This window comes from Pyrus communis, chromosome 9, assembly GCF_041283825.1.
Source record: "Pyrus communis isolate YQ-2024b chromosome 9, ASM4128382v1, whole genome shotgun sequence".
NCBI lineage: Eukaryota > Viridiplantae > Streptophyta > Magnoliopsida > Rosales > Rosaceae > Pyrus > Pyrus communis.
Window position 1 is genome coordinate 28,484,385 of NC_142573.1, and position 263,560 is coordinate 28,747,944.

The following is a 263,560-nucleotide window of genomic DNA, read 5'->3' on the forward strand; positions in this document are numbered from 1 at the left end:
AAGAGGGAATCAGATCCCTTTAAAGACCCGCGACCTTAACCAAGTTCCAGCGACATTCCTGACGTTTTTTTGTACATTTTTTCAGCGATTCACGGCCTACCACCCCTACCAAACACCTACCCAACCTCCCCTCTACCATTTCCACCTAAAATCAGAAGAAATTTAGTTTTAGTTTAGTGAAAAACCCACTGTGGGTGCCATAGGAAACCTTGCCTGAGATCCTCCAATTGTGAAACGATTTTCTTCAATCACCACCATCATAACACTTCTCTTGAGGCCTGGAACAAAGCCCAAACATTTATAGGGGCGGCAGAGCACTCGAAAAGATGGATCGAAGCCACCCATTTCTAGGGTTTCCCGGCTAAATTAGACTTGGCCACAGGTATAAAACTTTCTCTACTCATTAAGATCTACATTTCTATGAAATTTGGTAATTTTTAGAAATAGTTGAATTTTCCGGCATGTTGGGCCGGCTGGTTGCTGCATATGGCAGCGCGTGGGCTGAGGCCCCACCTGACCATCCTAGGCTAATTTTGATGCCCTGATTCCATATTTGACATTTGTTTAGTGAAATGCTAATGATTTACTATAGTTTCGTAGTTGATTGCATTTTCGGCCGCCATTTGGTTATTATATGAATTGACGATCCAACCGTTAGATCGTCACCATAGCTTACAAATTATAGTACATAATATTTGAGGACCATAGGAACTGATAGATTGAGAATCTAACGTATGGATCTTCCCAAATTGAATTTCTAAGTTTGTTAAATCAAATGTTGATCAACACTTAATTTTAGAGATTGGTGGAGATCCAACTGATGAATCGTAATAAAATCTTAGTATGTTGTTCTAGAAGAATAGTGAGACTCTTGGGAAGTTACGGATCATAAATCTGATAGGCGGATCTTCCGGTTTAGAATTCTAGGGTTGTGGACCCTACTCTCGACCTTGATCGACAGTTGACTTTTTAGTCAACTTGTCTGAGTTATTCTAGCGTGTCGTTTATCTTAGAGTGTTGTTGAGAGCTCATGGAGTTTAGTGGGCTCACCGGGTTGATGTGTGTCTCGATTTACGTACTAGTGACTTTAATATATATGGTTTTAATTGAATTGTTATTTTTATACTTAGCCATCGTTCTATGGTCCTTAATTGTGATTTGATTGTGGATTGGAAATATTTATGAAATGTGATTTGACGTGCATGTTTGAAATGTGGTTGCCTTGTATGATTGGCATGATGTGATGAAATGTGAGGGCTAGTAGTCGACCGTTAACCCATTATCATAGGGTTTCTTGCTTCGACACTTGTTTCACATATTGTTTCCTTATTTCACTTCTTGTTATGTTCAACCCTTCTAAATTGAGTACTTGTTTCTTGTATTGTTTCTTCGAGCCATTGATATATTCCTTGGCCTTTCGCTCGATTTCATTGAGTGATCTGGGATTGGGTTTCCGTTGGGGTTCGGTTAAGTGATGGTACGATTCCCTGCTCCGTCTGGATTCTGTTGAGTGATGGTCCAAAATTTCTTCTACCCCGTGATTCCATTGAGTGATGGTTCGGAATCGTATCCACTCGGATTCCGTTGAGTGATGGTCCGGAATCGTATCCACTCAGGTTCCGTTGAGTGATGGTCCAGAATCGTATCCATTTGAATTTCGTTAAGAGGTCTGGAATCCCTTCTACTCTGTGATTCTGTTGAGTGATGGTCTGGAATCCATTATACTCCACGATTCCGTTGAGTGATGGTCCAGAATCATATCCACTCGAATTTCGTTAAGTGATAGTCCGGAATCGTATCCACTCAGATTCCGTTGAGAGGCCCGGAATCCCTTCTACTCCACGATTCTATTGAGTGGTTCGGAATCCCACTTGGTGTTTTGGTTCCCTTGATTGGTCCGGAACTTGATGTTGATGGATATCGTTGAGTGGTCTGAAATCGTATCATTTGACTTGTTGGCTCATTGGATTTGATTTCAGCTTCAGAGATGTAGGCTTTGGCCAAACTGTGTCGCTCTAGCCCTCCATTTCAATGTATTGTATGTGTTATTGATTGCTGTGATTATCGAATGGTGTTTGAAAGCATAGATGTGTGTGAATGGCACGATAACTAGAGAATATTATTGTACTTCATTGAGTGTTCCTTGAGGTGCTACATGCTTGAATTGTGGTATTATGTTGAGACATAATGGTCTATGCAATAAATGTTCGAGAGTAGTGAATGATGAACTACGAATGGCTTGATCTCTGTTTAGGGTACGCAGGCAATCAAACGAGGAAGTTAGATGCAGTCATAAAGTGTACGAAAAATTACTACGCGGTTTGATTCTCGAGTTGTGCTTTGCCAATATCCCAGAGGTGGGGTATGTTAGAGATACGGGTATTTGGTGACATCACGTGTCGATCCTAGACATATGTCAGGATCGGGGCGTGACAGTAGTACCTGTGTTCAATTTCAAAAATAATGTAGTACTCGTATTTAGTTTCAGAAATAATTAGTGATCAGTTTTCAAAACTAGTGTTCAGTTTCAGAAATAGTTCAATACCTTCAGTTTCAGAATAGTGTAGTACCATTTAGTTTCAAAAATAGTGTAGTACCGTTCAGTTTCAAAAATAATGTGTGTGGCTAGAGCGCGGGGTCTTGCGTGTTAATTTGTTTATTACTTTTATTTATTTATTTTTATTATATTAAAGTTTTGTCATTTTCTTTAAAATTTAAGTCATTTTCATTAAAGTTTAAGCCTTGAGGAATTTTGTACTAGGAATGATAGTTGTTTTGGGGTGATAAAGGAGGCTTGGGATACACCTGTCTCCGACGTTCCTATGTTCTAGGTTGCACAAAAAAATTAAAGCTACACGGATAGCTTTGATAAAATGGTAGTATATGGAGTTTAAGTCCCACAAGGTGGAGATCTGTTAGACTCGAGCCAAACTGGGTGCAATCCTTGGCCTCCCTCTAACTAGTTCATCTTTGGCAAATCGTGATTTGCTCGAGCGGAAGCTAGAAACCCTGGCAGGGGAGGAAGAATGTTACTGGCGTCAACGCTCTCAAGTGTTGTGGATGCAGGAAGAAGACTGGAACACCCATTTTTTCCACTAGAGGGCAAACAGTCGACAATCAAAGAACTACATCCTGAGAATTAAGGACTCCCAAGGGCACTGGCAAGATACGGATGCGGGTGTTGAAGGGGTGATTTTGGACTATTTTCATGACCTTTTCAAAGCATCATACTCTGGTGATGATTATGAGGTTATTGATTGTATGTAGCCCAAAATCACAGCTTAGATGGAACCCATTCTGCTCCATGATGTCACTATGGAGGAAGTCAAAGGGGCCCTGTTCCAGATAAAACCCTCCACTGCTTCTAAACCTGATGAAATACCTTAAGTTTTCTTCCAAAAATATTGGGAAATAGAAGGTCATGATATTGCGGCTGCCATCATCTCATCCTTTTCAACTAGGAAGATTCTAAAGTAGATCAACTTTACTCAGGTTTGCCTTATCTCGAAAGTGAAAATACCGACTGAGATGGCCCAACTATGACCAATAAGCTTGTGTAATGTTATATTTAAGATTATGTCCAAGGTTGTGGCAAACCGCCTTAAACTTATTCTACTTAGCATCATCTCGCCTCAGCAATCAATTTTTATGCCGGGACTCAACATATCGGATAACTCAATCATTGCATCGGAAGTGGCAAACTTACTTTCGAAACATATGCGGGGGAAAAATGGATTGCTCTCACTCAAACTGGACATGAGTAAGGCATATGACTGTATTGAATTGTCGTATTTGAAGTGGGTACTGACTAAATTAGGCTTCCCTATTATCTGGACCAATTTGGTGATGACTTTGGTTTCCACTGTATCATTCTCTTTTTTGGTCAATGGGCGTTCTAAGGGTTATATTTTGTCATCTTGGGGCCTAAGGCAGGGCGACCCGTTGTCACCATACCTATTCCTTCTATTTGCTGAAGGATTCTTAGCCACTATTGTGGCCAAGGAACGGACATGTCTTATTAGAGGAATATCAATTGGCAATGGGTACTCGGAGGTGAACCACCTCATTTTTGCCGACAATAGCTTCATCTTCACACGTGCACCTATGACTGATTGCAACTAGATTTCTAATATCATATCTACCTATGAGCGGGTCTTAGGACAAAAAGTCAACCTCCACAATAGTGAGGTGTGTTTCAGTCGGAATGTCTATAGCACCTACAAGGCCCACCTGGCTTCCACCCTTGGTGTGAAAGCTGTGATCTTTCATGAAAAGTAACTAGGGCAGCCGATATTGGTTGGTCGAAACCGAGGACTTTGTTTCGATTATATTAAGGAACGCCTATGAAAATGCCTCCAAGGCTGGAATGGCCGCCTGTTGAGTGCAGCAGGCAAGGATTTGCTGGTAAAATTGGTGGCCCATTATATTCCCCTATATCTCATGAGTAGCTTTTTATTGCCCAAATGCTTTTGTGACGAACTGAACAACTTAATTACAACTTTTTAGTGGAATAGGCTGGGCGGAGGGAACAAAATAACTAGCTTTTCTGGGACAAACTTTGCCAACCCAAGTCCGAAGGTGATTTGGTATTTCAAAATTTCCATGCTTTTAACTTGGCATTTCTCTCTAAGCAAGTTTAGCGCCTAATTTTTGGGCCAGATTTTTTGGTGGGTAAAATCCTCAAGACAAAATACTACCCCATGTGTACGTATTTAGAGGCTAAGCTTAAGCAAAATTGTTCATTTGTTTGGCGTAGTATCTGTGCCGCGAGGGGTGTTATCAATCGCGGGGCAAAATGGCTTGTTGGCTTCAGATTAAAGATGCGAATCTAAGACGATCCATGGATCCCCCTGCCTTATTCATTCAGGCCATTCTCCTCAAAGCCGATGGGGAGCACTTTGTCTTTAGTGTCGGACCTGATTGTCCTAGCTTTGCCGAATTAGGATCACGACCTGCTTGTTGCCACTTGCTCGACCATTAAGGTAAATGTAATCAAGTCCATCCCCCTGAGCATTTGCAACGGTGAAGAATGTCTCTCATGGCATTTTGACTATAAGGGAAGATTTGCTATTAAATCGGCTTGCCATATAGCTCGGGAATGGCTCATATCCTTTGTGCAATGTCAACATGGATCTTCGTCGAGGTCTGCCTCTTTTCCTCTTTGGACTGCTTCGTAGAAGGCCAATGTTCCCTCAATGGTTCGAATGATGTTCTGGAGATTGTGCAGGGATATCGTTCATATCAAATCCAACCTATCTTCAAAATGAATCCTGAACAATATGTTGTGTACTTTCTGCAATGCCTTTGGCGAGACCACATCCCACATTATCCAAGATTGCCATTTTGTCCATTGTGCATGGCTTTCCTCATTTCTTGGTCTCCTCCGTCATGGACGTCACTCCATTTCCTTTCATGATTGGGCTTCGGATTTGGCTGCCTCTCTCCCACATGACAAGTTTGAATTATTCATGGTCATTTGCTGGGCAATTTGGAATTGTAGAAATGCAAAGATATGGGAAGGCAGGTGTGACTTACCAGAAGTGGCGGCCTCTCGTGCAACAACATGGTGGCAGAACTTTGTTCGAGTGAATGCGAATCATCCATCCCTCAGTGCTGCAAGTTCAGCCCCTCCTGATGAATCAACCCTTATCTCGGTCAGGACGCCTGAAACTCAACTTTGATGGGGCTTGGAATCGGGACAACTTGATTGGAGGTGTTAGGATCATTGTTCATGATAACAATGGTAACTTTGTGGCTGCTCTCAGTAAGAACTACCCTAACGTTTTATTCCCTCTACAAGCAGAGGCTATTGCAGCTAAAGAGTGCGAGGTATGGGCGACGAACAGGGGTTTACGTAATTTATTAATTGAAGGTGATTCTCTTTAGATTATTGGAGCGCTACATAATCCCTTGACTAATTTGTCACCTCTATGGTAGATTATCGAGGACACTAAGGCTTTGCTCCCTTCAATCACTGAAGATCTTTGTACCCACATCCATCGTTAGGTCAATAATGTGTCACATCGACTAGCTTGTTACAGTTTGCCTTTAGGTAGTGTGTCAGAATGGCTATCATATCCCCCTCCCTTTATACTGGATCTTCTTGTAGAGGAAAGTTTATAAGGGGGTGTATGTGTTGTTTTGTCCCTATTTGATGTCTTGATGTACTCCTTATTTCTGGGTTTGAGGTTCTTCTTTGGAACCTCTGCTAGCTATCTAATACACTATCGATTTCCATCAAAAAAAAAAAAAAGCCTTTTCATTAGATGGTTTTTGGCTAAAATGAACTTAGCCCAATCCCTTTTTATTAAAGCTCTTTATTATTTAATTTTTTTAATGCATTTTTGAACATTGGTCCTTGTAAAAGATTATAATTTAAAGGGAAAAAAAAAAAAACCTAGTACTAGATTACATATTCAATTTAATACCTTAAAGTGTTGTTTTATTAAAATTTATATTCTATTTTTGTTATTTAATGTGTATTTTTATTTAATGTCTCCACATTTAATTTTATTAATATGCACATATTAGTTATTTCAATTATAAATTAGTATAAATGAGAAAATATTAAAAGAAACTAGAGACACATAAATATGTAAATACATAAGTGTACCGAAATGTTTGTATCGACATATATTATTATGAACCTAAATGTATGTACTGAAATGTATTATATTGAATTAATGTACTTAAATGTCAATACCGAAATGTATGTATCAAAATTATTATATTGAATTAATGTACCAAAAAGTATTATATTGAATTAATGTACCTATATATTTGTATCAATTGATATACCGACATGCAGACATCAAATGAATTAATGTACCTAAATGAAGATTATACAAATTGTATATTCCTATATTATATATAAAAAAAATTAGTTTACCTAAATGCAGACATCAAAATATATTATGACGAATGAAATGAAAATGAAAATGAAATGTAATTAATACATTAAAAATAGGAAAAAAAAAGAAAGAAATAAAACATCAAAATATAATTAATAAATGAGATGATTAAATGTATCAGGGACTAAAATTAAATTTTAATCTTACACAATGTTATAGTCTAAACTCATCTTTTTTAAGGATTAAAATGAAATTTTCTAGTTTTTATTGCTCTTTATTATTTAAGACCAACTTTAATCCTTGGAGTAAGTCCTAAATTTTCCCTTCTATTCCCTTCCCATTTCTCTCAAACCCTTGTTCTAAAATTGGGTTAAGTGTTAAAAAAAAAAAAAAAATAGCTCTAACCCCCCAAGATTTAGCCCAAAATTAGTGGTAGAGCTCACATGTGAGAGTGGAATAAGGAAAGTGGACTAGACTAGCCCAGCTTAGATGCACACACGGCCAGCATGCGCTAGGCTACTCAACTTTCTTGGCCCACCTGCGCGGGCTTGTCTTTTGGTTGTTTGATGGAAGTGATAAGCCTAACGGCTCTTTATGTGATCATGCGGCTATATTCAAATAGGTTGTTGGTTGATCCAACAGTCCGCATTCAAACCTTTTTTTTTTAGTTTTATATTTATATATTTATTAAATTCAACGATTGAGTAGAATATAATTAAAACTAACAATAAAAAAAAAAGATCTAATAGCCCAAATTTAAATCTAACGGTTAAAATAATTAAAAAAAATTATTTAACTCAAAATTCACCCAAATATAAATCTCACATTCAAAGTCTTCCATAGTGTTTCATGTGACACACCCCGATTAGAGTCAAGACGTGCTGGCCGCCACCCAAAGGTGACGTAACCAAAAGTGTGAGTGATGTAAAAATGTGGATAAATTAAAACCAAACTAGAAATTAATTAAACTAGCAAAGTGTGTGCGCAGTAGTGGGTACAACCCATGAATTACAAATGTTCAGAGCATAGATATCAACAGTAGTGCAGTTGAAACTAAATAAGTGTTTAGTACACAACCGTAAACAGCCTACTTTTAATTGAAGTATGTCAGAATCACTAGCTATTCCTCGTACGCCACCAAGAAATTCAGATATCTAAGACCTGGAGGAGTGAAAAACAGAAGGGTGAGTGGGCACAAAAATAAAGGTTTATAAAATCCATCTGTTTTCTAAACATACTAACCCATCGATGTAAAACAAGTATAGTTTCCCGAAAATCATACTACGTATAAGTATGAAATCAAATGCATGCCAACAATAAATCTAGAAAATATGCCACCGCAGAATATCTCAACGACAATAAGAATGTAATCATGTGCTAAATAATCTATACTAGCACGTAAGTCGAAGCCACCTTGATGAAGGATTATCAATGTGACATGTACGACTGCACCTATGGCTTATCAATCTATGCTAACACACAAGTCGCAATCACCTAATGTGACCTGTACAACAGGCTAGGTGTAATAATATACGCCCTAGTGCTATGCTCATGTGAAGGCTAGCGCTATGCGTGGGTCACCTACGAGTCGAAGTCGCCTAATGCAACCTGTACAACAGGTTAGCACCTAACTTGGATCTAAGGCAGGTGAACGTGCGGTGTGGGAGGTGAACAATCATATGAAGGCTGGCCTTGGCTTGGGGCGGGAGCACTAACACTGGGGTGCAGCAATGATGAGCTAACTATATGAATATAAGCATGCCATACAATTCAATTGTTCCAAACAACACAATAAACTCACTTGAACTTAGTTGTGTGTCCCATAAAATTACTATAGCATTTCACAACAATCTAATATTTACGAGCAAGTAAAATGCATATGAAATGCCATGACAATATAAAACTCAACCACAAATAGTATTTTTAATTAAGTAAATTATGCCATAATATGCATAAACCACTTTGAAAGAATTTGTGGAAACTATAAAGTTTATATATATATGAAAACAAAATGGCCACTCACTAGTATGTCGAAAGATCGTAGCCCCCTAGCCTCACTTGTCCACATACGTCCTCAGGGTAAGTCTCTCCTTTATGCGAAACAACTAATACTAATTAGTTAATAAGGACATACACCAAAAACTAGGAATAACTCCTCATAGTTTGCTCAAACAGAAGGTTTGAATACATGAAAATGTTATACTCGAAGTCACAAATCCACGTGTATCAACCACTCGCCGCCCGAAGGCCGGACGCACCCTTATGCATCGTCCAACCCACGGCCACACGTGTGGCCACGCACAAGCACGCGCAAGGTAGAAGCTGGTAGAATATTCCGTTAAATAGTAACTGCATTACCTGACGCTGTTAAAATATTTTGTCAATATTTGACGGAATATTCTTCTTCTTCTACGGTGAGCTTCTCTGTTCGCCGCTGTCAGCTGCTGCAGTTTGGTTCGTCAGAAACTGGGGATTTTTCACCGGTTTTTGGAAAAACTTTCAAACCTTAATAACTTCTTCATTTCTCAACCAGTTTTAGCAAACTTTATATGGAAATGAAGCTCATGACGAGGAGATATATCTATACCTTTTGGAAGTCCAAAAACAGACGGAAAATGGCCTTAAAAAACCTCTCAAGTCTCGGCCTAAAACTCACCATCTCGAACTTGCTTGTTTCGACGTCAACGCTTCTCCACGTCACTTGCCAACAGGGGCATAAATGTAAATTCACATACTTAAGGAGAAATTACATAAAGAATTAGGGACGGGTTGTCACATCATGAGTTTCATGTGTCAATTTAGTGATTTTTCAATATTTATTGAAATTTAAATATTTTTAGGTTAAAAAGTTCATAAAATTAATTTATGATAGTCTACATAATTTTTTTTAAAAGTTAATTAAAAAAAATAGCCTAAATACATTCTTTAATAATTTTGGACTAAAATTTTAAGCCAAAAATGTTGGAACTGAAAAGCTGTTTCCAAGTTAAAACCTAAATTTTTTGGGCTAAAAATTTTAAGTCTTACTCCAAGGGTTGGAGATGGTCTAATAATATTACAGAGACAAGGGACATGGGGGTTGTTCTATCAGGGAGTTAGCCATTTAGATTCGCTCTGAGTGAGAAGACAATAGTTTACTTTGTAGTTGATGACTAAAGCTTAGGGCCTTGGTTCTTTTTTACCTTCTTGTGCGAGTTTAGAAAATATGACACTATACTGATGATCAAGCCTTATGTGTAGCTCGACTTACTTAATCCTCTATCTTCATTTTTTTTATATTAAAAAATCCCAATTTTCATATATTGGAACAAAACCAAAATTAATTAAACCAACAGAGCAAACATCTCAGTCTATGATTTCATTCGAAACAAAATAGCTGAAGCAAATATAATAATTGAAATCACAAATATATCAAAAAAGGAACAAAAGCACGAATCTTTGAAAAAAAAAAATATTTCAACATAAAGTAAATTTAATTCTTTCAAAACTCCAACGATCGTATTCACGCGATATTAACAAAAATTGAATAAACTCACAAAATCGAATTCACAAGACAAGATCTTGCACTCCATGATTTTTGCAATATAATAAAGTGGATCATAAACAATAATTGGTCAACTAATCTGTCAATTACATGACGAGTCCATTATCATCCATCAAAAACATCTGTAGAAGCGTACTAAACATCCACGTTTGCCCAAAAAATATTAATTTGCACATGCCCTTAAAATATTAGAATCCCCATATGCACATGTCCTTAAAATATTTAGAGAGAATTGTCAATTTAGTTTCTGAATTATTATCTGATTGAAAATTAGGTCTCTAAACTATTTTTTTAGAAAAATCAATCATTGAATTATAAAAATCTGCCAATTACATCCCTAATATTAGAGTACTATATTCAAATTTTCAATCAATTTAAGTCATATTGCTTGTATATGATACACATTGGAAGGTAGATTGATAATTTTCTATAAAGAAATAGTGTATGGAATTAACTTTGGAAGATTAATTAAAATGTTTTCCAATCCTTATCAGTTTACGTACTATAACAGAATCCTTCACAAACAAGGATTTTGCACACAGCTTCTCATAAGGCTTTCCTATTCCAATCAGACTTAATCATTCACTGTTAAAATATCCAATCCCATATTCATATTCTTACATGGATAACTTGGTGATGTTTGACATTCTTATTGAAAGATGTCGGTTGACACTTGACACAAGTTAAAAATTTGTTTGCCACTTCCACACTTCACGCATAAGATCTTGCGTCAGGAATGAGGAGTTAAAAATAGTGGCCATTTATATGAATGACAGTAATGCTAGGTAAATTAAATTTATAAATTAAATAATGTGTCATCAATAAAAAATAAACGCGTTAATTTAGTTAAAAATTTCTATATTATTTAGTTTTTTAAATTTTATATACAAATTTAATCTTCATAACATGCCTAATGAAGAATTGTTCGCAGTTTATCTCAGCATGGTTTGCGTGATTTAAAATTTTTCACATATATGATGTCAGTTTGGCTTTTGCCTTGTGAATGTATATGAAATTAATTTTTGTTGGAATTGCATATGTCAAATATGGTAATACCAATTATGAACAAATTAAATATTTGGGTGAAGTGCTGATGTGCTCACTGAAATATTACTTCAGTAAAAATTATGTTTCTAAATTATTTTTCTGGTAAAATAAGTCCTTAAATTCATTAAAAATTGCTAATTTCATCTCTGCTATTATATTCAAAGCTGTTTTATCTAATTTTTCGTCAACTTAAGTCACTTGACTCACTTTAGAATGCAATACCGACATTTCTTGCCTATAAACCCTTAACCCTTCGTATAGGTTGCGAAAAGGATTTTAACAGGGAATCCTTGTCAAGTTATGAAAAGGATGTATATGTGCTTGTATATATATGTTGTAACCTTTGCTCTCACAGATGTGCGCTCAATTAAGAACTAAGCCCTATTCTTAGTTAGACCTTTAAGCAATCTGATAGAGAGGAGAAGGATTGCATTGCACTGAGCTTGAACAGCAGCAGCCATGGCGTTTTCCAATGGAGGTTCATCAGGTTAGTAAGATTGCAGTGTTCTACATGCAAAAGATATTGTGCTTTCTTGATTGTAATTACTGCGACTTAATCTTGATCTTGGCAATATAAATCTTACAATCCATATATATAATTTTAGAAAAAGGTGAAGTGTAATCCATATTGAACTGTCGTGCCAGAACTATACAAAACGATGCCTTGGCTTGTCCATGTCCACACAAAAGCAATCGCTAATTTAACACCACGTTGGACATTCACAATAACTTGACAAATATGTGACACTAGCCACCTTCATGCACTTGCAAAAGACGTTCTTTTAAATTACGACATGCTACGCGCGACTTACACGTTTTAAATGTATTTATATGAGTGAATTGACAAAAGGAAAGTCAAATCTTTAGTAAATGAATAATCTTAGATCATGCTAGAAAAAACCCCTTACAAACCAATCAAAACAACTGAATTCACATAATAAAATCGGTCTTTCAATTTCCATCTACATTCTATTGAATTTATATTAAGAAAAGAGAAAATAATATTTAATAAACAATTGATTGAATTACATTATTGCTAACTCATTGTGAGGCTAAGCCCACCCCTTTCCCTTGGTGTAGATAATATTGTTTGTTAAAAAAAATAATAATAATCATTTAACAACTAATTTAATCACATTATAACATTTTTTTAACCAACATTACACGTCTCTTAAGATGTTTTGAACGTGTTTAAAAATAGAGAAAATAATATTTAATGAACAACTGATTGAATCACATTATTGCTAGTCTATTGTGAGATACTAATTTAAAAAACTGTACAAAAATAATTAATTATTAAAAAAACACCATTAAAATGACAAAAATACCCCTACATTATTTGGTGCATTATTTTGGGTTGCTTTTGAATTTTTTTGTATTGGGGGCATTTTTGTCCAAATTTTTTTTTGTGAAACTTGTGACCCGCAAAAGGGTTGTTGGCTTTATATATAAAGATACAATTGAACCAAAATCGTATATACATATTGATAAATTCAATCCCATCAACTCGATAAGCATAACCATACACACAAGTCGGTGTGCACATAATATATATGACGGCTTATAACCATTAGTGAAGCTAGAAATTATCGAGGGAGTGACAAAATTTAAAAGAGTGCAAGGTTTGGTTGCTCACACCGAAGAGTGCAAGGTTTTGACAATTCATAGCAAAAAAGGTTATCTCCACCAAAGCAATTGCAATTGGTAAGTCAATGTGAGAAATTTATTTTAGCTACGAGTTGAAAATTTTGTTGCTCTTATTTTTTTTGTCAATTTGATATGAGTACACTATTCACTGTTGTTATTTATGTAAAGTTGAATTATAACAAGTTCATTGTTGGTGTATTCAGCGTACCAAGCAGAAACATCCATGAACGTCTTCCCCCGGTTTCGCATGTATCACATTTCTAAATTGTTTACAAGATTGACAAAAGTGGATTTGTCAAAGAAATTTTACTATAGCGAAAAGAAATTTGATTTTTTAATCAGTTTTGCTCACCACTTAGAACTTCAGTTGCATTGTTTTTTTTTTTTTTTTTTTTTTTTTTTTTTTTTTTTTTTTTTTTTTTTTTTTTTTGAAAAGATACGATGGTAGATTTTATTTTATCAACATAGTCACAATACATTGGTTTCCAACGATTTCCTAGAGACCGGAATGCGATTCCTCAACCAGTAGATCGATAATGATACTTGGAAGGGAATCCAACCATTCACTACAATGACCTAGAGCTAGACCATTTTTGTTGAGACGGTGAGCAGCAACATTTACTTGGCGACAAGTGTGGGAAATAGTGGCTTCAGTAATTGTGGCAATAAGCTTTTTACAATCCTCCACAATTTGTCCAATGATGGACAGATTGAGACATGAATCCATAAGTGCCTCCACAATCTGAAGAGAATCAGTTTCAACCAAAAGAAAAGAGAATCCCCTATCAACTGCACAAAGCAAACCCCCCTGTACCGCCATGGCCTCCAATTGGAGTGGAGAGAAAACATGTTCAAAGCTTCCGTAATGTCTTGCCACAAACACCCCGTCACTACTATGGATAACGGCCCCAAAACCCGCAACCTTTCTTTTAGCGTTCCAAGATCCGTCAAGGTTCATTTAGAGGTGTCCCAAAGGAGGTGCAACCCACCTGGGTATGGTGACATGGCCACAGCTGCCAGGATTGCATTATCAATAAGAGTTTTGTTGAGAGAAGTTGTATCTCAGTTTTGTTTATAGATGTAACCGTCTCAAATCCGATAAATGCTTAAATGAGCTCGAGTGAAAAGTTCTTTATGGGTTTAATGTTTAATTCCTGATACCATAGTAAGGTGGTATTCTGGCTATCACGATGAGAATCCTTTATAGATGCAAAGTTTGCAAAGTTTAGGAGGTAATGTTTCTCTGAATCAATGTTACCTCAGGGGTTTCTTAAAGCTCTGTCCTAGACCCACAAACTTATTCGCATTCAGCTCTGTTGCTTATTTTATTCTTTAAAGTTCATTTACTTTGGAAACATTTATCGAATTAGAAATTCTTCATGAAAATGATACACAAGACATAAAGATCCTTACACAAACACATGTTTATCATCATAGTCACAACGGTTATCAAATTAGTACAACGGTTTGGAGGGGAAAAGTCCTCACCCCTAGCGGAGAAAAGTTCCTAAAGACTACACAACATACTTGACCAAAGTCATCAACTCTGATGGAGGTTCTGTTACTAGACTAAGGATATGATACACCCACCTTACTGCATTTCGAGCACGATACTACATTGAAGGCGAGTATTTTGATCAAGATTCGCCACCATCGCCGTCCACAAGTAGAGGAAATGGAAGGAAACAGAGACAGAAAATCCACAAAAGCATCCCATCACCTCAAATGAATGGACTCCGATGCAAATTTTGTACTAGTTGTCTAGCAATGAGAAGGGTTAATGATGGGGCACTCCGTTGCAACTTCAACTTTCAAGCCACATGAGTGCCAAATGGTAGAATGTTTAAGTGAAGAGCTGTTACCATCACCGTTAGTGAGCATCAGATGAGGAAGAAAACGGTGATAAAGGACCCTTCAACAAATTTTACACCCCGCGTAAATCTTATCCTTCCATGAAAACTGCATGGAGAGTGCTTCAAGGGGATGAATGTTATAGAACAAGTTGCAAGAAGCAAGGGGACATCTTGAGAACATGATGGAAATTACTATACATAACATAACTTTTCAGGATTGGAATTTTCTTCAGTGACAAACCAAGAGGAAAACTAGGATTTGAAAGGCAGGTTAAGGTGAAAACAGGCTTCATGGCATAAATGAGAGAAGAATGAAGGAAACTGCGACCTAAGGGGCTTATTTAAAGATGAATCATGAAAAGGTCTCACCGTTGAAAATGAAAAATCGCCAGCTTAGAGATCGATGCGGGTGAGAATCAAGGCTAATCAATGAGACTCGTGGTTGTTTCTTTAAGAAGTATGCAGCAAAACAGAGGCATTCATCATCATGACGATTGAATTCAGATGGACACATGATGGAAACCGAGAATGACTCAACTACCTCTCTTTATTGAAGCGGACTAGCTCGCAAGAAGTTGAAAACTAAATGGTACTTATTCCAGCTTACTCCGAAAGACATGGTCTTTGGATAATAATCCATCATTAAGGGGAACGGGTTGCCTCTTAAACGGATAGTTAGGACAATTATGGGACCATGATTTTTCCAGGCTGAAGTAAGGCTAATCCAAATACAGTTACCTTAGAAGTTCGACCATAGACTCGCCAACTCTAGGCGGAGTTGTATTAGACAGAGTAACGGTGCCACCATGCTTTTTTCTCAAGTTACGTGATCTGATTTGAAATTGGACTCAATTAGATCCTATAAGGCTTGGAGTTCCTACAATCTAGGAATTGGTGTGTGTCGCAAGTAATCACAACTTCTAAGTGGACGCAATATCTACTTTTAGATATCCTTTAGAATTCTCTCAAATTAAAACAAGGTTTATATCTTAAAAAGGTTTCTCTCCCCGTGGTATAAATATACCCATTTAGGGTTTATCTATGTAACGCAATCTAAACATTTCAATTCTCTTGCCCATTACTTGAGTCTAAAATAATTCGTTAATTTGACTATCGGATATCCTTTGGTTGGCACGCATCTCCCAGTCTCAGACTTGTTCACTGTGGTTTATTGTTTTGCAAGTTACTTGAGTTTGTACTCAATCACCACTCATGATGGTGCGCAAATTTGGTTCCAATAGTGATCGCCCATCGTAGATATACCAAGCATGATCACTCTTAGAATTGGTCATTGCAGATATTCCAAGTAAAACCATAAGCATAATCTAATCATGTAGGCAGTGATCACCTATGGCGGATATACCAAACATGATCACCCATCAAATACGTAGGGTCCCTGTCGCGAATATACCAAGTAGGACCATCCTTGTACAACTACTATCAGATCAACACATAACTTTTCCTACCTCAACACCTATGATTTACAACGTAAGCACATACACTATCAATTCTTTATGACAACTAAATATCTTGTCAAACAGGCATACAAGTTCTCCTGAATGCTTCCATTAGGGTTTCGGGCTTACATTTTCATACTAGTAATCATACATATCATTTCTCATCTAAAAGTTTAATAAGCACATATATCACGATATGGTGCCACTTGCACGTAAACTAAGGGGGACATTCCTAAGATGGCTTGATGACTAGAGTAAGCTTACTAAGCCCTATTAGGTCTCTAGTAATACTAATTTAGTAGTTAGGAACAAATCGGAACGGTTTGACCAAAAGTAACCCTCGGTCGATTTGGTCAACGATACGATCAACAATCTTAATCATCCAATCTAGAAAATTTACCCACCGGATTTCTGACCTATAACTTCATAAGAGTCTTTATATGTTTCTAAACATCAAACTAAAATTTCGTGACGATCTAATTGTTGGATCTCCGCCAATCGCCAAATTTAAGTAGCAGTCAACGATTGGTTTTACAAACTTAGAAATTTAATTCAGAAGATCCGTACATCAGATTACCAATCCGTAAGTTTTTGAAGTCCTCAAATGATACGTACTATAACATATATCAAATTGGTAATGATCCAACGGTCAGATCGTCGTCTAGTACAAAGGTTAACAATTTAAAATTTCTTTCAATCCGGAATATTCTTACATTGAATTTTCGATCCATAAGTTCCTAAGATCCTCAAATAACAATCACAACAACATATTAAAGTTTCACATCGATCCAACGATCGGATCAACGTTAATTACGAAAATCGAACATTGCTACCATTTTCAGTAAATCGAATAAATAGAACCGTTGTAAAGTGTTTCAACAAAGGGACCTTAGAATCGGACCCAGGACATGGAGGACATCTCACTGTACAAGACTCCAATTTGCCAAAGTCCCCCTAAGGGCCACCATGCGCGACAGTTTTGGAGAATGGAAACCTAAGTTTCCGACTATCTTCGATTGTCCCCAAATTTCACACACTAGTAGTACAAGACACAAGGATGAGTTTTCATACCAGAGTCGAGGACTAATTTGGCCTAAAAACGCCACAATTCGTCAAAACCCTAAAATGGGTATACTTTGATTCGATGCCAAAACGAACTCTAATGCCCCCAATCTTGCTTGGGCCTTGATCCTGAGGTTTTGAGGAGTTGAATGATGGTGGTGATTGGTGGTGGTGCGTTTAGAAACAGGTTGCCACAAAATAACCCACGGAGACGCCGACTTCATTCTTCACAAAACGAGAGTCAAAACTCATTAGGTTTGGATGGAAATTAAAGAGGGAGTGGCAGGGTGATGGTTGCAGGTGATGTATGGTTCTCGTCGGAAAAATCGATGGAAAACTGTTGGAACAGTCATGGAAGTCTAGGTTAGAACAAGGTCGCGATAGAAACAGGTCGAAGGAGGGTGGATCCGATACTGGGTTCTCTCTCCTCGATTACTGAGCCCTCTTTTTCTCCTTCTTTGATTGGTCCCCCCTTCTCCAGAAAGTGTGGGGGTTTTCCTAAACCCCATGTTACTATTTATATCGAACTTCTAACATCCATAACTCTTCGTTAACTCTCTAATTTATGAATAGTTTTTGCCTATAAGAGTGACCTCGTAGCATATGAAACCAGTCTAGATTACAATATCCGGGCCTTTCACAAATTCACTTTTGGGGCCAATTCCTTCTTCCCTTGGAAACCTAACAAAGTTGACCTATTTTAGGGCTGGTTTGGTATTGCTGTGCTTTGAAAAAAAAAGATGCTTCTGCTGTGCTGTGAGAAGAAGCAGTTGTGAAATAAAGCAACAAAGTGTTTGGTAAACTTTTTTGTAAAAGTGCTTTTGAAAAAAAAAAAAAAGCAGTATTATAGTGTTTGGTAAACTTTTATGTAAAACAGATATGAAAAAAAGCCAGTTTTTCAAAGCTAGGTTTTGCAGCTTCTTGTTTTTGGCTTTTTTTCACCCAAAACTGTGAAAAAAAGCTGAAGTTGAATGTTTACCAAACACAAAAACAGCTCCCAGCTTTTTTTGATACCAGCTTTTTTCAGAATCACCTCAGTACCAAACCAGACCTTAATCTCCTCCAATAAGCTCTCAGGCACCATTCCTACAGTTATTCAAGGTTACAGTTCCTATACATTTTTAAACAACCCCTTCCCCTGTGGTACTCCTTTGGACAAAAACTCGGGGTCGGACACAAAAGCATTGCTTGAGAAAGAATGTCTAATGGGTGGTGGATCAATTAGTATGGTCTACAAAACGAATTTTGAAGTGGCGTCTCAATTGCAGTGAAGAAGCTCGTGACTCTGGGAAGAAGAGAAATTCAAGATGAATTTAAGCAAGTAATTGGACGGCTGGGCAACAACATAAGGTTAATTTTTCCATTTTAAAATTAATTTATGCTGATGTCAGCAAAAAGCATAAGGGAACTCTAACATAAGGGATTTTGTGAAATAATTTTAAAACTTCAAGGAGGTGTTTATGATATGTGGAAAACTTGAGGGGTTTTGAGAAAACACAAAAATCTTCAAGGGTGTATGTGTAGTTATATGATGCCATATAGTCGATATTATATTACAGAAAAGACAAACAACCAACAAATCCCTACCTAAGACTGGACCCCAACGAAAAATAAAAAATGCTTTCTTCCAGGAAGTTATCTGTGTATATATAAAATTTAATTTTCTTGGAAAGCGATGTTAGAGTTCATTAGATGCATAGTATAAGTACACTCGAAAATGGCCACCAAGATTTCGTTGACAAAGCAAAACTTTGGATGCACAGCTTTTGGCATCCATGGCCACATTGACTTTATCCCCCTCTCCCCATAAGGTAAAGGTGGAACTGCAAGAGAAGGAAAGGGACGGCTTTTGTCACGAATAATATTAATTATAATAATAATAATAATGATTACAATGCTTGCACAAAAAGCAATACCAAACAGCTAAAACACACAGTGCTCCTATTAATCTGAAATTAGTCAAAGCAAGCACACCACAAATCCCAGAAAGCTGTTGAGTGCTGGCGACTTCTTGAAGCTCAAGATACCCTTTTGGTAAGTATCTCATTTCATGCTCTGTGTTTCTGTGTTTTGGCATATCATATGTGTTCTCTTCTGTCTGCACTGCTTAACTACTTTCTTTTACTGCTACAAATGTTTTGGTTTTGTATTGGGTTTCTCGAGTTGCAGAGATTTGATTCTGGTCCCGTCACTTAATAAAGTTGCGGTCTTCTTACTTCTTTGGGGACCCAATCATACCTCAAGAAACATCTTTACAGATCAATTTCCTAGTTTTTCCAGTAAAACGAAAACGAACAAATACCCTTTTTTTCTTCTTCTGTGGGATCGTTTTGTTTACTTGTGATTGCATTTTTTCTTCTTTTTTAATCAAAAAAGAGAGAAATAAATTACTTACCAGAAGGGGTGTTTGCTTGCAAAAGTAGTGAATTTTGTAGTCTACGGAAACAAATGTTTAGATTCGCTGATGAAATCCTGCCCGAACAGTATATTTGTCTGCTTGCGATCGACATTCCAGTAAATTAACATAAAACTTTTCATCTTCGAATACAAGACAAGTATGTAGTGTTAAATTTTTTCAAGATTTAGTTTTTGTTTCGTTTACTTTGTCAAATGAATAGTTGACGAAAGAGATGTGCCGACTCAATTCCCCTGTTGTATTTTTTTTCAATCTGAGGCCTGCTTGCAGATTTGGAAGTAGTCATGGCCTGCTTACAGATCTTTAGCTGGTCCTTTCTGCACTGCCAGCACAAATTCGCTGGCTAGGCTTTTAAGTTTAATATAACAGGACTGTGCTTATGCAGGTGCAGATTGAGGTATAACAAATCAGGTGTCAAGCATCTCAAGACTTCTTGGGGTTGGTAACATGGCCGAGGAAAGTGGCGTGGATGGGGCTATGCCTCAAGAGCATGGGGATATCACTTCAAGAAGCCAAGTAGAAGAAGAGAAAACCACCGGCACGAATGGGGATCATCAAGGCTCAGACAAGAGCAGCGGAGATGAGAAACTTGAAAAAGTTCCATTTTCCAAGCTATTTTCATTTGCAGATAAGACTGATATTATATTGATGCTCGTCGGCACAATTGGTGCCATTGGGAATGGCTTGGGGATGCCCCTTATGACGATATTATTGGGGGAGATGATCAATTCTTTTGGAACTAATCAAAACAATACAGACATAGTTAGTGCTGTTTCCAAGGTAAAGTTATATGCTGCAGAAGCCAAAATTTAATCTTTATGTTTGTTGAGACATCGAGTTGAACATTCAATAACGGTTTGAACTGCTCTTATGAGGTCAAATATTGGAGTTCCAGAAAATCACATCGATTTTTTTAGCTCAGGTTTTTTGTTCAATTATTCTTACGGGATTCTTTTTTTCCTTTTATTTCTTGTCAGTAAATTTTAGGGGATTCATTTGATAATTATTCTTCCTCTGGTTATTCATTAAGTTGTTAGCCTGAACTTGTTGATAATCACTTAGTTATCTTGGTACATTGTAGGTCTCTCTAAAATATGTCTATTTGGCAATCGGGACAGGTGTGGCGGCAAGTCTTCGTAAGTACATCTCATACCCATAACCACAAAAGTTTTTCATGCATGCCGAGAGAAACTCATACACATATCAAGCATTTGAATTTTGAACTGATAAAGCTGTATTTCTTGTTCACAGAGGTCTCTTGCTGGATGGTAACAGGAGAAAGACAAGCTGCAAGGATAAGGGGTTTGTATTTGAAAACAATTTTGAGACAAGACGTTGCTTTCTTTGATTTGGAAACAAATACTGGAGAGGTCATTGGGAGAATGTCTGGCGACACTGTTCTCATACAAGATGCCATGGGCGAGAAGGTACTACGCTGGCTGCACAATTACAAACCCTAAATTCACCCCAGGGAGAATAAAAACCTTGAAATTTTTTTTCTTAAAATGTAACTAAAAGGTCATATTCGTGCACTTGTTTGTGCAGGTTGGAAAATTTTTACAACTATTTTCAACATTCATTGGAGGGTTTATAATAGCATTCATCAAAGGATGGCTTCTTACCCTTGTCATGTTATCCTCGATTCCTCTGCTTGTGGCATCTGGTGCAACTATGTCCATCATTATATCCAAGATGGCAACCCGTGGACAAAGTGCTTATGCAAAAGCAGCAATTGTAGTTGAACAGACGATAGGCTCCATCAGAACTGTAGATCAATCTGGCCTTACAACTATTGGAATAATTTTCGATTGTTTGGCCAAGAGTATGATGTTTCTCATCTGCTTTCTATGTAGGTTGCATCCTTCACTGGAGAAAAGCAAGCAATAACAAATTACAAAAAATGTCTTGCGGATGCTTACAAATCAGGTCTTTACGAAGGTACTGCTGCTGGAGCAGGTTTTGGCATGGTTATGCTAGTTGTGTTCTGCACTTATGCCTTGGCGGTATGGTTTGGTTCAAGAATGGTAAGGAATAATGGATATTCTGGGGGTGACGTGTTGAATGTGATTGTTGCTGTTTTGACTGGATCCATGTAAGCTCCATTTCTTTTTTCTTCTCTTTTTTTGTGGGTTATTATAGTACCTATGTTATCATTTTTTTTTTCTCTCTTTATGCTTGATTTTAAATACTTGTACATACATGCAGATACATATATACATGAGTTCCTCTTTTGATTTTTCTTTTTCTCCTCTTTTTGTTTAAATATATTAACTATTTTGGATGAATTAGGTCTCTGGGGCAAGCATCACCGTGCTTGAGTGCATTCGCTGCTGGTCAAGCTGCAGCATTTAAGATGTTTGAGACTATCAGTAGGAAACCAGAGATTGATGCTTCTGACGAAAAAGGAAAGACATTGGATGACATTCGTGGAGATATAGATCTAAGAGAGGTTTACTTCAGTTATCCAGCCAGACCAGATGAACCAATATTCGATGGGTTCTCTCTTCATATCTCCAGTGGCACCACTGCAGCTTTGGTAGGACAAAGTGGAAGTGGGAAGTCAACAATCATCAGTCTGATAGAGAGATTTTATGATCCACGAGCTGGTGAAGTGTTGATAGATGGCATAAACCTAAAGGAATTTCAGGTGAAATGGATTCGGAGTAAAATTGGTCTTGTCAGCCAGGAACCCGTACTGTTCGCATCCAGCATTATGGACAATATTGCGTATGGAAAGGATGGTGCTACCATTGAAGAGATAAAAGCAGCAGCTGAACTTGCAAACGCCTCCAAATTTATCGATAAATTGCCTCAGGTTCCAACTAATTCTATCTAATTATGTGTGTGATCATAAGAATATTATTAGTTCATTTGGCCTTTAATTATTCGTGTTCAGGGCACTAACACCATGGTCGGTGAGCATGGAACTCAGCTATCTGGTGGGCAGAAGCAGAGAATTGCTATAGCAAGAGCAATTTTGAAAGATCCACGAATTTTACTTTTGGATGAAGCTACAAGTGCACTTGATGCAGAATCTGAGAGGATAGTTCAAGAAGCATTGGATCGGATTATGGTCAACAGAACTACTGTTATTGTTGCTCATCGTTTGAGCACGGTGAGGAATGCAGATGTGATTGCTGTCATTCATAAAGGAAAGATGGTTGAAAAAGGTATTCTACCTGATAAAGTTAGCACGTTCTATTTATTAGTTCTTGCATATGTTTCCCTTGGTTGGATATGTTGTATCCAGTTTATGCTGTTTGTCAAGTGTATTTGGCGGTCATAACTATGCACTGCTTTCAAGAAATCTACACAATAAACCCTGATTTTGACTTGCTTTCTTCTGCTATAACACGTTGCTTTTCCCACCGAAATCTCTTGTAATCTCCAGAGCCCAGGCGTAGTGTTTGTACTTCTGGATAGAATTTCGTTTTACTCGTGGCTGCAATTTATTATTAGATCCCAAGTTCCCGCCAGTTTGTCATGTGTATAGGAAGACATATCAGTTAAACATATTTTTGTCCATTGATCAGGCTCGCACTCAGAATTACTCAAGAATCCTGAAGGAGCATACTCTCAACTTATACGCTTGCAAGAAGTAAACAAGGGTTCAGATCAAACAGGAGAAGTTCAAAACAAATCTGATATAACTGCTGAATCTTTTAGACAATCAAGTCTAAGAATGTCGTTACGAAGATCCATAAGTCGGAATTCCTCTGTAGGAAATAGCAGCCGCCATTCATTTTCAGCTGCCTTTGGTTTACCCACAGGACATGCTAGCATGCATGGCACTACATTGGCAGAACCAGAGGCCGCTGCCCTGGCATCAGGGCAACCTCCAAAGGTCTCTCTCCTCCGCCTCGCTGCCCTCAACAAGCCCGAGATTCCAGCACTTCTTCTTGGAACTTTAGCTGCAACCGCCAATGGTGTTATACTTCCAATTTTCGGTGTGCTTATTTCCAGGGTAATAAAGACTTTGTATGAACCACCTCGTCAACAAAAGAAAGATTCAGAGTTTTGGGCAATTATTTTTATGGTACTTGGTGTGTCATCATTTCTGGTGATCCCAGCACGAGGATACTTCTTTTCGGTTGCCGGTAGTAAGTTAATTGAACGTATCAGATTGATGTGTTTTGAGAGAGTGGTTCACATGGAAGTTGGGTGGTTTGATGAGCCTGAGAACTCAAGTGGTTCAGTTGGTGCGAGGCTCTCAGCAGATGCAGCAACAGTGCGGGCCCTTGTTGGAGATGCGCTAGCTCAGATTGTTAATAGCATTGCGACCGCAATTGCAGGTTTGGTCATTGCTTTCATTACATGCTGGCAGCTGGCATTTATTATCCTCGCAGTGATTCCTCTGATCGGAGTCAACGGATATGTTCAGGCAAAGTTCATGAAAGGATTCAGTGCCGACGCAAAGGTATGATCAGAAGATCCATGAACTAATAGCATATTTCGTATCCAAATTCTTTTGTTCTGAGGTCTTACGAAGTTGTATAATTATACGTCTGCAGATGATGTATGAAGAAGCAAGCCAAGTTGCTAATGACGCAGTTGGGAGCATACGAACAGTTGCTTCTTTCTGTGCTGAAGAGAAGGTAATGGAACTGTACAGAAGGAAATGTGAAGGCCCTACAGCTGCAGGGAAAAGACAAGGCTTGATCAGTGGAATAGGATTTGGAATGTCTTCCTTCTTTCTATTTTGTGTGTATGCAACCAGCTTCTATGCGGGAGCTAGACTCGTCAAGGCTGGCAAAGCAACATTTAGCGACGTTTTCCAAGTAACTATTCTCTCCATATTTATCTACCAGTTCTATTCAGAAAGTGTTGAAAACATACATGATATACATTCAGACCAAGTATACGGCTGATTTTAAGATTTGTATTTGATTGCAGGTTTTCTTTGCTTTGACCATGGCAGCCACGGGAATATCTCAGACGAGCAGCTTTGGTCCTGATTCTAGTAAAGCCAGGAGTGCTGCTGCTTCTATATTTGCAATTATAGACAGGAAGTCTAAGATAGACCCTAGTGACGAGTCTGGCGTGAAAATGGATAATGTAAAGGGAGAGATTGAGCTTCATCATATAAGCTTTAAATATCCATCCAGGCCAGATACACAGATTTTCCGAGACCTCAATTTAACCATTCACTGTGGCAAGGTAAAGATTGCGTCAATTGAGTTGGATTGCAATTCTTCGTTTATTTTGTTTTCATTTCATGACATGTTGATGAAGCTTAAGCCATATTACAGTGTTTTCTTTTATTTGTGAATATCGTTTGCAGACAGTTGCCCTGGTTGGAGAAAGTGGGAGTGGAAAATCGACAGTTGTTGCGTTGTTGCAACGATTTTATGATCCTGATTCAGGTCATATCACACTTGATGGAACTGAACTTGGAAAGTTCAACTTGAAATGGTTGAGGCAGCAGATGGGGCTTGTGGGGCAAGAACCTGTCTTATTTAACGACACAATCCGTGCCAACATTGCATATGGAAAGGATGGTGATGCAACTGAGGCAGAAATCATAGCTGCGTCGGAGTTGGCCAATGCACACAAATTCATTAGTAGCTTGAATCAGGTTAGAACATTTAATAAGTTATTATTTTTTTTGGGTAGTTTATAACAAGATTGTTTCAAAACTAATCCGAATGCGTTGTGCAGGGGTATGACACGGTAGTAGGAGAACGAGGAATACAATTATCTGGGGGGCAGAAGCAACGCGTAGCCATTGCACGTGCAATAATCAAGAGCCCCAAGATATTACTGTTGGACGAAGCTACAAGTGCACTTGATGCTGAATCTGAGAGAGTGGTTCAAGATGCATTAGACAGGGTGATGGTAAACCGGACAACAGTAGTGGTTGCTCATCGACTATCGACAATCAAGAATGCTGATGTGATCGCGGTGGTTAAAAACGGAGTGATCGTAGAAAAAGGAAAGCATGATAAGCTGATCAATATTACTGATGGATTTTATGCATCCTTGGTTGCTCTGCACATGAGCGCTTCAACTGAATGAGCTGCTTTCTTGTACACTTTTCTTCTTCTTTCTTCTACTTTTTTCTCACCAAACACTAAAGAGAAAAATGGCATTGCCACGCCACCTATCCGAATGGGCAAATAGTACAGAAATGCGTAATGGTTGTATTTATTTCTCGTTCTTTCCTTTCTGCCTTCTTGTTTTTATTTCATTTTTTTTTGTGGTTCCAATCCTTCATGTAGTAGTCAATGTTAGTCGATGAATAAGAAAGTACTTTTAGCTCGTAGAAGATGGCTTTCATTTTGTTGGTGAGCTTGTCTGAAAAGAAAGTAATACCACAATTTTTTTACATTATTTCAATTCTAAATGTGTTTTTTCATCTCAAATTCTCACAATATATTTTGAGAGGAATTTCAAGTTAGTTTGATGAATCCAACATATATACCGAGAAGCAAACATTGTTGTCAATGCTCAATTGAGCTAAATAGTAGCCTTACTTTTGTATTTAATTTTGTAATTTTATTAGAATTACGATGGATGTTCATATTATTGCATTATAATAGCTGCATAAAAAAATTGTTTTTTTTTTGTCCTAAAATAATAAATATGCAAGTGAAGTTTTGTAAATATCCTGCCCACTTACGTAATTGGGTATTTCTTTATGCAATGATGCAATGTATGTTACTATATTCGAAAGGATCCAAGTTTTACATTACCTAATCAGCTAATCTGCTTGTCTAGGTCAAACATTTTGGCAATCTTTGAAGATTCAACTCCTGAAACTTGCATGCAATCCGTGGTCAATATAAAAATGGGGCATCGTCACCCGTGACGACTTCAAACAATGATTATTACTAATTAATTAATTCGCTGATGTGTCCTGGTCGTCATGATTAGACAATTACCCACCCCAGTAAGTGTCGGTGAGACCGTGTGAGGATGATCTTGACAAATTTTTATTATTTCTTTTATATATAATATATGGATAAATTATACAAAATTATTATAATTAGGATTGTATCACAATTTCTTATTTTATGTTTTAAATATTACAATATTATATTGTAATTTATAAATTTATTACAATATCGGACGTCCATTAATTACCCTATCAAATCTTGACTTCGTTCGCATCGAGATAATTAATTTTATTTATAGCACTTGCACCTCATTATATAACAAGGGTTACATAAGTTTGTAAAGTCTTATGAGGTCTAATTCATTAATTAAACATCATTTAGGGTTAAGTAATGATTTTACCAACTTAAGTGATCAAGTTACTAGAATTAAATGATGATGTGGATAAATATTAAAATTGATTTTTACTAATTGTACTAAAATATAAACAATTTAAATTATTAAAATACATTACGAAATGAGCCTTAAAAAATGTTTATCAAGATATGCGTCAAAAAGGTGGGTCCCGAATCATAACTCACCCATATATATGTCATGGCAAGATTCTTGGTCACATAATCAACCCATTATTTAATTGCACCAATACATTTTAAAAACTAAGTTAGATTTACGCTTCAAAATAGTCTTCATGCACTTCTCAGAATCCTCTTACGTTGAAAATAGGAGATAGTACAAGATGACTTTTAACTTTGGAGTGGTACTATGAATAAAATATACTTTTAAAATCAGCACAAACTGCAACAATAGCATCCAGTCCTTGCCAAAGGCGTATGTATGTACATACTGAACAAAGGGGCACAGGAACACAAAGTTTAACTAAGCATATGTATGATCAATCCTTTTTTCAAAGATCAAAACAGACAGAAACCCTTCTACCAAATATGACCCGAAAGAAGAAACATATCTACACCTATCCTTGTAATGCAGTAGAGAAAAGTAGCATTCTTGTTTTAATATCGTAATACAAGTCGTTCTTCATCAAGCGAACGTCTGTCCAAATAAACTACATCTTGATTACAAGATTTCTACATAAACTTTGACAGAGACTCCCAAAACGGAAAGAATCATATTGCGAACATTCCCGAATAGAAGAAAGCTTCCATAGTTTAGTCCGACGCTTGTCACTTCCCTACAATCTCTCAGAGCCATTTGCTAGGGATCCTAAATTCAGGAGGAGCACCCACGCCACCATGTTTAAATGGGTAACCATAGACCAGCACAAATATTCAAGAATCTCTATGCTCTTCTTGCATTTTTAGCAGCAACAGTAATATTTAAGCAACATAATTAAACTTTTATATCATATCATTTTCTATGGATAAATAGCTAATTAATTCAACCTTATGGTGAGGTAAGACTATCAATTCTACCCTGAAAAAAAATTATTTACGCAACAGTAAAAAGTATAATCCATACTGTTATCCAAGCAATCCATACATTTTAAGCTTAAAAAACCATCACGCAATTTCACAATAATTTCACTTGAATGGAGGGACTCTATTTGAGGTTTAAGCAAACATCAAATTTTTTTCCCTCAGATTCCTTTAGGTGGCATCTTTTTTCTCTTTTCCGCCCAAAGGTAGCATAGGGTTAAATGTAATGGGAGCCATCTCCAAACTAAAATATTATTGGGTCCAAGGAAATCATCTCACAAGACCCCTCCCCTCCTTTATAAGTGCTGGCCCTGCAATTATTTCACTTATAAAGCATTGAACAAGATAGCTGATTATGCCGCATCACAGATGATATTATAAAACAATATTGTTCAAGTCATAACGTGACCAAGAGATGCATGGTCATTTACCTTTAGATTTGATATCAAGGGTTGAGTTTTTTTTTTTTGGTTCAAATATCAAGGGTTGAGTTTAGAGCATCTCCAATGGAGATGTCAAATTTTGAACATAAAACTTAAGTTTGACAGCCTACGTGACATTTTGATATTTTTTTTTAAAGTTTTACTTTCTACCCTATATGTCAAATTTAATTATTATTTTATTATATTACAAAATAAATTATTAAACCAATAAAAAATTAATTAAAGACATTTAATACTTGTTAAATCGGACCGTTCATCAAATGCACCAAAGAGACATGAATGCATTGGTCAACACCAGCATTCATTGTAATAATGATTAAATCCATAAAAAATTAATAAAAACAATTAATAATTAATTTTGAAGCTGTTGTCAAATTTGACTGCAACCTTACTGCCAATTCATATCATCGCCACATAGGAATTGATATTTCAGTTGGAGAAAATTAGTGTGAATTTTTTTTACTGTTATAACTTATGTGGACATATCAATCCAAAAATAGATGACCCTTCCTCAGTCCCCAGTAGACCAAGAGAATAAAACTCTGATATATACATTGAGGACTCCAAATGCAATAGAAGACCGTGTTTTGAGGATTTTTATAGACCATGTCCGGGATCATGTCCTATCCAAACTTTTATAATTTCTTTTTCTCCTATGCCGCAATACAAACTTATGAATTTGTTATGAAACTGATTACCCTAAACCATGCTTTTTCTACTGAGTCTATTAGAGATCAATAGAGATTAAAAGGAAAAGAAAACTTAATCAACATTAACTTCTCCTAGACAAAGCTACTAGTAATCTTCACTGTCATCGCTACAGGAAACAAGACCTGTCTTGGCAACAACACTGGACTTATCAATACCACCATCAAGCGTCTTCATTACCCCTAAAGTATTTTGTGTATCTACATGTGGGGTTTTCGTTGTGTTTGTACGTTCTTCACTACCTCCCTGATGGATTTTAGCTTTCTTTGCTTGTGGCTGCACCTTAATAATCATACCTAGTCAACGAGGAGGTGGATTCTTCTTCTCAGCTGATTTTTGTTCCTGCAAGCAAAACTATCACTTCCAACTAGTGGAGGATGGCATATATCCTCTGGCACTCTCATATTCCTCATACTTATGTACCAACCTGGATTATAGGAACCGAAGATGCTTGCTTAAGCTCTTGCACAGTGCTAGACTTCGCTGCCAACGCAGCCTGATAAGAACAACTGCTGTAAAAATTGTCACACAAGAATAGTGAAATATGTTGGAATTCATGTTTGGCCTATTTATACTAATCCCTATCATACTTTTTCATACCCATCAATAAGGATATGATATACAAAAATAGAAAAAATAGGCCTACATTCAATTAATAATCGGTAGAGCTGAAAAACCACATGACCCTTCACTCTTTTTGTCAAACCAGGAGAGCAGGTGGGTACTAAAGCATTATTTCAAAATTGAACTTTGAACGTTTTTAAATTTAAAGCATACCTATATAAGAAATTCTAAAATTCCCCAGTTATATCTTTCACTGTACGTATCACATTTCCCAGTCATATCCAAACTGAAATTCAACAAAAAGAAGAATTCAACTGGTACTTCAACTTTCATATCGGATACGTACGTATCTCACCATAAGAGAGCCATATCCTATTAGATACTCACCCTATCCTAAAAGTAGAGCACCTGTGCTCATAACATAGAGGTAAGCAGAAAGAGAGGTCTAACCTAAAGTTTCATTTGACTAAACTTCCAAAAATCTAGATAGAAAAATGTAATACATACATACATACATACATACATACATACATACATACATACATATATATATACATACATATATATATATACATACATATATATATATACATACATATATATATATACATACATATATATATATACATACATATATATATATACATATATATATATATATATATATATATCTTAAAAGCATTTAGAACTAAAAAATTGAATCCTTTTCATGATCAAATGCATCCCTGATATGACCTCAAACGTTAGAATTCCAAACATTAAGGGTGCATATGTTTGGGCTCATTAACTCTTGTTGGATTGGACTGGATTAGCTATTATTGTAGTCCCATGTTTGTTAGGCTGAAGGATTAGGTTTAAGGGGATTAAGTCGGACTCGCTCCGACTAACTCTCTCACTAAAAGTTCTTAGCCAGACCCCACCCCCCCCCCCCCCCCAAAAAAAAAAAAATCTCAGGACTGCTAAGACCCCCACGCTGCTTTGTTTGGCTCGTCCAAACCTTGTGCCTCGTTTGAACTTACAAGATCTCAATCCTCGAAAATAAGGATTTTTTTTTTTTTTTTCATCTGGGTTAGTGATTTGGGGTCTTCCACCATCTGGGTCTTTTGGCATCTCAGATCACACACACACACACATCGCTCTCTTTCTCAGAGACACCCTTAATTTTCTCACTTACCAACCACCCTGCTTCCACTGATTCTTCCACCTTCGGTCGCATTCCGTCGTTGGAATTCAATTTTCGACTCTGTCGTTTTCAATAGACCATGATCTGAATCCGGTATACTAGACAAGGTGAGCAATTATTTGGAATTGGGGATTTTGAAAGGTGTTTGGTTGGTGAGAAAATTGAGAGAAATAAACAAAAGAAAATGGAATGGCAATTATTAAGAATTGGGAATTGCATGAAAGGAGATAGGATTTTAAAAGGTGTTTCGTTGGTTGATTTTTTGCAAACGGATTCCATGAAAGCAACAGATGTTCAGGCCAAGCTTGATGAAGGAAACAATCAAGAGGCAGAGAGGATTGAGGTTACAGATGTAGAAAAAAGGGGGAGTGGAGTGGCAGAGAAGACAGAGCATTCTAGAAAAAGGGTTTCTAGAAGAAGAAAAAAAGGAATAATTAATTATAAAAAAATTCTAGATATGCATTAAAATAATATAATTTTAGAGTTTGTTAATTATCCTGCTTCTTAGTCCAACATTGTAACAAACGCTTCATTAAATCAATCCAGCTTAATTTAGTATAAGTCAGTCCAACTTAGTCCCTAAAGCTAGTCTAATCCGAAATAGTCTGGTGCAACATACCCTAAGAGGTCAACTGTAAGAAATTATAGATGCATGTCTTTTACTAAATTCAAGACAGAGCTTCAAGACAATATGAAAAGCTTTACAACAACAATAACAACAAAGCCTTTTCTCACTAAGTGAGATCGGCTATATGAATCCTAGAACGCCATTGCGCTCGATTCTGTGTCATATCTTCCGTTAGATTCAAGTACTCTAAGCCTTTTCTTAGAGTCTCTTCCAAAGTCTTACTAGGCCTTTCTCTACCTTTTTGGCCCTGAGCCTCTATCCCGTAATAGCACTTTCTAACCAGAGCGTCAGTAGGTCTTCATTTCACATGTCCAAACCACCGTAACTGATTTTCTCTCATCTTTCCTTCAATTTCGGCTACTCCTACTTTACCTTGGATATCCTCATTCCTAATCTTATCGTTTCTCATATGCCCACACATCCAACTAAGCATTCTCATCTCCGTTACCTATTTTATGTACGTGTTGATGCTTCACCACCCAACATTTTGTGCCATAAAGCATTGTCGGCCTTATTGTCGTCCTATAAAAATTTCCCTTAAGCTTCAGTGGCATATGATGGTCACACAACAGGCCAAATGCACTCTTCCATTGCATCCATCCAGTTTGTATTCTATGGTTCATGTCTCCATCCAATTCTTCATTCTTTTGCAAGATAGATCCTAGGTAGCGAAAACAGTTGCTCTTTGGTACTTCCTGGTCTCCAATCCTCACCCTAACTCATTTGATCCTCCGTTTGCATTGAACTTGCACTCCATATACTCTGTCTTTGACCGAATTCGGCGAAGACCTTTAGATTCCAACACTTCTCTCCAAAGGTTAAGCTTTGCATTTACTCATTCTTAAGTTTCGTCTACCAATACTATATCGTCTGCGAAAAGCATACACCAAGAAATTTCATCTTAAATATGTCTCATTAACTCATCCATTATGTAACGACCCATCCTCAAATATTATGATTTTTATAATTTTAAAATGTGAATTTACGAAAATGCCCTTCGAGGAAAAATCGTTGACTTTTTTTTACCACCTTATCGTGTCATGTAAGATTCATTTCCTTAGCATATTCTTGTAGTACTCGTTGTTACGAACGCATGGGCATAAACAAAATGTAATTTGGAGTTATAACGAAGAAGTTATATGCGAGCAAGGATAGGGGCGAAATGGCCATTTGACCATCATCTAAAAAGCTCCAGATTTGCTGGAGCAGTGAGATGGTGCCACGTTTGTGGCCATGATGGAAGAATGAGATGAGAAAGGAGGGAAATGAGAGATATGGACGGAGGAGAGAAAGGGTAAATGAGAGAAAGGTGGGGAAATGAGGGAGGAGAGAATGAGATGAACCGGTCGAATCCCTTTGACATGTTTCTAGACGCAACGTGACTCGGTTTCATTCGAAGGTTTTCGACGATTTTCATGGATATTTTTGGAAAATCGCAGCAATCCATCACTACCACACGACTTACCAACCACCTCTTTACATATTTCACCTTGGTTCGATGAGATTACACCCTCGTTTCGTGATGAATGGCGGCGTCGGGTCTGACTGTGCCAAGGTGGCAATCCGCCATTTTTTAAAGGTGATTCCTTCGACCACCACCACCATTAACCTTCTCTTGAACCCAGGAACAAACCCCAAATAAGTTTGGAGGCGGCGGAGTAGCAGAGAAGATGAATCGAAGTTCACCCATTTTTGGGTTTTCGGAGGATCGAAGTGGTTTTCAGGTGTTTCCCGACCGAATTGGACTTTAGCCTAAGTATGAAAGTTCTTCTCCTTGATGAGCTCTACATTCCTGTAAAATTTGGTAACTTTTGAAATTGGTCAGAAAATTGGGTTTTCGTTGTCGGAAACCGCCACTTCCGGCGACACGTAGCGTTCCGGGCCGCCGCCTTATGGTGGCTCGTGTGGCGGTGCATGGGGGGAACACGAGGTCCTTCCTTAGGTTTCTTAATGTGCCAAATTCGAATCTGCCGTCCGTTTTCCTAAATTCTATCATATTAGTAGAGTTTTATTAAATGCCCTCTATTTGTGTTTTGGTGCGTCGATGGAAGTGACCCCGTCTTCTCTAGTTCGAGCGGCTCCCCAACAACAAAAAAATATTTGTGAGCGGACCCCTTCTTAAATTGCATGTTTTTATTTATTTATTTATTTATAAAAACATTAGGTTTGCATACATTACATATTTCATGAATCAATTATGTTTTATAATATGTTTTACGGATTTCTATATTTATGGTTTACGGAGAATTTATGATTTATTTAAATTACTTTTACGAAATATTTATGATTTATCGAATTTACGTTTTACGAAAGGTTATGAATTATTGGATTTTCGTATATGAAATTCTATGGATTTACGAATATGTTTTATTATGGATTTATGAGATGATGCTTTGAGTTTTTGAGCTTCAGTGATTTGATATGAGATTTTGAGATATGTTTTTGGTGCTTATCTAGTGGGTTATCATACAACACATCCACACAACACGGGTATTTAGACGTTTATGGCCATAGGACACAGTTGGATATTTATGCCATACCCTTAGGTTCACTGGTGAAACTAGTGTCAGATAGCTTCACTAGCCACAGTTAGTTTTGGTGTGTGATGTTATATGTTTCTTCTCTGGTGTAACCCATAGTTGTACAGCTTCACCTTCAAGTGATAGAGCCTACCATGTTTCTTCACTGGCGTAACCTAGTGTCGTACAACTTCATTTTCGGGTGATGAAAAGGTACTGCCTTCGGGTGACTATGATAGCCCTAGTTGAGTACATCATTGATGTGATTTACGGAGGTTTTACGGATTTGCCTTCGGGCGATGATATTACCATTGTTTTGATTTATGAGGCTCTTGGGTTTTGCCTTCGGGCAACTATATTACCGTTATGGAGCACTGGTTTACACGTACATGTTTTATGAATGTTTTTCATGGCATGCTAGAGTTTTTAGAAAACCTATTATATAGTACTATATAGACGTTTTCAAAATAGGGGGTTAGTATGTTCCGAAAGAAAATGGTTTTTCTTATTAACTTTGGTCTACTCACCTTTTTGGTTTTGCGCCCCCTCAGGAGTTAGAATCAAGGCATCTGATCCCGACGTTAGGACACATCCGCATAGGTATCTTTGAGTCTTTTCATAGTAGAACCCACTACTTTGTTCGTATCATTTTATGTTAATTGTTTGACATTATTCTTAATTAGTTGTATGCTCTGAACACGTTCCTACAATTGCATACTTTATTATATTCAAATTTACACATTTTGTTTACGTTCGTTCTTTCTTTATATGTTGCATGCATGTTTTAAATGGCTTCGTCACCCTCGGGTGTCAGCTAGCACGTGCCTATCCTGATATTTGGTGATGCCAGAGCTTGTCACATTACCAATGCAAAAAGGTAAGGACTTAAAGATAAGCCTTGATGTAACCCTACAGTTATAGGGAAGCTTTCGGTTTGTCCTTCATGAGTTCTTATGGCAGTCCTTGCTCCATCATACATATCCTTTATAGCTTGGATATATGCTACTCGTACTTCTTTCTTCTTTAAAATCCTCCAAAGAATGTCTCTTGGGACACTATTATACGCTTTTTCCAAATCTATAAAGGCCATGTACAAATCCTTTTTCATATCTTTATATCTTTCCATCGATCTTTGTAAGAGATAGATTGCTTCCATAGTTGAGCGCCCTGGCATGAACTTGAATTGGTTGTTCCAGACCCGTGTCTCTTGCCTCAATCTATGCTCAATCACTCTTTCCCAGAGCTTCATTGTACAACTCATTAACTTAATACCCCTATAGTTCATGCATTTTTGTACGTCGCCCTTATTCTTGTAGATAGACACCAAAGTGCTCTTTCGCCACTTATTTGGCATCTTCTTCGTTTTCAAAATCCTATTGAAAATGTCTGTGAATCATGCTATACCCGTCTACAATATGAAAAGCTTTGAAAGTGCAAAATTCTAGCATAAAGGAAATCAAAATAAAGTAAATCCTCAAAATTTTCTTTGTTTGTGAAAAGAAGTCAATGTAGTGTTATTCTGATGTAAGTCTTTCTTTGTTTTGGGCCTTGAGCCCTGGTTCTTCATCAAAAAAAGAATTGAAAGAAGTGAACCTCAAATACGACATCTCCACTAAATAGGATTATTATTCCAATGTCATTGAAAACATACCTGGAAACTCAGAAGATGTTGAGCTTCCTCATCTGCAATTTTTCGTTCATATTCCTTCCTTGACTGGAAAAGAATGTAAAGAAAATAACACGCATGATAATATTAGTATCTCAGTTTTGTTGATAGTCTAATTGCTTCATCCAGCAGAAGTGATACATGTTTTGAAATTAAGAAGAAAAAACTAAGACTGCAGTGGATAATATCCTATTTAACTACTCTACAAACTAAAACAAGTCTTATTAGAAATTGATATCCATTGACACTTGATATGCAAAAAGTAAATGCTACAAATGAAGTGCGAGTAACACCGATAACATGAATGAATAAGAAAACATAGAGCCTTGTCTCATAGTCTCTAAATTATCAAGGAACTCAGTCACGTCGTCATCCAATGCTTTGGGCGGTCCTATAAAGAGAAAATGAATGAGTATGAGTATCAAGCACATAGAAGTACCAAAATTCTTTGACTAATTTTTTTTCATAAAAAAAAAATGCGAATGAAATTGAGAAATTGGAAGTAAAGATGAAGATGCCATGTCATAACAATGTAGTTATTAGTTTGTTATAGGTTTGTTGTAATGTATTATGTTTTTGGTTAGTTAGAGTGTAAATAGTCAAAGACTATATATTAGTGGTTGTATTCTTCATTTGTTGAATTAATGAGAATTATACTTTTCTTAGTGTCCAAGAAAAGCTTTCAAAGAAAGCCTTGAGTTTCTATATGGTATCAACTGCTTCTTGCCTTCCGACCTCCTTGATCCTCATCGTCTTTCCTTCGTATCTTTGATTTTCATGCTTGTTTTCAAGGATTTCATCTCCGTTGTCATGGTTTCTCCCTCCGATTCATCATCTTAGCATGAATAGCTTCAAAATCCAAAACCAAATTCCTCTTCTCCAAACCCTAATTTTACTAATTCGTATGTATCTTTTACGATTCAGAACATTGGAAGCATGGTTTCGATCAAGCTCAAACGATCCAACTCTCTTCCGTGGCGTGCACTGTTTGCATCAATTCTCTGCCGTTACAAGCTTCTTGGAATCGTTGATATCACCGAGTTGTGTCCACCATCTTTTCTCCCAGATCGCTCCATCAATCCTACTTTTGAGATCTGGTATGAGAAAGATCAGAATCTTCTGATCTGGTTGAATTCAACACTGTCTGGGGATGTAATTCCCTTTACTATTGGTGTATCTTCTTCTCGAGATCTCTGGATCAAGCTTGAGCAACACTTTGGTGGTGTTTCTGATGATCATATTCACCATCTTCGATCTCGTCTCCAAGCTATACAGAAAGGCTCTCAATCTATGTCAGATTATCTGCAACAGTTGAAAGAAATCTCTGATTCTCTCTCTGCTGCCAGAGCACCGATCTCCAATCGCGATTTAATGGCAGCAACACTAGCTAGTCTCCCAAATGAGTTCGAATCATTCATTGATTCACTTATGCTTCACTTTTCATCCACCTATTTGGATGAACTTCATAGACTTCTTCTCACCAAAGAACTCTCCACGTCTCGTCGCAAGAAGATCTCATCTAATACTAAACCGTTTCAGGCATTCTTTGTGCAATCACAAGCAACTATGCTTCCCACTCCACTGCCTCAAGCATTTGCTGCTTAAAAGCAACATTCACATTTCTCTGGAAATTCTATCATCTGTTAGATTTGTGGCTCAATCAGTCATGAAGCCATTGATTGCTTCAATCATATGAATCCTGACATTTTTGGAAGAATTCCAATTGCAAAACTTGCAGCTATGTGTGCTCATTACAACTCCAAACCATCTCCTTCTTGGCTCATTGATTCTGAAGCCACTTCTCACATCACAAATGACATTGCCAACATAAACTCACCAACACCATACATTGGAGAGGACAAAGTCTATGTTGGTGATAGTAAAGGTCTATCCATACACCATACTAGTTCTTATTCATTGCATACTTCTCATGCTGCTTTTAAATTGAGCAATGTTCTTCATGTTCCAAAAATAAAGAATAATCTGTTGTCTACTTATCAGTTCTTAAAGATAATCACTGTGCATTGACTCTTAATTCTAATGGGTCCATTGTAAATGATCATTCTACTGGAAAGACGCTTTTGTAGGATCCAGTTAATGATGGTTTTTTATCCTTTGCAAAACTCTTCTCCCCCTGGTTTATCCTCTTCCAGCTCCTCTCATGCTCTGGCATAATAGGCTAGGTCATCCCTCTTCTTCCATATTTCGTAGACTATTATCTACTAATAAACTTGTAGTCAAATGACCATCATTTGTGGATTTCTTTTGCTCTGACTATGCTGTAGCAAAGAATCACAAGTTACCCTTTGGTTCTTCCACTTCATCGACTATTCATAGCTTAGAATTGTTACATTGTGATTTATGAGGTCATGCTCTTGTAACTTCAGTGAGTGGATTTAAGTACTATCTACTTATAGTTGGCTCTTTCCTTTAAAGGTCAAATCTCAAGTGTATTCTACTTTTGTAATCTTCAAGAACTATGTAGAAAACACAATTGGCAATAAAATTAAAAACGTACGTTCTAATTCAGTGGGTTTGCTTATGAGTTCATTTTTTAAATCTTATCTTCATACTCATGGAATTTTTCATCAATTGAGTTGTCTACACACACCAGAACAAAATGGTTATGTAGAAAGGAAACATTGCCATCTAGTTGAGACAACTAGAACTCTATTGGTGCAATCACATGTTCCTCATCAATACTAGGTTGAAGCTTTCACTACTGCACTGTATCTTATCAACAAATTGCCTATCTCTAGGATTACAAAATCACCTTGGGAGTTATTATTTCATACTGTTCCAGATTACTCCAGGCTCAAGGTCTTTGGTTGTTTGTGTTTTCCATGGTTAAAGCCTTATGTGTTATCCAAGCTTGATGGAAAAAGTAAAAGCTGTGTTTTCTTGGGATATAGCTTACAACATAAGGGATATAAATGTCTAGATCCAGCAACACAAAAGGTTTATATTTCAAGACTTGTACTTTTTAATGAGACTACATTCCCTTTTCATGGTTCTCCTTACTTTGTGTCTTTTGTTCCCTTATCTATTTCCTCTTTTGCTCAAGCTTACACTTCACCCACTACTTTAGTTTGTCCTGCATCTTCCTCATATGCTTCAATTTTGCCAAGTGTCACCACATACTCCAATCACTTTCTGAGCAGCATATTACACATATGTAGCAAATTAAGAATGTACATCCCATGATCACAAGGTCTAAGAATGGTATTTCTAAACCAAAGGCATTCAGTGCAACTAAACACCCTATTCCTCCTTTCATTGAGGTGATTCCTACTACATATCTGTAAGCTTCAAAATTTGAAAATTGGAGATTGGCAATGCAAAATGAGTTCAATGCACTTCAATCCACAGGTACTTGGGTTCTTGTCCTTCCTACATCTTCTCAGAATGTTGTTGGATGTAAATGGGTATTCCAACTTAAGAACCCTGATGGTTCCATTGAAATATATAAAGTCAGGCTTGTTGCCAAAGGTTTTCATCAAAAGGAAGGTTTAAAGTATCAAGAGACTTTCAGCCTTATAGCTAAACTCGTCGCCATCAGAATCTTGTTAACTTTTGCTGTTCAGTTCAACTGGTTTCTTAATCAATTAGACATTAGCAATGCTTTTCTTCATGGGAATTTGAAAGAAGAAGTGTTTATGGTATAACCTCATGGGTTTCAAGATCTATCTCTTCCCAATCATGTGTGTAAGCTCAAGAAATCTTTATATGGTCTTAAATAAGCCTTTGGGGCCTGGTTTGATAAGTTGTTTCAGGCTTTTAAATCTCTTGGCTTTACTCAATCATCTTCATATGCTTCTCTGTTTGTTCTTAAAGTTCCATCCTTGGTCATTGTATTGGTTTATGTAGATGATATACTTATCAGTGGTCCCAATGCTTCTCTCTACCAACACTTCATTCAACAGTTGAGTACCCTATTTCCAATTAAAGATTTAGGACCCTTGCACCATTTTTTGCATTTGGAAGTTCACAGAACCAATGATAGTTTTTTTTTTCTACACCAAGGCAAGTATTTACTTGATATTTTGCAAAAAAACCAATATGGCTGAAGCTAAACCCTGTTGTATACCCCTAAGTTCTACAAAATTAGATCACAGTGGTGAACTGTTATCTAATCCCGCTGAACATCGCTCTATAGTTGGTGGCCTCTAATACCTTACCTAGACTAGACCTAATATTTCATTTGTTGTAAATCAAGTGTGTTAGTTTATGCATGCAACCACAGTTACTCATATACAAGCAGCAAAACGAATTTTAAGATTTCTCAAGGGTACTATATCTCACGGTCTTATGATTAACAGGGTCCTTTACATTTTCTGCCTACTCAGATGCATATTAGGTTGGCTGCACATTTGATTGAAGATCTAGTAGTGGTTTTTGTGTATTTTTGGGTTCTCACTTGATTAGCTGGTGTGCAAAGAAACAAACAACTGTGGCTCGTTCATCCACTAAGGCAAAATATAAGTCTTTGGCTCAAACTGTTGCAGAAATTACTTGGATATGCAAAATACTAAGAGATTTTGATTTTCCTATGTCTATTAAACCTATTCTCTAGTGTGATAACATTTCAACCATATCTCTTACTTCTAATCCTATTTTTCATGCTCGCACTAAACATGTTGGAATTGATTATCACTATATCCAGGAATTGGTTCTTGCCAATTTAATCAAGGTTCAATATGTGTGTAGCCAAGATTATATTGCTGACATTCATACAAAGTCATAGTCCAAAAACAAGTTTCAATTTTTACAATCCAAGCTCTCACTTGGAACTCTCCCTTCTTCCAATTTGGCTTGAGGGGGTGTAAAGATGAAGATGCCATGTCATAACAAATGTAGTTACTAGTTTGTTATAGGTTTGTTGTAATGTATTTTGTTTTTGGTTAGTTAGAGTGTAAATAGTCAAATACTATATATTAGTGGTTGTATTCTTCATTTGTTGGATTAATGAGAATTATACTTTTCTTAGTGTCTAAGAAAAGCTTTCAAAGAAAGCCTTGAGTTTCTATAGGAAGAAGGAGAAGAATAAGAAGGGGGGAAACGTACCTCGAAAAGAGGTCTGTCTCTCTAGATAATGTTATCCTCAACTTGTTTGCCCCTTGGTCTCTTCGCTTCATCCAACTGCAAAACAACATCAAAAGGCAGCGTTAATGCATCAAAATTACATTAGGATGCTTTGATTTAAAGGATAATTACGGCTTTTAGGGTTTTTAGAGAGATAATAGAACCTATTCCTCAAAGACAAAGCTCATAAGCTGGGCTAGGCGTGTGAAATTGTCTTTGACCATCTCTCCGACTCTGAATACTTCAATCCTTCCTTCAACCTTTTGTTTTTTGCTCTCACACAAGTTCTTCGCGTCTTTTGCTTCCACAGGCTCCGTGCCCATAATTTGACAAACAAACGGCAATTTTATTTAGAGGTTACTACATTTCACACCTTAAGACTTGGGTGATTTCCAAACAGGCCAATAAAGTTTTAATTTTTTTTTTTAATTTTGTACCATAAAGTTTTGAAATTTTATCAATTTACGTCTTTAGCTGGATTGATTGTTTAATCTTTTGTTAAACTGATAACAGGGCGCGTGATACTGTTATACTGGCTACCTAATTGGAGATTATAATGATTGGAGATACCAATTTCTAGAGGCGGCTTCTGGACCAGGAAAGGTGGCTGTCAGCCATTGTAAGTGACTAAACCCTATGTGTTATGGAGTGATTCAAATGTGTTGGGATTGCGTCGGAGTGAAAGTTAAATTAAAATTTGTATATCACAACACATTTACTGTAACTTTATCTTCTGTGGAAGCATTAGGACGAGGCTCGGAGGGTACTGAAAGTGTTGATGACCAACATAACGAACAGATTTTTGGTAATGTATCCCACTTACATTGAAAAGTTTGGAAATTGTGATGTTGATTGTGTTTTCAGATCGATGAAGTGTTGTACATGTTTTTTATTTATTTTACACTTGTGGATAGTCCTACTTTGAGCGTTGCCATGATGCGAGTGGTATAAGTACATGTTTGTTAGAACACAAATGTTTGTAGAATGTCTATAACATTGGATGTGGGAGTTGGATGAGTGCATGTTTTTTTGTTCTCAAATGTCCATAGAATGTGCAAAATTGGATGTGGGAGTGGTGGTATGTTTTTGTGTACTACTGAGATTTTGTCTCACTTCTCATTACCAAAATTTATTTTGTGCTTTTGGAAGGACAAAACTGACAAGATTGCAACATAACAGACACAACTTTTCATAAGTGCTCATAAATACACACACATGCTAAATTGTCAATTGTCAAGCTTATTAAATGTGACTGTATACGAACTGAGAAATTTATAGCTACCACAACACATTCTTAATGTAATTAAAGAAAAAGGTTAAGAATGTGAACGAAATAATGGGAACCAACTAGTTGTAAACTGACTATCTGACAACTTTACACAACTATTCACAATCCATCATATATCTACAATACACCGGCATACATCCGTCTTTTCCATACATCTTTTGTTTGTTTGACATTTAATGACATCTAAATTGATCATCTGTAAATGAAAGCCAACAACAATTAAGTAGCCAACACTTACTTCGGCCACAACACATTCTTAATTAGGGATGGTTCTGTATGGGATTCCAAACCGAAAACGGGATTGCGAATCTCAAACCAAAAAATTTCAAGACGGGAATTTGAAAATCCCGAAGTGAAATTTCAGTATTCCCAATTTTCGGTATTTCAGGATGAATCGAGACTAGATTTTGGGTTTTGGACTTTAGGCTGAAATTTGAGATTTTTGGATTGTGGGTTAAAATTGGGCTTTTGGCCTGAGATTTTGTGGGCTAATTTCATATCAATTGAAATTTAGGTTTTTCACCTCATACCAATTTGAAATTTCATACCAATTGAAATACAAATTCATTCATATCAAGTCAAATTGACGTTCCAAAGTTCCAAACTACTTGATTTCATACTTCTATTTCTAATATAGTCTACTATCAAATTACTTAAATTCAATATTCAACATGCATGCAACCTAAATAAATATATATGTTTTCAGTTCGGTTCAGGATTTCCGAACCATTGAATATATATTCTCGATTCCTGTACCAACAGGTTTGTGATCGATTTGGTATGGATCTCGAAAATTTCAGTAATATCGGTTTAGGAAATTTTCGGTATGGGATTGAGAATTTTTTGGTTTGGTTTGGGATTTTCGGGAAAAATTTGCAACCCCATTCTTAATGTAGTTAAAGGAAAAGATTAAAGATTTGTACAGAATAATAGGAACCATGTGACAACCCGTCCTAAATTTTACGAAATGGAAAGGTATTCTTGGTAAATTCTTTTAGGTTGTGGGATAATTGGATTAAAATGTTGTTTTTAGGGCCTTAATAGGTGTGCCCATGAGGCCCACCTTTGGTTGAACCGACCTGCTAACCTGGACCCGTTGACTTGGTCTGACCGTTGACTTTAACCGGTTAACGTTGATTTTTTTAGGTTTTGGTTAGGACCCTCCTAGGCTAATTTCGGCGTTCTAGATCCATTTATGACGTTTGTTTTCCCAAAATCAATCGTTTGAATAGAGTTTTATTAATTGGACCCTTATGTGCTTAGGTGCATTTATTGTGGCGTTTCTGTCTTCGCTAGTTTGCTTGGCTTTTCAACAATGAAGTATATGTGAGTGGATCCCTTCTAAAATACATGTTTTAATAGTAAAAATGCAACATGAAAAGCATGATTTTAATGATTACGTTTTATGAAACGTTTTATGAGATATTATGCTTACTGATAATATTTTGGAATACCATATTTTATCGAAATGATGTTCTTTGTAGTATATATGATGGATGACTATATACTATTTCTGAACATGCTTTTGCACACTTCTTTGTAGTATATATGATGGATGACTATATGCTATGAAGATGTTTTGAGATATATGTATCTATGTTTGGAAAGACTATGTTCAATGATTTTGTGCGTATCTAGTGGTCACTGTTCTGCCTACGGGCAAGGGAGATATATGGCTTAGGGAGACATATGTAGATGGGTTCGGGCTGAGAGATATATGTACTGGCTTCGGGCCCAGAGATACTGATACAGATACCACTAGTTAGCACATTACATACAAGATATGTTTCATGAAAGGTTTTATAGCATGCTAGGGTTTTCGAAAAACCTATTACATATTATACTATTGAGTTTTCATAAAACTTTGGGGGTTAGTATGATAACTGTTTCAGTATTATATATATATATATATATACATATCAACTCGGTATACTTATGTTTGTTTTCCGCATCAGCATCTTCAAGTCCTCTCGATGTAGGACCCATCCTTTTATTCGTTCAATTTTATGTTATTTCTTTTCTAGTGTATAGAATTAGTTGTATGCTTTGAACACGTTCCTCATTTGCATATTCATTGTATTTAAATTCATAACGTTTATTTACGTTCGTTACTTCTCATGCATGTTAGTATGGCTTCGTCATCTTCAGGTGTCGGCTAGCACGTGCCTACCCTAGTGTTCGAGGAATATCAGGGTCGGACGTGTCAAACCAACTAGTTGTAAACTGACTATCTAATAACTTTACATAACTATTCACAAGCCATCATATACCTACAATAGACCGTCATGTATCTGTCATTTCCATACATTTTTTGTTGATGTGACATTTAATGAAATCTCAATTGATCATCTATAAATGGAAGCCAAGGACAATTCAGTATCCAACACTTACTTCTTCCATAACCATGGCAACTATAGATGTGATGGCTCTGTCGGGAAGTGATGCTTATTCTGATGATTCGACCAATCAAATTGCATAAGCGAAGATCAAATTTTGTGCAAACTCACGCTCCATCATTCTGTGGCATCAAAAGTGCGTCGAACAGGAATCCACCTTGGTTACTACAATAGCTGAATGAGGCGTTGTACAAAGCGGACAAATACAAACGCCAAATACATAGCCGAAAGCATAAGTATGATGAACTAATTCTAAAAAAGGAGGAAGATGTACGTCGTATGTCAATCACTCCATCAGCAATGAAGCAGCTCCAACAAGAGTGTGACTTCACCTTCTATGATGGGTTTGAGAAATTTCATTCGCATCTTCATCGTAACTGTAAGGGATATGATTGGGACTATATTTTGACCTTGCACGTGGATGACATCGTCAAAGATGGTGGATGACCTCGTGCGAGAAACATGAGTACATAAAGGCGGCTCACAAAAGCACCCAAGGATCCTTAGGTTGAAATTTGCCTTCTTATACATTTATGACTTGTTATCCTGTACATTTTTCGCATTTTTTTTAACTATATCCTAATTTTAAACTTCAGTAAATAACTCAAGTGTTATTTTCATAAACCTTCGTAATGACACACATAAACATTCTAAAACAACCAACTATGGCCACAACAAAATAATAATTCATTCCCCTGGAAACTTAACACTTCTTGTATAAAAAATGACTCACGGCAAATTACTTTTCAAACCCTGCTTAATGGGTCATTCAATATATATTCGTTAAAATTGTCTAGTACTCCCATATTTCCAACGGTCATATGACTGTTACTATTTTGGGTTAGGATTGAATTACGCATAGGGCCACCATCTTCATTTGCCTTAGTAACATCACCGGTAGCAGTGCTTAGTGTGGCATGTGTGTGTTCTTCGGATTTGGTTGGGTAATACCTAGACAATTACAAAACAACCCAAGGTTGTTTTAAATATTACTACCACTTATATATTGTGAGGCAAAACGTAAAGGGACAATTAATTTTGTTGCGTATATACTGCCCAACCAATAAACACCTAACTCATGACAAATTGAGTCCAAAATGTGGAATTTGAATCCTCGCCGAATCCTCTTTGTTGAGGATCTCGGGGATTCGCGAATCGTATTCATTCATCATATATCGTGCGGTCAAAAATTATTTTAAATATTTTTATTTAAAATTAAACACAAACAGTACCTAACAAAAACTGACTGCACGATGTACAATAAACGTACATGATTCACGGATCTTCAGGATCCTCACCAAAAGAATCCGAAGAGGATCCTGTTGGCAAAATGTGTACATGGCCACATAAGAAAACATTGTTGCAATATATCTATGGGTCGTTTCCAATCAAGGAAATGGATCATCTTCAGATCTCTTCCTCTTAATCCACCAAATCATGAAATTTGTACCGTTGAAAATTGATCTAACGGTTGAAGTTATTATAACTTTTAAAATGAGCCCCTGTTTGTAGCCGTTTGATTAATTTTAATGGTACGAATCTCCTGATTTAGTGGATTAGGAGAAAGGGATGTAGAGAGATTCCTCTCCTCCAATCAAAACAAGAAGCAGTGCCAATTGTGCAAGGCGGTGACAAAAAGCGTAAGGTGAAAATCTTTACCGCACATTTGCCCAAAATGTCAAAATTCACAGTTTTCCATTTCCCTCCCCAAATGCACCTAAAACGTAAATATTTATATAAAAAGAAAAAAATGAAAGAAAAAAAAAAAATTGAAGAACACACGGTTGGCAAAGGCGAAGAAGGACAGGAGAGAAGAGAAAGCTCCTTCAAGTCAAGAGGGGGTCTTTGATTTTTCTGCGTTTCAGAAAAAAAAAAAACCCACAGATTCTCTGTCTCATCAAATCATCCTCAATCGAGTCTTCGCCAATTAGCTCTCAGCCTAAGGTACGCAAAATTTCCGATTTTCTTTTTAGTTTCTTATCGATTTGATTCCAGCTGAATTCCAATTCTCAATGTAATAGAATCCCTAGATCCTTTTCTTGATTGCATTTCCGTTCATAGTTCGATTGAATTAATTCAATATTGTGAATTGCATGATTTCCCTGTCTTAGATTTGATTGAGTTGTGTGTACAAGTACAAGAGCGGATTTCTAAGCAGCGAGAAGAAGAAGAAGCTTCAATTGTGAAATGTTGGGGACCCAGTAGGGTTTTGCCCTTGATTCCATTCCGTTCGATTCATTCTTTTTTATCTCAATTTTGGACTCTGGGGTTTTGGGAGGTTTTTGTTCATCAAAGGCCTCCTATCAGTTCATTCTTTTTTTCGAAATCTTTTGGGTTTCAATAAGATCCTTGTGTGAACCTACTTATCACACTGTTTCTTATCGTCCTTCAGTTCAATTTATATGAATAACTCGTTCAGTTTGCCTTCCAACTCGAAGCCCTCGCTTTCTACAACTGGGTTTCGACATAATTTATTTCTACTTTGCCATTATAAATTTTGATTCTCAATCCCGGATTCTTGAGCTTCTTTTGTTTTCTATAGAGAGATATCAAAATTTTCGATGTCAAATCCACCGCAGCATCCCATTGGATACTCTGTCAGTATCACTCCCTCGCGCCCAGACACACCATCTCCTGACCCTGAGAAAATTTCTATTCCTCCACCACCTTTAATTGCTCTGAGATTCCCTCCACCAAAGTTTCAACAAGATCAAACTACTTCTCCATCCATCAAAACCCCAAATGCACCATCACCAGCTAATGGGTTGAAAACTGGCAGCCCTATTCCTCATTTGAGTACACCCCCTGGACCTCCTGTTTTTACTTCCCCTGTGCGTCCTGCTGCTGTGCCTTTTCGTGCTTCACCTGCAACTCCTCAGCCAGTTGCTTTCACCCCGGGCACATTTTTGCCAACATCTTCGCCTCCCAATTTTTCGAATGGCTCGCATGAACTACATCACCAACTTTCTAATGATACAGAGGATGATGCTGTGCCTGTTGGAGAATCACCATATGTCCTATTCTCAGCTCATAAGGTATCTATCTTGTTCTCTTGGTTTTCAACCTTTATGGTTGTACTATTTGTTTGTACATATGTAACTTTGGGTTGATTTTTTTACTTTTTTAGAACTTATAGCTGCCTCTATATTTCTTTAACTACACACTTTACCTAAGAACATGTTAGATTTCGTTTTTGGTTGATATATGTACACTTTAAGTAACCACACACTTTATACACACACACACACACACACATATTCTATTATGTTTGTAAGAAAGTATGTTTCCCTAGATAGTTAAAAATTTAATTGAACCTCTTGCCCACGCATGTTGTTATATAGGTGTTGAAACAAAAGAAACAAGCAAATGTACCCAGTTTGGGTTTTGGGGCCTTGGTTTCACCTGGAAGGGGAATTTCACCTGGTCCCCAAATAATACAACGTGATCCTCATCGCTGCCACAGCTGTGGAGCTTATGCAAATATTTTTTGCAACATCTTATTGGGCTCAGGTCAGTGGCAATGTGTAATTTGCCGAGAACTGAATGGAAGTGAGGGAGAATACATAGTTCCTGGCAAGGAAGATCTTTGTAATTTTCCAGAGTTGTCATCTCCTATGGTTGATTATGTCCAAACTGGGAACAATAGACCTGGCTTTGTTCCTCTTTCTGACTCAAGAATGTCTGCACCTATAGTTCTTGTCATAGATGAGTGTTTGGACGAACCACATCTGTGGGACTTACAGAGCTCCTTGCATGCATTTGTTGATTCACTTCCCCCGACAACAAGAATTGGAATAATACTGTATGGTCGGACAGTATCAGTCTATGACTTTTCAGAGGAATCAATTGCATCTGCTGATGTGCTTCCAGGAGATAAATCACCAAGTCAGGATGCCTTGAAAGCATTGATATATGGAACTGGTATATACTTGTCTCCAATGCATGCTTCCTTACCAGTAGCACATGCCATATTCTCATCATTGAGGCCATACAAAATGAAAACTCCAGAAACTTCTAGAGATCGGTGCCTGGGGACGGCAGTTGAGGTTGCTTTTGCTATAGTTCAAGGGCCATCAGGAGAAATGTCTCGAGGGCTAATTAAAAGGTCTGGAGGTAATAGCAGAGTCATTGTTTGTGCTGGTGGGCCTAATACATATGGTCCTGGATCTGTTCCCCATTCTTTCAGTCACCCAAATTATCCTCATATGGAAAAGACTGCATTGAAATGGATGGAGCATCTGGGTCAAGAGGCACACCGACAAAATACAGTGGTTGACATTTTGTGCGCTGGGCAATGCCCTGTAAGAGTTCCTGTTTTGCAGCCTCTTGCAAAAGCTTCTGGAGGCATTTTTGTTCTCCATGACAACTTTGGGGAAGCCTTTGGTGTGAACTTACAAAGGGCATCTACAAGGGCTGCAGGCTCCCGTGGGTTCTTGGCAATACGCTGTTCCGATGACATTCTCATAACTCAAGTTGTGGGTCCCGGTGAAGAGGCACATATTGACACTCATGAAACCTTCAAAAATGACACTTCTCTTTACATACAAATGCTTAGTGTTGAAGAGACACAGAGCTTCTCACTCTCCTTGGAAAATAAGAGGGACGTTAGGACTGAGTATGTGTATTTCCAGTTTACAATTCAGTATTTAAATGTGTATCAAGCTGATATATCAAGAGTAATTACTGTTAGATTGCCAACAGTTGATAGTGTTTCAGCATATCTTGCAAGTGTACAAGATGAAGTTGCAGCCGTTCTTATTGCAAAAAGGACTCTCTTGCGAGCTAAAAACTTTTCAGATGCAATTGATATGCGAGGAACAATAGATGAAAGAATTAAAGAGATTGCTCTGAAATTTGGGTCTCAAGTACCAAAGTCAAAGCTTTATCGGTTTCCAAAAGAGATCCCTTTATTGCCAGAGCTCCTGTTTCATCTAAGAAGGGGCCCACTGCTGGGAAGCATTGTTGGCCATGAAGATGAGAGATCTGTAATACGAAACTTGTTTCTGAATGCATCCTTTGATCTCTCACTCCGAATGGTAGCACCTCGTTGTTTAATGCATCGGGAAGGGGGAACATTTGAGGAACTACCAGCTTATGACCTTGCTATGCAGTCAGATGCCGCAGTTCTTCTTGATCATGGCACAGATGTCTTCATTTGGTTGGTATGTGCTTTGGTTCATACATTTGTCAGTTTTTATTTATTCTAAATGTTGCATGCCATCTATCTTGCCAGAAGGGCCATAACCTTGTCATTTCTGACATTGATTGGACTTAAATTGAAAAGCATTTAAGACTTGCTATTGTTGTCCCCCAAAAAAATCAGAAATACCATTCCTGCCTCTGATGTATGAAGTTTTATATGTGTAAGTGCAGAATCTAAATGGAATCACTTGAAGTGACCGTTGTAGTATCACTATTCACAGTTCTGGAATTTTCTCTCGTAATCATTTTTTCACTCATTAGAAAATCTTGATGTATAATCTGGAGGCTCGGATGCCTATTAAGAAGCAGAACTTTACTTGGTTTCGTCCCCTTGGAAATGATAGTACTTGTGATATGCTCTAGGGAAGAAGAACTATGCATGTTTATCTCTAGTTCTCTTTGTTGTCATTCTTTATGTAAAGGTAATGATGATAATATTCATCATATTTTCTTTCCAATGCTCTTTCACTGACTTATTGCAATTGTTATAAGTGATGGGGGTTCGGTCTAGAAACTGCCACTTGTTTTTGGTCAAGGATTTTTTTGGGAAAGCTGATAAGAAGATGATTACCCTTGTGGTGATCTGCATTCATGGTTGTTTCTTGGACTGTACTAGAGAGAAATAGCAGAATCTTTCAAGACTAGAGAGAGGAAGTGTCACCCTTCAAACCTATTTGCACAGGCTTTTATTAAAAACTCTACTTAAATGTTTATCCTCGCATAAAATTACAGAAGGGGCAATTTAAACTAAAAACCTCAATTATCGATGGTGAAGATGTGTATGATTGTAAGATTTCCATGATTTTGTAACAGTTATCCACAGTGATGAAGTGGATATCGTGAGTAATTCTAACAGATTTCATCAGTTGATGAAGTGGATGATACTCTTTGGATTGGATGCTTTGAAGAGTAATATAGTGATTTACTACATGTTGATAATGGTGTGACTATTGTGACAACCTTAAAATTCATGTCTGGGCTTAAGCATGGGTTAACGGAAGCCTCTAGAAATATAGGGAAATGCCAGTTTTTTAAGCATTATTAACTTGAGTTTTAGAGTTAGGCTTCGCAGAGGAAGGTGGATGGAAATGGTAATATAGGAATTAAGAGGGGGGTGAGATGAGTGGATTAGGATCTTGCAGAAACAAAATTGATGAGGGTGAGTATTGGTGGTGGTGGTAACATCGTCAATGTCGTTATAAACCTGAATACCAAAGCTTTTTAGGGATGTTCCTTGTTTCAATTAATTCTTTATTGGGTGGGAGTTAGCTTTTGAAGCTCCATAGCAAATCCTATTGCACAAAACTAATTTATAATCATCGAAATAATAACTGTATAAAATATGGTTGTGCTGAGTTCTTGAGCAGTCTACAAATTCATATGATAACATCCACAAGCAGGAAATGGAGTATTACTTAGAGCAGTCTCTGGTCTTCAACTCAAAGTTTGGTTTCTCTTTGTTGCTCAAGTTTTTCTCCGTTCAGAAATATCATTGATTTTTTCATCTCTTATTGTTTCCATATCTTTTAGTTGAACAGATTTCTTTTGAATGGTGTATTCAGGGTGCTGAACTAGCTGCTGATGAAGGAAAAAGTGCAGCTGCTTTAGCGGCTTGCAGAACATTAGCTGAAGAGCTCACTGAACTGAGATTTCCAGCTCCTCGGATCCTGTCGTTCAAGGTTATTCCTTTGTATATTCTTTCATTGTTCTGTACTCTGTAGTAGCGTTCCCTTTGCGCTTTGTAATGTCTAGAAATGAAGATGAACCTAATGGTCTGGTTGTTAAACAGGAAGGAAGTTCTCAGGCACGATATTTTGTATCGCGGCTCATACCCGCACACAAGGATCCTCCTTATGAGCAGGTGAGAGTGAAGACAATAAACAGTGGCGAATATGGCTAATTGTCTTTGTAATCCTAAACGGTTTCCTATTTACTTTGGTATCATTCTGTTTACGTTGGTGTGAATGACATATCGAATTGTTGCATATACTGCAGGAGGCAAGATTCCCACAGCTACGAACATTGAGAACAGAAGAGCGGACGAAGCTGAAAAACAGTTTTATTAGTTTTGATGAGCCTAGTTTTTGCGAGTGGGTACGAAGCTTGAAAGTGGTGCCTCCGGAACCAAGCTAGAGGAACTTGGCTTTGTTAAACAAACTTGTTGGCTAATGTCGCTTCAAAAAGGCAGAGAAAATTGTGTCAAAGGGATTTTTCTTCTCTTTCATTTTTCTCTGTGAAGAGGAAATTAAAGTTGTTTTTGTTGTTTTTGGTCAAAATAGGAAATTGTAGTTAAAGACGTGTCTGGACAGGTAACGGTATGAGTGTGTATGAGCTCCCATCCCATCCGATGATCAATATGATGGATAACGTTGCTGCTTTTTATTATTTTTAATTAGGACGATAATGTTGCTTTATTACGCCTGTAAAATGAGGCAAACAAGAGGACTCGGGAGGGGTTAATAGTGAATAATTGACTAGCGAACTCAGGTCAGGTTAATTTGATTTCTCTCATCTGAAGTTGGCTAGGGGACCAGGGGACTAGAGATGTGCGTTTTCCTCCTGCACCTATGTTTTAGTCTTCTTTTTGTAATTCACGGGGAAAGAAACAAGAAACTTGTATATTTGTTATTGGAATTCCCAACTTCAAGCAAATATTTGTGATTTAAAATATTCTAACTAATAGTAAGTGGTGGATTCCTCAGGTGAATAAGATTTCTCTCTTTTAACCTATTGCATTCTATGTTTAAACTTTCTTCCTTCTTAAGGCTAATTAGAAAGAAAATTATATTTCTGAGGAGTATAGAATGAGATTTTTAGAGTGCTAATAACAGTTCTCTAAAAAAGAATGTTCTAACTAAATATTTCTCATTTCATAAATCAATCCCAAATTCAAGTACGGATTCTAGATTGAATTTTAATTCCTTCCCTAAATATACTAGACTCTCCTAAAGAAAGCAAGCTCAAGGCTTGATCAACCAAAACATCTCCCTATCCAAAGCAAATACCAAGATTCTCGTGTTCTTCATTAAAGTCGTGGAGAGTCACCAAAACATAACACGTATGTGCCGATGTCTCCACAACCAAAGCTAAGGACCACCCACGTTATGTGACACTTCACACGGTTCTTATTTGAACAAGATCAAGCATCGACGATTTTTGATCAAATCACACTCCTGTCCAAGATCAAGTTTTTGTTTCTCCAAATAAGTGTTCGTCATCTTTGGTTCAAACTTGACGTGCAAATCGAGCCAGACTAAGTTCTTTACTCTAAAAAATTACCCACAAAGATTGTAATCCTAAGCATTATCAATACAAATATTATTTTATACATGTATTTTTGTTTCATAGGTTAAAAACTTGTGTTTATTGTCCAATTTTCTATTTATTTTTTTACAAAGCAGTCACATGACCTAGTAAAAGTTACTTATTGGAAAGTGAAGGGTGAGGTCGACGTACCTTGTGAAGGGCTAAAATACCCCTCCATATGAGTGTTATGTGATTGGTTCATAAAAAAATGGACAAAAAGTTTCAATTGTCTTTGAATTACAACATTTGATAAAATTATAAGATTAAAATTAACAAAATTCAAACTATAAAGAGTAAAGTAAACTTGGAGTAAAGTACAAGGAACAAAAGTGAATTTTAGTATAAAATAGTGTATTTCTGTGAACAAATAATAAAAAATCTCTGTTGTTTTCATTTTTCATGGTTATTTTCTGTTATTATTTTGGGTAACAAGAAGAGAAATTTTATTTGAACCCATATAACTTCTTTCTACACCCAACTTATACTTTAAATTTGAAATATCTTTACTATCCTATTGCACAATTACTATTAAGTACAAGATGAAATTAACAATATAAATAAAATTTATCAATAAACCCACCCAATAAGCAAACCCTAACCATCACGTAATTTTTCTCTTACATTCTTTCCTAGCAAAAATTCTAAGACGCTCTCATAGACCTTTATCATCATTATCATCACTACCACCACCAACCCCACCTCCACCATCACCATCTCCAACACTACTCATCACCTGCAGAAACCTGTTTTTACTTCTACTACTACTGCTGTAACATCCCACATCGCCCAGGGGAGTGAATCCTGCAAGCCTTATGTATATTCCCATATCTACTTAGCATGAGAGCTTTTGGGAGCTCACTGGCTTCGAAGTTCATCGGAACTCCAAAGTTAAGTGAGTTCACGCAAGAGCAATCCTAGGATGGGTGACCCATTGGGAACTTCTCGTGTGATTTCCCAGAAACAAAACCGTGAGGGCGTGGTCGGGGCCCAAAGCGAACAATATTGTGCTACAGTGAAGTCAAGCCCGGGATGTGGTGGGGGGCCCAGGTCGGGATGTGACATACTACATCCATCAGCTGCATATCCAGTTTTTTGAAGACTACCAAACTGATAAGGTAACGAAAAGTAATCACATTCATAACGGGTAAATAAGTTTTGTCATAGTCAATCCCGGGGCGTTGTGAGAAACCTTGTTCAACAAGACGAGCTTTGTAATGCACAATTTCGTTCTTCTCATTACGCTTCCGAACGAAAACCCACTTGTAGCCAACGAGCTTCACATGTGGAGGAGTAGGAGCTACAGGTCCAAACACCTTACCCTTTTTTTTATTATTCATGTTTTTCTTAGTAGTCATTTGATAACCATTTTGTTTTTAGTTTTTAATTTTTGTTTTCATTTTGTTTTTAAACTGAAAAAAAATATTTGGTAATACTTTGCATTGACCTGCAGAGTGTGACCAAAATATCAAAGTCATGCAATTACTTTATCTACTTTGTGGTAAAACTTTGCGTGTAACCAAAATATCATACTATATAAATGTAAAGTAATCAAAAGTCCAAAATAACTTAACGTCATTATAGATACATTTAACATGCATTTCTCTATTCTAAATTTCCAATCCTTGGTTATTGAGACACGGTTGAACATAGTCTCTACCTGGTTATCACTTTCCTTGCTTCATGTTCCGTGCTTGCTTGATGCCTTTCTATGGTCTGGATCATGCTCAGAAGAGTGCCGACTCTCCATTTCCACCAGCACAAGAAGTTTCCAAGGGAGCAAAGACTTTTGAGTGAGTAAATAACATGCGAGCGTGATACATAAAAAGACTCCTTGATTGGGTATGTGGACTCATACTTTTTATATGAAGACAGAAGACCCTTTTTTAGTCCTAGTGAAATGCAGTTATGTGCTGGGATGGAGAAGATGGAATTATCCAATTAAGTCACAACAACATGTTCTTAGCTTCCTTCTCTAGACTTGTTGCAACGTTTGAGTCCATATCAACCTCGACAACACTTGTTGCAACGAGTTATGCATAGACGATTGATATGATAATTTGTGGACTTTTATTTGATTGATTATATATAACTTACTATAATTTGGATCTAGTGCCCTTGATTATGACTTTGTTTGTTTGTTTGTTTTGCTCTTGGATCTAGAGTGTTTGTGTATTTATATTGAAGGAATATGACATGAATTTCATAGATAGCATGAAAACTCAATAACACCTCAAGGCAGGCAGGCAAATTGCAATAGATACAGGCAACGGAGTATGATCTAAGCAAGCATACATGATATACACATGTAAGAAGCACAAAGTTAAGTTCCTAATGAATGTGAGGTAGCCAAGGTCAGATATTGGCCTGGCAAGGGCATTCAATAGCCTCATCGCTGACTTCTTTGTAAATAGATTGGAGGAGATTTTCATCGGCACGACACGGCAAGGTCCATGATAGCAGCCGAGCCAGGTTGATTCATTGTTCGGTGAAAATGATACATGTTTGAAGTTGATTGTGTCGTAAATTTTGTTATGACATGTAACTCACTCACTATATGACTCTATGATTGAAAAGGTTGACCAATATTTACCAAGGTCTAGTAAAGCAAAACTTGGGATCCCTCTCGATAAGGCGGGTTGTTCAAGATAATTACTATGGGGGTTCATTCTTTGGATTTTGAGATCATCCAATGGTAAGAAATCAAGAATTTAGAATTTATACTGAAATTTATCTGTATTTTTTTTATTGACTAAAAAGGTATTCCATGTACATGTACAACAAAATTGACACTGTATCGGGATTAAAAACACCAAAACGTGGTGCAATATTACACTTCTTGGAGTGATTCGACTTTTTCTCGTGAGAACAGAAAACTTGAATCGGAAGAAATCTTGGAGATGGATGGTGATGGAAGTAATGTTTCACTTGAAAGACATGGAAATTACTTTAGTCTAAAGAAAGGTTTGAAATTGGCACTGTAGAAATGAGCAGTGTTTCGATCCAAATTTCAGATTAATTACAACCATGCCATTGATTTTTCTGTTGGTTTTGGGTTAGCAGCCCGGCCCTCAGTGAGGCCCAAATTATTTAATTACATTTTTGCCTATCTAAGATAACAATCCGATGGTGGGGATGGTCTATTACGAAGGGCAATTTTGTCCTCTCCGTTTTGGGTGAGATAGGGGGTCACCGGGTAAGTATCATTTGATGTCGTTTAATTAGGGTTTCGAGGAGGGTCTGCCAGAGAGAGAGAGAGAGAGACAGAGAAAGACAGAGAGAGCGAGCGAGCGAGAGAGACACAGAGATCTAATATGTGATTTTGTCATGTGCACTAGATCACTGAAAGCATCTGGCATGCTCTGAGCTATGCTCTAGAGATCTAATATGCCCTACACTTCAGTTTCAGACTAAGCGGTGTGGGGATCTAAATGAGACAAAGTGGGGGTCGTCCAAGATAATTCGTGTCATTCTTCAGGAACATTGACGTGGTTATCTCCCCCTAACGACGAGAAGACTGTCTCGTAGAAGTGACAATCCACGAAACGAGTGATAAACAAATCACTTGTCAAAGGTTCTAAGTAATGAATAATCGAAGGAGAATCATATCCGACATAGATTCCTATCCTTCGTTGAGGCCTCATTTTTGTATGTAAGGGCAGCGAGATCAGCACATATATGGCACAACCAAAATACCGCAGATACGATATGTCGGGTTCGTATCCGATAACCAACTGAAGGGCGCTATATGGTTATGTCGCAACAGGCCTCAGGCGGACCAACTTTGCTGCATGCAATATTGCATGGCCTCAAGCAATGATCGGGAGCTTGGTACGTATGACCAACGATCGAGCAATCATTTGTAAGTGCTTAATGAAAGCCTCTACCAGGCCGTTCTAGGTGTGAACATAGGGTACATGATGTTCAACTTCAACCCCAACTGACATACAATAGTTATCAAAAGTTTTAGATGTGAATTCTTCAGCATTATCTAATCGAATAGATTTGATTGAATAATCAGGGTGGTAAGCCCTGAGCTTGATAACCTGAGCCAATAGCTTGGAGAATGCAACGTTCTTTGTGGACAACAAGCACACGTGTGACCAACGTGTAGAAGCATCAACCAAAACCATAAAGTATCTAAATGGTCCGCATGGAGGGTGAATCGGTTCACAAATGTCCCCCTGATTCCATTGTAGAAAAATGGGAGGATTCGAACAAATCTTGTCATAAGAAGGCTTAGTAATAAACTTTCCCATGGAACATGTTTAACATGTGATTCTTTGGATCAAACCTAAACTTCGAGTTAGTGGATGCTCGTGTGATGATTTGAGGATATGGCACATCGCTATTCGTCCAGGATGTCCCAAACGATCATGCCAAAGTGTAATTTCGTGCGTGGTCTCAGCAGTGAAGCTGGCCACATAGTGGCATTCTATGGGGCGTATGGTTGTAGTATACAAACAACTCGGGATACACTCCATCTTCTCTAGAATAAGCTTCTGGCCATATTCGTAGGAAGTTATGCACATAAATTCAACTCTGTTTTCTACGTGGGTTTCAGCATGGGAATCGTTATCTCTAATGTCCTTGAAACTTAACAACGTTCTTCCGGAACGTGGAGAATAAAATGCCTCAGAAATGGTCAAGAATGTATCATTGGACAACATTATACGTGCCTTACCGTATCCTTCTATCAGGTTGGATAAGCCTAAGAGAGTTGTCAGATGTGCATTCTTAGGTATGAAGTTAGTGAAATAGATGCGTTCACGCAAAATTGTGTACGTGGTTGCACTATCTACCAGACAACTAACTTCCCCATTAGTCATACCTAGAATGAAAAATTAATTTGAATCGGTCACATGCATAAAAGTTCTAAAAACAAATATCAATTCAAAATAATTTCATTTATTCAAGGATGGTAATTAATTAAAACTTAATATCCAAAAACAAATCACCAACAAATAATCCAAACATAAAGGAAAATTGTTAAAAAATCAACCAAAAACAAAGGAGGGGTTCGGCCACTAGGTGGAATACGGCCCCATTGTCTTATTTCAACTAAAAAAATATAAGTCTATGTCTAAGATTCTAATCTTCCATAAGGGTGGTATCCTCTTGAAAGTCAGAAACCTCCATCTTTGTAGTCTCTGGTTCGTCCACTTGCATAGAGTTTGATTCAAACTTCTTACGATGAGAATGATATTCATTTACAACCTTTTTGGGAGCTCAGCAAACACGGGTGCAATGGTCATTTGAACCACATCGATAACACATATCCGCATCCATGGTTTTAGGTGCTTTGCCTTTATTTATTGAAGTTTGGGGCCTTGGGAGCGAGGTTTGAGCGCTTCTGGGCTTTGTTTCCTCTTTTGGATGGGCCTTGACTCTATTTACCTTGGTGGGATGGCTTCTGGCTGCCCCTACCACACCGTTTTTGGCGTTTTGGTGTTGGTTTGTGCTATAATGTGCTTTAGGCACAACAGTCGACTCAGTAGGTCGAGCTTGATGATTCTTCATCAATAACTAGTTCTGCTTTACAGTGAGAAGTAAAACAAAGATCAAATCTGAGAACTTAGTGAACTTCTAAGCTCTATATTGTTGCTGCAGGACAATATTAGAAGCAGATAAGGTCGAATAGATCTTCTTCATGAGATCCTCTTCAGTCAAAGTTTCGTTACAAAATTTGAGAAGTGATCGGATTCGATAAACTTTAGAATTATATTCATTCATAGACTTAAAGTCTTGGAAACGCAAATGCTGCCAGTCATGTCTTGCTTCAGGTAAGAATATGTCCTTTTGGTGATCAAAACAATCAGCCAAAGCAACCCATAAAGCACGTGGATCCTCCTCAGCAAGGTATTCAGTTTACAAGGCGTCATGGATGTCTTCGGATGAAGATCATAGCAGTGGCTTTTTAAGCTTCGCCAACAGGGTTGTCCATCTATTCTTCAACAGCGGGACGCAAGTTCTTTGTAGTGAGGTGGAGCTTCACATCTTGGACCCACTTGAGATACTTCTTTCCAGAGACCTCTAAAGCAGTGAAGTTGAGTTTGTTCAAATTCGACATGTTCCTATCACAAAAATCGATGGACAAGATGTAGTTAGTTTAATGGAGAAAAAATCAATACATTCACATAGGAGTAGAACATACAAGTTCTAATAGACATGTATTGGTTTAATTTTGCATGAAAAAAACTTCAAGTTTTCATGGGTGATGTTTTAAATAAAAACTTCAGGTTTTCAAACAAGGCATGTTTATAAGAAACTTCAGGTTTCAAAATAATTATGAACTTCAGGTTCATATATTCCTACGGGCAAGCACAAATATATACACAAAAATATGCAAAATAGAACTTTAGGTTTATAATTATAATTGAATTAACTATTTGGATTTTGGGCAAATTAAAGTGTGGGTGAAAAAATATATAACCCATTGGACCTAAAATAATTAGGCAAATAAAACTCGGGGCCCAAAGGAAAAACCTAAGCCCACAGGTGGCTTAAGAAAATGTGGTTCGTGTGGGGTTTCTCGGGTATAGGTTTCAGGCCTACGGGGAGGAAAGGAACGAAATAGGCCGCAACAAGCGAGCCCTAAAAAAATCCACAAAGGCCAAGGAGATAAGCTGTTGCAGGCAAGCCCAAAAAAAAAAAGTTAAAAAAAAAAATTCATACGGGCTGCTTCAGGTAAGCCCAAAAACAAAAATTTGTTTGTTTTTATCTTTTTAGGCCGGGGAAATAGTTGGGCCCAGGGGAGGACGCGATCCAGTGCATCACATCGTTTGGGGACACCATAGCCTTCGGGCTGGTGTCTCACATTAGTTAAGTCAAAAGGGTTTTAGGTCACTGCAGGGGAGCCCAAAGAAGAAAATATTTTTTGGTTCGGTTTAAAGGTCGAATTGGGCTTGGAAAAACAAGCCCAAAGAGAAAAAAATTCTTGCCCGAGATTATACTTGGCCTAGATTGGGGTCAGGTTATGGACCAAGAAACCTAGCAAAGTTAGGGAGTGTCGCCGAGGAAGAACACCAGCGTCGTCACTGTGGGTGGCCAAATCTTGGACAGGAGGAACTCAGGACACCTGTGTTGGGTGTTATTGACCATAATTACGAATAAGAGATTGGAAATCTCAACGATTCAACCAAAACCTTGAAAATTAGAATCAGAATTTCGAAAAATTTGATGGGAGTAGAAGGAATCTTCAACCAAGGGACACCATGGATGCTCTTCAGGTGGACGAGGGTAGCCGAGGTGGTTGGGCATGCCTGCAGGCCATGCAGCATGGTGGCTAAAAGGTGGCGACATCTTCTGGGTGTCAGGTTCGAGGTTTTAGGCTAGGAGCAAAAGCTTCAGATGGGTTCTTGGCTCGAGGAGGAGGCCCATCTTCATGGATGATGGAGGTCACAAGTTCGAAAGAACCCTAGGTTTCCCAATTTTGATTTTTTTTTTAAATTCAATTCATATATGATTTAATTTGATGCATGCAATTCATTAATTTGATGCATGTACACATGATTCTACAAAATGCTAAAGGTTAGTCGGGCGGCGAGATAGGGCCTAGCGCCTAGGCGGATTTGGATAATTTTTTTTATATATTATTTATTTTATCTACATAATTTGATGGTCTAAGGAAAAAAAAAAACAGAATCCAAAAAATTCATATAACATTTATATATATATATATATATATGTAGTAGTTATCTTATACTATATATAATTCTAAACCCTATATATATATAATGTAAAAATCTCAAACTTTTGAAAAGACAAAAATGCCACATAGTGGGTGGTTTCATAATTCAAAACCGTGTGCCACTCCATTTCTTTCACATTCCCAAGGGTGGAGTCCCTATATCATCATACTTTTTGACCCTTTGAAAATTGAAAAAAACCTTTTCTATTCAACCTTTTCGTTTCTTCTTCTTCCTTAACCCTTTTAGAGCCTTTCCTCAAACTAAATCAGGGAATCTGCAGCTCGCCCACTTCAACTTAAATGTCAAATACCCTTTCTCTCTCTCTCTCTCTCTCTCTCTCTCTCTCTCTCTCTCTCTCTTATTCATAGATGGCAAGCTGTAGAAGATTGTCAAGCTTTTATTGCTACGAACAACATCGAAAGTTTCAGATTTGTTGCGAGAGTTGTAGCAAGTTTGGGATTTGCAGCCACCTAGACTGCCACCTAGCACTGCCTAGACCACCTAGAATGCCTAGCGAGTGCCTAGGTGGCCGCCTAAATCCTCCCCGCCTTAAGTAAACGCCTTGGCCTAAATCAAGTTAGAGCTCCGCCGCCCAGCACTTAGGCGTCGCCTAGGCCAATTTTTAGAACACTACATGTACATATATTTGATGCAATTCATGGCAAATATCAAATTCACATAATTCAACAATTATGAATATAATGCATACACAATTTATGTAGAATCTACAATTCAAAAAACGTAAAGTTGGGTCATGCATTATGGTCAATGTTCATGCTATCAAGGCTGCAAAAATATTGAGATAAAAATCGTTGTTCTGAAATAACCTGATTGCATGATGATATGGATGAACTAATTTGATGCAGAAAAATTCTTAAAGGTCAAATTCCTAAGCTCAATGGTAGGAGCGTGCTGATAACGTGTTATAGCCTATTTTATCTGACAAAAAGAATAGGGTCGGCGGTAAGGGTAGAGAAATAAAGAGAGATATGTGTTTGTAGAATTGTAGGGGAATATGTGTGTTATCCCTCCTACATTGTGCCTTTATTTATATTAGTAAAAGGAGAGAAGATATTCCTTCATCCCCAAGGAATACAAGATGTAATAGGAAAGGATAACTAGAATCAAATCAAATCTAAGATTTACACAATCACACTTAAACTAGGAAAGTTTACAACATATATATATATATATATATATATATATATATAGATGTAAGTATGTGTGAAGTTATTTTTATGTAATAATTTTATTGGGTTCCTTATATACGCTATAAGTACAAAAAACTCGTATGTTTAGCATGTGAGTTTGTAGAGATTCTTTTACTACAAGAATATATTTAAGCCTAGCTAGTACTTTTAAACTCAAATTTCTCCAACTATAGAGGTTTCTAGTGTTTGCCATCCTCATTGTAGTTTTGCAATTTTGTACATAACTTATATATGTATTAGATTGTTTTTGGTAGGCCTTAAAGTTGTTTTTACTTGCTAATGGCAATTATCATTGCTATAGCTGAGCTTCAGGTGGGATTATTTGAGTAATTGTTGCTTGATTCATTTTTCTCCCAAGGATGAGGTGGAAGTTGGAAATTAATATAAGTTAATGATTAGGGTGAAGAGGTGGAAGTCTACTTAAGGGTGAGTTGGCAAATTTGTAATCATTAGGAATGTAGAAGTTAATGATTGGTGATGATTCATCCCCCAAAATTGGAGAGGTGTGAGTCTATATAGGGCCATATACTCTGTACGTGTATCTATTGGCATGCAGGTGGCAATATGTTGTTGTTGTTGTTGTTTTAGAGTGCTTACTCACTAGCCTAAGGGAATTTCAATTATTTGTCTACATTCTCTCTTCAATGCTTCATTCTATTATTCCAAATGCTCCAATGAGATAACCACATGTGGACTTGAAATGCAAAAGTAGACATAAGTGAAGATCTTTAACATCCAGTAGCACAACTTCTTTGATCAGATTTACTCTCTATAAGTGAAGAGAATAATGAAGGGAAGAAGGGGGGAAAACAGCAACACCACCACACTAGCAAGAAGAATGTCTTCTTTCTTAGACCACTCCCTCCTTCACTATCCATTTCTTTCATATTATGTAAAGGCTCAAAACCATCTCCATTGTACTTTGTAAATCTTCTTACATAGTGAAAACACAAATGCATATGCAACTCTAGTGGACGTAGCCGATTTGGTGAACCACTTAAATCTATGTGTTCATTGTTACAAGTTGTAAGAAGAAAAGAAAGAAAAGAAAAAGAGTGCGAAGCAAAAGCAAGAGTGAAAAAGAAGGAGAGAATAAGTAAGGAGAGCTGGGGGTCGATTTATAGAAAAGAGAGGAGAAGAATTTCAAAGGAAAAAGGTTAAGCTAGCAGTGGTTATCGAGGAAAATGAAAATGAGAAAAAAGATGATAAAAATACATTAGAAGGGTAAAGTGTTGTGTGGAAGGAAAATGACAGTCGAGTGAAAGAAAGTGATCAAGTTTGTAAGTGAGAACATAAGGGAAGTGAGATGAGAAGAAGTAGAAGTGGTGGGCTAAAATAAAAATAAAAGATGATGTTTGGAAAGGGAAAAGCTAGAGACATGATTTCATGCCTTGTGGCATTTGAGACGCATATTTCACTCTAACGATTCTCTTCTCTAACATGGATGTCTATTCCTTTCTAATAAAAACAAGTTGCCTGACCAAGATGGACGAGACGATGGAAAAATATATAGAGTGGTCAATGAGCAACACTTTATATGATGGATTATAAATTATTACTTTGTTGTTAATATTATGATTATATTACTCTTGTTACTAATCAAATTGATTTATGTTGAAGCTTGCAGACTTGTTAGATAAAATGTAAAAATTGATATTTATATGAAAATGACACATACATATGCATTGCAAAGCAAGACAGAGAGTCTAGTTGTGTTGAGTTGTGTAAAGTGTTTGAGTTGTGAGAATATTCAAGGGCTGAAGTTTGCCTTGAATATAAAATAATGAAACTTGTATATGTCAGGCGTAGCGTGTAGGGCTTGAGTATGCAAATTGGTTGATTATAAAAATAATGAAATCTTGTATATGTTAGGCATCAGGGGAAAGGGGGCTTGAATATACAATTGGGCGTCGGGGGAAGTGTCAGTATAACAAAGTGGAAACTGAGAATTTAATTACAAAAAAATGGGTTTAAGGGATGAATGGGAGTTAACTCATATTCTAAGGTATTCAGAGCCAAATGGTATAAGCATGGTATGAGACGTGCAAGCTTGGGTGCCTTAAGTATGTGTTGACGAGATTAGAAGGGAGTGAGTACAATGATGCATCTCATTGAATACATTTTATGTATTTGCAAAAGCTACTCATTTCAATTATTATTTTAGTTGGTACTTTTGTTATGAATGAACTTCGTATACTAATATTTGATTTCCGCTGCGTACTCAATAAATTTTATGTAGTAAACTCAAGCGTTTAATATGTAAATGTTGTTAACTAGTGTTATAGGATGTATTGTGTAATTAGCTCCAAATAATTTTATTTTAATTTTTCTACCATATCTTGGTTGTAGAATTTATTTCTATAGCTAAGATATGACTCACACCCTATCTCTTGAATAGTCTTTATTCGCGGGTCAGGGGGTGATTGATAATTTGTCTTTATTTCAAATGAATGGTTAAAATTTACAGTGACGGAAGATTGAGGGATATGGGGATCTAATCAATTTCTCTCTGCAGTGGGATTGAAAATTGAGACTTTGTGGTGCTCTCTCTCCCCCTCCCTCCCCCCCTCTCTCTCTCTCTCTCTCTCTCTCTCTCTCTCTCTCCTATGTGTATGAATTGAGTTCTGAAGTGTGTGTGCAGGTGGGCGCGTTCACTAACTAAGCTTTCAAGGAGAGCCCATCAGCGGTTTGCTTGCTAGGGGAATACAGAGACTACCATTGTATGATTTGGTTATCTTTTAATTTTTTTTTTATTTAAATTTATCCATATATAATGTGGGTATATTTATAATAAAGAATTGTGATAAGCCAATATGCCCTGTGGAGCTTAAAATAATCCCGGAAATTCTAGAAGCGACACGTGAACTTTTATTTGAGAAAGACAATATTGCCCTCAATAAATGGGCAGGCTTCTCAGATGCTCCCACGCGCATCTCACATCCCTAGAAGACTTAGCAGCTACCCACATCTCACCTGACATTGGCAAGGAATTAAAGATAAAGATTAATTACCCAAATCCTATCTTTAATATTCCTAATTGAAGATTGACTCCAATCAAGTAAGTAATCCTAATTTAAATAAATTACTAATTATTACCCTATTATCTCAAGATATTATCTCCTATTAAATATATTGGGAATATTTAGAGAAGATTTCTCCATTAAACCCTATATGGCCGGCCCTAACCCTGTAAACACCCCCATATTCTACCAATTTTAGAGAGCTTTTGCAACCCTAAAAACTAAAATAGGCATCGGAGATCCGTTGACCTAACCCCTCCCCCCCCCCCCCACCTTGTGGGCGCGTGAGGCTTAGGTCTTTGGTCAAAGGTGTTGATTGTTTTGTAGGTGCATTTTCGTCAAGACTGAAGATGGCGGAAATTTGCATCGACAAATTGGTGCTTTCATTGAGAGCTAATTCAAAACACTCAAAGAAGTCTCTCGCATTAGTTTCTTGAATTTTCTGTTACGTTGAATTTCTCACACATCGTATCAATTAATTTTTCCTAGGAAAGTTTCTTGATCAATCCCTGGAGAAAGGATATAATGGTAGGAAATTCAAAAACTACGACGAATGGAACCCTATACATGGGAAGATTTGGATCGGAGAGTAGAGAAGATGACATAACCCCACAACGGAGATCCTCAAGGCTCAACACGACAGCAGGAGGAGCCCTACCTCCACGGAGCAAGGCCACCAGGCCACGACACCACTCCCACCTAACCCTAGGAAACCAAACCCTAGGCAAGAGGCCCAGGTCTACTTCCAAGACCCTAGGTAGGAGGACCCGAACTTGGCAGCTGCCACAGTAAGCCCCGGGTAGGAGGCCTAACCCAATACAGTAACAGGCTCGAATCTGAGCCCAGAATTTGGCAACCGTTGCTAACCAAGCAGCTCAGCGGGCCCAAGCCCAAGCTACTCAGCCAGCAGGCCAAGATGTGGTAGCCCAACGGCCAAGGAGGCCTACGGCTATGCAGATCCAAGGCGAGCATACGCCAGTCCAACACGCTCCGCGGCCCACTCCGACCACCCGACCTACGATCCAACCCATTCTGAGGCCACCTCTAGTGGTCCAGATTTCGACCATAGGTCGCACGATCGACTCAGGGTTACTTACACCCCACTTTTCTGCAGGACTAGCCGCTCTGGGCTTAAGCTTTGTACCTGCAGTCCACTATACTTCCACCGCACATAGAGACACCCATCATTCAAGCTCTTCCAATCCAAATGGTGAGCACCCCCTGCCCCAGCAGGTCGCCAATTTGACAAAAGCCTTCGTGCAGCAGACCACCTTAGTAAACCAACTTCTCGAGCACATCAAGATGTAGCGCGCCCTAGATGAGGTATCCCAAAGCGGGATAAGGGCGGAAGAAGGTGACTCATTCCAACGACGTTCTGGCAAAGAGCTGCTCAGCCTGCCACGAACCCAGCGTTCGGGCAATGTACACTCTTGTTTAGGCCCTCGGGGAAACATCTTATCTTGCCTAGATGCATAAAGAAACATTTATTCCCGACTCAGCTCATGAGTCAGTGTGCATTCGTGGTTGGGTCCGTATTTCGCCAAGCACTCAAGACCTTCCGGGAGAAGCGTCCACAAGAGGCTAGGCCCACAAAATGATCCTCCTACGAGGCAACAGAGTAGGCAATCTCATAGCGTACAGAGAAAAGCACGTGAGCAATCCGGCTCAAGTTCTAATGGCAGCCCTCGCTCGACGCAACACCGAGCAGCACAACATGGGCTATGTGCACAGCAACCGTGTCATAGATGAGCAAGACGAGCCGAATAGTAACATGGACCGGCATGTCAACACTGGGGGCAATTTGAGGCTCTGCTGCCCCCACCAAGCGCAAATCCAGGAGGAAGTACAAAGGCTCGTAGTAGAACAGCTGCATGGATTCCAACGCATTAACATTACCGACGATACCCTCTGTAGAAATATGGCCAAGCTTAGTAGGTCACCCTTTACAGACAAGATCGAGCAGACAGAGCCACTGCGAAAGTTCAACCCACCATATTTCGCCTTGTTCAAATGAGATAAAGATCCGGATAAATACTTGATGCACTACTGAAGTGCCATGACCCTCTAAGCCAACAACAATGCGCTCATATGCAAAATCTTTGCCGCGACACTCCAAGGCGAGGTGCAAGACTGGTTCCATACCCAGCCTCCACATTCAATCCAAAACTTTAGCGAACTTTCCTTGGTTTTCACTAAGGAATATTCGTCCTACCACTCGATCAAAAAAAAAGTCTAACTACTTCTTCAACATAAAGAATGGCCCGAATGAGTCACTCCACACATATGTCAAAAGATTCAAGGCGGAGAAAACAAAGATTGTTAGATACGATGACAGCATCGCATGCTCAGCATTCCGAAAAGAGCTTCCAACAGATCACCCACTTTTCGGAAAATTGATCATAGACGAGAACCTGACCCTAGCAAACTTTTACATTTTAGCAGAGAAGTACGCACTGTGGGATGAGGCCAGGAAATCCAGCGAGAATGAGCAAAAAAAATAAGCACAGAGACCATTCTCCAAACAGAGATGACTCAGCGTCTAAGACATTCACCAAGTTCATAGTTCTGGTTGGTCAGATTCTCCGTCAGCTCAAGACTGAATCATGGTTCGAATTACCGCCACCCATGAAGGGTGATCTTACTAAACTGGATCAGACAAAGTACTGTGCATTCCACCGAGAGCAGGGTCACACTATCAACAGTTGCCTGGAATGGAAACAATAACCTCGAGAAGCTGACGAAGGAAGGCCGATGCGACGAATACCTCGTTAAGCCAGCTGCTCGGCCTACGCAATTAACAGAAGCCGACACTAAACCTCCATTAAAGATGATGTGGATTAATGACATCTTTGCCAGGTTAAAGCACTCTCGGTCCGTAATTAGCAATGTGAATGAATGCTTGGAGAAATGCTTCATCACCTCCTAAACTCTATTTAGGCTTCTCCCAATAAGTTCGAAGTCTCAAGCAATTCAGCGATCAAGACCTCGCAAGCCGAGGATTATCCTAGTTATTATGCAGTTTCTACCTTCCGGCATAGTTAATATGTTTCTTTATTCTCAAAGAAGATCCAATAAGTTATTCATAAACCTGGCTCAACTGTTGCCTACAACAACTGCTTAAAGCCCTATCTAGGTAAGCTCTACAGCGTAAGAAGGCAAACTAATTCCCCGACACCCATCTTGGTAAGCTTTGCAACGTGAGAGGGTAAACTAATCCTCCGACACCCTTCAAGGTAAGCTCTCCAGTGCGAAAGGGTAAACTAATTCCCCGACACGAGAGGGTAAGTTCTCCAACACGAGAGGGTAAACTAATTCCCCGACACCCATCAGGGTAAGCTCTCAAGCACAAGAGAGTAAACTAATTCCCTGACACCCTTTAGGGTAAGCTCTCCAGCGTGAGAGGGTAAACAATTCCGGAATATCCAGACGTGGATGGGTTGTACGACTGCTCAGGTCCCCCTGAATGCATCGACAACCTACGCCGGATGACTCCCAAAATTGGCCACGATAGTCATTCCACAGGAATAGACTTAGCCAACTAAAGGATTCAATTCCACAGGATCCCAGGTCTCTAACCGGACAAGACACTAAGTTCAGGACCACTACCCATGAAAGAATTTGCGTGACAAGATGGTTCATCCTTAACGTGCAAAGATTCATGAGTGGCTTAATTTCAAAGTGTTGCAATACTAGTTAAGCGACCTGCGGGATCAAAGCTGCGACTCAGAATGATATGGTCTCTAAGGAGCGACTTTGCCTACACCTCATGCTAAAGAATGCCTTCGAGAGCCAAGGATGATGCCTGAAGTTGTCACGCGGGTCGTCTGCTTCTGTAAGTGAGACGTCTGGCCAACGGCCTTACGGCTACAAAACCAAGGTAGCTCGTAAGCCGAGACTTACACCTGCTATGACTACGCGGGGTTGCTTGCTTACTTACAAGCAACACTTCCAGCCGACGGTTTATGGCTTAAGTTTTGATGGGCCAAAGTCGAGTGTCACGACTATTGTAGTTACGCGGACCTCATATGCTTCCTGCGAAAAGCACAAGTCCGTCCTACAACTCTATAAGTCAAAAATCTCGCAACTTGACCCAGGAGGGCCAAGGCTCAAAAAGTCATTAAAGTCGACTTTCGCGACTATAGTAGCTACGCAGACTTCCTCTGCTTCTTACGAGAAGCAAGAGTCTGGTCGACGGCTTTATAAGTCAAAAATCTCGCAACGTGCCTTGAGAAGGCCAAGGCTCAAAAACCCATTAAAGTTGAGTGTCACGATTATAGTAGCTACGCGGATCTCCTCTGCTTTCTATGAGAAGCACGAGTCTAACCGACAACTCTATAAGTCAAAAATCTTGTAACGTGCCCCAGAAGGGCCAAGGCTCAAAAAGCCACTAAAGTCGAGTGTCACGACTATAGTAGCTACACAGACCTTCTTTGCTTCTTATGAGAAGCAAGAGTTCGGCCGACGGCTCTATAAGTAAAAAATCTCACAATATGCCCCGGGAAAGCTAAAGCTCACGAAGCTACCTAGAGCCGAGATTCATAACTATAGCAGCTATATGAACTTGCCTGCCTCATATGGAGACAACGAGTTCGGCCACTAGTAAGTTGGAAATCTTACATTTTTCCTTTTGTAGGTAAAGCTCTAGAAGCCCCCGAAGCCAAAACTAAAGCCTAAAGTGACCGCTTAAGTCAACTGCTCCACATGAGTAGCCCACTCGACTACCCCTCCTACGACAAAGTTTTGCAAAACGCCTCAAGCATGCAAGTCTCCCGAAACCCCAAGGCCAAAACTAAAACCTAAGTGACGACATGGGATCAACTGCTTCCTTGAAGCAGCTTACCCAGCCGCCCATCCTACGGTAAAGTTTCACAAAAGACATGGCGAAATAGAAGGATGAGGTAAAAACAAAGAAAGCGGTTCATTAAATTTCTAGTAAATTGATAAATCAGCTCGAATACCAACAAAGTTCAAGCAAAGTAGAACAAAAAGGAAAAGAAACAACTCCCAAGTCTAAAAAAAATGACTACTCCTTGGCAGCCTGCACAACCACTAATTCCTCGACTGATATGCCTTGAGCAACCGTGCCATTCCCAGCAGCTAAAGCCTCCATCAGCTCATCCTCAGCCGCCCCTGCCTCGACTGCCTGACCTTCAGCTGCTTCACCAAAAGTAGCCTCAAATGAGAAATCAAGCAGATTAACTAGAGAAATGGAAAAAATCTTGAAGTCCTTCTTGGAAAACTCATAATTCGATGCCCTGCCCCGAAGATGGTCTACATAGCCAAGCTTGTAGAAATTGGCCTGATAGGAAACAAGCGCCACTTTGTGACTAACTTTATCATTCTTCAGCTGTGCATTCTCCTTAACAAGCTTAGTGTGAGCACCTTGCAGCTCATCCATCTCCTTTTTCAAGTTCTCGCTAGCAGACAGCACACCTTGCAGATCCACTTCCTTGGACTCAAGCTTACTGGCAATCTCCTTGAGACGAAACACTTCAACATGCATGAAGATAAGCTGCTCGTCCTTGGCAAAACAAGCAGATCGTAGCTCTGAATTGACACACTCAAGGTCTTCGACCACCAGAGAAACACGACAGATTTCATTCTCTACAGCTTCCAACATCGCCTAAGTCACACTCAACCTAGCATTCAAATGCAGCTTCCTCACGAGCGATCTCCAACTGCAAATAAGTGAGGGCAGAGACATCAAACCCTTTCAAAACGACGAGTTCATATTCGAGCTTCTTAAACTTTTTAGCAACCGAGTGAAGCTGAGCCACCAATGCCACTTCAGCCTACTTGGCACACTTGACAACATCATGATCAATGTGCATAGACTCAGCTACCAGTATCAAAGTCTTATGCATTATAGCAATCAGGGAGGACTTCATCGAGTAGGCAAGATGCTTCGCAAATAAGTCTGAATGGATGACAACTTTCCCAACACTGTCAACAAAATTAGCACATGCATCAACGTCCTCAAACAGGTCAGCCTTCAGTAGCGCACAAACTTTAGGAAACTCTCCAGCTTCAGACTTGGTGGATCTCTCACAACTGCCCGTGCTAGTAGATTTCCCCCTCTCAGCAGATGAGTCAGTCACGACAGAAGGAAAAGCAAGCCCAAGCACTGCTTTAGCAGTAAAATCCACCTTCCCACTCTTCATAGCTGTGAGCCTCTCAGAAACCAATCCAGACCTAGCTCTCAACGGACGCTTCGATACAAACCTAAACACCGGAGGTACCACCGAACTCTTTCACTGGGCAAGTCTTTCAGCAATGGATGCGGTCACCTTCGGAGCAGCAGGTTTCACAAGCTCAAGCTCAACGATCATCTTCGCCCCCTTGAGGGAAGTTAGATAATGACAAGCTTCTCGATAGCAGACAAGCTCCCACGAGTTACAGAAGAAGTCATTGGCTTCTTCTTAACCGAAGGTTTACAAGGAAGTGAGGAAGACCTCTTCCTTCCACCATCATTGGCAGCAGGCTTTATAGTAGTGATCGGGTGTGCTAACGCATTATCCTTTATCCGCTTTATCTCTTCCCTCAGGGGCAGGCCACATTTCTCTCTGTGAAGAGGGCTAAGCGGCCAGCGCCACTCACAGTACTCAACTGGAATGCCCAAGGCAACGTGCACTTTCTTCATATTCGCTGAAGTCTTTGGAGTTGAGCCAAACTTTGAATCTGTACAAAGTAAGAAAGACGATCAATAAATTGAAGTCATGGAGTAGCTCAACAAAAATTCAAGCAGGATAAGAATGAAGCAATTCACTTACCACTGATAAAGGTAGTCGAGACACGCAGCTCAGGAGAAAAGTCAGACTCCCACTCTCCGCTTACCTCCAAAGTGTCTCTCGTGCAGCCATGATCATTTTTGCTAGAAGCATCGAACATCTTATGGTAAGACCTCAGCTGCCCCATACCTTCCTTATGGTCGATCTCAAAGAAGTACCAAAACACATTTATGGTTAAGCCAAGATCAAAGAACCTGCTCAAGTTCGAGAACCTCACCATCGCACGAACTGCATTTGGAGAACATTGAGCAGGCACCCATTTCATGGAGCAAATCACCTCCTGGATAAGACGCAGCATAAGGGGATGCCCACTCCTCCTTCCCTTCTTTCTTCTGTGCCCAGCAACCTTGAAAACCCGGCCCAAGCCGATCTTCCAATGCCCTAGCGCGTCGATCCCCTCGGCCTGATCTGAGTCGTCCACCTGGCCCACGCCAACCGACCCGTGCCACGCCACCAAGCAGCCCCGAGGGTCCCATGCCGTGTGTTACCCACACCTACGGCCCCCGCCAAGCTGATTTTTCAAGTCCCAAGACTCCCAAAAAATTCAAAAAGAAGAAAATTCAAATTTTTCTTACATTGGTGCGGCACAAAGAAGAAGAAGAACAACGAGAAACAACTCTTCGCAAGGGCAAGAAAAGAAGAACGCTAGGGGAGGGGGAAGAAAAAATATCCTCTGGCCTCTCTTTCTTGTTGGGATAATGATTGTTCTCCAAATTTATTTAATCCCCTGCTTAAGGCAAAATTAAATAGGTATTGGGGGCAATTATTTTCCTTTTCCTAGAAGAAGTCTATCTCTAAATCAAGAAAGAAGATCAAGTTCAAATTGGGTAACAACTCTACAAACCAAGCAGCTTGTGATTACTACACCTATTGCCCTTTCCATGCATGCAACACAGTAGGTGTGGGGGCATTTATGGAGCCTAAAATAATCCCGGAAATTCTAGAGGCAACACGTGGACTTTTATTCAAGAAAGACAAGATTGCCCTTAATAAATGGGCAGACTTCTCAGATGCTCCCACGCTTAGCTCACATCCCTAGAAGATTCAGCAGCTGAACACAGCTGCCCATAGCTCATTTGTCCTTGACAAGGTTAAAGATAAGGATTAATTACCCAAATCCTATCTTTAATACATTCCTAATTGAAGATTGACTCCAATCAAGTAAGTAATCCTAATTTAAATAAATTAAGGATTATTACCCTATTATCTCAAGATATTATCTTCTATTAAATATCTTGGGAATATTTAGAGAATATTTCTCTATTAAACCCTATATGGCCGGCCCTAACCCTATAAATATCCCATATATTCTACCAATTTTAGAGGGCTTTTGCAACCCTAAAAAGCCTTAAACACTTTACTCTCTCATAGAAACTAACTTAGGCATCGGAGATCCGTTCCCCACACCTTGTGGGCGCGTGAGGCTTAGGTCTTTGATCAAAAGTGTTGATTGTTTTGCAGGTGCATTTTCATCAAGATTGAAAGCAGCGGAAATTTGCATCAACACATACAACTTTGAAAGCATTGATTTTGCTTCTCATTCCTCTGTTGATTGATTTTTTTTTTCCCATTTCTTAGCTCCTTATGTATTCCTTGGTTCTCTCTAATTTTTGGCTATGGGATGATGCTTGCAGGTGAACTATATGCACAGTTTTTAGGGACGAGTTAGGAAGATCCACCTAAAAACAGCATACAAAATAGAGAACTTGTATGCTACTTTGTCTTTCTGTTGGATTTTGATGTTTATGTTTAGCTACTAAGAGGATTTTAGAGTGTTCTAAATATGTTTTGTAAATGTGCTTAAAGATTGGACATGTTCTTGAATATTAGTCATGTTGTTTGAATTGGATACGTGATTGAATATTCGGTATTTAGTTTGAATTGATTTGGATATGTGGTTTATTGAACTGGAATTTGGATATGTGTTGATATGAATTGGATATGTTGAATTAGAGATGTGCTACTTTGAATTAGATAGGTTGAAAAATGACAAGCCATATATTGACTGGTTTTTTTTTGCCCTAAATTTACATAATTCCCAAAGGTTGAATGTTGTTGCAATTTGGATGATCAACCAAAACTCTAGAAGAAAATAATTAGAAATCATGACTTAGGAGAGAAATAACAAGTCCATCACGTATTAGAAAATCAGTTTTGGCCAGTGATCGAAATCATTACAGGATTAAAAACCAGAATCCGACTTTGGAAGAACTTCCATTCTCTTCTAATAGCGGCTTCATATATTTAGTCTAATGTTTTTGTTGTACATTTTTAACAACCGAATCTAAAATCCCTCTGTACTTTAAAGTCCCTCCTCTAGACATCACATTAGAGAATTATAATTGTTCAACATTCTTGGTGTATCGGCAGATTAATGATTGTACCATGGAATTTTAGCAAAGTTCCTTGAATTATTGAAGCGTTAATGCTTTCCAAATGTTTTACTTTGATTCATTGTCTCACATTTTCCATGGTACAAGTTTACATGATTGCAAGCCGATGGAAAGAAATAGATGTAGGGAGAAGCGGGAATTGGGGAGAGAGACAGTGAGCAACCGGTGCGGTTGCTTTTTAAAGATTTGTTTGAAATTGTTTCTCCAGTATTTTTTTTTTTTGGTGAATTTTCTCGAGTTCTTTCTATTTGTTTGGAATTGTTTCATTTTTACTGAGATTCTTTTGGTCCCCGCCACTAAACTTTGATTTTTGCTATTAATTGCTGCTGAAATGTGACTTTTGCTATCAATTTTGTAAACTAATTAAGATGCCTAATGTTCCCTTAATTGTGATTAAGACAGGGCATATGAGATTTTTTTTGTGTCAAAATTCATGTTGGTAGTGTTGATTTTCCTATTTCTGCAAAAAAAATTTATAATTGTCCATACAACATCTAATTTCCCTAATTTTATCACTTATATTATTATATTTTTCTTCAGTTCATACTGTCATGACACTTTCTTTTTCTTGTTGGCTGTGAGCATGCACATATTGTGTATGACATATGCAAGTATAAGAGTAAGGCAGGAGACTGTCGTGTAAAAAAATGGAAGAGTTTGTTACATATTGAGGGCAGGTGAATAAAAGAATAGAAAACTAGATTATAATCTCTAAATAAGATCTATTTTTCATTAAAGTTGGATGTAAGATTAAATACTGATTTTGGTCCTTTGACTTTATATATCACCTAAAATCTAGCTAATAATTATTAACTTTTGTTTTGTTTTGTTTTATTTTTAGTATTATAAATAGAAGATTTTTACTTAATACGTATTCAATATGGGTACAAAAATTGTTTAAGTGTTAACAATACATACATGTTTATATGCATGTATATATACGTGTACATAATTTGTGTATCTATGCAGATATACATAAATATATATTTATGTACCAAGATATATGCACCTATATATACATTTTTGTACTTGTACATATGAACCTATGTATATGTGTACCTATATATATGCACCTATACATACATTTGTGTACCTATACATATGAACCTATGTATATATGTGTACCTATATATATGCACCTATGTATATATTCATGTACCTTTATAATAAATATTGTTTATTGTGTCTGCATATTAATTTATTTGTTTGGTTTTGTGATTGTATAAATTTTTATATAGTTTAATTCTCATTAGCAAAATGACTTAAAAAGTCTTCCATTTTAAATTACTAAATTTGATATGTAGAAATAAAAATTCCTATTTTTAAGGCCTTATTTATGATTAAATTAGGAATTTTAGGCAAAAATTTGAAAATAATAAAAGTGGGCAGGGGCATTTAATATGATTGATTATGGGTTTGAAAGTTAGGGACTAAAACTAGATTTATAAAAGCATCCCGGTTATAATGAAAAAATAGTCTTCTTTAGGTCCCTAAGTCTAAATGCCCCATAAAACAACATGCTTTTGGGATGATCCATGTAAAGACATGGGAAATAGGTTGGCTTGCTGGCTCATGTATTAAGGCAACCAGAAACGCATGAAAGAAAGGGTCAGAAAAGGTTGATATATTTGATGTCCCACAATATAATTTGTTAGGACTGTTGTATAAGATTCTACTGAGTCTGTTCCTTTCAAACTACATGCAAAAGAAAAACCAATAATGTCTTAGTTCCTATAGGTTACTCTCCCTCCACTACATGCAAAAGAAAAACCAATAATGTCTTAGTTCCTATATGTAATTTTATGTTTATTCTTAGGTAAATTGCTATCTTTTTTTTGGAAAAATTGTTGTCTTTTTTTGCTAATAAAAAGTTTATAGTTTGACTGTGTAAATGTGTATAGTTTTATATGTTTTGTTCGATTGACAATTTGATAATGGCTGAAGTGCATTCTTTAATGAAATGCGTTTTATTTCCTCGATTGCAGATCAAAACAAAGTGAAAGCTTTTGACTGTGAATTTTGCAACCGCTGCCTTGCTGCTTTGGTAAAGTCTCAACTTCTTGATAATATCAATTAATTTGGCCTGTAATGTTAGGGTGCGTTTGTTGCACCGGACTATCTCGGACTGGACTAGCTTTAAGGACTAAGTTGGATTGGCTTAGACTAGACTAAGCTGGACCGACTTAATGAAGCGTTTGATGCAGTGTCAAACTAAACAACATGATAACAACAAATTCTAATATTATATTTTTTTCATTCATATTTTATTAATATTTTATATTATTTAATACATATTTAGTAATATTTTATTACTTCCACTGTCTATTGCTTTTTTCATTCTAAAACCTCCCATCTCCATTCCTAATTTTTTTTTTCCTTTGATCTTCCTAATTTTGCTCCGACCCTCTCCCTCTCTTCGTCTTTTTCTTTTCCTTTCCACTCTCTCCTCCCTCAAAACAGCAGCATTCATCACACCCCCCCCTTTTGTTCTCTTTTTTTTTTTTTTTTCCCTTTCCTTTTCTTTGCTGTTGTGATTCCTCTAAATTATTAATGGCACCACAGATTCTGATTTCCCAACCTCAAATCCCACGGAAAATTGAAATCGTGCAGAGGCTCCTCTCTGCAGTGCCATGGATTTCACAACTATTCTGTTTCTCGCCCTTCCTCTGATTGTCTCAGAAAATCTCTTAATTTACTGGGAAAAATGAAGAATTTTTCTATTGAGTTTGTTGTTATCAAATTGATTTTTTTTTTCTTTTCAAATTTTGGTGGTTGGATGTTGAGAATTAGGCGGTGGGTGTGGTGTGTTTCAGATCTGGGTATAAGTGGCCAAAGTTGCAGAGAAGCAGACGACTTGTAGCGTACAGACTTCGTACGTGAAAGGGTTTCAGGTCTGGTGGTGTGATTTCGGAGTGAGAACAGAAAGGTAGCAACACAAGCAGTAGCAGAGAGAGGTCTTAGCAATCCCATGGTTATTGGGGGGTCTCACTAAGACCTCTTAGCGAAGGGTTTTGTCCATGCGAGTCCCCTTTAGTCTCATTAATGTTAATCCCAACACCAAACAAATAAGGTATTGGACCAACAACTAGTCCAGTCTAGTCGAGTCCCGCTTAGTGAGGGCAAACAAACGCCCCCTTAGGGTCTTGAGTTGAATGCGTATGCTACATGGCATAGGTCTAACATGATTAGAACTTTAGGGGGTGTAGTCAAACTAAGATTTTAAAGGATTTTAAAAGATTTTAAAAGTGATAGATTTGATAGGATTTAAGAGGATTAAAGACTCTTACAAAATTTATATGGATTTTTAAAGAATTGGAATGGATTGTGGTGAATTGTGGTGGAAGGATTTGAAATCCTAGGGAGTGAGGTTGGATTCTTTTTAGTCTTGGTTATAGATACTTTTGGCTCTCAAATCCCACAAAATCCACAACTTATTGAAATCCTCCAAAATCTTAATTTTTTTAATACACTTGGATTTGGATGGATTTTAAAATCATTTAAAATTTTTTAATTAACTACACTAGAATTTTAAAATCTTTTAAAATCCCTTCAAATCCTAGTTTGACTACATCCTTGTTTGATGCTAATTAAGCACAATGAGTTACCTGCACCAAGAAAGACATGAGGAAAGCTCTCTCTGTCTCAGCTGCTTCTCTTCTTCTCCCCATTCCTCCAAAAGCCCCCCTTCATTTTCATTTCTCTGGTTCTTCTCCCCTAACTCCAAAAACCCTCAACCCCAAATCAGGGATCCGAAGCTCTTCGCCAGAACCCTAATCCGAAATGCGATGGCGAGCAGGTCCTACTACACGAGCAGAACCTACTACAAGAGCAGGACCAAGTAGCTGACCCTCTACAACAAAATCAGCTCGCTCGGAAACCCTAGCTTGAATGTGGTTCCAGAGCTCGACGGCTGCGTTTACAATGGCAACAAAGTCCGAGCCACAGAGCTTTTGCGCATCATTCACGACCTCCGAAAGCGGAAACGCTTCTCCCAAGCCCTCCAGGTTTCCATCTTTCTTTCTGACCTTGCAATTTGTGTTATCCCCTGTTTGGTTGCTCATAAAATGAAAGAAAATTGAAAGAAGCATGAAAGTAATTAAATTTTAGTTAAAGAAAGTGAGTGAAAGAGGGAATTAGGATTTTTGTTAGTTACTGTGTTTGTTTGTATCATAAGTAATTGGAAACTCCTCTTCTTTCGTAATAATGTGTTATAGGTTGCAGATTTCAGAGTGGATGAATCAGAAGGGGATATGCATATTTTCACTGGTTGAGCATGCCGTGCAGTTGGATTTGATTGGGAAGGACGAATTTTGCACAAATTGCTGTGAAATAAAGCCAGTTTGAGTCTGTGGGTCGAATCGTATTGGCCATTGTTGCATCATGGAGCATATGACTGCTGGGAAGTTTAAGCTGGGGAGGAAGATTGTGAGTGGGTCTTTCGGAGAACTCTATTTAGGTATGGTAATCAGTGCTTGATATCCTTTTTTTCCTTAGAAAATTATTCATTGTGTTAATTTAATGTGTTTTGTAATGAAATTGCTTTTCTGGTGTTAGGTGTAAATGTACACAGTGGGGAGGAGGTGGTTGTTAAGCTGGTATGTGATCGATCCTCAAATCGTAGTGTTCATTTATAACAAATTCACCATTTGAATTGGGTTGGTTTATGGGTGTGGATTTTCAAGCTAAAAGATTTATGTGGACCAGTTTATCTTTTTTTTCTATGGAAAAATAAAATTTGAATTTCGTCGTTGAATTGTATTACTCATCAAGTTTCAGGGCATTTTGCATTTGAAGGATTTGAAACTGCTGTAAGCTCCCACCTTGAAAATATGTTTTTTAAATGTTTTTTTAGATGTTTTGTTAGGTGGAGATTTTCAAGTTTTGATATTTTGGTATTTTAGTTATGATAGCTCTGGATTAAGCTCCCACCTTTTGTACATTGCACTATTTAACTCACCAACATGAGAGCCAAACTTTAGGCTCTTATGTGCACGTAATTTTCTTAAAAAGGGAATGAGAAAATAAAATGGGCAGTACCTTAATTTGCAGGAGAAGATTTCTGATGAGTTAGATAAGAGAGTGAAGAAGTTTTTTAGTGGAGCAGAAGCAAATTTGGAGGTATGGCCTAGAAACTTTGAGTTTTCATGAAACTTATACATGTTTATTTGTCACTGCATCTTGGATTTTGTGTTTTCAGGGCTTGAAAGATAAGAATTGAAGGGCCAACTTGCTGTTAGAGAAGAATTGTATGGAAAATCTGCACAAGCTGCTGCCAAGGCTGAGAAGGTGATTTGTTTTCCTTAATGTGATATGTTGGTCTGTTCAAACTTTAAGGGAAAAGAATCTTACATAGAGTCATGCTTAAGCAGTAGACTGGATTTTGTACTCTCTCTTTTCCAGTCGTGTACTGTTGTATTACATTTTTCTCTGATTTACTGGATTTAGTTTATACGATCTTCTACATGAAATCTTACTTCTCCTGTTCTTTTAGTCCATGTAATACTGATAACAATTGAAAAGTTGACGTTTTCAGTCATTTCTCTTAATTAATCAATGAATTAGTTTTTTACCTTACATAAAAAATTTAATTATAATTTTTGCGCCCTGATTTCATAGTAGGCGCCTTATCTTCATATGAAAACCACCATTTTCAATTTTTTGGTAATGTTAGCAGGTGCTTCTCGAATTCTCTCTCTCTCTCTCTCTCTCTCTCTCTCACTCTCTCATTTACCATCTTATGATTGATAGCGGTTGCGGATTATAGTAGCACTTTGTTTTGATTTGTAAACAAATTGTATAATTTTATCTTTGTCTTGGGTTACAGTATAACGTTTAATGATTGAATTTGTAAGATGGTTGAGCAATTTTTTCAGAAACTTACTATTCATGCCAGATGCCCAAGTATTATGTCTTTTACTTTTCTACTTCCTTTTTCTGTGTTTTTCCTCCATGTAGTAGATTGATTACTTGAAACTATGATATTGATGACACATTATGATCTCCAAATGGATGTTTCTTATAGCATGCGTATCCATATATAGCAAGCAAAATTTGACTTCATTGGATCTTAGGTATTACGTCGTTTTAGTTGCTTTGTGCAGAAACTCATCATCTGTATTCTATGTGCTTCTGTTTTGTGCAGACGCCATGCGTGGTGAGATGATGGATTATTTGAAGTTAAGGCTCCAAGTAAAGGTAGAGTTGTTTCAACTATAATGCATGTTTTCTTTTTCACATGAATGATAGAATTCCTAATTACTCAATCCTCTCATCTATGTCTATTGTATTACATTCAATTATTTGCTGAAACTCTTATGTTCTTAATATGGTCATTAATTTTAAACTATTGTTATTCCATACAAGCTTACTTTCCTTTGATATTAACATTTTCTGATAAAATGGTAGAAATCCACTTGCATTTGACAAATAATTGTCATCATTATAGCAGTACAATGCACATCCACATAATTGAGCATAGTGAAGAAAAAATTGAATACTTCTTATAGACATTTCTTTTCAATACTCCCAGACCTTCTTGCATTGTACAAAAGGTTCGGAATTTCTTTTTTAATGTGTCAATACATTATTATTATTTTTTCTTTTGTGCTTTGGCAATATGACTTATCTTGCCAAAAGATGTACGTGGGTTTTGAGGGTTCAGGGATCCCCTTTTCTCAAGATTACTGGGTTGGTCCTTACCTCCATGTGTTGTTGAGGGCACTTTTCTTGGCAATATAGTGCTTAGCTTAAAATTAGAATGTGATTCAGTTATATTGAATTTGTTCGATTAACCATTGGTCCATTTATAGTTCATTTAATCTTTTGAATTAGTAAGCTACTGTGTTGTGTCCTTTAGATTTCTTAGTATGCTATTGATATGAAAACATCATCTATTTGTTCTATTTATCGCATGATATAAGAATCAAAGTAGACTTGGCATCCCTTTTGTGGCCTTTTTTGTGTTAGCAGATGCTATTAGATCGATAAAAATATATCGGCTACAAAGTGCAATGAATGCTACAAGTTACTAAGTTTCGCCATATGCCTTCATTTTGGCATTGCCCTTTCTGTGACTAGTAAGCATTATAATTTTACTTTGTGGAATGATATTAAGTTGACTTATGGAATAATATAGGGTTGTGTCATGCATGAAAACTATGAATCCATTTCATCATGCATTTTTGGTTAAACTACTATGTTTTTGTTCAATTAACTGCAACTCATGCCGCAGTTTGCTTCACAAACCTCTATGGTTAGCTTCCATACAGTATGTTGCAAGTTTGAGGATATCTCTACATCTTAATTTCTACTCTCTTTGGTTGCTTCAAGTTTGTAATTTTACATGCTATATTGCCACTTGATTTGATTATAAAAATGTAAAACAAAATCCGTCCATCATTTACAAATTTGTATTCGATTTTTGATGTTTTTCTAGTTTAAGGCATATGTTGCAGAAGCATGTCAATGGTACAAATTATTTGGTTTTGGACAGTAAGCTTTGAGTTTTACAATCCTTGCAAAGGGATTGTGACTCAGGTGAACAAATTTACTGTAGAAGAAGTTATGCATGCATTCATTTAGGTAATTGTAGGAGAGGTTTGCATGCTTTCTTTTGGCAATCCTTTCCCAGAACCTGTAGTGATCCTGATATGAGTCTAACTCTGCCAGCAGAAGAGCGACGTTCATGAACTTTTTTCTTTCAATTGCTCCTTAAACATAAGAGGGCATACTAGCATAAACTCTTTGGCACAATGTAGCATAAACTGCTTATCTTATTGACCTCATTCTCTCATGTATCCCTATGTTTGTTCATAATTGTGTTGAATTTATTCAAATTAAATGTGTTTCATTCATTTGGTTACGTCTGAAACAGATGGTTCCCGCAGCAACACGCAAGCGTAATTTCTAGTAAGAACAAAAACAAAGAGAAGCAACAATGTCCTTGTTTGTACATTGTACAAGAATGCTGGGAAATCTACCTTTAGACTATTTAAAGATATGTGTTCTGTTTTTTACTTAAACATGTTTTGCCGAATAAGAGATATTGGAGAGGAAGGGTAACATGACATGGGATGAGGCATTGAGTGTTTTCTAAGACATAACAAAAGGGTTGTTGTACACCCTCCATGAAGGTATAATGCATGGGTATCTGAATCCATCAAATGTAATTGTACATGACAACGAATGGAAGATGGGAGATTTAGGAATTGGTGAGTGTTTTTAGTTTGCTTATTAGTAAAAGTAAAAGTTGGTGAGAACATTTGAGAAATAATTTTATGCACTTTTTTATGCAGCATGAAAGTTGGTGGGTGATTGTTTCGAGGATGTTGAGATGGAAGAAGAGTTGAAAGGTTAGACATAATGTGCCAGCAGATAAAGTGGACTTTGAAAAGGACATGTTCAGCCTTGGTATGATGCTCTTGGAGCTGAATGCACAGCCAAGGACGATTTCCAAAAATTGTATCATTTTCTACAGCTTCAAGAAGAAAGGAAAACTTCCTAAGAAAGTGATTGATCCTCGAGTAAGAGCTTTGTGCTAAAGCTTTTGGACAAGACCCTATAAAGAGGCCTTCACCTGTAGAGGTATTATATGATATTACTTTTAGAACGTATATGGATATAGTCTGATAGTAGAGATCAAAGCCCTCCAACTCTCACAATCCGATGTCGATGAGCACAAACATGGACATAATTGTTGTGTGTTTCCATATGCAACTCCACAAAACTCATTTGTCATTCACAATATGCTTAAATAGATTGAGTGGGCATGTGGAGTGAATGAAGAGTGAGTATGTGGATTGGCATTATACAACAACGTAACAACTATGTTCATGAATGTCTTCATCAGCATCAGAATGTGAGAGTTAGTGACTCAATCACCACCATCAGACTATATCCATATACATTCTACGCAGTGATATCATTCAAAATCTCTACCGATGAAGGCCTTTTTGCAGGATCTTTGTCCACAAGCTTCATCACAAGCCTTTTAAATTGATGGTCGTTCACTTTTTCAAAAAGGTTTCATTCCTTCTTGAAGCCGTAAAGCATGCTACCATTTATTGAAAATGTTTCTAGTTGCACAAGCAACTTCAAGAGCATCATACCAAGGATGAACATGTTTTTTTAAGCCCACTTTTATCCTATGGCGCATCATATGTCTGACCTGTCAACTTTTCTTCCATCTCCCCACCCTGACAACAATCATCCATTAGCTTTCATGCTGCATAAACAAGTGCGTTAAATTATTTCTTAAAAGCTCACACCAATTTTTACATTTACTAATAAACAAACTTAAACACTCTCACCAATCTCGAAATATTATATCTTCCATTTGTTGTCTTTTACAAGTACATTTGACGAATTTAGATCTTCATGAAGTCTACCTTTTTAGTGGATGTACATCAAACCTCTTGTTATGTCTCAGAAACTCTTAACACCTCATCTCATGTCATGTTACCCTTCCTCTAAAAATAGCTCCTCACTCAAAGTTCTGCAAAATAGGGTTATCAAACAAGGTTAACATAGGAAAAAAAAAAACACATGTTAATTTATGCGGTCAAATAGATTTATGTGAGACACTTGAACAATAAAACTTCCTTCTACTTGTATAATGACACGTGATTTATGTGAGATAAGTCTTGTGCATATCAAACCGAAAAGCTCAGCCCATCACAAACTTGCATCATTATCATGTTGATTTATTCATCGATGTCATTGATAAGCAACTCCCTGAGTTAATTGATCGATTTATTGAGAAGAATATTGAGTTACTTCTTTGTGTGGCAAGTTTAAGTCCAAGCAATTCTTTCTCTGCTTTTGATAAAGAAATATTGTTGCGTCTTGCCCATTTTTATCCAAGTTATTTTTTTGAAGCACGATCTTGAGTTAATCAAAGGACAACTTGAGAATACATTTGGGACATGATGTCTAATCTTGAGTTTGAAAACTTGAAAGCAATTAGTGATCTTGCACAAAAGATGGTTGAAACCAAGAAAGATCAGACTTACTTGTTAGTACTTGCTTTTGACAATATCACTCATCTTACATAATCGAAAACTCGTCAAGGACCATTACTATGATTATTAGGAATATCTAATATTATTGATGCTATGTTATTTTCGACTTTCTTCTACCTCCGAAGTCATAGCTAACAATCAACTTTCGAGTGCCAAAGAGCAGGACATGAGAATTTGGACTTATTGCAAACAGTGTGAGAGAATCATGGTGGTGATTATACTTTCACCCAAAGCGAAGAGCACCTTCATTGTTAACGTTATGCCAGACACACTATAATTGAGAGTCCATTTATCACTATAAGACCAAAAATTAATTTTTTTCATCGCACTTTACATGACAGACAAGGTCCAGATATCACTATAGAAAAGACCTACGGTTGGAAACTGCGGCCAAAATATCCACAGCCACACATAGGAGGTTATTCGATGCCATTGCCAAGACTTGGAAACCATCTTGCACTTTACCAAATCTTTTTGTGATTATCTACACAAATATTAAACAACGAATCCTCGCACCAACATAATAATAATAAGAAGAAGATGCCGCCACCAGTTTTGACAGAAAAACCCTACCTTACCCTACCCTAAAATGAATGAATGAATTCTGCAACTAAGTAATTAACAGAGCACAAGAGAAAGTTGTCATCGTCAATTCGCCATTTTCTTTCACCAGTAATGTAATCGTGATGCAATGTGAGAAGCTGTAAAGGGAAGTAGATCAATCTATTCTTAAGATAATTTTTTTTTTTTTCAAAGCCTCCTAATGAGTCCCTGCTCACCGTTCGGTGTTGTACTCTCTGTATCTCATTGACCAAATAAAACATGAGAAATCATTCTCAAACAAAAACAACGGCTAAGATTCATGACAATATGTTATATGGCTTGTTTGGTATCGTATTAAAAGTTTTTCATAATTTCTCAAGAACATTTAAAATTCAAAAACTTGTTTAGTATGAGATTCCAAATTATTTTTAAATTTTAATAATTAAAAAAGAAAAAAGCAAAGAGAGAAGGAGAAGAGAGAGCAGAGAGAGCAGAGAGACTTGGAGGGTAAGAGAGAGTAAGATAGGATAGAGATATAGAAAAATCAAGAGTGAGATGAGAGAGAAAAGTAGTGGGTTTAGGGTTTAAAAACTCTAAAATTCATTTTTTGTGTTATTCAAAAGTAGGTTAATTTTCAAGTTAGTTTTGAATTCAGTTTTTTTAAACAGATTAACCAAACATTTAAGTTGTAAAACTTAAAAAGTGTTTTTGAGTTTAAAAGTTAGATTTAAGTAGAATACCAAGTAGGCCCTTAATTATCCTCGTTTTGGTAGGACTAGGACTAGAAAACTCACAAAATTTCTTCATGCCTTTTCCATTTATTTATTTTTTTTTTTTTTAAAAGAGGGGACAACTTGTGGCAAGTCACGGTTATTTCAGAGGCTAAGAAGACTCATAGAGGCATTTCAGCCACCCCCTGGCCACAAGTTTGGCTTCCACACCAACAGTGGGTTTTGAATCCGAGACCTCCAATTTTTAGTTTGAATGAAGCCTCGCAATATGTCATTTACCACTTGATCACTAGCTCGTGGTTTTGTGCCTTTTCCCTTTGGGTTTGGGGAAATTGTGTCATTTGTAACACTTGTGTGAGTGATTAAAGAAAGAATCCGAATCCAAATAGTTTATCTTATAAGAAAAAAAATATATCAAAATTTAATTAACCAAATAAATGTAAAGTGGGCCAAGCCTAATGAGTATTAGATGTATAATGGGTTCTATATGTAGAACATGTGTATTAGGTGGGCCTAAGATCCTATCACGACCTTCGAGTAAGGGGTGGGCCTAGGTCGGGGCGGGCCCAAAATTGAAGGAACTAGATCGAACACGTTTGTAAATAAAACGGGATGGGACGGGGCTGGCTGAGGCGGGTTTTGAATTTTTCAAAATAGGACCCATACCTAACCCGGCCCATTGAAACGAGCCGGTTCCTACGGGTCCAAATCTTCACTCACGCCTAAGTCTGGTCTTCGTCTTCCAGTTCGTTCCCTTCCTCAACGTCTTCGCCGACACCTTAAGCAAATCCTCCAGTAACCCATTTGTTCATTAGACGATGCTCTCATTCAGTTGTTTTTAGATCTAGCTAGTGACTCTCTTCGAATAGTGGGTCGATGAGGTCCGACTTCTCAGCCAAATAGTGTTCTAGCATATCGTCTTCATCATTTTCCATTAACCATAAGACAAGATGGTTTCTTCATCAGATTGTGAACATAAAGCATTTCCTTCATAACAAAATTCAGTGATTTGAGTGATTTTGGTCTCATCAACATAAGACTACATAGGCTATAAGGAAAGAGAATCACCCTCAAAATCATCAGAATCGAAGTCAATCTCGTGCTCATCCTCTTCATTGGACCCTTAAGTGGTTGGAGCTGCACCTTTCTATGGAGGGAGAAAAGGCAAGCAAAATGGAAAAGTGATGGGGAAAGTGCAAAGAAAAAGATGGGAATGGAGAGCCAATAAAGAAAGAAAAGGAGCTCCTTTTGAGGTTTGTGGAGACAGAGAAAAATAGCTCCTTTTGTGGTGAGTGTGTTAGATATTCTGATAATTTTATGAGAATTGGGAGAAACGGGGCCCCATTTCCTAATGTTTTTGCACCCACCCCATCTCGATAACTTTGTGAACCCACCCTGTTTTGTCTTTACAAATTTTAGACCCGCCTCAAACCTCATGGAACCGGCCCGCCCCGCGGGCCTAGGGCCCGTTTGCCCACCCCTACTTCGAGTTGAGACAGCCAGTTTTATTTTAGTTTCCACCAAATTTCAAACAAATTTTAGCCATTTATGCAATCTAATGGCTCTAAGAACTCCTCACGAGCTTAAGTAAGTATCACCATCTTGTTTTGTGTCTTTCGGCTCTTTCTCTCTCCTATTTTTCATAAAATGTTCAATCCAACCACATGAAGGCTACTTAGTACTACAATCTAGTAGTATTTATCTTAATTTATAAGTGAAATGTTTTAGGTTCAATTACGCCAAAGATGAATTTAAACCATATTATTTCTAGTTCATCGTGCGAGGCTTAGTCCACCTCGACTCCCTTGATATAGATAATATCATTTAATAAAAAAAATAAATGAAAAATCATTCCCTAATAGCTAGTTATTAATTTGTAATCATGTTGATAATTATAGGGGACCAAGATTGTCTCCCCTTTCACTTTCCATCTCCTTCCATCCCCTCCTACTTTTTCAGGCATTGATTTCATGCCAAGTTAATTTAATACTCCAGATTTTGCCACCTCACCAACAACACTAAAGCATTTTTCAACCCAATTTTCCTGACTTTTTTTGCTGCCTCCCCCCTCCTATCTGCCTTCCCGGCTCTTCCAATTTTTCTGAACTTCACCTCCTGCCGATTCGATTTCTGGGTCACAATCACAACAAAGTTGATCATCTAAACTTTTGCACCTATATCCTTATTATAGCGCTGCATCTTTATTGGGTCTTCCCAGGTTTGTGTTTTATGTTCTTCCTTTTTTTTTTTTTTTTTTTTTTTTGCTTGTTTTTACCATAGGATTTGTATTTTCTTTTTTATTACGTGTTGGGGTCCTCTTTTTCTGATTGAACGTGTCCCATTATTTGTTTTTATAGAGTAATTGAGAACAATTTTAAAGTGTACAAAAGTTCTAGTACTGCTTCTCCTCCGTAAAGAAACAAAATTTGAGATGATGATTTTTTTCTCTTTTATATCTTTTTCTCTATTGCAGATAGGATGGAAAATGATTGATTCTGATGATTATAGACTTTGAGTTTGAATGTAAGCGGTGACCACTAGAGATGAAGAGAGGAAGCTAACTTATTGTTAATGCAGAAGTAGCTATGCCATACATAGAGATTGCATAGGCCAATTTATTGTTATTTTGGACTTCTTGAGTTTGCATTACCAAATGCTTAATTGAAATTTTGCTTCTATTGTAAGTAAAAGAGATTGTAGGCAAAGTTGTTGAGTTAGATAGGTTCGGATCTCGTTGGAAGCATGTATTAGTACTCCAGTCCAGGCTTATGTAAAATGTATTTTAGAAACAAAGGCAGATTGGAGGGGGAGGAAGGGCAGCAGAAAAAGTTAGGAAAGTTGGGCTTTAAAGATGTTTTAGTGTTGTTGGTGAGGTGTCAAAATCTTGAGCATTAAATTAACTTGGTATGAAATCCATGGTTGAAAAAGTAGGAGGAGATGGAAGAGGATGAAAAGTAGGAGGGGAGACAATCTTGATCCAATTATAGGGAGCTACTAACTGAGTCCTATATTGTTGAATTTGAATGCTGACACTAGTTTATCATTAATTTTTTGGTAAAGCACCAATTTATTGATTAGGTTTTAATTTCAAAAATTGAATGAACAAATATATGTTAGCATATATGAAAAGTGCGTATGATTAGGGTTTCTTAATAAAACCAAATAGTGTAGCAATATCATTATTGAAAAGACATGACTTTTGTAACGATGTGTGAATTTGATGATGGTGCTGGCCGCCTACTTATTTTCTGAATTTATGTGATTTCTTCAATCATGCATTCTTGGTTTTATGGTTATGAATGAATGTCGTTCAACACATTAATTCTCAAAATTCGCAAGTACATTACATAGAATTCTCTGACCTAATAGTTAAAAATTATAAGTTATAAGGTCAATTTTGAAATCAAATAAGACTATAAATGTTATGTCATTCCTAATGCACATCAAATAATAGTTCAATATAACTTTTTTTAAGTCAAATGTAGAGTAATATCTGACTTCCAGAGTCAAATGCAAAATCAAAGTCATATAAAAATTCTAATTTTATGCAAAATCAAAGTCACATATAAATTCTAATTTTATGAACCAAATTTAAAATTAAAAGTTATATTTGCCTCTTAACCTTTCATGTGCAGCAGGCATAGGTAAATTCTTTCAAGTTATATTTTAGTCAAACTAAAAAGTCGAACGAATAGACGTGGGCCGGGATTGGGCTTTATATATGTTTGCAATTTCAGCGTTGGAAATTTTCTCATCTCATCGACATGAATTACCATTCACACAACACGAGGTTTGTGATTGTGAGACGTAGAAAGATTGCAAATCGATATGCTGCTGAGTCTTGACTTGCCCGGGTGAGCTTCCCAGTGCTCAAAGTTAAAAAATTTCCAACGTCACAACCAGTTAGATATATTTTGAATTTACGGTTACAAGAAATTCATTTAATTCCTCAATATATTTTATTCAAATTTTTGTATATTAGTTTCTTTAACATGTTTAAGATTCAGGGTTGTGTACTTTTTTCTTGACCTCTTTTCATGATTATACAGTGTTCTTCGATAGTGGGCTACTCGTTCTGCTTAAACAGTTTTTCATATATTTTTTCAGCTTAAGTTAACTAGGGCCAAGTAACAAAACTCTTAGTATAGTAACCGTGCCCCTTTAATGTCGACAGATTCAATGTTCACCCTCTCAACCAACCTCGGAATAGCTACTCCCAGAAAAGGCAAACAATTTACCCCTAAGCATGTAGAGAAAGTACTCCCTACCTACCAAAAACAATTATTTGTATTCAACACGAACTGAAGCTAATTAGATAACAAGACAGCCATATATGCTTTTGCATCATCTGTATCTTACTCGGAAAGTATTTCTTTGATCCTCTTCTTTTTTATTTGCATTAGTGCAAGCTATGATGACTGCAGAGTATCCCCGCCTTCAGTTACACATCTTTTAAGCGTATCATGTTGTTGCTGCATTGTTAATTCTTTCAGTAGTTAATTCTTTCGCAAAATGTATATCTACAGATGCAGGCTGCTGCTGCATTGACGATACTTTTAAGGGAATGGTTCAAGACTTGATTTTGAAGATGGCTCCCAAGAAAACTGATCGGATCAAAGTCGAATTCTTGAAATCCGAAGAGGAGGAGACTTCCTTGTTCGGAGCAGCCTTGCTCTCAAGAGAATGTTCGGACTCCAATGAAGGAGAAATTGGGAGTATGAATGATGAAATTCTCAAGCTTTTGTGCACCGCCATGGCCGTCAAGTTGTCTTCCACGCAGTAGAATTACCTAGTGTCCCTCTCCAGGTCGAGATTTGCTAGGCTGCTGTTAATCTTTCAAGTTATTCAACTGGCCGTCCTAAAAAAAGTAGGGACAATAAAGCGACTGCGTTTATACTTCTAGATAACAAGATGACGAAAGAAGCTATTGAAAGGGTAGGACCCATCATTTTAACGCAGCTAGAAGTTGCCGTTGATGATGGTTTGGACGGCCAAGATTTCTTTATCCAAAACTATTATCCTATGTCTCTAGACTAACTCGACTGTCTAGGGCAATTAACATGGCGTTCATGTTGCTCGACATCACCAAGAATTGGACGAATTGAAGACATAATAGGCCTACTACACCGTCTAAGACTTGGTATCAACAAACATGCGAAACGGATCTAGTAGCTCGTGTTTGTTGATATCGAGTCTTAGATGATGTAGTAGGCATTTTCCGTCTTCTATTCGTCCGATTCTTGGTGGTGCAAGGAACATGAACACCATCTTAATTGCTCTAGACAGTTTAGGTAGTCTAGAGACGTAGGATGATAGTCTTGCATAAAGAAATCATGTCATCCATAAACATCATTAGTAATGGCAACTTCTAACTGCGTTAAAATGGTGGGTCCTACCTTTTCAATAGCTTCTTTTGTTGTCTTATTATCTATAAGTATAAATGCGGTTGCTTTCTTGTTTCCGTTCTTTTTACCACGGCCAGTGGAATAAATTTGAAAGATTAACAGCACCGCAGCCTTCCAAATATTGACATGGCGAGGGACACTATTGTAATTCTATTGCATGGAAGACGACTAGGCGGCCATCGGATGCTATTGTAATTCTGTTGCATGGAAGACGACTAGGCGGCCATCGGATGCACAAAAGCTTGAGAATTTCACCAGCCTACTCCCAATTTCTCTCTCAATTGAGTCCAGACATTTCAAGAATTCGACTTCGATCTGATAAACAATTTCGGGCCAGTTTTCTTTGGGAGACATCTTCAAAATCAAGTCTTGAACCAGATTGTGCTCTTGCAATTGAAAGTTTTGACAAATTCTTCCTTATGTTTCTTCAGCTTATGGGGTTTCAGATATTCGTCTACGAACATAATGGCATCTCCTTCAAACTCTACCTTCTCACCCATGTTTAAGAACTGAAGAATGTACTGCAGGTAGGTGTCTGCATTGTTCGTGGCGTGACCCACATCATCCCACCACCCATTGTTGCCTGCATATTGGTATGTCTTGAGAAACTTCAAGATGTCTGACTTTCGGATAGCTGGTTCAAGATAGAATTCGAATATGGGTTCTGCTTCTGGTTCGACATCAGTAGCAGCAGGGTCCTCCCACGGCTGTGATCTTGAACGTCTCGGTCTCTTCTTTGGAGGCAGCTCCTCCTCCGCCATAGAGTTGTTGGGGACGGACTGAAGAAGGATCACTAACTTTCTTTTTTTTGGAGACACGATGAGGAACTACTCTCAGAAGTTGGGTTGATTGTTGTTGTTCTTGGTATCTATGCTATTCAGAGATATGGATATAGGGGAGGTAGGTACGAAGTTCTGCATCTGACCTCTCCCTCCCCTCCTCTTTAGGCAGACATTTCAAAGAAGAAAAGTAAGAGCAAGTAAGGAAAATTTTGTGGTGCTACGAACTTATGCAAGGGCAGACTGATCCACCATCCATTCCTCTTGTTGACCTGTTCTCATCTGGGGAGTTTTCCGAGGGTGAAATTCAACAGTACAAAGACGAGTGAGTGTATTTAATTATTCTTGTAATTTACGCCATTTGAAAGTTGTTTGGAACTTTGGTAGAAGTTTATCATTCACCACTAGTTCAAGCGGCAGTTCCGCTCATGGGCCAGAATGTAACCCAAATTTCTCTAGTACTAGAATTGAAAAGGACCTGTAGTTTGAGGGACGATTAGGATGATCTATTACAAGTGCTGCTAGAGTCGTAATCAATTTTCATTTAATTTTTTTTTCTGATTTCGCTATAATGTTTCTGGGACTTTATTTGTATCAGCCTATCAGGTATCAGGGGGCAGCGGATGTCTTGTCCAGTGTTTTTTATGTATTATGTACACTGGTTGCTTCTCAATTAATTTTTTTTTTTTTAATCTAAAACTATTTTAAGTTTAGACATGTGATTTGATTCATATGAGAACACTAAATGTCTTTTCTCTCCAACAGTGCATAATGTGTGAAAGAGGAAGTGACAGTGAGGATGAGCTGTTTGTTCACCGCCCTATTGCTTTTAGATTGTTATTGGGACCGTTCTTAGAGAAGTTGATTTGAGTTGGGTGATTGCAGCTGCATGTTGCTCTCTGTTCTCGTTTTCCTCCGCCCTCTCCTTCTCCCAGACTCTCAACGAAAAGATATCTCCGAGTGGGTATTGAAATTGTTGAAACAAGAAATTACAGACTTCTCCTTCTGCGTGTTCCTAATACTCAGGCATCCTTCTATGGTCCCTACTGTCAAAAAGATTCCAAATCCAATCGTCCTTTACTTTAGAGGGAAGTTTTATTTGGCCTCAACTATCTTATTTTAACTTCCAACTTCTCCAGTAAACTTCCAAATTTGCCCTTAAATAATTAAGAATAAGGAAAAAAAAAAAATATTAGTTAGTAGTACTAGTATTGTGTTTGGAGAAGGAGCAAGCGGCAAGACGATTAAGCAACTAGTCTAGTCCAAGTCTAGCCTAGTGTTGTCTGTGTTGTTGGAAATGAACAGCAGATGCCATGGCTGGTAACGCCCATTCCATCTCTGCAGTAACTCCGACTCACTTTGTTTCATTTGTTAACTGGTATTCAGTGATTGGTAGCCTTTGATTTAATTTACGAACCAAATGTAAATGTGGGAATTGCAGATTGTTGGAATTGCAGTTTACAGTTCTCTTGTGGTGGTCTTCTACACATTCCTTGGATTTTTCCTCGGAAATAGAATCCTCGAAATCACAGTCCGTCTTTTCCTTTGTGGTACTTCACTCTACTCCACTCCTCTATCAATCCATATCAGCATATGACATCTCATATCCGAGTGAATTAATTTCCTTTGAAATTTGAAATGTCAATTTCAGGCTGTTTCGGTCATGTTTCTCCTCATAAGGTGCACAGCCACTGACCCAACTGACAGAACCAGCCTTAAGAAGAAGAACAAGAACAAACCTCAAGGTGGCAAAGGCCTTCCAAAGCTCAACTACGGCTTCCTTCTCGGGTAGATTGTACTGAGCTTCTTTAGGAGGGTGGAGAGGAAGATCCTCAGGACTTTTATAAGGAGAAGGTATCTCAATCCATGGAAGACCATCGCTCAGTTGGATCCTTTGCTCCCGTTTCCTTTTGTCCTCATAAAAGAAGAAGCTGTCTCTCCTAATTTAAGGGACGGCATCTCTTTCTGTGTGCTCTGCGACTTTGAGGTAAACAACGGATTAAATCCCCAATCCTAATCCGAGCTTAGATATCGCACTCTCATCGTATAATTTGTATTTACACAAGTAATTGAAATTCTGTTTTGCAGGTGAAAAAACACGGTAAGCACTGCAGACCTGCAACCGTTGTGTTGACACCTTTGACCACTACTGCCGGGTGAGAAATTGTTACAACTCCTTTTCCTCTCATTCAATTTAGAAACTCAAATATCAAGTATTTAGGATATGTTATTCAAAACTGAAAATAAAATTCAATTGTTCTTCTCTTCCCTTAAACAACTGAAAATAAAATTCAATTGTTCTTCTCTTCCAGTGGTTAAACAACTGCATTGGAAAAAAAGAACTACACCACATTCATTCTCCTTATGATTTTCCTTTTGTTATTGGTAAGTTACATTAATTGACAGCTCCCTCATTAGTATCTCGGTTTACATACAGCCTTCCCTAGTTTTGCATCTTCAGACTTCAGAAGGCATGCAAGTCTATTTGCAGCATGACTTATGGGATGAATTGCTATTCAAAGTTTCAGAACAACCAAAGGCTGTCCATAAGAACTGATAGTGATCCTCAGCCTTTTACCTCAACTAAGTAACAAGGCTTCCATGTCATCATTGACCCCTGGAGGCTGACGAAGAGTAAAGATAAAGCATCGATAGCAGCAGAGAAAGCCAGAGAACGGATTGTGAAACAGAAGCGGCCTACAGAAGAGGATTCATTGAAACCATTACTGTTAGAGACCAAATGTGGACCACTGATGATGAGCACAGATAAAGGCACGACCACTACTGTAGGATCAGGCTTAACACTTCTCATATCCAAAGGGTGGATGCCAGGGTCATCCGGCGGAAAGTTTTCAAGCCCAAGAAGGTGGGTTCCTAGTTCACTGACTATGTTCTCTGGCATTGTGCCCTCACCAAAGCACAAGTACCGAAACAACTTTGACTTGAAATTCATGGAGATGTCGAGGAAGCTGGAGACCTACATGTCAAGGCAGGTTCTATGTTCTGTTACATAGAAGGATGGGAGTGAGGCGTCCCCGAGATAGGGAAGATTGTGTTAAATAGAAATTGATTCTCAGCCTTTGAGAAAGCATCATTCGCCACCTGTGTGTGTACTCATGATATCTTATGTGGATTTTCTTGGTGATTAATGTGTATGCACGCTTAAAATTATTATACATCCCATTGCCATTGGATGTAATTCTTTTGAACACTACCCCCCATTGAATGCAACTTTAATTGAAATGAATTTCACTAAAATTTGGCTTCATCGCTGCGCTCTTGTGTGCAGGAAGCAACTGTCAACAGTTTTATTTTTCTTTTTATGCTAAAGTTACACTATATGCTTCATTGAAGTAAAAGAAAGCTAACTATAAATTAGAATGTTCATAAATCATTGGTGGAAGACTCCTATGATGTGAGTTTTCTGATGGTTTTCGACCCAGCAACATGAGACTTGTTTTGTTTTTTTCTTCTTTCCGAATTTCTGCAGTGTGCACTGTATTACTTGAAAAGCAAAGAGAAGAAATAATAGTGCACTCAATTATTATTTGTTACTCTGCACATATTTACAAGAAATATAATTTCTTAGTACCATCTTCCAAGGCACAAACCACAAATTGGCAACTGCGCTTAACATCTAATGTCGGGCATTATTTTCTCCATCCGTGCAGTGGGATGATGTACTGGGAAATGGAAAGAATCAAATTTGCAACATTCATAGAAGGCGACTTTCATTAAATCTACCAAGATAGCCACCGAGCACCTCTGTTTTGATTACTGGAAGAAATCCATATGTCATCAGATAGAGAGTAACAATCTGAATAATGCCGTGGGGAGAGATTCTCCTTGAGAGGCGCACAAGTTTCTGGAGAAACTAGGTTGGAATATCCTTGAACAGAAGAGCATTTCCATGGAGATTTTGAGGTCACGTTAAGGGTAATATTAGATAGGCAAATGTTCAGAAAATTTTCACCTTCTAAACCCTCTAGGAGACCAGCAGTTTTGATATTCTCTCCTATGATATCTTTAAAAGTAATTCGCTCTACATTAGGGAGGGCATTTGGGTCGTAAAACTCATCTGGGTGTTCCCCATACTGACTGGTGAACCTTAAAGCTATGCCTACACCATCCAAGTTCATGTTTGATACATATATATTTCTCACATAACCACCCCTTCCTGGGGAGGTCTTTATCCTGATACCTGTTTTAGAACCAAAAAAGTGGAGGTCCTCTACATGAACTTCTGACACACCTCCTGACATCTCACTTCCAATTGCAATTCCAGCGCTTGTTTCAGTTTTACCGGTAATCCTGTGAATGATGATGTTTCTACTGGGTCGACCATATGAAATTCCATACTCATCCCACCCACTTTTGATGGAAATCAGATCATCACCAGTGCTAATATAACAGTCTTCAATGCACACATTATCTGAAGAATCTGGATGCATTATAATGGATGGGTAAGAACAAATTTGTTTGCTTGTAGTTTACAACTGCTAAATGAAGGTAGAATGAAGATTAAAGTTGATGCAGTTGGTCAGAAATGAAAGTGATATTATGTGCTTTTTTGACACTCAGACATTTTCAAGTGGGAGAATGAGGAAACGATGACAGATAATACGGTTTTCACATGCAAAACTCTGATGTTTTCCATGCTCTAGAGTCTATACTGAGAAGTTAAACAAAACGCCCCATAGCCTTTTACAAGTACTTTTCAAGTTTTGATATTTATGTGACAATCAACCATTAGTGATTCGCACTTCTAATTGCTTAAACTAAGAAAATGTTATCTTCATAATGAAAAGGAGATTCTGGTGATTCACCTGGATCAATCCCGTCTGTGTTTGGAGACTTGAGAGGAGCAAGGATTGTCAGATTCTGGATAGTTACATGGCTGTTCAATCAGAAAAAATAGCCTCAACTCCTCACTCTAATTCATAGAATCTTTACCCTTTTCCATAGTATTCATATAATACTCAAAACACTTGAAATCTACCAAGCAAGGAAGAAAGATGATATTCAATCCTTGCGGATAAATCATAAAACTAACCTGCAATATACAGGGTGAATGGTCCAAAATGGTGAATTTAGGAAGGTCAAGTTTGAGATGACAACCCCAGTTGAGTTTATCAACTCCAACAAATGGGGCCTCGTATAATTCAGGGTTTTGCTATGGAACCAATCCCACCAGATGCTACCTTGGCCATCAATGGTACCATTATCACCTGCATGATAGAGCAGCAACATCTACAAATCAAACAAAGTGTATGTATACCAGAGATGATTCATCATCAAATACTACCAACCTGTTATGATAATGTCTGTCAAATCGCATCCATAGATGAGACTTCGATGTCTTCCTCCTGCCAACTCCCTTCCTCGACCGTATGATGGTAATGGTTCAACAATTGGCCAATCATCAGATTTCTGAAACATTACAGAAGAAGTTACTCAGTATTATGAGCTAAAGTATTTTTAATGGCCACAAGGTCAAAACAGATAGCAGTGCCCTATTGGAATTGGAGTTCAACTCTTATCTGGAAAGGAGACTGAAGATAATGTATACTTTTGGGACTAGCAATGAGCCAATAATGATCACAATAATTAAGCTATCCTGAATGCACAATACACTTGGCAATTTCTCACTAAGAACATTTCAGAATTCTGGCAATAAGCTTAGTATGGACACTAGTGATATATAGGATTGTGACATACGTTCTATTGGAAGATTACGTATGGTTGTAGCTGCCACCTTACCAAGTTGTTAGGGTTGTGGTTACCAACTTACCAAAAGATTTAAAAGTTATTTTTCCTTTCAATCACTCGTGGAGATATTAGGTATGGCTTAAAGTATGGAGAGGGTTGTAGCTGTTCATTTCTCCTACTTTCTTCCATATATGTATTCTTGTCCATTGTAAATCTTACACAAAGATCAATATACAACTTCTTTTATCAAAATTGACACGTTCCTACAATACAATATACTGAGGAGTCTGTTTTAGTTTAATTACAACAAATGAATAAAAAATGAGCCAAACCTGCTGACAAATGTACCGAGAGAGGGCTAGCATCAACCAATCAGGTTGCATTGTCTTTGTATGTGTGTGTGTGTGTGTGTGTGTATTGCAAAATGCAAGCATATTCACAAATTTTTGTTGAACTGTTTGGAAAGAAGGTGAGCGGAAGATTACCGTTGATCCAAGAATGACAGCGTCCTTATCCAACCAGAGGGTTAGATGACTGATGAGACGGAAGCTTCCTGTCAACCAGCGGCCAGCAGGGACAAAAAGCTTGGCCCCACCCTTGCGTGTGAAAGAGTTGAGATAGAAGACGGCATTCTGAAAGGCTTTTGTGTTGAGAGTGACCCCATCTCCTACAGCGCCAAATTCAGTGATGGCGACACTGTGAGGTCGAATTTCCCCTGAGTTGGCCTGATTGCTGCACTGTGGGCTGCCTTTGACAGACGACGGAGCAGCAGCGCCAAGCAATGCAAGTAGCAGAAGCACGTCCACCACCTGAACACACGTAACTTTGACTTTGAGATGAATCTCAATAAAGAGAGCATTTAGCATGCTAAGAATTGGTATAATTTGATGTTGAAGTGAGTCACAAAGGAACCAAAGGACGGAATTTGATGGTTTCTCTCAAACAAAATTATAAGGAACTGACAGTGACAGTGAGAGTGGAAGAAGAAGAAGAAGATGTCGTCGTCCTCATCATAGCATAGCATATGAAGGAAGGAAGGAGATGATCCAAGCAGCTTCAGCTTCCCAGCCTTTCCTTTCCTTGTGACTTGTGAGCAGAAGAAGGAAGGAGATCACCACCCCCACCCAAAATTAAGAGTATAATAAGAAACTCACTGAAATCTCCATGGATATGTGCTCATCTGCTCAATTGCACTTTTCAATTCATGTCATCATGTGACATTGGATACCGACAAAAAGTGAGTATTGTAATTGTAGCTACCGATGGATGCCTTTTCTTTTCTTCCCCGTTTTGTCAATATTACTCTTTACTTGCTCCAAATCCAACTCTCCTTCCCTTTTACTTTGTAATTCCCTCAATTTTATTAGTTTTGGGTTTCTTTCTCCCTTTCTTCTGAAACAAGAGCCTTTGAAAAACTTGCCAACCAAACCGATATCATATTTTCCGTTCATTTATTTTTTCCAACTCTCATATGAGTCATAACAAAATACATATAAACAAATAAGACGATACACAGTTTTCCATTTGTATCTTTTCCGTTTCGTTCGATGCACTTAAAAAATGACGTTACATACTCTTTTTCTTTTAACAAAGTTATTATGAAAGATGTTTTTAGAGTAACAAACAATTAATCGTTTCTTAAAATAAAGGAGAGTTTTCCCGGCCTCCGGAAAGAATGGATTACCGTAGCTTACCATCAATTGTCTCTTTAAATCAATTTAAATAAAAATAATAATAAAAATAAATAAATAAAAGAGAGAGACATGACAACAAATTATTATTAGTAGCATCTTGGGCTTGGCTTCCGAGTCCACAAGCCTTTTTTTATCTGTTTCTGTAGGTCCAAAGCTTGGCGCTTCTATTAGGGCACCCACCCTTTCTTCCTTATTTCCGGTTTTGCTAAAACCTTAAGCAGCCTAGGCTGGTTGAGGTTTTTCGTCGAGCGGTCGGTGTGCGTAAACATGCCGCCCAGAAACAAAAACTCTCAAGGGCATTCCAAATCTGCCTTTCTCCCTCAAGGCCAAGAGTACGTGCCTCCTTTCTCCTTTGAGTATTTGATGCGTTTTGAGATCCAATTATTTTCGACAAATCGATTGTTAACAACTTAATCTCTGCTAAATATGTAGCTTGTATGAAGGGGAACGTCTCGATCGTCTTCTCCAGCAAATTCAGAGGTCAATAGCTTTAAACTTGTGTGAGACTTGTCATCATTAACGACAACATTAGTCTAATGCTTTTTTTTTTTTTTTTTTTTTTTTTTTTTTTTTTTTTGTAACACAGAAGAATAGAGTCAGCAAGACTTGAGGATGGCAAGTCATTACCAGAAAAGATATGGTTCAAGGTTTGTGTATCTTCTGTTTGATAAGGTGTCTTTTTTCTTTCCGTTATTTAATTGACGGGAAGGAGATTCGAAGTTGAGCTATCTTCCAACACTGCGACTGCGAGTAGAACGAAATAATATTACTTAGAACAAGTTTGATAATTCATAAAATTGAATAATTGTATTATGTTTGTAGAAACTATTCGCAATAGGGGTGAATGACGTGACTCGCGTGCTTGAACGTATGCTACCAACAGCAAGAGCAAGCAGCTTGGCAGGTAAAGCAGCATACATTGAGCTTCAGGCTGTTGTGGTCGCATCTGATTGCAATCCACGATGGCTGTCAAAGCACCTGCCAAGCTTGGCTCTTTCAAGGAAGGTCCCAGTCATCTTTCTCAAAGATAACAAGGGAGCTTCATTGAGATTGGGTCAACTTTTCAAACTTAAAACAGCCATTGCCATGGGAGTTAAGGTAGCCCTTGTTCTACTTCCTTTAAAACGCATTCAGTGCTCCAACATAAGCCATTTCCTTTGAATTGTACGTTCTTCTGTTTTGCAGGCTAAAGGAAATGCCATCAATCTACTTTTTGAGGAGATCCTTAGTGGTAATACAATGCAACTCAGTGTCGGAAGTAAATGCCTCAACTCTTCTCAAATGCTTACCACAACACAAGGAAAAGTCCAGAGATGAGCCTCCTGTGTATATAGATGTTGAAGACAACAGATGCAGGTGCTGTTTCTGTTTGAGAGACTATATTGTATCCATGTATGCCTGATTATGCAGTTAACTTGTTATGATGAACCCAATGAAAGGAACAAAGATACAGTAATCTTGTAATTTCTATAAGGTTTTTTTATTCAAAATGGTCATTGAGATTTGCATAACACATCACTTTGGTCCTTGAGATTGTCCACCATCCATTATTTTGGTTATTCTGTTAAAAACTCCATTAAGTGTCCCGGAGCTCTTTGCCGAAAGTTTGGGCAATTTTCAAAGCTTTGTAACTCAATTGTTTCTTAACCAAATTCAACCCATAATATATCAAAATAAAGATAGGAAAGTGTAGAACAAAATTATTCCCATTTGGAAGCCCAATGGTTGCCCAAGACGGTCAGAAAATAGCCTGAAAGATAACTGGTCAGCTGAAAAACTATAAAACTCGCTGAAAATTAGGTAAATTTTAAACATTCATAACTTTTTCAATACTCAACGAAATCAAGTGATTCGAAAATGAAAATCATACTTCTCGACAAGACGAAGAGAATGGTACCTTTCTCAAAGGCTAACTCATTGTGATTTGGCCGAAAAACGACTCGAAAGTGGCTGTCTTGGTCGTCGAGTTAGCCATTTTCAAGCTATTTTCCGACCAAACCATGACAAGATAGCCGTCGAGAAAGGTACCATTCTCTTGGTCTTGTCAAGAAATATGATTTTTGTTTTTTATATCACTCGCTTTCGTTGAGTATTGAAGAAGTTAATGAACGTTTAAAATTTACTTAGTTTCCCGCGAGTTTTCCAATTTTTCCTCACCTTTCAGGCTATTTTCCAGCTATCTCCGGCAACTATTGGACTTCCAAATAGATATAATCTTGTTCTACACTTTCTTATGTTCATTTTGATATATTATGAGTCGAATTTGGTTAAAAATGATTGAGTTACGAAGCTTTGAAAATTGCTCAAACTTCCAACCAAGAGCTCCGGGACATTTAACGGAATTTTTAGCAGAATGATCAAAATAATTGATAGTGGACAATCTCAGAGACCAAAATGATATGTTGGGTCATTATTACTCCTACCATTTGTGACAACTTTTCCCGAATTCTTATCCTCTCTTTGGTCGTCATCCTTCTTTACCATCACCGGCTGAAACTGCGAAATAATGACACCAAAACAAAACCAGAATTGGAATACTAGGTATATTTGACAAACATGTTTCTTATGAAAAAGTTTTTAAGTGACAATTTGATGCACACCTGGTATATGGAATATATAACATTTCTTCTAATCTGTGCCATCATCTCCAAGAAAAGATTATACCCTTCAAGCTTGTATTCGATAAGTGGATCCCGCTGAGCATATCCACGTAAACTGACTGCTTGTTGAACAAACTTAAGTGCTTGTAAATGCTCCTTCCACAGGCGATCAATATTGCTCAAAACTAGGAACCTTTCAGCATCCTTCGTCAAGCCTGGTGCTTTGCTCTCAATAATATCCTGATACGTGCAGTTCAACAACATTGATAATCAAAATTTTATGCCTTCCAGAAAACTGATATCAAGCAAGTAGTAATCCAAAATAAAGTTCATACATGTTCTTAACAAAAGGCTTGCAGTTGCAGCAATCAACAGTTAGTATAAGTACTGGGTTTTCTAAGAGAGTTCAAAAACTCAGCTTCCTGTAACTTCATGGTAGGATTAGAAAGAAATGAAGACGCAACTTACTGTTGAAGTTTCTTGATGATCACAGAGAATGGAAGATGCAACTTACTGTTGAAGTTTCTTGATTAGCTTCTCAAGATCCCAGCTTTCTTTTGAAGCATCTGACCCAATATTTGCCTATTCACCATACAAATTTTGATTTCATTTAACAGACCCAAGAATCAGATATAGATTGACTATGCAAGGCATCTATATAGGAACAAATTTATCAAAAAGAATTTTGTTTAGCACACGTACCTCCAAGACATCATCCATTGTTAGTTCAGCATATTCAATTAAAAGTGATTGGAGATTGTCAGATTCAAGGGCTCGTCTTCTTTCCGTATAGACACGGTCTCTCTGGCTGTTTAACACTTCATCAAACTCAAATAATTGCTTTCGAATATCAAAGAAATAATTTTCCACTTTCCTTTGAGCTTCGTCTAGTGCTTTGGTCAGCATCTTGGACTCAATTGGTAGGTCCTCAACTCTAAAAGCTCTCATTAAACCCTACAAGTTGGAATACCGATCATTCTTTAGCAGGCCTATAGAAGCATTAGCAATTAGATACCCAGAACCAAGGTGTAAACCTGAATACGGTCTCCACCAAATATATGAAAGATGTTATCTTCAAGACTTAAGAAGAACCGAGAGCTTCCAGGATCCCCCCGCCTTCCAGTTCGACCACGCAGCTATATAGATACAAATTACTGAAATCAATTTCGAGAAATACTCATTGGCAGGAAATCTCCCATGCCAACGTTGAGAAAATAAGGAACTTAAACTAAAAAGAGGTTTAGTTAATTGAAGACACTATAACTAATCTTTCCAAGACTTGAACCTGATTATCGACTCGACGAGATTCATGGCGTTCTATCCCCACGACATGAAGCCCACCAGATGACACAACCTGCCAGAAATTAGAAATATAAGACATCAGCACTAAGAAAGTTGAGGAAAATCTATTTCGCCAAACAAAACTGACCTTCTTTCGTTCTTCCTCTGTGTAGACCTTATATTCTTTAACAATTTCTAGAAAGGCACTCCGTAGTTTGGCTATGACTTGGTCCTCAGCAGGGCCCTAACAAATGCAAAGATTTAATAGTCTATTATAGCAAGAATAAGCTTCAGCTAAGCGACAAAGATTCACCTTTTCACAAGAATAAGATAAACGCTCCTCTGCTTCAAGCTCATTTAATGACCTCTGACCCCACGTTTCAACAGCTAACTATACAGCTTCCTCAGCCAACTTGGTCTTTTCATTGGATAGTTTGCATGGAAACAGGTTTTCATTAACCTGAAAAAATCATTTTGAGTTTCAAGATAATAAATACATTGAACAGTGCGATTTTTTCATATCTGAACTTTTGTACCTGTAAGTGAAAACCAGTAACAGACGACCAAAAAGAAAAACATACCTTCCATGATTTCTTTGGGGGAAGCTTTTTCACTGACACATAACCACCTTCTGTTAGTTTAACAACTCTGCAAGAACAAAAAAGGTAGTATGAAATGTATGCTTTAACCTTAGATAACTTACAGAAGAAAACACAAAACGGCCTGCAGATATTTAAAAATCAAACATTGTAAATGTCAGAATACAAATCCCCATGAAACACACCCACATAAAATCAGTGGAAATCGATTCTTCTTTCAATCCAAGTTATTCTAAATACTCTAAATATGTTTCCTAGGTGTTAAGTCCAAGTTTCGAACATGTTAAGCACTAGGATACAGACAGGATGGCAAAGGACGTAAATGTTTATAGAAAAAGAAAATAAAAACAATAATCTTGAAGCTCGGATGATATCTTGGCATAAGCATCTCACGTAGCTTCAGCCTTGCCATGAATTCAGCATTCCCACCAAGGATAATGTCAGTTCCTCAACCTGCCATATTGGTCACAATAGTCACTGCCCCTAGACGACCATTTTGTGCTACAATTTCTGCTTCCCTCTCCACATTCTCTGGTTTTGCATTGAGAACCTTCCGGAAATCATAAATATAATAAATTTCCTCTCATAAAGCACATGGTGTTCTACAGTTTCTAAATAACATTATCCAAATTTAAAAGAAACAAAATAAAGTGAAGATTAACTTCACACCCAGTTGGTCTTCGACAAATTAATAGTACAAAATCTGTAAGTAATGAACTTAAATAATGACAGAGGAGACCACACCTCATGGGGAATTCCAACTTCTTGCAATTGCTCAGACAATGAGTCACTCTGCTCAACACTAGTTGTACCAACAAGTACAGGATGACCTGTCTTGTTCATCCTAGAAATCTCTACTACAACAGCTCGCCATTTTCCCTTAGTTGCCCTGAAAACTACATCAGATTCATCCTCAGAAAGAGATTAAAGATTTGATAAGAAACTTGATTGTACTAATTATAGTTAAAAAAAATATAAAAAAAAACTATCACCCTCTTATGCAAATCTACCTATATTTTTTATACATGGTAAGCAAATCTAATTACTGAACCACTTATATGCATATCTATAAAAAGATGGAAATACGAGTAAATATTAGTAGTACCATTTGTATAGTTTAGTAGTACTGTTTTATAATGGCAAGATAAAACAGTATAGGATACCTTTCTAACCATAGGCTTGTTTGTGGGAACAATTTTAACTTTAAGCTTGTATATACTTTCAAATTCTGTGCTTTCAGTTCCTGCAGTGCCAGTCATCCCGCAAAGTTTTGGGAACTGTAATAGGTAAATAAATAAGTTTAAGAGGATAAATTCCCATAAATGTGACACCTATTCAGATGAGAGATAGACTGCTCCAACCTGGAGAAAGAAATTTTGGTAGCCAATTGAAGCAAGTGTCACAATTTCGTTTTGAATGGGCAGACCTTTTGCTTCAACTGCTTGGGGAAGTCCGTCACTCCATCGCCTCCCCTAAATGATAAATAATAAGCCACTATAACCTGTCCCTTGAGAGATTAAGAAATACCCTAAGTTTTGCACCCATATTTTTCATACATCTAATTCTGTGATAGAGAAACACTTTCACCAGATTATCAACATGACTACTTTATTTTGCACACAAGATTGCAAATCATTCAGTTATAGGCTATGGCATCATCACAGGATAGTCAATATTGCAAAGTTGTTGAGAAAAGTCTACATGAAATATGTTCTGTCCGATGGTAAGTAAGAACTGACACACTGGTATATAATACTAGTAATAAACATAATCACCTGCATAACTCGACCTGTAAACTCGTCAACAATAAGAACCCCTTTTCCATGGATGATAAAGTTTACATCTCTAAGAAAGAGTTCTTTCGCTTTTATTGCATTCAGAACATAAGATGCCCACTGTTCTCACGGATCATACGGATCATATAGATCTTTTACACCAAGAATCTCTTCTGAATCTTCATAACCCTGTTCTGTGAGCAGAACTGTTTTCATCTTTTCATCCACCTGCAACAAAAACCTCAGTAAGAATATACTATAAGATCTGCTTTATCATTCATGGGTTCCGGAATTTATGAAAACCTCCAGATAGAGAAACTTCTGCATTAAATATACAAAGCAGTCTTACAGTGTAATGTATTTCTCGCTCAAATACTGCACCAATCTTTGCAGCTTTATAATACCGATGGCTAGGCTATTCTGCAGGTCCAGATATAATGAGAGGTGTCCTTGCTTCATCAATAAGGATGGAATCAACCTCATCAATTACACAGTAATTGAAATTCCTCAAGACAAGCCCCTCCACACTCTGTACATGCCAAGAAATACATTCAGCCAAAATAATATAGTTAAATTATATCTTGAATGGATTGAAATTATACTCAACTAAATAAAATAATACAGAAATAGAAAATAATGCAAGAATTACTTTCCGTAGCCAGATTATCTCTCAAGTAATCAAAACCAAGCTCAGTGTTGGTAACATATGTGATGTCACATAAGTAATTCTCCCTTCTTTGCTCGCTTGTCATATTCTCTGCTCACAGTAACATCCAGTTGTTCGGTAACTCTTCCAATCTCAATTAGCAAGCAAACAATATGTAAAAACAATATCCAGCGACACTTTAAATTCAATATCCTTGCTAATAAACGTTTCAGTATACTTGCAAATAAACAATAAATCACCAAGAACTAAGCTCTAAAAAGGTTTTACATTATCTAATTTTGAAACATTAAGTGGCACAGCATTAAAATGAAGTAGACTGGTGGTGAATAAACTTGCAAATTGCAGGTAAAGTGAGGCATGAAGCACTTAGTACTTGCAGAAGCAGACGTACTCAATCGACCAATCTCCAAGTTCCTAGTAGTTAGTCTTGATCCGAAATACAAACCAATAGAAATGCAGATTGAAGGAAATGGAATGCAGGGTACGTATAAGAAGGAGACATACGTTGGATTAGGCCAACCTTCAATCCAAGGAAACGAGGAACCTGGCCAACCCACTCACAATCCCGCCCGGCCAGATAATCATTGACAGTAACAACATGAACTCCTTTTCCAATTAATGCATTCAAATATGTTGGTAAGATAGCAACAAGGGTTTTTCCTTCTCCAGTTCTCATTTCAGCTATTTCCCCCTTATGAAGAACATTGCCACCTAAATGATCAAAAAGTAAGATCCGATAAGTAAAGGCATAATACGCATATTTAAGCACCTAGCAGAAGTAAACAAAGGCGTCCTTCCTGTTGAGACAATGGGTGATATAAGCAGAAATGTTCTTCCATTTGAGTATCTCAACCAATACCAACAATAATATAACAAATGAAATGTCACGCATACGTAGCAGGCGCCGAATTAAATGTTCATTCATTTATTTTGACAGGACGAACTGACAATATTCAGATAGATAGTATGTAAGGGAGTGGAGGACATCTACCTATGAGTTGGACATCAAAGGGACGAAGGCCTAAAACCCTCTTCGAAGCCTCCCTTACGACGGCAAATGCTTCCTGGAATGGGAGGGCTTCTTTAGTTATAATATTCTCTAACAAAATATATAACAGAAACTATAAAATGGAAACCAACAACTGAGAAACATCCTCGGACTGAGCAACAAGCACAATCCAGAACACAAAACCCATGTTTTAATTCCTACGTTAGAGAAAACCAAAATGTTAGAATTTATGAAAGAACATAATACTGACAGGTAAAAGGGAATCCAAAGACTCTCCCTGCTTGGCGCGTTCTTGAAAGAGGCGCGTCTTCTCCCTCAGCTCCGAATCGGAGAGAGTAGACATCTGAGCTTCCAAGCTTCCTGGTGGACTCACCAGTGTCGCTTCCCTCGAAAATCCAACCAAATAAACCTCCCAACGAAGCCACTGCTTGCATTCTTCGTCTTCTTCGGATCACCGTTCTCGATGTTTGGGGCATTTGGAAAGTTCTTCCGCTGAAAAAGGAGGAACCCAGCTGCCAGTTTTTGAGGATGAGGGTGTGGGAAGACTTGGAGCATAGAGGTGACAGTTGATGATGTTTCACCAGAGGAAGAGGCGCCATCGCCATTATTCCTTGAGGTTGTGAATTCGGGGAGGGATTCAAATGGTTTCAGTCTTTTTAGGGGAGCGGTAGGATTTTAATGGGTGTAGTAGGATTTTAAAGGATTTTAAATGATTCTAAAAGACTTTATAGTACTTACATTACATTGTGTGCTCCAGCCCGAGGGATAGGCGTAGGCGCAGGAACAGAGCCAAAGAGCACGAGTGGTGAAGCCCATAGTGTGTTGGTGAGCGAGCCCGAGCAGGCCCAAGGGAGAGACTCATGGAGAGTTGCCAGCCTGAGAGTCCAGAGTGGGTTTGATGCAAGGCTAACGTCGCCCTAACGTCAACCACATTTTGCTTCTGTTTTGCGTCAGCCGTTGGGGCCCGCATGCCTAGGCCTTCGTCAGTGACCGTTGGAGGTCATGTGGCGCCTCGGCGTCCGTTGGATCTCAACGATTATTTGTTTTAAACCGTTGGATTTCCAACAGTAATAATAATTTTAAAACCTTATTTATTTAAACCGTTGGATCTAAGATCAATGGTCCACGTTATTCATCTTTATAAATTTAAAAAAAAAACAATTTAAAAATCAGAAATCTTACCGTTGTGCCACATGGCACAATCTGGAGTGTTGGAATTCAATTTTTTTTAATCCAATGACAGAGATTAATTAAGTGAATAAAATTTTTAAAAAAATGTAAAAAATTAATAAAAATCCGAAAAAAAAATTTGAAAAATAAAAAAAAATGATTTACTTTTCTATAAATACCTTCTCATTATCTTCTACCTTACACCACAATTTCATATTTTCTCAACTACTTTCAACCACATTCCTATCTTTCTCTTAAAGTTTCAATCTAGTTTTTTTCCAACAAAATGACTACTGATGCAGGTATGAATTGCACTTATTGAAGATGTTGCGTTGTGTACTAACTAGGTTGAAGTTACTCATGATCCTCTTACGGGTAATGAGATGCAGTTGCGAGAAATGTGGTGTCTTATTCATACCAATTTTCTTGAGAAAATTGGTGGAAAAAGAACCAAAGAATCGATGTCCAATCGTTGGAAATTACTTAGCTAATCGTTTAGTACATGGAGAGACACCTTGGCACAAGCTAGTAGTAATCTTCGAAGTGGGAAAATTTAGTGGATTAGGTAAACAATATATCATTTATTTGTTTGTACTATACCCAAATTTACATTATAATTATTTGTTTATATTATTTATTTGTTAGCTACTTTGATTATACTTATTTGTTTGTATTATTTATTTGTTACCTACTTTTATTATAATTATTTGTTTGTATTATTTATTTGTTACCTACTTTCATTATTACCTACTTTCATTATAATAATTTGTTTGTATTATTTATTTGCTACCTACTTTCATTATAATTATTTCTTCTCCCGCATTGCGTAGGAACTTCAAGCACAAGTTTGGTATAATGTCAAAACCAAAAGCAAAAACAAATCATTCAACCGGTGGGAATGTTGGAATATTGTCAAAGATTGTACTAAATTCAAAGTTGTGTCTGTCGGTCCAGAAGTTTTCATGAACAGCACCCTTTTACTCTCTACACCCGATCATGGCTCGCATGTTCATGAAGATGACGCAGAAGAAGTGCCCAAAACGCCCCCCTGAACAAGCGTCGGGGTCAACCCGTTATCCAATTAGGCCTCAAGGTAAAAAGGCTTCAAAGAGAAAAGAGAGTGCTTCCAAGAATGATTATGCAAACTATATGGAAGAACTTGCTCACAAGGTGAATTGACTTTGGCACGGGAAATGGCGAAATTTGAGGTTGATAAGGCTAGAGAGGAGGCAAAAGTTGTAGCTGTTGAGAGAGCATTTCAAGCTAATGAGAGAGAAAGAGAGCTACTTAGGCAAGAAAGGGAACAGGTTAGAGAATAAAGAATAGCTCAACGAGATCGTGACATTATGAACACGCCTTTAGAAGGGAAGTTTCCAAATTATAAATATTTTTGGAAGTTGGAGAAAGCGGACGTAGTGTGACAGCCCGTTCCTAAAATTTTAAAACGTACGCGTGAAAAGACGATTTTGCCCCTAGTGTGATTTTTACGTTGTGTGGTTGTTTTGAGTTTGGTGTGGCTGGTTGTGGACCACACACACACTTTCCCATATTTTTCCCTCACCCTTTCCCCTATCCTTGCACCTGTCCCGTGCCATTTCCCTTCCCATTTTCATATCCCTTGTATGGACACACCCCAAAACCCTTGTAATCTTCACAGATCGAAGAAACAAAGTACATATCCATGCTCGTGAGGTCCGTAGGAGTTCAACCATACCCATTTCAGGTAAGGATACCTTCGTTTTCACGTCGAACTCGGGATACCCGATTTTTGGCACTATTCATGCACACGTAAATTCTTATGTTTTTGGAAATTTCAAGCTTGTAGGAAGCTTGGTGAGGTCCTTAGGAGGCTCGGGGTGGTTCCTTTGAAGGTTTTGGACGTCGAGATAGCGAGTTTCGAGGTTGGCCGGAGTTGGGGGTATTTTCCCGGTGAGATTTTGTGGATTTTAGCACTTGAAAGTGGTATGATTTTGTTCCTCTCGTTGTAAGCTTCAATTTGGTACCAATTTTATGAAATTTGGTTGAAAAATGAAGAAGATAGGACGATTTGAAGTTTTTCCCGATTTTCTGGCGCCGGCGACGGCGCCAGAGCCTCGCCGGAGAAGACGACGGAATATTCCGTCAGTTTGGACGGAATATTCCTAACACTGTTGACGGAATCCGTTAAAGTTAACGGAATATTCCTGACGGCGTTAACTGACGCCGTCAGCGTGCCAGGCACGTGCCTACGCGTGGCCGGCGCGTGTGGCCGTGCCTTGGCCGGCGCGTGGGGGCACGTGCGCGGTGAAAATTTTTTCTAAAAATATGGGGATGTTCCTGAGGTTGAGTAGATCACGTTGGTGTATTCATACACCCCATTTGAGCATTGTATGAGAAGTTATTTCTTAAGGTTGGTTATATGCTTTAAAATTAACGTTTTTATAGTTGTTTCGCATATAGGTGATACCTATCCCGAGGACGAGCGTGGTCACTTGAGGCAAGGGGGTTACGACCCTTCCACATACCAGTGAGTGGGCTTTTGGTTTTCCGTATATACCTATATACTTATACTTTTCCCAGAAATTGATTTAGAACGTTTATTCGTTTATATGCCATGCCTACAGTTTGCCGTTGTTTATGCATTATTAATTGTGTGTGTATATATATATATATATATATATATGTGTATGTTTGGTGCTGCGGACGCACAGGTAAGTGTCAGGTGAGTTGTGATTTATGTTTACATTCAGTAGTGATTTAAGATGCATAGAGAGCTCATAACCTGCACCCCCGGTGTTAGTGCTCCCGCCCAGAGTTGGGCACAGTCCTTCACGTGATGTTCACCTCCCGCACCACACGCTCAGCTTGGATCCAAGTTAGGTGCACAGTCCTATCGTACAGACCACTTTAGGTGGTTCTGACTCGTAGGTGACCCGCGATTATTCGCCCAGCCTTCACGTGATCGTAGCTCGTATATATATATATATATATATATATATATATATATATATATATATATATATATATATTACACCCAGGCCTGTCGTACAGACCACTTTAGGTGGTTCCGACTCGTGTGCAGGTCTAGTTAGTGAGACGGAGATTTGAGCTCTAGATTCAGCCATACAAGTCACATTAGGTGACTCCGGCTGACAGATTATATGATATTGATGCGATATTACCTGAGCTTTTGCATTTTACTTTGAGCTTTTGGCATAGCATATTCCTAAGCATGACTTGCATATATATGCTATTTTCTGGGAAGTATACAGGTTTTACGGCGATGGGTTAGAACTTATTTATTAAATGGTTTTCGAAAAGCTTTGTTTTTGCCCACTCACGCTTTTGTTTTGCGCCCCTCCAGGTTCTAGTTGGCTAGCACGTTTGGTGGCTTCCCTGAAGATTTTCCCGGCATATCTGACAGACCACCACCAGTGTAGGACCACCTTCGGGTGTGCTTTTGTTGTGTCGTTTTCTTCTGGACTGCATTAGGCTTTCATGCTCTGAACCTAGCGTTCACACTTACGCTTGCACTTGTTCATTATTACCTTGTGTAAAGCTAGTTTTTATTTATTCGTACTATTTATATTATTATTTTATTAGCTTCCGCACTGTGCACATGGTTACGTCACTTCCACGTGACGCCCAGCATGCCCTGATCTAGATCGGGGTGTGTCACGTAGTGCGAAGGAGGCGTGCAAAAGAAGCGAGAGCAAGAGGAGATGGTCCTAGTACGACAAAAGAAGATCATCCTAGCACCACAAATTGGTTAAGTGATGATGAATAGAGTATTTTTTGTAATCGGAGCCCATAATTTTCCAATCACTTTGGGTTGTAATTTATTATTTATTGAATAGAGTACCTTATGTTGTTTCCAATTTATTGAATTTAGTACTTTATTTAAAGTGAGAGTAAATTTATTTAATTTGGTAATTTATTTATACTGAGAGAATCTTTATGCAAATGACATAAACATACCAAATAATAAAAAACTCACTAAATGAACTATAAAAAAACACACCAAATAAAAACAAACACACTAAATGAACCTAAGTATCTTGAGCTTGTTTCAATTCCACTAGTACTCTATCAAGTCAATTTGCCAAGCATTGTGCATATATGGCCTTTGAAGTGCAGTATATCGTTGAATGAGCCTTTCATTGTAACGTCCATCCCTTTCTAATGGCTCGTGTTGCACGGGTTCTTCAGTGGCGTCATGAGCACAATATATTTGTGTTCTGGAATTGTTCATCTTGTCTGGCTCATATTCATCAATGGCATCATAATCGTACTCATCTTCCACAATCATGTTGTGAAGAATGATGCACGTCATGATGACGGATTGAAGCGACTCTACATCAAACATTTTGGCAGGACCTCTGACAATTGTCCAGCGAGCTTGGAGGATACCAAAACAACGCTCCACATCCTTCCTGCACCCCTCTTGACAGCTTGCAAAGTGTTTTTCCTTTGCACTTCGTGGACGTGGCACTATTTTGACAAATGATGACCACCTTGGGTAAATGTTGTTTGCTAGGTAGTATGGCCCGTCGTACTTATGTCCGTTGACCTAGTACGTGACTTTTGGTGCCTTTCCTTGCAGGACATCGTTGAACACTGGGGATTGGGCAAGGACATTGAGGTCATTTTGAGCTCCTGGAACCTCGAAAAATGCATGCCAAATTTATGTATCAAAAGATGCCACCGCCTCCAAAATGATACTTTTTGCTCTTTTCTGTCCCCATAAGCGCCTTGCCATGCACTTGGACAGTTTTTCCAGGTCTAGTGCATACAATCGATGCTTCTAATCATCCCAGGAAAACCTTGCATCTCGACCTTCTTCAGAAGCCTTTGAAAGTCCATGCCAGTAGGTTTCTAGAGGTACTCTGCGGTTTAGATAGATTCGATTGCTCCGCAAAACCTCATCAAGGACTCAAGAATGGTTGATTTCCCCATCCTCGCTATTGATAAGCTCATATTTATATATATTTTTTAATATCAAATTCACTTGTCTTTTCTTAGTTAGTTCCTTATATTTTTGAGTTATTTACTTTGTTTTTGTGTTTTGTAGGATTTGTCAAGCAAAGAAAAGAAAAATAGCACAAGTGGGATTTTAAGTAACAAATTCGTCAAAACTGCTTGTGCAAGTCAGCTGACTTTGGAAGCAAGTTGCGGACAGTTCAGAATGAATTAGAGAATGAACCTTATATGTTTGGAAATCTACGGATGTCTATTTTCTGGAGCATTTCGCGGATTGTTAATATCATTTTTCTAGAAGAAGTTATGGCCGTTTTAACACTGAAAGGTTCCCAAGAGGCTGAGCAGTTTGTAACTGACAAGAAAGCATTGAAAGCAATAAATCCAATAAATCTAGCAGCCAAAACTGATGCAATCAAGAAAAACCAGCTAACACCTATTCAAATATCAGAGGAAATGGAATTAAAGATGAGGATTAAGAGGGAGTAAATGGCATAAAGGCTACCCAAGGAGTTACAATTGTTTTACCTTTTCCTCTCACTTATTGTCATCACTAAATGGCTATTAGTGGGTGAGTTAAGGAGAAGAAAATGATGCAACAAGAATTGGTTTAAAAGTAGTGTTAGGGAAGGAAGGAAAGAGGAAGCCTTAGTCGATTTCTTTCGGTTCTATTTTCTCAAACTCATGTCTATCTTTTGTTTTAACTTAAGGATTGTGTAACTAAATTTTTAGTAGTTAGGGGCTGTTTGAAGCCCCGAATATGATTGCAAGTTTGTTATGACATTTCGTTTGAATTACTTTTATGAATGGATGAAAATTGGTTCACTACTTGTTTCATTGATGAATTCTTTATGTGTTTTCTATGGATGCATACTTAGTAAGCATATCTAGGATTCTAATGCTATGAATATGTGTGTGCCTGCCCTTGTCGAATGAGGACCTACATATGTTCTAGAGTAGTACTTGTTAATTGCAATTAACATGTGAACCAATTTCTAGGATAAGTAAGACAACATTAGTACTTACGATGCCTTGTGATGACTCAAACTCTTTTCGTTCTTAATGATTTCTACTTGTTAAATCTATGAACACGCCATTCTAGATTGCATGTTAAGGACTAAGTTAAGTTGAAAATGTCATTCTCTTAACATACCATATAAAAAAGAGTAATAGGTTGAGTTCTAACATTGAGCCAACTTGAGCATCTTCATCCAGATATAGAAGGAATTTGAATGAAACATAACATGTTTGTATGATTATTTGGTGGTGGATAACACTTCCCCTAACTCATTTGCTTAACTTGTGAACTACAATCTATTTTTACTACTTAAAATCTGTTTCTGTCCTGTTTTTGTTCAATTTAATTTAAATAGCAAATCAACTCCAAAAATCCCAAAAATTTGTATGAGTTTAGGTCTGTGAGTCTAGTGTTCTCATATAAAATTTCGTAGACTTTAGATAAGTGTAAGTCAGTCTAATAATTACTTTTCGGTGGCTGGTTAGTAGGGACATCAGCCCAGTTTTTGTGACATTTTAAGTAATTAGATAAAACAATCTTCTGCGGGAAAGACCCTTATTTTTATAAGCTACAATTGACAAATCTTAGTGTTAATAAGGAAAATCAATAGGACATTTGTGTGCTACTTTGTGGTGTGCTATTAATCCTATCAAATTTTTGGCACCGTTGCCGGGGATCGAACTCAGGTCACCCGCGTGACGGGCATGAATACTTATCACCAGATATGTCTACCCTTATACCTTAAACATTTTTCCTTACCCTTTCCAAGCTAGCTAGTGAGCAATGTGAGATTGTCTTATGAGAAATCTTTGTGAAGTACTTTGAAGGAGTTTGGCAAAAGAATAAGTGTGGGGGTATTTCATGTTTGTATTTAGTTATGTGAAAATTGGTTCAAAAAAAAAAATTGTATACAAAGCAAATAAAAAGGTTTTTAAGTTTCAGTTTAGGGGTGTGGTTGGAGGTATTAGTAGAGTGGTTGGAGAGCTTGAGTTCTTATAAATCTCAACAAGAGAATTGCTTGCAATGTAGCTTGGAAATTATGTTTACCTATACTTTCATTTCTATAACCCTCTCCCTAAGCCTCATTACAACCAATAAAAGTCCTCTTGATTTTAGTTTTGCAATTATGATTGTGGAGATAAGATCTTTATGCAAGCTTATGGTAGATCTTTCACATTTGATTATTTGAGCGAAACATGTTAAACTAAACATATGTGTGATTGAGTGTATGTCCCGTGAAAAGGTCACTAGTTTGCATGTGGTGTTTTAAAACAAAACTTGAAATTGCATTAGCATGGCTATTGTTAAACCCCACCCCCATTTTATTTAAAAATGGTTTTTTAGTTCTTAATTAGTGAGCCCAAAGGGTCCACCCCTTTATTTGTGTCCCCCACCCCGTGACCCTCTTCTTTCTCTCATTCCCTCTTTCTTCTCTCAACTCTCTCTGCACTCTCTCCTTCTACCCGAGCACCACACACACACATGCAGACCACCAACCCTTTTGTAGCCTCAATGAACCCATCACCCTCGAGACTCCCTCGTTAGGATCTTCAACACGTCGAAGTCTCTCTCTTCCTTTTACCACGGCAAGCACCGAGAGGGTGCAATGGTGAACTCCGTCAAACTCCACCATTTGTGAGTAGGTGAGGCTCAGAATCATCTTACCCTATCTTAATTTGGATGTTGGTACAAATTTATGAGTATGTATACCTGTTTTGGTGAATGTTGGACTTGAAATCAGTTTGGGTGTGTTAAACCAAGATTTCGCGCGGGTATCCGTGGCTTCCAGGCCATTTTCCAGCCAACTCCGGCCACGATGACAGGAACCAAGGGTATATTTCGATTCCTTACCTTCGAGGCTTCAATTTTGTATATTGAATGACATGTTTTGGTTGAGTTTTGAGCTCCATCGGAGCTTGGGAATTCTCCGGCATAAATCCGACCTTCTCCTTCCTTGGAATCTGACGACCCACCAAACCCAAGGCCTTTGGGCCTTTCCAGTCCAAGTCCCATAACCCTATTCAAATTTGTCTAACCTATTTATTTAAGTTAAGCCCAATAACCTTTTGGAGACCTAACCTATACTCTGGGTCCTATTAAACTTGGGCCTAAGCCCTTTTATTTCTAGTTAAGCCTGCGGGCCAAGTGTGTGTGTGCATGCGTATGCATGCTGTACATGTGTGTGTGTGTTTGTGAAGTGTGTGTGTATGTGTGTCCGTGTGAGTGTGTGCACGTGTGTGTGTGTTGTGCCGTGTGTGTGTATGTTTGTGTGGGTTTGGGTTTAAGCCCAAACCACCTCTTTTCACCCTAACCCTTTTTAACCTTAGGACCCGAAAGCCCAAAATCTCTCCTAGCCCAGTTTCGATGTTCCGAATCTGTTTTTGGTGTCCATTTCCTGGAATTCTATCGTTTGGGCATAGTTTGATAAATTGTACATTTTTGTGCTTAGGTGAACTTGCTAGTGGGGATTTCCTTAATCCTTTTCTACACAACTCTACTGCTACGGAGTATCTGTGAGTGGACCCCTTCTAAAATTACATTATTTCATAGTTTAATTGCATAAATGAATAGCATGCCTGACGAGTTTTATGAATTGATTTTATGTTAAGCATGTTTATGGAATATATTGTTTATCGTCTCATTTTTTGTGAGGAATTAAGTATTAGCCTACATTGAGCTATAGTTTGATACATCGTATTTTCTATAAAAACCATGAACTGATAGACTATCTGATGGATGACGATAGGATGCTAGAACATGTTTTAGAAACCCCTCTTTATAGTATAAACGAAGGATGACTTTATACTATGAAGTGGTTATTTTTGAAAGGCGTAACTATTTGTGCGTACCTAGTGGATACTATGTCGCCTGGGGCGAGGATCTGGTGTTGGCAGTTAGGCCAGGAGAAATAATCCCTAGTTACAGTCGGAGGGACACTGAGCAGGCATTGAGCCGGGAGTTGGTAATCTCTGGCTACGGGCACAGAGACCACGGTGCTGGCATAGGGCTGGAAGTTATATTTATTCAGTGATCTTACTAGCAGCACACTGCGCTTATGAGACGATCTGTGAGACGATTGATATTTTGATTTCCGCGATATGTCTTTTGAGACGTTTTTGGCATGCTAGGGTTTTCAGTAAACCTATCACTTATTATGTTAGTAGTTTTCTTTATATAAACTGTGGGGGTTAGTATCTTGATAACTGTTTTATTATTATTGTATATATGAACCTGGTCTACTCACCTTTGTTTTGCACCCCCATTCAGGTCGTAGAATCGAGGCATACAATCCCGGTATCAAGGCACTTCAGCATCGGCATCTTCGAGCCCTCTCGGTGTAGGACCCACTCATTTATTCATTCAATTTTATATTATTTCTTTTAGTGTTCTAATTAGCTGTATACTCTAAACACGTTCCTAAGTTGTTAATTCATTGTATTTCAATTCATAACCCTTATTTATTTCTCATTCTTAGCTTTTGTATCAATTAATGGCTTTCGTCACCATCGGGTGTCGGCCAGCACGTGTCTATCCTGGTATTCGAGCAATATCAGGGTCGGGGCATGTCAGCTATTGCACACATTACACTTCAAGGATGATTAAAAGGTCGTTGTTAACATTTGAATCAGGAAAATGAGCTTGGATTAACTTGTTTGGTGCTAGCTAAGGTTCTTGATGATTTGTTTCCTTGAATGAAATTCTATGAGGGTCACATAGGGGGAAGCTAATGTTTTTCATGTTGCTACTTTTTCATGTTTTCTTTGTTGTGCTCGAGGACTAGCAAAAGCTAAGTGTGGGGGACTATTATTGGCGTCGTGTCGCCGGGGATTGTTATTTCTAATTACTCATTTTTCTATTGTTTTCTTTTCTTGTCTAATTAGTGTTTTTGTTTTTATTTCAGGTACTTTTTGTAGTATATGCATACCCAAAGGTCCAAGAGGGTTGACCTAGCTTCCTATGATCGTGAGCTTGAACGAACACTTCAAAAGCTTCGAGAAATCAAAGTGGAAATTCAAAGTGCAAAGACCAAAAACGTGTACATGTTTAATCATCTTTGAAAAACCAAATGCACATAGCCTTGTTGATGTGAAACCAAAGCATAACTTAAAGCTTCGTATGTGAATATAGTAACCATATACAGCCTATGTCAGTTTTTGAGCCTATTGAATGTGTGTGCATTTTTCGTACACTCCTATTCTTTCATGTATGATGAACTTATGTGACTTACATCTCTATAACTTGCGTAACGATCTTTCAAAATGTTTGTCATTGATTGCATGAACTTGAAAAGGATAGAGGCATTAAGTTTATCACCATAGCCCAAATAAGCATGTTTCCTAAAGAAAAATGTCATTAGATTGCCAATTTAAGCCCTATATGTTGAGCCTTTTATTTCTTATCAGCTATCTCATTCACTTGGTCTGCAGATGCTCCATATGCAAGCATTCGCAAGGCAGCAATAATTTTTTGCTTATGAAGGAAACCTATATCACCAAAAGCATCATTCTTTTATACAAAGTAATAATCATGGTTGCAAACAGCAATCATGATTTTGTTGAACAAATGTCGTTCCATTCTAAAACGACATCTAAAGTACGTATCAGGGAATGCACTATTACAGACAAAATAATCATCCAAGAGTTTCATACCTCGTCGTTGCTTACTTCTACCAAGGTTTTCGGAACGGCTGGGTCTGCAGATCTGACCCACAGCTTGCATGACTCGACGGGAATGTGAGGCTCTACCCATTCTTACTTCGTCATCTGTCTTCTACGATCCTCATCCTCATCCTTCTCATTTTGGGCCACCTGGAGATTAAACATTCCTTCTGATTGGTTAAACAATTCTTCCTCTTGCTGATCGATTTCCCACATCATCCTTGAAGAAGAGGACATTGTAAGAAGGAAGCATAAATTGTGAATAATGATATAGATTTTGATTTTGGTGAAGAAGGAAGCAGAAACTATGAATAATGATAGAAATCTTCTGAAAATTGATGTGAGATTTCTGAGGATGAATGGTGGATTATATGGAAGATTCAGAAAGGATTACGTTGTAGATAATGCCACGTGGCATGCCATCATTCGTTAAAAATCTAATCGAAATCTATCCTCAAATATTGTAAACAGATTGTGACACGTGGCGCGATGTGATTGGTTAAAAATCTTATTAGAAATCTATCTTCAACGATTCTGAAAAGGTAATGACACGTGACACGACGACATTGGATAAAAATTTTATCGAAATCCATCACCAATAATTGTCTTTTCGGATAATGACACATGGCGCAACGAGAACAATTAAAAATCTTATCCGAAATTACAAATTAAATTATTTTGTATTATTTTATAAATAAAAAAATTACTAATATTTTATAAATAAAAAAATTACTAATATTTTATTACCTATTGTGAGGGTTATTCGGTGTAGGGATGGAGATGCAAAAAGGCAGTTACTGTTCATTAAGAGCAGTTACTGTTCACTGGGTGGATTAAATAGTGAATCATTAAGAGCAGTTACTGTTCATTAAGAGCAATTACTGTTCACTGGGTGGATTAAATAGTGAATAGTTTGAAAGGGCATTTCCCACGGTGGAACTACTCTTAGAATAAGTGATGGATTTCACTGGATTATGTAGGCTTTTATGAAAGAGAATTTTAACGAAAAGCTCTCGGTACTATTCATTTTACCCTTTATTTTGTCCTTATCGTTAAAACTCAAAGTTTTTAAGCCCTTTTTATTAGTTTTCATTTTATAAAATCTATATGGATTTTAAAAAAATTGAGAAGATTCATATAACGGATTCTTATGAATTTTGATATATTTTGCAGTGTTGAATCTTAATCGTCAAATAAATCAAATGGTGAAAAATGTATCATAAATATAATCAAATGAAGTTGTTCATACTTTGGAGCTACACCTTGGAGCCGAAAAAAGAGTCAAGATTATCAATTTATCACATAAACCCAACTCCTTACAGATCCCCAGTTGCACCTCTTTCCAATCCTACTTCCTCTCCCACTTTATTTTTATCCCTTTCGTTGTCACCTGTATGTATTCAAGTATATCAATGCTTGATTTTTATACAGGAGTACTTTTAATATTAAGCAGACATGCTCTCAAAATCCCCTCTTGATCAATCTATTAGACACCTAGGTATCATAGTCTGGAGAAACCTTTCATCTTCATCTACGCCTAGAATACTTAGCAGTCCATCAAAATATGAATCTACAACGATAACTCAATTTTCGCTTTCTTCGAAAATTTATATTATAATAGCATTGATACACCAGTATTCAATTGAATTATCGTTTCTGTTCATCCTGACCATTTCTAAAAAAGTGTAACTGCAGTACGACGAATATACCATTAGACCTTTCCTGACTTTCTCTTTCACTTTTGATATTATTATGTTGGGTAAATTACACAAAACTACATCAACTATAGGTTGTATCACAATCTCATACCTCATGTTTTAAAAGTTATAATGTCATACCTCATCTTACAAATTTGTTTCAATGTCAGACCTCCGTTAGTTTTTTTGTCAATTTTTCTCTTAAATGTTGACATGGCTTGAAGTGGGACCCACTCCCTTGTCCAATTGGATTAAAAAATTAATTAAATAGTAAAATTTAAAAACAAATTCATTTAAATATTTTTGTAAAAGAATGTGAGACCCACATTCTCTTTTCCCTTCCGTCTGTCCCCCTCCCTCCACCACCCAAATCAACATGAATGTGACCTGCAAACTCAAACCCAGATCAACAGTTATAATCTTCCCCAACCCACCACCCAAAACATTTAGAAAAACAAAACAAACTCACATTTTACAACAAACTCCACTTGACCCACCACGTGAAAACCATTAAAATCTAGAAAATCTTCAAATAACGAATCAAAGAATATAAATTTAAATTTACAACTCAATAAGATTAGAGTTCATCGTAGATTCAAAATTACTTCTCTTCATCACGTTATCGGAGTATATTGAGAGCTCGACGAAGAGTAGGATTTTGAGATCTAGTAGGGTCAGTTGGCGATGGTGGTTTTCTCATCGATGGTGCCTGTGGAGGTGGTAACTGAAACTCAATTCTTTCCTCTCTTCCGATTCGAATTCTGGGTTCTTCTGCCTTCAAATTTGTTTGAACGCCTTTCTGGTGAAGGGATGAGGGATGGGGGATGGGGGGAAGGAGGGTGAGGATGGATGTTCGAATGCCTTCCTGACATAAAAATCTCAGAAATTCCACGGTTCGATCCACAATGAACGGCGGTAAACAACGTGAAATATGGGTGGGTCTTGTTCGTGTCACTGAGAACAGTGGAACATTGGTGGTGGCAACAGTGCTTGTCGCCGAAGTTTGCTATAAAGTCACCTTGGAAGCTCGCCCAGGAAACGAGTCGGGGCAGATGGAAGGGAAAAGAAGGAAGGTTGTGGAGACGGGAAGAGTGAGGGTGATGGGTTGGTAGGGTGGGTCCACAATTTTTTACAAAAATATTTAATTAATTTTATCTTTAATTTATTAATATTTAATTAATATTTTTATCCAAATGGACAAGGGAGTGGATCCCATTACAAGCCACATCAGTATTTAACAGAAAAATTAACAGACAAACTGACAAAGGTCTAACATTGCAACAAATTCGTAAGATGAGGTATGACATTGTAATTTTTAAAACATGAGGTATGAGATTGTGATTCGACCCATAGTTGAGGTAGTTTTGTGTAATTTATCTTATTATTTTGTAGTCAAACTTGGTAAGAATATCATTTTTGTTAGGGAAATTTTATTTGAACCCATATAACCTATCTCTACATCCAGCTTACTCTTTACACCCATATTATTTTTTATCAAACTATTAATCTCTCTTTAAACCCAAATTTACTATCAATACTACCCTCAAAAGTCAATTCAATATGCAAATTTAGACACCCATGTTTTCGCATTAGAAGCTACCCGGATCACTCTCATGAAGATCCATGTCAATTAAATCCACTAATCTAATTAAACACAGTTGCCATGAGACTATGAGAGTCAAACCAAATTAATCAAACCCTAGTTAGTTTAACAAATGCATGCATATTTTGCAAGCCGACTTGCAGTACTGGGAATAATAGCTAGCAAGCATGCACGGAAGTTAGAAACTAAGAAGTGGAAACTCTTTTAGAATATATAAAATAAAATAATAATAAGATCAAGGGACTAATTATAAACACTCAACAGTGCACAAACAAAATGAAACGAAGTGCAATGATTATCATGTCCTCACATGTTTGCAGTGCATCTACATAGCAAGACTACTAATTAAACATGAGTAACATCTGAACGTGTTAATTAAAGAATTAAAAGAACTTTAATTACTTAATAAGAATGGATAGTTAAAATTGCAGAAAAACACTTTATTTAGAACTAGGTGTTGATCTTGACCAGCTGCTGCTTATTGCTTTGGTAGTAGTTGTAACATCTCACATCACCCAGGGGAGTGGATCCTGTAAGCCTTATATGTATATTCTCATCTCTACCTAGCATGAGGCCTTTTGGGAGCTCATTGGCTTCGGAGTTCATCGGAACTCCAAAGTTAAACGAGTTCGCGCGAGAGCAATCCCAAGATGGGTGACCCATAGGGAAGTTCTCGTGTGAATTCCTAGAAACAAAACAGTGAGGGCGTGGTCGGGGCCGGACAATATCGTGCTACGGTGCCAGGTAGAGATGAGAATATACATATAAGGCTTACAGGATCTACTCCCCATGGTGATGTAGGATGTTACAATTCACCCCCCTTAGGGGCCCAACGCCCTCGTCGACACACTTCCGGCCATGGATTGTCTCTAATACCAAATTGTCACATCCCAACCCGGGCCCCCCACATCATGGGCTCGACTCCACCGTAGCACGATATTGTCCACTTTGGGCCCCGACCACGCCCTCATAGTTTTGTTTCTGGGAACTCACACGAGAAGTTCCCAGTGGGCCACCCATCCTAGGATTGCTCTCGCGCAAACTCACTTAACTTCGGAGTTCCTACGGAACCCGAAGCTAGTGAGCTCCCAAAAGACCTCGTGCTAGGTAGAGATGAGAATATATATATATATATATATATATATATATATATATATATATATAAGGCTTACATGATCCACTCCCCTGAGCGATGTGGGATGTTACATAGTAACCGCGTATCTCTATGGAGATCTTGATACGAAAATTTATATTAAAGTTCCCAAAGGACTTACATTGACTGGTTCAAATATTTCCAAACTCCAGAACATGCTCTCAATTCAGCTAAGGATTTGAAAAAAAAACTGCAAAATTTGATTGTGTAAAATTACATTTCTGGCCTATATTTCTTATTCATGTTATGTTTTAACTAGAAGGTTAAACTGATAATTTCATAAAGTTTTGGTTGACAATAAGTGTTTTATTAATTAGTTGAAATTAGTAGAGATTAAAATTAAAATTAAAAACAAAAACAAAAACATAAAAAACCTCATTAGCCCTCTTCACCTATCCCCAAAATCCCATCTCCCTCCTATTCCCAGAATCCCATCTCTTTCATCCCCTTTCACCGCCACTAACTTTACTCGTCTTCTTGCTCCAATTCATCCCACCGCCACCATCTTCCGCCACACCCGCATCTCGTTTGCAACCAATCACAAACCTGCATCTCCTCCACAATGGGGACCCGATATGGGCGATGATGCAGAAGTTCCTGATATGCTTAATGTGGGTGATGATGGGCTCTTGGGAATGGGTTGGGTGCCGGTGGATTGGGTAGAAGACTTGCTGGAAGCTGTGACGGTGAAAGGTTTTGGAGAAATGAAAAAGGGTTTTGGAGTGAGAGCAGAGGCAGGTGGTGGTTCAGGGGGGGGGGGGCGGGGGTGTTGGGGGTAGTGACTGTGGCAAGTTGTGGGAACACAAATCTCAGCGAATTGACAACGGGATGGACGAAATCCCAACGAATCGAGCCAGGAACAAATCCGGATCAGTGAGAGAGAATGGAACACGGGACCCCGATTAAGTTTGATTTTATGTCCTCCTACTCCTAGACGAAAAAATCAGCAAAGGTAGAAGAAGCCGTCTTCACCTGAATTATGAAGGTGAGGGTGGTGTGGGAGCAGAGAGAGCTGGAATCGCTAGTTTTGGAGGACAGGGAAGGAGAATGCACAGTGGTGATGAGATGAGTTGCTAAGCTTAGTGGTAGGACACGATTCATTAAGTTTAATTTTAATTGTTAAATAAAAAATTCTTAATTTTTTTTAATTCTAATTGGCAAAAGAATGGGCCCTACTCTTGCTACGTCATCATTTAACAGCCAAATTGACATAAAATTTAATGGAGGTCTAACATTGTAACCAATTTATAAGTTGATGTATGACATTGCAATGTTTAAAACATGAGGTATGAGATTGTGATTCGACTCATAGGTAAGGTAGTTTTGTGTAATATGCAGAGAGAGTGCTGACGCTTCTAATTAGGTCGGTCAAACAAGTCGCGTTTTTTTGTTTGTGTCATATTTGTTATCATAACGGGTTGTGTTGTGTCAAACTCGTTATTATAACGAATTCCTAATAGGTGATCTGATAACGATTCGATTCATTAGCGGGTCGTGTTGTTTCGTCTCAGGTTAACACGTCATGTAAAAAATTGCCATGACTAGTGTTTAGAACTAACAAATGATTTCTAATCGGGGTTTTTAATGCATGACCCAATAATGAACCGAATTGTTTCAAATTCTTAACTGATGTCCTAATAAAAACCCAACTCGTTAACATGGTCTTAACGGATGACCCAATTACAATCTAACTTGTAATATATGAACCCAAAGCCTGCTATTTTTGTATTATTTCATATTGAGTTAATAAGTCGTACACAAATTATCAAAAGGACTTCCAATTGAGAAGTGGCTGTATTATTGTCAACCATGCCAATATACCAGGCGAACAAAGAAATATTCCTGCCCGTTAACAGTTAACTAGGCCTAGGCCATCATGTGAGACTTAATTTTTGACCTCTGAGTTTACTTGTCCTTTGCTTAAATGTAATCCCACCGCATACCCAACAGGATCCTCCGGATCTTTTTGGTGATGATCCTAAGAATTCGTAAATTGTATCCGTCAATCGTATATCGTGCGGTCAGTTTTTGTCAAGCATTGTTTGTGTTTAATTTTAAATAAAAATATTTAAAATGTTTTTTGGCCGTACAATGTACAATGAATGGACACGATTCATGGATTTCTGCGATCCTCACAAAGAGGATATGGATTCCATACCCAACAGGATCCTCTCCGGATCCTTTTGATGAGGATCCGAATTCACTACATACCATTGACTCTTTCCTCTTCTTCCTTCATTGCCTTTCCATTACAAAATTCAAAAATGAAATTACAATTGTAAGAGTAATGCTAGGGAGACTAAATTTTATAAACTAAATGACATAGAAGTTAGTAATTGAATTATTACTTAATCGTTGATAAATGTACTTATTCTCAATTGATGACATCTCGTTTGATTTTGATTTACTAATTTAGTCTACAACTACTAACATTACTGTAATAATAATATGGCCAGGCCGGCACATTAATTCATATTATATAAAAAGGCCTAGTTTGCTCATCTTCTATACATTATATGTATGTACTCAAGCAAATTCACAGGGACATGCACCTGCACCTAAATCCTCAAGTCCTCATCCATGGCACTACTCTCCTTCGACTTACCCTCTTCCTTCTTCCTCGTCTCATTCGCCTTCTTTTGCATTGTCATCAAATTTCATCACTTGTTTCTGCACAAGGACAACACCGCATGCCCTGCCAAAGACTTCTGTACCTACGGCTCTTTCATCAAAGCCTCCAAATCCTTCCCCGGATTTGGCACCACCGGAAGTTTAACCACGCGCAAGCGTGAGATTGCCGCCTTTCTTGCTCAGATCTCTCACGAGACAACAGGTGGGTGGGCTACTGCCCCTGATGGACCATATGCATGGGGACTGTGCTTCAAAGAGGAAGTCAGTCCCCAGAGCTACTAATGTGACTCGACCAACAAGGAATGGCCTTGCTCTCCGGGCAAGTCCTACAAGGGAAGAGGCCCAATTCAACTATCTTGGTAAGTTAACTTGATTCATCACATTCACAGTTATATATATATATATATATATATATATATATATATATATATAAATATACAGTTACCTGCGGACAATTGTTAGTTTATATTGGCAGACAATGAACGTCATAGTCCAAATCCTCTAGTAATAAATTGGTTACGATTCTGTATCGACATGTATATATTATAACGTTTTGACAAGTTGAAAATTTTAAAATTAATCTAACTTGGTAATTGATTAGGAACTATAATTATGGACCTGCTGGTAAGGCGTTGGGGTTTGATGGGCTGAGGAATCCTGAAGTAGTGGCAAACAATTCGATGATAGCGCTGAAAACGGCTTTATGGTTCTGGATGACAGAGCAAAAGCCGAAGCCTTCTTCTCATGACGTCATTGTTGGACTGTATGTACCCACAGAAGCTGACGTTGCGGCCAACCGGACTGTTGGATTTGGGCTGGTGACTAATTAACATCAACGGTGGACTAGAGTGTGGAATACCCAACGATGCACGAGTGAATGATCGGATTGGTTATTTCAACAGATATGGTGGACTGCTTAATGTCGGTACTGGACTTAACTTAGACTGAAAATTTAAAGTCCTTTTAATTAACTGTATTTGGAATTTTCTTAGGACTGCTTAGTATCTTAGCCTGATGGATTTCTCTCCTCTACTTTATTTCTCTGTGAATCTATTTCAGATTCGATGAAATTAAAATACGGTGTAATTAATCCCTCAATAATGGAGTGTAATTATAAAAAGAAGGATACCAATTTCTTTGGCGGATGCTATGCGTCCAACAGCATACTCGTATTGCAGCAGCAGGGCACATAAAACATGTCTGACATATCTCCATGCCCATGCAAAATATAGTCCAATGACGCTAACAATTAAGAAATGGTAAGACTTATAAATAGATAGGAAGAAACTGGATGGGGATTTGAACATGACATTAAGCGAGGGTGTTCCTTATCAAATTACACCAATTGCTAGTTTGAATTGATCTGATATCATAGGTTGAGAATGGCAGCAAAATTGGCAAGTAATCAAGGAAGGGTCGTGACAAGCTAATGACTGGCGAGAGTTGTGACCAGATTATCACTAACCATGTTTAGCAAGCACCAGAGAGTCAGTAAATCAACTGAAAATGTCATCAACTAGTGATAATAATATTGACGGGAGGGGGAAAGAGCCAAAAGCCGCAAAGCAAAACGGCACTTACCTAAGTTGATGTGGAAACCTGAGAGCCGTTCGATTGTGTGAATGGCTAAAATTTGCTTACAAGTGCAGAGCTCTCAATCACTGTATTGTTACAATTGTACCCCTCCCTCCCTCCCTCCCTCCCTTATCCGAGCTCGTCTCTGCTTTAGTTTTACTCCAGACTAAACCGCCGCATGCGCAGCCTTGCCCTCTGCTCTCCTCTCTATCTTGTTCACTTCGTCTCCAAATTATCCAGTTATATCCAGGTGAGTCACTTCACTGTAAAATTAATAGCTTCATCTTCTTAATCTCTGGATTATGTTATGTTTTCTCTTGTAATCATCAATCAAAATCAATCTTGTGAGTAATATTATACTAGAGAGCTCAACAAATGATGGAACTTAAGCTGTTTCCTTCTTCCACCAAGTCCCTTTCTTTGCCCTTGTTTCTCTCCTCCTCCTCTTGCACCAAATCTCCTTTTCTTCTCAAACCCAAGCAATCTCTCAAAACCCCCCATTTCTCGCTCTCCCAAAAATCCCAGTTCTGGGGAAATGGTTTAGTTTTACACGAGAGAGATGCTGCTTGGGGTAACCTCGCCAAAACCACCCATGTCCCATTTGGCCCAATATGTGCTGCTGCTGTCAAGAGAAGGAAAGAGCTTCCCTTTGACAACGTCATTCAAAAGGATAAGAAGCTGAAGCTGGTTCTCAAGATACGCAAGATTTTAGTCAGCCAACCTGATAGAGTTATGTCGCTTAGAGAGTTAGGTAGGTACAGGAGAGAATTGGGTCTGCAGAAAAAGCGCCGTTTCATTGCCCTTTTAAAGAAATTCCCAGCCGTGTTTGAGATTGTTGAAGAAGGGGTTTATTCCTTGCAATTTAAACTGACTCCCGAAGCCGAAAGGCTTTATTTTGAGGAGTTGAAGGTTAGGAATGAGATGGAAGACCTGCTGGTGGTCAGGTTGAGGAAATTGTTGATGATGTCGTTGGATAAGCGGATTCTGTTGGAAAAGATTGCCCATTTGAGAAATGATTTAGGGCTTCCCCAGGAGTTTCGTGACACTATTTGTCACCGGTACCCACAGTTCTTTAAAGTAGTTGCAACTGCGAGAGGTCCGGCATTAGAATTAACTCATTGGGACCCTGAACTTGCAGTCTCAGCAGCTGAGTTGTCTGAAGAGGAAAACCGGGTTAGAGAGATAGAAGAGAAGGATTTGATTATAGATAGGCCTATCAAGTTCAATAGACTAAAGCTGCCAAAGGGCCTCAATCTTTCAAAGGGTGAGATGAGGAGGATATGCCTGTTTAGAGACATACCTTATATATCCCCATACTCTGATTTCTCGGGACTGAGATCAGGTACTATTGAGAAAGAGAAACATGCTTGTGCGGTTGTTCATGAGATTTTGAGTCTTACTGTGGAGAAGAGAACTCTTGTGGATCACCTTACTCATTTTCGAGAAGAGTTTAAGTTCTCTCAACAGGTGAGGGGTATGCTGATTAGGCACCCCGATATGTTTTATGTGTCCTTGAAAGGAGATAGAGATTCAGTTTTCCTTAGGGAAGCATATCGTGATTCTCAATTGATAGACAAGGATCGTTTGTTGATCATAAAGGAGAAGCTTCGATCTATTATTTCTGTTCCTCGGTTTCCTAGACGGGGTGCTCCCAGAACTGGGGCAGATGGTGCAGAAGAAAGTGATGAGGCAAAAGATGGAACTCTTGAGGAAGGAGAGGAGTGGTCCGGGGATGATGATGATGAAGATGATGACGAAGATGATGATGAAGATGATTGGAGTGATGAAGATGATGATACACCCCCAGATTTTGAGGAAGATGGCAAAGCACCGACTATTGGAGTGAGCAAACCAGTCAAACAGGAGGGCAGTTTGAGAGAGAATAATGGAAAAGTGCTTGTTCCATTGTTGCCAGATGGTCAACCAAGGGAGCGCTGGTAAATGAATGAATCTGTGGACTCCGGTCTCAAATATATCCTGATAGGGTTCGTTATTTGTTTTTGGCCTGAAATACTATATATGTTTGATCCTGCTCAAAGGAGAACGCCAGGCCTCTACCAATTTTCCTCTTACTCGAGGTTCAGAGAAGTTTTCTGTGGGAGACAAAGGCATCAACTTCAAGTGTTATATTCCTCTACTGCCTTCTGTAACAGAATCATATTATTTTTGTACTCTTTGGTTAAGATAAATGAATATTTTGTGGGAATGAAAAGTATCAGCCTGTTTCATATGATTTTTCGTGCATCTTAGTAACCTGGGTGATGTTGATCTGTTTAGCCGTTTTTCCGGATCTTCATCATACCACCGTTACTGCAATTCCTTACTTAAGGATTCAGAAACTACCGAATCTACCTGGTAAGGATCAAAAGGAACATCAGGTGAGAAACAGTTTTTTTTTTTTTTTTTTTTTTTTTCTTTTTTTTTTAATAACCCTGATGACAATGATAACAAGTATAACAACCATGCTAAAGAAAGATTGATCGTAAACAGGGAGGGATACCTGAGTTTGGTAAGTTGTGAATAATTTTGCATCTGCCTTTATCTGTAAGTTGTCCTCATTTTTAGGTAGCTGCTTCTGCAAATATGCCACTGATGAGACTATTACTTACTGATTAAAAGTGTGCCTAACTGCATATATAAGCACATATTGTTTTTATAGGATTTATCAGCTTGCTGAAGAGTCTTCTTGTATTTTTTGTTGCGTGCCTCATACCGTACCACTCCCAGGTCTAGTTTTGCTCAGACTACAGTTCTTCTGTACTTGTGAAACATCATTATCATACACAATCTCTCTCTCGTCAAGGATGAAATTTGATAAACGATAGATGCATGCGGGTGTGGTTGACTGCTCGTAGCATTTCACTATAACAAATAGAGAGGCCACACTTGGCCTCAAAAACGCACATTCTAAGGCCCAGCACCATCCCAACACCCTACCAGTAACTCCATTGTCACTCCTGCACTTAGCTTCCCACCCTATTTTCAAAACTACAGGCTACACTGGCTCTAAAGTTTGTTCTTGTAGGTAAGATTAAGATAGACTATTTGAAAATCATCATGGAAAAGTCCTAGTGATCTTCAATCTTTTCGCTGCGGACAAGAACATCCTGCAAGCATAAAATTGATGTAGAATTAAATTAAGCACAAGGACAGGAAATATTGTGACTGAAAACTATGTGGGAGTTAGGAAGCGATTAAGAATATGGATTGAGATAATGAATTGATGAAATAGACTTGCTTCCAAGGAACATCACCAACTATGAGCCAATCCCCTTCCTCGTCCTCATATGTCAAAACATGAAGTTCGTAATGACCAGAGTGCACTCTGTCCACATCATCTCCCCCTGTTATTGTTATTTTTTGTTATACAATATGTATATATAAGTAGAATGAAGTTAGAGGTAGGTAAGTACAGAGAATGTTGGTGTTGAACATATGTTGGGAGTGTCCATATCGTGTCATGAAAGCCATGATGGGCTAATAGGTCCAGCTTTCTTCCAATGGCATGCCCTTCCATGTAAACCTTGACATACAGTCTTCTTCTTGTGTTCCTGCTGCTGCTGCTGTTCTCAATATCATTGTAATCATCATCTGCAGTCGCTGCATTCATCTTCTGAATAACTGGCTTAATTAAATTCTTGTCCGATGCTCTCCCCCTAATATTATTACATAGAAGGCCAGGGACAGCGGCTACTAATTAATATTAGTTAGTAATATGGAATGGAATGGACTTAGTAATATGCAACTTGCGGCAGACTCAGACAAAGGGCTTGTGTTGGCTTGTATTGTACTTGTTGAGAGGCTGCAGAGGGTGATAAGCTAAGCCCATGCTTAAGTTCTGTGGTGAGATCTCTCTTCAACTGTTTTAACTGTTTTGACAACCGTGAGTGGTAGTGTGACAAGGAGGACGACGATGAAGAACAAGTAGTGCTTGTAGTTAGTTATAGGTGTGCTGCTGCTGCCTCTGCTCATCGCTTTTAGCAAAATCATTGATGAAGCCGCAGCATCGTCATTGCCATTGCCCTTGCTCTTGCCCACCAACTTTGTGTATGTTTATATGTATGGTTTTTATGGATTGAATTTTGGAGGGACAAAGAATATTTATCAAAATCTAAATGTGGATATGTTTTCTATGATTTGATACAGTGACACTACTAGGTAGGTGTGGAGTGTCGACCCGAGAACTCGGATGCTCTCAGCCCAGCCGACAACTAGTACACGTTTCAAAATCCGCTTTATTAGGTATGTAATGTATCAAAATAATTACATCTCAACTTGATGAATGCACATGCAATGTTGAACATGCATGTGAATATATTATATGTATATTAAATATGCAGAAGAACAAACAAAAAGTTGTATTTTTAATCTTTACCTTTTATGTATCCAGTTCACAGCTTTGAGGTGAAAACTAGAAACATCTTTCTCGCTATACAAATCATTACATATGGAGTTGTTTCATTTAATAATCCGCAACAAACTCAAACATGCAACACTATTTTTGATTTGTGCGTGGTTGGCTTTAAATGTTCTCATTGTTACATTATTGTTACAAGTATATTTCTTTCCTTAATTAAGAAATATAAAGTAATTATTGAACAGTATTTTGGATGTACATACTTAACCAACGAATTAGCGATGATTATGGGGATGGACTCTCAATCAATAAGAGCTCTGGTATCAAATTCACTAATATTGGTTAACTAGTAGATTTGAATATATACTTTAAGCTGCTATTGACACTCTAAACAATCTTTGAAATGAAATTGAAGCATTTAAGAGTTAATCACCTTTGTCATCGCATTATAGGACGTAGGAATCGTAGTCACACTATTCACACTAGGAATTAGGGAAAGAATGGGACAAAGAGAAGACACTAATTACTAGTATTAGCTATACTGCTATAGTGCAGTCAAATTCAAATTCTTCTTGCTTTGAATAAATTAAATTTGCAGCTTCTCCATTATATTTATATTCCCCCTGCATAAACTGTGTAATCATGATTCATGTGTTAGATTTCGTGCACCACTTCCACTTTTACTTTTGCCAAATTAATTTTCACCGTCTTTTTTGTTGATATGTTGGGTTGCATTAGATTTTCCATGTTTGTATCTCGACCGAGACCGATGCCGATGCCGAAAGGCCCAGAGAGGAAGGGAACATGAATATCTTTCTTTCTTAATTCTTACAGACCTAAACAAGAATTGACGAATTAGAAAACAAGGGAAAAGGGAAAAGGGAAAAAGTGCATTTTCATGCTCCCCACTACCCCAACCCATGCCATCATAATAACAAGAAGGTATCGTTGCATCAATTTAATTTCTTTCTTCTTTTGTATATAAAAAAATATACAAATACATATATTATGAATTACCTGAGTTACAGCAACTTTATAATTTGCTACATCAATTAATAATTTATTATTTTTTAAACACAATGTTTGTTAAATTAATATTTTAAAAATAAAATATAATACATTGAATGGTGTTTTGCCAACTCCTTGATCTCAACTAGAAGAAGTGCTTCCGCACAATAGGAAGGTCATTGCAAAGTATTTCAAACCAATCAAACATTGCTACGTGAAAGTTATAGTGCAAGACAATACAAGATAGTTTTAAGATACCGTCACAACGACATCTCAAAATAAGTTTGTCTCCTCAAGTATGCACACGCTGCAAAGGTGCCTAAAGCTAATGACAATAAGAACTTTAGTGTGATGGTACACCTTCACCTTGGAGGCGCCTGATGTTTAAAGGGAAGTGGAATACCCATCGATAAACTATGGCCAATCGTCCCCCTTCTCTAAGCCTCGTCATCAACCCAAAGAAAGAAATAAAGACAAGAATTTTCCAAGTGTGGGTGTGAGTAAGTAGATGCTAGATAGAACTAGAAGAGTGTAGGTGGACCAAAGCAAAAGTTATTACAACTCACAAGTCACAAGTACCAAGTAAAACTAATAGACAAAATACAATACCAAAAAGGAGAAGGAACTCTATCTGCAAAGCCAGGCTGCCCGGGAAGTCCAAAGGAACATCTTAACTTCCACTTCCTAACATTGCACTTCTACAGGATACATTGCAGAATCACCGTTAATTGAACTATTTGTAAGCATATTTTGATACAAAATTAGCCACCTCAGCCGCAACATCATAAGCACCCTCAACACATCGACCCAAGGCTACACCAGTGACATAGTTGCCGCCAAGAAACAACCCTTGGGTCCCAGTATCACTTAGACCGGCTTTTGCAGCATCAAGGACATCAAAATGACCAACCAAGAACTGTGGAATAGCTTGTGGCCATACTTTCACACCCAATACAAGCGGCTCCTTAGCATTACGGTTTAGGAGGACTTTTCTCAGATCTTGATCAACTGCTTCAACAAGCTTGCTCTCCATCTGTCCGTGTTTTATTTTTTAAGAAAAGAGTTAAAAGAAGAAGAAAACAATCAAAGCCTTGGAAGCAAAAAAAATGAGAATGTGAATTACATATCCATGCGCGCTGTTCAAATAACGAGAATGTGATTTTAAATGTATATGCAAGTGCACATGGACACGAAGACAGACCAGAAGCAGCAATGGCACAATACCTTGGAAAACAAAGCCTGCTACCAAAGGACAAAACACATGTTTCTGCACACATGGCTGACTGGGACTTGTATGAAGATCCGAGATTCATGCATGATTGCTTGACTAATCAAGTATATGAAATTATGGTAGGATTTAGGTTGACGCCCAAAATGAAAGGTTCACCGGATAGTTACTGAAGGTAATTACAAAAAAGGAATCAGGATATTGGATAAAGTGGGGTCTTCTTTTAGGGTGCCGTATATAAAGTGAAGTACATTTTACAACCTCCATGACAGTTTATGAGAACCATCAATCCACTTAAATGCTATATCACCTGCCTTATCATCACATTCATGGATCTTTCCCACCACAAAATCATATATCCTATGGCAATCGTCTTACCTCTGACAAAATTCCAGGATTGGTGGCACCTCCAATATAGTTCAAGAGCAGAACCCTTCCAGGTGGTGCACGATTAGGAAAGAGTGATGAGCTGTATATAGTTCCTGCAAAACCCAAGAAAACCCATGGAAAAAATCAGCAAGAAATGGTGATCGCTGATGTCAAGCATAGTTATAGGCATAGATAATGAATTCCTAAACCAAATCGAATCTACCTAAAGTTTTCAGCCCCTGGCTACGAGGATGCAGTTGACCAAAGCCCTTCAGTTCACCATCTATCAAGCAATCAGTCCGAATTGCTTCTTTTGGATATGAAATAGAAACTGCTGCAACTGGTGGGTAATAAAATTTTGATAGTGCATCTGCAGCAGCAGCCTGCAAAAAAGAAACAAGATGAGAAACCCATTGATTTGTCTTGTAAATCACCACTATTAGAAAAAAACTTTGACCAACCACCAACTGTAAATGCCTCAAAATCAAGATTTAACTGTCAAACAAGTGGCAGTAAAGATAAGAAACATGTAGGGCAGAAGCATACAGATAGAGGTCGCAATAAACCACTTGCTACATAGGATGGAACAGTCATCACAACACTTCTGCTCAGAACTGAAACCAATCCTTCTGGTGTTTCGTAGGTCAAAGTGTACCCTCTATCCAATTTACTGATACTTGAAAGCTTCCAAGATAATTTTACTTTGCTGCCCAACCTGCCAACACGATAGAATACAGTACATCATAGCTGTGAAATACAACACGTGTGTTCTCTCCTTGCCAACAAAAAAGGATGACCAACCAACTAGAGTAAGAGTATTTATCCTTTGTTGAAAGAAAGTACCTTGTAGAAATTGCATCCGGCAACATACCAAGTCCCTTCCTAAAAGATCCAACTGTTTGGCCCTTTGGTTTCGGAAGACGCCTTTTGAAAAACTAAAATTAGGGCATTGATAATAAACTTTACGAGTTAAATCATAAAATAACTTCAAAGAAACAAATATATTATTACGGATCTCGAGGTGTCTTAGGGGCATGATTCCTCCCCTGGATTGCTTTAATGGCACCACCAATGATACTACCTCCATTTTGCTCTAGCTGCCAAACTTTTCCGAATGCTGCTTTCATACTCAGTTTTGAAGGATCACCCGCATAAACACCTGAATATGACAAAAGTTTCAGGGCAATTAAGAAATTACTATAACCAGCTGACCAAAAGCTACACCACTTTAAAAGCTTAACAAGCATATACCAAATTAACTGAACAGCTTTTACAGGAAGGTTTATGCGGTTACTTTGACAAGTATAATTCACGTAGATAAGTGAGCATGGCTGAATAAATGAATGTGGTCAAAATTCAGATCCTGTGTGAAAAAATGGCAGTTCAGTTAAAAGTGCCTTTTAAAATTTGTGAAAGGTCACATTTCTGTGATGGACCATTTGATGTCACATGGTGCTTGCTTGCATAAATAACAAAAAGGAAGAAGTGCAATTCAACAGTGCAAACAATTCTTTTTCATTTCTGTTTTTGATTCAAGTTTGAATGGGATATGCAACAATTAGGTTGGTTTGAGTCCGAACCGATCTTAGGATCCCAACAGAAGGAAGAAGCAAACGAATATTGGAGTAACTAGAAAAATGCACGAGGAGAAGTTAATGATGTAGTCATAATTATTCAAAAATGGAGATGACCTGAACAAAAAGGCTCAATTAAGCGTTCAAAAACCTCATCGCCAAGATTACGACGAACAAACTCTTCAACCGATTCTTCGCGACCCTGTCACTTTTGTCAAAGATTATGTGAAATGAGCAGTACAGTTGAGGAATTGAGGAATAAGTGAGAACGGCAACATAATAAATGAAAAATAAAGTAAAAAGAAAGAGAACAAACTGGAGGAGGCGGAGAAGGGCGAATGCCAAGAGCACCAAAGGCGGCCCTGAGTTTGCCACCGATGCTCATCAAGTCAAAGAAAGGTATGTCAGCTGGGCTGGACGGCACGGGCCTCAGCTTGCCATCCCACAACACGAACCTAGGTGCATTTGGATCCCCCAGAACCAGATCATCCTTCAAACCACAGTCCACCTACCAAACACAAGAAATACCCAACACACAAATCAATACACATACATTATACACACAGTCATTACTCATACAATTAGAGGAAGAAACTGAATGCCCCTACCACTAGCTAAACATATACTAGCAGTCTAATCTAAGTTCTAATTCACTAATTTGCAATTAATTAATTCAATGTAAGTGTTAAAATGTAAATGTAAATGCAAGAACGAGAACTGTGCCAGAGCAGAAAAGAGAAGTAGAGAAGGGCAATACCATCATGGTGAGCATGGGATCGGACGGCTGAAAACTATTGGGGCCTTCTTCCCAGAGATAGCCGTCCTTCTCGACGGTGATGATGTTGCCTCCCACCCGGTCCCTGGCCTCCGTGACTATGACATTCGGGACGGCGTCGCCGTGCTTGGTAGCCAGCACCTGAGCGATGCAGAGCCCACTGATTCCACCGCCCACCACCACGCAGTCAACAGAAACCGACTGTGTACCCTCTCCATTGATCCCCGACGGCGATATGGTCGACTCTTTGGCCACCGAGCATCGCAACTTTAGGGAGGGGGAAGTTCTGTTTGGTTTAGAATCCACCACATAAATGGAGGGAGGTCGGTGACAGTGAGGTGCAGAGAAGAAGAGAGGCTGAGTGGCCGCGATCCTGGCGGTGCTCATGGCGATTGGTTGGCAGTGACCACCACCGGCGTCGACTGAGATAGACAGAGGGCACCCAACCACCGTTTTCTTATCTTTACAAAAACTCTAGTGTCCCAAATCTTATTTTTGGCTTCGATGTATTTTTACGAATTGACATTTTCCTATATATTATGTTATACAATGTTATGATTCCATGCAATTGAGTTGCAACTATGCCCACCCATTTTTCCTAGTTTTTCATTCACTTCATAACTGAAACATACATGACAAATGATTTGTATGTGAGTGACGTCAAATGTGACATTTCATTCCAGTAAAATTTAGAGTTTGTCTCCTAACATTCAGCTCTAGTTTAAATTTAGTTCAAAAACTAAAAAACTGTTAATTTAAGTATCTAAATTTTACAAAACCTACATTTGATCCTTGCCTTTAACTTACATAAAAAAGTCTATTAGTTTGATGGAGCTTCTAAAACCCTAAGGGTGTGTTTGTTTGGCATCACTAACCTTCACTGGACTGATTGGACTAGTGATTATGAAGTCCTATGTTTGTTGCAGAGAGAGACTAAGTTTAATGGGACTCATGAGGACTACAGTGGACTAGCACCTTCGCTAGAAGGTCTTAGCCAATCCCCCCCAAAAATGAGAGGACTGCTAGTCCCGTCTTTTCCTTCTTTCACCAGCAGTAGCCTCACCAACAGATCCTCACCAGCAGCAGCCTTTTCTTTGTACTATGTCTTCTTTTTGCACCAACAGTGTAACAACCCGTCCCGGATTTGACGAATTGGAAGGGCAATTTGGTAATTTCATTTTGGTTGTGGGATATTTGTTTGAAATGTTGCATTATGGCCTTAATTGGTGTGCCCAAGGGGGCCCACCCTTTGATTTTATCCCCCGACCCATTACTCATTCTCATTTTCCCTCTCTCCGTGAGTCATCTCTTTCCCTCTCTCTGTGAGTCCTCCCTTTCCCTCTCCTCTTCACTCTCGGTGCTCTCTCTCCTTTCCGAGGACAATACACACATACATACACGAACTGTCATCAACATCATAGCTAGTTCGTCACTCCGTTTGCTCCTTCTTGTCTTTGTCAACTCTGCAATTAGGCTTATGCGATGAAACAACGACTTCCTCTGACGGCTTAATTCGAAACCCGATGAACCGAGGTGAGTTTGTTAAGTTTAGGTTGTATCTTCATCTCTAGTGAGAGTTTCTGGGAACCCAAGTTGTTTTTGAGCTAAAAAACCAAAGGTTTTAACCCTGTTCATACGTGTTCTTCTCATTTCCAGTTTTCAGGCGAAACCCGACAGCTTTTGAGCCAATTTCCAGCTAACTCTGGCCACTACTTGGGGAACCAAAGGAATAATCCTAATTTACTCTAGTTTTTCTCTAATTTGGTGGGTAGATCATAGGTTGTAATCGAGGTTCGAGGTTGACGTCTTCGTGAAAACCGATCTTAAAACTGAGGTTGACTCGACCCGATAGCCTTAAACCCAAACACACAACCCTAGTCCGGCCCAAAGATTTGGGCAATGGAACCCAACCCAATTGTCAAACCCAAACCTGAAGCTTTTTGGCCTAGTTTAAGCCCAATTACATATCCCAAGCCCAAACACCAACCCAGCCCAGAAACTAACCCAAAACCCAGGCATCGCGTGGGCATGCGTGAGCTCATGTCTTGGTTGGTGCATGGAGCACATGCGCCTCCACTAAAGGTACTGTGCTTCGCCGCCGTCTATGGCAGCGTTGACGACCCAAAATGGTGCGTGGCCTTCTAGGCCGCCACCCTATGACAACGCATGAGGGCGCGTGCACGTAGAGGTACTCGAGGTCGCCTCTTATGTTTTTCAACGTCCTGAATCCGTTTGTGACATCCGTTTCCCAAAATTCAATTGTTATGATAGTGTTTTATTAATTGGACCTTTTATATGTTTAGGTGCATTTGTTTATGGCATTTTCGTCCTCTCTTGTTTGCACGGCTCTTCGCCAATAGTGTAAGGTGAGTGGAACCCTTCTAAAATCCATATTTTACTATTAGAAATGCATACATGAAAAGCATGATTTAATGGTTACGTTTTATGAAACGTTTACGAGTAAATTAATTTTACACTTTATGATATTCATGCTTTATTGATTTTATGTTCTTCGTAGTATATATGATTGATGACTATATACTACGAATAGGTTTTACGATATGACGTTGTAGCTACCGAACTCCAATTAGGATATATATATATATAGTATGTTGATGTCTTTACGTACTTATTTAGTAGTTATTCGAATGTTACTGCCTATGGGCAAATGATACTTTTATATATGCCTTCGGGTGGGTGCTGTAGGAGCCTACGGGCGATTGATACTTATATGCCTTCGGGTGGGTGGTGTAGGAGCCTAAGGGCGGAAGATACTTATATTAGCTTTGGTTGGGGGTTGTGGTGCCTACAGGCGGAAGATACTTATATTGGCTTAGGCCGGGGGTTGTAGTGCCTACGGGTGGAAAATACTTATATTGGCTTCGGTCGGAAGAGTTCTATATGCTTTCAGGCAGGCACACTATATATGATATATGTTTTACGAAGTTTTATGGCATGCTAGGGTTTTCGGAAAACCTATTACTTATTATGTTGTATGAGTTTTCTAAACCTGGGGGTTAGTACATTAAAGATTAACTATTTTCGTATTACTTATATATCACCTTGGTCCACTCATGTTTTGTTTTACGCCCCCTCAGGACTTAGAATCGAAGCGTACAATCTCGGTGTCAAGGCACTCCCGCATCGGCATCTTTGAGTCCTTTCGGTGTAGGACCCACCTCTTTCTTCATTCAATTTTATGTTTTATATTATTCCTTTATAGTGTCTAGGATTAGTTGTATGCTTTGAACACGTTCCATAATTGCATAATCATTGTATTTAAATTTATAAGTATTGTTTATATTTATTATTTTTCATGCATCCTAATATGGCTTCGTCACCTTTGGGTGTTGGCTAGCACGTGCATACCCTGGTGTTTGGAGAATATCAGGGTTGGGCATGTCAAACAGCCCTACCATCCCCAATCATCTTCTTCAATAGTGGTGGGCAGTTGTTTAATTCCCCGTCTTCTTCTCTGTCTTCTTCTTGCGCCTACAGCCCCACTTACCCTATTCATTTTCGTCGTCTTGCAAATTAGGGATTCGTTTTGTAGCAAGATAGGGGAGATTATTTTGTCTTGCACATTGGGGATTCTTCCTAATTCATCTTGCTTTGTCTGTTTGATTAATGTTGTTATGTCATTTCATGAATTTGCAGGAACAAGTTTGATTTTTTGGTGTCTGAGTTGTTATTATGTTTGATCAAGTTCATCAAATATGATTTATATAACATATTTTTCTTCATTAATTTTGAAATGTTAATTAATTTGAGCATTTGGGTTCTCCAAAATAAGTGTGATCTGGGAAACTCAATCTTTATCTTGGTAGGGAATGAAATACGATGGTGGTTCATGTAATCCTTGCTGCTTATGTATATTTTCTAGGATTCTCAATTGCGAAGTGCAAAGCAGTCAATTTTGATTGGTGATTCATCTGATTTGGGGATGTTACACATTACCTCTACTACTTCAATTTGAATTTTTTTTGAAAAATTATTACTTTGTTTTCTGTGTGATTTTGATTCTCACTTTTAAGAATTCCAATTTTAGTGGTGTTACTAAACAACTTGCTGCCTTGCTGGTTTGGTATCTTTTGCAACCAAAGAAGTTAAATTCTTTGTTCTTAGTTGCAACATTTTCTTAGGGTTAATTCTCTACAGAGAGTCAAAACTCATTCTTTTGAAAGTTAGATTTGTTCTTTGTTTACATGTTAAGATGAAACAAACAATTGGAAAACAAACTTTTTGACTATATAGTAGAAATATGCTCGGACCATCAATTTGAACAATTGATTGAATGGATGGTTATTTGTGAAGTTCCTGTGTTATGGGAAGTAAAAATATAAAAGGAAGCTGAAATTAATTTTTTGAGCCAAACAAAATTTCTAGTCTGGGACATAGTCTGCTGCTGCACCAAACACTTCACTATTCTTATTATGCTTAGTCCAATCCAAGCGAGTCCAGTTTAGTCCCTGAAGCTAGTCTAGCCCAAGATAGTTTGGTGCAACAAATGCACCCTAAATGCTTATATTAATCATACCTGGACTTCATCAAACTTTCTCAAAACCTAAAAAAAAAGGTAAGTTCAAGGACAAGATGGTAATCTAACAACATAATAAAGATTGTTAGGACACGAAATTCGCTAACTTATCACAATAGAAATGTGTAGTTGTATGGAATTTCTTGGGCAGTGGTTCGAAAGAACACATTACACTTCATATAACCAATTTCGTCAGTTGTGTAGCAAGTAGCACAACACTTTAGGAATTAGTGTAAACCCAAAAGACTGTTGTGCACTTGGCAGGGATAAAACTAGTAGACTGTGTAGTATGTTGACAGGCAATAGAGTTTTGTATGAGCAAACTAGCTGTTAATCTTTCACAAGAATGTGCGGTTGTATGAGTTTGCGCGACTTAATTGCTTGAGGGGTAAGACGTAGGCAATCTTCCAGAATTTGTAGGCTACTCAGTGAACTGGCAGCAAACTTTAGGGTTCTAAGGATACACAGAGATCACAAATTGGTCACATACAAGGTGCTCAGTTGCGACTGCTAACTGGTCACATCAAGGATGCTTAACTGCGTTGAACCTCTATACGTAGCCAAAGCTAGGATTCCATATCCACGTAGAGATTGCATGTATGTCACGCTGGAGATGCTCAGCTGCTAATGCTAGTATGGTCACGTCAAAGGCGCTTAATCGGGATGTTCCTCTATGGGCAGCGGGAACACTATTCCGTAACACAAAGATCGTTATTTGGTCATATATAGGATCCTCAACATTGGTTTCATCACATTAGGGATGCTCAAATACGGTTCATCTTCATGGGCAACCATCTAACGAACAAACTACGTTGTATGCCTCCTCCGTCTCTGAGGCTTGGATCCCTAAAGACTAAGCCAAAGGCCAAAATCCTTTAGTAAGCTAAGTCTTAAAAAGACCATTGTGGCTAATTCTATGGATGTCGGCACATGCCATTGTGTGCCCAGTTACACCAGGGCAGCCTGAACCATCAACGTCTGGATATTTGAAGTGCTAGTTTACCCTCTCCTAGAGGGAGAGTATGGTTGGTTCCCAGAGGGTGCAATTCCTGCGATAAGTCCCGTGTAAGGTGCGATCTTCATTGAAATGCAAAAGTGATCAGTTGTTATAGGCATGCAGTCGAACCAGGCTTGTGAATGACTTCTTTGATCTTCAAATAAACGTATCAACTTTGCTGAAAGGTAGAAACTGCATAATAACTGGATAATCCTCGGCATGCAAGGTCTTGTTCGTCGAGCTGCTTGAGTCATTGAACTTTGAAAGGCTTGGACAGGGTCTATATGGTAATGACAAAATGTGGGATCCGTCGTTTTGGAGCCTTACCGTCGGGTAGTGATAAAAGCTTTTTTAGGATCAAGTTTCGGGCTATAACTATAAGATTCGTCCTCTTATTGTAGCTAAAGAGGAACTACTACTGGTAGCATGTGACACGGGTAGTAACCTTCTTGCGTTAATTATCTGATAGGTTATGTGTGGTCATCTTTTTTATGTTCTACTCGGGAGTAGGCAATAGAGTATTGATGCTCAACATGGTAAGATTGGGATGAATGATTGCTTCTGAACCGAATACAAATGAAAAAATAGTTTCGTTAGTTGCTCGTTGTTTGGTTGTGCGATACACCCAAAGAACACTGGGAAACTTGTCTGGCCATTTTCCCTTCTTATCTGACAGGGATTTCTTGAGGTAGTCGAGGATTGTTTATTGGATGCCTCAACCTGCTCGTTGCCTTAGGGATACCTCGACGTAGACATGTATTGCTTTATGTCATATTTCTTGAAGAACTTTGCCAAATCTTTGCTGAAAAATTGCAGGCCATTATCTATGACGATAGCTTGATGGATGCCAAACGGGCAGATAATGTTCCTTTATATGAAGCGCTCTGTGTCTGTCGGAGTTGTGGTCGTCATGGACTTGCTTTCACCCCTTTGGTGAAGTAGTCAATTGCCATAATCATCATGCCTTTGCCCCCTAAAAGGGGGCAACATTGGCTTTACCGTGTTGATTGCCCATTGCATGAACGGCTAAGAACTCGTTTACAGGTGTAGTTCGCTGGTAGGTATTGCTGGTACCAGCTTGTAGCGTTAGCAGCTGTCGTACTTTTTCATAAATTCCTTAGCGTCTTGGTGTATTGTTAGCCAATTGTAACCTACGTTAAAAGTCTTCTACCCTAAGGAGTGGCCTCTTGAGTAGTTTCACAAATGCATTCATGGATTGAGCTTAGAAACTTCAGGTTGTCAGGAGGTTTTAGGCAACAGAGATGTGGTCGAATGAAAGATCTTCGAACGAGCATGTCGTTCAACATGTAGCGGCCTGCTGCCTTTGTTTGGAGCTTTCTAGACTCCAATCTGTCTGCGGGGAGTGTCCCATTGGACAAATAGTCTATAATAGGGTATTGCTATCTCAGAGTTGTACTAACTTATGACACCTCGACTGCTGGTTCTGTTTCTATGCTTGACTTTTCCAAGTGCTCGACTGGAATAGAGCGTCTAAATTGATGATCAAAGATAGAGCCTAGGTCTTGTTAGTGCATCTACGTAAGATTTTTCTTCTCGTGGAACTTGAGTAAGGGTGTAGGCGTGAAACATTGTGAGTTGCTTTCATACCTTTTCGAGGAGCTGGGCCATCCTTGGATGTTTGATTGCATACTCCCCAGTAGCTTAGCTATGATTAATTGAGAATTGGAATAGATTACGAGCTTTTTTACTGCCAGGTATTTTGCTTCAAATGCTTGCCGGTAAAGCCTCGTATTTAGCTCCGTTATTGGATGCCTTAAAGTCTACATACCACAGACATAATTATCGACGGAACAGTGAGTTGTAGAGCTTGAGTCAATGTAGCAGGAAGCCATGAAGTATGATTCTCACAGTTGGGAGCTATGGTGCAAGATAGGTGCGACAAGGAGCCGCGAAGCTGGGGTCGTGTTACGAGTAACATAAGGTGGTGCTCTATTGTCGATATAGGTACACTCAAAGGCCGAGTTATGGAGCAAAGGTCGATTAAGGCTGTGTGACGCTCAGCAGAAGATGGTGCTCAACTGCTGGTGTGAGGTCATTCTAGGGCCGAGTTGCGCGCAATAGGAGGTGGTGCTCAACTGCCTACGTTGGGCCATTCTAGGGTCGAGTTACGGAGCAAAGGCCGACTGGGGCCGTATGACGTACAGTAAGAGGTGGTGTTTAACTGTTGGTATGAGGCCGTTCCAAGGCTGAGTTGCATGCACCAGGAGGTGGTGCTTAACTGCCAGTGCTGGGTTGCCCTTATGTAGAGTCTTCTAGGGTGATGAGGACAAGACTTGTTTCCGACACTTGGTGGTTGGAGGAACTTTCCCGTAGGTTAGGTTAATGCACATTTCTAGTGTTTGTCTGCCCTTGGCACGCCTTCGGGCTGATTTATGCGTTTGTCGGAATAGACTTTGCGTCCGTTAGTGTTTACGCCTTTATTGTTGCGCGTCTGGATTGGGTAGATTAGTACATCATGAGGATGACTGCATGCGTCTGAAGGTATGACTTGAGCTTTTGGGTTGCAACAACTAGCAGCAAAGTCAACTTTTGAATTTTGGGCATTTGATTGCTTCGATGAGAGCTTTTGAACCGTGGAATACAAGTAGTTGGGCCTCAGTTCTTCTTGTATAAATGTAAAGCTTACTTCTGCTTCAGATGTCGCCAAGCATGTAAATAAGTTCTTCGCTGCTTTCGGCTTAGATAGTAGGATGTGATGTCAGGTACTTCTTTAAGTCCTGAAATGCTTCATCTCACTCATTATCTTGTTGCACATTCTTGATTGTCTCAAAAAAGGTTTACATCGGGACGGTGGATCGCAATGGGAAACAATTGAGTGTGGCTACTCGCCTGGTCAAACCTTGATACTTCTTTCAAAGCAATAAGGGACTTCATATCCAAGATTGCTCATCGGCCTCATATGTGCATTTAGCGGGGTTGGACTTTGTCTTGTACTCATTGAGGATGTTGAACGCCTCCGCCAAGTTGTTGATGTGGTCAGATCGCTGCTTAGGGTCAAGCAAAATGTGCTCGGCATCTTCTTGACCTACTTGCTGTTATTGCTATTCGGTTGAGGTATAATCGTTTTTTTACACCTCAGTAACCTCTACCGGGTAGAGAACTTCTTTTTCCACTTATTCAAAACTTGTACAATGCACCGTCAGGATGTGGCCTGGTTTAATTTGATCTCTCCGACTCATTTTCCTAGGATGCGGAATCAAATTTTTTGGTAGTCGACAGAAGTTACCGCGCTTAGGTAGTCGACAGAGGTTACCGCGCTTAGTCTCACTAGCTAGTGCCGACCTAGAATCCCGTTATACAAACATAAGTCACTAACTATTATGAATGTCTATTTGAGACCATTAGGAGTGTTTACATGTCGAGTTTTACTTTGCCGATAGCAGTCAATGTGTGACCGTTGAATCCGTCTATTTGGCATATCATCGTGTTTCCAAGCCCATCTGCTGAATGACTGAAAGTTAGAGTAGGTTGGCTATGCTGTCATTGCCCATCATTGTTCTGTTAACTATGACGTAGACCTATTGAACATATACAACCAGAGCATCGTCGTGTGAGAAGTCTACACTTTCGGCATCCTGCTCGATGAAGCCAACAAGGGTTCAGGGTTGACGTCGGCTGCTAGACTTGTGAGATTGATATGGCCTACTAGATCTTCGTCTTCTTGGACTTGTTGGTGGCCTCCAAGTGCTCGGATTCTGCAAAGATGTTGTTCATTCGAATCGTCTTGGCAGATGGTTTTTCGTTTGCGTCTGCGTTCCTCCTAGGCTGCGTAGCTGGTTTGTCCAGATATTTGTCATATTTACTATCCTTCACTAGCTTCTCTAGATAATCCTTCCAAGTATAGCAGTTGTCGACCCTAGGACCTCGGTGGAATGCGTAATATTTGGTGTGATCCAACTTGAAAATGTCTCATTTCGTCTATTTGGGTAGCTTAATCCGAGGTTTGCTCTTAAGGTTGCAGAGGATTTGGTTGATCGGGATCGAGAACTTGGTGTAGTTCTTGGTGGTCGGGGACCGGTCTCTGCGCTTAGCCCCTTACTTGCTTTTGTCATTGGACTGCTTCTTGTTTACCTTCTTTTGGGCTACTTCTAAATCATTCCAAGGCTGCTCGGATGGCTTGTTTGCTCGTCAAACTTCGTCCCTAAGTGCATGATTATTTACCATAGTAAATGAGTCTACCAGAGTCAAAACTTTTTCCATGATTAGTTCGCCAAATCATAGGTGGTCTGCTGGGAGTCATTTTTAGAAGGCTATGCTAGCAATCTAGTCGTTGCAGCCGACTATCTTTGCTTTATCTGCCTTGAACCTCTTCACGTAGTCACTGAACGACTTTTTTGGGTTTTTCTTGATGTTGAACAAGTGGTTGGACTTCTTTTTAATCGAGTGGTAGGATAAGTATTCTTTAGTGAAAACCAAAAAAAAGTTCATTGAAACTCCGGATGGACCATGGTGGCAGGGTGTAGAACCAATTATATGTTTCACCTTGTAGGTTGATGGCGAATATCTTGCACATGAGCGTGTTGTTGCTCTGATAAAGGATCATGATGCTGCGGTAGTGTTTTTTAGTGCCTCTCCAGGTCTTTGTCTCCCTTGAAAAAAATGAAGCGTGGCATGTTAAACTTACGTGGCAGCTCCATTTACTCGATCTCGTTCGTGAAGGTAATTATTTATGGTGGTGACGTTTCATCGAAGCGCTTCATCAATGGTTTTGAAACGTTGGAATTCGCACAGTCGCTCAGTTAGGAGCCTCTTTACTTCATTCTGAATTTGCCTCTACTGGGGTAGTAGGCTTTTCGGCTCGTCTATGTTGTAGTTGCGGTGCATGTGGTTCATTCTTGGCAGGCGAGCAAGTTGTTCGTGCTTGCACTAAGCGCAGACTGCCAGTTGAACTTGAGAGCAATATTGAGTGATTGTTTCTTCCATCAGTCATGTTGCCTACTCCGATACAAGGTGGATGATGCTTATTGTGAGCTTAGTCGGGAATGAACAATTCGCCTGGAAAGTTGTCCATGTTGGTTATCGAAATGGCTTCAACCGTGAATGTACATTTACCTGTGGGCCTAACTGGGAGTGCATGCACCTCTGTGCTCTAAGACGAGAGTCTGCATTATCCGGAGGGCCTAAGCAGTATTGTACGTTGCCAGATCGCTCTGTTTGTGGTTGGTTGATGGGTTACCTACTGAGACGTCGTCTGCCCTTATCTTGTTTCAGGACACTTCGTTTGGGGCATGCTGCATTTCAGTGCGCTGTAAGAGTTGATTCACCAAGGTCATTTGATGCGAGAGGGTGCTTGTCAACTTCAGGACCTGTTAGGACAAGTGTTGTTCATCATTTGGAGTGGAAAAGCTTAGATGGTATGCGTCTCCTTGAGTGATGGAAGTGTAGTGGAGTTCGGGTGCTAGATTCTAGCTGGGATTGATCAAATCTGTAGTGTACATAGGCGCGGGGCTGCCTGCTGGGTACATGGGTGTTAAGCCTTTGCTAAACTTAAGACTGCTGCTGCATCGGTATTGCTTTGGACTGCGATTGCTGGTTGGGCCACAGCCTGCTAGGCTGGTGATGTTGCACCGTGGGTTTGCTGCTCTGTAGCTTCTTCACCGTGGGCAGGGAAACTTCATACGTTGCTGCTGACATAGCCATAATGGGTGTCCTAGATGGTAGTGGTGCGACTCTTGTCGTGGTAAGCCTCAAGGAGTGACGACGTGGAGCCATGTCGTGATCCTCATCGTCTAGTCCGTATCCTTAAACGTAGAAGGTTCCGTTTATAGTGGTTATTGAATTTCCCGTCATCGTATCTCTTCCCCAGGGTAAGAAAATTCTATAGCAAGGTACGTGTGGGGAAATCTACGAATGAACAAAGAAAAGTAGAAACGTTGAATGCAAGTCTTTTTCTAGTGCTTAAATCAAACTCTCAATGAAAGCCTCAATTTGTTGATGCAAATTTCGGCAGTCTTCAGTCTTGACGAAAATGTACTTGCAAAAGAGTCAACACCTTTGGTCAAAGAGCAAAAGCCTCATGGGCCTACGATGAGTGGGGGGACATCATGGTTTTTCTGTATGTAGAAAAAAGGGAAGTGTTTAGGGTTTTTCTGTATGTAGAAAAGACGTCCAATTTTTGTGTGGAGAAATGAGGTGTTTATAGGGAGAGCAACCAACATTAGGGTTAGATTGGTGAGAATATTCTCAAGATATTGTGTAAATAATATCTTGGAAATAAAGGTAATTATCCTAATTAAATATAATTAAGATTACTTACTTGATGGGGTTTGTCTTCAATTGGGAGTATTAATAATATGATTTAGGGATAATCCTATTATTAACTACTTTGACTTTTCCATGGGCAGTGGAGCTCTGAGTAGTCGTAGTCTGCAGCCTGTATGTCCTAAGATGTTGAGCTATGTGTGGGATGACTGCTCATTTAATAAGGGCAATTTTGTCTTTTTAGCTAAAAGTCCACATGTCGCCTTCAGGAATTTTGGGATTATTTTTTGCTCTACAAACGATATTTTATACTAAGGGGAAATGGTGAGCTTAGTCTCATAATGAGTTATGAATAATGTAGTTTAAATTTGCCTTTGGCGAGAATCGAACCTAAGACCTCTCACTTATAAGTGAAGAGAATTACCATTAAGCCATGATACTAAGTAGTAGTAGTTCAACATAAGTTTTTTTTAGTACATCGAGATATTTTTACACTAAGGGGGTAAGGAGTTCTGCTAAGCCACACAATGGGCAACCTAATTTGGTATCGAATTCGCCGTCTACGAGATTCGAACCTAAGACCTCTCACTTCCAAGTGAATAGGAATACCACCATACCGTAGTAATGAGTGGCAATTCAACATAAGTTTTAAATAGCCACTTAGTACTACGGTGTGGTATTTCTCTTTATTTGTAAGTGAAAGGTCTTAGGTTTGACTATCACTTAAGGTGAATTTGAACCACATTATTGTTAACCCATTGTGAGGCTAAGCACACTCATTCTCCTTTGTATATATAATATTGTTTGTTGAAAAAAAAAAAAAAACTTATGTTGAACTTTGTTATTTAAAACTACCTATCGACTTTTGATACTATTTTTAAAATCGCTAATTTTTTTGTTATTTTCTACATGTGAAAAGAATTAACTAACCCTGTAGTCTTAATCCCTTGCTTCGTTCCATTCCATTGCTCGAGACTAGGGGTGGGCAAACGGGTATAGGAACTGCGGGTCGGGGCGGGTAATCACGATTTGGGACGGGGCGGGTTGGTTCTAGGGAACAATCAGGTAGGGCGGGCCATGCCCTTTTCATTTACGGGGCGTGCCAAGTCCATATACTTAGAAAAACGAGTACCCAAACCGACTCGTTTCTAATTATAATGAACAACCAAGATTTAATGATAACCTATCATCTAATCTCAACTGTTGGTTTCAACCCTAGTTTCTACCTGAGTCCAAGGTTCCAAAATTCACTCTCTCAGTCTCAGCTACCTCTCTATCTCCCACAATCTCTCTCCCCAAACCTTCTTCTTCTTCTTCTTATTCTTCAAGTTCTTAATCCCAACTGGGTTAACCAGTTCTTGATCTTTGTCTCTAGAATGTTCCAGTCCATCTTCTGAACCTGTGAGAGTGTCATCTTCTCGATGTCAAGGAGGTAAAGGCTTTCATTGAAGATCGATTTTCTGATAATGTTGTAAATTCTCATGCACTCTTTGCCGTATTCGGATGCGATCATGCAATCGACAATGGATTTCAAATCAAACATCGCGACCCAAGAGATGTGGTCCACCGACTCGTCCTTCGACTCAGAATCTTGATCTGATACGTTAGTCCTAGTCGAGGCTTTGGAGGACCGGTTGGAGACTGTTTCGACGTCTAAATACTCCCGATTGGCGGACAAAATCTGGTAAAACTCTTTCTCAAGACATTTCATGACGGATTGCATGAGATTTTGAGCTCGAATGAGCTTTTCGACATTGGTGGTTTGGGAGATGAGGAAATGCTGCATGGCGATTAGGGCCTTAACGATTTCGATGTTCTCTTCCATTAGTGAGTCGGAGAAGCTGTGGCGCGGCGACGAAGGCAGCATGGCGGTGGTTCTGGAGGGAGAGTCTGAAGGCAACGGAGACAAATTTGAAAGACAAAGTCCTCATTCCTTTTTGTGGTGGTTTTGTAAAAAAAAAAAAAAAAAAAAAAAAAAGACAAATTTGAAAGACAAAGTCCTCATTCCTTTTTGTGGTGGTTTTGTTAAAAAAAAAAAAAAAAAAAAAAAAAAAAAAAAAAAAAAAAAAAAACCAAAAGACCCTTGGACCTAACCCGGATTGGCCCGGGTTCGATTTGATTCCTGTAATGAAATATGATGTACCCAGCCCAACCCGTCCCATTTCTTTTAAGGGAGTTTTAAAGAAAAACTCGCGGTACTGTTTACTTTAACGAAAAACCACATTTTTTACACTAAAAAGTCAAACCTGGTACTATTCACTTTACCTTTTATTTTGTTCTTATCGTTAAAACTCAAAATTTTCAAACCCTTTTCATTAGTTTTCCTTTCTTTTAAACTCTGATCTGATCCGATTCTTTCAAAATTAGGTTTGATCTGGTCCGTGTCCAGCCCTACTCGAGACCCCTAAAGAATAGTATAAGTTATATATCACCGAATAAATATAACAGGTTAAAATATTATAGGGTCAATTAAATTTTTTTGCACGTAAGAAAAGGACAAACTCTGAAGTCTGAAGAGAGAATTCAAAATAGATAAGCTGGTCCATGAAGCTACAGATAGCCCAATATCGAAACCCAATCGACCCAACGGACCTATATCCAAGATGGGCAGGGGTACTATCGCCAACTGAGTTTAAAGTGAGTGCGCAATACACTTCTGGAATAAAATAGAGCCCGTCAGGCGCCAGGAGAAAAACTCACATGTATTTCCCGCCGTGTATTTTCATACATTTTTCATTGTTCTGCGTCTCTCTCTCTGATTCACCGTCGGCAAAAAAATTGGATTGTGAAAGTTGAAAGCTGGAGGTCATCGATCATCAACGCTCAACAAGCAGTAGGCTATTTACTATGATTTTGTTTTTTAAATTTTCATTTTCTTCCATGTAGTTTCTGGTTATGAGATTTTGAACTCCGATTTTCACTTGTTTAATTTCGTTGTTTGAATTTCTCACATTCGTACATTTTCCTGGTCTGGTATGGTGTGGTGTGTCATCTGATCTCTGAGATTCAGAACCTAAATCTGCAATTCATCAAGGTTGTGAGCGCCTGAAAGTTAATTTTCGGTGAATTAGGGTTTATTTCGTATCACCATCGTCTAATTCCAATGAAATACTTTACTTGGTGATTATTTACCAATTACTGATTTTTTTCGTGTTGGTTGATGAATTCGAAATTGTAGAGCCTTAGCTTTATCTTGGGTGCTACAAAGTATGATTAATTAGGAATTTAGGATAAGAAATCATGAAGGAATAGTAAATCCCTCTTTACTTTTGTGCGTGCCTTTTACACTCCTTTAGAAACTTTGAAACCCTAAACTATGTAATAAAGTTACCCATCCATCTTGGTTCTCTGTGTATGGTCTGAAATGAATTATCATGATATTGAATTTCTTTTAGATTCATTTCACACTTTTTTTTCTTCATCAGCAAAGACTATTAGCTTTCTATCTGCCTTGCTCTGCCCCTCCTCTTACGCAACTGTCTTTGTTTTTCGAACTAAATTGCTTAGTTTACTGTCCAGGTCACAGCTGCAGTTTTGCTGCTTCTTTGTTCTCAAACAATGGAGGTGGATTCACTGCAATACTTACGGGATGTAAGTACTAACATTTGAATATGTCCTAGTTATATAGCTAACGACTGAGTTTCTTTAAAATTTCCAATTAATTTTTTCGTGTTCATCATCTTATTTGGTACTTGGTGCATAATCTTTCATGAATCTCATTATATATATGCTATCATTTACTCATGATTACCATCTGTTAATTGTTAACATCTGTGTCACTGAGTTGTTCATGTTGCCATTTTGGTTTTACTTTGTTTAATAAGTTATGTGCATGTTATGCATGACTGAGTCGCTCAATCTGAAAATGTTGTTTCACCTGATATGTCTTTCCCCCTTTTGCTTGATGGTTTATTGGATATACATCTTATAATATAGATAAAGGAAACAGGATGGTGGAGTGCAATTGGGATTTGCGATCCCCAAAGAATTAGAATCCTTGGAAATTTTAGTCGATATTGAAAACAAACAAAAATTATATGCTTAATCCCTCACCAAATACGTTTCAGGACCAAACAAGCAATTGTAGGAGTTTTGGAAGCATTAATCATCCATTTAGCCAATCGAGAAAGATATCGATTGGAGTTGTGGTAGACCCATCAACCAAGAAAAAGTCTGGAGTCACCAAGGTAGGTGAACCTGTGGTGCCAAATGCAGAAAGGGGAACATCTAATTTAGGCAATACCACGGAGGAAATAAGCAAGGAGCAAGATGTCACAGCTGCCAAGAAAATAAAACAAGCTAGGGATCCAGAGCAGGTGAATTCCCAATGGGTTAGTACTGCATCATTCCACGAGAAAATGCGTACTTCAGATCCCCCTCTTCATGCAAAACAGTCTTCTGATTTGCCATCTTGTAGTGGGAAGCAGTCCAAATGTGATGGAACAACGAATGCACCAGTTACAAATTCTGTTCTGTTTTTCGCAAACCAGACTTCCTTTTTCCAGTCTGACGGTAAGAAGCAGAAGAACTTTGATGGAGTTAGATACAGAAAGAGAGGAGTGAAGGATGGATCAGTGGAACTTCAGGATTTCACATTTGTGACTGCACAGGAAGTTGTAATGATGGATAAGGATTCACCAGTTGATAAAACAGATGCAACAGACAAGGAGGTGACAGTGGATAAAACAGATGCAACAGAAAGCAGGAGAACTGAAACTCTCAGAATGAAGCTTTGGGAGATATTGGGAACCATTTCTTCACCTGATGAGCATTCCAAATCTCAGCCTCCTGAGGTTGGTGATAGTATAAATCCACAGCCGGAATTTGATCAAATGGGTTCCACAGTTGTCAAGCCTAAGCATATACCAGAGCAAAAGTATGATGACAAGGGTGATGCATTTATCAAACCCCAACAAAATTCAGATACTATAGAAATGGATTCTGAAAGTCCTGATAATATTGTCAGGAGACCTGTGACTCATTCATTGAGCCGAAAGAGAGGTCCAACGAAAAAACAGCAGACAAGTACAAAAAATGGTCCATCCTCTGATTACAAACTGAAACAGCAAGAGAACAACATATTTTCCTTCGAACAAGAATGCGATGGGAAGCTACATGGCTCTTCTGGTGGTGGATCCTCAAAGTCTATGCGGAAGAAGACAGAGGTCAAAAGTTTCAGAACTGAGTCCCATGGGATCTGCCTTCCTGAAAAGGATAAATCAACTAAGACTCAGAAAGAGATTATTAGGAGTAAGCCACAATCACCTGCCAAGCAAAATAGTTCTGTAGGCAAGAAAATAGGAGATTCTCATGGTTGCCAACATGAGAATAAAAGAGAGTATCATGAACTGGAAAAAAATATTCAAGAGCAGGAAATCTGCCAATCACCACTCATATACAAGAAATTTAAGGCAGATTTTGTCAGTCCCGCAAATAACGACTACCAGGAAGACAATGGCAATCCAAGCTTGAAGAAAGCTACTAGTCCAGAAGCAGATGATCTGAGTCCCACATTTGGAATTAAAACACCCACATCAAGTTCTTCCCCTAGCTCAATCCCAAACTCAGACCAAATGGTAGATGCTAGTAGTCCTGCTGTAACAGAGAGGAGATTTACTGTGGGAGACATTCGAAGTTTCAGTACTTTCTGGACTCCAAAACAAGATTGTTGTGATAATGAACAAGCAAAATCTTCTGTATCCTTTGTTATTGAATGGTTCTGATAAGATAGTTTCACAGTATACCATTCTTTGATTAGTATTTTGTTTCTGCCTTCTGTCTTTCCTTATTGAACTTCAGGATGCTGTAGAGGAACTCAAGGATTCACCATTGAGAAAAACAACACCGGATATGGAAGAAAATGCTGCAGAAGATGGCCTTCTTTCATCATCATCTGAAGAGGGGGACTTGAGGAGTTGTGGAGAAGGTTCTCCTATTATCCAAGGACGTGACTGTATGTTCACCCAGACCCTTATCTATATTGTAGGATAAATGCATTTTTAACTTAAGCATGCTTGATTGATTAAGCACCTTTAGAATACAATTGATTTTAATTGTATGATGTAGGAAGCTGCCATATGTTTCTTTCCCCCTCCCCTGCCCCGCAGAAGAATGATAGCCACTTCAGTTATCTAACTGTTCTGTAGGTTTCTTAGAAAAATATACATTCCCTCCAGAAATTAGTAATGCTGAAAAACTATATTCCAACTTTGTACAGGGGAGACTCTGCTGCCACAAAGCAACACGTTTATTCATTTAAAGCTTTCAGCTACCTCACCCTCTCTTAATATGCATTAACATTTTGATGTTGCAGGGACTGAAGAAGATAACTGGATAGAGGAACCTTCAGAGCCTAATCTAGTGGATGGACTGGCTAGGTTTTCTCCTCTCTGTTCTTTGTGTTGTTATATGTGATTTGGTGCAGTTATACTTGCTACCCGTTTGTGATTTATGTGTTGCGCATGATAATGTTTCAGGGCTGTTGAATTGTTTACATTGGAATTAGAAAAACTTAAAGCCAAAATGAAGTCAGCAACTAATAGGAAATCCTTTGAAATTTTAATGTCTGTTGCTGCGGAGGTACATATGCAGCTGCAAACTGTTGACTCTCAGATTCAAACAGACATGTAGGTACTTTCAACTGACAGGTTTGAGGTTTCTCTATTAATTTCAACAATTTCTTAGATGTTTTGGATGATTTTCAGAGGGAAGCTCACAAACCTCAGTAAATCAAAGAGAAAAAGGCTGGAATCAAGGTTTGAAGGTTGTAAAAGTTGTATTTCTGATATTTTCAGTTTATTATTATTATAATTATTATGTTTTGGATTGAGTAATTTGAATCTTATAAGTAACGAATATTAAAAATATGTTTCCATCTCCAAATACTTATGTCCTTCCACTTTTCTGTTTAAGGGTGGTTTGATCAAGCTGAACTGTACCCACTCCTGACAGATATATTTATGACATATGTGAAAAGAGTTATTGTTAGATTTAAATGTATCTTGGTAATCACTTATATCATCGATCATAGTCACCCTTCCTTTAGTGTGTTCTATCATGTGATTAGTTCCTGAAAATTAATTTGCTAGCATTTTTGTAATACTCACCTGCACTGGGTGATTTTGCAAGTTCTACTGGGGAATTTTTTTCCTTTTATCCCCTGATTCATGAGGTTGTTTGTTTGGCTATAGGAATAAATGATATACCAATATCATAATAGGTTATCCCCTATGTCATGAGGTAGTTTGTTTGGCTATAGGATTATATGATATACCAATATCATAATAGGAAACAGAACTAGCTTGTTTTAATGGTGACATGTTTTAAATTGTTTATTGTTGAGAATATGAAGTCTGGCATCAAACGTTCTAAGCCTTTCATTGTAATATGTAAATCCTAGGCCTCCCTTTCAATTGGTAACTGGTTTTGGTTGGGTGGTCCAGCTTAACATGGTATCAAAAATCAAAACAGCAATTCATATAGTCCAATTTGGCCACATATGTTCCACATCACCCCAATATGATAAACCACGTGTTTGTGGGGGGTGGTTTTATTTATTTTTTTTTTTTTTGGGGGGTGGACCCCGGGGGGGGGGTTTGTGTGGTTTTGAGAATAAAGAATCTCACATCAAACATTATATTGATTTTTAGATTGGACGCTCTAGCTTTTTAACATTTAATATATTGGAAATCCCTGATCTACACTGGGTACTTTTTTTGTTGAAAATCACACTCCATATTTTCTTCTTGGAGGGAGGGCTTCATGGAAATCACAAGTATATAATCAGTTTAGCCTGCGTGCACTTGGAATTGGGATTTTCTTCTCGTTGAAGCTATGCCTGAAAACCCACCTTTTTTTATGCAGAGCAACAAGAACAATTGAAAGTGATTTATGACAAGTTCAAGGAACAAGTCAATCAGCATCTTCAGGAATGCAGGAGCACACTTGAAGGGCTGGAAGTGTACCTGACAGAGTTTAAGGGAACTGTTGATAAGCAAAGTATGGCAGCATCTCTACATTTATTATATTTGTATTGTCTTTGTGTCAATTCATTACTGAAATGTGTTTGTATAGGTGTTATATCATGTCGATCATGATTCTGCCGATAAATTATACTTTCAACAAGCTAAATAATAGATATAAAAGCCTCCCGATGATAGTTTAATATGGTGACATCTCCATAGTCACAGGAGTCTTTGAATGCTGACTACATACATTAAAGTTCCATGCATCCTATGCTTATATAGACTACATGCGTTGAAATCAACACAAATCCAGCATTTATTGGGATGATAATGATGAACTAAATAAGCAGCTAGAACTCTGTTTGCGTGGCCGCATTATGTTATACAGCAAAAATCATTGATGTTGAACCCAGACCGTACTGTAAAAGGCCTTTTTAGATGAGCTAAAAGTGTTTGTACTCTCATTGCAAACAAACAACGTTCCAAATCCTGGTACTCTTTTGATTCTGTTTCACTTACAGAAGCATCACACAGAAAGCTTCTCGTGCAAGTGGAAGAAGCAATTGAGGCCCAATTCAATGATGCCCAAAGAAGAATCCAAGTCACCCAAAAGGCAAGTTTTCCTTCTATCTATGTAATATTTATTAGGGAGTTTCTAGCAATTATTTGCGTAATGTAACTGTGTTGCTTGTTGGTTTTGCCTTGGTTGTAAGTACATAGCTATAAAGTTATAAACTTACGATAAGTTGGTGCGGCATATATTTTGTGTATATATCTAACTAGCTATTAGATCACTTCCAGCAGCATAATATACACTTTTCAGTGCGTGTCACTCAATAGACCTCGTGAGAAAAACAGGACCTACGAAATCCTCTCAATCTTGGACTCTCATCTAGCAGGGATTTATCTTCTAAATTCCCTAGAAAGAAATCCTGCAGGTGTCATTCAGTGACTGGAATCATGGACTTCGTAGTTGGGTTAAGAACTTGAAGATGTTTAAAAAAATTGTCATTTTTGTAATAAGCAGCCTGTCATCTCATCTATCTCTTTTTATTTGGGATAATGCGTAGGCATCTGGTATAGCTAACTTATTGTCTCACTAAATGCAGATGGCGCGTGGAAAGATGCTCCAGTTGAAACACGAACTGGCATTGTGTTTAAAAGAGGGCATTCTAAGTTGATACACAAACTGCGTACAGCTCAGCTCACCACACAGAGATTTAGAACCAGATAGCCCCAGACCCGAAGCTTGGTACGAATTATCCCATCCTTCGTTAAATGTGATTTCATGTAACGCATAGAATGAATATGATGTAGTAAAAGCATAGAGCAGGAGTACGGGAAGGAAAGCAAGAGAGACGGCCGGATTTCTTCGGTTCGTTCACAGGAAATTGAGACTAATCACCTAATACAATGACTTTTCTCCTCCCTTGAAAGAGCTGGTGTTTGGTCAAAACTAGATTTGACAATTCATCTTACCTAATAGAACTCTGATTGTCAATTATAACTTCATGAAAATACTATTATAACCTTCTTATTTAAAGCTAAACAAAATTAAAAGACATGGCAATTTAGTAATTACATACCACTTAAAATTTCAGTTTTTTACATGAACCTCAAATGTCATGTATTCTATTTTAAAAATAAAAAAATAAAATGAAAAATGGAGGAGTTTTTGTCTTTAAACCCACGTCTCCCCACTTCAAAGCCACCCCCTTAACCCCCTCTTCAAAGTTTCACGCCCAATTTTTTTTTTTCCAAAGAAGTGATAAAAAGATTTTTATAACAAATAATAGACAAATTTAAATTACAAACGTATAACATGTGCGTATATGACTAGTATAGTGTTATAAAATGCTCAAATCAAATGGTCCTTGATATTTGAGTATAGTAGTTTACCTCTTTCCTCTTACTTGTGAGGTCTAAATTTTATAAATGACGAATTCAAAACTAATTTATTAATCCACTTCTTAGCGTAAAAATGTTGCATGAAAAAATAAAAATTGCCCCTATTAACTTAATGTGCACAAATACTTACAAATTCTATGATAACAAAAAACATAAGTTAATTGTTTGATGTCTGCTCATTCTTCCCTCTTTATTTCCGAATCTAAATGTCTATGAATTTTACATGTTGTGCCACGTTTCACCCATTTATTGGTTTCTCTTTGTTTTTGTATTTTTTATCAATTGGTCACCAAAATATAAAACAAACATTTCAAATAAAATAAGGTAAGACAGAGAGAATAAGAACTTAGGCTAAATACATTACATAACAGATGTCCATATACGAGGCCTTCGTCTTCTCCACATTCGCCCTAAGTTCCTTGATACATATAAATACTTTCAACCTTTTTTTTTTCTTTACTTTTTTTTAGAAAGGGAACAATTGGTGGATTCACTACGACAATTCATTTTTCTGGGTACCGAAAAAACTCACAGAAACATTTCAACTTGACCTTAACCACCACCGTGTGATCTTTGAAGTATAGCATTAGTTTTAACTGTCCTTTATTATCTTCAATGCTTAGAAGCGCGAAGCTCGAGCTAGCTAATAGATAATGGACAATGGATTGGGCTAAATCATTATAAGTAAATGGGCCAAGATCACAAACTGGGAGACGAGCAACGAGACGACAGCGTAATGGAGGCCGACGACACACCATCTTCATTAGATTGGAGGTTAGAGTTGAGTTGATTATTTGAATTTGGTCGGGGTTTAGAAATTGAAATTGAAATTGAAACTGGGAAGGAAGCAGTGGACAGTCGAAAAATGGAAGAGAGTGAGAGTGAGAGAGTGAGGGAGTTGATAGGGAAAGCAGTGGGCGATTGGGACGACCAAGTGATGACGAGAGCCCGATTCAAGGCGTTTAGCGGGCAGAGATCCGATTGGGAACCCGTTTACCTCTTCTGGAGAGATTTAATCCTCTGCGTCGCTCGCCAGTTGGACGTTTTCTTCATTTCCCCCTCTCGCCTCAATACCCACTGGTTCAATCGAGGAGGCCTCGCCCCTCTCTGCCTCCCCACAGTTCTGGTATCCCTCCCTATCATCTATGCATGTTTTGGGTACGGACTAGGATTAGGAACATCAACATTTTCTTGATTTCTTGTTTGTTTGTTATTTCAGTTTGAAATGTATAATGAAGGTGAGGTTGTTCTCAGTGTGGATCTTGTGGACCCCACTGCTGGGCGTCTCTCCCAGATTTTCAGCAGACTTTCCAATTCCATGGCAATGCTCAGGACCACTCCGGAGCTTCTTATGTCCCAAGATCGTCTCATCCTTACCTCACTTTTGAAGGCATTCATTTTTCTCTTCTCCATCTCCATTGCCATCACTTTGGTTTTAACTTCTTATTCTTGGTCATTTGATAGGGGTTTTGTTGGTTGTGAATGTATAGGATAAAGCTGCTCAAGTTGTGAAGCTTTTATCTGAATGCCATTGGACTTCTTCATGCGTCATCACCATGAAGAGGTTCCAGGAATTATGTGGAGGACCCGATGAAGCTTCCGCGGTCTTGTCTCATTTGGTAGCGCAAGCCAAGGCACGCTATCTCTCTCTTTCCAAGGGAGACCTCATAGAGGTAGGTAGTACGAGTACTACTTGTCATTCTTCTATCCTATTTCTTTGTAATTATGCACAATGGATTTGTTTCCTTCAGCTTTGAAAATCATTTCTCATATGATCACGTAAATTGAGATTTGTTTTGTTTGTGGCTTTCTTCTTTTGCAGGGTGTGAAACTTTCCCTTTCAGCATCTTCCCTTCCGAGTATTTCAAGTCTAGATTGTGATGTTCTGCACTTGATTTGGACAACAGAAAAGCTTCAACAGCAACTTCATGTGATTGACCAACGTTATGAAACGTAACTTTTTCTCACTCTTAATACTCTACTTTCTGACTTTCTTGTTGGAGAATCTGAGACCATCTTTTCATAGATCTCAATCAACATACTCACTCATTTCTCAGTTAATGGCATTGTGTGACATGATGACATCTACGGTAGCTCAAATCACTTATAAACAAATGGGCTTATGTGAACTGTTACAGAGATTGCCTCTGCTGTATCATGATAATATTTATGTTATCATTACCTTGGCTCATCATTTCTTGACTTATTTGATATCTCTGGCTTGTGCCAGCTGGTTGGAAAGTTCCGTCAACATTAGTAACCATGGACAATTAGAATGGATTTGTTTGTTATAGAAATGTTGGGTGCAGAACTGTTAAAGATCTACATTATAATTGCCGTTTTCTATGCTCCCTTGATTTATATCTGTTTTCTTATGTGGATAAAAACAAGTGTGTTTGTCCTAGTGATTGAGTGTGTTTTATTTTATGTATAGGTCACGAAAATCAGCATTAGCTTGTTTGAAATCTGGAAACAAGAAAGCAGCGCTGAGGCATGCAAGGGAGTTAAAGTTAGCCAATGACAGTAGGGAAAAATGTGCAGCTCTCTTGAATAGAGTGGAGGAAGTCCTTGATGTTATTGCAAGTGCCGAATCAACGAAGAAGGTAATTGTAGGAGTGAAGATAATCTTATGTATTAGTGCGTAAATAATTGAAGCAATTGAATAATTTTTGAAATGGGGGAATCTTTAGTAAGCTGATCCATTTTGGCTTGTTGGCAGGTTTCCGAAGCCATTCAAATTGGAGCTCAAGCTATAAAGGAAAATAAGATTAGTGTGGAAGAAGTCCAGCATAGCTTACAAGAAATAGAGGAATGCATTGATACACAAAAGGAAATAGAAAATGTTCTAGGTAATTTCTCTTCTTGAGTTAAAATCAATTAAGCAATGGTTGAATTGTCAGGAATGTGTTTGGTATTTAATATCATATCTGATGTATTTGGCTTTTGCAGAAGCAACTTCCCTTTACACAGTTAATGATGAAGAAAGCATCGATGAGGAGTTGAAGAAATTAGAGCTGGATATGGGATGTGAAAACCTTCACGAACCAAACCTGAGCAGCAGGGTTAACAGCGCGGGGAAAACAGAGGCTTCAGACTCAGCTGATTCATTGATAGACTCTTTATATAATCTCAAGCTTGTAGATGATGGTCAAGCAAGGATTCCAGCAGTTGAGGAGGGCACTGCTGAAACAAAGAGAAACAAGAAAACAGAGAGGTCTGAGCTTCAAATTGCCTAAGATTTCCCACATGGCAGAATCAACTGGTGAGTATTACTTTACTAATTCCTTGTGCACTATTTGTACATAAGTAGTAAAAACCTTGTAATAGCCATTGTCAAGAATATCAAAATTAACCCAGTGAATGACGGATTGGGTCAATTTTGTAAATGGACGACTTTCATTTGTTCCATAGTTTCTTTGATTCTATCATTCTATGTCCTGTGACCTGCCTACTGCCTAGAGGTGCAATTTTGATTGGAACTTTTTATTTGGCCCGTCAATTCTTTTACCTGAAAAATTCTGAATACAAAACATTTAAAAAACTCAAAAATTGAAAATTGTGATCCGAAATAAAACTTTAAGAACGGAAATTGGGACCTTTGCTTCGGATCCAATCCCTCCAAAAATGACCCTCCTTACTCCATGTTCTTTGGGTTTTAGCAAATGCACACCTGTTCTTCCTATCCTCTAGTTTTCATTTGTTTTTATTTTTATTTTTTATCTTGGACACAACGATTAAATCACACTCAAGCAATGATAATGATTATGTATCAAACTCATAAGGCGATGAGCAGTAGAATATAAGGTCTTTGTTACTCTGGAAGTGGAGGCGGCCTCTCGTCAACACACTTAAAGGGATTCTCTTTAGATCCTTTCCTTTTAATTTACCAAATCAGGAAATTCGTGTCATTAAAATTTGATCCAACATCTATAAATAAGAGCCTACTTTAAAAGTTATAATAACTTTAGCCGTTCAATCAAATTTTAGCAATATAGATTTTTTGATTTGGTGGATTAAGAGATAGGGATCCGGAGAGGATTCTTTCCGGGGATAGGGATCATGGTATATGCATGCATGGGACACGTGTAGCGTAGGAAACGGGAAACTCTCTCCACTTCGATCCGATGGGGACATAATCAGATGAGATTATCAGCTGGAGCCTGGAGCTGTCGTTTGCAATCAGAATTGAGAAGGCGATCGCAAAGCAAGGAATTGGATATGAACGATGACGAATAATCAACGGTCGGTTAACGGCAGTTATAATAATATTAAGCTGAGTTTTTTTTTTATTATTAAAATATAAGCTGAGTTATTTAATTAAAGAATTGTTATTAGTACTTCGAAAATTTTATTCTACATTGTTAAAAAGTGTTTTTTTTTAATTTTAATTTTAGAAAATTTAGAATATTAAATAAGATGTTTAAAGTGTTAGTAATAATTTCCTTTTAACACATAAGGTTTTACTAGTTTCCCTCCCTCCAAAATTCCAAATTCATAGGGTTAGGGTTTTCTTGCTCAAGAAATCATATTTAATTATCATTAAATTAGTGTTAATGGATAAATAGATACGCTGCCTTTGCCTCTGCCTCTGAAAGCAATGTAGAAATAGAAAGGTGGTCATGGTTGGTAGAGATTTTTCACTATGTTCAGAACATAGAGTAGCACAATATATTTTATTATGCAAGTAGAGGAATGTTTAAAAAATAAAATACTTGTGATGCAACATCTTGTGTTTACTAAAAAATTTCCCCTTGGTTAGAACTTGAGAGGGCACTTGTGGGGATGAGGTTTGACCACCGTGCCTGCCTGCCTGCCACCTGTCTCTCTGTGACTGCGAGTGGTGGTTGATGGACAAATGGGCCACAAATGGGCCAAATTTGGTATTAATTTGAGGCGGAGGAGGGAGGAGGTGTTGGACATCCATAAAACCATCCATCATTCGTACGGACCCCACAACCACTTGTTTTCTTCCATGTTAGTGAAAACGCGGACAGGTGTTTCGCGTCCTTCTCAAACGCGGTTTTGCATATTACATCACATGCCATATCTACGACTCTTTTCAACATAAATACCCATTACCCGGCAATTTTATATGTTATCAAAAACATGGAAACATTCATTTTATAAAAAACTCAAAAAAACAGAAATTTTATTTGAACTTATATAATCTCTTTCTACATTTAACTTAAATTTTAAAATGAATTATCTTTTTTATATTCAACTTAAACTTAAACTTATAAATCGAAACAAAATGTTATTTAACGTTACGATCTAATGCTATTTTTTTTATTATATAAAATATGAAAAGAGAAAGCAGTCAAATTTTATATAAAGAAGATTATACACAAGGGACCCAGCACCACCGTGGGAAGGAAACTTGTTTGTGGTATCGCATATGGCAAGTGCTCCAAAATTAGTAGTAGAATCGTATAAAGGGGGAGGGCATTGCAGGGATTAACTGAGTGAGACGTAAAGGTATTAGAAAAAAGATGAAATAGGGTAAAGATGAGATGAGGACTAGGTGGGGTTGGATTATGGATATAAATATAATGATCATGGACCACACCTTTACCTTCTTCTTACCATCAACCAACTCTGCTCAACTCAACGCCTCAATCATCACTTCATCTTCTTCTTCTTCTTCTTTTCACTACTACTCAACAGCTACCACCACTAGCTAGCTATCCATTCCTTAAACGCTTTACCTCGCCAGCGGCAGCGGAGGAAGAGGAAGTCCGGAGAGTCAAGACAGACTGACACACACACACACACACACACATATATATCAATGGCGTCGGATGAGAGTATGACCATCCGCTCTTGCATCTCCATGCAGGAAGACGAGTATGACGCCGGGGATACCGATGACGGGTATGATCATCATTATTCCCATCCCCACAACTTGTCCAGGCTTTCCATGTGCACTCGGAGTCGGAGTTCCACCTATTACGACTATGATGACGACCAAGACATTATTATTGCTGATGAGGAGGAGGTTGCTACCTACGCCCTCGACTACTACCACCAAGGCCAACAGCATCAAGATCAAACCCATGCCCGGCAACAAGGCATGACTATGCAAATGTCACTCTTGTCCATCGAAACCCTTGACGATGGCTATGTAGACGACGAGGAGGACGACACATCCTATCACAAACGGCCCAAACAAGTCCTACCAGAAGCTGGCCTCTCATCCGACTCCGACGGGGAACCCGGATGCTACTCGCTTCCCGCAACACCCCCAAGGCGAAGGCGGACACAGGCTGCTGCTGCTGCTCCGGGCCAACTGTTCAGTTATAAACATCCCAATCCCTTTTTGGTCAAAGAGTATGCCAGCGAGAATGAAGATCAAACAGCAACGAGCCACCATCCCAAGAGGGGCAGGAGGAGGACAAGTAGGAGGAGAATCGTGAGGAACCGACACTCATGGCTATCGGCATCACCAGACAGAGGAACCCTTGCTACGAAGAAAGATGAAAATGACGAGGAGGAGGACGATAAGCAGAGCATGAAAATGATGATGATGAGGATGTGCAATATTAGTAATCATCAGCAGCAGCTTGATCATTATCACAGCTTTAGCGGGGAGAGTGATCAGGGCGGCACTAGTGGTCCAGGTACAGGGGTGGTGGTCATAACCAGGCCCAAGGGAGGGAGGAGGTCCCTCTGCATGGACTTGGACGAAGTAAAGGCTTGCAGAGATCTTGGATTTGAGTTGGAGCACCACCAGATGCTGCACGAGACGCCCTCCCGTCTTTCTCGCTCCGCCTCCACCCTCGACACGAACACTACCTGCAGTAGCGGTGCCAACTCCCCCATTGCTAACTGGCGCATCTCCAGCCCTGGTATGTATGCCAGACGTCGAGTTGCTTCTTTTTGAAAATTTGAGTTCTAAACTGCATCATCCCAAGTACTAAATGGCTCGCTGCAGGTGACGACCCACGGGAAGTCAAGGCTCGACTCAAGGTCTGGGCGCAGGCAGTGGCACTGGCATCCACATCACGACCAGGAAGCTGAGCTAGCTGACTCATTCACAAAAAATCGTCTATTATCTCAGTTTTGATTTCTTATAGGTATTTAGTTTACTCCTGAGTCCTGACACTTATGTTTGAGTACAGAACAGAACAATGAGGCATTTCGGGTCCGGAGGGAGAGTTCCCAGTTTGGGGATTGAACATAGTGATAGTATAGTAGTAGCCTTTCCGCTAAGCACATTTTTCTTTCTTCTGCCTTTTGGGTACATTTTCCCTGTGAGTGTCGGAATTTATGATTGACGCTCCTTCATCTGTATCGAGTTCACTATCTTTCGTTCGTACCTCTGCAGCTTCTCCACATTGTAAATACGACACGATCAATGATTTTCTCATCATGGTAGACTTAGATACACGCTTGATTATGTTTATCGTGTATGAAAGATTTGGAAGTTTCAGTTTCCAATTGGATATTGGTTTGATTAAGTGTATATCCTAAATAAGATTGGCATCGATATTGTATTAGTTATGCAACATGTATCCAAAAAATTTCTCCTCTCTGCGTAGTCCTATTATTGTCCAAAAGTGTTGTGCTACCAAAACTGGTCGAAAGCTCTTAAACAAGATTGACTAAACTAAAACAGAGACAGACGAAGAAACAACGCCATACTTATTTGGGTGAAACTCTGGGTCCAAGAGATAAAATTGAGGTAAAGTTTTTAGCCCTAGCTTTCTCTCTCTAAATCAAACTGCGTTAACAATTAATGGCCGCAGTCAGGCCTAAGGAGACAATCAATGCTGGAGGGTTTGTCCCAGCGAGCTAGTAAATTAAACCCTACCTCGTGATATTAAAGAAACAAATAGAAGGCGAAAATTGCAGTCTCTGCACACAGAGAGACAGAGATACCACCTATCATCACCGGGCATACTGAAACCACGTGATGCATCTGGAACAAATTATGGGCACCATCAAGACACTTAGCAGATTTAGCACGGTAAAAGACAACCTTGTGGACTGAGAATATGTCACGGACGAAGATAAATCGTCGCTGCATAGTAGAAGAATCATTTCAGTCTCAAAATTGAAATCGAGAGAAGAATTTCGGTAAGGTTATAGAAATCTGAGAAGAGAAGGCATCTGCTCATTTGGATGCTGAATTTACTCCTATGTTGCTAACAAGTTGAAAACTTGTACACCGAATAAACACATGAACAACTATCGAAACCAACACTTTCCCAACGCAAGGACGTAGGCACTCGTTCAAACCTCTCCATTTTATTGGCCAGTGCCTCACCACAAGGATCTCTTGGTCACTACAAATCTAGGGTCTGTATGGTACTCTACTTGAATTCAACTTTTTAAACTCAAAAACAACTTTCAAGTTTTAAGCCTTAAAAACTTGTTTGTTAGGACTATTTTCAAAAACTGAACTCAAGACTAACTAAAAAATAGTCTATTCTCTAAAAACATAAAAAGTAAGTGTTTAGAGTTTTTAAACTTAAACTCACTCATTTCTTTTCCCTCCCTCCTCTCTTCTCACTCCAAATCTATCTCTCTATCTTTTATTCTTTCTCTCTTCTCTTTTTTTTTTTTTTTTTTTTTTTTATCTTTTTTGTCTCTCCTCCAATCCGCTCCCTTTATTCTCTCGGTTCTTTCTCTCACTCCACGTCCTTTCTATCTCGTCCGATCATCTCTCTTCTTTCTCTTTCTTCAATCATCTCTTACTTTCTTTTCTCCTCTCTCATGTTTCTCCCTCTCCTGCGACCCTTTGTTTATAGATCTCTTTGTCTAGTTTAAGTTGTAAGATTTAAAATTTTTAAATCGCAAACCAATCAAGTTTTTTAGTCTTAAAGAAAATTGTTTTCAAGAAATGTTCTTAAGAAATGTTTTGAGAAATGATAAAAAATTTCAAATAGGATACCAAACAGACCCCTAGTGATTTGTGGGCCAATTGACCTTTTGAAACAAAAGCAATAGCAACTAACTGAGTCATAAGGAGTGCACTACTTAGGAGCCATCAGATTTAAAATCATGAAAAGATTCCAAATTATATTGAGCCACCAGAATCTCTTAATGTGAGAGAAAATGAGGATGACTCCAGCAATTACAAAAACTTTAATAAAAACCAGTAGTAAGTTTATTCCAATAAATGAATAGATACAAATTCCAGAAATGGTAATGGAGTAAGCCATGAATTCTCACTCACTTGGACATAAGATTGTGGCAGGTGTTATCGCAGGGGTATGCACAGTCAATAGCTTTAACCGGCACTCTATCAAAATACCAGTCTCCAACAGACACAGCAATTGCCTGCATAAAAGAAATGTAACTTAATCCATGTCTTTCAAAAACTAATTTCATTTCATCATAAATGACTGTAGAAGCCAAATACGTGCATCTTGAGATTTCGAATGCTACATTTAATCATTCAATGAAAATTGTTTGCTACATTTTACTGCCTGTAATATGGTATTAACAGAATGCTTCTGCCATTCTCATTTAACCGAAATATTTCAAATAGATAATTACAGACACAATTTTGTGAGTTTAAGGCTGCCTCTGCCCCAGATGAGAATTCACTAAAGTAACCTTTTCTCATCTCAAACTCTTACTATGACTTCCACAACCATTTGAAAACATAGATGGGGACATACCCTGTTTCCAAGAAGAGGAGAATCATCAGCAAACCACGTATCTTGTCTCTCAGACTGGCAGTGAGCGAAGCAGGAATTTATGAATAATCCGTTTTTATTAGACTTTGAGAAATCACTAACAGCATTGAGCATTTGATTTCTGAAGTCTGCTCCATAGAAGAGAAAGAGAAGATCATTATGTGAGCCTGTTTAAGTTATGAATACATGACAATAAAACAAATAAAATCAAGACGAGCAAAAAAACTGAGAATTACCTTGGAGAAACTGGATCTGGGATGAGTTACAAAGTGCATAATTTCCTTTGCATTCGTTCCATACTCCATGAGGATCAGCAGATCGAGGGGCTAAACTAGCTTGCACCTGAAGAAAACATATACAGGACTTGGGTCAAACTATCAAAGATTTTGTTAATCATCGGGGACATGAAATACCAGTAAGTCCTTGGCAATTGGTCTTATTAGTACTGATTGTTGTCCTAAAAGTAACAGTCATATGGTTAAAAACTACGGCTTTCAACTATGCCTCTTATAAGAAGAGCATTTTAAAAATAAAGAATAAACAATGCAGTGGCTTGACAATCCAGCAGTTGCACCAAGCAGACAGTGTTTGAGGAGGTATAGATAATTACTGTCAACCAATAACAACAGGCCCTCCAAATTGTATAATGAAAAAAAATAAAAAGAAGATTACCTGCCATGCATCATAGGCTGCATTGAGAAGAAACATGGGGGTCTTAACATTTGCCACCAAATTCTGAGGAAAAAAGCACTGAGAGAGAGAGAGAGAGAGAGAGAGAGAGAGAGAGAGAGAGAGAGAGAGGGAGAGAGGGAGTTAAAATTGTATTCACACACATACCATCAAATTCAATTAAACAGAGGATTACCGAAGTTGGGTCTAGATGATCGAGACAAGTCTTAGGCAGATTTTTTTGCACTTCCTAAAATTCATAACAAATATCCAACATCAGAACATGCAACGTGACTGGAGAGTTCTATAAAAGAAGCCCATAAGATGACAATTGAAGTCCATATTGTCTGTTACTAGTCAACAAATACTATGTCCCAAGTCTGTGCTACTAAATATTAGTAAACTTCATCTCAAATGACCAAAAGCAACTCAAACTGAAGTTGTGAACAGATAGCTGCGGTATTGCAATTAATTTGTAGGCAAGCGTGACTACTATTGTTGTGAGTCTTGTGACAAGCTCACAAGCAATACATAGAAAAAGCTAGACTAATTTAGAAAGAAATTTACAATTATAATACAAGCTCTGTCCTTCAAAGGTCAGACCCAGAACTAAACCTAGGTTCTTAATTTAAAATTGGAGGTTAGTCAACCATGAAAGCAGAGACTGAAGAACCCTACCTGCAAGCTAACTACACCTGCATAAAAATTCCTTAATGTGTGCCCACCAGATACATCAGTTCTGCAAAATAAAACAAAAACAATCACTGGAACCTCAACTGAAGAATGCAAATTGATAGAAGTTATAGAAGATCAGCTCATTACGCATCAAGGAACATTCCAGCATCACTTAGACATTTCACCGTGGTAGTTTCTGGAAACATGTCCCGGAACTCATCACAGTGTAGTATGGATGCCAGACCCCCAGCAGAGCATCCAGAAAGAAAAGCCTGAAACACAATTTAGTGAATAGAAAGTAAAAATATCGAAGCTGACTCCCATTACTAAAAGCAAGTTCAATGCAAAACCTTGTCAGCTTTCTGCATTCCTTTCGACATTAACTCATCCATGGCAGCCAACCATATCCTTTGCCCTCGAAATTGAAGTTGTGCAGCCTGAAAAGGAGAAATTAGAATATTCAATAAAATTTACAATCAAAAGCTTTTAGTTCTCAAAATAATGAACTCTGCAGTCCTCGTGCGTTAATTAAAAATGCTCATTCATCGATGTAGATATTATCTCTAGTTGACCATGTTGAAAATATTAGGCCAACGATGCAGTGACGGGTTGAGATTTGAATTAAGCGAAGCTAAAGGGTTACAAAATGGTTGTGGGTCACCAAACTAATCCAGAATTGCTAATGAAACCCCTAAAGTTGTAGCGGTTATAGGTCTTAAGTATGAAGGTGATCGATTCCAACACCAACCTCATTCTGACTGTCTCCACTGAAAGATGCCCCGTCGCAGTAACGGAGCTTGACTCTGTTCCAGTTGAAGAAATCTGCAAACATGCAACATATAAATTATCAATTAAAAATTAAGCACGTGCAAATAATTAACCAAGACAAAGAGGGAGGAGCTGAAAATGCATTTGATTTTGATTTGATACAATAAAAAAGATATATTATAACGCATTAAGTAAGTAAGGCAGCAGCGGGAAAACAAAGCAAACCAACGAACCAGGGTTTTGTTGAGGTTTATTGCTCAATAATCCAGTGAACGGTAATTGCTTTTCCATGTACTTGGAAGAACCGCGGCGAGTGGTTTTACGGAAAACACAATTTTTGATTGTATTACACCACCCACCTCCCTCCAACTGAATCAGCCAGCTATTTGCACCCGATCCATACCCACCATGAAGATGGTAACCAGGCAATGTGCCATCCAAACAGACTGCCATTTAAGTATTCAACTATTCATTTAATAATTAACAATGGGTTTAATTTAAATTTATTTAATCAATGGGTTATTAGTTAATAAATAAACGTTGAGTTGAATCAATTCAAAAGAGACGACACGAACCAGCTCCTTTGGAAGCCGCAGAGTCGATAAGAGTGAGGCCAACCATGAGCTCAGGCGCCGCCGCTGCTGCCGCCGCATCCTCCTTGTCGGCAAACTGAAACTCTAACGAAGATGGCTGTTTCTCATATTTCTGGGATCCGTTCGCATCCGCAGCCGCCAATGCCACCGTCACCAACCACAACCACCACCACACAACATGCTTCATTCTTCCTCGATCCTCTCTGCTCTCCTCCTCCTCAAAAAAGCTCTCTCTCAACTTGGAATTCTCAAACTCGTATTAGAGTTTAGAATTTAGCTCAATTTAACTAATTACGCAGAAAATAACAATCGAGTGGGTTAAGTTAATTCATTAAAGTCCAAAAAAGGAAAGAGAAAAAAACTCTCTCTCTTTCTATTTTTCTTCGAATATGTTCAAAAAAGCATCCGTAAAAGTGGTCATTAGTCAGTCATAACAGTGACAGTGCTTACTGCTGAGTGCGCAGGAGAGAGAGAGAGAGAGAGAGAGAGAGAGAGAGAGAGTCGTCTTGTCTACTTGTCTATCTAATTTTAATAATTCTCTTTTATACAGCTGTTTCCACCATGCTTTTTATTTTGCGACCTTTGAAGAGCCATAAGGAAAAGTACTAGCAGGCAGTAGTCAGTAGCATTGGAGTGGATTCCTCCCTCCTCATGAATAAGAATCACTGTTAAAGCATGCTTTTATATCTAAATTCTGATATGTTGAATGAATATACAAATAAATTCTCTCTCACAAGGCAAAACTAGCGCCTCCGTCACGACATATCAATCTACCCCGAAGTTTGAACACTTCGTCCTCCCCCAGTTATTACATGTTTAAATTGAGTAAATTGTTGCAATGGGTTTTTAATTTTAACTTAATTAGAGCAATAATTTCTTCATTAAAAATTCATTATCGTTGATCCCTCAACTCATCAAAACATGTCACTATAGTCCGTCAACTAAAAATTCATTACCATTAATCCTTCAACTTTAATTCAATTGGAGAAACAATCCTTCAACTTTAACTCGATTGTAGTAATGATCTTTCTAACATAACTCATTTTGACAAAATTTTGACAAAGTTGACAAAAATAACCATAACTACATGTTTTGATGAGTTGAGGGACCCAATTGTAAAAATAGTCCTTTCAACGTAACTTATTTTGACAAAATTTTTACGAAATTAACGAAAATAATCATAGCTATACATTTTGATGAGTTGAGGGTTCAATGGTAATGAATTTTTAGTTGAGAGACCATTACTTCAATTTATTAAAATTAAGGAACTATTGTTACAATTTACTTGTTAAAATTTAATCAAAATAATTTATGAGCCCTTTAAAATCCCATCCCACTTGACAACGTTTCCCCCTCTTCTTCGCCAAACTGATAGTGCTCATACACTTCGAGTAAGAGCTCCCTGCACGGCACAACCGCCCCAAGCTTGATGCAAGCCAAAAAGGCACCCGAAAGCTTGCGGTGAAGGCTGTACGCCTCGTCAGGTGGTGGAGTCACCCTGTGTCTCAGCATCGTTGCCCCAAGGTTTGATACACTCTGAGTGATGTTTGATGCACGGAAGTCATACCCACCAGGCTTCGCAAATGGTAATCCCACAACAAACCCGGCTTGAACATGCGTTTCTAACATTATTTCTGACTCCGTTCCTGAGATGAATCCAAGTCTCCTAGACATTTCTAGGACTGTATCACTATCACCATTTGCACAGGCAAGAACCTGATCAGTCACATATGCAGTGCAAAGTCCTCAGCAACTTGCAGCTCGGTCTAAAACGTTTTAAACAACAAACAAACAACTAATACTCAACCACAATACTCAGTAAAATATAGAGAGTAAGGAGATTTCACCATTCTTAGATAATCATCAACAAAACTCTTTGGGTAATCCCTAGCTGCTCCAAAGTCGATCAGATTGATTGATTTCTTAGCCTCGTCGTACAAGAAATTACTCCAATTAGGATCAGTCTGTATTCCATAAGGCAAAATTAAAGCAAGTTAAGCTGCAAGCCTAAAACTAGGAAGAATGCATGACTTACAAAATCTCAGAATGTTGATTCCTATACGCATAGCGTAGAAAAAAAATGTCAGACAAACCATACAATAAAGTTCACATGATGAATAACGCTGGATCAGTTGTCCAGCAAGATGGATATCCCTGAATTTTGATACGTCAAACGAACTAAATATCTTTCATACATAAGAACTGGACTAGACCATAGGTCTTGCTTAACTTGACCCCCACCCACGGCATTTAGCTACCTTAAATCTGCGGCTGGAGATTAAAACTCAGCATATGTGCTAGCTTCTAAACTGGGGCCCATCACCAAACCCTACAATCTTTAGGGGCAGAAAGCACTAGCAATTTCTGCATGAGTACTTTCAGGTTTCAAACCCAAGACCACATAGGGCAAACCTAAGTGCCTCAACCACTCCCATTGAGCCTCCATTGGTTCCTCTACTTATTTCTTTTTCCAATGGAAGCACTCATAAATCATTGCTAGCCTATTCTTTCTTCTAAAGCTCGTCTTTCTTAAAATTTCTGCCATCTTCAGCCCACCATAATCATAGGGACACTTACTTTGTGTTGTGCACTTGTGCTACACCAACTTTACATTAAACTACTGGCTACTGCTGCTAAAAAATATTGTTACCGTGTCCCTTACAAATAAACTTGGTGGGATTGCTTGTAGGAGAGATACCTTAAGTTGACTAGCAAAATGAAAAAAAACTTCGATGGATGGAAAAATACTAAGATATCAACTTCATTGTTGAGAGCAAGTTATTCTTAAGGTTGTGCAAAGTGAATGCTTATAAAAATAACGTAAGAAAAGCAAAGCAAAGATTAAAATAAAACGCTATGTATGCTTGCATTGGTGAAGAGATATAACACAGAACATGCCTGCATGAAACGAAAAACAAATAACTCCTTCAAAGTGAGCTCTAGCAACTTTCTGCCAACATAGTTGCGAGTTTCCTGGTTTAAGAGTGCCACTTTGTCAATAGGTATTCCTGCAGCAAGAGAAAGCAATATCATGTTCAAAGATATATCAAGTTATCAACATAAATTCTCTATTGATGATACAACCAATGCTACAATGAAAGCTCCATTTTAATGATAACAATAGGAAAAAAACTAGAAAAGACAGCTAAGTTAAGTGATATATACGACAGAAAAAAATATCATTAGAGCTGGTTAATTATTTTTAATCATTACCATTTTATGCTTTCTTCAAATTGCAGCAATGCAACTTTCAACGTATAAAATTCTGAATCCGTGTAACTTAAGATCGAAAGGAAATCTCTAACCAAAAACAAAAGGGTCTAAGGAAATGTTGCAACTCATTTCTAGAAGTTATAAGCAGTCCTTAATTACATTCATTTATGATAGAAGATGACTTGTGAATATGGAGCATGAAAAGAATATGACATCATCCAATTAGTAGCTTGCTTTTCAATATCATCCCTTGATTCATAAGCTTAGTTAGTTACACACACAATTTTGATAGAAATTCCAATTGCTGCACTAGTAGAAAATAAAAGGTGGTCTCTCGACCAGTATTTGTGTGCCCACAACATGTTGTACAGTTCAATATTAGAAAACAAATCTTGAAATAAACACTGCTTCTTCAAGTAAGTGTGTTTGAAGATTAACTAATCAGCTTTGGATTTTGTCCATGAGAAAGTCCCGAAACAAAGCAAAACATGTTGGGAATCAGTTCTTTAAATTCTCTTCATTGAGAAATCACCCCAAGCAACAACATAAATTTTTCAGGGTAAAAATCATTATATCATCGTTTAAACAATGTAATAGCATAATTGGCATAGTTTACTTGCCGGAAACAAGCTCTGTAGTTAAGACTCTTTTGCTCGATATATCATCCACTACCAATGGAACATAAAATCCTTGTGCATTGGATAGCAAGTCACGAAACCTTTTTTGACTTTGTGCCTCCAACACATAGTCGCATTCACGGGATAATTCTTCTTTTGCCACCTAAAAAGGATTCCAAGGAAGAATATAAGCATGCATTTTGAAAATTTTAAGATATTTCATCATCTTCTGAGTTTGAAATCATCCTCCACAATTCCATGTCATCCCGATACATTCCACATGGAATCAAGTTCTGAAGTCATGAGCATAAGGGAATGATCAATGAGGATTAGATACACATCCACACTAAAGAAAGAGTAGTATAATGGCCAAATTTGTAAGTGAAGCAATTAGTAAAATTAGGCTCACCTATAATATTCCTAATATACAACGTAAGTCATACAGATGCAATAACCAAAGGCATACAAAATAAAAATACCTTCATAGCTCTTTCAAGATAAAGTCCCTTGGGGATTAGATTTGTATAATCTAGAAGAAGTTTGACGTTGTCAATGTCACTTTCAATGCTATCAGCAACACCAGGGTACTGAATTTTCATTGCAACATCCATACCATCCTTTGTGACAGCTCGATGAACCTAAAAATGCTATAGATTGTAAGACAAACTGTCTGAACAATGTAAAATACATGACAAATTTTATTACAGAAATCTATCAAGAGATGCAGAAGTTCATGTTGGATTATGATCGTGCTCGTAGGCACAAAGTTGGCATTACAAGTACATTGATGGCCATCATGAAAAGTCTTTAGAGTATGTGGTTAATTTTCTAATACACGGCAATTTGGATGCCCCAGAGGTTGTACATATATAGTGGGTAGGTGTGCGTGCTTGAGTGTCTGTAACAGGTAACAATTAACATGCAACAAGAAACAAGCAGTACTGTATCTGTCACTGTCACCTGGCCTATACTTGCAGATGCCAAGGGTTCATAATCAAAACTAAAAAGCTTAGATTGCCAGTCAGGTCCTAGTTCAGCATCCAAAACTTGATTGAGCTGTTTCCTGGGCATGACGTCTGCACCTTGACGGACAATATCGAGAGCTGCCAAGATCTAGAAGAAAATGAATATAGCAAAGACATTAAGAAACTGAAAACATGCAATGCAATGTGCTGTAATGCATATGAATTTTATTTAAAAAAGAAAGAGAGAAGTAGAATGTTACGGGAGCAGGGACGAGGGATTCGTCCTGTATACTGAGCATCTGTCCCAATTTGAGGGCAGCTCCACGCATTCTACAGAGTGCGAGAGCCAAACGTTCTGCATTTTGGGGGGACAAAAATGGAGAAAGAGGAGATTGCTTGTCTGATGAGGTTGGTGTACCATAAACGAGCCTCTTGGTAGACTCCTGAATGGTTCCCCACGCGAGCCCAGCTCCGAGACCAGCAAACCTTTTTAAATCATCAATCACAATCACAAATCACATACATATTCATGATATCATTCATATGGAAAAGCAATCATTCATAAGGAAACTAAAAAAGAGAAGAGCAGAGACCCGAGTGCTCTGGAGAAGGGGGTGGAAGGAACTCGTCTCTCTCTGGGCTTCCGCCTCTGCAATGGCTGAGGTTGTGGTTCTTGTTCCACCAAATTCTCCTTCTTGGCGGAATCAAGGACCTCCATTGTGGTGGATTGATGTTCTTCTTCTTGTTGCACTGGTTGCTGCAACTGTTGTTGATTGTGTTCTTCTTGTTCATGCTCCGGCGCAGGAGCAGACGAAGGAGGAGGAGGTGCTGGTGCTGCTTCAACTTTAACTTGTTCATGTGTGAAGTATACGACGGAATCTTGGCCTCTGGTATTCGTATTGGAATTGGAGTCATTAGTACCAATGGGGTGGTTGTTGATGAATTGGGAGAGGGTGCCTTTGGTGAGGCCGGAGAGGTCGGTGGCGGATACCATGGCTTTCTTGATTAGGGCATCCAAATCGCCATTTTTGGCGCTCTGCAAAGTGGGAGATCGATTCGCCAACTCCTTGGCGATTAGAGACACCCCCTTCACCACTCTCCCTACGTCCTTCCCCCACTTTCCCCATGATACCATTGCACTCTTCTTTTTTTCTCTCTGATTGTTTCCAATTCAATTCGATTCTACACACAAAATAAAATGTATATTTGATTTGCTGCTCAAAATTCAAACCTCGAAGCCGCCTCCAATTTAAAGTCTCAACCACCAATTGTGCAATTTCTGACCAAAAGAAAGATTAACCACCAAATATTAATATTAAGGTTCCCTGAGATTCTGAGACTGAGTCGTGTGTTCTTCCGACCCGCAGACACCACTTTTGTACTTTTTGACCCACCCCAAACTGCCCAGAATAACTTCATCTTTGGACCACTAAGTCCATAGTTTTTTTCTAAGGCCCAACTAAACAATTCTGTACTGGGTTTAGCAACCCCAAATGTCAAGTTCTGCTGTAGTTTGAGTTCCTTTAGTTGTGACTTAATTCTTAAATATTTCCTTATTCATTTTATATATTACTAGCCTTCATACAAGCGCGTCTATTTTTGAATCACGGCGTGGTACTCATGATTTACACATTAAAAATATTTATATGCATGAATTGCTTCAATATTTTTTTATGACAAAAAGAAAGTCAACTAAATGAATAATATTAGACCATACTAGAAGAAACTTCTCATAAACCAATCAAATCAGCTGAATCCACATAATAAAATCGGTTTTTCAATTTCCATGTACATTCTATTGAATTTACAATAAAAATAGAAAAAAATAATATTTGATAAGCAACTGACCGAATCACATTATTGCTAGCCTATTGTGAAACTAAACCTACCCCCTCCCCCTCAGTCTAGATGACACACCCGACCGAGATCAAGGCATGCTGGCCATCACGTGGAAGTGACGTAACCATGTGCACAATGCGGAAGCTAATAAATAATAATAAAAGTACGAGTAAATAAAAACCAGTTATACACAAACTAATAACATACATGTGCAAGCATAAGTGTGAGAAACAAAGTTCAGAGCACGGAAGACCTAGTGTAGTCCAGGAGAAACAACACTAAATAAACACACCCAAAGGTGGTCCTACACTGGTGATAATCTGTCAGATAAGCCGGGAAAATCCTCTGGGGAGCCACCAAAAGCACTAGCCGAACTAGAACCTGGAGGAGCGCAAAACAGAAAGCATGAGTGGGCAAAAACAAAGCTTTTCAAAAACCATTTCATAAACAAAGTTCTAACCCCTTGCCGTAAAACCTGTATACTTCCCAGAAAATATAATATATACATAGATATAAATCATGCTCAGAAATATGCCATGCCAAATGCCTCGAAATAAAATACAAGTACTCAGGTAATGCCAAACAATGCCATGAAATCTGTCAGCCGGAATCACCTAACATGACCTGTATGACTGAATCTAGAGCTCAAATCTCCAACTCACTAACTATACCTGCACACGAGTCGGAACAACCTAAAGTGTTATATACGACAGGACTGGGTGTATAATAAGTACGCTCAAGTGTTACGATCACGTGAAGATTGGGCGAATAATCGCGGGTCACCTACGAGTCGGAACCACCTAAAGTGGTCTGTACGACAGGACTGTGCACCTAACTTGGATCCAAGATGAGCGTGTGGTGCGGGAGGTGAACATCACGTGAAGGACTGTGCCCAACTCTGGTCGGGAACACTAACACCGGGGGTGCAGGTTATGAGCTCTTTATGCATCTCAAATCACTACTAAACATAAACATAAACCATAACTTACCTGACACTTACCTGTGCGTCTGCAGCACCAAACATATATATATATATATATACACACACAACTAATAATGCATCAATAAACGGCAAACATAATGCATGGCATATAAACGTATAAACGTTTCATTTCACTTTCTGGGAAAACACATAAGTATATAGGTATATACGGAAAACCAAAAGCCCACCACTGGTATGTAGAAAGGTCGTAACCCCCTTGCCTCGAGTGACGGCGCTCGTCCTCGGGATAGATCTCACCTATATGCGAAACAACTATAAATACGTTAATTTAAAGCACATAACGAACATTACGAAATAACTTCTCATACAATGCTCAAATGGGGTGTATGAATACACCAATGTGATCTACTCAACCTCATGAACATCCTCATATTTTTAAAATAATTTTTCGACGCCGCACGTGCCCTCACAAGCCGGCCAAGGCACGGCCACACGCGTCGCCCACGGGCAGGCACGTGCTTGGCACACTGACGGCGTTAGTTAACGTCGTTAGGAATATTCCGTTAACTCTGACGGATTCTGTTAACGCCGTTAGGAATATTCCATCCAAACTGACGGAATATTCCGTCATCTTCTCCGGCCAAACTCCAGCGCCGTCGCCGGCGCCGAAAAACCAGGAAATTTTCAAAACTTTGTATCTCACTTGTTTTTCAACCAAATTTCACAAAATTGGTACCAAAATGAAGCTTACAACAAGAGGAACAAATCCATACCACTTTCAAGCACTAAAACCAACGGAATCTCGCCGGGAAAACACCACCAACTCCGGCCAAACCTGCAACTAACGATCTCGAAGTCCAAAACCTTCAAACGAACCACCCCGAGGCTCCTAAGGACCTCACCAAGCTTCCTACAAGCTTGAAATTCCCAAAAACACAAGAATTAACGTGTGCATGAACAGTGACCAAATCGGGGGATCCTGAGTTCAACGTGAAAACGAAGGTATCCTTACCTGAAATGGGTATGGTTGAACTCCTAAGGACCTCACGAGCACGAATATGTAATTTGTTTCCTCGATCTGTGAAGGTTTCAAGGGTTTTGGGTGTCGTCTGAACAAGAAAATAGGAATGGGAGAGAGAGAGGGGCTCGGGACAGGGCAGAGAGAGAGGGATGGGGATGATGATGGATGTGTGGTTGGGATGCAACCAACCAAGAACCCAAAACAACCACACAAATAACAATTATCCATTAGGGGCAAAACCGTCATTTCACCCCTACGGTACGAAAAGTCCGGGACAGGCTGTCACACTAGATAATATCGTTTATTAAAAACAAAATCATTTGACAATTAATTGAATCACATTATTATGGGTATGCGAAAGACCTTTTTTATAGTTGGCAGTACGTGCCTCTTAAGTATTTAAAAATCGAGAAAATAATATTTAATAATGATAAATTAGGTTCTCATCTCTCATTTCTCCATCTAATTAATTGAAACCTTATTCCTTTTTCATTATTGATCAAGGTCCCATGACTTTTCTTCATGTCATTATTTGAATATTAAATTATTTAATTACAAGTCTTTAAATTAGTACTAGGTTGATTAAACCTTATTCATTTTTTATTTTTTCTCTTCACTTAGAAGCGAGAGGTCTTAGGTTTGAATCTCGTAGATGGCAAATTCAATACCAAATTAGGCTGCCCATTGTGTGGCTTAGCCGAACTTCCACTCCCCCTAATGTAAAAATATTGATGTACTAAAAAAAAATGTTAATTTGTGTTAATTTTATGTTTTAAAATATATCAAAAGTTATTTCTTGCACTACATTAATAATTACGTGAGTACATTTTTTTTGCTAGAACTACGAGAAAATTAAATTACTCTATTATTGATTTTTAAGTAATTGTTATATTTGTAACAATATTATTTGAATTTGTTTAAATTTTATAATTTGTGGGATATTAAATGCATAAATGTATGAGTCAAATCCCTTAAATGATGTTAGGGACCTTGATTAAACTATTTAAACAAATAAGGTTTCATTCTAACAACTAGGTTGATTAGAGACCGAAACCAAAATGACCAATATCATAAACAAAAGATTGAATTACATTATTGTGTGCGTGCGAAAGACATTTTTTTATCACCGGCGGTGTACACCTTTTAAGATGTTTTGAACATGTTTAAAAATAGAGAAAATAATGTTTTATAAACTACTGATTGAATCACATTATTGCTAGCCCATTGTGAGGCTAAGCTCACCTCATCCCCCTTAATGTAGATAATATCGTTTGTTAAAAAAAAATAATAATAATAATAATTTGACAACTAATTGAATCACATTGTTATGCGTGTGCAAAAGACCTTTTTTATAACCGGCACTACGTGCCTCTTAAGATGTTTTCAACGTGTTTAAAAATAAAGAAAATAATATTTAATAAACAACTAATTGAATCGCATTATTGTTAGTGACACGCCCCGATCTCGATGTGTGACAGCTCGTCCCGGACTTTTCGTACCGTAGGGGTGAAATGACTGTTTTGCCCCTAGTATGTTTGTTTCGTTGTGTGGTCATTTTTGGGCTTTGGTTGGTGGAGTTTGGACCACACACACACACCACACTCATTTCCTCTCTCTATGCCCTGTCCCGAGTCCCTCTCTCTCTCCCTTTCCTATCTTCTTGTACGGACAACACCCAAAACCCTTGAAATCTTCACAGATCGAGGAAACAAATTATACAGTTGTGCTTGTGAGGTCCTTAGGAGTTCAACCATACCCATTTCAGGTAAAGATACCTTTGTTTTCACGTCAAACTCGAGATCCCCGATTTTGGTCACTGTTCATGCACACGTTAATTCTTGTGTTTTTGGGAATTTCAAGCTTTTAGGAAGCTTGGTGAGGTCCTTAGGAGGCTCGGGGTGGTTCGTTTGAAGGTTTTGGACGTCGAGATCGTGAGTTGCAGGTTTGGCCGGAGTTGGTGGTATTTTCCCGACGAGATTCCATGGGTTTTAGTGCTTGAAAGTGGTATAGATTTGTTCCTCTTGTTGTAAGCTTCATTTTGGTACCAATTTTGTGAAATTTGGTTGAAAAACAAGTGAGATACGAAGTTTTGGCCGGAGAAGATGACGGAATATTCCGTCAGTTTGGACGGAATATTCCTAACGACGTTAACAGAATCCGTCAGAGTTAACGGAATATTCCTGACATCGTTAACTGACGTCGTCAGTGTGCCAGGCACGTGCCTGCGGGTGGGCGGCGAGTGTGGCCGTGCCTTGGCCGGAGCGTGAGGGCGCGTGCGGCGTCGGAAAATTATTTTAAAAATATGGGGATGTTCGTGAGGTTGAGTAGATCACGTTGGTGTATTCATACACCCCATTTGAGCATTGTATGAGAAGTTATTTCGTATTGTTGGTTATGTGCTTTAAAATTTACGTATTTATAGTTGTTTCGCATATAGGTGAGACCTATCCTGGGGACAAGCGCGGTCACTCGAGGCAAGGGGGTTATGGCCCTTCTATATACCAGTGAGTGGACTTTTAGTTTTCCGTATATACCTATATACTTATGTTTTTCCCAGAAAGTGAAATGAAACGTTTATACGTTTATATGCCATGCATTGTGTTTGTCCATTTAATTATGCATTATTAGTTGCATATATATATGTGTGTTGGTGCTGCGGACGCACAAGTAAATGCCAGGTAAGTTATGGTTTATGTTTATGTTCAGTAGTGATTTGAGATGCATGAGAGCTCATAACCTGCACCCTCGATGTTAGTGCTCCCGCCCAGAGTTGGGCACAATCCTTCACTTGATGTTCACCTCCCACACCACACGCTCATCTTGGATCCAAGTTAGGTGCACAGTCTTGTCGTACAGACCACTTTAGGTGGTTCCGACTCGTAGGTGACTCACGATTATTTGCCTAGTCTTCATGTGATCGTAGCACTTGAGCGTACTTATTATACACCCAGTCCTGTCGTACAGACCACTTTAAGTGGTTCCGACTCGTGTGCATGTATAGTTAATGAGTTGGAGATTTGAATTCTAGATTCAGCCGTACAGGTCACGTTAGGTGACTCCGGCTGACAGAGTACATGGCATTGTTTGGCATTACTTGAGTACTTGCATTTTATTTCGAGGTATTTGGTATGGCATGTTTACGAGCATGATTCATATATATATGTATATATTCTATTTTTTGGGAAGTATACAGGTTTTACAGCGAGGGGTTTGAACTTTGTTTATGAAATGGTTGTTGAAAGCTTTGTTTTTGCCCACTCACGTTTTCTGTTTTACGCCCCTCCAGGTTCTAGTTTGGCTAGCGCTTTTGGTGGCTTCCCAGAGGATTTTCCCGGCTTATCTAACAGATTATCACCAGTGTAAGACCACCTTTGGGTGTGTTTATTTAGTGTTGTTTTGCCCGAACTGCATTAGGTCTTCCGTGCTCTGAACTTTGTTTCTCGCACTTATGCTTGCACATGTATGTTATTTACTTTGTGTATAGCTGGCTTTTTATTTATTCGTACTTTTATCATTATTTATTAGCTTCTGCACTGTGCACATGGTTACGTCACTTCCATGTGACGGCCAACATACCTTGATCTTGGTCAGGGTGTGTCACGATGTCCTTGGGACATCAAAATGGTCACGTGTTGGTCGACACCCGATGGTGACGAAAGCCATTTTTTGAATGCAAATGCTGAGAATAAGAAATAAATAAGACTTATAAATTTAAAATATAATGAATATGCATTTCAGGAACGTGTTCAGAGCACATATCTAATCTAGAACATTAAAATAATTTATATAAAAATTGAATGAATACAAGAATGGGTCCTACACCAAGAGAACTCGAAGATGCCGCTGCGGAAGTGCCTTGACGCTGGGAATGTATGCCTCGATTCTAAGTCCTGAAGGGGGTGCAAAACAAACATGAGTGGACCAAGTTGATATATTATAATAATAATAATAATAATAATAATAATAATAAAAAAAACAGTTATCAACATATTAATCCCCATGTTTTATGAAAACTCATATAACATGATTAAAATAGGTTTTTCAAAACCTAGCATGCTGTGCAATGTCTCAAAACATATCTCGTATATATCGTAATCATTAGTGAATGTCCAATATCTTTCCAGACCCTATGCCAGCTCCCCATCTCTTTGCAAATTGGCAGAGGAAAATCACCCCCAGGTGTCCCGGGCAACGGCATCTCTTCGATTTGGTTTGTTGCTGTGTCCTTCAGGTGATGAACTTGATTGGGTTGAAAAAACAAAACCCTTCCTTTTTGTAATGGTAGATGATAAGCCTAATTTGATGTTGGTAACTTCCGTAGTCTAAATTTATATAACTTGTCGTTTATCATCAGTAGCTTTCAGTACCATTTTGACTTGGTTTTTGACATGGTCGTTGGACAAACCATTTTGCAGTACCGAATTTAATGAAGACAATTGTTGATTCATGGCTCCAAAGGTGAGAATTGCACCCGGAAATTTGTAGTAACGTACTCATAGTATCTGCCGTATTTTGAATGGGTTTTAATGTTTCAGTGTGTAATAATCGCTCTCTGGCATTTCTATTGCGTTGAGAATTATTTCGCTAGTCTTGACAGTGGGTATTTGGACACCCTTTTTGTGCTCCCATCCATGTGTTGTCTTTGATACTTGCCATCTTTTCTCATTAACACTTGTACAAAGTGATACTTTTCCCAAAATCTTTTGTAATTTTGATTTGTCTTCTAGTTCTTTGGGTGTTAATACAAAGGTTGCCATGTGAATGAGTTTCCCAATTAATTTGGGAAGTTTGATAGCAAGCTTTTCCTTATTTGTAAACTTGGGATAGCTTTGAACTCTTTCAAATCCAACTTCACATGGCAGAGAAGCAAATCCCCTTTAGTTGTTTATTTAGAGATTGGCAAGTTTCCTTTCTTTCCCTTTGTCTTGTAGCATCTGTCAGTCTTACTTCAATGCTTTTGGTCAATATTTTTGACCCATACTTTTAACTTTTTTTTTTTTTTTGATAAAGTCCCATGCTTTGAAATATACAAACATCATCCCATTTTTGCTGGAACTTTATAAGGGGAGACATCATTTTTTCCAATTTCTCCTTTTCCTTGGATTCTTATCCCAAGTGAGTTTTCATAGGATTTTATGCATAGGCCTTCTCCTCGTCTAGTACTCGTGAGTAGCAAAGAAAACGGAATAATTTCTTTCCTTTTGAGTTGCATTTTGTTATATGTTGATCCCTTCTTGTTTTTCTTCACAGAGACCAAGCATGGGTCGGCTTAAGGGGAACAAAAGTTGTATTTGACTTCTTTTCCTTTGTTCATTTGTCCATAAGGTACCGTTTGGTACGTGGGACGGGACGGAACAGAGTGGGACAAGACGTTCCGTCCCACGTTTGGTGCGTCTAAAACGAGTGGAACGAGCTGTTCCACGGAACGAGTTTTGGGTGAATTTTCGTTCCACATCCGTGGAACACAAAATTATAACCTCTCCGTCTCCTTCTTCTTCCTCCTTGTTTCCATCCGAGAGCATCTTTGCTCCCGCTCCATTTCGGTCCGTCCTGTCCCGTCCCGTCCCATTCCGTTCCGTCCCGTTTGCATACCAAACGATACCTAAGTGCACCTATTTTCTCATTGGACCGCAAAGAATGACCTTGCATATAAGACTTGACTTTCTATATTTGCTTCCTTGGCTTGATTTTTGACCGATAGCAATTAGAATGATCCTTTGTTGTCTTTCAAATCTCCTTAAGTTTGCCCAACATGATAACCATACGAATGGCATTCATGTTACCTAGAAGACTTGCCGTGAATGTTCAGAGTCGAATGAAACTTTGCTTTTTCTTTAGCCAAACCTTTGCTTGTCGTAACACCAATTGCTCCTTTCCTCCTTGGCATGGACAGCAAGCATGGGTTACTTAGACTTGATTGGAACTTCACGGGATGATCTAGGCCACCCCGAAGAAATTCATGGGAATGACGGCAATGGCGAGGAGTGAAACTCTTGTGTACTTTTGCTCTCTAGGAAAACATGTGGCTACTTTTTTGGACTACTTCGTGTTGTTGTTGCAGGTATAGAAGAGTAGTCGGGCTACCATTTAAGAAACCCTCCTTGCACAGAAACCTTTTATGGTGGTTTGTTGGCAAATTTCTTGTATAATTTGAAGATTACAGGTTCTAGGTAGTTGATTATGCCCCATTTTTTCACCTTTGTCTACAACACAACATTAAACAAAAGAGATAAATAAATTAACAGAACTTGTTTCATACCTGGTGATGAATGTTCTTCTTTGGAACTTGATTCGAAAGCACGAATGGTTGAACTCCTTGTTCACTTTCCTGGCAGCACTTCGTTGCTTTTGATATTTTCTCTCAAAATTTTTCTTATTTTCTGCAGACTATCCCCCCTCTTTTTCTGTCTCCTTCTTGCTGCAGCGGATGCCTATTTATAGGCATCCTGGGAAGGTTCTAGAGTTTTTTACGTGGGGGAGGTGGAGGCCATGTTTTCTACCACTTTCTTTTAACCTCTTCCACGTTTCTCCCTTTTATAGGAAGGGATTCACATCCTGTTTACTTTTATTATTATATGTAAAGTCCATCCTCATCTTTTGGGCTGAATTACATTTTTATTTTGTCTTGTAGTTTGACCCAATTTGTGTGGATTTTATTTTTTTTACGTTGTATATTTTTGTTGTTCAACAGTTTAACAAAACGTAATCATTAAATAATGATTTTCATGTGTGCATTTATACTGTTAAAACATGCATTTTTAGAAGGGGTCCACTCACAGATAGTTAGTCGCCGAAGAGCCAGTCAAACTAGGGAACACGAAATTGTCACAAATAATTTGCTCCTAAGCATATAAAGGTTCCAATTAATAAAACTATATTAAAGAAATTGAATTTGGGAAAATGGACGTCGGAAACGGATTCAGGACGTCGAAATATGCTAAGAAGGGTTCCAGTTAAATTTCGTAAAAGTCAATAGAATATTCTAGAGAATATTTCCTGATAGAATATTCCTTAATGAAATATTCCCTAACAGAATATTCTCCAAAGGAATATTTCCTAAAGAAATATTCCCTAAAAAAGGTTTGGGCATGTTAGGGTTTAGGGTTTGAAAGGATAAAGGGTTTAGTGGTTAAGGCCCTAGATTAAAAAGGTTTGGGTTAGGCTTTTAAAAGGGTTGGGCTTTAAGAGTTTAGGTTTAGTTTCAAACAAATAAAATACATAAATAAATAAAAGTGGTTCAGGCTTTGGGGGGTCATGGGCCTAAGGCCCGAGTTTTAGATGGCCTAAAGGTCTAAGTGACAAAGGGTTAGGAGTTCAAGCTAAAAGGGTTGAGACTAAATTCAGATTTAGGTTTGGGAGGTTTTGGGTTTGGGCTTAAGAGGGCTTGGGCTCAGTAGCCCGGTCCAAAGGATTGGACTGGGTAAAAAGGGTTTTGGGTCTAAGGTTTGTGGGTCACCGGACCCTAATGAAGAAGGAGGCCAGATTTCGACCGGAAAATTGAACAACTTTAAACGTTCGTAACTTTGTCAATATTCAATGAAATTGAGTGATTCAAAAATGGAAATCATAGTTCTCGACGAGATGAAGAGAATGGTACCTCATACGCGTCTAACTCTTCGTGTTTTCGCCCGAAAACGACTCGAATGAGTATAACTTCTTCAATACTCAACGAAATTGGGTGAAACAAAAAGGAAAGTTATAGTACTCAGTGAGACGAAGAGATTGATGCCTGGCACACCGGCCAAATCGCCGTGATTTGGCTGAAAATTGCCTCGAAAGGGGCGGTGCTCGCGCGGAAAACTGGGGAAAGCTCCCTGAGTTGTTTTCATGTCCAAACCTTCACCAAAAACCACTTTTTAGCAACCGCTAAGCCTTCTAGACTACTAGGGAGAAAGATGGAAGAGTGGTTCGACTTACCTTCTTTAGAAATCACTTGCACAGTGACTGTGTACAGTGCCAAAGAGAGAGAGAGAGAGAGAGAGGAGAGAGGTGAGGGGTAGAAGGGAAGGTCCGAGTGATGGTGATGGTGTGATCGTGGCGATGGCTACCTGCGTGTATGTATGTGTGTGTGTGTGTGTGTGTGAGTTCGGGGAAGAAGGAATGAGAGAGTTGCAGAGAGTCGAGAGGGAGAGATAAGGGAGAGTGAGAGCTGAAGGAGAGAAAGAGAGCTCGGGGGAGCACATCGAGGAGGGAGGCCGTGGGACACAAAAACAAGGTGGGCCTATGGGCACACCTATTAAGGCCCTTAAAACAATTTTTAAATAAAAATCCAAAACTACTTTTAAAATTAGGATGGTGTGTAACAGTTAGTTTATTGTGAGGTACTAATTAAATTTTTTTTTTAAATACTGTACTAAAAATTTAATTATTAAAGAAATATTGTTTATATGACAAAAACACTCCTGTATTATTTGTTGCATTATTTTAAGCTATTTTTGAACTTTTTTGTTTTGGGAGGCATTTTTATCCCTTTATTTTTTATGAAGCTGTGGCCCCAAAATGAAGCTACTGGCTTTATATATAAAGATCACATACGGTATTTTGTATCCAACACTAATTTTTTTTTTTTATTTTTTTTATTTTTTTTTTAACATCCAATAGGGAAGAAAAATTCTTTCAGGTATAAATTATAATACAAATTTGTTGACACGCTTTTTGATAGAGATGGATGGTATCATTATTCGTGGGATAATTCACTTGTACTAGCTAGCCTAGTTTGGTTGCAAAATGCTGAGACAGCAGTCATGACTGATAAGCATAAGTTGTAGAATAATGCCAAGTGATGTAATCGTCTAACATGAATAATGTGAATTATGCATGTAGGCATTTGCATTATGCGTTTATTCCATTTAGCCACCATGTTAGAGAGGAAGGAATAGTCTCCTCATCTTGACAACCCCACTCCCACTCCACTCCACCACTTACAGGTTGTCGGTGTCAAACAGAGCATGAATTCTCCCACATATCTTAATTTGATTCTTAAATTCCTCAACAATTTTGCCCCAAAAAAAATCCTCATCAGTATCTATACATACACACACATCCGTACATACACATATCCACACGTATATATATGATCTCTTATTAATTTTTAGCATGATTTCACTTTTATATTATAGATTATTCTCATGCTGATGAGTAGTGTCGAAAAAGATCTAAGAGATAAATCAAGTAGTTAGAGAAGCATATATGCATGCATATTAGTGGCTCATACATACATATATATATATATATATAGAGAGAGAGAGAGAGAGAGAGAGAGAGAGAGAGAGAGAGAGAGAGAGAGAGAGATAGAGAGCATTTTATTTCTGCATATAATAAGATTCAAAACCCATATGGAATATGCCTCCATATGGCACGTTTTGTTAGAGATATATGGATCGAAAGAGACAGCTGCCTTGAAGCAAAGAACAAGCATATATGGTTTACGGTCCACACTCCACAGAGAATATAATATATTTCCTGAATAATATATATGCTCCATATCACCATCAGTATTCAGCTGTATCACCACCTCTGATGGTACCGCGACGAGCATGCACATTCCTCAAGAATTTATATCTGTATATATGCACAGTACCTGGCCGTAACCAATAACCATCGATATACCAGAGTTATCTGTTCGTCATTCTTGATCTGCTACGTATTCAAGGTAATAACATAATCTTAAATTTCTATTATACATGTTGCATGATTCACTGTCTCCTACTCCATCTCCATGTACAGATAATTGAATTTTATATATTATAATCTTTCGGCGTTTTAATTTACTGATCATACATAGACTTGCCTATTAATACATCATGCTTTCATTATATATATACTATTTTGGTCCTTTGTTTTGCAAGTGTTGTTTCCACTTTCAAATGAAATTGCCATGCATTCATGTATGTTCATCATTAACGTACGTAAGAACTAAGAAGGATTAGATAGATGGCCAGGATTAATTCCAAATAGGAAATAGCTCTTATGATTTCTTATTGCAAACTTAAATTATTTCAAATTAATCGTTAGCTCCTACTAATTTGTGGAACCGGCAGCTTGTTCTGCAGGTATATTCTTGAAGATGGATGCTGCTATTGGGAGGTCCGGTGGAGCCAAATATGACTGCTTGCTTTTTGGTATGATACAAATCATTCAATGTGAAACGTTAATTTGTTAAGATTTCTGGATTTGTTGTCAATATTAATTCGACTCTTTCTTACTGCAAACCCTTTTGATTAATTAAGTGATTAATGTATTTTTGTTAAGATTTCTGGATTTGACTATTAAATGTACATTCTGCAGATTTGGATGATACTCTTTATCCCCTGAGCTCAGGCCTCAACTTGGCATGTCGCAAGAATATTGAAGGTACGTATATGTATATATATATGAATCAGATATATCGATAATGTATTTACTTATTATAAGTTATAGCCAAAACTACATTAAACAGTATTAACTGATGATCGAGGTTGAGCAATTACTGCAGAGTTCATGCTGCAGCAATTGCAAATAGAAGAAGGTGAGGTACCAAGGATGTGCCTGGACCTATACCGGGAATACGGGACAACCATGGCTGGTCTAAAGGTAAAATTTACAGATCACTAGCGAACTGTCCTTGCAGTTGCATTCCCCTTTAAGTTGGTGGAGTCGAGATTTTCTATCAATCTCACTTCAAATCATAGTTATATATGTATACCTTGAATTTTGATGTATAGTCCCACTTAATCTCTCTCTCTCTCTCTCTCTATATATATATATACACTACATATTCATCCAGGCTCTTGGTTACGAATTTGACAACGATGAGTTTCATGCCTATGTCCACGGTAGACTGCCCTATGGCGTATTGACGCACGATCTGGTGTTAAGGAACCTTCTGTTATCAATGCCCCAGAGAAAAATAGTACGTGAACTAATGAATTAAATTTGTTAAAGCTTGTTTAGATGACCTGCAATTCATCCTGCGCATATCTATGACATAGTTACATATAGTCATCAAGTCGGTCTCTTTGTTTATGTAAACTAATTTATTAAGATGCTTCTTTGTGTTGGTGGTTTCAGATCTTTACTAACGCAGACAGGGCGCATGCAGCTCAAGTTCTCAACAGGTTGGGCTTGGAAGATTGTTTTGAAGGCATCATATGCTTTGAAACTCTTAACCCTCCTCATAATCTTGATGATGAAGCAGAAGAAGTACTTAATTGCATGAGCAGTACTCCTACTGCAGCAGATGACCTCCGTACGGTCTTCCCAAAACAGGCACTGGAGGCTAGAGCCACTGACTTGACCGTTACTAGTCTAATCGGTCCCCCCAAGTCACCAATCCTTTGCAAACCCTCTGTGAAAGCAACTGAAGCTGCTATTCGTATTGCAAATGTTGATCCAAAGAAAACAGTAAGATCGATCATTCAATGCTTTCTTAGCTAGACATGGAACGTCGCGCTTTAAATTTTTCGGGTTAAACTCTGTTTACTACCCCTTATATTTCGTGATTTTCAACATTTAGTACATCAAGTTTTTTTTTATCCCAGAGTCATACCTTAAGTATTAATTTTGGGATAGTCTCATATATTCGTTAGTCAAACTGTTGGTTCTCCAATTAAATGATGACATGGTGCCCATGTGGATAATGATTGGACGCCACATGTCATTAAAAAAATATTAAAAAAATTAATTAAATTAAAAAAAAATGATAAAAAAAGAAAAGAAAAACCCCATCCCTTCTTCCCCCCGCACCCCCAACCCAGAAGAACAAGAACAAGAACCCAAAAGAAGAAGTAGGAAAACAAAAAAAACCCAGTCCCGCCCCCAACCTAGAAGAAGAAGAAGGAAAAAGAAAACCCAGTTCATGGTCTGGGTTCAGGTTCACGGTCGCGGGGTAGGGTGGGGGACGAGCTGGGTTTGGGTTGCTGTTTTTTTTTTCTTCTTCTTCTTCTGGGTTGCAGATTTGAAACGCAGGGCCCGGGGGGGTGTGAACGAACTGGGTTTGGGCTGCTGTTTTTTCTTTTTTTCTTTTTATTTTTTTTGTTTCTCTTCTTCTTCTTCTTCTTCTTCTTCTTCTTCTTCTTCCTTCTTCTTCTTCCTCTTCTTCTTCCTTCTTCTTCTTCTTCTTCTGGGTTGTAGATTCGGTTTTTCTGTTTTTTTTTTTTTTTTTTTTTTCTTCCTCCTCCTTCTTCTTCTTCTTCTTCTTCTTCTTCTTCTTCTTCTTCTTCTAGGTTGCAGATTCGGTTTTTTTTTCTTCTTCTTCTTCTTTTGGGTTTTTTTGGGGGGAGGGATGATTTTTTTTTAATTAATTATTTAAATATTTTTAATGACACGTGGCGCCCAGTTATTGTCCACATGGGCGCCACGTCATTGTCCACATGGGCGTCCAGTCTGGGTTGAAAAAAACTTGATGTACTAAATGTTAAAAACCATGAAACATGAGGGTAGTAAACAAAGTTTAACCCTTTCATTTTATTTAGTTTCAAACAGAGAGGAAGCTGTATAATGGAGATTATTTTCCCCTTCTGTTCTCAGATTTTCTTTGATGACAGTGCTCGAAACATAGCAAGTGGGAAGGCAGCAGGACTTCATACAGTCATTGTAAGAACTATCTACATGCAACTAGTAAAAAATATAGATCAATCGAAGCATTCAAGGATGGAAACTTAAAGCATATCACAAATAAATTAAACAAGCAACTCAACTAATTGAAGTTGAATGAGGTTTTCTGATAACAATTAAGTGGAAAAACTTATGGCAGGTGGGGAGCTCAGTACTAGTGCCCGGTGCAGATCATGCGTTGAGTAGTATCCACAACATTAAAGAAGCATTGCCTGAGATATGGGAAGGGGAAGAAGGCCAACAACTCGAACAATTTATGCAGTCAAATACCGTTGAAACAGTAGTCCTAGCATAGGTCTTCTACCGTGCCACAATTTCCACCTTGTAATGCAAATTTCAGCTAATCAAGGCTGGCGGTAATTTGGTGAAATAAATGAAATTAAGGATCTTTATGAATCCAGCTTATTATTACACTAACGATAGAGTTCAAAGAATAATTTGTGTAACTGACTCCTGGTTCTTGTATAAAAGAGACTGTTTTGCGCAACAGGACATATGGAGCAACTCCATTCTAGCTTATGTATTGGCATTTGAACTTTTCTCGGCAGCAATGAAACGTAGATGCATGATCGGTAAACTATATTCCACAAAATAATTAATATACATAATTAAGAACAACTCTGGAGTGGACACACCGGCAAGCTGCGTTCCACAGTTGTACTTTATGCCATGAAAAAGCAACTCTCCACGGTTAACGGTTTTGCATGGTAAATGAGGGACATCTGACCTGCTTGTTTCTTGGGATTCATATTTCCTCAGAACATCAGTTCCTTCAATTACAAGTCCGAATCCGAAACTCACGTGGTGATTCTCCTAACTGCTGATTTATTATTCAATAGAAAATCAGAGAACCATAACTCAAAAGAAGAATTAATATAATGTGCTGATAGTACCAGTGTTACCAGAGGCAGAGGGGAATTATCGAGGTGGAAAAGTTAACGAAAAAGAATATGAATCCAAGCTAAATCATTTTCTTCTTATTTGCTTGCTTTCTACTTTTCTGTTCCTTCAAGTTTTTGTTGATTTAAGTCTTAATTGTGGATATTTTTAGAATTCTATTTTAGGTAGGATTAGGATTTGTAATCTTTAGAATTTGGTTTTCGTATCTTAATTATATTCCTTATAGAATAAGGCATATGTGCCTATATATTATAAATTCTAGAGGATGAATAAAGTAACCAAGCATTTTTAATGATTTTCTTCTTGCCATCAAGAGATTGGTTTCGATCCTAATTACAAATAGTAAACTGCACAATCGGTGTGTTTTTTGCACTTGTGCCGTGTGTGTACATCGCAGTTGTATTGAATTGCAGCGTGTGGGAAGGGGGTTGGTTTTGTTTTGCCGTGTGAAAGTTTGTACTCTTTTATGCTATTTTGTCCGTGTATCGGTGTGTGTTCCCTTTGCAATTGCTATTGTACCCTAATAATAACATACAACGAAAGTACTCGGGCAGGTATTCCAATTGCTGCTTGCTGGTGTAGTTTGTCAAACAGTTGTTTTATTGTGTACCGTTCTCCGTATGAGGATCTTCTTCGAATTCTCTTTGTGAGGATTTAAGAGATATTTTAATCGTGTTCGTTCATCGTAAATCGTGTGATAAGTTTTTGGCAAGTATTATTTTTGTTCAATTTTGAATAAAAAATTTAAAATAATTTCTGACCGCATAATGTACGATGAATGGACACAACTAAAGAATCCTCTGGATCCTCGTAAAGAGATCTGGAAAGGATCCTCGGTCCCGTTCTACTGTGTGTACACCGTGCCCAGTTGCTGTGCCGCAGCAGGTTGGTGACGTGCGTGGTTTGTCTGCCGCCTGGAATTGCAATGATGTGCTGGTGGTGCAGTGTGTTGTTGTGCTGCGTGGATTGGCTGCAATTGTTGTTGTGCCGTTTATTGCTGTCTATAATTACTTTCCGTGTAATCGGTTGACGTTGTTGCAATTGTTGTTTTGTCCTTTGCCGTGCTGTGTTATTTGCAGGACAGTGCTGTGTACGAGTATTCTACTGCAAGTAGGCCTCGTGTGCAGTCGTGTGTGTTATTATAATGGCGATTACGGATTGAATTTTGGATTCCGGTGCAACAGATCATATGATTTAAGACAAACCTTAGTTTCAATCTAAATCCATCCTCATAGAAAGTGTATGGTAATTGCTAATAGTACTATTGCTCATGTTGTTGGAGCATGAACAATGTGTCTTACACCCTCTCTCCTTACATAATTATTTATTGATAGTCATTGTTCCATCACTTATTATATGTACCACAAGTTACTGAATAATTGGATTATGTTGTAGTAATGTATCCTTCATTTTGCTTGCTTCAGGATATTCAAATAAAGGAGATCATTGAGTGTGATACTAAGAAAGATGTGCTATAATATGTGGATGATGTGGTTCCTGGAATAGCTAATTTGGTTCGTGCTTCATGTAATAGTAATCTACAGAAGGTATTGTTGTTGCATCAACGTTTATGGCATGCATCTTGTAAAGTGTTTGGCTTTTATTGTCAAATATTGTAAATGAACCATTACACATGCTCAATCTAGCTTTAGGATATACTCTGATTATGGGCTGTTGTTGCTCGAGGAAATGTTCATGAAGTGGCACATTTCACCTTAAAATGTATGTTCATGCATGTGCATTTCATATTTCTATTTGTGTTGCATTCTGTCTAGTTTGATTGTCTAATCAATTTTGGGTGCTAAATTTCAGATGTCTAGGCACACAGATTAAGACAACCCACATAGGTTGACTGAGACCTTTCTGCTGGTACTCAATTTTTGGTCATTGATCTACCTAGATCAAATATTGTAAATGAACCATTATACATGCTCAATCTAGCTTTAGGATATACTCTGATTATGGGCTGTTGTTGCTAGAGGAAATGTTCATGAAGTGGCACATTTCAGCTCAAAATGTATGTTCATGCATGTGCATTTCATAATGTATGTTCATGCATGTGCATTTCATATTTCTATTTGTGTTGCATTCTGTCTAGTTTGATTGTCTAGTCAATTTTGGGTGTTGAATTTCAGATGTCTAGGCACACAGATTAAGACAGCCCACATGGGTTGACTGAGACCTTTCTGCTGGTAGTCAATTTTTGGTCATTGATTTGCCTAGATCTCTTTTGCAGCCGATAAGTGTTTGTGGGACAAATTGGTTGATGGAAAATCAGATTTCCTTGGGTATATTTGCTTCTAGGGTTGCAGATTGTTTTCTGGGGTTTAGAACTTAGTTTTAGAAAGAGAGGGAGTTGCCTTAAGGGCTTTGAGCTTGCATTTTCTCCATAAATGAAACCCTAACTGCCAAATCTTCCTCATGCATTAAACACCCAATCATTGTCTATTAGGGTAGCATTGTTTTAAGGTTTTGCATTATAGTCTTGGTTTGGTTTTAAGTTTTAAATTTGATTTTAGACCAAGCTTTTGGATTCAAGTTAGATTCTTCCTTCAATTGTTTGACTGCAGAATCTGACTGGTCATTTAAATCTAGATTTCATATGCATATCATAAAATCATATCACATCATTGATTGTGTTGATCTTGGTGCCACATGGTGATGAGCTCAGGAAGAGCTGCCACTTCTTGAAGTTCGAAGGAGTCCATCTTATGTAAGGCAAAGTTGCATAAAGGTAAAGCTACTCCATAGATAGGGATCTAGGAATTAAGCTTGTGTGATCTTTATATGAACCTTTGTTTACACTAGTGGACTGAATTTAGTGGAAAGTCCTTGATTTTTTTACCTAGAGGTGTGTTTTTCCAGCGAAAAATATCTTATGTTCAAGTTCTTGTTATTGTGTCACACATCTCAGTACACATACATGATACATATATCTGTTGAACATTTAAATGGTATGTGCTCACAATCCTGCCCGCTTGACACATTAATAACTTGCAACGAACTGCAGCCTTGTTGACTAGGATGGTTTGTGAGAACAGAAATTGGTAATTAAATATTTGATTTATTGACTAACAAATCTATCTTAGTTGACTAGCGGGTTTGACTAGTCAGTCGAGCAGATTATAATTTTTATTTATAGGATATTTCACCTAATACCAATTTCACATATTTGGGTTATGTAAAACATATTTGACCGGATATGTTAAGTGGTATTTAAGACTTAGAATTGAAGTGTGAAGTCTGTATTTTAGCCAAAAGTCATCATGCTTCATTCCCTTGAAGTATGAATATAAGGTCTTTTCCTTTTGTGCTAGTACACTCTGATGTGTGGGACCTTCCCATGTTAGTAATACTTCGAGAATTAAGTGGTTTGTTACTTTCGTGAATGATTGCACCTCTATAACGTGGTTGTATGTGTTGAAAAATAAAAGTGAGGTTTGTGATGTGCTTCGTTTGTTTCATCAGATGGTTAAAACTTAGTATTCCTCTCTTATTAAAGTTTTACGTTCATACATTAGTAATTAATTCATTTTAATTTCACACATTCATAAAAAATTTATTAATTAAATAAACCGTTAAATGATGACGTGACCAGTGCTAGTACTACATTTATGTTTATGTGGGTCTAAAAAAATATTAAGAAAATTTTAATTAAATAAAATATACTAAAAAGTTAAAACAAATAAAAATTAAAAAAAATAAAGAGTGGGCCCCCATCCCCATGCCTGCCCTGACCTCACTTGTTCTTCACCCTCGCTCAGAACCCAGCCACCGCATTGGCCACCAACTCTTTCTTTTTGGAATCTACAAATTTCATAATTGGGGGTTGTTATTAATGAACAAGTTTCTTCTTCAACAATTTGAAAGCTTGCTGATTATTGTCTCTGAACAAAGATGCAACTGAGAACAAAGCTTCAGGTGATTCAAAAATAAAATGGCCTCTTCTCATGGAATAAGATTCTCTTATCTTCTTCTTTTTCCCCTTATCTTCCCTCCCCTCCTATTTGAACGGTCATGATTAAGCCACGTCAACATCTTATATTAATTTTCTTATAGAGAAAGACATGATGGAAATTATGAGAAAAGAGGATAAAATGGGAGTGGTATATATAATGAAAAGTATGAGAGAAGAGGAGAAAATGGAAATGGTATAGGACGAGAGAGAGTTCTACTTTCACTCCCATCCCCACACCTGCTTCAACCTCCCTCGTTCTTCATCCCCTCCGAACAAGCCCAGAACCCTCTATTTATCTTTCTAGAAATAGAAAAACGGGAATGCATTGACAAACCCTTTTTTGCCCTGTCTGAAATTATGGGTCTGGATAATCCTGATCGTCCTTAATTGTGAGACTGGAATCGCTCCGGTCAAGTTGTTGAAGGAGAGATTAATAGTGGAGTTTTCTAAAACCATTTTCTCAAAACCAATTGGAACTTTTCTAGAGATTTTGTTGTTGCAGAGGTTCAAGTAGCGCAGGTTTTCACCGCCAAAGTCAAAGGGCAGAGTCCCGTTGAGGATATTGAAGGAGAATCATCCAATACTTCAACGAAATTAAACCCAGTTGATAGATTCCTAGAAAAGTAATTACTCCTCAAAGAAATTACAGTGAGGTTTTTGTTAAGAAGTGAGATTTTCTGGGATTTTAAGGCTGGAGATCATGGAGAAGGTAAGTGGGGCTTCTATTTAGGTCATTGGAGAAGAATGACACACCTCGATCCGGAATGTCCACCTGGACTCTGAATCAAGCTATGCTAACCGACACCAGGTGGGTGACGAAGCCATAAAGTGTAGTGACGTGGAAAATGTAAATAAATTTAAACCTAAAAGTGCCTAGATATAAGAGTGTGCTAGTGAGCGGGAATGAACCCATTTCACACGTGATGTCAGAGTATAAGTAAAGTATAGTAGAGTGGATTGAGAATTATACCCTTGAAAAAAACCTCCTATACCAATATTTGCTAAGAATCCTCGTCGACACGAAAGCTCAACTACTAAAACCTGGAGGGGCGAAAAATAAGGGTGAGTGGGCCTAAAAACAAAGCTTTGTAAAAACCTTTTCGAAATCATAATAACCCCTCGCCGTAAAACAAGTACAGTTTCCAAAGATAACATACTACGTATAGTATGAAAATACTTACCATAGCTAGTTCAAAGCTCCAAATTTCAAAGCTCCGTTTAAGAATCAAATAAAAGTTAGGAATGTGATGAATAGAAATATATCAATTAGAAGCCTAGTTGTGACCGGCATTGGTTGGGAAAATGGTCTGAAAGTGGCCTAACGGCCATGGTTTTAGCTTTTTCCAAAAATTTGAGAAATCTTCCCTGAGGTTTTTCTGCACGAAAACACGTTCACTTAGTTGGAGCTATGCCCTAAAAGTCAATCTTTGGAAGAAACCTTTCAGGACAATGTCTGTATGTATAGATAACTCTAATACAACAAAAGGCAAAGTCACTTATTAGAACTATCTCAATGAACGATATATGTCCAAAATTAGTGAGTCCATGGACAATGGATCGATGGAAGAAGTAATCTAAAGATGTTAGATTACAGAGACCTTCTTCATATAACCATAATGTCCAAAAAGGTTCCTAGTCATATGATTGTTAGAGGGACGTTGACAATCCGGATAGACTAGTACGTCCTATGTCTGCTTCAAATGGGAAGGATGGAAAGTCTCAAGCTATTCATGTAGTGACACTAAGACAAGTATGTAGGTGCTCATTAAGGGAATGAGTTCACTGAATACAATCAAACGAGAGTACTTACATGGAGGTCTACTCATATGTCAAGCAAGTAACTCTGCTAGTTGTAATAATGTAAGTAATCATTTGACCTGAGACATCATAGTTGTCTTGGGGATACGTTACTGATCATTTGATAATGAGACGTGACCACATCTCATCTTGGATGTGTTCTATGCATTGTTGCGGTCAGTAATTTATTCTTAGAGGCATGTGAATGATCAACAAGGCATCTATAATCCTCGTTAAGAGAGGAAGAATACTCTAAGATATCATTCAGGAATCTTCGACCGAAGTATCGAGCGTAATGATGGAAGGCATTCCTATACAACTCAATTGAATCATATAACTTGGTATAATCACATTGGGGGTTTGATATTAAGTATCCATACCCTAGTGCTGACTTGTTTCTATTCTTATTTATTTTGTTTTTTTTTTTTTTGGTGGTGTGTTTTTTTGTAGGCATTGTGCAACATTATATGGATTTGGGTCACAAGAATTATAAATGTGTCAATTGTGGTTCATATTTTTTTGTTAAGAGAGTCTCTTAAACAAAGTTGGAAAAAAATTGAACCTGTTTTCACTCTTTGTTGTCAACAAGGAAAAATTAAATTTGACGCTCCAAAACCAACACCAGCTTTTTTAGATTGTTTGCTTGATCCAAATGAATGTCCAAAAAGTATATCATTTCAAGAAAACATTAGGGCTTACAATTCTATATTTTCATTTACTTCAATGGGAGCAAAAGTTGATCACTCAATTAATGATGGATCAAGTCCTTACATTTTTGAGATTAATGGTCAAGTTTGTCATTTGATGGGATCTCTTTTGCCTATTGATAACGAGTGTCCAAAATTTGCTCAGTTATATGTTTATGATACGTATAATGAAGTCCAAAATCGTCTTAGAGCTTTCAATTCTGATGGACAAAATGGAAGACTTGATGCATCAATTGTTCAAGGGTTGATTAAAATGTTTGATCAATCAAACAAGTTAGTCAAACTTTTTCGAACAGTGAGAGATAAATTTGAAATTGATGGTCTTACCAATTTAAGAATGTCTTTATTAGGCAGACAACCAAATGATAGCAAGCAATATGATCAACCAACATGTGATGAAATAGGTGGTTTAATAGTTGGTGATAGAGGTTTGTCTGATTCTAATAGAGACATCATTATAGATTCTAAAAGTGAAGGATTAAAACGTGTTACAAAATTGAATCCAAAATTTATGGCTCTTTAGTATCCTATTCTTTTTCCGTATGGTGAAGATGGGTATAAGCCTGATTTAAAATGGAATGAAAATTATAAAGGGCCAAAAACAAAAAGACAAAGAGTGCTCATGAGAGCTTATATTGCTTATCAAATTTTAAGAAAGAGAACCGTGCTTAACTACATTGTTAAAGGGAGGTAGACATTTCAACAATATTTGGTTGATTCTTATGCAACACTTGAAGAAGATAGGTTGGATTACATTAGGAAAAATAAAAAAAAATAGAGACGTGAAAGTTACAAAGGAATTTATGATGCAATGTCGAGAGGCAATAATGATGCAAATAAATTGGGACAAAAAATTGTGTTGCCTGCTTCATATACAGTAAGTCCTAGATATATGATCAATAATTATCAAGATGCTATCGCTATTTGTAGAGAATGTGGTCATCCTGATTTGTTTATAACATTTACATGTAACGTGAAATGGCCAGAAATTGTAAGAGAATTTGAAAGGAAAAAAAAACCGGGTTTCAAACTTGAGGACATGCCTAATATAATTTCTAGAATATTTAAAATGAAACTTGATCATATGCTTGATTTCATCAAATCTGGAGAACCTTTTGGAAAAGTTGAAGCAAGTGAGTTCTGAAAACTTAATTCTTTTTTATGTAGTCTTTTTTTTTTCTTTGTGAACCTAACTTTTTTTTTTTTCCATTTTTTGTCTTTTGTTATCTCTTTTGGTTCTTTTTGTAAACAGATGTTTGCACAATTGAATTTCAAAAGAGATGTTTACCTCATTCTCATATGCTGATATGGTTGAAACCAAAATTTAAGTGTTATACTGCAACATATATAGATTCTATCATTTTAGCTAAGTTACCAAATAAATTCGTAAATCCTAAACTTTATGAAATTGTAAATCAATTCATGATTATATATATATATATATATATATATATATATATATATATATTCTGATTGCTTAGACAATATATTAATGTTGATTTCCTTTTTTGTGCAAATTAGGTAATCAATCTGTTCAAATACAACCTTTCTTTCTTATTCCCTTTCTTTTGCCTTGCTGCTACTCTTACTCTTCATGACTCACTTAGCTACACAATCAATCATCTACATTGTTTCTTATACTGGAGCATTTGTGTGCCAATCAACGGTATATTAAAAAAAAATTATAATTTATTCTTTTTTCCATAACTGTTTTCCGTTTGGATAAAGTTTTCGCTAACGTTTCTCTTTAGGGGAATTAATTGCTACCAATATATATGCACACTATCTACTTTTTACCTGCTCTTAACACATGATTAATTACTTTTCTGCCTACTAACGAGTTCAGTTGTGCATCCAAAAGTATTATCAAAAGTACTGCCACTAAAACTGTCCCCACTTCGCAAGCTTTGATTGAACCAAAGAACGTCACAACGACAAGGAAATCGTTAAATCTATCTTTGCACCATTTTTAATAATCATTAGATAGATTAAACGGTTCCCCTATTTATATTGTGTTCTTTGTTCAACCAAAACATGTCAACAATATATATATATATATATATATATATATATATATATATATGGGGTTAAAATATCTAGATTCATGCTTTTGGATATCCATCTTAAACCCCTCGATGAACAGCCAAGCAATTTATCATGTGGTTACAGCAGGTCCAAAGAAAAAAGTCTTTATCTATATATTGGTAGCAACGAATTCCTTTGAAGAGGAGAGATGGAAATGATGATGATACTTTAAATAATCAAAGCCCAAACAATTCACCAAATTGCGGCCTTGTATTCTACAAAGAGGCGGAATGACACATATCTGATCCATCTCTGAATATCTTTTCTTACCGTTCTTTCAATGTAGCTTTTCCAATGCCTTAGAAAAAAGTTACATCGCTGTTCACAATTCATATGTCCAGCTTTCGAAAACTAGAAGGTATTCTACCACCCTGCATAATCTAGATATCTATAGTGTGCATAAAATTTGTAACTTCACTTTGGGAAGTTTCTGGTACACAACCAAATCATTTATATAAACAAACTCACATCATTCATCCAAATCCTATACAACTTATGTTACTGATTTGTTCCCGTATTTCTTCATTGTTCATTTCTATTCTCAATATTTTTCCATTCTTCATTGATACATTTTGGTAAAAACTTATTATGTACAACTTTTTTTATAATTTATGTTCTCCATCCTCTCAAACAATCTGATTCAGAAATTGCTTTGTTACAACTGTTTGTAATAAGTTTTGTCTCAATCCTTAACATCATCTTATACCTGATTGTTTCTTTGTTGGTATGTGCTTCTAGGAGCTCTTATTGATTTTTTTTGTCTTCTTTTGTGCATGTGAGAACCATGTACATAGAGTCAGCAATACATGCATAGTTTTTCGTTGTTCTGGAATTTTTATGTTCCTATAATTTTTTTCATGCATTTATGAATTCTAAATAAATGTTAATGTTACAAATAATCATAGTGGATAAAATTATTGGCTTATACACGCTAATGTAACATGGCAGCCTTTGAGCTATTGCCCAAGGATTTTTTTTTTTAACAATGATGTTGTTAAAGCGACTACATGCTCTATCAAGTATGTTTTATATATAGTGTTAGCGTGGGTCATAAAGGGTATGTAAAGATTATGTAGATATTATAGGGGTTTTCTTTTAGGAAGGTTATAGATTGTGTCCCTTTATATATGTTTCCTTGTGTAATTAGGACTGGATGTATATATCTTATACTCGTGAAATAATAAAGATTAATTCCTGCCGTATAATTTCAACTTGGCATCCGAGCCTGGTGTGCTGTAACCCTAATTCCTAAAAAAAAAAAAAAAAAAAAAAAAAAAAAAAAAGAAGAAAAAAAATCCATCGTGCTGCTACTGCTGTGATTCTGCAAGGGTTGTGTGGTTTATGCTCTTGCCGTGCCTTTGTTGTTGTGTTGCAGTGAAGGCAGCAGTTGTCAGGTTTGTGAGACATGCTGCGTTGTTGTGAGTAACATATTAGGAAGATGGTGAACGTTGAAAATGGGAGCTCGGGGTAGAAGCCTGGAGTTGGTGTTGGTGGTCCAACCAACAATTCTGTTCTGAACTCTGTGGTAATCTAGAATGATGTCTCGGTAGTGCCAAGTGAGATGAAACTTAACAGATCAAACTATCCTCTTTGGTCCAAAGTATTAGAGATACATATCGCAAGACGTGGTAAGAAGGGTTTCGTGACAGGGAGCATCAAGGAACCTAGTGAAGATAGTATTGAGTTTGAGATATGGGAGACTGGGAATGCAATTGTGAAGGGATGGTTGATTAATTCCATGGAGTCGGCTATCATGAGTTTTTTCATTCACATTCGTACTACTATAGAAGTGTGGGAGGAGGTTGCTCAAACGTACTATGATGACTCTGATATCTCTCAAATTTATGAGTTGAAGGTTAAGTCATTTCGACTTCGTCAGGAGGGGCGTTCGGTTGGTATGTACTATGCTGATCTCAAATCCGTGTGGCAGGAGTTGGATCAACGAAGGCCAATTAAGATGGAGTGTGCTCAAGATTTGAAGACGCTAAGAGAGGAGCTGGACTGAGTGTATGCCTTCCTGGTAGGTCTGGATGATGTTTTTCGTAGTGATATCTTACAAACCCAACCTCTACCGTCCGTTGAGGAGGTGTTCTCTATGGTAAGGCATGAAGCACAACGTCACACCACTATGATGGGTGGTAGTCATGTTGGCAACCAAGGAGGGGGACCTGTAGCAACTATGGTGTCACGGCCTCCTACTAGTTTTCCTTCATATGGTTTGTCAAACCTATCTTTGAATTCCCATCCATTCACCCGGGAAAACAAAGATAATTTGAAGTGTACCTTCTTCGGTCAAACCCGATATACCTAAGATACATGCTTTACGAAGCATGGAGTACCCGAGTGGTTTCCGGAGATGAAGAAACAGTTGCGTGCAAAAGAACGTGGGAACAATAGCTCTAGTGGTGGACGAGCATCCTTAGCTGCTGCCACATTGAGCAAAAATAAAGAAGCCGAGGTGCAATTTGATGAACCGAGCCAATCTTTATTGACTCGTATTACTCTTGGTGAACCATCTTCAAATACATGTATTGTAGGACGTGTTCTCTTAGCCTTCGACACTGCTCATCATACAGGTTGGATTCTAGACTTTGGTGTAACAGATCATATGCTATATGATAAGAATTTGTTTCAGTATATGACAACGCCCTGTAGAACATGTGTGGAGACTGCTAATGGTACTACTGCTTCTGTTACTGCAGCAGGCACCGTGTGTCTTACACCATTTCTCTCTTTGCATCATTGCTTATTTGTTCCGTCATTGTCTCATCACTTATTATATATACTGCAAGTTACAGAACAATTGGATTGTGTTGTATTAATGTATCCATTTTTTTGTCTGCTTCGGGATATTCAGACCAAGGAGATAATTGGGCGTGGCACTAAGAAAGAGGGGTTCTATTATGTGGATGATGTCATTCTGGAAAGAGCTGCTGTGGTTCAGACGTTCACTGCTAGTAATTTAAAAGATGTATGGATGTTGCATCGCCATTTAGGCCATACCTCTTTTGGTTATTTAAGGCGTATGTTGCCTCCTTTATTTCATGGAATAAATGAATCAGACTTACATTATGAAGTATTTATTCTTGCTAAAAGCCATCATGTTTCGTTTCCTCTAAGTATGAATAAAAGTTTGTTTCCGTTTGATCTCGTGCATTCTGATGTTTGGGGTCCCTCCCCTGTAAGTATGGCTTCTAGAGTTAAATGGTTTGTTACATTTGTTGATGATTGCACCCGTATGACCTGGTTATATGTGATTAAAAATAAGAGTGATGTTACTATGGTATTTCAGTCTTTCTCTCAGATGAATCAGACACAATATTCCTCTATTATTAAAGTTCTCTGCTTTGATAATGGAGGTGAATATATTAATTTTAAGTTGTCTCAATTTCTTTGTGCTCATGGGATTCTCCACGAAACGACCTGCTCTCACACTCCACAACAAAATGGGGTTGCTGAGAGGAAAAATCGTCATATCTTAGAAATTGCTCGTGCATCGATCATATGTGCCTCCGTTCCTCAGTGGTTGTGGCTTGAAGCTGTCATTTATGCTGGCTATATCATAAACCGTATGCCATCAAGGGTTGTGGGATTTCAAACACCACTTTAGGTGCTCAGTAAACATGCCCCCGTGGTGTCCATAAATACTCTCACCCCTCGTGTGTTTGGTTGTGTGGCGTATGTTCATATCCAAAAAATTCATCGTAGTAAGCTTGATCCCTGTGCACTTCGGTGTGTCTTTGTTGGTTTTTCCCCTCAACAATAGGGATATAAATGTTATCATCTTGGAACCCGCCATATGTATATGACTATGGATGTTACATTTTCAGAATCCGAATATTTTTATGCTCCTACCCGGTCCACTTTAGATCACTAGGGGGAGAGTGAGAATGTGGGTGATCTTGGTTGGTTGGATTGTGATTTAGGAGGAGATATGGGTGGTAAACCCGAGACTAGTGATGCCGGATGAAGGGTGAACATCATAACAGCACTTAGTGCCGTGTATAGCAAGGATGGGCAGCATGTTATGATTGCCGAGAATAGTGAGCAAGTTCAGCAAGACAGTGCTGCCGAGGAGAATAATCAGGTTCTGCAAGCTCTTGCCGAACCCAGTGCTGAGTTTAGTAGCGTATTATCCCCTCTCTCTAGTTCCACAGTATCGTCCAATGCATATTCTCTGAATATACCTGAGGTGAGTACAATAGATGTTTATACAACTAATCCAAATAATATTGTAAGTGCATATAAGTTGCCACTAAGACAAAATCGAGGTGTGCCTCCTGACATGTTTTCTCTGGAAGGGAAAGTGAAGTATCCAATTGCCAACTACGTATCCTGCAAGAACCTTGCACCTGAACGCAAGGCTCTGGTAAATAACATAGAGTCCATTAAAGTTCCAACTTAAGTGGAGAAAGCTTTGAAAGATCCAAAGTGGGTGAAAGCAATGGATGAGGAAATGATGGCTCTACATAAAAATAAAACCTGGGAAGTAGTGGAACTACCTAACGGGAAGAAGCCTATTGGATGCCGCTGGGTGTTTACAATTAAATATAAAGCTGACGGATCCATAGACAGATACAAAGCAAGGTTGGTAACAAAAGAGTATACTCAAACGTATAGTGTAGACTATTAGGAGACTTTCTCTCCAGTAGACAAGATGAATATGGTATGTGTTCTTATTTCTTTAGCTGCAAACATGGATTGGCCACTAAAACAATTTGATGTGAAGAATGCTTTCCTTCATGGAAGTTTGGAGGAAGAAGTATGTATAATTTTTCCTCCTGGATATGATGCAGGTAGGAAGACAGGGGTTTGTCAATTGCGTAAGTCACTTTATGGACTTAAGCAGTCGCCTCGTGCATGGTTTGACAGGTTCACTTAAGCCATGAAGAAGAATGGATATTGTCAGAGTCATTCCGACCATACGCTGTTTGTGAAGGGTAAATTGAATAAAGTAAATGCGTTGATTATCTATATAGATTATATGATTATTACAGGGGATGATTTTGATGAAATATTAAGGTTGCAGATAAACCTTGTGGCAAAATTCGAAATGAAGAACTTGGGAGACTTAAAATATTTTCTAGGAGTTAAAGTTGCCTGTTCATCCAGAGGTATTTTCTTGTCTCAGCGTAAATATGTGTTGGATTTGTTGAATGTTGATGTATATTTCCTTCCTAATGCTAGAATATATTTAGTATAATGGCATAAGCAAGGGTGTCGAATCCACAGGGACTAATTGGACCTATGTAATTACTTGTTTTGCAAGAACTCTAAGAAATGAATCAAACTAAACAAACTAGGCAGATTTGGAAATGAATCAAACTAGTCTAAATAGACAGATTTGTTGTTGTAACTTGAAAGCATGAGAAAATGAAGTAAACACAAATAAATGAATCAACAACTAATGTAATGGGATAGTATCAATGGAAATGAAGCTAGGGATTCGGTTTCACCATTGCTCAACTAAGTCCATGTTTGTCAAGTTAGTTTGTACTCATTCATCTACCTATTTCTTGAGTTTGTTTCACTTGGATATGATCAACCATATGATGTGTGGATTTGATCAAATGTCTCTAATCATGAACCTAATTGTGATGTGCAACTTTGGTTCATAATCAAGATTATGTAATGTACAAGAAACTTTCATAAAACCAAAGGGAATAACTTGGCAGGATGTGTGCTAAACACTCCCTTCATTCATTCACATATCTACCAAGATTATGCATGATGTGTGTTCTAATCTTGGCTACACAACTTTGTGATTAATTCAAATGATGATCAAACATTAAAATCAACACACTAAGTCACCATTAAAACAGAAAATGAAACAAGAAATAGATGGACAAACTGAGCATTCTAACTTAATTACATGGCAAACTTTGCAAGGTTACATCGAATCCCTAGAGGAAGATTAGTTACACTTCATGTTTACAAAGGTTTAACATAAAAATGAATAACATGAGTGAACATAAGATTAAGAAGGAGAAACCCTTGAAGCAAAACTGATGTTGAAGTCCTTGAAGAGTTCCTTGGTGTTGCTTCTCCAAATGTGGTGCAGATGAAGGTAGAATGGCTTGGTTGAATGGTTTCTGCCCTTGGGACAGAAAATGGACAGAGAATGGAGTGAAATGGGAGAGGTTATGGGTGTGTAATGGACTGGTTGAAAAAGAAAACTTGCGGAACCCCCTCTTGGTGAAGTGAGACTTGTTTTATAGAAAGGAATGTGTCTCCAACATTCAGATTGGATCTGGAATATGTTTAATTCAGATGGCAGTGCATAAGTCAGCTAGAATGATGGGTTTCTGAGGTAGTGGACGCATGGCATGGACAACATCTGCAAGTATGTGTTAATGTATTCAAAGAAGCATGTGCCCTTGCTGCAACAAGTGAGTGGAACCTGCAAAGGTGAATTGGATCACCAGAAATTGTTTGTACAAATCTGGAAAGGGGAATAAAGCACACGGCATGAACAAGGAATGAGTGAATTTCTGGAATAATGGGTGAATAACAAAAGGGAGATGTGCAAGCATGTGGATTTCTGCAAAGATGAAACATGAGAAAGATAATGGAATGCACGGAATGGATGTGAGCATGCATGTGAATGCATGTTTTGGTGTTTAGAAATGCATAATCTGACTTGGAACCACATGGGATTTGCATGACATGATTGTGTTTGTTGGTGGAAATATGGATGAATGTTTTAGTTAATGGGAATGGGTGTGGAAGTGCACGGGATGGACATGAATGAGTTGGAAATGCAAAGGGAGCTGGAAATGCATGTGAGTAGTGCTCGGCAAGGTGTTTGAACATGCATGTGAATGCATGTTTTGGTGTTGGAACCACCCAATCTGACTTCAATCTTTTTGCCTTGTTTAGATTCACCCAATATGGCCGAATTGCACCACATTCCTTCATTAGCCTTCCAATTGATCTTATTACACACTTGGCTGCACATTAACACCAAACAATGTAAAATGCAACTAGTTTAATCCAAAACAATCACAAAGACGCCAAATAAGGAGGATATAAATGCATGCAAAGTGTGACTTATCAAATACCTCCAAACCTGGTTTTTGCTAGTCCTCGAGCAAACTTAAAACTAAAACACACAAAACACAAACATCTAACTAAACCACTTTCGCTGGCCAAACGATTGCACTGAGCATGTGCAACAAGCCTTTGAACCCCTAGGTGTCCCTAGTTGGAGGAGTTGTGTCTCCTGAGGGTTTACAGTGATGACACCCACAAACATTTACAAAATCTGCAAACAACTTGGTTAATACATGCTTTAAACAAACTAATAAGAACCAATGAAGATTTTGTCATTCATTCAACTCAAAAGATTGCCACTTCAAAGAATCGTATCAATTGTAACGTATAAAGATATTTCTCCATATCTTACAACTTCAAAGTCACCATACCCAAATGTTTAAGATAGAATTCGCCTCAACTCTACTCCTCACAGATTTCACTCAAATTTTTCACTCAGATCTTAAGGTTTAGTCTCTCAACAACATATATGAGTGAAACTATGTAAAGGGAATCAAAATTCTCACATATGAAATCTGAAATGGAAGCACAGTTTCTGAGTAGATCTCATGAAATGAATCAAATGCTAAGAATATAGAAATACACACACTTACCATCACCCATGAATACATCCTCAATGATCAGTTAGGTCTTTCTCAGGGTTGTTATGCAAGGCTTAGGGTATAGGTTACGAGAGAAGTGATATGAAATACTAGAGCTTGGGGCATACCAAAGTGTTCTTGAGGATCATGCTCTTCACTTACATTTGTTTTCTTTCTTCTTTGTTTTTGGCATCCAGGCCCTATGTCTTATAATGAGGAGATTTGGAACTTGTATCCATTTTAATTCTCTTCTTTTTTTTTTATAACCCTTTTTTTTTTTTTTTTTTTTTTTTTTTTTTTAGAAGCATCTTCAACATAGGTGCCCTCGGTACATGCCACAATCTTGTTCTAAGCTCAATTTACCTTTAGTCTTCATCACCTTGGTATTCCCCAAACTATAAGGTATGGCTTGTAATGGGCTAGAATGGGTAGAGTATGGTGTGGGTGATGAAAGAATTGGGCTAAAGTGTTTGGCTGCAACAAGGGCGAATGGAGCACACAAAGGGATGGGATTTAAGCCTTTTAGTAGTTAAAACATGCATAGCCTAACATCGTCTCATTGGTTTCATTCATGAATGATACTAAACACATGGTATCTACAAAGAGAGTAATTCTTAGTATTCAATCAAAATAGAAGTAATGAGATCATTTAAAGTGAAATTGAAAGAAACAGATAGGAGTAGAAACACTTTAAACCCTCTCAAAGAAGCAATTAGGCTCAAAATAACTCACTAGGGCAGTCTCCACTATTCTTCTTCCAGCATTTGAGTATGGTACCTCTATCATCATAATTTCAGAAGTTATAGCCTTATAAATGACAACAAGATGCAACTCTTTTCCATAGCAACCCAATCGTTTGTTTTCAAACATAGTCCTCATATACATTCGTATTAGCATGCACAAACATTCTTAACCAAAACTAACACCTCAAATAGGCACAAACACAAAACAAAACTTCCAAACCACCCCCAAACCTAATCTAAACATTGCCCTCGATGTTTAAAATTGTATGCAATGCAAGTAGGCAAAGAAAATGGAATGGTAACAAAATAAACACAACATAAAGAAAGAACACAAACCACACTAGGTTGCCTCCTAGCCAGCGCTGTATTTAATGTCTAGGCAAGACATGGTAGCTTGTTTATGGTGTTGAAAATTCAAGAACATCCACGACTTGATACACTTGCTCTTCATCCACTTTATCCAAATATGGTTTCAATCGCTGCCAGTTGACTTTAAAAGAGGTGCCATTCTTCATGTTCTCTATCTCCACAGCTCCGTGGGGAAATGTTTGCAGCACTTTAAATGGTCTCACCCACCTAGACTTCAATTTTCCTGGAAAAAGTCTCAAACGTGAGTCAAACAAAAGTACTTTCATACCTTGGTGAAACTCCTTCCTTAGGATGGCCTTGTCATGATAGAGCTTAGTCCGTTCCTTGTAGATTTTGGCATTCTCATATGCCTCATTTCTAAGCTCTTCCAACTCATTAAGTTGGAGCTTCCTTGCTACTCCAGCATCCTTGTAATCAAAGTTGAACTTCTTGATGGCCCAATATGCACGGTGTTCAAGCTCCATTGGCAAATGACAAGCTTTCCCAAACACAAGGCGATAAGGACTCATGCCAATGGGGGTCTTGTATGCTGTTCTATATGCCCATAGTGCATCATTTAACCTCAATGACCAATCCTTCCTTGTAGGGCTCACAGTCTTCATCAAAATGTTCTTGATCTCCCTATTGCTAATCTCCACTTGTCCTGAGGTTTGAGGATGGTACGGGGTTGCCACTTTGTGGTTGATGTTGTACTTCTTCATCAAGGATTCAAAAGGTTTGTTGCAGAAATGGCTGCCACCATCACTAATAATAGCTCTTGGGGTTCCAAACCTACAAAAAATCACATCTTTAAGAAAATTCAACACAACCTTATGATCATTAGTTCTTGTAGCAATGGCTTCAACCCATTTGGATACGTAATCCACTGCCACTAATATGTATAAGTAGCCAAAAGAGGATGGAAATGGTCCCATGAAATCGATTCCCCAAACATCAAAGAGTTCCACCACCAAAATGTTGTTCAATGGCATCTCATTTCTTCGGCTAATGTTCCCCATTTTCTGGCACCTATCACACTTAGAACAAAAATCAAAAGCATCTTTGAATAAAGTAGGCCAAAAGAAATCAGATTGTAAAACCTTTAGCGATGTCTTTTTGGCACCAAAATGGCCTCCACATGCCAATGTGTGGCTAAATGTTAGGATGCTTTGTTGCTCACTCTCTGGGACACATCTCCTAATGATTTGATCAGGGCAATATTTAAACAAATATGGTTCGTCCCAAACGTAGTGCTTTACCATGGCAAGGAACTTCTTTCTTTCCTGAAAAGAGAGGTCATTTCTCATTATACCACAAGCAAGATAATTAACAAAATCCGCATACCATGGTTCTTGTTCTTGAACAACAAGGAGTTGTTCATCTGGAAATGATTCATTTAGGGGCAAAGGTTTTCCAACTCCATGGTTTTCATTAAGCCTGGACAAATGGTCAGCCACAACATTATCACTGCCCTTCTTATCTCGAATTTCCAAGTCAAACTCTTGTAGTAAGAGTATCCATCTAATCAAGCGTGGTTTAGCATCCTTCTTTGTCATCAAATACCTAATGGCTGCATGATCAGAAAACACAATAACTTTAGATCCCACAAGATATGACCTAAACTTTTCTAAGGCAAAAACAACAGCAAGCAACTCCTTTTCAGTTGTGGAATAGTTAAGTTGAGCATCATGCAGAGTCTGGCTTGCATAGTATATCACATGTGGAAGCTTGTTCACCCTTTGCCCTAAAACTGCACCAACAGCATAGTCAGAGGCATCACACATTAATTCAAAAGGTAACGACCAATCTGGTGCCATAATAATAGGGGCCGAGGTTAGTTCATTTTTCAAAGTATTGAATGCATCCATACAAGCCTTATCAAAATGAAATACAACATCTTTAGCTAACAGATTGCATAATGGACGAGTGATCATTGAAAAGTTCTTAATGAAACGACGATAAAAACCCGCATGGCCCAAAAAACTTCTTACTCCCTTCACAGTGGTGGGGGCTACCATATTGGTGATGACGTCAATTTTGGCTTTGTCTACCTCCATTCCTTTGCTAGAGATTACATGTCCCAACACAATTCCTTGTTTTACCATAAATTGGCACTTTTCCCAATTGAGAACCAAATTTGTTTCCTGACATCTTTGAAGTACTAAGGAGAGATGGTTAAGACATTCATCAAAAGAGGAACCAAACACTGAGAAATCATCCATAAATACCTCAATGAACCTTTCTACCATGTCAGAAAAGATGGCCAACATGCATCTTTGGAATGTTGCTGGAGCATTGCAAAGTCCAAAAGGCATTCTCCGGTATGCAAATGTGCCAAAGGGGCAAGTAAAGGTTGTTTTCTCTTGATCCTCCGGAGCGATTGCAATTTGATTGTAACCTGAGTATCCATCCAGAAAACAATAATGTGAGTAACCTGCCAATCTCTCAAGCATTTGATCTATGAAAGGCATAGGAAAGTAATCTTTTCTAGTGCTAGAATTCAACTTCCTGTAATCGGTGCAAACACGCCAACTGGCCGTGGGCTTTGTGGGCACAAGCTCATTGTTTTCATTCTTCATCACTGTGATTCCCACCTTCTTAGGCACCACTTGAATGGCACTCACCCATTTGCTATCAGAGATGGGATATATGATCCCCACATCTAACAATTTCAACACCTCATTCCTAACAACTTCCTTCATGTGTGGGTTAAGTCTTCTTTGTGGCTCACGGGTTGACTTTGCCCCTTCCTCCAAGATAATCCTATGCATGCACATGGTAGGGCTTATTCCCTTGATATCTGCAATAGACCAACCAAAAACTGATTTGAACTCTTTTAACACCCTAATTAGTTTATCTTCTTCAATTGGGTGAGATCAGAAGCTATGATAATTGGAAGAGTTTCAAATTCAGCTAGATATGCATATTTTAGATGTGGTGGGAGTGGCTTAAGTTCAAGTTTTGGTGCCTTAACAGTGGAAGGAGTTAAATGTGACATTGATGATTCTAAAGGCTCTACAATAGGTGAAACATTCAAAGGATACAATGCCAATGCTTCCAAGGCAGCTACTTCTTCCATGAGTGCATCTTCTTCATCAAACTCATCTTGAGATTGACTCAAAATAGTTTGTAAGGGTTCATTCGATTGTGCCTGCAAGAACTTAGAGAATACAAGTGAATCAAGCACATCAATGGCATAAGAATCAAGAGATGAAGAAGGATGAGCAAGAGATTCAAACACTTTGAATTGAACTGTCTCTCCTAACACTGTCATAGTGAGGAGTCCATTTTGCACATCAATGATGGTCTTGGCCGTGGCCATGAAGGGTTTCCCAAGCAATATAGGCAACTCACGATCATGTATAGGAGCTTCTTCCATGTCCAACACTACAAAATCTGCAGGCAATATTAGTTTATCAACTTGAACTAGGATATCTTCTACTATACCTCTTGGATATTTAACTGATCTGTCTGCAAGTTGTAATGAAATAGTGGTGGCTTTCAAATCTCCCAAACCTAGTTGAAGGTACACTGAATAAGGCATTAAGTTGATGCTAGCACCCAAATCAAGCATTGCCTTCTCTACTTTCCTGTCCCCTATGGTGATGTTGATAGAGAAACTGCCTGGATCCTTGAGCTTTGGTGGAAGTTTTCTTTGCAAAACTGCACTCACATTCTCAGACACCACTACCTTCTCATGTGGTCCATACTTCATTTTGTAGCTGTTTAACTCCTTGAAGAACTTCCCATATGCCGGAATGTTCCTAATGGCATCAAGCAAAGGTAAGTTAACATTCACTTTGCTTAGTATATCAAAAATTTCTTTGAATGACTTATCCTGCTTGCTCTTGGCAAGTCTTCCAGGGAATGGTATTGGTGGAGTGTATGGTTTCTCGGCCTTGTGAAGATTTGGTGCTTCAAGTGAGGAAGTAGCATGGCTTGGTTCCTCATTTGGTTTCTCATTGTCTCCTTGAGTAACACCTGCATTCACATGATCATATTCATTAGTAACTTCATTGCCAACTCTATTATCAATAACCTTACCACTTCTAAGTGTAGTGATTGCTTTGGCTTGCTCTTGGTTCCTTTGGAGTATCACGGGTTGGCTTGGAAACTTCCCAACCTCTCTTTGGTTCAAGGCATCTGCAATCTGCCCAATTGTGTCTCCATTTTGGTTAGGGCGGCTGAATGTTGTTGGAGTGTGCTATTGGTGGAATGTTGGAATTGCAAGGTGTTTTGGGCTAACAATTTAACCGTGTCCTCAAGGCTAGTGGCAGGTTTTGGTTGGAAATTTTGGAATTGATTATTGTTCTTCCATGAAAGGTTGGGATGATCTCTCCAACTCGGGTTATATGTATTGGAATACATATCATTCCTTGGCCTTTGGTTGTAAGAATTCATGAGGTTCACTTGTTCTTGAACATACTCGGGGTAAGCTTCCCTAGATGGACATTGATGAGTAGGGTGGTTTGGTAAGTTGCAAATGGCACACACTTCATTTGCTTTTGGCACCATGTTGAGCGCGGATTCAAGCTTCCTTTCTAGGTTAGCTACCTGCAACAAAAGCTCATGATTAGAACTTGTTTCATAGACTCCAACTTTCTTACCCCTTAAATCTTTGTGTTGAGCATTAGACCCCAACATCTCATAAATGTGATATGACTCTTGAGCATTCTTTTTCTTCAATGCTCCACCTGCTGCATTATCAACAGTTGATTGACAAGTTTGGGTTAGTCCATCATAGAAAATTTGCATTTGTAAGTGAAAAGGTAACCCATAGTGTGGACATTGTATCAAGAGGCCTTTAAAACGCTCCCAACACTCATTGAAAGGTTCTCCATCATCTTGTTTGAAGTTGAAGATTTGTCCCCTTAATGTGGCTGTCTTTTGAGTGGAAATGAACTTCTCCAAGAACTTCTTAGCCACGGCATCCCATGTGGTGAGGGAACCTGGTGTTAGAGTCATCAACCAACTCTTGGCCTTATCTTTCAAGGTGTAAGGAAACACTCTCATCCTCAAATTCGCTTCACTCACTCCCTGCAAAGGTAAACCACTCACAACATTGTAAAATTCTTTAATATGAGCTAAAGGGTCTTCATTAGGTAAGCCATAAAATGAGGGAAACATATGAAAATGTGAAGATTTGAGATCATAGTTTCTAGCTTCTGTGGGCAGCAAGATGCATGAAGGTGAATTTGGTATGATTGGTTGAGCAAAGTCTTCCAAAGCTCTAAGTTCATCTTGGTTGCCCGCCATCTCTTCCTCTCTTTCCCAATCAAATTGCTCAGATCCTTTACTTGTTGAACTAGGTGAAGTCCTTTCCTCTTCCTCACGGATTAGGGATGAACTTGATGGCACAAAGTTGTCCACAGTGTGGCCCTTTAACCGTTCAATTCTTTGGCCTAACTCAACAAGTCTATTTGACATATACTACTTGAAATAAAATACACAAGTGTGAATGAAAATCAACTAGCAAACAACAATGAAATGAACAAAAATAAACTTAAAAACGTTTGAAAGGACTCAAGGGACTCAAAACAGATTCACAAGACTCAAAACAAGCTAAAAACTCTCAAAACTGCCTAAAAACACAAACTGGGCAGTTTTGACACTAAACTCAATTTTGGACGAAAATTAGGTTTGAGCTTGACTCAAAATGCTTCAAAACACAAGATAAGACAGATTCTAAGCCTAAAACTTAACAAAATATGGGGAGAAATTGTATTTGGACGAAATGCAATTAAATGGACAGATTATAACGAAAGCAGATTGTAAAGCAAATTGATGTAAACCAATGGATAATGGAATGGCTAAGGGATTCTTTTCCACACATGAAATGTATGCAACTTAAATCAACTTCCAGTTATCAATTTGACAAGTTATGAACCTTGACACTAATCAAAATAGCAAACAAGCAAACAAGCAATTACAAGGGACTGAAATCAGTCCCCAGCAACGGCGCCATTTTTGTTGATGTATATTTCCTTCCTAATGCTAGAATATATTTAGTATAATGGCATAAGCAAGGGTGTCGAATCCACAGGGACTAATTGGACCTATGTAATTACTTGTTTTGCAAGAACTCTAAGAAATGAATCAAACTAAACAAACTAGGCAGATTTGGAAATGAATCAAACTAGTCTAAATAGACAGATTTGTTGTTGTAACTTGAAAGCATGAGAAAATGAAGTAAACACAAATAAATGAATCAACAACTAATGTAATGGGATAGTATCAATGGAAATGAAGCTAGGGATTCGGTTTCACCATTGCTCAACTAAGTCCATGTTTGTCAAGTTAGTTTGTACTCATTCATCTACCTATTTCTTGAGTTTGTTTCACTTGGATATGATCAACCATATGATGTGTGGATTTGATCAAATGTCTCTAATCATGAACCTAATTGTGATGTGCAACTTTGGTTCATAATCAAGATTAGGTAATGTACAAGAAACTTTCATAAAACCAAAGGGAATAACTCGGCAGGATGTGTGCTAAACACTCCCTTCATTCATTCACATATCTACCAAGATTATGCATGATGTGTGTTCTAATCTTGGCTACACAACTTTGTGATTAATTCAAATGATGATCAAACATTAAAATCAACACACTAAGTCACCATTAAAACAGAAAATGAAACAAGAAATAGATGGACAAACTGAGCATTCTAACTTAATTACATGGCAAACTTTGCAAGGTTACATCGAATCCCTAGAGGAAGATTAGTTACACTTCATGTTTACAAAGGTTTAACATAAAAATGAATAACATGAGTGAACATAAGATTAAGAAGGAGAAACCCTTGAAGCAAAACTGATGTTGAAGTCCTTGAAGAGTTCCTTGGTGTTGCTTCTCCAAATGTGGTGCGGATGAAGGTAGAATGGCTTGGTTGAATGGTTTCTGCCCTTGGGACAGAAAATGGACAGAGAATGGAGTGAAATGGGAGAGGTTATGGGTGTGTAATGGACTGGTTGAAGAAGAAAACTTGCGGAACCCCCTTTTGGTGAAGTGAGACTTGTTTTATAGAAAGGAATGTGTCTCCAACATTCAGATTGGATCTGGAATATGTTTAATTCAGATGGCAGTGCATAAGTCAGCTAGAATGATGGGTTTCTGAGGTAGTGGACGCATGGCATGGACAAGATCTGCAAGTATGTGTTAATGTATTCAAAGAAGCATGTGCCCTTGCTGCAACAAGTGAGTGGAACCTGCAAAGGTGAATTGGATCACCAGAAATTGTTTGTACAAATCTGGAAAGGGGAATAAAGCACACGGCATGAACAAGGAATGAGTGAATTTCTGGAATAATGGGTGAATAACAAAAGGGAGATGTGCAAGCATGTGGATTTCTGCAAAGATGAAACATGAGAAAGATAATGGAATGCACGGAATGGATGTGAGCATGCATGTGAATGCATGTTTTGGTGTTTAGAAATGCATAATCTGACTTGGAACCACATGGGATTTGCATGACATGATTGTGTTTGTTGGTGGAAATATGGCTGAATGTTTTAGTTAATGGGAATGGGTGTGGAAGTGCACGGGATGGACATGAATGAGTTGGAAATGCAAAGGGAGCTGGAAATGCATGTGAGTAGTGCTCGGCAAGGTGTTTGAACATGCATGTGAATGCATGTTTTGGTGTTGGAACCACCCAATCTGACTTCAATCTTTTTGCCTTGTTTAGATTCACCCAATATGGCCGAATTGCACCACATTCCTTCATTAGCCTTCCAATTGATCTTATTACACACTTGGCTGCACACTAACACCAAACAATGTAAAATGCAACTAGTTTAATCCAAAACAATCACAAAGACGCCAAATAAGGAGGATATAAATGCATGCAAAGTGTGACTTATCATTGAAGAAAACTGGTATGCTAGGGTGTAAACCGGTAGACACTCCTATTGTTGAGAAACATCATCTGGGCATATATCCGAATCAGGTACCAGTTGATAAAGGCAGATATCAAAGACTTGTAGGAAGATTGATTTATTTGGCTCATACTCATCCTCACATTGCCTATGCTGTAAGTGTTGTGAGTCAGTTTATGCACTCACCAAGTGCAGACCATATGGCTGCAGTCATGCATATTTTAGCATATTTGAAGTCCGCACTGGGAAAAGGAATATATGGGAGACACGGACATCTGAGAATTGAAGGTTTTACTGATGCAGATTGGGCTAGTGATGTAACTGATAGGCGATCGACATCTGGATACTTTACTTTTGTTGGAGGTAATTTAGTTACGTGGCGTAGTAAGAAACAGAAAGTGGTCTCACAATCATCAGCTGAAGCCGAGTACAGAGGTATGGTGCAAGGAATTTGTGAGATTCTTTGATTGTGTAAGCTTATTTGGGGACTTGGGTTCAAACCAAAGGATACTATGAAATTATATTGTGATAACAAGTCTGCAAGGGATATAGTGGACAATCTAGTACAACATGATAGGACGAAGAACGTGGAGGTTGACAGACATTTTATTAAGGAAAAACTCGAAAGAAAAATTGTATCTCTTCCGTTTGTCACTTCCGAGGAGCAACTTGCAGATGTCCTTACTCATGCAATATGTAGTAGAACGTTTAATGACTCACTCATCAAGTTGGGCATGTGTGATATCTATGCACCAACTTGAAAGGGAGTGTTAGCGTGAGTTATAAAGGGTATGTAAAGATTATGTAGATATTATATGGGTTTTCTTTTAGGAAGGTTACATATTGTGTCCTTTTATGTTTCCTTGTGTAATTAGGACTGGATGTATATATCTTATACTCGTGAAATAATAGAGATTAATTCCTGCTGTATAATTTCAACTTATAGTTCATCCAAATGCTATACAACTTATGTTACTAATTTGTTTCCACATTTCTTCCTTAGTCATTTCTATTCTAAATGATTTTCCATTCTTGGTTAATAGATTTTTCTAAAGGGTTATTATGTTCAACTTCTTTTTTACAATTTCTGTTCTTCATGGTTTCATGCCATCTGATTCAAATGTTGTTTCATTACAGGTTCTGATGTGATTTTTCCAATGTCTTATGAAAAAACGATGTCGCTTTTGATATTCTAAGCATCCAACTTGAACAAATTATGAGGTATGTACAGTTTTTAAACCCATATTATTGCGCTGACACCATTGCTAGTCAAATCTAAAGGTAGGTATGAAAAATTGATCACCCGATAACTAAGAGAACTGGCTCTCCAACTTACATCCCCTATATGCTACTATGCAAGTAGAAAGAGGACAAATAATAAAAGAAAACGTGAAAAGAAATGAAGAGGAAAACTTGACCACTAGTCTGTACATTTTTTGCCAAAATTTCTGCAAGGATGCATAAAATATCGAGGAAATTGACTGATTTCCAGAAATATTGGGGATATGGGGTGAAATGTACACTTCACCTCCTTTCTATATATCATTCCCTGAATTTTTGGATATTCCCGTGAAAATATCAAAATATTCAAGATATTTCAAACATTGCCGATAACTAAGAGAACCAACTCTCAACAAACGAGTATTTATCAAATATAGCCAAAAATTAACCCTTAATTTCAAAAATGTCACTTTTTATAAAATCTTTCAAATATATCTAAAATTTCATCTAAATAGACACAAATACCCTCAAATTTAATAATAAAATAAATTAAAGACTTTTTAGCCAAAATGATTCGTGACATTAACATAACTCCTTAATCTGGTCCTTAACAATTAATGATAATCACTAGTAGTGTTCTTGAATTTGTCTATCGTGAATCATTTTACTATTTCCTTGAATTTGTCCATCGTGATCATTTTACTTTTTTCGTGAAAAATCTGTCAATTGCTTTGTTAGTGTGATGATGTGGCGCTATGTGGGTCTCACAAATACAATCATATAACGACATGTGGATTAACTTTAGAAACTATTTTTATATTTAAAGCTCAAAATGATATTAGTAAGAAAAAAGACGTTGAAGGCATGATTGAAATTCTGTTGCTCCCACTTGTAGTAACCACGGCGACGCTCAATGTCGGTGATGTGGGGGTCGAAGGAGATAGGGTTGTGGTGTTGGAGTGTAGAAGCAAAGGTGAAGTTGGATTAGAGCTTGAGGCGACAATAGCTAAAAAACATTTAATTTATTTAATTATTATATTTGAGGGTATTTGTGTCTATTTAAGTAAAATTTTAGATATATTTGAAAGTTTTTATAAAAAATGACATTTTTAAAATTAAGATTAATTTTTGGCTATATTTGATAAATACTCCTCTCCAACTTACATCCCCTATTTGCAACTACACGTAGAAAGAGGACAAACAATAAAATAAGAGAAATAGAGAAGATACTGATGATTGAGATAAGAATAAGGCTTCATTTGTGTGAGTGAGTGATAGTGAATGAATGAAAATGCAAGCTCCAAGTCCTAGTAGTTACACAACTCTGCTCCATATCCCTTGTCCCACTGCTGCAAATGCAACTGCAACAACTCCAAAAGCATTGCTGCTGGTACCACAAAAAAGCCCTAACCTTGCAGCGACAGCGAGTGATTTTTCTTTTTCTATTTTTAGAAATCCAAACCTTTTCACCGCCGTCTCTCAATTCAGTAGCAGTCCTCATGTGCAGGTGCAGTGCTCATCTTCAAACAAGGTCGATTCGTCCATCTTGTCCCAGGATGATGGTGATGACGATGCTACAGAATCGGTAGCCATAGGCGAAGATATTGATCTTGATATAGATATAGAAATAGAGATAGAGAAGACGGGAAACAACTGTCGGAGGATCCGGTTGGAAATTGGGATAGAAGCCCCACTCAACACGGTCTGGAATCTATTGACTGATTACGAGAGATTGGCCGACTTCATTCCGGGACTCGCCGTCTGCCGAGTGCTCGATAAGACGGACGGCTATGCTCGGCTTTTGCAGGTCTCTCTCTCTCTCTCTCTCTCTCTCTCTCTCTCATTTGTCTAATAGCAGGGCATGAGAATCTGGTGCTTTACAGTTAAGGAGATCAAATTAAATATGTTATCTGAATGAATGAATGAATTAATTAGTAACAGATTGGGGAGCAGAAGTTGGCGTTGGGGCTGAAATTCAATGCTAAAGGGATCGTAGATTGTTACGAGACTCCACTTGAGACCCTTCCTAATAATTTCGGTTACAAGCGTGATATCCGATTTAACATGGTTGAAGGCGACTTCGAAATCTTTCAAGGAAAATGGTCTCTCCAACAGCAACACCCACACCCGCAGGTACCAACTTAACTCACTATCTATAGATACACATATACATATATTATATATAATATACAGGAGCGCTCAAGCCCGTCAATGCCGGCCCTAATTAGGAAAATTAATGATGCAATTACAGCAGCAGCAGCAAGTGCAAGTGCACACAAGTCTCTCCTACATGGTTGATGTAAAGCCAAAGATGTGGCTGCCCGTTCGCCTTGTTGAGGGTAGACTTTGTAAGGAGATCAAATTAAACCTAGCATGCATCCGACAAGAAGCACTCAAACTAACTCACCACAACACTACTGCTCCTCAATAATATTATTCTTATAAGTATATAGTTATCCATCCTTGGATTAGATTTATTGGAAAGGAACAATTTCTTGTAATTATAATCTGTCTCCGAGTTTCACTTGGCCTTGTAAATCTCAAAGAAAGCGAACTAATTGTAAAGAATTATGAATTTCCAACTACGACAAGTGGCTTAGTGGAAAGTGCGAACAACTTGCTGTAGAAAAAAAAAAAGGAGAGGTTCTAAGTTCGATACTTTGTAAATTATGAATTTGCTTAATCATGACCATGGGTAAAGTGCAATTCCCAACTAGTGTCCTCCAGTTTCAAAGGGTTGGATAACTGTAGTTTGACACTAATCGTCTCCCTTTTCAAAGAAAAAATAATAATTATGAATTTCCCTCCGAATGTCTTGTGTACAATCCAATGGAGCAATCTAACTGATCATCCTTAATTTTTACTTGTGCTTCTAATTATGGTAAATTATATAAAACTACCTTAATTATGAATCGATCCACAATTTCATACCTCATGTTTTAAACATTGTAATGTCATATCTCAACTTATGAATTCAATAAAATGTAAAACATCCGTTAAAAAAACAAATAATGTTGCAATTGCAGTCTTCTTTGATCACAAATAACCTGACTGTCCACATACCAATGGCATTAGGCATTCAAATTTCATGAGATAATAATTTCACATATATACATGACACTTACATTAGCCTCAATATAAGCATCCTGTTGAAAAAATCAAATCCCGAAAAGTTTAGAGCTTCATCTTTATATATACTACAAAAACTGGCATAGAACCCATTCCCGAGTTCTAACCGCTCCCTTCTCCCTTGGGTCAGGGATTTTCGTTATCCTTAGTCCCTACACGTACATAACTGAAATAACCTCTTAATTTGTCCAGCATTCAGAGCTTAAGGCGGAAACTGAATGCCAGATCGTTTTATCGTACTGCCAACTGTACAAAACTTTATTTTACACTAATGATATCATTTTTCGACCCTAAGGTTATTACATAGATGTCCTAGTTCAGGCCTCGCGTACATCCATGATTTGAATTTTATATCAGCCACAGAAGTGCAGTAGAGGTAGGACCTAAATGTTACAAGGAAAAAGTACCGCCTGCAGATGGAAGGAGAGGGTTAAATATAACAGAAAAATGAATCAAGAACTCAACAAAAACGTTATTGCTTGTTGAACATATCCATGTAAAGAATTCTTTTATGCGATCAATGCAGTACAAATGCATGTTTTGTGGGTTTCAAAAGTAAGATGAAAAATGGAGTACCTATAGTCAAGAAGGCATCCTCTAAATAATTCAAATCGAAGCAATTGGATATCCGATTCACCCAATACAATACAAGAAATACATGCTATAGTCAAGACTCAATACATTACAAGAAATACACACACGCCGAGTTAATTCATTTACATTTAGTAGTATGCACGCAGTTTCTCCCTTTTTTCCGACAGCAATTTATATCCATGATTCAGAGAAAATCAATTGCTTATAATAAAAGGTTTTAACTTTCCTTCTTTATTTTGTGTTTTGAAAAGGAACAATTTTATTAAAAAAATATTTGCAATCAGTGAACAACCAGAAGCCAGATACAAGGGGAACTAGCAGAAATCATCATCCGCTGCCTCCCAGTCTAGCAAGATAGTCGAAAGTGAATAATCCCTGAACTGTGACAAGACCGAAGCCCAAAAAGAAGACTAGAGAGAATAATTAGGGGGTATTGTATTGTAAATAAGACCAAATAATTAGGCTCACACGGAGGAGGAAAAATTAGAGAGATTGGCTGGTTTGTGGGGATGCAAAGTGGGCTCTTGGCCTGTCAAGTATTTGGGTCTTGCTTTAGGACGTAATCCCAGAAATATCTCCTTCGGGAACCGATTGTGGAAAAAGTCCAAAAAAGATTGCAAAGCTGGAAGTGTGCCTTTCTTTCAAGAGGGGAAAGATTAACTTTAGTTCAATTGATGTTAGGAAGTTTACCAATTTATTTTCTATCTTTGTTCAAGGTTCCTAAAGGAGTAGTCAGGAATCTGGAAAGCTTAATGAGGAAATTCTTATGGGTTGGTGTTGGTGAAGATAAGAAAGATCACCTCATTAATTGGGATACAATTTCAAAACCGAAAGAGGAAGGAGGTTTAGGTATTGGCAATCTATTGGTAAGATCACCACATGTGCTCCACGTAACCCCGTTGTTTTGTCAGCTAAATGGTTATGGCGTTTTCCAGTCGAAGGTGATTCCATCTGGCATAAAGTGACAATGGTTAGCACTCCAAGATAGTTCGGTTTGGACAAGTAGAAGTCTTGGAAGGATATTACCCAAGGGTATAGTTCTTTTCTGCCATTTTGTTCTTGGTAAAGTAGATCAAATTGAAGAAAGTTGAGGTTCTACTATAAAACCAATTGGCAATTTGGGAAGTAGCCCAACTTCTTATAAGTCCATGCAAGGTCCCCTCTTCCACATCAATGTGGGACTCATTCTCAACATGTCCCCTCACATGTGACGAATTTTCGAGTCTAACATGCGGACAACACAACGGGGTGACGTGGAGCACATGTGGCCTTTTGGCTTCACACGTGGGATAACCTACTCTGATACCATGAAGAAAGTTAAGGTTCCACCATAAAACCAATTGGCAATATGAGAAGTAGCCCAACTTCTTATAAGCCCATGCAAGGTCATTTCTCACACATCAATGTGAGACTCATTCTCAACACAAACTAGATTTTGGGAAGACATTTGGCTGGGCTAAAGATCTTTACAAGTCTCATTTCCTAGGTTGTTCAACTTATCTAGATTTCATAACAAGAGTATTTCTAATGTGGCTAGTTTTGCTGAACATTCTTTGAATTAGGACTTTGTGATTCGAAGGAATTTGCGTGACGTGGAATTAAACGAATTGTCATCTTTCCTAACAAGTTTGGATCGGGTTAGCATTCACCCCTCAAGGGTTGATGCAAGAAATTGGATACTTTACTCTTCAGGAAGCTTCTCTGTTAAATTTTACTGCGATTATCTTCTCAAAAGCTATGCTGATAGGGTATTTTAGGCTTATGGCCTGGTTTGGAAATCTAAAGTTCCTAATAATGTGAAGGTCTTTACTTGGTTAGTGGCTCATGGGAAAATTAACACTTGTGACATGCTCCAAAAACGGCAACATAGCTCATGTCTACAGCCTGATTGGTGCATTTATGCAAGAAAAGTTCAGAGTATGTTGACCACCTATTTCTTCACCGTCCGATGGGTTTAAATTTCTGGTTGAAGTTGTTTAAGGAGTTCAGTATTAGTTGGGTTTTACCCAGGCATTGGTATTCTCTTATGGTAGAGAAACATAAATTATCAGGAAAGGGGAAGAAAATACAGGTCTTACGGGGATGTATAGTTTCAGCTATTTTTGGGGTCATTTGGATGGAAAGAAACAAGCAGATTTTTTTAGGACAACAAAGGCAGTAGAAGGGAGGATATGTGGGATAATGTTCGGTGGTCATCTCTGTAGGCTGCGATTACTTCAGAATTTAAAGATTTCTCTTTTTTAGAAATTTGGCGAAACTGGAATGTGGTTATTCGTTAGTCTTGTGTTGTTTTTATAGTTTCTAAATGTCTGGGTGATGGTGATTTTTATCTTGTTTTGTTTGTGCCTTTGCGGACTTCTTGTCCGCTTTTGTATTTATTTATTTTTTTTTTTTTTGCAACAAAAATTTGTTTCTTCTTTCAAAAAAAAAAAAAAAAAACACCTAAACCAAAGTGAATAAGATAACTTCTTAATTGCGAGAAAGCAACACAACACCAGCTCACATGCTAATGCAGAACCAAAGTGCAGGCTTTCCTAAATCAATCAGTGTTTTAAAACACACCCCAAGGCACGCCTAAGCTGCTTCAGAGGCGGGGCGGGAATGATAATGCTTCTACCCTGTGGGAGTAGGCGAAAACTCTCCTAGACATGGTCGAGGCACACCTTAAGGTGGTTGACCTAGCGTTCCCAAATCCATCAGAGATCATCGAAGTCAAAAGGCTATGTCCTCTGGTTTATGACTGTTGTAGTGCGGCAGCGTCTTCACGAAGACGACGAAGAATTTTTTTTTTTAAAGACTTGGTCCAAAACGTCGTCGTTTTGGTCAAGTCTTTAAATGTTTTTTATGACTTGGCCCAAACGACGTCGTTTTGCCCAAGTCTATATTTTGTTATAACCCTCAGCAGTGCCCAATTATTTTTTATTAACCCATAGTAGTCCCCAATTATACCCACATCAGTCCCCAGTTATTTAGGTCTTGTAAGGCTTTGCTTCACGCCTCAAGGTTTTAGCCACGCGAGGCTATTCATGAAACGCCTCACCTACGCCTTCGCCTTTTAGAACATTGAAATCAATGGTTGTTTTTAGCCTTCAAGAAGGTACTGATTCAACCAACAATATGGAAGTGCAACCTTTAATTCCATTTGAACAATCTACAATGGAGAAGACATCTAGTCTATTTATGAAACGTCTCCCCTACACCTTCGTCTTTTAAAACATTGAAATCAATGGTTGTTTTTAGTCTTCAAGAAGGTACTGATTCAACCAACAATATGGAAGTACAACCTTTAATTCCATTTGAACAGTCTACAATGGAGAAGACATCTAGTCTATTGGATAAGCAAGATTTAATTCTTCCAGCGAGTGACATTCCTTGTCCTCAGGATTCCAGCGACATTGTTCCCTATGTTCCTCTTGTCGTGCAACAAACTTTTGAGGATGTTGAAGTTAAAGATGTACCACTGCTTGTCTTTCAGTTTCTTCCATTGAAAAGAAAGTTAATTTGGTCATGCTAAATATCTATTTGCAGTTTGCAATGTTCTCCGTAAATAAACAACAATTTCTCATGAATTATTTTTTGCTACTGTCACACATAGTTGGCAAAACAGAAACTAGAGTCCTATACAATCTTCATCTCCCTGACGTCAAGAATTATCCGTTTGATAACGGCTAGGGTTCAAGCTCCTCACCAAACTCGACGGAGTCGATTTTTCAAGCGGGGGAGAAAAATGCGGAACCAAAGTGCAGGCTTAAATCAATGGGTGTTTTAATCTTTTACTCTTTAGGGTTTTTAGTATTTTAATATCCAGGGTTTTAGTATTTGGACTTCCTTCTTTATTAAGATTCTTTTCAGTTTGAGTAGGATTAGATTTAGTTTCTATTCTATTTTGATTAGGATTTCTTTCCTAAAATAGGTTTACTTTCACGTGTCCATTAGGTTTAAGGCTTTATAAAGATCCCTTGTAGTTCAGATTAACAAACAATTAAGAGTTTATGAATAGAAAGCGGTGGGATTGTTTTGGTGAGAGGCGAAGGACGGGTTGGAGGCCCCTGGAGTGATTCCAGTTATCCTTTATTGTTGTTTTAATCTACGTTTTCTTTGTTTTCACTTCTGCTAAACAATCTAATTTTCGCTTCTGCAAACATTCATTTGTAATAAATTAAAAGAAAAGGAGGACAATGCTACTTCAACCTACCTTAACGCTTTGATCCCCATGTCCATGAGATAAGCTCGTTGCTCATCCTCAGCATCAGGGAACTTCTTGAGTTCCTTACTATAATAAAGAATGTCATCTCGCAGATGTCCCGCACCTGCACACCTTTTAATTGAAGAAACAAAGTCAGAAACATCAACAACAAGAACCAATTACTAGCACCTGAAGGTATGTTAAGGGTCATTAACTCCGCGCAAATATAAAATAAACTAAAATCGAGAAAGTGCATGATTAAACAAATGAAACACAATCTGTCAAGCATAGAAGCACAATTTTTCTTTTTTAAGTTGACAGAGACATGGGTTATCTGCTAATATGGCACAGCCAACCCTCCAATTTTCTACACTACTAATTCGTAGACCTGCTTTTACATTTCAAGACATCACCTGATGCTTAGACAAGTAGGAAGCACCATAAGGAGAGAATTCTCCGTGGACTTTTTAATATATAAATACCTTTCTATAACAATGTCAACGTCTGCTTTGCTCTTAGGACCGTAAACAAGAACTCTTGTAAGGCTTAGTATGTCTCGGTAGTCACCCATCCCCAGAGCTTCTTCATCAGAAGCTCGAGAAGGCAAATCCTCTTTAGGTTACACAACAGGTTCATTCTAACCAATGGTTGTGGATCCTTTGGTAGGGAGTTTGTTTCTGCACCAGTTCTGATACAAATAATAGCCATTGCATATGCAACTCCTCCAAACCTTGTGTGCGATACGAAAATGTAACACCCTGCAGAACTATAGATAAAAGTTAATTTTACTGAATTTAGAATTATTAAATTCATAAATAAATTCACAAATTGAACAGCAAAGCAAGGGACGAAGCAAATTCAGCTTCTTACAAAACTCATGAACTGCAATAATGATTTATACCAAAGAACCTCAATAGTAAAAAACAAAAAGAGAGCAAAAATTGGAAGTATATCCAGATGCCAGAAGTGGTGTATTACTATAAGACCTCTGAGTGTTTTTCACTTAGAAAAATATAAATAAACTCCTGTAACATGTTTGTGGTATCATGATGCGGACAAAGCCCTTCAGTATGTTGAAATATAAGTGCTTTTAGCTGAATAAATTTGTATTTAGTTTCAGTTTACAGATTTAAATGTGAGCCATTGGATTACATTCCAATTGGACAGCTAAGATGTAATCTTAGAGTTAGTGATTTGTGTTGACACATGTAACTATATTATAGGGTAGATTGCATGAATGGTTGGATTTGAGTTTTGTATTATACAGAGAGAATCTCTCTATCTCTAACGGTAATATACCTCTCGCACGTTTTGTGTGAGGTGAGAGAGTGAATGAATGAAAGCAACTTTCTGTGAGAACCTTCTCTTTGCACATCTCTGAGATTTTTCCAGAAATAATCATCACCATTTTCGATTCATTCCTTACCACAGAGATCATAGTCTCTGAGATTCTAACACAGTACACAACTTTGTTATTGTAATGGAGGGCAAAGATATAATTCCCAAAAGAAATAATGGTGTCAAGAGTACTTGCTAATTTACATCTATAAATTTTATTTCACAATTTTCATTGTTTGGTATAATTTTTGTTAGTTTTAACAAAATATAGCTTTAGTGGTTTCGCCAGTTACAGATGGGAATCATACAAAGTGCGGATACTTACTCATCTATGCAGTATTGAATTGCATCCACATCAGAAGATAAAGCGCCTCTTTCTCTAGTTAATGGTATTCTCCTGTATGCAAAATTATAACCCTCATCTTTCAAAGCGGTATATACTTCAGCTGGTGTCTTCACATCATCTGCAAAGATGCTTTCTAAGTATCCTATGACACTGAACTGGTTCAAAGCTGGGCTATATTCTTCACGGTGTAAAAGCATACGGCCACCAGACTGCCTGACCTCAGATAGTATATCTTCTTTTAGTCGTGCTTCCATGTGTTCCACCTGCAAAATGTTCCGTTGAATTTGAAATTGGAGTTTACAGTTAGCTTAGGAATTGTACTTGAAATATGAAAGGAAAAAAACAAAAATATTGGTGCACACCACTGGGCCTGTGATTCCCACATGCTTGAGAGTATCAACAGGTTTGTTTAACTCCCGTAGAACAAATGGTGTGCCATTAATGTAGACAACTACTTCTCTCAGATCAGTTAAAATCACTTTTTGAGCAGCAGATCCTTCTGCTTTGGGTTTGGCACCTAAATATGCTAACATCTCTTTGGCACCAAGAATTGTCGGTGTAGCCATGCTATACACAGGATATCCATCCACCTGATTGAAACAAAAATAAAATTAGGCTAAAAAATAATTATAATCCAGTAAAGCTTATATAAAAAATATTTATATACGCCAATGTAAATATATGGGATCCAATATGATAAAGAAAAATATACTGGTTCATGCAATCAGTAACTCTGAGTGCCGGAGTTAGCACTTCAACATATCATTAAGTGTAGCCTTTACGCAAAACCATTATGCACTATCTATGGCTTTTGGCAGCACCTAAGGAAATGCTTCCAATTAATAAGTTACAACTTACTAGCAATTGGGCTCTTAGAAAAATTTTACGGCATGTTTAGAATTAAAGAACTACCGACAAAAAACATTATTGAGTAAAACCGCTATCTACAAAATCACTCCAGAGAATTATCTTGAAAAAACTATTCTGATTCTTGTGAGGAATTTTTTTTCAAGGATGCAGGCAAGTGTAAGTAAACAAATCCATGCTTAACAATCATTAGTTGGTATCTGTTTGAAGGTTGTAGCTTTCGATGTAGTTGATGCATGGTTGAAACTGTTTCCCATTTAATTGTAGTTTCCATTATTACCACTTAAAAAGCCAAATGCCTTGAAATGTCTAGAATCCCTCGAGTATGACCTAAAACAACAATTAACTTAATTACTCCAAGATGGATGCTGTGTTGTCTATTTAGTAGCTAAGGATTACTCTTGATGCATTTTGTCTCTTATATAGGGAAGTACTAGTTATGTTAATATAAACTAGACTAGACATATATCCAAACTTTTTAACCTAGAGAAAAACACAAGTATAGTAATCAGTGAATGCTTGCAGAATTTTGTCCCATTGATAATAATTCAACAAAGATTATAATATGAATAATGCCTTAAAATTATATTATATATACTTCAAAAAACTTGTCCCCTTTATCTTGTTGAACCCGAAAGGAGCAGAGAAAAGAAGGCTTCTTTATATGGAAAGGTGAGTTCTTTTCTTTTTCCTGCTCTTTCTTTTACTCTTTTCCCCTTAAATGGTGGTAATCATAAACATTAAATAAACCCTAGCCTCTATCTCATGAGTTTAAACAAAAAGAAGCAGAGAAAAGATGGCTCGTATGTGGCTGGCTTACAAATAATTTTTGAACATTACAAAGTAGCCCCTTATTCTTGCTTTAAAAACCACGACCTCCATTTGAAGGAAAATTGCAGTACCTCTGTTGTATCTGTGTGACATATCAGAAAGGGCCGTATATGGATGGATTGCTAGCCAATTTTCTTAAGTATCTGTGCGACATAGCTCACATCGTAAAACACCACTGCCAATATCCCAGGCGTTGATTTTTTTCTTTTCTTTATTTAGTCGTCTTATAATCTATTTCATTTCCTATATACGGATGTGTTGTTTTTTCTTCCTACCAAATCTCACACTACTTTCCACAATTTTTATCCCCCAAAGACGCTTGAAAATTTCCCTGAAATGTGAAGGTATTGTTGCTGGTGCAGAACCCCAGCACCTCGTTTCCCCTTCCTGCTCCTATTGGCCTATCAATGTTCTATTTGGTCAGATTAGTGTTCCACATGCAGTATGTCAACCTTGCACCCCAATCCATAATAAATATCCAGGTGGTTTTGGGGTTGGTTACGTAACCAGAGAAAAAATTCACGTGTCAAGAACCACGGGTACAAATATTCCACATCATCCAAACATAATGCGTCCACGTATTTGTCTCAGTCGGTCAGTCCCAACACGTGCGGTTGAAAATGTAACTCTCAGATCCAATAGGTGAGGGTTGGGTGCTCTAATTTTACCACTATTCTTCCAAATTCCGACCCCACTGCAAGTTCTTCTAACTTACCATATGTCAGGTTATAGGATAAACCATTTTCCAACCCTGTTAACTTATATTAAATACTTCATTGAGCATGACGAACACCTAAAACCAGAAGACGACCTCCTGACTCGCTTCACCTCAAATATGTAAATTTAAACATATAAGTTTGTATAAAATCAACCACATGGAGTAATGCTGTTACACACATTGCATACACTCCATCTGTAGCCTTATCCAATTGAATAGAAAACTTAAGATCCCTACTTATCTATTGCGCAGGAAGAAATACAAGCATACCTTAAAAACATGTGGTGCGCCATGTATTTGTATGTGACTAGACGTCCTTTGACCTGGAAAGAAATACATTTTAAGTATTGAACCTTTCCCCAAAACCGAACCACTACGGGCCTTGACAATGGCCTCCATGACAGCATCCCCATGCTGGGACTCAAGTGGTGCCCTTAACTCCTCCTGAATTCCACAAAAAAATAAAAAGGCAAAATTATATCCATCCCAAAATAAGAGAAATATCAACCAAGCTATTAGAGTGAGCTTGGCACCCAAAAAAAAAAAAAAAAAAAAAAAAAAAACGAAAAAAAAGTCTCTGAGCCAAAAGTAGAAGGAATTTACAGGAACAGTTAAAAAGCGTCCAGGTCCTAGTCTTATGTTCCATTTCATTGTTTGAACCTCCGGTCGCTGATGCAACCAATTCTTAAACGTCATGCTAGATTCTCCTTGCCCACAAAATCCATCAAATGCTTCACTTCCCAAGTATGCTGCAAAAGCAATTAAACGGAAGTAGCGCTCCAAGTGCTCAGCACCACGATTTAATGCCAACCTCCTTACCCTTGGCTCAACATGTTGTTGATTGAATACCTTTCTGTACTGCAGAACAGGTTGACGTATGTTCTGTAGAGCAGAGCATCTATCAATTATAGCATCCAAGGCTTCCCGGCATTCCACCCCATTATCAAATAATCTTATTATTTTCCACAACAAGAGGATGCCATTCATGCCGAATACACGGCTTTGCTCCTTTTCATTTCTAAAATTTGTAACACTGGAGGTTGATGCAGCACTACTACCTCCAGTTTCTTCACCACTTGAGCTACCACCATCCACTTCTTCAAGGGTAATATTGTCAACCAGGATTTTGATAGGTCTCCCGTAGTCAATTTGGAGTTTCAAAAGGCAAGCAATTACCGTACCTGTAGTTGTCCTTCCTCTACCCATCTGTGAATATTAAAAGGAAGAGAATAAAAAAAAAGATCAGGAGAAAGAAAATAATAGAAGGCAAAAGAAAAATACTACAGATTGGTTATGAAAAAAATTTATTGTCTCCTTTCACGCATACAGAAAAGAAGGAAAAGGGAAAGAATTAAATGTCAACCTGGCAATTGAAAACAAAAGCAGTGTCCTTGGAAGCAGAAGCAATATTAATAGCCAATGTGTCAAAATCAGAACTTTTGGGAGCTTTACCATCAGTGATGGGTACAAGCGCATACTTGATGGGAAAACCATCTTCCTCCAAACCTTTAAAAAACTCTACCAGGGTCTGAATAGCCTCAGAATTTACATGCTCCCAAGCATCAAATATTTGCCCATCATCCATTTCATGAATAACCATTATGGCACCCCCATAATGCTCAGCTTCTCGCAAGATATCTTCTTTTAACCGAGCTTCCATCCTCTCCACGCTCTCACGATCAATACCCTGGAAGAATAGATCTTAGTTTCAATATCTCCCTCAAAAAGGAACAAAACAATGCCAGTTGTACCAATGATGACAGTTGTAATTACGTCTTGGATTTGTACTCTTGTATGGGTCTTAGATGCCATGTTCATGCTAGGATACTTGTCTGCTTGAAACCCCAAATGTGCCTAGGTTGAGGTCCATATTCTTTTTACTCTTGTTAAAGGTCAATGGAGTTAAAGTTCTGAGAAGAGAGCCATTTACTCTTTTCCCATTTGCAGTACAAACTCTCATCCATAACTGTACAGACATCTGTCTTGATATGATAAAAAAAATTTAAAATTCTGGACTGGCTGACTGGTGCAATAAAAGCTGGACACTGAGCGACGGTGTTGGTAATAATTCTTTGTATTTCAAAAATAAGTATGACTTGATGAAAGATCAAGGGAAGAAACGCTTGTTATCTGGAGGTGGGAGGCTTAGTTTTGTGCAATTTTCTTTTTCCTGTTTAGTAACTGGACATATCCAAGATGATAACCCTTGGTGTATGCTTTTCGCAGATGATATAGTGTTGATAGATGAAACACAAGAGGGAATAGACGCAAAGCTTAACCTTTGGCGGAAAGTGTTGGAATCTAAAGGTCTTCACTAAGTAGGTCAAAGGTAGAGTATATGGTGTGCAAGTTTAGTGGGAAAAGGGGTCCAAATGAGATAGGGGTGAGGATTGGAGACCAGAAAGTACCAAAGAGTAAGCGCTTTCATTATCTTGGATCTATCTTGCAAAAGAGTAGAGAATTGGATGGATATCTCAACCATAAAATACAAACTGGATGGATGAAGTGGAAGAGTGCATCGGGTGTATTGTGGGACTAACGACTGCCACTAAACCTCGAGAAAAAATTTATAGGATGGAAATAAGGCCATCAATGCTTTATGGCACAAAATTTTGGGCAGTCAAGCATCTAACACGTGCAAAAAATGAGTGTAGTGGAGATGAGAATGCTTCGTTAGATGTGTGGGCATGTGAACCGAAGACCTACAAATGCTCTAATTAGAAGGTGCGATCATGAGACAACAGGGTCAAGGCAAAAGGGGTAGAGGAAGACCTAGGAAGACTTGGAAAGAGACTCTAGAAAAAACATGGGGTACTTGGAGCTAACAGAAGACTTGCGCAAAATTGAGCGCATTGGCATTCTAGAATTCATACAATCAACCCCACTTAGTGGGATAAGCTTTTGTTGTTGCATTAACGAAAGAGGTTCTGGAAAATTCACTAGCATAACATGTCTTTGTCCAAAATTCCAAATCGCGTGCAAAAGTAAACAAGAAGCTTATTAGAGATCTTCTAGTGAAGGGCATAGAAGAAGGGGAAAATGAGCACATGGTGAAGTGGGAATTGGTTTTAAATCTATTGGAATAGCAGGACAAGACTGGGGATGGGAAGTTAAGAGTCAATGTGGTATTGCTAGGCGTTATAATATAAATATTATGGAAGTGGTCTTGGAGCAAATCCTTTTGCCATGCTGTCCACAGGAGTAAATATGGTCTTGATGCCAGCGGGTGGTTATGTTCATCATTACCCTGCATGGGAGACCCTGCTACTGAACCCCATCATGCAAGTATAGCATATGTAAAGGATAATATTTTCTTTTATTCCCATAACATGCTTATGTTCTCAAACAATGAATTGCACCACTCTTCAGGCAACAGAGGCATCTCATGATGCCCAATTATCTGGCAAGATAAATATAGCTAGGCAAATCTTTTGACAGTACAAAGATGATTAAAGTACCATGCAAAGTGTACTACCTATGCCGTGGAAGAGTACATTTTGCTCCTTGCAGTATATAGCAAGTTATTGATGTAATCTAGGCTTATACTGCAAGGAGCAAAATGTACTCTCCCACAGCATTTATGGTATGATCAAACAACTGAGTATAAACTACTAAACCAAAGTGTCTGATGGTTTAAGTGAACTCCAAGCAACAAGTACTATTTCACATTATATTTCCATGAAATTATATAAAGACGTGACAAAAGGTAAAACTAAGAAAAAATATTACCGTGTAGTCGTGTACTTGAGCATATTTTTGTAAGGCCTTTCAACCTCGCGAAGTACAAATGGTTTTCTGTTGATGTAAATAACAGGTTCTTCTCTCATATTATGCCAAAAAACTGGGTGGCCATCTTTGGAGTTACCAATCCTTTGGATGACAGATCATATACCATCAGTTGTTGGATTTGCAACTCCATAAACTGAAAATCCAGGGACCTCTCGGAAATTAGGGGCACCATCCACTCTTTCTGGTAAATTTTGGTTTTGACAACCAGGACAGTGGTCACTTTTCAAAACTGTTTGGCTACCAAGAACCTCACCCTTTCTCAAGGCGGCAACTACACCCATCTCACAAGGCCGACCATCAGCAGATTCAGCAATCTTCTTTAAAGATGGCTTCAAACTTGCATATCCAAGTGCACCCATTGGATCTCTTCTCAGAAGCCTACAACCAAGAGGAATCAAAGCAAAAGAACTTAACCAGATAGTGTCCCAATAACTAAGTGTGCTAATTTCATTTATTCCGTGAACATAAAGTAATCATTAACCAAGTTTCATCTCATTTGTACATTAGCAGACAAGGAAAAAAAAAACCAAGAAGATGGTACAAAAAAGAAAGGAAAAGTCAAATGCTAAGCCTGTTATTTTTACCTGCGAACGATACTATACAGTTCAGGCCTAGCTTTCATCCAGTCGGCAAAACTACTATAATCAATGGAACTAGAACGGAGGGCTGCTCCTTCTGAATGAATGTACACGGTAAAGCATATAAGGAAGTAGTATCGTTCCAAATACTCCACGAAAAATGAAAGTGATGCCTCCCTTTTCATCTCATCTGGTTGGCGCATAATACTATTGCGATAAGTGGGAATTGCTTCACGTAAGTTCTGTACTTGGATTCAATAGACAGAAACATCACAACTCTAAGATAAAACATGAACAACTTATATGAAGCAATAAAATCATATATTCAAAAAGGAAAAAATAAATTTGAACTTTCATGGAAAAGTAAAACATGTACTGAGATGCCATTCAGTAAAGTCAATCAATAAAGGATTGAAACTATACCCGCATAGAGGCACACTTGTCAATAACTTTATCCACTTGTCTCTTTCCCTCAACACCACCCTAAAGGCACGTTGTTGATTAATAAAATACTTAGGAACATCTTAACTATTTAATACAACAATAGGCAACAAAATAAGATATCAAATACCTCTAGTACCTGAATCAAGCTTCTTATGACCGCATATTCACCACTACGAATCGCATCTTCTGAGCTTGGAAAATTGTCAGCAACAATTTCACTGGATTCAGAAATTGTCCAATTGAATTGGTTCTTGGAATACCTATTTTATTTGAAAATAATATAAAATGAAGAAATCCTTAAAAGCATAACAAGCCACAATGTAAACCAATAAAGGACTTGAAATTCTCTAAACTAAAGACACCCTAAATAACTGAAATTATTGTACACATGCCCAGGACTCTCACAATAACCGAGCAGAAAATGCAGACAATGGTTTATTTTTCAATGGAGGAATTTGCTAATGGTAAGAGAAGCTTTTGGTATTTCAGAAAAATAATAATAATAATAGAGTTGGGTGTTCAATGGCAGGGATAAACACTCAAAAGATGGACTCGGTTTTGATATGTGAGGTGTGTAGGTGGCCTATAGCACATTTGGGATTATCTTCAAATGACAAGGCAACACAGAGGCAATTAGCGTTTGGCACCCTGTTGCAGAAAAAATGTGGAGAAGAAGTTAGATGGTTGGAGGCTTGGAGCAAAGAATTTTGTTGCATGGGGGTAGGTTGTAATCCAATCGGTTTAAGCACGCACCAATAATCACCTTTTGGTTTTAGTGTGAGCAAGAGGCTAAAGAGAGCAATGAGGAATGTTTTGTGGGAGGGAGTGGAGAAGAGAAAAATAGATCATTTGAGAAGATGAAAGTAATGGCTTGGGTGAAGGAAACCGGAGGAATTTGGTTAAGAATTATGAGGTGCTTGGAAAATGGTTTTCAAGGTTTCGGTTAGAGAGCAATTCCTTCCATATGCTGTCCTTATATAATATGGGCTTTATGAGTGGTAGGGATCCAGCTTTGTGACAAGAGCCTCAAGTCGAAGTCCTTGGAAAGATAATTTTAATGCCTTCTTTCTTTTTGTTCTTATTGTTGTTTTGGGATGTGGAATGGGAAAAGCGTGAGGCTTTGGAAGAATGTCGAGTTCCAGAACCGTTTTGAACTATTGTTTCCTCATCTATACAGAACTTTGTGCAATTGTTTCTAGGTAATTGGACTGGAGAGGAATGTTAGGAATTGGCTTGTCAATTGTTAGTGTCCTATTTTGCTTAGGATTGTATTAGGAAAGCTAGGGTGCACAGATTCTTGTCCTACAAGGATTAGGAAAGAATTAAGTGGGTGTTCGACTGTAGAGCTAATGCACATATCCCAAGTGATGAAAGGTCCAAGCTCAAACCTAACTCTGCACACTGCATATTCTTAGGTTTTGAGAAAGGAGTGAAGAGTTTCAAGCTATGGGATATCATCAACAAGAAGAAGTTGTCAGCCGAGATGTTGTCCTTGATGAGACAACCATGCCTCTGAACAAAGTTGAGACCAATTGAATCCGATGCTTTTGGGCAAGAGGAAGAGCATCGACATCATTTACCAAGTAGGAATCAGGTGGAGCAAGAAACAGGGCAGATTGTAGACACTCCAGTCCGCTAGACATCCCAAAAGTTTCAAACTTCAACCCACAATTCACCTGAATTCCATATATGTATAGCACTGGACAAACCCATTCAAACACAAGAAGAAGCCTGACAGATTGGGGTTTGACCAAGAAGAAGTTAATTATGCTCTTAACATCAGTCAAGGAGATCCAACTACTTATCAAGAAGCTATAGCAAGCGATGACCGAGATAGTTGGATGAGTGCACTGACAAGAAATGGAGTCTCCTTACAAGAACTTCGTTTGGTAGTTGGTTCCTAAACCCATAGATTGAAAGTTAGCTGGATGCAAGTGGGTTTTTAGTAAAAAGGCAAGATTGCATGAACAGGATGCCGTCAGATTTAAAGCAAGGCTTGTGGCAAAAAAGTACTCACAAAACGAGGGGGTGGACTATGATGAGATCTTTTCACCCGTGGTAAAGCATACTTCTACCATATTGCTTTTAATGGTAGCATGGCATGACATAGAGATTCAGCAGATGGATGTGAAGACTGTGTTTCTCCATGGGAATCTAGAGGAGACGATTTGTGTGGCCGAACCAGGAGGGTTTGTTGAGTATGGGAAAGAGAACCTAGTATTGCAGCTTAGGAAGTCCATGTATGCCTCAAGCAATCTCCAAGATAATGGTACAAGAAGTTTGATTCCTTTATGCTGAAAATTAATTTTTGGAGATGCTTATATGACTGTTGTGTATACTATCATGTATTCTAAGATGTGATGATCATGTTGATGTTGCTCAAGGCAAGTCTAGAATTCAAGACTTGAAGAAGATTTTGAGCGAGGAGTTTGACATGAAGGATCCAGAGGCTACACAAAAGATCCTTGGCATGGAAGTTCAGAGATATAGGACCGCTGGACGGATCTGGATATCACACGCCAAGTATACCCAAAAGGTTCTTGAGAAGTTCAACATGCTAGAAGCCAAGGTAGTTTCAATTCCTTTGGTGGCTCACTTTAGGTTAAGTTGGCAACAGTATTCAAAGTCCGAGAAAGAGAAACAAGCAATGGAGAAGGTGCCTTATACTAATGTCGTGGGCACACGACCTGACTAGCTAAAGCAATCAGTGTTGTTTCCAAGTACATGGCAAATCCAAGAAAGCAACATAGGGATGCAGTCCAATGGATTTTGCTTTACTTGAGAGGTTCTTGGCGACAGCCGACAAGGGATTATGTTTGAGAAGCAAAAAGAAAATGCAAGGGTTTTGGGATAGCTGATTCAAGCATTGCTTGAACTTGATCAATCTCGTTGATTGATTTTGGTGGAGCACCTCCTCAGTTGAGATGTAATGAGGTGAGAAGAAGTTTGCCAAGGTGAAGGTTCTTGAAGATTTCCAGAGCTGCTTCAAGAAGGGCGAATTAGAAAATATAGTCTTAGAGGATCAAATTGTTTTCCCAATTGAAGTAGTTTTTAAGGAGTGATTTTCCCAATTAGAGTTGGTTACCCAATTGGAGTTGTTTTCCCAATTGGAGTTGTTTACCAAATTGGAGTTGGTTTCTCAATTGGAGAAGGATTCATGCCTAGAGTCCAATTAGCATTATTAATCCTTATTGAAGAAGACCTTTATTATGTCTATATAAAGGGACTATTGTACTAGTTTTGAATTGGAGCAAAACAATAAGCTGTATACCACTCAAGGAGTTAGAGTGAGAGAAGGGCAAAGTATGTGCGAGAGAAAAGAAAAGCGATAAGAGTGTATTTCTTGTTGGGTTTTTTCTAGCCCATGATGAGTTGTCCTAAGTGGATTAGGGATTATAGCATGGGAAGATTTAGTGGTTGTTCCCAATTGGAGTGGTTTTCCCAATTGGAGTTAGTTACCCAATTGGAGTTGTTTTCCCAATTGGAGTTGTTTACCCAATTGAATAAAGATTCATAACTAGATTCCAATTAGGATTCATAATCCTTACTGAGGAAGACCTTTATTATGTCTATATAAAGGGGCTACTGTACTAGTTTTGAATGGAGAGCAAAACAATAATTTGTATACCACTCAAGGGATTAGAGTGAGAGAATATTGTAAAGTGTGTGCGAGAGAAAAGAAAAGAGAGTGTATTTCTTGTTCTCGTTCTTTCAGCTTTTTCGTCAAGTCTTAATTCTAGAGACTTGGTAAGATTATTGATAGTACTCATTATTGATAAGGTGAAAGATTGGTGTTGCTGTCCCATGGATGCAGGCACATTTCACTGAACCACGTTAATTCTTGGTGTTATTTATCTTGGTTACTTTTGTTTTCGATTTCCCGAATTTGTTCTGTCTTCCCATTCTTAAATGCGATATTCTCAACATTTCTTGTTCTTGTTTCAGGTTTATCGTCAAATCTTTAATCCTAGAGGCTTGGCAAGATTATCCTTTGTACTCATTATTGATAAGATTGTTGTTGTCATCTCGTGGATGTAGGCACATAAAGCTGAACCACGTTAATTCTTACTGTTGCTTATCTTGGTTATTTTGTTTTCGATTTCCAGTGTTTGTTCTGTTTTTCCCATTCTTAAACACGATATTCACAACATACTGAGGTGCAACAGTCAAGACTTGGTTTGACTAACCAAGGTGGAAATGTTAGAAATTGGCTCGTCAATTGTTAGTGTCCTATTTTGTTTAGGATTGTATTAGGAAAGCTAAGGTGCACTGATTCTTGTCCTACAAGGATTAGGAAAGAATTAAGTTTTCTAGTACAATTAGATTGAGAATCCTTGAAGCATAATTGGAATAGGAATGAAAGTGTACTTTCCTATCCTATATAGAATAGGAAACCAAATAAGAAAATAGGCATGTAAACCACTCCTATACTTATAAATACGGTGCCGCAAGGCTGAAAAGCAAGTGAGAAAACAGAGAGCCAGGAGAGGAGGAGGCATTATTTCTAGGGTTTGAAAAAAGTATTGTATACTATATTATTAATCAAAGAAGGCGTGGTTTCTGTAGCCCGAACAGTATAAACCTGGTTTGTTTCTAGTTATTCTCTATTTTGCTTAGTCTATTGCCGGATACATCAAAAAGAAAGATCCAAAAGAGGAGAGTCAGAATTATAACAAGGATTAGCAGAATTTTTTTAAACTACAAAGGTAACGTACAGGAGAGCTCTTGGGAAGAAGTCAGGTTTCCCTGGGGGCTTCTCTTTCTCAACCCTTTAGAATCTTTCATTTTTGTAATTTTATTAGACTGGAGAGCTGCTGTGGGATAGCTTTTAGAGTTGTATTACAGTGTAAAAGGTGTATTTTGGATTTGTCTTTTGATATTTGTATCATTTTCTTGCCGATCTCCACATTGATGTGTTTTGTGTAAAAGTGATGTTTAAAGTTTAGACCACTTGCTTATTTTCTGTCCATATGTGTTGTTCTTGTGGTTGAGGTTGTTCAGGGAGGCTGGTTTGAGTTGGATGATTACAATTGTGTTGTCTTTGTGATTATTATCTTCTCATATCAGAAATCAAATAATATACTGTTTAAACTTGAAAGGGAAGGTTTGGAGAGAAAAAGGAGCATATGAGAAAATCATACTTTCATTAGAATAGCACAAATAAGCCCCTTCGCAACAGAGATTAACCAAGTTTACAAGTCCTAGAACTACAAAATTCCTTCGGATGACCAAAATGAGTCAATGTAATAGAAGAAGTATTTAAGTGAATAGAGTAAGAGGATTACTGGAAGCTCCTATACGGTTGAGGTATATCAAATTTGCAATCACCATTCCTGTTGTAATTCACCCACGTCCCATTTGACAGTTAAAAATTATTTCTGCATTTATGTCAGCTTGAGAAATTTTATGAACCTGAATACATAGAATAAATGAGTAAATAAAGCGCACGCATCAGAAAATGTAATTCAGGAAGGTGATAATATTCCATGACCACAAGACCACAAAAAGACCAACTCTAGGAGTGCAGCTCAATTCATGGGCATGCCAAGAACTAACCCACTCCAACCAATTTAGGTTGGGTTGGTCATGGTTCCCATCTTCTTGGACCCAATTGATTGAGGTCTGGTCCCAGGTTTTACCTGGCCTGATATGAATTGTGCTATATATACCGTTCGACGAGAAAATGAACTAACCAAAATATCAAAATCCAGCTCCTTAGGTGACTTTTCATCAGTTATAGGAACACGTTCATAGGCAACAAGGTATCCTTGTTCTTGCAATTCCTCGTAAACCTACAGAATAATAAAATAAATAAATTGTTTAATATTAAGAATACTGGTCGGTTTCACTTGTTCTCTCATTCCCATCTATGACAGTTGTTCCAGTGAGATACCTCTAGTGGTGTCTTCACAGAATGACATGACACCGGTTCCCATTGATCCACCATCTGACCATCTGGCAGTTCATCAGTGAGAAGGATCTTATTTCCATATCTGCTATTTCAGATGTGAAAATAACGTCCGATATCATAGAAAGCAGGCGTGAGAAAATGTTACATACCTTGCAGATTCAATTAAAATATCTTCCCTTAACCGGGCTTCCATTTGTTCAACCCTAGCCTTGTTAATTCCCTGATGGTTTTTGTAAAGCCACAATAGATTTAGAAGGAAACATAAAATGTGGCTAATTAACATGTTGACATGTCTGTGAATTGCAATGCAAATAGCATTATGCATGTATTATAACTAGCAAGCCTCTATATTCCCTAATTCCCAACCCCAAAACAAAACATAACAAAACATAACAAAACAAAACAAAACAAAAGGAGAAAGGTAAAAACAAAAGAACAAAAAAAACCCATCCTATTCTCCTCATTAAAGCAAGTACTAAAATCATAAGAAGCGCACTCGAAATTCAAATTAATGTAAGACAGACTATATTTTATAATACATAATGTTAGACGATGAAGTTATTCGTTCTGTACTTCTTAAGTAATGAAGGCAAGTATAATCATAGGATATGCCAAATTTGATGGTAAACTTAACAAAAAGCATACCGTATATTCAAGGTTGGAAAAGGGCCTCTCCAAGTCACGCAAAACAAAAGGGCACCCATTAATATAGACCACCTGTTTGAAGATATGGAGTAACATAAGAAAATGCATACTCAAGGATAAAAATTGTGTCAAATAAAAATATGAAAAATTAGAATAAGAGCTTTTGCAAGTCTAAGAGTACCTTCATATACCGATTAAGGAGTTGGACTAGACAATTTTAGATTAGTCCTATGTTTGGAAACATCTTGGACTAGATGGCTAATCTAATTCCTTAAAAAACAGAAGAAAAACATACACTCACATACACAAAAAGATTAACTGGTTGACCAGTGAGGAGAGGTGGGTTTACACGGCACTGAGAAAACTGGGGCTTAAGGAAACTTTCCCAATTGATACAACCAACAGACCCAGCTTATGGTACAAGACTTCAACTCATTCAGTCTGAAGTATCTCTCCACAATTCATTCCTTTCAAGCCCTAGCTTTCTCTTACTCTGTTTGTCCCTCTTTGGTGTCTGTTCCAATTCTCACATGTTTTTGTTGGGATTCTTCCATCCTCTATATATTTCTTTCTAGTGAAAACTTTGTATAATTTCTTACTATTTCTTTGATTTGGATCTGTATCTTTAGCTTATTTATTCTATGATGGGAAACAGATAAATGTTTGGATAATTTTGGTCAAATTCGAAAGGCTTTTGCTCAGTCAATATGTTTGGAACTTCAATGTTATGCATAATTTATTTTTGTTAGGAGTGGGCTTAATTTATTTATTTTTCTTGGCATTTTCCGGGGATTTTGTTGGATTTTTTGTTCGAAGGTAGTTTGGAATCACAAGGTCCGAAAGCCTATCCAGCGTTAATGTTTTTCTTTTCTACGCTGTGTCAATTGAGTTCACAGATTTGTGGTATTGCCTACGTTAGGCAGCATAACAATTATGATTTTAGGTTTTTGATCAAAATGGTGTGTATTTCTTCATTTTGCTTATGCCATGTACTATGTCGCACCTGCATTCATAATTGTTATCAAAACATTATCAAATTTCTGGTGCTGTTATAAGAGTTACTACTATCCAAGTTCTAAATGTTTAGTGTTGAAATTTTATTGACAAAGTTCATGTAATTTCCTTCAATTGTGTTATTAAAAGATGAAAGATGTTCTGCCTACCGTCGAACAATCGATGTAAGAACTTAGAACCAAGGATTGCCGCTTGGATGATATTTTCCCTTGATGAATCTTTTTCTCTAGACACTGAAACTAATAGTAGGGGTGAAGCAATTTCTTCTATTGTCGACCGGATACTGCCACATGTTTACCTATAATCGCGAGATATCCCCACTATCAGCCTCCAACAGAGCAAAAATGCTAGATTTGCACTGATCTTGAACCAAAATAGAAAGAAAGAGGAAGAAAAAGAAAGAATGATATGGTATAAGTGTTTTAAATCCCTCCACACAACACTAATAAGTGCACTAAATCCCTAACCAAATCAAATCAAAATCAAAACCAAATAAGCACTAATTAAGCTACCCATCTACTAAACCATAAATTAGGGCAGATATTTAGAGGAATCCCAAGATATCCGTAGATATATCCGTAAATCTGAAGACCGATATGATCTGTACAGTCAACATTCTCATTCTTTGGATCAACTGATTGGTCATTGATTTAACTATGCATTACACTGTTAGGAGCAGAGTTAACAGAGTGTTCTCACTCATTCATTATGTTGTCAAAAATGCAATTTCAGAAATTTTGTACAGTGAACAAAAACATGTATTTCTTGTATTGGCTTGATACTTTGTAATGTGTTTACTGTTTTGGCTACGACAATTAATCTGTGTATTGCTTATGGGATATGTATTCTCATCTTGGAATGATAAATAAATCATTTTCTTGAAGTGAATTGAAAGTATTCTTAACTAATTTGTGGGTTGTGCACACCATCTTTCAACCTCCAAAATTTATAATGTTATTCACCAAGAGTAATTTCACTATATCTTTTGAAAAGAATCTCATTTTATAGTTTCACTATTTAAAATAAGATATTATCGTATATCATTACTTTTTATTTTATAAAGAAACAATTATATTAAAGAAGAAAGAGGCAGCAAATACAGAAGTGGTGGAGAAGCAGACCACCCCAAAGCAAACTACGCTGCACTGAAGGGCTCTAAAACTCCTAACACAAACTAAAAGGTAGCCACCTTCCAATCTCCAAATTAAGGGAAGAGAGATTCTCCATAATTAACGTATTTTATTATTCTTATTCAAAACCTGCTTATAGTTCACTTTGAATATACACCAAAAAGAGAACAGAAATATAAAGTTTATCTAGTTTCTTTGAAGAACACTGCAGCAAACGTTTTATAGTAATTAGTCCAGTCCAAAAGGAAATAGTATTGCCAAATCAAATTCTATTAACTAAAAGGGGCATCTACGTGTTTAACCTATCCTAAAGCCAGCCAGTTTCGCACCCTCCCTCACCACTTGGGTTTGCCCCAAGGACTTAAATGCCAGTTTGATTTGAATCCATACAGATATGCTTAAACGTACTAAGTAGCTCTCACTCCCTTTCTTTTCAAAATTTCAACAAAAGCAAAGAGTACAAAATATGAAACCCTTGAATTTCTAGGACAACTATGAGTCCTGCAGCATCAAAGAAGACTTCAAGGAATAAAGCTATACTGTTCCGCCTTAATTTAACCCTGTCAGAAAAAACAACTATAACTAAATGGAACTATAATGAAGGGTTGGTCTCTGTGAGGGAGTGTATCCCAACTTAGGTCCATGTCTGTCTAAATGATAAACCCTTTAGGCTCATATACATACTTGAGTCTACAGTGAACACCTTTTTTTCAGCCCCAAAAAAAAAAAAAAAAGAACCGAGAAATTCCTGCTTTGAAAACCCTAAATTTTTTTCCACACCAAACCATCCTCTAAACCACCTAAATAATTTAAGTCAGATCCAGGACGCACAATTAACCTTACAGTTTTCTGCCATCCTTTACAAGTCAGATTCAGATTCTTTAAAAGGTTGCCCCACCATATACGAATAATTAGGCAGCAATACACGGTCTACCAAAACAGTATTTTGTAACAGAAGACAGATGTTGTGGGATAAAGTTCATTTATGGTCTTTATTATGGTATTCAGTTAGATTTATGGAGTGTTCATAGCTCTTTCAATTTTATGGGGACTTTGTTTGACGTCTCGTTGATTGTTTTCTGCTTTTCTTTACTGACATCTTGTCCACTTGTGTAATTATATTGTCATATGAATAACATTTCATTTCATTAAAAAAAAAAAAAAAGTGTCAGGAAAATTCATCCCAGACTATGAAAGACAACTTTTGCAGAAAACACCAGTTGGCATAATGGGCAACATTGAATGCTATAATTACTACGGGATCGGTGAGGGGATGTAAACCAAGAGCTATTACTTAATGTATAGGCACAATATCATCAAAAACAGTTGAGCTCATTAGCTTTTGATTGTCAATAGCTATAAATTTATAGTTTAGGTTTCTTGTTTATAAAATATTTTTCAATATTGACTTCGCAAAACTGTATTTAGTTCCAAATCGTGCGACAACATACTCGAGATTAAAATGTTGATACTTGATCACTATTATATTCTGAAAACAAGATTTCCTACAATAATTTAGTATTTTGGTTCTTAACAGTAAAAAATATGATGCATATTTTATAACTTAAATATGATGCTAGTCGATTGCACCAATTGTATTGTGCAAACTTTCAATATAGGAAAGAAAGAAATCAAACAGTGACAGGTAGAAATAGCATGGAAACATTTAATTTACCGGCTCCTCACAAAGGTTAATCCAAAGAACTTGTGCTCGCTTCCCATCAATATGTTGAGCTCCAATATTGTTAAGAACATTCTGGATTCCACTGATTGTTGGAATGGCAACACCATGAACATGTTGCGAATCGGCCTATAAAAGAGGATAAATATGAAAGGAAAACAAATCAAACAACGGAAAGTGATGAGAAGGGAAATGACGTGAAACAATTGAGAGTGATTTAGAGAAGTTTCCATGTAAAACTCAAGTTGCATTAACACGATGCATTGAGGATGCTACAATGAAAATATGTTGAACCTGATTACGGACAGATTTATATACCTGAGAACATGATGCATGTACGTGGTTGAAGAGGCAACTACTTGACAATGTACATTTTGTTGACAATGTACATTTTGTTGACAATATACATTTTGGTGACAACGCAAGTGAAGTTGTAAGTGGTAAGTACGTGTTTGTCAATATATGCGATGTAAGATTGTAGAATTGAAGCATTAAAATCAACCACTAGATTCAGTGGCCGGTCTAACAAACAAGTGCTTCCTAAATTGAATCAAAACAAGGAATGAACCCAAAGTTGGTGGTTAATTTTAAGAGGAGCAAGAGGGAAAGAAAGACCTGGCGGTAATTGGGAGCACCATCGATGTAGGGAGACAAGCGTTTGTTCTGGCAGCCAGGGAAGTGGTCGCCCTTGAGAATGGTCTTCTTGCCCAGCACTGATCCTCCTCTTAGTTTCATCACCTGCTCCGGCTCCTTTGGTATCGACATGGCTCATTTATGTAATTTCTTTCTTGAGTTAGTCGTCGAAAATTGCCCACATACAACTAGAAGATGATGAATGGATGAGATTCCCTGACTACAGAGTAGAAGATATAGGAAACAAATCCAACAAAAAAAGAAACAAAGGAATCTATCCTCAATTGAGACACGGAGAGAGGGGTACACCCGAATTAAATTGAATTTACAAATAGGATAAGAGCTGGATTTTAATAATTACCTCCAACTCCAATCCAATCTAATCCACAGTTTCTCATCTCATCTCATCCACTGAAACTGAAAATTAATGTCTCTCTCTTTCCTAAGACGCTTAAAAATAGAGAGAGAAAGAAAGTGCGAGCGAGGGAGAGATGGATGACGATGAGGAGATGTTGATTTGTTGAGACTGAGTTGCTGAGTTGCTGCGAGTGCGAGTGCGAGTGCGACAATTAAGATCTCCAAGGTCGAGTCAAACATAATTTATTCCGGTCTTTCAAAAACTTAGTATTTTAATAAATAATGCAAGATTTGTTGAAAAGTCTGGTGGGTAATGAATACCCACAGTAATTTGGCAGAAGTTTTCAACATTGATAGAAGTTTTCAATGCCTATAAAATTAATCTTGACTTGGGAGGTGAAGGAAGTTATATTGTCAAAGATGTGTGCTTGGAGTTGCTCTATAAATAGAGCACTTCGTATGTCTTCAATACAGAGCACAGAGAGAAAGAGATAGAGCAGAGAAAGAAAGAGAGGAAGAGGAGAGGAGAGAATAAATAGAGTTATATTTGTACTCTTATTATTCAAATTATAATGAAAGCACTACTGATGCCCGAGGACGTACTGCAGTCACACTGACTGTAGAGAACCTCGTAAATTTTGTGTCTTGTTTTATTTATTCCACTGTACACACATCGTCGATTTTACAACACGTTATCAGAACGAAAGCTCTCATGTCAGTGGAAAGTATAACGCCATAAATCCGATGAAGCACTATCCACCTCTCACCTCCGTCATCTAAAATCTCACAGAATAAAAGGTATGTCCATTTTTCGTCTCTCCCACTGCGCCAGAAGCGCCCCACCGAATTCCGGTGAGAATTGAAATTTACGACCTGAAGTCATCACGAGATGAGAAAACTCGTACCTGACAACTGGTTTCCAGAGATCCAGAAGAATCTCATCAGACTTGGAAACCCAAATCACGTTGTTTTCGACGGATCTTGAGAACTCTCATGAATATTTGGTTGTTTAAGATGGTGATGGCAATAATGAATCCACACAGGGCTCCCTCTCTTGTGCCTCCGTCAACCCCACTGTCATTTATGTCTTTATAGGGAGGTACTTGCTTAACGATGCCATGTTCCTTGGGTCATGCAAGAACAACGCCAGTTTCTAGTAGCCTTTTGGATTGAATTGAATTTGAGCAACCTCCATAACTACCCCGTTGGCCCTGCGTTTCGAGACTAGCAGAGACATAGAAGGAAGAAAAATAATAGAAAAGGGAAATTGATGGAATGGTAAGGCACATGTGAAGAAGAAAAAAAAAGGATGTTGACTGCAACCTAAGAAAAATATATATAAAAGGATTTGAATGGTGCATGACACCATTTGGTCAACATAATATAAATGGTTTTTGTTGGTTTATGGCATCATGCTGCAGAAATAAGAAAAGTAACAATAATAAGGTTTGAATAAGTGCTGACAAAAGAAAAAAAAATAATAAATAAAAGGAGGTATGATACTTCTTCTTATTTATGTGAATTGGTGTTGGTTTAAAACCCTTTCACAAGTTCTATTTATTTTAAAGCAATTTATTTATCATGGACGGTTTTACCGCCTACTGCTTTAAGTTTTGATTTATGTGAATGGTGCTGAATTAAAGCCCTTGTCACAAGCTTTATTTACTTAAATGCAATTTATTCATTATGGCTGGAATTACCGCCTATTGCTTTAATTTATTTATTGTACTTTTTTTGTTATGATAAGTACATACTGGACCCGAAGTTCCTTGATCAGATCAGAACCTGCAGTTTCTTGATCCTCATCAAATAAAAAATGATTGGACCTGAAATTCCATCAAACAAAAAGATCGGGCATGAAGTCCCTTGATCCTCAAGATTAGGACATGAAGTTCCTTGATAAGTACCTTAAGTTTGAAGAGCCAAAGTGCCTCAACTTAATTACAATAAAAGCCATAAGAATCGAAACGGAAGGCATCGGAGCAGAAGACATAGGAGCGGAAGGCATCGGAGCGGGAGGCATCGGAGCTAGAGCATTCCAGGCCTCAATACTTGGCCAAACGCTGGATGAGCCAGGAAAAAGGTGCCTCTGGAGATAAGCAGAAAACCTTTGACGATCGCTTTGAATCCGACCTTCAGACTCTTGCAGTTCATCAAGCTTCCTCTTCATGCCCGTCGAATAGTTGTTTGCAAGCACGTGCAAACTTCTATTCTCGTACTTAAGCTGCTGGATCTCTTGCTTAAGACTTTCCACCTCTGCCATCAATGATTCCACCTGACGGGAGCGGGCAAGCAGGCGTTGGCCCATGTTGGACACAGAACTCGCACACTGAACACTAAGTGAGAGGGACTCTTGAACGGCCAACTCATCGGACCGTCCTGACAGCAGCCTACTATCCTTTGGAGTGAGGAGGTTCCTAGCTACTATTGTAGCTGTTGTGGCGTCCTGCATCACGGAGTCTTCACCTGTGAGAGGACCGTTAGAAGATAAGAAAGAAGGGCGCCATACGTTACCTTGACGCGGCGTGCCCGTATCACTGCTGAGACTCAATTCTAAGCTAAGGTTCGATGGGTTTGCCATTTTTCAAAAGTGTTCAAAGAGATGGGGTGGATAGAGTTAATTCTCAAAGGGCCGGAGTAGATTTTCAAGAATGGGAATTCTTCAGAGTGTGTTTGTTGTGGTGATCTATAGCTCTATAAAAACCCAAGGCGACGCGTCTACCGATTCAAAAAGCCGGAATTTCCGGCGTAATTTAGGCGACGTTTTCTCGGCTTTTCAGAAGACGCGTTCAACTTTGTCAAAAGATTTCTTCTTTTCAGACAACACGTGGAGGCCATCATCGCAACTACACATCTTTAGCCGACAAGCGCAAAGTTCGGCAACGCTTTCTCTGCTTTTCAGAAAACGCGTGCAGCTTTGTCAAAAGAGCCGCATCCGCACTACTACGTGTCGTTCAGAAAACGAAGGGGCGTCGTTCAGAGATCGAAGAGGCGTCTGCTCAGAAATCGAAGAGGCGTTTTCAAAGATCGAAGAGGCGCCACTAATTCAAAAAACCGGATTTGCGGGATCAAAACGTTTGTCGACAAGGGTAAAAGAACAATACCATCACTTGATATTATCTCTATATATGTCGACCTTCGTCTTTTATGGCAAGGCAAACCTGAAGAAAAATGCACAACTCTCCCTCACCTCTGAGGGCGCACTCCCAGCAAAGCCTTTCAAAATACTCAATTCTTTCTTCTTCCCCAAAGATGATACCAGATGCCTGGAGTACATATGACCCAGGAGGAAACGGCGGATTGAAGCATGTGCTGATTCATTCATCGCTTCTTCAAAGCAAAGGTATCTCATATCATCAAGGTCAAAAGCAAAAGTATCTCATATCATGCTATTTCCCTGTCCTTTTCTTTGTCCTTGTTCTTACTCGCATGGCAAAGTGAAAGAAGCAATCAGCCGGCACTTGGAGTCAGTCTTCCGATCTGGTTCCGACTGCCTGGAATTTATTCCTGGTTGCTTACCTAGCGTTGCTCTTGAGTAGTCATCTTCAACGGTTGATACACTTCCAGAGAAGGGACCACTCCTGCAAAGATTGAACAAAGAAACAGATAGCAGGAGGAAGCTCAGACCTTCGGGGGAGACACTAAAGGGAATCCTGCTGCCCAGTTCAAGAGTAGCACAAAGGAAAATCAACGATGGGCGGAAACCAGTTCAAGAGTAAGCCTGTGGAATCATCAAGATCAACCCATGCAATCACCAAGGAGAAGAGGGAATTTACACTCCATAACCAGATTTGCGTCCCTAAACTCTTCTCTTTGTTAGTTACATTCTGCTATGTTTAGTATGTTTAAGTGTTTTTTGTGTGTTTTCTTATGTTTTGTGTGAATCTATGCTTAAAACATTGAGGACAATATTTGATTTAAGTGTGGGGGGGTAACTAAGTTTATTTTGATGCAAATTCGTGGGATTTTATCACCCATAACTTCAAATGTTGTTCCATGTTGTTTTAAGGTGTCTTTAAGTTGTTTTAGAGTGTTTTAGTATGTTTTGTTTTATAAATCCGAAAATCACATAAAAATTTGAAAAAAAAAACATGTTTTGAAAAGCCTAAAAAGAGTGTTTTGAGTCGTTTTTGTGTGTTTATGTCTTAGGGTACCTTCCAACACAATAATAAGGATTTGGTTTGTAATTGCATGACTGTTAAAAAGAGTTATAAACATAGATGAAAGTTTGATTTACTCTTGGTATATGCTTGGTTATGGTTATAATGTATGACTTCACATGCAATCATAAAAGAAAAATTCGTTTTTGTAACATGCTTGAAGGAAGGAACTCAAACAAACGCTACGACCCTGTGAGACTCGAGCCATTACCTTCTTTGGAGAGTTATTTTCTGTGATTCTGTATTTTCTAAAGTTGTTGCATGATCTCATTATTCCTTGCTTGGTTGCTACTTAGAATGCAATTGTATCATGATAGAACTAAATGCTCGAACTTATATCCGTTTCATTCAAAGCATGATATTGATTGCATAACATACAATAAGATGAAGTTGTTAGTCAAGCCAAAGCCAAAAAGCCTATCCCTTTTCACATGTATTGTAGGATTACCCCTTTTGAGCCTTTTCAAGCTTATTTTCTTTGTTAACCCCTTGTTCTTAAAGGATAGTGAAGCATGACTTAGAATGAACTCCTTTTAACCAATATACTGCAGAAAATAAGTGTGGGGGAAGATAATAGGGCACGGCCAAAGAATGAAATAAAGAAAAAAAAAATTGTTGAAAAGAAAGAAAAAAAAAAGAGTTGAAAAATAAGTGAGAATGATCTCACAAGCATTGGTTATTGAAGGAAGGGTCCAAAAGAGTGAATTTGACCCTAGTTGTTGCATGAATTTTCCTTGTGTTTAAAAGTTGATTTCTGCCATTAAAAGTGAGTTTAAGTGTCAATTTCATTACTTCGCTTCCTATTACTTTAAGAACCTTTGTTTTACTTTACCTTTCTTTGTTAAACCATTACCCTTAGCCCCGTTACAACCCTCAACTTCTATCTTGATGTTATGTATTCAATATGTGGAGTTTGAAATTGATATGAGCTTATGGAATCACTGGTTCTCATTCTAAGTAGTAGCATTCCATTCATGAGATCATATTCATGTCATTATCGTAAATCCAGAAAATGTTTTCCTTGTTATAACATATGTGAGTGTTCGTCTACATGTTTACATCAATCTTCTCACATATAACTAGTGTAGGGTGTGTAGTCAGAAAATCTGTGTGAAAATAGAGTGCATTCTAATAAGGAATTGAGGAAATTCTCTAAGGCATGTTACAACATTCAAATCATGGTTTTAAAATGCTTAATTGTGAACTAGTATGTGGTGACTATGAGTAAGAATGTACTTAAGTGTAAAGATGGCTAAAATCTGTGGGAATAATGATTTTTAACTTGTCATGTGCATTGGAAATCCCTGACACGATTGTTGGAAGGTTTAGGTTGTGTTTTACTTGTTTAGTGTCGTTTTGTTTGTTTTGTTTTTCTGTTTTGCTCGAGGACGAGCAAAAGATAAGTGTGGGGGAATTTGATAGGAGCATATTTAGGCAACTTACTTAGCTTGTTTTCGTGCATTTATATTGTTAATTCATAGTTGTTTTAGTAGTTTAAACCATTTTCGTGTGTTTTTAGGTTCATATGGCTAAGGAAGCAAAAAGATGCATTTTGGAGCATTTTGGAGCAAAATTGGACTTGGAAGGGATAACTTATACTTGGAGCAAAAGGAATGGACGAAATTGAAGAGTTGATGTCACAAGGATTCCTACTTTAAGTAGCCACACACCTTCCACATTTCAGCCACATGCACTTGTTCCTCCATCATTGCACCAACAACAACATTGCACATGCACTCCCTTTAATTAATTAACCCACATGCACCCTTTATTCTTTCATCATTCCCTCACATTCTTTAAATCAGCCAACACATGCATCCACCTTTCTCCCATCAGATTTCCAACATTGCACATGCATTCCCCTTACAATTTCAGCCATCCTAGCTGTTTTGCACATGCATTCACTTAACCTAGCTGTCATGTTCCCTCTCCCATCCATTCATCTCCCTATAAAAACCATACACACTTCACACAACATTCATTTATTCTCATTCACTCTTCCATATTCCAGAAATTCGTCAAAACCTCTCCACACCCTTGCAGCAGCCACCAAAACACTTTTCTCCTCCATTGCAGCCACTCCAACCACTCCCCAAACCATTCACACCATCAAATTATCCTTAGACCTTGTGCTACAACGAAGAGGAAGATAAGAGGGTCTAAACGTTCATACAATTCAAGTTTGAGTTGTTGGAATGTTTAGGTGTTTCTTTGATTTCAAATGTTTAATTTCAATACTCTTTGTTTTGTACGAATGAGGAATGGAAGAGAAGAGGGCCTAAACGTTCATACAATTCAAGTTTGAGTTGTTGGAATGTTTAGGTGTTTCTTTGCTTCCAATGTTTAAATTCAACTAAACCCCCCTTGGCTAGGGGGGAATTCGAAATATATGTTTATGCTTGCATTTTGATTTGATTACTTCTAATTGCGTTTCATAAGTTGTGGATTCAATTCGTTTAACTGTTTGATTGATAACTTATTTATATATGTTTATTGAGAGTGCACACTTCATTTTCATGCATGAATATGACGCTAGAATATAAGTGAGTTTCACCTAATAGTTACGAACTTATATTCACAAGTAGTGGAGGTTGCTTATAAACAATCGCGTTAAACGAATTCTTGGCATAAGTTTCATGCGTATTCCATAGTAACGAATGCCTCGTCAACACTTATAATTTTCATAGAGCATAATGATTCTTACTTGTATCTCTATTATGCAATCATGTAGGGGACTTGTGGGGAATGTTTTGGGTTGTCGTATGCAATCATCCAATCCAATAATGTTAGGAAGATTTGAAAGTTAATTTAAGCGGACCTAATTAACTTGGAGCGTTGAGAATTCATGGTTTATTGAAATGCAATTGGAAATCGTTTTATTATGCAAGTATAACATGTATGGAGATGAACCCCTTAGCCATTCTATCATCCATTCATTCCATTCCATCAAATTCGTTTTACAATCTGTTTAGTTTATTAACTTGTTTTGTTATTTCAATTTTCGTATAAATCTAAATCCCCCTTTACTTTATTGTCCAATTTAGTTAGAAAGTGTCTTAGTTTATGTTTCTAAGTGTTTTGATTAAATTTGTTACATAAATTCGTCCAAATTCACCAAAGTGCTCAAAACTGCCCAGAAAGTGATTTTAAGGCAGTTTTGAGTGTTTTGGGTGATGTTTGAGTCTTTTGGTTTGTTTTAATGTTTTAAAGTTTAGTTTTGCATTCTTTGAGTCTAGTATAGTGTTTCATATTGTTATTTTACGTTTTTGAGTCAAATCCAAGTGGTTAACAATCCCTCCTAATCCCCGGTCCAGAACGATCCCTACTTATACATATACTACAATTTGACGAAAAAAGGGTATAATTTGTGTGCGTATAAATCTCGCATCAAGGTACTTCAAGCATTTACAATAATTATATGAAGGTAATATACCTAATCAATTTAAAAGTATCGATAGAACTCTCAATAATATGCACAATAAAAAGGAAAAGATCCACTCACCTGGAGTCCACGCTATACTTCTCTAGCACGCGCATCGAGGCATCCTGAATGATCGGTTCCTGTGGCCAATTATCAAATCACATCTCAGAACTCTTATCCGTAGAATACGCAATTCACATAAAACACAACCTCAACGACATTCTGAAATAGTTTGATACCCATTGACCACAAGTCAATCGTCGATCAAAGATCGACGGTAGGGTTTACAACCCTGTATAACTTGACCCGGAAGATCAGCATATCAGATTTTCAATCCACAACTCTCAACGATCCACAATATGTTTCTAGAATAACATATTAAAATTTCATTACGATCCAACGGTCGGATCATCGATTCACATTTTTATCAAGTAACGTATCATAACGAATTTAGGTTCCAACGATCAACCTACGTCATTCAAATGACAAAACTGAATTCAAAACATTCGGCCACCCCGATTCGCCGGAAAATCCAACTATTTCCAAAAATTCTCAAACTTCACAGAAATGAAGATCTCAGTGAGTGGAGCAACTTTCATACCTGCCACGAAGTCCAAAAGTGGACGGAAGATGGTCAATTTTGCCCACGAAACCGGCGGGTGCCTAAAACTTCCCGACGTCGATTTGTCGTCTACGGTGGTCCAACGGGGTCAAGGTTGGTTGGGTTTTGCTCCTGGGATGATGGGCTACAAAGCCCAAGTGGTGGCAGATGGCCATTGCTTTGCCGATTTGCCGGAAAATCGAGAAGGGTGGCCGGAGCACCATTGATTTTCGTCAACTTTCGTGGCCTCAAACTTCCACATCCCATGGTTAATCAAGGTGATTCTTGGATGGGTTTTGTAGAGGGGAATGAGAGCTTCAAGATGGTGGTGGTGGCATCGAAAAACTCCACTGGAGTTGGCCGGAATCGGCCTTGGAAAATGGGCACCCGCGGTGGGTGCAGGTGGACGAAAACCCATTTCCCTTTTTTTTTTTTTTTTTTCTTTCTTTTCTCCCTCCATTTCTGATTGGGCTTCCCCCACAAAGTGGGGATTTAATTTAAATAAACACTAACCTTGAATAACCAATTTCGAACGTCCGTAACTATACCGTTATAATCTGGACTCGCAAACGGCTTTCGCCTATAAATTCGTACCAATGAGTACTACGAGGATATGCTAAAAGAATAAGTCCCACATCTTTCAAGTCGATGGTCAACGGAAGTCAAAGTCCTTGCCTCTAGGGCAATTTCGTAAATTCACGCTTTTAAAATAAAATAAAAACGTAAAATTTGGAACGAGTTGTCACATTGAATCCCGTTCTTTTTCCATCAATAAAATTATGGGCAAAAAAATGGAAAAAGGCAATTCCATTACAATTTTGAAAGAACGTGGAAAAATAGACCTATATACTTGGATACAATACAAATAGCCAAAATATGTTGAACCTAGACAGTTACATATGTGCATTTGTAATACCATGAAATACACTCATATGATAAGACACAAGGTTGGAAACGAGTTTATATAAATGGAGAATTATATACGAAGGGTTATGAGTCGCCCACGTCATATCTCCATAAGTAAATCCCTCAAATATACATGGAAGCGAATTGCTCTGTATAAATTCTAAAGGAAAATGTGTCATGAAATGTACAAAATCCCTGAAGGATTCAAATTGCTTGAAGAAAACCCCGGAATGGTAAAGCATAAAATATGTACTCAATACCAATGGATGATATAAATTGCCTTAGTGAGTACTTTCATTATGGTATTATTGCAACATACTAAAATCTCTTGCAAGAGTTGATGATATTAAATTGGGACTCCTGAAGAGTCAAGAAAGATTATAAAGTGTTGAGAGAAATATTGTCTCGAACTGCAGAATCGAACAATATGCCAACACGAATCTTATCCATGATGTTTATGACATTAAAGAATCATATGGATTGAAGATTTTGAGTTGAATACTCAAATGATTTAGACACTAAGAATGATCATTTATCTTCGCGAGGTAAAGATAAATTGATATTTGGTCCAGAAGTACCACATCTTAGTAAAATTTATGTTTTATTGTATTTAACATAATAAACTGAATGAAATAAAGCTTATATATTAATATCTCAGAGAAATTACATACACATTAGTTAAAACAAACAAACAAAAGGGAACCTTCACAAAGGTTACTCATGTGAAGCCTCAGTACTCGGAAGTACCCCAGAAAGGGAAGACACCAAAAGTTGATTATTTGGAGTCTCAATACTTGGTGGAACTCCAGACAGCTGAGACAATGGATGTCTTTGGAATAAAGACTCGAACCCCCGATTGTTATTTTGAGTTCGACCTTCGGATTCCAGTAGCTGGTCGAGCTTTCTTTTCATGCTCGTAGAGTAATTATTTGCAAGCATGTGTAACACTCTATTTTCATGCTTGAGCCCTCTAATCTCTTATTTAAGACTTGCAACCTCAGCCATTAATGATTCAACTTGGTGAGTTCGAGCAAGTAGGCACTAGCCCATATTGGATACAGAGCTCGCACATTGAACATTGAGAGCCAATGAGTCTTGAACGGCCGCCTCATTAGACCGGTTTGAAAGGATTCTATTGTCCTTTGGAGTGAGAAGATTCCTGGCTACCACTGTAGCGGTTATGTTATTCTTCATCACAGAGTCCCCAACCGTAAGAGGACCATTAGAAGATGAGAAGGACGGGCGCCATATGTTATCCTGACGCTGCTCGTCTGTATCAATATTGAGACTCAAATCTAAGCAAATGTTAGATGGGCAAGCTATTTTCAGAAATGATGAAGGAAGTCAGATAAAATCTCAGAAATGTAAGAAAGGGAAATTTCAGCAGGCAACAATTTTCTGAGTTTTTTTTAACAAAATTGATATCTTTATAAAAGGAGGGGCAACAGGACCACTTATTCAAAAATCGAAGAGACACCGATTTTCGAATTTGAAAAGCTGGATTTCCTTGCATGACGTTTGTCAACATTTCTCAGAAGCAATCTCAGCTCTTGGATATCACGTGCAACTTTGTCAAAGATTTCTGATAAAGTTGAAAACGCGTGAATCTTACTGTTCTAATTACACCACTGTTGCTGACAAGAGTAAAGGCACAACACTACTACCTGTTATTGGGAAATCCATATATATGTCAACCTCTGTCCTCCATGGCAAGGCAGAACTGAAAAATATCTAACTCTTCCTCATCTCCGAGAATGCATCTTTCACAAAGTATCTCGAAATACTCAGTTTTCTTCTTCTCCGAGAATACCTCTACAAACAAGTCACACCAGAGTAAGAGTATCTCATATCATCAGGGATGAGAGTAAGAGTATCTCATATCATGCAATCTCTCTGTCCTTTCCTTTACCCTTGTTCTTACCTACCAAGACAAGGACAAAGCAAGCAATATGTCGGAACCTCCACTCAAACTTTCGTTGCCACCAATAAGTGATGGTCCATTCAAATGCAAGGTTTGTATTCCACTCCTATATCAGAGGATAAATACTACAAAAGAAGATGTCAAACCTGCATAAGGAAAATACCACTTCTGCAAGGGGAGCAAGTAAGGCAAGTGAAAATGATACATTGAAGCATGTGGAGACAACCACAACAAACACATGTCAATTCATTCCCGACAAAGCCTAAGATCACTTGTCACATGAAGCTACTCATGGTCCAATTTCATTTAAGATCAAGCCTAGACGGCCTTTGAAGAAATCACAAGTCCGATTCAAAATCAAGTGTCCACTACCCTTGAATCAAATTCAGCTCCAGATAAAATAGGTAAATTCAGACCTTTGGAGGAAGTCTAGCAGAAGGCCCTCCAACCCAGTTCAAGAACAAGTTTGTGGAAAGTTAACAACAAGTAAAACACCTCATTCAACAACTATCACTGCTAAAAGACTAAAGCAGCAGGATCAATGATCAGCCTAAATAATTTGAAATCAGGGGAAATACTCATCAAGGGGGAGCATCCAAAAATAGATCAAGATCTTAACGAGGCAACTCATGTTGATATGTGGGCATCCAAGGGGGAGTGTTGAAAAGTCTGGTGGGTAATGAATGCCCACAGTACTTTGGCAGAAGTTTTCAACATTGATAGAAGTTTTCAATGCCTATAAAATTAATCTTGACTTGGGAGGTGAAGGAAGTTATATTGTCAAAGATGTGTACTTGGAGTTGCTCTATAAATAGAGCACTCCGTATGTTTTCAATACAGAGCACAAAGAGAAAGAGATAGAGCAGAGAAAGAAAGAGAGGAAGAGGAGAGGAGAGAATAAATAGAGTTATCTTTGTACTCTTATTATTCAAATTATAATGAAAACACTACTGCTGCCCGATGACGTACTGCAGTCACACTGACTGTAGAGGAACCTCGTAAATTTTGTGTCTTATTTTATTTATTCCACTGTACACACATCGTCGATTTTACAACAAGATTATATTTCTTATCATTTTTCACCAAGGGTCAAAGAGGCATATGGTTAAATAAAGTCCTCTGATAAAAAATCATCTCCAACCAAAGACCAAAGGGTCAAACATAATTTATTATTTTAATTTAAAAACTACAACAATTTAAATTTCAAAACTACAACAACTTAAATTTCAGAACTACAACTTAAATTTAAAAATTACAACTTAAATTTTAAAAACTACAAATTAAATTTAAAAACTACAACAACTTAAATTTATAGGGAAAAAATGAGATTTTTTTTAATATTCTTTCAAAAAAATTTAGCCGAACAAAAAAATCAAATCCAATGGTAACTGGCGTCACGTTGACATCAGCTAGCCGTTGGATTTGAATTTTTTTTGGGCTATAAATAGGGTGGATTATGGGTTATAATTCACACACCTTTGAATTCAAACTTTTTCAATTCAATCTCTTTCAATTCAAGTTTGCATCGAGTTCCAACTTTGGATCCTCTTCGGATTCCAATTGGGGGTCTTCATCCAATTCTGAATTGGAAGAAAAATGAGCGTAGATGAGACAAGAAGATAAGGAGTGTAATGAAGAAGATGAAGCATGGCACAACACACAATATGTGACAGCCATGGTTATGACCATGGTGTGTTAGCCAACTGAGGAACAAACTTAATGGGGTGGCTTTGTTGCTGGTCGCTCTTACAAACCACGAAACAAAGTGATGACGCATGCCAATCTGATGAACAACTATTGCAACCCCAACTTAGTATACACAGAAAAGGATTTCAGATGTCGCTTCTGGTGAGGCGTCATGTCTACGAGTGTTTACTTCATGATGTCCAGAAAGTCAATCCATACTTTTGACAGAAGCTAGACAGAGCAGGCCGCCCTGATTTCTCACCTTATCAGAAGGTTACTGTTGCACTACGAACGATGACCTATGGCTCCTCAGCTGATTCGATGGATGAAACATATGGTATTTCTGAGCTTACATACCTTGATACTCTTACTGAATTCTGTAACACAATTGTTTAGCTTTGCAAAGATGAGTACCTCCATCAGCACTATCAAAAAGATCTGGATCGGCTCCTTCACAAAGCTGAAAACTGTGGGCTTCTGAGCATGATAGGATCATTAAACTGCATGCATTGGAATTGGAAAAATTGTCCCACTGAATGGTAATAAGGCTTTAGCGGAAGGTCAAGAAAGCGACCTGTTGTGTTAGAGGAAGTTGCCTCGTATGACACATGGATCTGGCATGCTTTCTTTGCATTTCCTGAATCCCAAAATGACATTACAATTTTTGGGCATTCACCCTTCTTTAATAAATTGATGGAATGTAAATCTTCTCAACTTGACTGCTATATCAACAACCGTCAGTACAATATGGGGTATTACTTGGCAGATGGCACCTACCTAAAGCTGTTAAGGGTAGAGGGTTTAGGGGTTAGGGTTGAGGGGTTGGGTTTTAGGGTTGAGGGTTAAGGGGGTTTAGGGTTGAGGATTTAGGGGGTTAAGGGTTTAGGGTTTAGGGGTTGGCGGTTGAGGGTTGGGGGTTGAGGGTTTAAGGTTGAGGGTTGAGGGTTTAAGGGTTTAGGGTTTAGGGTTTAGGGTTGGGGGTTTCGGGTTGGGGGTTTCGGGTTGGGGGTTTGGGGTTTAGGGTTTGGGGTTTAGGGGTTGGGGTTTAGGGTTTAGGGTTTGGGGTTTAGGGTTTAGGGTTTGGGGTTTAGGGTTTAGGGTTTAGGGTTTAGGGTTTAGGGTTTAGGGTTTAGGGTTTAGGGTTTAGGGTTTAGGGTTTAGGGTTTGGGGTTTAGGGCTTAGGGTTTAGGGGTTTAGGGGTTTAGGGGTTTAGGGTTTAGGGCTTAGGGTTTAGGGGTTTAGGGGTTTAGGGGTTTAGGGTTTAGGGTTTAGGGTTTAGGGTTTAGGGTTTTAGGGTTTAGGGTTTTAGGGTTTAGGGTTTAGGGTTTAGGGTTTAGGGTTTAGGGTTTAGGGTTTAGGGTTTAGGGTTTAGGGTTTAGGGTTTAGGGTTTAGGGTTTAGGGTTTAGGGTTTAGGGTTTAGGGTTTAGGGTTTAGGGTTTAGGGTTTAGGGTTTAGGGTTTAGGGTTTAGGGTTTAGGGTTTAGGGTTTAGGGTTTAGGGTTTAGGGTTTAGGGTTTAGGGTTTAGGGTTTAGGGTTTAGGGGTTTAGGGTTTAGGGTTTAGGGTTTAGGGTTTAGGGTTTAGGGTTTAGGGTTTAGGGTTTAGGGTTTAGGGTTTAGGGTTTAGGGTTTAGGGTTTAGGGTTTAGGGTTTAGGGTTTAGGGTTTAGGGTTTAGGGTTTAGGGTTTAGGGTTTAGGGTTTAGGGTTTAGGGTTTAGGGTTTAGGGTTTAGGGTTTAGGGTTTAGGGTTTAGGGTTTAGGGTTTAGGGTTTAGGGTTTAGGGTTTAGGGTTTAGGGTTTAGGGTTTAGGGTTTAGGGTTTAGGGTTTAGGGTTTAGGGTTTAGGGTTTAGGGTTTAGGGTTTAGGGTTTAGGGTTTAGGGTTTAGGGTTTAGGGTTTAGGGTTTAGGGTTTAGGGTTTAGGGTTTAGGGTTTAGGGTTTAGGGTTTAGGGTTTAGGGTTTAGGGTTTAGGGTTTAGGGTTTAGGGTTTAGGGTTTAGGGTTTAGGGTTTAGGGTTTAGGGTTTAGGGTTTAGGGTTTAGGGTTTAGGGTTTAGGGTTTAGGGTTTAGGGTTTAGGGTTTAGGGTTTAGGGTTTAGGGTTTAGGGTTTAGGGTTTAGGGTTTAGGGTTTAGGGTTTAGGGTTTAGGGTTTAGGGTTTAGGGTTTAGGGTTTAGGGTTTAGGGTTTAGGGTTTAGGGTTTAGGGTTTAGGGTTTAGGGTTTAGGGTTTAGGGTTTAGGGTTTAGGGTTTAGGGTTTAGGGTTTAGGGTTTAGGGTTTAGGGTTTAGGGTTTAGGGTTTAGGGTTTAGGGTTTAGGGTTTAGGGTTTAGGGTTTAGGGTTTAGGGTTTAGGGTTTAGGGTTTAGGGTTTAGGGTTTAGGGTTTAGGGTTTAGGGTTTAGGGTTTAGGGTTTAGGGTTTAGGGTTTAGGGTTTAGGGTTTAGGGTTTAGGGTTTAGGGTTTAGGGTTTAGGGTTTAGGGTTTAGGGTTTAGGGTTTAGGGTTTAGGGTTTAGGGTTTAGGGTTTAGGGTTTAGGGTTTAGGGTTTAGGGTTTAGGGTTTAGGGTTTTAGGGTTTAGGGTTTAGGGTTTAGGGTTTTAGGGTTTAGGGTTTAGGGTTTAGGGTTTGGGGTTGGGTTTAGGGTTTAGGGTTTAGGGTTTAGGGTTTAGGGTTTAGGGTTTAGGGTTTAGGGTTTAGGGTTTAGGGTTTAGGGTTTAGGGTTTAGGGTTTTAGGAGTTTGGGTTTAGGGTTTAGGGTTTAGGGTTTAGGGTTTAGGGTTTAGGGTTTAGGGTTTAGGGTTTAGGGTTTAGGGTTTAGGGTTTAGGGTTTAGGGTTTAGGGTTTAGGGTTTGGGGTTTTAGGGTTTAGGGTTTAGGGTTTAGGGTTTAGGGTTTAGGGTTTAGGGTTTGGGGTTTAGGGTTTAGGGTTTAGGGTTTAGGGTTTAGGGTTTAGGGTTTAGGGTTTGGGGTTTAGGGTTTAGGGTTTAGGGTTTAGGGTTTGGGGTTTAGGGTTTAGGGTTTAGGGTTTAGGGTTTGGGGTTTTAGGGTTTAGGGTTTAGGGTTTAGGGTTTAGGGTTTAGGGTTTAGGGTTTAGGGTTTAGGGTTTGGGGTTTAGGGTTTAGGGTTTAGGGTTTTAGGGTTTTGGGGTTTAGGGTTTAGGGTTTGGGGTTTAGGGTTTAGGGTTTAGGGTTTAGGGTTTAGGGTTTAGGGTTTAGGGTTTAGGGTTTAGGGTTTAGGGTTTAGGGTTTGGGGTTTAGGGTTTAGGGGTTTAGGGTTTAGGGTTTAGGGTTTGGGGGTTTGGGGTTTAGGGTTTAGGGTTTAGGGTTTAGGGTTTAGGGTTTAGGGTTTGGGGTTTTAGGGTTTAGGGTTTTAGGGTTTAGGGTTTTGGGGTTTAGGGTTTAGGGTTTAGGGTTTAGCAATACGTAATATG

The 263,560-nt window shown here is 38.1% G+C and overlaps 16 protein-coding genes, 2 long non-coding RNA genes, 1 other non-coding gene and 5 pseudogenes across 36 annotated transcripts; 15 read left to right on the plus strand and 9 right to left on the minus strand.

Annotated features, from left to right (window-relative positions):
- The first annotated feature begins 19,357 nt into the window (after nucleotides 1-19,357).
- On the plus strand, nucleotides 19,358-26,139 carry LOC137739940 (ABC transporter B family member 11). 2 transcript variants are annotated; one of them, XM_068479696.2, is made up of 13 exons: nucleotides 19,358-19,495; nucleotides 20,263-20,657; nucleotides 20,959-21,013; nucleotides 21,129-21,304; nucleotides 21,423-21,644; nucleotides 21,731-21,969; nucleotides 22,167-22,692; nucleotides 22,774-23,047; nucleotides 23,411-24,294; nucleotides 24,389-24,655; nucleotides 24,771-25,034; nucleotides 25,159-25,452; nucleotides 25,536-26,139. In XM_068479696.2, exons 2-13 carry the CDS (start codon nucleotides 20,325-20,327, stop codon nucleotides 25,890-25,892), a joined length of 3,891 nt encoding a protein of 1,296 aa, XP_068335797.2. In that variant the 5' UTR covers nucleotides 19,358-19,495; nucleotides 20,263-20,324; the 3' UTR covers nucleotides 25,893-26,139. The 2 variants fall into 2 exon arrangements, with proteins under 2 accessions (XP_068335797.2, XP_088555981.1); XM_088699855.1 differs by lacking the exon at nucleotides 19,358-19,495 and adding an exon at nucleotides 19,530-20,016.
- Nucleotides 26,140-46,283: 20,144 nt separating this feature from the next.
- Nucleotides 46,284-52,201, plus strand: LOC137739732 (protein transport protein SEC23 A). Of its 2 annotated transcripts, none has more exons than XM_068479417.2 (6): nucleotides 46,284-46,565; nucleotides 46,733-47,656; nucleotides 47,963-49,783; nucleotides 51,386-51,502; nucleotides 51,613-51,684; nucleotides 51,819-52,201. In XM_068479417.2, exons 2-6 carry the CDS (start codon nucleotides 47,183-47,185, stop codon nucleotides 51,954-51,956), a joined length of 2,622 nt encoding a protein of 873 aa, XP_068335518.2. In that variant the 5' UTR covers nucleotides 46,284-46,565; nucleotides 46,733-47,182; the 3' UTR covers nucleotides 51,957-52,201. The 2 variants fall into 2 exon arrangements, 1 of the variants encoding a protein (XP_068335518.2); XR_015966436.1 differs by having other exon boundaries at nucleotides 46,388-46,565; nucleotides 47,963-51,267.
- Nucleotides 52,202-58,712: 6,511 nt separating this feature from the next.
- Nucleotides 58,713-59,196, minus strand: LOC148694544 (uncharacterized; annotated as a pseudogene).
- Nucleotides 59,197-75,753: 16,557 nt separating this feature from the next.
- Nucleotides 75,754-83,843, plus strand: LOC137740316 (uncharacterized). 5 transcript variants are annotated; one of them, XR_015966936.1, is made up of 9 exons: nucleotides 75,754-75,847; nucleotides 76,215-76,273; nucleotides 77,876-78,233; nucleotides 78,444-78,685; nucleotides 78,784-78,824; nucleotides 79,279-79,347; nucleotides 79,427-79,515; nucleotides 80,372-81,982; nucleotides 82,103-83,843. It is a non-coding gene; the product is annotated as an uncharacterized LOC137740316 (long non-coding RNA). The 5 variants fall into 5 exon arrangements; XR_015966939.1 differs by having other exon boundaries at nucleotides 80,372-81,305; XR_015966940.1 differs by having other exon boundaries at nucleotides 80,372-80,424.
- Nucleotides 83,844-89,080: 5,237 nt separating this feature from the next.
- Nucleotides 89,081-94,949, plus strand: LOC137740793 (protein S-acyltransferase 18-like; annotated as a pseudogene). Its single transcript, XR_015967053.1, has 6 exons — nucleotides 89,081-92,031; nucleotides 92,472-93,256; nucleotides 93,358-93,693; nucleotides 93,795-93,862; nucleotides 94,019-94,091; nucleotides 94,154-94,949. The product of XR_015967053.1 is annotated as a protein S-acyltransferase 18-like (transcript).
- Nucleotides 94,950-95,225: 276 nt separating this feature from the next.
- Nucleotides 95,226-98,829, minus strand: LOC137739636 (Pectin lyase-like superfamily protein). Of its 3 annotated transcripts, none has more exons than XM_068479277.2 (6): nucleotides 98,379-98,829; nucleotides 97,901-98,224; nucleotides 97,016-97,136; nucleotides 96,760-96,934; nucleotides 96,533-96,603; nucleotides 95,226-96,147 (listed from the first exon to the last, which is right to left on the minus strand). In XM_068479277.2, the coding sequence occupies exons 1-6, from the start codon at nucleotides 98,427-98,429 to the stop codon at nucleotides 95,447-95,449; spliced, it is 1,443 nt and encodes a 480-aa protein (XP_068335378.2). In that variant the 5' UTR covers nucleotides 98,430-98,829; the 3' UTR covers nucleotides 95,226-95,446. The 3 variants fall into 3 exon arrangements, with proteins under 3 accessions (XP_068335378.2, XP_068335379.2, XP_088555883.1); XM_068479278.2 differs by having other exon boundaries at nucleotides 98,570-98,827; XM_088699757.1 differs by lacking the exons at nucleotides 97,901-98,224; nucleotides 98,379-98,829 and adding an exon at nucleotides 97,748-97,894.
- Nucleotides 98,830-99,251: 422 nt separating this feature from the next.
- LOC137739907 (Ribosomal protein L7Ae/L30e/S12e/Gadd45 family protein) lies at nucleotides 99,252-100,622 on the plus strand. Its single transcript, XM_068479654.2, has 5 exons — nucleotides 99,252-99,441; nucleotides 99,542-99,589; nucleotides 99,696-99,756; nucleotides 99,932-100,207; nucleotides 100,295-100,622. Exons 1-5 carry the CDS (start codon nucleotides 99,377-99,379, stop codon nucleotides 100,424-100,426), a joined length of 582 nt encoding a protein of 193 aa, XP_068335755.2. The 5' UTR covers nucleotides 99,252-99,376; the 3' UTR covers nucleotides 100,427-100,622.
- On the minus strand, nucleotides 99,855-107,719 carry LOC137739908 (protein translocase subunit SecA, chloroplastic-like; annotated as a pseudogene). Its single transcript, XR_015966417.1, has 20 exons — nucleotides 107,291-107,719; nucleotides 107,023-107,095; nucleotides 106,536-106,742; nucleotides 106,018-106,121; nucleotides 105,714-105,893; nucleotides 105,365-105,592; nucleotides 104,951-105,061; nucleotides 104,753-104,866; nucleotides 104,334-104,501; nucleotides 103,953-104,139; nucleotides 103,572-103,636; nucleotides 103,304-103,450; nucleotides 103,139-103,234; nucleotides 102,995-103,063; nucleotides 102,744-102,845; nucleotides 102,412-102,663; nucleotides 102,224-102,291; nucleotides 101,710-101,949; nucleotides 101,533-101,605; nucleotides 99,855-100,507 (listed from the first exon to the last, which is right to left on the minus strand). The product of XR_015966417.1 is annotated as a protein translocase subunit SecA, chloroplastic-like (transcript).
- Nucleotides 107,720-125,875: 18,156 nt separating this feature from the next.
- On the plus strand, nucleotides 125,876-126,874 carry LOC137738687 (chitinase 10-like; annotated as a pseudogene).
- Nucleotides 126,875-127,595: 721 nt separating this feature from the next.
- LOC137739912 (protein WHAT'S THIS FACTOR 1 homolog, chloroplastic) lies at nucleotides 127,596-129,713 on the plus strand. The gene has a single exon (XM_068479659.2). The coding sequence runs from the start codon at nucleotides 127,877-127,879 to the stop codon at nucleotides 129,440-129,442; it is 1,566 nt and encodes a 521-aa protein (XP_068335760.2). The 5' UTR covers nucleotides 127,596-127,876; the 3' UTR covers nucleotides 129,443-129,713.
- Nucleotides 129,714-130,569: 856 nt separating this feature from the next.
- IAA30 (indole-3-acetic acid inducible 30) lies at nucleotides 130,570-131,131 on the minus strand. Its single transcript, XM_088700733.1, is given in 4 exon segments — nucleotides 130,570-130,608; nucleotides 130,736-130,845; nucleotides 130,915-130,942; nucleotides 130,944-131,131. Coding segments are annotated over 4 exon segments (345 nt in total). The 5' UTR covers nucleotides 131,112-131,131.
- A 278-nt stretch (nucleotides 131,132-131,409) lies between these two features.
- On the plus strand, nucleotides 131,410-132,778 carry LOC148694545 (uncharacterized). Its single transcript, XR_015966404.1, has 3 exons — nucleotides 131,410-131,548; nucleotides 131,648-131,743; nucleotides 132,597-132,778. It is a non-coding gene; the product is annotated as an uncharacterized LOC148694545 (long non-coding RNA).
- Nucleotides 132,779-133,363: 585 nt separating this feature from the next.
- PPOX (Flavin containing amine oxidoreductase family) lies at nucleotides 133,364-137,446 on the minus strand. 2 transcript variants are annotated; one of them, XR_015966403.1, is made up of 10 exons: nucleotides 136,795-137,329; nucleotides 136,354-136,545; nucleotides 136,155-136,239; nucleotides 135,475-135,622; nucleotides 135,307-135,387; nucleotides 135,010-135,178; nucleotides 134,687-134,846; nucleotides 134,473-134,576; nucleotides 134,091-134,263; nucleotides 133,364-133,899 (listed from the first exon to the last, which is right to left on the minus strand). XR_015966403.1 is itself a non-coding variant. In XM_068479114.2 (9 exons), exons 1-9 carry the CDS (start codon nucleotides 137,197-137,199, stop codon nucleotides 133,600-133,602), a joined length of 1,644 nt encoding a protein of 547 aa, XP_068335215.2. In that variant the 5' UTR covers nucleotides 137,200-137,446; the 3' UTR covers nucleotides 133,364-133,599. The 2 variants fall into 2 exon arrangements, 1 of the variants encoding a protein (XP_068335215.2); XM_068479114.2 differs by lacking the exon at nucleotides 134,091-134,263 and having other exon boundaries at nucleotides 136,795-137,446.
- Nucleotides 137,447-149,892: 12,446 nt separating this feature from the next.
- On the minus strand, nucleotides 149,893-150,435 carry LOC137740795 (exocyst complex component EXO70H1-like). The gene has a single exon (XM_068480595.2). It carries the CDS (start codon nucleotides 150,433-150,435, stop codon nucleotides 149,893-149,895), a length of 543 nt encoding a protein of 180 aa, XP_068336696.2.
- A 738-nt stretch (nucleotides 150,436-151,173) lies between these two features.
- LOC137739832 (meiosis-specific protein ASY3-like) lies at nucleotides 151,174-157,968 on the plus strand. 2 transcript variants are annotated; one of them, XR_015966508.1, is made up of 10 exons: nucleotides 151,174-151,401; nucleotides 152,088-152,159; nucleotides 152,636-154,264; nucleotides 154,368-154,521; nucleotides 154,882-154,945; nucleotides 155,045-155,194; nucleotides 155,273-155,323; nucleotides 156,432-156,566; nucleotides 157,054-157,145; nucleotides 157,642-157,968. XR_015966508.1 is itself a non-coding variant. In XM_088699972.1 (10 exons), the coding sequence occupies exons 2-10, from the start codon at nucleotides 152,127-152,129 to the stop codon at nucleotides 157,711-157,713; spliced, it is 2,388 nt and encodes a 795-aa protein (XP_088556098.1). In that variant the 5' UTR covers nucleotides 151,174-151,401; nucleotides 152,088-152,126; the 3' UTR covers nucleotides 157,714-157,968. The 2 variants fall into 2 exon arrangements, 1 of the variants encoding a protein (XP_088556098.1); XM_088699972.1 differs by having other exon boundaries at nucleotides 155,273-155,331.
- A 1,191-nt stretch (nucleotides 157,969-159,159) lies between these two features.
- LOC137739994 (SNF7 family protein) lies at nucleotides 159,160-161,868 on the plus strand. Of its 2 annotated transcripts, none has more exons than XM_068479773.2 (7): nucleotides 159,160-159,598; nucleotides 159,695-159,830; nucleotides 159,931-160,113; nucleotides 160,263-160,393; nucleotides 160,875-161,043; nucleotides 161,160-161,289; nucleotides 161,390-161,868. In XM_068479773.2, exons 1-7 carry the CDS (start codon nucleotides 159,306-159,308, stop codon nucleotides 161,674-161,676), a joined length of 1,329 nt encoding a protein of 442 aa, XP_068335874.2. In that variant the 5' UTR covers nucleotides 159,160-159,305; the 3' UTR covers nucleotides 161,677-161,868. The 2 variants fall into 2 exon arrangements, with proteins under 2 accessions (XP_068335874.2, XP_068335872.2); XM_068479771.2 differs by having other exon boundaries at nucleotides 159,187-159,566; nucleotides 159,660-159,830.
- Nucleotides 161,869-163,963: 2,095 nt separating this feature from the next.
- On the plus strand, nucleotides 163,964-165,940 carry LOC137738968 (uncharacterized). The gene is made up of 2 exons (XM_068478436.2): nucleotides 163,964-165,285; nucleotides 165,372-165,940. Exons 1-2 carry the CDS (start codon nucleotides 164,229-164,231, stop codon nucleotides 165,455-165,457), a joined length of 1,143 nt encoding a protein of 380 aa, XP_068334537.2. The 5' UTR covers nucleotides 163,964-164,228; the 3' UTR covers nucleotides 165,458-165,940.
- A 120-nt stretch (nucleotides 165,941-166,060) lies between these two features.
- LOC137738967 (pectin acetylesterase 3) lies at nucleotides 166,061-171,230 on the minus strand. The gene is made up of 12 exons (XM_068478435.2): nucleotides 170,772-171,230; nucleotides 170,430-170,642; nucleotides 170,177-170,250; nucleotides 169,779-169,865; nucleotides 169,576-169,700; nucleotides 169,432-169,492; nucleotides 168,950-169,003; nucleotides 168,757-168,834; nucleotides 168,321-168,426; nucleotides 168,067-168,212; nucleotides 167,619-167,722; nucleotides 166,061-166,460 (listed from the first exon to the last, which is right to left on the minus strand). Exons 1-12 carry the CDS (start codon nucleotides 170,974-170,976, stop codon nucleotides 166,328-166,330), a joined length of 1,386 nt encoding a protein of 461 aa, XP_068334536.2. The 5' UTR covers nucleotides 170,977-171,230; the 3' UTR covers nucleotides 166,061-166,327.
- A 782-nt stretch (nucleotides 171,231-172,012) lies between these two features.
- ABC1 (ABC transporter 1) lies at nucleotides 172,013-177,015 on the minus strand. The gene is made up of 8 exons (XM_068479632.2): nucleotides 176,178-177,015; nucleotides 175,845-176,070; nucleotides 175,580-175,732; nucleotides 175,099-175,257; nucleotides 174,623-174,782; nucleotides 173,688-173,797; nucleotides 172,637-172,753; nucleotides 172,013-172,505 (listed from the first exon to the last, which is right to left on the minus strand). The coding sequence occupies exons 1-8, from the start codon at nucleotides 176,717-176,719 to the stop codon at nucleotides 172,110-172,112; spliced, it is 1,863 nt and encodes a 620-aa protein (XP_068335733.2). The 5' UTR covers nucleotides 176,720-177,015; the 3' UTR covers nucleotides 172,013-172,109.
- An 11,881-nt stretch (nucleotides 177,016-188,896) lies between these two features.
- On the plus strand, nucleotides 188,897-192,398 carry LOC137738758 (Haloacid dehalogenase-like hydrolase (HAD) superfamily protein). Of its 2 annotated transcripts, none has more exons than XM_088699582.1 (8): nucleotides 188,897-189,039; nucleotides 189,428-189,508; nucleotides 189,675-189,740; nucleotides 189,862-189,959; nucleotides 190,153-190,278; nucleotides 190,437-190,769; nucleotides 191,895-191,960; nucleotides 192,121-192,398. In XM_088699582.1, the coding sequence occupies exons 2-8, from the start codon at nucleotides 189,454-189,456 to the stop codon at nucleotides 192,274-192,276; spliced, it is 900 nt and encodes a 299-aa protein (XP_088555708.1). In that variant the 5' UTR covers nucleotides 188,897-189,039; nucleotides 189,428-189,453; the 3' UTR covers nucleotides 192,277-192,398. The 2 variants fall into 2 exon arrangements, with proteins under 2 accessions (XP_088555708.1, XP_088555709.1); XM_088699583.1 differs by having other exon boundaries at nucleotides 188,952-189,039; nucleotides 189,440-189,508.
- A 1,250-nt stretch (nucleotides 192,399-193,648) lies between these two features.
- On the plus strand, nucleotides 193,649-203,433 carry LOC148694546 (uncharacterized; annotated as a pseudogene).
- An 11,491-nt stretch (nucleotides 203,434-214,924) lies between these two features.
- LOC148694547 (small nucleolar RNA R71) lies at nucleotides 214,925-215,035 on the plus strand. The gene has a single exon (XR_015967095.1). It is a non-coding gene; the product is annotated as a small nucleolar RNA R71 (small nucleolar RNA).
- Nucleotides 215,036-220,457: 5,422 nt separating this feature from the next.
- On the plus strand, nucleotides 220,458-221,860 carry LOC137738688 (Polyketide cyclase / dehydrase and lipid transport protein). Of its 4 annotated transcripts, XM_088699732.1 has the most exons (4): nucleotides 220,477-220,644; nucleotides 220,749-221,061; nucleotides 221,196-221,387; nucleotides 221,506-221,860. In XM_088699732.1, the coding sequence occupies exons 1-4, from the start codon at nucleotides 220,610-220,612 to the stop codon at nucleotides 221,683-221,685; spliced, it is 720 nt and encodes a 239-aa protein (XP_088555858.1). In that variant the 5' UTR covers nucleotides 220,477-220,609; the 3' UTR covers nucleotides 221,686-221,860. The 4 variants fall into 4 exon arrangements, with proteins under 4 accessions (XP_088555857.1, XP_068334266.2, XP_068334265.2 ...); XM_088699731.1 differs by having other exon boundaries at nucleotides 220,458-221,061; nucleotides 221,509-221,860; XM_068478165.2 differs by having other exon boundaries at nucleotides 220,459-221,061; nucleotides 221,483-221,620.
- A 478-nt stretch (nucleotides 221,861-222,338) lies between these two features.
- On the minus strand, nucleotides 222,339-247,648 carry LOC137738689 (uncharacterized). Its single transcript, XM_088699733.1, is given in 21 exon segments — nucleotides 222,339-222,793; nucleotides 227,173-227,295; nucleotides 227,646-227,799; nucleotides 227,802-227,929; nucleotides 228,827-229,110; nucleotides 229,210-229,437; nucleotides 231,534-231,707; nucleotides 231,867-232,469; nucleotides 232,627-232,950; nucleotides 234,977-235,430; nucleotides 235,637-235,872; nucleotides 236,054-236,113; nucleotides 236,202-236,308; nucleotides 236,311-236,334; nucleotides 241,360-241,486; nucleotides 241,768-241,866; nucleotides 241,968-242,067; nucleotides 242,135-242,205; nucleotides 242,631-242,702; nucleotides 246,450-246,584; nucleotides 247,071-247,648. Coding segments are annotated over 21 exon segments (3,786 nt in total). The 5' UTR covers nucleotides 247,221-247,648; the 3' UTR covers nucleotides 222,339-222,660.
- Between the last annotated feature and the right edge of the window lie 15,912 nt (nucleotides 247,649-263,560).

Bases quoted from the DNA above. Each gene is read 5' to 3' on its own strand.
- LOC137739940 (XM_068479696.2), top strand. From the start codon at position 20,325: ATGGCCGAGGAAAGTGGCGTGGATGGGGCTATGCCTCAAGAGCATGGG. The intron at 20,658-20,958 runs GTAAAGTTATAT...GGTACATTGTAG, and splicing joins TAGTTAGTGCTGTTTCCAAG to GTCTCTCTAAAATATGTCTA. The intron at 23,048-23,410 runs GTATTCTACCTG...TCCATTGATCAG, and splicing joins AGGAAAGATGGTTGAAAAAG to GCTCGCACTCAGAATTACTC.
- LOC137739732 (XM_068479417.2), top strand. From the start codon at position 47,183: ATGTCAAATCCACCGCAGCATCCCATTGGATACTCTGTCAGTATCACT. The intron at 47,657-47,962 runs GTATCTATCTTG...GTTGTTATATAG, and splicing joins TCCTATTCTCAGCTCATAAG to GTGTTGAAACAAAAGAAACA. The intron at 51,503-51,612 runs GTTATTCCTTTG...GTTGTTAAACAG, and splicing joins CTCGGATCCTGTCGTTCAAG to GAAGGAAGTTCTCAGGCACG.
- LOC137739636 (XM_068479277.2), bottom strand. From the start codon at position 98,429: ATGATGAGGACGACGACATCTTCTTCTTCTTCTTCCACTCTCACTGTC. The intron at 97,137-97,900 runs GTAATCTTCCGC...GTAATGTTTCAG, and splicing joins CTGTCATTCTTGGATCAACG to AAATCTGATGATTGGCCAAT. The intron at 96,935-97,015 runs GTTGGTAGTATT...TCTATCATGCAG, and splicing joins GACAGACATTATCATAACAG to GTGATAATGGTACCATTGAT.
- LOC137739907 (XM_068479654.2), top strand. From the start codon at position 99,377: ATGCCGCCCAGAAACAAAAACTCTCAAGGGCATTCCAAATCTGCCTTT. The intron at 99,442-99,541 runs GTACGTGCCTCC...CTAAATATGTAG, and splicing joins TTTCTCCCTCAAGGCCAAGA to CTTGTATGAAGGGGAACGTC. The intron at 100,208-100,294 runs GTAGCCCTTGTT...TCTGTTTTGCAG, and splicing joins CCATTGCCATGGGAGTTAAG to GCTAAAGGAAATGCCATCAA.
- LOC137739912 (XM_068479659.2), top strand. From the start codon at position 127,877: ATGATGGAACTTAAGCTGTTTCCTTCTTCCACCAAGTCCCTTTCTTTG.
- PPOX (XM_068479114.2), bottom strand. From the start codon at position 137,199: ATGAGCACCGCCAGGATCGCGGCCACTCAGCCTCTCTTCTTCTCTGCA. The intron at 134,847-135,009 runs GTATGCTTCTGC...TCTTTTTTGCAG, and splicing joins GTTTATTGCGACCTCTATCT to GCTGCTGCTGCAGATGCACT. The intron at 134,577-134,686 runs GTAGATTCGATT...TGGGTTTTGCAG, and splicing joins CCAGGGGCTGAAAACTTTAG to GAACTATATACAGCTCATCA.
- LOC137740795 (XM_068480595.2), bottom strand. From the start codon at position 150,435: ATGCTGCCTTCGTCGCCGCGCCACAGCTTCTCCGACTCACTAATGGAA.
- LOC137739832 (XM_088699972.1), top strand. From the start codon at position 152,127: ATGGAGGTGGATTCACTGCAATACTTACGGGAT. The intron at 152,160-152,635 runs GTAAGTACTAAC...AATACGTTTCAG, and splicing joins CACTGCAATACTTACGGGAT to GACCAAACAAGCAATTGTAG. The intron at 154,946-155,044 runs GTTTTCTCCTCT...ATAATGTTTCAG, and splicing joins CTAGTGGATGGACTGGCTAG to GGCTGTTGAATTGTTTACAT.
- LOC137739994 (XM_068479771.2), top strand. From the start codon at position 159,306: ATGGAAGAGAGTGAGAGTGAGAGAGTGAGGGAGTTGATAGGGAAAGCA. The intron at 159,831-159,930 runs GCATTCATTTTT...GTGAATGTATAG, and splicing joins TCCTTACCTCACTTTTGAAG to GATAAAGCTGCTCAAGTTGT. The intron at 161,044-161,159 runs GTAATTGTAGGA...GCTTGTTGGCAG, and splicing joins GTGCCGAATCAACGAAGAAG to GTTTCCGAAGCCATTCAAAT.
- LOC137738968 (XM_068478436.2), top strand. From the start codon at position 164,229: ATGGCGTCGGATGAGAGTATGACCATCCGCTCTTGCATCTCCATGCAG. The intron at 165,286-165,371 runs GTATGTATGCCA...GGCTCGCTGCAG, and splicing joins CTGGCGCATCTCCAGCCCTG to GTGACGACCCACGGGAAGTC.
- LOC137738967 (XM_068478435.2), bottom strand. From the start codon at position 170,976: ATGAAGCATGTTGTGTGGTGGTGGTTGTGGTTGGTGACGGTGGCATTG. The intron at 169,493-169,575 runs GTAATGAGCTGA...TTTATTTTGCAG, and splicing joins GCTGGAATGTTCCTTGATGC to AACTGATGTATCTGGTGGGC. The intron at 169,004-169,431 runs GTAGGGTTCTTC...TATGAATTTTAG, and splicing joins CAGGTGTAGTTAGCTTGCAG to GAAGTGCAAAAAAATCTGCC.
- ABC1 (XM_068479632.2), bottom strand. From the start codon at position 176,719: ATGGTATCATGGGGAAAGTGGGGGAAGGACGTAGGGAGAGTGGTGAAG. The intron at 175,733-175,844 runs GTAACATTCTAC...ATTTTCTTCTAG, and splicing joins AATCCCTCGTCCCTGCTCCC to ATCTTGGCAGCTCTCGATAT. The intron at 172,754-173,687 runs GCATGTTCTGTG...TATGGAATACAG, and splicing joins TTGTTTTTCGTTTCATGCAG to ACTGATCCTAATTGGAGTAA.
- LOC137738758 (XM_088699582.1), top strand. From the start codon at position 189,454: ATGGATGCTGCTATTGGGAGGTCCGGTGGAGCCAAATATGACTGCTTG. The intron at 189,741-189,861 runs GTACGTATATGT...CAATTACTGCAG, and splicing joins ATGTCGCAAGAATATTGAAG to AGTTCATGCTGCAGCAATTG. The intron at 190,279-190,436 runs GTACGTGAACTA...TGGTGGTTTCAG, and splicing joins CAATGCCCCAGAGAAAAATA to ATCTTTACTAACGCAGACAG.
- LOC137738688 (XM_068478164.2), top strand. From the start codon at position 220,540: ATGAAAATGCAAGCTCCAAGTCCTAGTAGTTACACAACTCTGCTCCAT. The intron at 221,062-221,195 runs GTCTCTCTCTCT...AATTAGTAACAG, and splicing joins GCTATGCTCGGCTTTTGCAG to ATTGGGGAGCAGAAGTTGGC. The intron at 221,388-221,505 runs GTACCAACTTAA...ATGCAATTACAG, and splicing joins AGCAACACCCACACCCGCAG to CAGCAGCAGCAAGTGCAAGT.